The sequence below is a fragment of the Panthera leo genome, chromosome C1 (genome assembly GCF_018350215.1).
Source record: "Panthera leo isolate Ple1 chromosome C1, P.leo_Ple1_pat1.1, whole genome shotgun sequence".
Taxonomy (NCBI): domain Eukaryota; kingdom Metazoa; phylum Chordata; class Mammalia; order Carnivora; family Felidae; genus Panthera; species Panthera leo.
Window position 1 is genome coordinate 78,598,652 of NC_056686.1, and position 203,849 is coordinate 78,802,500.

The 203,849-nt window shown below is 36.6% G+C and overlaps 2 protein-coding genes across 10 annotated transcripts; one reads left to right on the forward strand and one right to left on the reverse strand.

The window, feature by feature from the left end:
• Positions 1-304: 304 nt before the first annotated feature.
• TMED5 (transmembrane p24 trafficking protein 5) lies at positions 305-19,412 on the reverse strand. 2 transcript variants are annotated; one of them, XM_042952875.1, is made up of 6 exons: positions 19,224-19,412; positions 12,939-13,036; positions 6,593-6,776; position 4,605; positions 4,467-4,520; positions 3,756-3,871 (listed from the first exon to the last, which is right to left on the reverse strand). In XM_042952875.1, the coding sequence occupies exons 1-6, from the start codon at positions 19,410-19,412 to the stop codon at positions 3,810-3,812; spliced, it is 588 nt and encodes a 195-aa protein (XP_042808809.1). In that variant the 3' UTR covers positions 3,756-3,809. The 2 variants fall into 2 exon arrangements, with proteins under 2 accessions (XP_042808808.1, XP_042808809.1); XM_042952874.1 differs by lacking the exons at positions 4,467-4,520; position 4,605 and having other exon boundaries at positions 305-3,871.
• Positions 19,413-19,523: 111 nt separating this feature from the next.
• On the forward strand, positions 19,524-127,718 carry CCDC18 (coiled-coil domain containing 18). Of its 8 annotated transcripts, none has more exons than XM_042952866.1 (30): positions 19,524-19,604; positions 20,704-20,884; positions 22,069-22,232; positions 23,006-23,180; positions 26,157-26,315; positions 32,497-32,603; positions 33,783-33,911; positions 45,659-45,755; positions 47,547-47,668; positions 48,625-48,916; positions 50,909-51,033; positions 51,876-52,036; positions 58,419-58,642; positions 61,842-61,952; positions 62,542-62,673; positions 70,108-70,242; positions 70,407-70,484; positions 74,693-74,809; positions 80,250-80,417; positions 82,334-82,476; positions 87,133-87,296; positions 87,515-87,728; positions 94,158-94,257; positions 99,434-99,550; positions 100,787-100,930; positions 102,410-102,613; positions 105,782-105,919; positions 108,028-108,228; positions 117,359-117,826; positions 127,583-127,718. In XM_042952866.1, exons 3-30 carry the CDS (start codon positions 22,099-22,101, stop codon positions 127,595-127,597), a joined length of 4,374 nt encoding a protein of 1,457 aa, XP_042808800.1. In that variant the 5' UTR covers positions 19,524-19,604; positions 20,704-20,884; positions 22,069-22,098; the 3' UTR covers positions 127,598-127,718. The 8 variants fall into 8 exon arrangements, with proteins under 8 accessions (XP_042808800.1, XP_042808799.1, XP_042808802.1 ...); XM_042952865.1 differs by lacking the exon at positions 19,524-19,604 and adding an exon at positions 19,916-20,033; XM_042952868.1 differs by lacking the exon at positions 19,524-19,604 and adding an exon at positions 19,916-20,033 and having other exon boundaries at positions 58,422-58,642.
• The last annotated feature ends 76,131 nt before the right edge of the window (positions 127,719-203,849 follow it).

Here is a 203,849-nt window from a genome sequence, read left to right on the forward strand (position 1 = left end):
AGGAGTGGGAGTGTTGGTAACAGATTCTTCATTTTGCTGTTGACTCATGGTCATTGAAGACCTCTAAATTTTTCCCTGCTTGGCATTTTCTTGCTTTTTTCTTTCAGATACAAGATACAGAGTCCCATCTCAGTGTTCTATCTTTCATGTAACATCGTCTTAGGTGTGGATTCTTTATTCTATGCCCTTTTCCCAGACATACAGTAAAGTGTAGTCTAGCTCTAGTTTGTAATGACACAAACCTTCCAGAAACCCAGACACCTGAAAGTGATGGCAGTGCAGAAGCAGAAAGGTGCCTAAGGAATTCTATCAGCTTGGAGGGGAAGAGTGTCTTGTCTGGATGGTAAGGAAATACCAATAACAAACTAATTTCCACCAAGCATTGGACTCTTATGTGATTTTAACCAAGATTTAAGATGCTACCTAAAATGTTTCTATAGACAAAGAAATAGACTCAAAGGAAGTTTGATTTCTCAAGATCCCTCAGTTAGCAAATGGTCCAGGGATAATGGATACCACAATCCCAAGTTGTGTTGGTTAAAAATTAAGATTCTTGAGCCCTATTATAGACCTAAGCAATCAATTTCTGGGGTTGGGTTAGAGGAGTGGAACAAGCACCTTGGGTGCTTATGTAGCATTCCAAACTTTCAGAAGTGATGACCTTTGGCTCTTTTTTCCCCGCTCTGTATTTTGAGCACCTTATAGTTACAATGCATGTTTGGGCAACAGATGAATAAGAACACATATAAATGGAAATCCAATGCAAGGCAGAATGACATATAATAGGAAGTGCAGAGAACTATGGGTTTTCAAATGGAAGGGAGAGCACACAAGGCCAAGTATGAGATCAATGAAGATTTTAAGGCTTAGCATTGACAATGACAGATAAGTAAAATTTCCTTTGACTGTAATTTTTATTATGTATATTCAGCATAGTATTCATTGCTCTTTTAATAAGGCTGTTAACAACTATAAAGCAATTTGAGCAACAATGATTATGTATTACACTTCAGATGAAAAGCTATTACATGCTGAATCATTTTTTAAATTTCAGATAAAGAATTTTTATTTAGGGAGGCATACAATTATAGGTACTCAATTTTTGTTAATTTTAAGACATAATAACAATGCTTAAGAAGGATAAACCTACTTAACAAAATTACATTTCAATTTGTAATTTATTTCCTTCCTATTTCAACCACTTCTTTACCTTCTATACCTTGAAAGAATAGCATATCATTAATGACCCAAATGCAAATGAGAATAAAACTCTAGGCCTTAAATATTACAGTATTTTAAGAGTTTATGTAACTAAACACCAAAGACAAAATCAGCCATTATGTGATAGCTTAATTTTAGCATAATTTTAATTTCAAAATTTAATACTGACATTTAAAAAACCACACGAGGCAGATAATCTGTATGCCAAAGAATTTAGTTCTTTGTTCACTGATTATACTTTTTTTGGTTAATACAAGTAACATTCTTAATCCCACTCTTCATTTTGTGCCTATAAAAATAAAATTGTCCTCAGTATTCCTAAATTCTTTGTTTTCCAAATAAGGCCATTATAAGGTAAGAAGTTACTGAATCACAGGTTTAAAATCAGTGGCATGAATCATACGTAGATGATGTAACAAATTCATTGTTAAGTAAGGAATCAGTACAGTACAGTAGCCAGCCAGAGGTAGAATTCTTAATCACAGTTTTATAGAAAAGATGCAGTAGTTTATATCTGCACTGTTTTATTAGGTATAGTATGGTAAGTTTGCTTCTCATTTTGAGTTTAACAGAAGGGGGGAATGGGACTTCATAGGCAATTATTGGCCCTTGTTTTGCCTGTATTTCAGGTGCTACTCCTGGACACATAAAAGCATTTCCTTGGGTCAGTTAAGGTAATCAATCCTCATTTTTAAAAAGCTTCAGAGTACGGATATCTAACCTTTGTTCTCCCAAAGGCATAAGAAGGAGGGAAATAAATCTTTTTGTACCACTCTGACTGTAAATTAATAAACCATTCTCTTGATATCATTGCTTAAGAATTCAAGCAGTACTAATGTACAGAGGGGTGCTATATTCAAACTTGTAAGCTGATTGTTTCTAACTCATATTTGTCTTAACCAGTATTACAAATCGATAAAACCTAAAAATTCTACTTAATGTAGCTAAATTACTAGTATACGAGTAAGACTCCATAGACCCAATAAGCAAGGATGTCAGAGACTTTATATAAAGTTATTCACATATCAACTCTAAATTTGGGATTCTGTAGGCTTTCAATCCTTACTTGAATGTCAATAAATAAAGTGATCAGAAAAGTAATTTAATGAAAGTTATAATAAAAGTTGTAATATGTTTACCCAGTGCTAAATCTTACAGTAGAGTTTGTTTCATAAAATATACCTGAATACTTATAAAAGACAATTCAAAACAATAAAACAACTGTAAAACAATAAAAGCCATGGCCAAGTATAGTTTCTACAATTAACTAGCATTTAGTCTGATTATTATTTAGGATAGGGTCATTAGTGAACCAATCAGATTCTAGATACTTAGTTTATTTAAGTGAACTTAATTTTGATCAGATGTTCTCAAGCTTACTCAAATTCTTCTTTATTGATTTTGTTATTTTTTTTGTTGTTGATTTTAAGAACTCAGAAAAAGAGATCTTTATTTATGTTAGGCCCAGATTTTTAAAGCAATATTTTCCTTCACAACTGTTGGTAATAATGTATTATCCAAGTCAATAATCATGTTAAAATTAACATAACACTGCTGATAGGTAATATAAAAGTATTTTTTGTCACATTTAATTTCAAAATTCTAGATCTTAGTTAAGGACTAGACAAAATGTGTCCCTATGGAGACTGAGCTATTTCATTTCAAGGAGAAAATTTTTCCAAATTTTAATAATGACTGAGCAATTTAAGAATTATGAAAATATTGGCCTTTGGGGACTGTAAGCTAAGTCTATAAAACTAATACTTTTTGTTAATATTTTAAATTGAAATATATTTGGTTATAAAAGTCTCACAAATCTGTTTTTCACAGCTATGTGTCTATTTACATTATAGGAGAGATACATATGTAAAAAGAAAAGTTGAGTTTTTGTTTTCTAAAGATTATTCCAATCTATGATTAGGTAATTCTCAGATGATTTATAACTTAATATACTGGAAACTTACACAGTTAATTTATAATTGCCACATTTACAAAGAAACTTCAATATATTGAAAACCTGTATTAATTTGTATTTGTCAAATTTACAAAGAAACTTCTAGGTAAGAGAATCTTTTAAAAACATTGTTTGGTGTTGCATTTGGGCCCAAAGCTCATTTATTTAAATCACCTATGACATTTGCAAAAGTTTTTCAAACTTAGGAAAATGCTGTTATTAATATGGCTTCATTCAATTATACCTATACTCTGCAAAATATTTGTTATATATTTAAGTACAACTGAAGCAATAAGACTACTTGCACAGATGAAAGTGAAGACTTTCCTTTCACATTAAAATTATACTTGCTTCACGCTTGTGGTAATACCTGAAAATCTTTTTTGAAAAGACTATTAATGGTCTTGGACTTTAACTGTAAGGTATATTACATTTTTCCATCTCTCTTTTTTATGTTAAGTAGTCTAGTTTAAAGTTTTAAGTTCTACTTTTCCTCTTATCTTCAAATAGACTCTTCAGCATATAAACTTGAATGGCTGACACTACCACCATTACCACTAAGTTAACCATAGACCAGAAATTGACTCTATCAAAGTTGCTTTCTTGGATATTTCGATCACGAGCTTCAAATGCTCTAAGCAGAGTCTGGATGTGACCGCTTTTGCTTAGTCTGGCCTTGATACTGTTGATGGATTCCTGGAGATAAATAAAATAATTTTACTATAAAAGAATGCTCAGTAAATTTAAGCCAATTTAAACATGTGATTCACAGTACCCTGACATTCATATTAGTTTTATATCCAAACAATTAAGGGACAGGTGCTACTTGGATTACCTAAAGATCTCTGTAAGTTTATGTAACAGTTCTCCTGGTTTATTTAAATTATTTTTTTATAAATAGTTATTTAACAGAGGAGCAAAGCTACTGTAAATTGAAAATAAATAATGTGAAAATCTATTTGAATGGTATAGTACCAGGGGTTTTACATACATTACCTCTTTCTCAGCCCTCACAACCATAAGAAAATAAACTAAGTTTTTAAAAAACCTAACTGATAACAGTGTTCAGGTATTTGTCTTTATATAATGCACTGTGGGTTTATATTTTCTTCTTTGAATGTTAGTCTGGCCCAGTGTAGTGTCTAGCAAAACACCCAATGTTTTTATCTCAGAAAATGTAGTGAAATTAGAAAATATTCCAATTTTTGATATGTATATTATACATCCCAAAGTATAAGCAAATCTATTTTTTAAAAAATGTTCCAAGATCACATTTGTAAAAGCTTATTACTAAGATGCACTCTAAATTGTACATCTTCTGAAAAACGTATTTTTATAGTAGGGTCTTGGTGAGAAGTGATTTGAAAACTATAAAAGGGCTATATGAATAGAAGATAAAATTGAGGTTTGAAATGATGTCATAGTTGACCCTTGAACAACATGGGGGTTAGAGATGCCAATGCCCTGCACAGTTAAAATTCCATGTAAATCTTTAGATTTCCTAAAAACTTAACCACTAATAGCCAACTGTTGACCAGAAGCCTTACTGATAACCTAAACAATCAGCACACTTTTTGTTATATGTATTATATACTGTATTTTTATAATAAAGTAAGCTAGAGAGAAGAAAACGTTACTCAGAAAATCATAAGAGAAAATGCATATACAGTACTACATTCCACTTACTAAAGAAAATCTGTGTGTAAGTAGATGGCACAGTTCAATTGCAGATTGTTCAACAGTCAACTGTACTTACGGCAAAAATAAGAAAATACTAGAAACAGACTTTCCTGGATAGTCATTTTGCTTAAGGTCCTCATTTAAGCAAAAACTATACTCAAAATTTCAGACTCTTCTGCTAAACCTACAAAACTACAAAGTGTAGTATTTATCATTTAGGCCTATTTGTAAAGAATGGTAACCTAGTAATGCAAATATTGTCTAGAAAAATAAAGAATTCAGATCCCCAAATAAAAAGATCATGCATAATTCTTTTCAATGTTACAGAAATGATACTCAAACACAAAATTATTTATTAAAGTTTGCTGTTATGAAACTAAATTTTGGGGAAGTAAAGCTGAAAGACATTTTATTTTTCTTTAAAAAGGACTTACAAGTACTTAAACCATATTTAAGTCTGAACTTGCTGGTCATTTTGTTTAACCATGTGAATGAATTCAATCTCCTGAGAATGCAGTGAAGTACTAATAATAATGTAAGTACTACTGTTCTTGTTGGCAAAATAAAAATGGAACAATAAGTTAATATGATTGAGATTTTAAATATATATCTATGGGAAATGGTGAGATAAAAAACTGTTATGGTAAAAATTCATACCAATCAAACTTAATCCTTTCAGTTTGTATTCTTAGTAACACTCGTGGAAGAGCTAAGAAAACTAACATTTTTTTGTACCAGACACCATTTAAAGCACTTCTATACATGCTAGATCATATTTCATCCTCACAACAACTCTAGAGGTATTCTCTCCATTTGGCAAGTGAGAAAACCAAGGCTCTGAGAGCTCAGTTACTAAGAGTCACACGTACACGATTGTTTAATTTTCCAACTTCGTAAGCTAACTGATCTACATATAATAGGTCTCTTCTATAATTTGATAGTTGCTTTCCTAATAAACCTCAAGTGATCAAAATACCGTATTATAAGAAGAAAAAAAAGTTAGGTTATAAAAGTATTAGAGGTTACACAGTTTCAATTTGCAAAACCATGTTAGTTTTCCTGCAGGAGTTTCTATCATACAGCTATATATGTTATTTACAAATATCACTCAGTAAATTCTATGATTTGATTACATCTATCTGTGGCTGAAGGTACTGACCTATTCCCCCTATCGCTAGTACTATTATTAACAAATAGTAACATGTACATTTCACTATGCATGTTAATGATAAAAGTATAAAGAAATTCAAACAAAGAAGCCATATTCTAAGAGTTTTTACTCCTGAATGTAGTCCTAGTTTCTGGTGACTGCTAGGCCTGGTCTGAGTAATTTAAACAGTGTTCCCAAATTAACCAAGTAATATCAAATTTCATGTTATAAAAACCATGCTGTGAGGAAAATGCCTCTACATCTTAAGGGTTTACAAATTACTCACTTTTATTCTATGTGCAAGTACACTATAGATCATTACATTCTTCTGTTTGTGAATATTCTAAGAGAGTTTCAGAGTTAAGAGCTTATGTTCAAATTCTATTTCCCTCCTCTCTAGTTATATGAAAGAAAGATTACTTAAGCTCCCTAAAGCACAATTTCCTCATTGGAAAGATGGAGATAAATAGTCCTCAGAGTTCATAAGTAAAGATTACCTGAGATGATGCAGAGAAAATGCTTATTTCTGTGCCTATCACATAGTCAGGCCTGTGGATAATTTTTATTTATTAAAAGATCATACTGACCAGGATATCTTCCAGTTTCATATCCAACATGTCTGTGCCAGTAATATATTTCTTCCAGTCCTCTTGTTCTTGCATCTGTTCTCCCATATTATCCAGGATTAATTCAAAGAAAATCACCTTCTCAGAAATGGTGCTGAATGTATTATCAAAGCAGAACATGTAGTCACCGTCTTCAGTCTCTATCCTGTGTTAAAAAAAGTGTATGTCTTCAGTTATCTGTACTTCTATTTAGGATCAAAGAAAAAATTCCTATAGATAGAAAAAGAAATAACATGGTTTATGTTAGTAATTGGACAGTTTGCTGACAGCTTAGTATTGAAAGATAATTTATAATTTCTTGGGAAAGAGGTAACTTGTTAATATCCATGTGCTTGGCATTGGCTCAGGAAATTATGGTAAAAGGTCTTGACCTAATTTTTGGAAAAGGATAAGATTAAAAACATAGATACATGATACCTCAAAATGATCTTTAATATTTACACACTATTAAAAGTAACTTATGAGTCAATTTGTATGCAAATAAGACCACAAACCTCCCCTTCAATTGAGATAACTCTAACGTGAGTTTTGTTTTCAAAAGTAGTGATGGGTTGTTCCAAATGCTTTTCTTCCAGGCCTCCTACAGATTAAGAATGTTTTTATAACATACTTTACAAAGGTTAGGATGAGGTCAGTAGCCAACAACCAGAGCTTTACTGTCAGTGGCATTACCCTTTACTGTGTAAATGCCACTCACATCTGACTTATACTTTTAATCTTGGTCTCATTAGCTTCACATTCAAGATAATTGGCCTGGGCACAGTTACTTTAGCAAAGTGGCTTCCTATTTTTTTTTTAAACTTTAACAAGAAAAATACTGCATAGGCTAATGACATTTACTAGTGCCGGCCACAAAAACCACTGAAACTGAGTTTTAGTTTTTGTTGGGACTGGTTCATGGAAGGTTGGTTTAAATGATTCTGAAATTTTCTTATTTCCAATACAATGGATTGCTTAAACTGAGGTACGTGTATCATTTTCTATAGCCTTGTCACTACAGCATGTGGTTCTCCTCTTTTTAAGTCAGTCCCCATCTCTTCCACCTGTTTCCAACTTGAAGCATAAGAGATAAGTACTCAGTAATTTGACTGGATTTTAAGATATATACTATACATAAAAAATACTAAATGCTTATCTACCCCCCAATAAAAAATGCACACTGCTTTCACATATTCTATCTCTTTTAATCCTTACCATCATATTTGGAAGTTAGGCATAATTGACCTCTTCAAGGTAAGTAAAATAAGGTTCACATAAAATACTTGCCTATGATCACATAAGCCTGTCATACGCATAGACGAAGTTTGGTTTTGACTCTCGAGTTAATTGATCTTTCTTTTCTGTAATACTGTTCAGAGCCTGTCTGCATTCTTTGCGATCTCCTCAGCCATGACAAACCTTTGTCTTTGAGGATGTATTTAACCTTTGGAAGAAGCTTGAAGAATACTGGCAAATACAGTGGGGAACAATTTTAAAAGGAAAAAAATGTTATGACTATTTGTAAAGTATAATTCAATGTTAATCACTTTTTAGTGTAACTCTTAATTTTGTTTAGTCTTTATTTTATTTAACTCAACTTTATTTAGCCACTTTTAACCCTGAAATGGATAAAAAGGGGAAGCTTTCTGTACCTACTCTTTTTACGTGTACAGATAAAGACACAGGTAAAAAAATTGGTTCTAAAATTTCACGGGATGATGAGGCATAAAAGTCTAGAAAGGGTGCATGGGGACAAGGGTAAAAATGAAAAACGTTTGAGAAGCACTGACATGTATGAACTTATGCATGTGTATGAAAAAAAAAGATGTTTACTACTTTATAGTCATTCCTATACTAATCTCTTTCTAAATCTGTGTTAATTACTTTTAGTAGAAAGGAACTTTATTACTACAAATGATACAAAATATTACCAAATAAGAAATGCAGTTAATTTTCCTTCCAATTAGAATAAAGAACATAAGTCATCCAAAATTAGTAAGCTCTCATGTAAGTTAGGGTGGTATTAATTCAGTTGTCTAGAAAAATACATACACACACACACAAAATTTCTCATTCCCAAAAGTGCCAGCCAATAGCTGTTACTTAAGGTGTTTGTAGCTCTGGAGACATTTTTCCTAACCCTGCCTTCTGGAAGGACAGTATTTGTTTCAAGGATTTAACAAAAAAACTATTTCAGTGTCATAACAGCTATTTTAGTTGCCTTAAAAAAGTTAATATAGCTAGGGGCACCTGGGTGGCTCAGTTGGTTGAGCGTCCAACTCTTGATTTCAGCTCAGGTCATGATCTCATGGGCTCTGTGCTAGCAGTGTGGAGCCTGCTTGGGATCCTCTCTCCGTCTCTCTGCCCCTCCCCCCTGCTCTCTCTTTCTCAAAATGAGTAAACATTAAAAAAAAATTAGAGGAGGCAGGATAGATCAAAATTCTTGCTTTCTGGGCATCTGGGTGGCTGTCAGTTAAGTGTCTGACTCTTGATCTCAGCTCAGATCATGATCCCATGGTTGGTGTGTTTGAGCCCCATGTTGGGCCCTGTGCTGATGGCAAGAAGCCTGCTTGGAATTTTCTCTCCTCTCTGTTCCTTTCCCACTTGTGCTCTCTTTCTCTCTCTCAAAACAAATGAATAAACTCTAATAAAAGAAAAAAAGCAGTGTTCCAAAAAAAACCCAAAACAAACAATTCTTGCTTTCTACTATACAATGCTTAGAATATTTCTGGCACATAGCACTATGCAAGTACTAGCTATTACAATTATTCGTATTTTTTAAAAAATTTTTAATGTTTATTTTTGAGAGAGACAGAGACAGAATGCGAGTGGGTTAGGGGCAGAGAGAGAGGGAGACACAGAGTCTAAAGCAACCTCCAGACTCTGAGCTGTCAGCACAGAGACCGACGCGGGGCTCGAACTCACGAGCTGTGAGATCATGACCTGAGCCGAAGTCGGACGCTCAACCGACTAAGCCACCCAGGAGCCCCCAATTATTCGTCTTTGTTAACCAGTGTATGTGGTAATTGATAGTAAATACTAAATACGTCTATGAATGAATGAGGGGGAAGAATATCTCAACTATAATACTCTTTTCAATAACAATACTCTTATTTTTTATTTTATTTAATTTTTAGATTTTTATATATATTTCTAAATTTTAAAGTTTTAATTTTTTATTAAATTTTTAAATTTTATTAAACTGCTTTATTTTTTTTTTTAACGTTTATTTATTTTTGAGACAGAGAGAGAGAGCATGAACGGGGGAGGGTCAGAGAGAGGGAGACACAGAATCTGAAACAGGCTCCAGGCTCTGAGCTGTCAGCACAGAGCCTGACGCGGGGCTCCATCTCACGGACCGCGATATCATGACCTGAGCCGAAGTCGGCCGCTTAACTGAGCCACCCAGGCGCCCCAAAACGGATTTATTTTTTAAATGTTTTAAATCTTTATTTTTGAAAGAGAGAGAGACATAAGAGTATAACTGGAGAGGAAGACAGAGAATCTGAAGCAGGCTCCAGGATCTGAGCTGTCAGCACAGAGCCTGACGTGGGGCTTGAACCTACAAACTGTGAGATCATGACCTGAGCCAAAGTCAGACACTCAACTGACTGAGCCACCCAGGTGCCTCTAAAATGCTTTTTAAAATGGCACTTTACCTATGCAGAGCTCAGGAAAAATCTTTGTATAAACCATTAATACAGAAATAGTAATTTAAAAAGTCAGTTTAGATTGATAAACTGGGAACTATGCTTTTTCTTTGATAGTTATGAACAGAAACTAAAAGTGTAACTTATCTTTAAATTTGAGACTATAGAAAATATGTAGAATTTCTGCCATTTTTTTCCTCCAATTTCCTCCTTTCCTTTAGGAATAAATTAAAATGAACTGTTAGGAAGAAAAGGTATCTTGCTTTCTTGTACAGAATTACCTCTCATTAAACCATTGGGAGAAAAGACTGAGTTTATAAAAGTTCACATTTATTGAGTTCTTTAGATATGCCAGGCCACTGTTCTAAGCACTTTATATGTATTAATTTTTTTTTATTCACCACAGTCCTCTGAGGTACATGTTATTACTTTTTCTGTCGTTTTACCAACTTAACATTTATCATGATCATTCTAGCAATAAAGAAACTGATGGGAATGCAAGCTGGTGCAGCCACTCTGGAAAACAGTATGGAGATTCCTCAAAAAACTAAAAATAGAACTACCCTATGACCCAGCAATTGCACTACTAGGCATTTATCCAAGGGATACAGGTGTGCTGTTTCGAAGGGACACATGCACCCCATGTTTATAGCAGCACTATCAACAATAGCCAAAGTATGAAAAGAGCCCAAATGTTCATCGATGGATGAATGGATAAAGAAGATGTGAGATACATACACACACACACACACACACACACACACACACACACACACACACACACTGGAGTATTACTCGGCAATCAAAAAGAATGAAATATTGCCATTTACGACTATGTGGATGGAACTGGAGGGTATTATGCTAAGTGAAATTAGAGAAAGACAAAAATTGTATGACTTCATTCATGAGGACTTTAAGAGACAAAACATGAACATAAGGGAAACAAAAATAATATAAAAACAGGGAGGGGGACAAAACAGAAGAGACTCATAAATATGGAGAACAAACTGAGGGTTACACGAGGGGTTGTGGGAGGGGGATGGGCTAAATGGGTAAGGGGCACTAAAGAATCTACTCCTGAAATCATTGTTGCACTATATGCTAACTAATTTGGATGAAAACTTAAAAAAATAAAAAGTAAAACAAGTTAAAATAAAAAAAAAAAAGAAATTGAGGCATAGAGCACTAGAGTAAGTTAATGAAAGTTACACAGCTAGTGAACAGTGAAACCAGTATTTAAAACCAGGCTGTACAACTCACTCTTAATCACTACACCAAATTTCAAACCTACCTTCTAAAAATTAGATTTAAACAAAAGTTTATCTTTAGTTATATTAACTTCTTAATATATTTTTTTAAGTTTTTACTTATTTTGAGAGAGAGAGAGCCCTGCAAGTGTGTGGGCATACAGCACTTGAACAGGGAAGGGGCAGAGAGGGAGAGAGAGAATCCCAAGCAGGATACGCACTGCCATCACAGAGCTAGACTTCAGGCTTGATTCCACGAGAAATGTGAGATCATGACCTGAACCGAAATCGAGTGTCAGATGCTGAACATACTGAGCAACCCAGGGGCCCCTATCCTGCTTCCTCTTAATAAATGTGTATCCCTGCAGACTTAATTAACTTCTCTGAGCCTCCTTGTCTGTAAAATGAGAATTGAGGAATCAAGGAATCTCTCATAATGAGCTAGAATGATTAATTTAGAAGCATATAAAATGCAAAGCCTAGTTTATGGCAAACATTAGACTGTACTTGCTTTTCTTCTAACTGCAAACTCACAATTTAGTTTTAATGCAATGAGTAAACAAAGTGCTGCAGTAGAATAATAGAATGGAAGAGGGAAACACACAAGATATGAACAAAGAGAAGTGAGATGTAAGAGAGCATATATAGCCTTTTGTTAAACTCTAAATTTGTAACAAGTTATTTTCTTCCTTTCTGGCTTCCTATGGTCAGATCTTTTATTATCATATCTTCTAATTATCTAAGAAGAATGAGGCCTTAGTAAGAGGCATACATATACAACACATACGTACAAAGACATACTATACTTTTTTTTTTTTGAGAGAAAGAGGAAGAGACTGAGTACAAGCAGGGGAGGGGCAGAATCTTAAGCAGGCTCCATGCTGCCAGTGCAGAGCCTGATGAGGGGCTCGTTCTCATGACTGTGAGATCATAAGAGCTGGATGCTTAACTGACTGAGCCACCCAGGCATCACTGTACTTGTTTTTTTAAGCAAAGGAACAGTGGACAAATATGATATAGCCAACAGCTAAAAAAAAAACTATAGCCTAAAAACTATAAAAAAAAAAAAACAAACCCAAAACTATATACCTAAACAGTAACTTAAAATGGAAAGGTTGTGCTAGCTAGAAAAACAGGTTTAAAATTCCACAACAGACTGAATTCAACACCTAGGGCACATTCATCCTATTTAACCAAAGCAAAGAAAGAAATTAGTTAGGATTAATACAATATGCCTAAAAAAAGGGAAAAAAGTTAAAGGAAGACATTTTAGTTTATACTAGACCACTCTCAAAGACTGCTTAAAATGTTCATATGGAATCATTTAATACTAATGTTTAGTATCATCAAATGTGCTAAATTTCCCTGCCTTGCAGATAGCCCATTGGTATTATTCAGCCCAAGAAACTCAACTAAGGGATTACTACTTACGTGTGAACTCCATCTGATTTTCTTTGTTCAAAAACTAAGGTTCTTCCTTGTGGAGAGGCAAGATGGAAATCAATATCTAATCCCGCTCCATCTAAGACCTGTAGAAAAGCACAAAAGAGAAGAACACATTATATATAGAATAAAAAATATATGAAGTAGATCATGTGATGAAATGATTTTCTTTCTAAACCTAGAGAGGTAAGAAAGTCAACAAGATGCATGTAAGGGCTAGGAAAGAGCAGAAAGACCATCCATTCAATTCCATTCATTTTTGGAACTTTCTTACCAATTCATGTTGCCAGCATCTAAATTTAGGCCTTATAAATATTACTGAAATAATCTTCCTAAAATGGTGCCTTGGTTGAGAGGCCCTGTAGAGTGGAAAGAAACACGAAGGGAGTTCAAATGATAGACCTTACCTAGGTAATTTAGGGCACACTTATGTAACTTTTCTGTTTATCTTCAATAAAATAATAATTAGCTATTTCTTAGCACAGAACTCAAAACTTCCATGATCTGACCCCAACTGACTTAAGTGTATTCACCTATTATTCCCCAATATGAACTGAATATTCCAACTAGGTTGTTTGTTTACTGGTCAAAGAACACAATCTGTTCCTTTACAATCCCAAAATGTCCTGATGACGATGATAGCTAACAATTAGAGTGGATGCCACACATTGTTTTAAGTGCTTCATGTGGTTTAATTTCCTCACAACAATTCTAAGAAGCAGGTCTTATTATTATCATCAAGACATAAATAGAAGAACCAATCAACCCAACAAACAGAAAACAAACAAACAAAAAAGTGAGGCATACAGAAATAATTTCCCCAAGGTGATACAGCAAATGAATGGCATGGTCAAAACTTGAACTCAGCAATCTGCCTCCAATAGCTAATCTTTTTCTTATTTCACTCTATTTTGTTTATTATTTTTTCTGGTGGCTTTAATGGAATGATATAAAAAATTACCTATTCCTGTGCTCTACTTACTGATCAACAGTAGTAGTTTCAAATGGCTAGCTAAATATACAGAATTCTTTTTCTTCTTTACATCCCAATAAAATGAAGAATATATATAATGATATAAATATTCCATAACAACACTGGAAACCAATAGCTATCAATCTCAACATTCTCACTGAAACAGACTAGAGACACATTTGTTGAAATCAGTGCCCCACGGAGGACCTGGGTAGCTCAGTCAGTTAAGCATCTGACTCGATTTCAGCTTAGGTCATGATCTCCCAGTTGGTGGGTTTGAGCCCCGCATCAGGCTCTGTGCTGACAGCATGGGATTCTTTCTCCCTCTCTCTGCCCCTCCCCATCTTGCACTCTCAATATCTCTCTCTCAAAATAAATAAACTTAAAAAAAAAAAAAAAGAAATCAATGCCCCATTTTTCATGTTATTGGTTTTTCTGAGAGGATTAAGTTCTGAAAAAATAGTTAATATACACAGACTTTAAAATGTTTCCTCATATGAATATACATCCTCAGAGAAATTCAGGAATGTGTAACCCATAAAAAATGAGGTTCCTAGTATGAAAAATAAGCTCTTAAAAAGATTAAAAAATGTTGCCAAAATTTATTTAACAAATGCTATGATAGCAGAATAAATATGGATAGAGACTAAAAATCAGCAAACTGGAAGGAACCACGGAATTCTCAGAACAAGGTGAAAAAATAGAGATGAAAAGTATGAGGGAAATTTTAAGATCATTCATGAAGAACAGAGCTAAAGATTTCAAATATCTAACAAGCATTTCAAAGAAGACAACCAAGAGAAATGAAGGGAGGAAATCATTAAATAACAGAACAAAAATTTTTGCTTCAAAAGATAAAAATCTTTGTAGACTGGAAGGGACTAATAGAGGTGAAGCAGGATAAATGAAAAAAAGAGTAAAAATCCTACTGACTTTCCCAAAGGATTTAAAAAGAACAATCTAGAAACTTCCAATGATAAGTAGTAGAGAACTGCAAAATAAGAAGAACTGGGGGATGGGGGCACCTGGATGGCTCATTCTGTTAAGCGTCTAACTCTTGATTTCCACTCAGGTCATGATCTGATGGTTGTGAGACTGAGCCCCTCGTCAACACAGAGGCTGCCTGGGATTCGGTCTGTCTGACCCTCTCACACTCGTTCTCTCATGCTAACTCTCTCTCTCAAAAATAAATAAACTTTAAAATTGAGATTGGCATCAGAATTCTTATCTATAATACTAGATGCAAAAAACCATAATGAAGCCATGTCTTGAATGATCCCAATTAAAAAAAAAATTTGATAAAGTGAAAGCAAAAAGTAAGTACATTTTTAGATGTCCAAGGACTTAAAGTATTTTAAAAGAATTATTCAAAGAATCATCCTCTAAAAAACTAAAAAAAGATACCCATTAAATCAGAAAATAAGAGATCTAACAAAACTAAACAAAGATTTCAGTAAAACAAAGTTTAAAAGAGATTATTGGTAGTGACTGTCAGGCTTAATGAAATTGTTTAAAATGATATTTAAGAATACAGAATATACTTAAAAATACATAAAATACAATTTTAAGATGTAAAATATTTATTTAAAAAAATAATAATCTGAAACTAAACTTCCTGATGATTTCACTGAAAGATTAGTGCCACTTTCCCTAGTCTGTGCTGTTGCTTTAACAGTCATTCGGTTCCTATAAGGAAGGCTTTCTTCTGTTTTCTTCCTCAATACGTGGCACATGTATTCTTTTTACCAATTGCCTTGTTCCGCTCACTCCTTTTATGCCTAATAAAACTGATTTTTCTATAGATCTGAACTCTACTTCTAAAATGTCTTCTCCGGAGGAGCCGGGGTGGCTCAGTTGGTTAAGCATCCGACTTCAGCTCAGGTCATGCTCTCATGGTTTGTGGGGTGGAGCCCTGCGTTGAAGCCCCGGGTGGGACTCTGTGCTGACAGCTCAGAGCCTGGAGCCCTGTTTGGATTCTGTGTCTCATTCTCTCTCTGCCCCTCCTCAACTTGCGTGCGCGCACTCTCTCTCTCTCTCAAAAAAAAAAAAAAGAAAGAAAAGAAAGAAAGAAAGAAAGAAAGAAAGAAAGAAAGAAAAAGAAAGAAAAAGAAAAAGCTGGAATGTCTTCTCTCAATTTCCAGATGAAATTAAGTCCTCCCATTAAATACTCTCATAGCTGTATATACTTACCTTCATTAGAGTTACAATTTACACTTATGTAACAATTTGATTCCTGTTTCCACACTAGATTGTATGAGTATGAGAACATGCACTATTTTTTTACTCATCATTGTATCCATAGCGCTTAGCATAGTGCTCACACAAATTAAGCACTCAGCAATGATTTAAAAAGTTAAATGAATGATCTATTTTAGTCATAAGATATGTGTATTGACATTTAAAAATTTTAAGAACTGGGGTGTCCTTGGGGCGCCTGGGTGGCTCAGTCGGTTAAGCCGCCAACGTCGGCTCAGGCCATGATCTCACAGTTTGTGAGTTCGAGGCCCGTGTTGGGTTCTGTGCTGACAGCTCAGAGCCTGGAGCCTGCTTTGGATTCTGTGCCTCCCTTTTTCTCTGACCGTCCCCTGCTCACACTCTGTCTCTCTCTCTCTCTCAAAAATAAATAAACATAATTTTTTTTTTTTTTTTAAAGAACTGGGGTGTCCTGGGTGGCTTATTCAGTTAAGCATCTGACTTTGACTGGGGTCATGATCTCACGGTTTGTGGGTTTGAGCCCCTTGTGGGGCTCCGTGCTGACAGTGAAGAGCCTGCTTGGGATTCTCTCTCTCCCCCTCTCACACTGGTACTTTATATAAAATAAATAAGCTTAAAAAAATCATTAAAAAGTTTTTAAGAACTTAATAATATAATGTGGGTGTGGTCAATTATTTTAGAAGTATCCTCTTAACCTTGAAAAGTAAGAAATGGTTAAAATTTTTCAATATGTCACAGTAACCCAAAGGCAATGTCTGCAATGTCTGTTCTCTGATATTTTAAAAATGAAAACAAAAAGCAGTAGCTTATTGTTATTGGAATATTAATCATGGAGTTGGAAAATGCACACAAAAAGTTGAAGATTATCCCTTATCCTAGAAAGTCCTCCAACATTGTCTAGGACTACATACATTAAATGATTTTCCTCCCCCCCCTACCCAAGAACAACTATATTGTTTAGGGGGAATGCAGTGGGGGAACAGTCCCTTTAAGAGTGACTAAAGATGGAAAGTGTAAAGCTAAATGAAGCTAGCTATTTAACTCAGGAAGTGTAAATGTAGAAAAAAACTAACATTCAGTGCCTATTTACTATGTGTCAGGAATGACCTATGAACAATTATTTACATTTTTTTTCAAATCAACTCTATGAGGTAATTACTATTATCTCTATTTTACAAGTGAGAGGTTAAGTAACTTGTTCAAAATCACATAGGTACTAAGTGACAGAGTCAAGATTTCAAACCAGGCATTTTATCTCTAGAAGTCTTATATGATAATCACAAGAGGTCAGTAGTTAATATACATTTCCTCCCTAATACCTGGATTAATACTAAGGAATTTTTGAATAAGACAAATTGTTTTCTTACCTGGATTATTTCACTAACCCCCCGTTGGTTTCCTTGCCTCTAATTTCGCCCTCCTTAAATCCATCTTCCACACTGTACCCAGTGACCTATCTGAAAAACAGTTTTGACTGTTACCATGCTGCTTGTATCTTCAATGGCCCTTGTACAGAACAAGGGCAAAGCCATGCCTGTATGGCTTCATGGCCCGCGTTGGGTTAAGATTCATGATCCTGATCCATCCAGCCTTCTGACACCTCCAATCTCTTTTCCTTCTACTTGCACCCTAGACTTTACAGTTTTAAAGTCTAATAAAGACCCAGCACTTGTGTCCACATACTGCCCACCAACAAAACATACTATGCATATACTATTCGTTTTGTTCCTTTTCCTGAATTGCCCCTCCTTCCTTGCATTCTTGTCTCACTTAAGCATCTTTTTAGATTCAAATTTATTTTCTCCAGAATTCTTTTCTGAAACCCCAGAGAAGTGGCTCTTCTCTACAGCACTTAACAATACTTTATTGAAATTACCTATTTATTGGCCAGTGTCCCTTAAATAATAAGATCCCTGAAAACAGGAACTTTTTTTTTTTTTTGTCCGTGTCATCGTGGGTCTTCTCGTCCACACTCCTCCCACATCCCCCCACCCCCGACCCTCGCCAATTACTGGCACATGGTAAATGAACTTTTGAACCACACTGGTAATCAAGAGATGTTGCGTTCTAGTCTCAGTTTTGCTCACTATGTAACCTTAGATACTGCGCTATTGCTTTCCTTAAGTATCTATAATTTAATTCTAAAGTTCCTTCCGATATAAATTCTACATAACTTTTTATTTTGCTCTATACGTGACAGTAACTGTTGTTGAAAAGATTCTTTACATCAACTTAAAAAAATTAACATCTTATTATAAATTAAGTAATTTGTGAAAAATTAAAAGGCGAACCACACCAATGCATCTTTTTTTGCAGTGCTATCTAGAAACATCAAAATTAGCTGTGTTGAACTAACAAGATTTCTTCTAAGAAATTATCCTCTACCACGATGACTACATCAATTAAGGCAAATCCCTACATATTATTATGCAGATACTAAAAAGAAAACAATGGGAGAAATGCTTACAATACTGAACAAAAGGTTATAAAGTTTTAATATACAATTAGATATTACCTGGCTTAAAAATAAATATCTGAGAAGGAAATGTACCCTTAAATACATCAATAGCTCCTTTCAAAATATTCCAAAATCGGATTTAGTGATAATCACATGTTCACAATTCAAAAATCCTTAGCTGAAGCAATGACAGTGAACATTTATAATACCGGAATTGGGTGAGCGTGGTGGGGGTAACAAAACAAGTGTCATCATCTCCTCCAATGACGAAGAAGAACGTGTTATCAGTCCTGTATTGCGAAATTCCCAGTATTCGGAGCATGTGCTGGTTAGCAAGGCGATGGGTGAATTATGAAACAAAGAGGGAAACCACCGAGATCACCAGTATTGGCCTCTTTCCGACCAGAGGAAAGAGGAGAAGGCGGGTAGTGAATTCCAGGTCCCGCCTAACTTCTCGGTCCCCGGCCCCAGGAGAACCAAGCCTCGTGCGCCTGCGCCGAGCTGGCAGGCCACCCAGGCGGCCCTCCCCTGTTCACCACCCCGGCAGTCCACAAGAAGTTTCTAAGAGGGTGAGAGGCGAAGACGGTGTAGCTAGGATAAAGGAGGCTGGCTCACTCTCCGCACTTACTTGGTACTCAATCTCCAGCGAGGCCTTCAGGGGCATGGGCTGGTAGAAACACTCCTTCTGGCCGGCCGGAAGGGTAAACGTGAAGTCGCTGTCTAAGGAGGGAGTGAAGGCGGCAGCCACCGGCAGCAGCACTGGGTACAGAATGGCCAGGAGGAGCACCGGGAAGGGCAGCCAGATCTTGACGCCCATCCCTGCCGGGGCGATCTTGGGCTAGAAGAGACGCGGGAGGTGTGCGTTACTGGCACCTAGGCTCCGCTTTTCCTCCCTGGACTCCTCGTGGTTGGCAGGGAAACCTGAAGCCTGAAGCCTGAAGCAACCCCAGGTGGTGGCCACGACGGCGGCACAGGATCCCTCAGAGCGGGAAACACCGGCCTCCAAAGGGTAGGGACCGAGGGGCGGGGCCAGCAGTCCTTTTCCGCACCCGCCTCGGCCTCGGCCCCCTCAAGCCCGGCGTGAGCGCGCCCCGCCTCACACTCGAGCGGCAGGTTCCCATGGCTTCCCCCACACCAATGGGCGTCTTAGAAGTAATTGTGGGAAATGTAGTTCGGAGCGAGCGGGCTTGGATGCGCTCGCAGATCACTATCCCCGACCGACCCCGCGTCGTGGCGTCACCTCACGCAGAGCCTGCGCAGGGGGCGGGTCTGAGGCCCGGGAGGCGTGTCCCCAACGGCTCCCGCGGCGGTTCGAACTCCGTGCGGCTGTGGTTCGTTTGTTCTCCGCGTGAAGTGTTTGTTGCTTACACGCCCCGAGCTCTGTAGAGGGTCTTAGGCTTCCGAACGCGGATGAGAGCGCGGTGTGCGCTGTTGTCAGGTGGGTCTGTCTCCCAACTACGGCTTGGGTGGTGACTGCTCCTTGGAGGGTAGAAACAGGCCTACCTGGAGTTACGTTCCTTTCCCTCCCAGCACCCTCGAAAGCGCTTCGTTTTCACCCTTACTGCGCTGACTGCTCTGCAGGGTTGTGTTTTACTTGAGAAATCGGGGAGGGTTAGGGTTAGTTTTTATCTGCTGCTTCCAGATGAATGTAGGATTAATTCTGTCAAATTGAGAGTAGTTGATAACAGGACAATACAACATAAATCTCTGATCTCCTTGCCAAATGAGGAATCTTTTAAGACTACAACCCATCCTATTACTTGCAAAGTTTGTAAAGAACACCTTGTTCTTCGGTGTTGATGGGTATGCGTGCGTAAAGCTACAAACACGTTATTAGGTCCAAAAATACTTTGCCACGTGTGTGAGAATAGACTTTTATAACTACTGTAAGTTGGAGGGAAGAAAAAAAATCTTTGACAGTAAATGCTCTAATAAGAAAAAAAGTTAAAAAGCAAATATATTCGTTGGTACTGAAGTGTTAGGGAATTGTTACATTAAAATACACAGATGTTGGACCCAAAACCTGATTTAGTTGAAACGTAATATTGAATGGCATTTTAGAATTTACCCAAATTGTCTGTACCCTTTTTTCCTTCACCATCCTGTAGGAGGCTAGAGATGTTGAAAAGATAGAGCACAATGGGGACCTGATCCACTGACTTTTGTATGGGAGAGTCTTCTCACTTAAGCAGAAACAAATTTGTGCAAACGAAAGGGGAAAAAAGAAACATCTTTTCTGCGATGACATAGCGTCTCATTTAATTTCCTGCCACAGTTTCTTACAATAAGGTGAGGGTTTTCTTTTTAATCTTCCTCCTTACATCTGAGAAATTTTGAGTGGGAAGTAAATTTACCAAACTATTTTGGCTCAATGAAAGGAAAGAAGGGCAATTAGGGAGTCATCATTTATTCACCGAACATACTGAACTTCTGCAAGTGCCTTACAGTCCTGAACATAATACACAGGACTCCTAGCCTTTTGGAGCTTGGGATGTGGTCAGAATTCTAGAAGGGTAATGAGAGAGAGATGCTACAATGACAAAGGTAAATGGGATTTGAAAGAAGAATGTAATTTTAAGATGCAGAAAGATCTACAGGAGTAGTAAAGATTTTAAAGCCTTAGTTTTTATTATATTAGTTACTAATATATACTTTGAAGCAATGATTTTATGTATTAATTATTAATAACAAAATGTGGCCCTTAGTTACGATTTTTTATTTGCAAAGGTTATTTAGTAGAGAATTTCACAACTCCAGAGATCGTCATCAGTTGAAGAAAGAAAAGCTTTTCTTCATGTATTTCTATGAGTTAACTTGCTAAATGCCATTTTGATCCTTATGGTTGTGATGTGACTGTGTGTGTTTTTTAAACCTTATAACCATTTTAAATAGGAGAAGGAGTTAAACTTTACTTGGTAATAAATTGCTTTTAAGAAAATATGAATGATTATAATGATACCATTTTTATCAGGTTTCCGGACCTTGTAACTTGAGCATGTAAGTTCAAACAGCTCATATTGAAATTGATTTATAATAAGTTAGAAATTACAGTGCAACATAATTAAAAGGTCTTTGGATCCTGATGACTTCGGTTCAAATCTTGTTTCTACCATTGACAGTTTGTATGACCTTGAGTAAATTATTTAATTTGTCATATTCTTAGTTCATCTTTAACGTAGAATAAAAGTACTTAATGCACACAATTGTTAGAAAGATTAAATGTGCTTGGAGAAGGGGGACTAGAATAACTAGACCCGGTATATAATAAAAAATTGACTCACTGAAATTCTGTTGAACTTTCCATTTGCATGGCTTTACAGTGCAGAGAAATTCCTTGTTACTGGGGTTTTGTTTTGTTTTGTTTTAAATTACTATGAAAGATTGCACATCATTTGAGAAAACAGAAAAATAATGAGTTAAATTCTATTATTGTGAGAGTATTTTGACTGACACCACAGATTCTTTCCATCAAGGTACAAGAAATTCATTTCATTTTTTAAGAAATGGAATCTAGTTCATCAGACTACTGTAATAAAGACCATGAAGAAGAAAGTTTGCTTGCAAATGTTGCTTCTTTAAGACATGAACTGAAGATAACGGAATGGAGTTTGCAGAGTTTAGGGGAAGAGTTATCCAGGTAAGTAAGTAAAATCATATGTAGACTTTAGAATATGACTTTATGAATGTAAAATGTATGAATTTCATTATTATATATTTTGCTTCTAATAATATTTACAATAGGAAATAATTTTTCTGTAATTTTTAAAAAATATTTATTTTTGAGAGAGAGAGAGAGAGACAGAGCAAGAGCAGGGGAGGGGCAGAGAGAGAGGGAGACACAGAATCTGAAGCAGGCTCCAGGCTCTAAGTTGTCAGCACAGAGCCTGACACAGGTCTGGAACTCACAGATTGCGAGAGCATGACCTGAGCCGAAGTCAGACACTTAACCGACTGATCCACCCAGGCACCCCAATTTTCTGTAATTTTTAATGTAACCCTTGGTTTTTTGGCTTTTTTTCAATATATGAAATTTATTGTCAAATTGGTTTCCATACAACACCCAGTGCTCATCCAGGAAAAAGTAGAAATATTAGGGAAGTGTTTGTACATTAAGTTGATACTTTTACTATATTAGGACTCAGTATAAAATATATGTTTCGGGGTTAATCTTTTATTATTTTGACTCTTTTTTTGAATCTTAAGTAATTCTAGCGTATAGAGCCTCTAGTTTAAAACTAATTACACTTTATTAAGAAATTTAGTTGTGACATTGCCTTAAGTTCAGAACTGAATGTGATTTCCAGCAGCACTTCAGGTGCTTTTCTTTCTGTTTTCTTATTTGATGTATAGAAATTGGAGTGAATACTTAAATCATCTAGGAATTAAAATGTATTTTTCTTTTTTCTCTAGTGTTAGTCCAAGTGAAAATTCTGATTATACCTCTAATCTCTCAAGGTCTGAAAAACTCATCCTGGAAGATCTTTCTCTGCCTAACCAGCTTGGACTTCTGAATCACACACCTTATAAAAAAGTTTGTAAAATGCCCAGTGGCCGTACTGATTTTGAAAAAAAAACAAGAGATAAGGTTATTGTTTTTAGACCTGTCTACATAAAAGTAGTTTTGGTTTTAGATCTGTCTAAAGATCTAAAGTTTTTTCTTTAAATGTCTTATGTTTTCCATAGTCTTTTATCATCATGCTTAAGACTCATTGAATTTAAATGTTATGGTTCTTTTTGTGTCCTAACAAGAAAATAGTTGCTTTGGTGTGTTGCTCTATTTTTAAACTTCTATATTTATTACCTTTTTGCAATTAAATGGCTTGCTTTCCTAAGTAAATTGTAACTCCTGTGATTTTTGGCACTATCCCATGTACGGAATAGGTAATCAGTTATTTATTCAGTGGTTAAGGTATATTTACCATATTTAGCCTGAATCAGGTGCTATATGATAACATGGTATTGTTCTCTTCATTATCCCTGAATTTTGTGGATGCTCTTCGATATCTTTACTAGTCTGGAACTCTCTCTCTCTCCATATTTCGTATTCAATCATATTGTCCATCTCACTGTGTTTACCTTTCTTCCTTACTCAACCCTTTAATCTCCCGTTCCACTCTCTTCCTATGCTCTATTGCCTCACAGCCAGCATGCATATATAGATACAGTTGCATATGCACTTCATCATCTTTTCGAATAAAAATTTGTCTTCCCACTTCAGAAAGCTAACAATTGAGATGTTTTTTCTTTTTTTTTTAAGTTTATTTAGATATTTTGAGAGAGAGAGAACATGCACACGCACAAGTGGGGGAGAGGCAGAGAGAGAGGGAAAGAGAAAGAATCCTAAGCAGGCTCCACACTGTCAGCGTGGAGCCCCATGTGGGGCTCAAACTCATGAACCATGAGATCATGACCTGAGCTGAAATCAAAAGTCAGATGTTTAACTGACTGAGCTACCCAGTGTGCCCCAAGAGGTTTTCTTTTTGTAAGGAAGCTACTTAATGAAGCAGTGTGAGCCAGCAATTTAGAAAATAAATTCAAATTCCATGTCTACAAAGATTATGTAATTCTGGGGGCAAAAAAATTTTTTTTTACATTCTGGAAACTTGACCTCTATCCTAACTCAAATTGCTGATCAGTTTTGTTACATATATGCTTTATTTGAAATCATTGTGTTTTACCTTAAGCAAAATCAAAAGACAGATGATAAATTGGAGGGGGAAAATATTGGTAATGCCTGTTAAAGACAAAGGGGTAATCTCTTTAATATGGGAAGAGCTTCTAGAAAGAAGAAAAGATAACCCGATAGAAAAATGGGCAATAGATATGTGTGAAAAAGGAAATTAAAATGATCTTCAAACAAATAAAAAGGTGTTCATTCTCATTCATAATAAAAGGAATTCACAGTGAAACTAAGGTACCAGTTCTTAACCTATCAGATTGTTAAAACATCCAGATGTTTGATACCGTGTTTTGTGGTGAAATTAGAAGGAGATAGGTGTTCTCATACATTGCTGGTAGGAATGCAAAATGATATAGCCCCTGTGGAGGGGCATTCGGTAATGTTTCCCAAAATCACAAATACGTTTACTCTTGATGTGGAAATCCCATTTCTAGAAAAATACCTGACAGGTATGCCTGCATAAGTACAAAATGAAACATTGTTATAGCAGAAGATTAGAAATACCTCAAGTGTCCAGTAATAGGGGATTAGTTGAATAAACATGCAATGGAAACTGCAGCTGAGGTGGGGGAGAGAATAAAAGAATAGACTTTCCAACTATATTAATTGTGGAGAGATTGGCAGGATATATAGTTTAAAAAATGCAAGGTACAGAATGACCTAATTAGAATGCTAGATTTTGCATAAGTCAGTGTGGGAGTGGGTAATTTGTATTGCTTGCAAATGAATGTGGAAACACTAGAAGACTGGGCTTAGTTAAGACCATAACTTAGTAACTCTGTAGTTAATAACTGTATAAGCAGTTCCCTATTTTTTTTTTTTTTTTTTTTTTTTTTTTTTTTTTTTTTGCTGTGTGATTGGTGTTTTATAAATAAGAAACTTATAAAAATGGTTACCTATCTACTAAAAATGGGAATGAGGCTTCTGTATGTTTTGTATAGTTTTGACTTTTGGATTGCATAAGTATATTACTTTTTCAAAAAAAAATTATGTCTTGAAAACCTCAACCTTCTAGAAAATTAATTTATTATAAAATATATATTTAAGAGTATAATAAAAATTTGTGTATAGTTTACTTTTTTATTTTTATTTTTTTAATTTATTTTTTGTTTTAGAGGGAGAGAGCACAAGGTGGGAGAAGGGCAGAGGGAGAGAGAGAATTTTAAGCAGGCTCCATGCTCGGTCTAGCGCCCAAAACAGGGCTCAATCCCATGACCCTGGGATCATGACCCTAGCCGAAATGAAGAGTTGGTTTAAAGAATTTATCCATTTTCCATTTTATTATTGACAGTCATTTGGTTTTTTTCCATTTATTGTCTCTTATGGGGAAATTTAGTATGAATATTTTTATATTTTCAGGTGTAAAAAAATTTTTTTTAATGTTTATTTATTTTTGAGAGAGACAGACTGTGAGTAGGGGAGGAGCAGAGACAGAGGGAGACACAGAATCCAAAGCAGGCTCCAGGCTCTGAGGTGTCAGCACAAAGCCTGACGCAGGGCTGGAACTCAAGAGCAGTGAGATCATGACCTGAGCCGAAGTCGGCCACTTAACCTACTGAGCCACCCAGGCGCCCCCAGCTGCAAAAGTTTTAAATTTATACCCAGGGGTAATATTGTTGAGTCTTAGTATGTTGAACTTTACTGGTAATACTAAGAACTTTCCCAAAGTGTACCATTGTTTTCTAAACTATACTTATTTATGTAAGTTTCACCACAGTGGAGGAGAGCGCTTACTGTCCCACACGTCCTCAACCACACTTACTAAACATCTTAACTCATTTTCTGAGCTATGTAGACATTTTACTGATAATTGTTTACAGTTTTCCATTAATTACATATAATGAAATAATGCAACATAGCTTGCTCTTTTTCATTTTTCAGATGTCTTTTTCATCTCCCTCCATGGATCAGGAGATCAGAAGTCTTCGAGAAAAACTTAACAAACTTAGGCAACAAAATGCTTGTTTGGTCTCACAGAATCATTCTTTAATGACTAAAATGGAATCTGTCCACTTTGAATTAACACAGTCAAGAGCAAAAGTATGTTTCTTGAAGTGTGACTATGCAAGTAGAAATTAACTGGAATCATTTTAAGATTTATAATTGGAAAAATATTCCATGTTTTGCCTTAATGTGTTATGTATAATAACTTTTGTTATGATAATATAGTATCAACATGTTATGAAATCAATTTTATATGAATTTAATATCTGAAAATGATTTAGGGTAGCTTGTATAGTGTGTACATTTACATAAGTCATAGCTTCTTAAAATCTTAAGATTATCAATTTATGTAGTTTTATTTCTTGTATGAAGGAAATACAACTTATTTATCTTCCTTTGTGTTTTTTATTTAAAAATTTTTATTTTTATTTATTTTTAAATGTTTATTTTTATTTTTATTATTTTTTATATTAAATATAATTTATTGTTGGATTGGTTTCCATACAACACCCAGTGCTCATCCCAACAGGTGGTCTCCTCAATGCCCATCACCACTTTCCCTCTCCCCAACCCCCATCAACCCTCCGTTTGTTCTCAGTATCCAAGAGTCTCTTATGGTTTCTTCCCTCCCTCTCTGTAACTTTTTTTTCCTCCCTTCCCCTCCCCCATGGTTCTCTGTTAAGTTTCTCAGGATCCACATATGAGTGAAAACATATGGTAACTGTCTTTTCTGCCTGACTTACTTCACTTAGCATAATACCCTCCAGTTCCATCCACGTTGCTGCAAATGGCCAGATTTCATTCTTTCTCATTTCCAAGTAGTAGTCTATTGTATAGATAAAACACATCTTTATCCATTCGTCAGTTGATGGACATTTGGGCTCTTTCCATAATTTGGCTATTATTGAAAGCGCTGCTATAAACATTGGGGTACAAGTGCCCCTATGCATCCGTACTCCTGTATCCCTTGGGTAAATTCCTAGCAATGCTATTGCTGGGTCATAGGGTAGATCTATTTTTAATTTTTTGAGGAACCTCCACACTGTTTTCCAGAGCAGCTGCACCAGTTTGCATTCCCACCAACAGTGCAAGAGGGTTCCCGTTTTTCCCCAACCTCTTCAGCATCTGTAGTCTCCTGATTTGTTCATTTTAGCCACTCGGACTGGCATGAGGTGGTATCTTAGTGTGGTTTTGATTTGTGTTTCCCTGATGAGGAGTGACATTGAGCATCTTTTCATGTGTCTTTGGGCCATCTGGATGTCTTCTTTAGAAAAGTGTCTATTCATGTCTTCTTCCCATTTCTTCACTGGATTATTTGTTTTTCGGGTGTGGAGTTTGGTGAGTTCTTTACAGATTTTGGATACTAGGCCTTTATCCGATATGTCATTTGCAAATATCTTTTCCCATTCTGTTGGTTGCCTTTTAGCTTTGTTGACTGTTTCCTTTGCAGTGCAGAAGTTTTTATCTTGATGAGGTCCCAGTAGTTCATTTTTGTTTTTAATTCCCTTGCCTTTGGAGATGAGTCAAGTAAGAAATTCCTGCGGCTGAGGTCAGAGAGGTTTTTTCCTGCTTTCTCCTCTAGGGTTTTGATGGTTTCCTGTCTCACATTCAGGTCCTTTATCCATTTTGAGTTTATTTTTGTGAATAGTGTAAGGAAGTAGTCTAGTTTCATTTTTCTGCATGTTGCTGTCCAGTTCTCCCAGCACCATTTGTTAAAGAGACTATCTTTTTTCCATTGGATACTCTTTCCAGCTTTGTCAAAGATTAGTTGGCCATACATTTGTTGGTCCAATTCTGTGGTCTCTATTCCATTCCATTGGTCTATGTGTCTGTTTTTGTGACAATACAGTGCTTTCTTGATGATTACAGCTTTGTAGCAGAAATTAAAATCTGGGATTGTGATGTCTCCTGTTTCGGTTTTCTTGTTCAGTATTACTTTGGCTATTCGGGGTCTTTTGTGGTTCCATACAAATCTTAGGATTGCTTGTTCTAGCTTTGAGAGGAATGCTGGTGCAATTTTGATTGGGATTGCATTGAATGTGTAGATTACTTTGGGTAGTATAGACATTTTAACAATATTCTTCCAATCCATGAGCATGGAATGTGTTTCCATTTCTTTGTGTCTTCTTCAATTTCCTTCATAAGCTTTCTATAGTTTTCAGCATACATATATTTTAAATCTTTGGCTAGGTTTATTCCTACGCATTTTATGGTTCTTGATGCAATTGTGAATGGGATCCGTTTCTTGATTTCTCTTTCTTTTGCTTCATTATTGGTGTATAAAAATTTCTGTACATTGATTTTGTGCCCTGTGACTTTGCTGAATTCATGTATCAGTTCTAGCAGACTTTTGGTGGAGTCTGTTGGATTTTCCATGTAGAGTATCATGTCGTCTGCAAATTGTGAAAGTTTGACTTCATCTTTGCTACTTTTGATGCCTTTGATTTCATTTTGTTGTCTGACTGCTGATGCTAGGACTTCCAACACTAAGTTAAACAACAGCGGTGAGGGTGGAAATCCCTGTCGTGTTCCTGATCTCAGGGGGAAAGCTCTTGGTTTTTCCCCATTGAGGATGATTTAGCTGTTGTCATATATGGCTTTTATGATGTTTAGATTTGTTCCTTCTATCCTGAGTTTCTCGAGGGTTTTTATTAAGAAAGGATGCTGTATTTTGTCAACTGCTTTTTCTGCATCTATTGACAGGATTGTATGGTTCTTATCCTTTCTTTTATTAATGTGATATATCACACTGATTGATTTGCAAATATTGAACCAGCCCTGCAGCCCAGAAATGAATCCCACTTGATCATGCTTAATGATTGTTTTTGTATGCTGTTGAATTCGACTTGCTAGTATCTTGTTGAGAATTTTTGCATCCATGTTCATCAGGGATATTGGCCTGTAATTCTCCTTTTTTGTGGGGTCTCTGTCTAGTTTAGGAATCGAGGTCATGCTGGCTTCATAGAATGAGTCCAGAAGTTTTCCTTCCATTTCTGTTTTTTGGAACAGCTTGAGAAGGATAGGTATTAACTCCGCTTTAAATGTCTGGTAGAATTCTCCTGGGAAGCCATCTGGTCCACGATTATTTGTTGGGAGATTTTTGATAACTGATTTCAATTTCTTAGCTGATTATGGGTCTGTTCAAATTTTCCATTTCTTTCCATTTGAGTTTTGGAAGTATGTGGGAGTTTAGGAATTTGTCCATTTCTTCCAGGTTGTCCATTTTGTTGGCATATAATTTTTCATAGTATTCCCTGATAATTGCTTGTATTTCTGAGGGATTGGTTGTAATAATTCAATTTTCATTCATGATTTTATCTATTTGGGTCCTCTCTCTTTTCTTTCTGAGAAGCCTGGCTAGAGGTTTATCAATTTTGTTTATTTTTTCAAAAAACCAACTCTTGGTTTCATTTATCTGCTCTACTGTTTTTTGTTTTGTTTTGTTTTTGGTTTTTTTTGGGGGGTTCTATGTTGTTTATTTCTGCTCTGATCTTTATTATTTCTCTTCTTCTGCTGGGTTTGGGGTGTCTTTGCTGTTTTCCTTCTAGTTCCTTTAGGTGTGCTGTTAGAATTTGTATTTGGGATTTTTCTTGTTTCTTGAGATAGGCCTGGATTGCAATGTATTTTCCTCTCAGGACTGCCTTTGCTGCATCCCAAGGTGTTTGGATTGTTGTATTTTCATTTATTTCCATATATTTTTAAATTTCTTCTCTAATTGCCTGGTTGACCAGTTTATTCTTTAGTAGGGTGTTCTTTAACCTCCATGCTTTTGGAGGTTTTCCAGACTTTTTCCTGTGGTTGATTTCAAGTTTCATAGCATTGTGGTCTGAAAGTGTGCATGGTATGATCTCAATCCTTTTATACATATTAAGGGCTGTTTTGTGACCCAGTATGTGATCTGTCTTAGAATGTTCTGCATGTACTTGAGAAGAAAGTATATTCTGTTGTTTGGGGATGCAGAGTTCTAAATATCTGTCAAGTCGATCTGGTCCAATGTATCGTTCAGGGCCATTGTTTCTTTACTGATTCTCTGTCCAGATGATCTATCCATCGTTGTAAGTGGAATATTAAAGTCCCCTGCAATTACCACATTCTTATCAATAAGGTTGCTTATGTTTGTGAGTAATTGTTTTATATATTTGGGTGCTGCTGAATTTGGTGCATAGACATTTATAATTGTTAGCTCTTCCTGATGGATAGACACTGTAATTATATATTGCCCTTCATCTCTTGTTACAGCCTTTAATTTAAAGTCTAGTTTGCCTGATACAAGTATGGCTACTCCAGCTTTCTTTTGACTTCCAGTAGCGTGATAGATAGTTCTCCATCTCCTCACTTTCAATCTGAAGATGTCCTCAGGTCTAAAATCAGTCTCTTGTAGACAGCAAATAGATGGGTCTTGTTTTTTTTATCCATTCTGATACTCTATGTCTTTTGGTTGGAGCTTTTAGTCCATTTACATTTAGTGTTATTATTGAAAGATATGGGTTTAGTGTCATTGTGTTATCTGTAGGTTTCATGTTTGTAGTGATGTCTCTGGTACTTTGTGGTCCTTGCAACATTTCACTCACAGAGTCCCCCTTAGAATCTCTTGTAGGGCTGGTTTAGTGGTAATGAATTCCTTAAGTTTTGTTTGTTTGGGAAAACCTTTATCTCTCCTAGTCTGAATGACAGACTTGCTGGATAAAGGATTCTCGGCTGCATATTTTTCCTGTTCATCACATTGAAGATTTCATGCCATTCCTTTCTGGCCTGCCAAGTTTCAGTAGATAGGTCTGCTACTATCCTTATTTGTCTACCTTTGTGTGTTAAGGCCCATTTACACCTATCTGCTTTTCTTCCTTCTGTTCTCTTTTATTTTTCCTATTAGGTGAATATTGGATTACCTCAATTGGTCCTCTGAATCTTTTAAGGTCTTTTCTCATGTTTTCCATCTCCTTGTCTTCTTATGATACTTTTCAAATTTCCTCAAAGCTATCATCTACACCTTTATTGAATCTTACTTTAGCTGTCAGATTTTTTTTTTTTCATTTTCCAGAGCTTTTCCATATTCTCTTAATCTTTTTTTGGGGGGGGGTGGTTGGAAGAACATCCTGATGCAGTATCTTCACTTAGCTTTCTTAAGATTTAATGTGTGTTTCTATGTGTGTGTGCATACTTGCCTTGCTTGCTGCCAGTTGCCTTTTTCTTTTGTTGTGGCCTTTGACTTTTTACGTTAGAAGCCTTTTTTTCAGATGTTCATGTTTTACCTTTTTATATTTAAGAGAAAGGCACTTAAATGCGCTTTGGAAGCTCTCTGTACAAAGGTGAAGTTTATTGTCCAATGCACTTCATATGTTGGTGATGCCTGGGGAGGTGGATCTTTTCTAGGGAGATACCCAGCCTCTTTTGCCCAAAATCAGTATGTGAGGCCTTTTTCTTTGGAGCTGTTGAATTTTTCCAGCAAAGAATCCTTTGATTTCCCACCTGTGGGATAGCCCTAAATGAGATGATGTAGGAAGTTGGAAACTGTTTTATGTCAACCAGCTTGTTTATAACTACTTCATCCCTGCTCATCGTTCTACATAGTCCTAAACCTTTCCTGTTCAGTGTCTTAGATAATCAATTTTCTCTCTCTTCCTGGTAGGCTATCACTGGACTGTTGGTGTTTTGAAAGGAATGGGAAAAGGAGGGTTGACTTACCAGCACATTTTTAGCGGTATTCTGGGTTTTCTTTCCTGGACCTCATGCTTCCTTTTTTCAGGGATAATTAGGTCCCTTATTGATATTCTTTCCAGATACCATTTAGGTTGTAGATTCCCACCCTGCTGTATTCTTTTTATCTTCCAGGTTGTAGGATTACTTTGCTTTTTGTATTTTCTAAGTTTTCTCTAGTAAGATGTATTCTAAAATTAGGTCTTAAATTGTAAAATGGTTCAGTAAGTATTTTCTTATTTACTTTTTTATAATTTTATCTTTTATATTGAATTTTCTGTTTATGTGAAATTTATTTTCCTGGTTGGTTTCAGTAGAGATTCTTTATTCCCCCCCAAATAGTTAATCAATTATCTTGGGATATTAAGTTGAGGGTAATGGCTGGAGCTTACATGCTGATATTGGCTTGTGATGATGACACACCCATGTAAATGTTGATCAAAGGAAGAGATAGGGTGAGCTTCACATTTGATCGATGATTGGGGCTTTATATTGAACACCCTCGCAAACAGAAAAAGAAACAAAGGATCAAGTAGATTATTTTGTGAAAGAAAATGTGCTAAAGGTTACTTTTTTGTTCTAGGTTTCTATGCTTGAATCTGTTCAACAACAGGCAGCAAGTGTGCCTATCTTGGAAGAACACATTATAAATTTGGAAGCAGAAGTTTCAGCCCAAGATAAAGTTTTGAGGTAAATATACTTTTTATGGCTTTAAAGTTTTTACTTCCTACTTGTGCTTTTTGATGTATCTTGTGAAATCTTGTTCCCCACCCCATAAATTTCTAGTGGTTTAGAGACTATCTTAGGACCTGTGGAATCTGTTCTGTGGTCCATCATAACTCCTCTTGGCTCCAAGATGCATGTGTTTTACGGGGGCTAAAAAAAGACATAAAGTGAGCTGAGATGCTTATTTACATGCTTTTATTGAATATGCACTAATTCATTTCTTGCCCTATATAGTAGTATATACTGGTGCTTCAATGGGAGTTTAAGAATAAAATACAAGGAATCAGGAACTTTATAATTTATCCCCTTTTGCTTTGAATAAAATGAGAAATATATGCATAGTAAATAGCACATCATTCCATTTTGATGATTCCCAAAGTGTAGTTCTGGGACCAGCAGTATTAGCATCTTCTGGGAAGTTGTTAGAATTGTAGATCTCAGGTTCTGTCTCAGACTTACTGAATCACAAACTGTGAGAGGTGGGATCCAGTAATATGTGTTTTAGTAAGTCCTGCAGGTTATTCTGATGTACACTAAAGTCATCTTTTGTGACCATCAGAATTTTGTAATTTTCCTTGTATCACATGTTGTTGTAATTTTATTCCTAGATATTTTATATTTTTGGTTGTTGTGAATTTGTTCATGTTCTGTTAATTGATGGTATATAGGAAGGCTGTTGCTCTTTGTGTAATATAATTATTTTGTAATTGGACTAGTTGTCATATTATTTTACCCTAATAATTTTGCATTTTGATCCTCCTGGATTTTCCAGGCAGCTAATAATATTAGCAGAAAAAGAAAATATTGTCTTTCCTTTTCAAAATTTCTATTTAGTACTTTTTCATTTTTCTTTTAGTAACTATCAGAAAAATCATTGGATATAGTGGTAATAATAGTCATTCTTACCTAATTTTTGAACTGTATGGTTATGCTTCTAGTATCTGACTGTATATGTATCATTTTATTCCTTGTAAAAACTCTTAGTTGATAAGTGATAAATATGCCTTTTCTCTTTCTTACTAAATCTTGGTTTCTCTTACCTTGCTAATTTAAGCTGATAGAATTCCTAATGTTGAGCTATTCTTGCATACCTGGAATAATCTCTTTAATAGCCTTTAAAAACTATTTTCCTTTATTTTATAGAGAGGCAGAAGATAAATTAGAGCAGAGCCAGAAAATGGTGATTGAAAAGGAGCAGAGTTTGCAGAAGTCCCAAGAGGAATGTATAAAGTTAAAGGTAGACTTACTTGAACAAAGTAAACAAGGAAAGAGGTATGTGTTTTAAAGCAGATAATTGTTTTTGTAGGGGGAAAAAGAATATATTACCTTTTTGAAATTGTAGCTAATTTTTATTATCTGTTTTTAAATTATTTATTTATTTTTGAGAGCGAGAGAGTGAGCAGGAGGGGGGGGGGGGAGAGAGAGAGAGAGAGAGAGAGAGAGAGAGAGAGAGAGAGAGAAAGAAAGAAAGAGAGAATATCCCAGGCTGGTTCTGCACTGTCAGCACAGAGCCCGTTGCAGGGCTGAAACTCACAACCTGTGAGATCATGACCTGAGCAGAAATTGAGAGTCGGATGCTTAACTGACTGAGCCACCTAGGCACCCCTGTAGCTAATTTTTAAAATGAAAATATTTCAGAAACTTAGCAGTAGAAAAATTTAATGTTCTTTTTGTCTATTAATAGTTTTTCATTTTTCATTAAAAATTTCATGTTACTGGCATTCTGGATTGGGATTAGAAGTCTGATAATGATTATCAATGTAATGATATTTACTTTTTTCTGAAATTATTTCCTAAATAAAATTCGTGAGTAAATATGTTCGTGAGTAAAAGAAAGTATAAAGCATGTCTTCTTTTTTTTTTTTTTTCTTTAAGTTTATTTTGAGAGAGAGAGCGTGCACACATACCTAAATTGGGGAGGGACAGAGAGAGAGAGAGAGACTCCCAAGCAGGCTCTGCACTATCAATGTGTAGCCTGCTGGCACAGGGCTTGAACCTACAAACATTGAGATCATGACCTGAGCTGAAATCAAGAGCCAGATACTTAACCAACTCAGCCACCCAGGTGCCCTGATTTTGTATAAAGCATGTCTTAATATAAAGTTTTGTAGGTAGTCTTGACTAAGGAACCCTTAACTATCAATGTCAATTAACATTTAAACTAATAAACATTTAACATTTTTTAGTTTAATAATATTTTCCAATATAATAATATAATTATAACAGCTTTTTACACAGGAAAAAATCATAATCTCCATTTTTGTCTTCAAAAAATTTTTTTCTTTCAAGTTTTTATTTAAATTCCAGTTAACATACAGTGTAATACTCATTTTTAGTAGAATTTAGTGATTCATCACTTACATACAATACCTTGTGCTCATCACAGGTGCCCTCCTTAATACCCATCACTCTTTTAACCCATTTCCCACCCCCCACCCCCGCCACCTCCCTCCATCAACCCTCAGTTTGTTCTCTATACTTAAATATCTGTTGTATGGTTTACCTCCTTTTTTTTCTGTGTTCATCTGTTTTGTTTCTTCAATTCCAATTACAATATGAGTGAAATCATATTGTATTTTTCTTTGACTTATTTTGCTTACCATAATACACTCTAGCTCCATCTATATCAGTGCAAATGGCAAGATTTCATTATCTTTGATGGCTGAGTAATTTTCCATTGTATGTATATACACCTCTTCTTTATCCATTCACGGATAAAGTCAATGGACATCCAGTCAAAGGACATTTGGACTCTTTCCATAGTTTGGCTATTGTTGATGCAGCTTTAAACATCAGGGTGCATGTACCCCTTTGAATCTGTATTTTTGTATACTTTGGGTAAAAGTATTTACCTATACTAAGTATAGTAGTGCAGTTGCTGGGTTATAGGATAGTTCTAGTTTTTTCCTTTTTGAGGAACCTCCATACTTTTTCCAGAGTGGCTGCACCAGTTTGCATTACCACCAAAAATGTAAAAGGGTTCCTTTTTCTTTGCATCCTCACCATCATCTGTTGTTTTCCTGTGTTGTTAATTTTAGCCATTCTGACCAGTGTGAGGTGGTATCTCATTGTGGTTTTGATTTGTATTTCCCTGGTGATGAGTGATGTTGAGCATAAAAATGACTCTTATATGGGTGGCCCAGTTGGTTGAGTGTCAGACTCCTGATTTCAGCTCAGGTCATAATCCCAGGTCATCATATCAAGCTCCACATCAGGCTCTGTGCTGAGTGTAGAGCCTGCTTACGATTCTCTCTCTCTCTTTCTTTCTTTCTCTCTCTCTCTCTCTCTCCCTCTGCACTCTCCCCTGCTTGCTTTCTCTCTCTCTCTCTCTAAAATAAAGTTTAAAAAGAAGACTCTTATATAAGGTTTAAATAATATCTAACCAGGAGCCTGTAAAGATTCTAAACTTACATGTATCTAATAGTCAAGCCCAGAAATATATAAAGAAAATAAAATTTCACATGGTAATGAGCAAACCTTTAATCATACAGGTAACATTCTTACACATTTACTAGGAATTATTAGATTAGTAACATGAAAGCAAGAAATTGAAGAGTTGAATGACAACTAGTAATCTTGATCTAATGTATGTATTTATGGAACCCTATACCCAACAGTTTGAAAAGTCATATTCTTTCAAGCACTTCTAGAACATTTATAATCTTTACCTCACTATGCCAGAAAGTATGAGTTTCAACAAACACCAAAAGATTGATGTTGTATATATTACCTTCTCAGACTATAGTACAATTAAGTTAGAATGTAATCCACCCCCAAATCATGTATTTTTAGAAATTTAAAGCCAGCTTTCTTGCTACTTACGGACCATTGAAGAAATTAGGACAAAAATTAGAAAACTTTTGAGGCGCTTCAGTGGTTCGGTCAGTTAAGTGTCTAATTTTGGCTCAGGTCATGATCTCATGGTTCGTGAGTCCAAGCCCTGCATTGGGCTCTATGCTGACAGCTCAGAGCCTGGAGCCTGCTTTGGATTCTGTGTCTCCTTCTTTCTCTGTCCCTCCGCCACTCACACTCTTGTCTCTCTTTCTCAAAAATAAATAAACATTTTTAAAAAATTAAAAAAAAAAACTTTTAGAACAGAGCGATATAAAAAATACCACAGCTTGTGGGCTGACACCAAAGATATTCTTAGAGGGAAATTTTTAGTCTCCTGTGCATATATTGAAATTAATATATGCATGAAAATGAATGAGCTAAAACATCCAATTTATGTAGTCAGGAAAAGGACAGTTGAAGAAATCATCAAAAGAAAAATAGGAAATAGAAGTATTGAAATAATATAGGATTAAATGATCGAATAGAAAACAAGGAAACCATAGAGAAAATCAACAAAATCTAAATCTGGTTCTTTTCATAATGACCAAACTAATGGGCATCAGACAAAATTAATCAAGGAGACAAAGCACAAAAAACAATATTGGGATTGAAAAGGACTTCTAAAGTATAGATTTAGCTATGATTTAAGAAAGGGGTGCCTGGGTGACTCAGTCGGTTGGGTGTCCAACTTCAGCTCAGGTCATGACCTCATGGTTTCTGGTTGTGGGTTTGAGCCCGGTGTTGGGTTCTGTGCTGACAGCTTGGAGCCTGGAGCCTGGAGCCTGCTTTGGATTCTGTGTCTCCCTTTCTCTCTGCCCCTCCCCCACTCACATTCTGTCTCTCTCTCTCTCTCTCTCTCTCTCTCTCAAGAAATAAACATTAAAAAAAAAAAAGAAAGAAAGAAGACCAAATACTATGAACCATTTTAGGATGATAAATATGAAAATTTGGACTCAATAAATGATTTCTCAACAAAATATAATTTAACAGAACTAACTTAATAAATTGAAAACTTGAATGGAAATATAGCTATTAGAGATATTGAATCAATAGCTAAAGATTTTCCTACAAGAAAGTAATAAACAAAACAAGGGTGATGACAAAAGGAAAAAGGCCCATTATGGCCCACAGTGGCTAAAATGAAAATGACTCACAATATCAAGTTTTGGCAAACTTGTGGAGCCCCTACAATTCTCATATATTTCTAAGAGTGTAAATTGGTAGAAACACTTTGGAAAACTTTGCCATTATCTGCTAAAGCTAACATAAGTCACCCTGTGATCTAGCATTTACTGCATCAGAAATGAATGCCTGTATCTATCAAAGGATAGGTGCAAGAGTGTTCAAAGTAGCTTCATTCATAATTGCTAAATGTTAATAATAGAATAAATAAATTGTGTTATATTCACATTATGGAACATATACACATGGAAAAGAGCAACTAAAACTATTAACAACATAAGTGAATATATATCATAGATAATGTAAGCAAAAGAAGCCAGGTGCAAAAGAATATAGTACATTTCCGTAAGAAATCAAGAATAGGTAAAATTCTTGATTCATATATTCTTTAATATATGGTATTAAAAACTCCAAGTAGTGTTTACCTTTTTGAGTAAAGAATGTTGGAGGGAGTCTTTTGGGTACTTGAATATTCTGTATTTGATCTGGATAGTAATTTTGTGGATGTATACATATATAAAAACTCATTCACTTAAGACTTCTGCACTTAGTAAAACATTAAAATAAAAACTATTAGTTAAATAAGAAAAAATATACAGAAAATATGTACAGTCTTAATGAAGATTTAAAAATGTGCTCAGATTTGCTTTCATCAAGTATGGTGAGACACACAGACATGGAAATGACTGTCATGCAGAAGGAATTTTTATAGTCACAAATCCCTAGAAACAGGAGACATGACAGGCCATGTAAAGCATCAGGGTTGATCAGGAGACTGAGGGATTTGGGAGGAAAAGAGATGTTTTTGTGGTTTGTGTGGGAAGGCACAGTGAAAGCAGGGAAGGCAGGTTTAGGATTGGCTAGTATGAATAATCTCAGCGGGCTATAGTGTAAGGCTGTCCTGAGTTGTGTGGTACCTGGTCCTGAGGTAAGTAGGGTAGGGGATTATTGGTCCTGAGTGTAAGAGCCAAACAGAGGAGGGAGGAGGAGGCTCTGGATTGATTAGCTTGTTTATGAAAGGTACACTTCCAGGTGAGTAGTTTACTGTCTCTAAGAATTGGCTAACCTTGGGAGGGAGGGCCAGTCTTCCTAGGGTGAGTGAAGTTCCAGATGTCAAAACATCAGAATAAAAGACATGATTAATCCAGTGGAGAAAATTATAAAATTTGGTTGCAAGTCTTAAAAGAAGATCTACCTAATGAAGTATACCCCAGTGCTCACTTTGGCAGCATGTATACTAAAATGAAGTAGATACCATTTTTCTGAAAGGAACCATAATATAAAAGTGTCACTTTTTCCCAAAATAATTGATACATTTGATATAATTCCCATCAATATCCCAACAGATTTTTGGTAAAACTTAATGAACTGACTGTAAATATTATACAGAAGAGCCGAGGTCCAAGAATAAAGGAGGCAATTTTGAAGCTGTAGACCAAGGTGGAGAGCATGCCTATAGACACCAGGACTTCTGAAGTTATATGAATTAAGTCAATGTGATGTTGGTATAGGAATAAACCAAAAAATATCAGTGGTATAGAACAGACCCTTTTTAGCAAACATACACACAGTAGAAACTTGATATGTAAGAGGTAGCATTACGAATCAGAGGAAATAATGGAAGAATCAGTAAGTTAAGGTGGGGATGCCTGGGTGGTTAAGTCGATTAAGCGTCTAACTCTTGATTTTGGCTCAGGTCGTGATCCCAGTGTGGTTGGATCCAGTACCAAGTCAGGCTCCGAGCTGGGCATGGAGCCTGCTTAAGATTCTCCCTCCTTCTCTCTCTCTGGCGCTCTCTCTCTCTCTCTCTCTCTCTCTCAGTCTCCCAAAAAAACAAAACAGAACAAAACAAAACAAAAAACCCACCAAGGTTTTGGACAGACTGCCATCATGTGTTTTTATATGTGGTATATAATAAGAGGGGTACTATGTCATTTATGGAGGAGTGTGCTCCCCAGAATGAATAGCCTGAATCTCCTCATGAGGAAACAGACAAGGTTAAGCAAATATTTAGCAGCATTTATTAACTGATTTACTGAATTTCTCACTGGGTACACATCATCTGGAGAGCAGAAGAGAACCCTAGTTTGATGTGTTTCTCTCACGGTGAAGTACATAGGCTTAAGAAATAGTAGGTAGTTGAGAAAAGAGAGGGGAAGCAGGATGAGAAAATCATGTTGTAGTGATAAGCAACTTCCAAATAGCTTGAGTGGCTGCTGCACATTTATGCCAGTATTAGTCATGGGTTATATACTTGATCACATTGAGAAGTAAAAGAAGGTAGAGTCATTGAATCCGGGGGTTCACAGAAAACACAGAATTGACCATCAGCTTCTGGCTGTTGAAGATCTCATCCGTGTGACTCTTCAATAGCAGTGTCAGAGTAGACCTTTGAGTAACCTGTGTGTGTGTGTGTGTGTGTGTGTGTGTGTGTGTGTGTGTGTATGTTTTTACTATCTACTAAACAGAAAATGCCCATATTTCCCTATAAGAAAAAAATTATTTGCATAGCATGATTTTTTAAAAAATGTTTATTTATTTTTGAGAGACAGAGACGGAACATGAGCACAGGAGGGGCAGAGAGAAAGGAAGACACACAATCTGAAGCAGGCTCCAGGCTCTGAGCTGTCAGCACAGAGCCCAATGCAGGGCTCGAACCCACGAACTGTGAGATCATGACCTGAGTAGAAGCTGGATGCTTAACTGACTGAGCCACCCAGGCACCCCATGCATAGCATGATTCTAAACGCACGTTTTTTATGTATCTTGTTTGACATCTAATTTTGTATCAGTAGTCCAGTGGTTAAGTCCACCTCCTTCTTAGATTCATACATTAGGTTTACTACTTAGTAACTATGAGGGCATGCCTTGAACATATTGTGTAATCTTTCTGGGTCCTAGTTACAGATAAGATAAGGATAATGTCCAGTTTAATGAGTTGTGACTCTTTGATTAGGTATGTAAAGCAGCTAAAACTCTCTGCGGCACATAATAGATGTTCAATAAATTTAAGCTATTATTGTAAAAAAAAAAGTCAGTGTCATGAAAGACTTAACAAACAGCTGAGATATTACAGATTAAAGAAACTAAAGATATATGATAACTAAAAGCAGTATGTGATCCTAGATCAGAAGGAAAAAAAAAGGTCTGTAAAGAACATTATTGGAATAATTGATAAAGCTTACATGTGAATTGTACATTAGATAATAGTGTTGTAACAGTTTCAGATTTCTTGAATTTGATAGTTACGGTTATATGAGGCATTATCTGTGTTCTTAGGATACATACTAAAGTATTAAAGGTGAAGGTTACTGGGACACCTGGGTGGCTCAGTCAGCTAAGTGTCTGACTTTGGCTCAGGTCATGATCTCACGGTTCGTGAATTCAAGCCCCGCATTCGGCTCTGTGCTGACAGCTCAGAGCCTGGAGCCTGCATCAGATTCTGTGTCTCCCTCTCTCTCTCTGCTCCTGTCCTGCTCACACTCTTCTCTGTCTCTCAAAAAGTGAATAAACATTAACAAAATATTAAAATAAAATAAAGGTGAAGGTTACTAATTACTCTAGAATGTAGTTCAGTACAAAAAAATCTCTCAAGTGAGAGACATGGGCAGTTGTGGCAAAATATCAAAAATCGGCGAATCTGCATTAAGGAGTACCTGTTTGAAATTTAAAAAACAAAAAAGTTCAAAAACTGTGGCTGGGAGAATTAATTATTGATTTTAATAATTAGATCCCAGCTTTGAACTTGTAGGAGTACTGACAATACTGACTCTATCTTTGGCCTTCCATCTTGTTCATGTTCACTGGATTACCTCTCTTGGGGCTTATGTGTTCTGGGACCCTTGGAGATTAATATACATACCTTTTAGAAATGCCCATCAAGGTAGGGATGAGGAGAGGCTTGCTTTGGCCTCCCAGGAATCTGTAAGAAATAACATAGTCTTTTCCCTTTCTGACACACAGGTAGTGCCTCAAGGTCTGATTAAAGGTTAGCTGTCAGGTGCATGCAATCTTTTGAAATACACACAAACCCTTTGATCTCACTGCAGTGCTCTTCCCACTCCACTCCATGTGTCCCCTTGCTTTATTAAACCTATAGGCTAAGGTCTGGACTTTGTGGAGAATAGCTGCAGTGCTATGTGAATTTTTGCTGGTGGATATCTCCTCTCCCCACCACCCCTCTCCTGCATTAAGTTACCTTGAATAAAACTTCAAAAACTGTATGGAATGGTTAAGTGTCAGACTTTGGCTCAGGTCATGATCTCGCAGTTGGTGAGTTCGGGCCACACATTGGTGCTGTGCTGACAGCTGAGAGCCTGGAGCCTTCTTCGGATTCTGTCTCTCCCTCTCTCTCTGCCCTACCCCCACTTGCACTCTGTCTCTCTCTGTCTCTCAAAATGAATAAATGTTAAAAAATAAAAAAAAAAATTACAATGAGGTTGTAAAAATACAATCACTTAACACTATTAGATGGGCATAAGTTTTTAATTTGGTGATAATTATAATAACTTAGCATTCACTATATGGAAATACTTTTCTAAGTGCTTTAAGTGTATAACTCGTTTACTTTTCAAACAATCATAGAATATTGATAACATCCTCATTTTACAGATGAGGAAACTGAATTTGAGAGAGATTGAGAACACACAGAAAGTGGTACAGTTAGAATTTAAACCCAAACACTGTAGTGTTACGGCCTGCTAGATTGAATGCCATGCCAGAGGTAGTAGTGCAAAATGCTTAAGAGTTTTTGGAAACAGGTTATATTCCCTGTAATCTATGAGATCTTAGACAAGTTACTTAACCTGTGACTGCCTCATTTTTGGTACTTCATTATAGATTGTTGAGAGGCTGAAGTAGGTTATTTTATTATTATATACTGTTTTCTCTAAGCCTGGGTGAAGGTGTAGTAGTACAGCAGAAACTCTTACACACATTTTTGGTTGGGAATGTAAATTGATATTGCTGCTGTACCACTTTTTAAAAAAAGGTTTCAGGGGTGCTTGGGTGGCTCAGTTGGTTAAGCATCCAAGATGCTTGATTTCTGCTCAGTTTATGATCTCATATTTTGTGAGTTCAAAATGTCCGCGGGCATTGACAGTGTGAAGCCTGCTTGGGATTCTCTGTATCCCTTGCTCTCTGCCCCTCCCCCACACACGGTTGCTCACGTGCTTGCTGTCTCTCTCAAAAAATAAATAAACTAGGGATGCCTGGGTGACTCAGTCAGTTAAGTGTCTGACTTTGGCTCAGGTCATAATCTCTCAGTTTGTGAGTTGCTAGCCCTGCCTTGGATTCTGTGCTGACAGCTCAGAGCCTGGAGACGCCTTCAGAGTTTGTGTCTCCCTCTCTCTGTGCCCCTCACCCACTGTGCTCTGTCTTTCTCTCTCAAACAACTTAAAAAAACAACTTAAAAAAAAACTAACAAACAACAGAACAACAACAAAAACTTGTTGTTTTAAAAACAACAACAACAAAAAAAAAAACTTAAAAAAAACTAATAAAAAAGATTTCATAAAGCTAAAGGTGCTCCTACCTTGTACCTTCAACTTGGAAATACCTTTTGGAAAATATTTAGCAATTCAGCTCTTGTTTATTTAAACACATTTTTTTTTTAGTATATGTGCTGCCGAAGCGAGCACATAAACACATTTTTTTTTAATGTTTACTTATTTTTGAGACACAGAGAGACAGAGCATGAACGGGGGAGGGTCAGAGAGAGAGGGAGATACAGAATTCGAAACAGGCTCCAGGGTCTGAGCTGTCAGCACAGAGCTCTTGTTTATTTTAAAGAAACTCTCCCACATACTGCCAAGAAGCTGTGCACTGGGATGTTCACTGCAACATGTTTGTATTAGCTGGAAACAACCTCAATGTCTATCAAATAAAAAATGTACAAAATAAATTATACTATTTTCATGCAATAGAATAGTATGCCCTAGATTTTAAAAAATGAACTATAGTCGGGGTGCCTGGGTGGCTCGGTCGGTTGAGCATCCGACTTCGGCTCAGGTCATGATCTCATGGCTTGTGAGTTTGAGCCCTACATCGAGCTCTGTGCTGACAGCTCAGAGTTTCGAGTCTGCTTCAGATTCTGTGTTTCCCTCTCTCTCTGCCCTTAACCCACTCACATTCTGTCTCTGTCTCTCTCAAAAATAAATAAACATTTAAAAAAATTTTTTTAAATGAACTATAGTCACAAAGATGAACATAGATCTTGAATGATACTGAATAAAAGCAATCTGCAGAAGGATATATATAGTGTGATGCTATAAATATATATAGGGTGATCATATAAAGTATAAAAACATGGGAAGAAACTATGATGTTTTATTGAATATAAGATTACACAGATCTTAAGGTGCATCATTATTTAGGTAATCAGTAAGAAAAATTTCACCATGAAACTATTATATACCATTAATTATAAAATACATACCAATTTTAGAGGTGTTAAAATGATGAAAATAATGTGCCTCTTGGAATAAGTGAACTGGGATGTATTACTTGTGGGTTTAGGTGAACATGTGAACATACAAAATGTTTTGTAATAAAAAAAAAAAGACTATGGTTACCTTTGGAAGAAGTCAGGGGAATGGGATTTGGAAGGGACACAGGGACCTCAGCTCTGTAATGTCTATAATGTTTTGTTTGCTTAAAGTAAAAAATGCTACATGAAACAAAAAAAAGAAGATTCATTAAAGCTTGATTGGGAGTACATGGATGTTTATGTATACTTTTCTGTATGGCTAAAATCTGTCTTTACTTTTTTTTAATTGGTGGTGAGGAAGAGTAGGTAAGTGTAAAAGTGGATAAGTTTGTCTTAAAAGCAAGGACGAGAGAGGAAAGCATATCAGTGGAGGGTTTTGTTTAAGTGAGAAATACAGGTATCCTTTGCCCTCTGAGCTCTATTTATGCAAACTATGTAATGGAATATATTCTCTTAGATTTTTAGATAAATCCCTTATTATTTAAACTCTTACCAGGGCACGTGGGTGGCTCAGTCGGTTAAGTGTCCGACATCGGCAAGCCCTGCGTCGGGCTCTGCCAACAGTTCAGAGCATGCTTTGGATTCTGTCTCCTCTTTCTGCCCCTCCCCACTTGCACTCTGTCTCTCAAAAATGAATAAACATTTAAGAAAATATTTAAACCATTACCATTTATCTAAAACTTTGGAACCAGATAGACACTTTGATATCCACAGTTGCTATCCAAACTTAAGTACTACATATATTTAGAAAGTAAGAGATACTTCCACTGAATTTGTAAACCAGTAGAGAAGAGACTGAAAGTATAGAAGATAGAGTTAAGTCCCTGAAAGGGGAAGAGCTGAGGTCTAGAGTGTAGAGAAATTCACTCTTGATAAGAGTAGAGTCACTAACTACCCTTACATTGGAATGAATATGATGAGAAGAGGTTTAAATAATAGAATAATTTTTAGAGGTAGCTATGAAATTGACTATATTGGCCCAATTGTCTCAACTCAGTGTGAAAAGTATGAGGAAAGGTCAGGGTCAACTAAGACAGTGCTTCATAGTGGGTAGATTTTGTTGTTCAGATTTTTACATCTTTTGGAAGTTACTACTGTCTTTTGAAATACCTTCTTGAAAATTTACTTGCCCTTTGCAAAGGTCACAGGATTTACCGAATATTTTTAATATACGAGACCATGGATTGATTCTGTAATATTTTGAAATTCTGATTTTTGAGTTTATACAGCCTAGGCTGCTTCCCTGATCTTTTCCAGATAGAGAAAAAAATTGCTGACACATAAGAATGTATGTATGTTTCAACGTTTATGTGGTGCTTTATATTTTATTTTTCATATTGATACAGTGAGGAAATTATTGTAGTCTCTATTCTTCATTTTGCAGTTTAAGCTTAATACTCTTTTCTAGTACTGCTTGTCTCTAATTATTTCTTATAATAAAATATAGGTTACTTTGGAGTTTCACTAGTTAAATGCAGAGCCTTCTTTACTTTTATTCTCCCTTTTTAAATTTTAGAGCTGAACGACAAAGGAATGAAGCACTATATAATGCTGAAGAGCTGAGTAAAGCTTTCCAACATTATAAAGAAAAAGTGGCTGAAAAACTGGAAAAGGTAAGAAGCAGTTGTGCAAATTCAGTTTTTTTGGAACTGTCCATATTCTAAAAATAAAAATAGACATAAATAGAATGTATTAGTTTATAGTTAAAGTGGGGAATAATTTTTATGACCTTGTAATAAAATCATTGGAATAAAGAATTGTAAATATTGGCTAAGGCTGGTGTTCATAATCTTATAATGAGCAGAAACTTTTTTATCAAAGTGGGAAAAGAATGGAGACAAGGGGAAGAACAAAATACAGAGAAAGAAAAGAATACGGAGAAAGATGAGGTGAGTGAGCAGAGGTTGGAGCTGTAGAAGTAGAAGCAGAAAATTTGTTCCTATCACCTCCATGAAAATGAAGACAGAGTAGATTGTATAGCCTTCAGTTGTCTCCCTGGACCTACCACCCTGAGAGGATCTTACTCCTTCCTCTCAAAGGGAAAATTCCTTTAACAGATTCTACATGGTAGTATAGTGACTTTATTACATTCACTTAATATTTTCAAGTCATATGGATAATAAAACCTGTTTGGAGGAAGGCCACATGTTGAGTATTCAGACATTGAGCTCAGAAGAGAGGTCTGGTTGATAGATACTAACATGAGAGAATTCCATCTTGAGATAGTAATTGAAAAAGAGAAAGTTAATGATTCTGTTCAAAGAAAGGTAGAAGGGTAGGAGAAATATTATTATTAAAAGTTTAATAAGAAAGAAATACCATATGATTTCACTTATATGTGGACTCTAAAAGATAAACAAACAAAAAGCAGAAACAGACCCATAAATACAAAGAACTGATGAGGTGTTGGGCAAAATTGGTGAAGGGGAGTGGGAGATACAGACTTCCAGTTATGGCATGTGGAAGTCACAGGCATCCAAGGTACAGCACAGGGAATATAGTCAATTGTATTATAATAGTATATGTAGCGTCAGATGATAGCTACACTTGTGAGCACAGCATAATGCATAGAGTTGCTGAATCACTGTATTGTACACCTGAAACTAATGTGACATTGTTTGTCAACTATATTTCAATGAAAAATTCTTAAAATCCCGTCAGATACTGTTCTTAAGTGTAAATTAATCAGATCACTGTTTTGAAGGCCTTGGAGAAGATCCCTGTGGGAATGAAATTTTGTAGGAGGGATTTTTAATAAGGTAATTTGTCGGGGGAGATAGAATACCTAGCAGGGGTAATATGTTCAGGGAGAGGGAGGACTTTATAGAGGAAAGAGAAAAATGTTAAGATGATTTTTTTTCACATTTCTCCTTGGGATTATCAGTTCAAACCACACTCAGCAGGTACCTCTAGTTAGGTCGATGTAATAACAGAGGCAGATCTGCCTATTCTGTCACTCCCACCACTCTCACCTGAGTGCTTGATTTTTATCTGGTTTAGATTTGGACTGTAATTTCAGTGGGAGTATCTTGTGGCTAAAATTTCAAAAGTTATTTCTCCATAATATTTGCAGCATAGTTAGCCTTTAGTTAACTTCATGCAGCATCCCTGCATAAATTGCTTGCTTTGCTCCCGTGAGGCCAGAATGCTTCCTGTCGGGTGATAGTGCCATTGCCCCTCTGTCATAGGCTCTCAACCATTTCTGGACAGGTGGTGGCATCCCCCTCCTCGTCCTTTGTTACTGCCCGTCACTTTGCTCCTTTCACTGCAAGGCTGGGGACATAAACGTGTGAAATACTTACTCTACTCTCCTGCTTATTTCTGAAGTCACTACTTTTTAGTTTGAAACACCTAAAATTTATGACTACAGTAGTATGTTCACTTAAAACAAATTATTGTTTTAGGTTCAAGTTGAAGAAGAAATATTAGAGAAAAATCTAATTAGCTGTGAAAAAGAAAATAAAAGGCTGCAGGAAAAGTGTGGTGTATATAAAAGTGACCTTGAAATTCTGAAAGAAAAATTAAGGTACAGTATCTTGTTATGGAAAAAGGAGTTTTGTGTGGAAATGGAGAAAGAACTGAAACGTTTTAAAATAGAATATTTTGTATATTGTAATTGTGGCCTTAAATTACATAGAAAGCTAGGTTTTATGACTGCAATTGTTTTCTGGGTATAATGTTAGGATTTTTAATGAATAAAACGTGTTGATATTAATATACTTGCAAATATAGAGTGATATGATCAACATATTTGCTTTGCATATATTTAGAGAAGATGAACACAAACATATGTGAAAATATTACTGCCTAGTAATCTGTTAATGGTTGATTACTATCTTTTAGAGTTGTGGCTAATAGTTCATGATTTTTCCTTATATAACCTAAAACTTTCTTGAAGTTGCAATATGTTGAATTAGGATGTGGGAGTTAGATTTCCTGTCTTATACTTTTATAAAGGGAGCACAAGTGCTTCAAAGATAATGGAGGAATGGATAATGCCTTCCTCCTTACTATGAGACACTGGGAAAGTTTTATAATCTTTATATACCTTAGTTTCCTTATCTATAAACAGAGAGTGATAATCGTGCTACCCACATAAAGTTGTGAGTGCCTGGCATGCAGAAAGTAGGTACTCAGTAAATGTGAGCAGGTATTATTATTTCAGAATTAAAGCTTTAAAATATTTTATTTTTTGAAAATTTTAAAATGTTTTTATTTGTTTGTTTTTTAATATAATTTATTGTCAAGTTGGCTAACATATAGTGTATACAGTGTGCTCTTGGTTTTGAGGATAGAGTCCTGTGATTCATCGCTTATATACAACACCCAGTTCTCATCCCAACAAGTGCCCTCCTCAGTGCCCGTCACCCATTTTTCCCCTCCCCACCCCCTGCTTTAAAATATTTTAAAAGTGAGATTAACTAGGATTTACTGAAAATAAATATATATTTTGTTTTCATTTTTATGTTTTTTTCTTCATAGGCAGTTAAAAGAAGAAAATAACAATGGAAAAGAAAAATTAAGGATCATGGCAGTGAAAAATTCAGAAGTTATGGCACAACTAACTGAATCTAAACAAAGTATTCTGAAGCTAGAGAGTGAGTTAGAAGACAAAGAGGAAGTACTTAGAGAAAAATTTTCTCTAATGAATGAAAACCGAGAATTAAAGGTCCGTGTTGCAGCACAGAATGAGCGACTGGATTTGTGTCAGCAAGAAATAGAGAGTTCAAGGGTGGAACTGAGAAGTCTGGAAAAAGTTATGTCCCAGTTGCCAGTAAGTATGGATGAAAAGGAAACTTTACTCAGGTGCTTTATAAGAGATCATCATTTTGTGGTTGCTTTATTAGCTTTTACTTTATGTTTTTTTTTTACATATCTATACTTTCAGTAATGAATTTCTTTTCTACCTCATCCCTTTTCTTTTTCTGCTCCTACCCTTTCTTAGTCTCTCAGACGCCCTATGTAAGAATGGCACAGGATTTTTAAAAAACAGCTTTATTCAAGTAATATTTGTATACCACAGAATTCACCCATTTTAATTGTACCATTCAGTGATTTTTAGTAAACTTACAAGTTTTGGAACAATCACTGCAGTTCAGTTTTCAGTTTACCATTCAGAAGATTCCTTTACCACACTCACCCCTAGGGAACCACTAATGTATTTTCTGCCTCTAGAGATTTGTCTTTTTTGGATTTTTCATATAAATGAAATTGTACAATATATGGTCTTTAGCTTTCTAAAAATTTTTGAGGATCATTCATTGTGATATATATCAGTACTCCATATCACTTTATTTTGAATGTTATTCAATTGTATGGATACACTACATTTTATTTAACTATTCACCAATAAGTAGATAGATATTTGGGTTGCTTCCATGTTTGGACTATTATGAACAATACTGCTACGAACATTTGCATACAAGTCTGTGTGTGGACGTAGTTTCATTTCTCTTGAGTACATACCTAGGAATGGAATTGCTGGGTCATATGGTAAAGTGGTACTGAACTGTTTTCCAAAGTGGCTATACCATTTTACATTCTCACCAGGAATGTCTGAGAGTTCCTGTTTTTCTACAACCTACCCAACATTTGTTACTGTCTGTCTTTTAGATTTATAGCCATCTTAGTGGGTGTGATGTGGTATCACATTATGGTTGTAATTTACATTATTCTAATGACTAATAATGTTGAGCAACTTTTCGTGTACTTATTAAAATGTTTTTATGATAGCAGATGGCCATCATTTCTCTTTCAGTTACATATATAACTATATATATAAGTGAGATTAGAAAGAAGGTAAGTATAACTATGTCAGAAATCTGTTATTGATAATTGTAAAATAAAGGTGAGATCAGGAGAAAACTATATAAATGTGTCATGGCTGATTTCAAATATGTATATATGTATATATTTTTTTAATTTTAAGTTTATTTATTTTGAGAGAGAGAGAACACAAATGAGGGAGGGTCAGAGAGAAGGAGAGACGGAATCCCAAGCAGGCTCCACACCATCAACGCAGAGCCTGACACAGGGCTTGAACTCACAAGTGGTGAGATCCCAGCCGAGATCAAGAGTTGGATGCCTAACCAACTGTGCCACCCAAATGCCCCGGTTTCAAATATATTTGGATGGGTGGTAGACTTACCAATTTTATTTCTTTGACTCTTACCTATTTTATTTTATTTTTAAAAATACAGCAAGGGCACCTGGGTGGCTCAGTTGGTTGAGCGTCTGACTTCAGCTCAGGTCATAATCTCAGGGCTCGTGGGTTTGAGCCTTACATCGGGCTTTGTGCTGACAGTGCAGAGCCTGCTTCAGATTCTCTGTCTCTGTCTCTTTCTCTCTCTTTGCCCCTCCCTCACTTGTGTGCTCTCTCTCTCTCTCTCTCTCTCTCTCTCCCTCTCCCTCTCCCTCCCCCTCACTCTCCCTCACTCTCCCTCACTCTCAAAAATAAATAAACATTAAAAAAAATTAAAAATATAGCTAAAGTGTTTTGGAAAATACTACATGTGCCTCTGTTGTTTTTCACATAATGTTATATTATGTGATACCTCCATAATGTTTTATATAATGCAGGTTTATTTTAACTATTGTGATTTTTCTGTTATCTCAGTATTTCATAAAGTATTTTTACATTTATCCTATTGACAGACATTAGGTTGTTTCTATTAAATTCACACAATTTTTCAAAATTGGAGTTCTGAATAAAACAATTGCATCATAGATATTGTAAGTTTATGTATGTCTCTTTTTAAATTTGCAGTTAAAAAGAGAAGTGTTTGGTTTTAAATCATCTCTTTCTAAGCACCAGATGAGTAGTTTGTCAAACAAGGAAGACAATTACATTGGCTGCTGTGAGGCAAATAAAATGTTGATTTCAGAATTGAGGTATGGCTTTCAGATGCTGAAGTTGTAGCAAATACAGTGTTTTTTTTTAAATTGGCAGTTAAATTAAAATCCTTAATTGAGAAGATGAAAAATATATAGAAAAATTCATCGAGTATTAAAACAAACAACTGTATTTCCACAACTAAGACTTGATTCTTCTTAACATTCTGTGATATTTTTTTCAAATGTGTTTAAGTAAAACATAAAACATTACAGGGTGGATAATACCCATTGATCTTTCCCACTAGTCTCATTCTCCTCTTAAGAATACACCATCATGAACTGGGTACGTATTCTTCCATCCATTTTGTGTATGTTTACATTAACACATACATGCAAAATATATATGCTTATATTGTTTGCAATTTTGCTTTTTTACTCAGAATTATTTTTTAAATTCATACATGTTGAGGTAGGTAGTTAGAGTTACCAATCAATGGGTGGATTAGTGTAGGTAGTTTTAATAGCTGTATGAGAGTCTGTCCTAGAACTGTGTCACCTAGAACTGTAGTTTTCTTTTGTTACAAACAGTGCTGCAAAGTACATACCTTTATGTGTTGCCTTATACAATATGCCAGAGTGTCTCTAGTGTATATTCCTAAAAGTGAAAGTGCTGGGTTATAGCATGTGTACATTATTACTTTTACTAGGTACTATCAAGTTTTTAAAGTAGCTGCTCCAGTTTACATTCCCATCAGTGGTATATAAGAATTTCTACATCCTGCCCAAGAGTTAACTAATATCAGAGTTTTAAAATTTTTGCCAACTTGAAAGGTAAAAATGGTGGGAGATATTTATATAGATCTTTCTAATAGTTTTTGGTGTATTTTGTTTTGTTCCAGGATTAAACTTGCAATAAAGGAGGCAGAAATTCAAAAGCTTCAGGCAAACCTGGCCGCGAATCAGTTATCTCAGAATCTTATTGCTTGTAATGACAAACAAGAAAGTGGCAAATTAAATAGTGTAGAGACAGAACCGGTAAAACTAGGAGGTAATCAATTAGGTGAGTGTGTTAAATTCTTTTTTTAATTTTTTTTAATTTTTTTTTTTAATTGATTTTTGAAGGAGAGAGATGGAGCATGAGCGGGGGAGGAGCAGAGAGAAAGGGAGACACAGAATCCGAAGCAGGCTCCAGGCTCTAATGCTGTCAGCACAGAGCCCGTCGTGGGGCTCGAACTCATGAACCGTGAGATTATGACCTGAGCCAAGGTCGGACACTCAATCGACTGAGCCACCCAGGCGCCCCTAAATCAAATTCTTTAATTCTAAGTTGTTTATGATAGTTTTTTAGAGAAATGGATTATCATATGTTTAGTTTGTATTATCAGTAATCTGTTATTACTAGTTATGGGTTGGTAAGATGGCAAGAATTTCAAAATTGTTGAACTTTGCATTATTCTTTAAAAATGATAAAGCTACCCCTGGGTGGCTCAGTCAGGTAGCGTCCAACTCTTGATTTCGGCTCAGGCCATGATCTTACGATTTGTGAGTTTGAGCCCCATGTTGGGTTCTCTGCTAACAGTACAGAGCCTGCTTGAGATTCTCTGTCTCCCTCTCTACTCCTCCCTCTCTCTCAAAAACAAATTTAAAAAAACATCAAAAAATGTAGTTTACTGAAGTAAAATTTACTAGTAGGATACATCCATTTAAAATAACAGAGTTTGAAATGTTTTGTCAAATGTATATTTTTTCATGTTTATACCCTTGTAACTATCACCACAATTAAAATATCTAACATTTCCATCAGAAGACTTACAAATGACCAACAGACACATTAAAAAAGTGTTCAACATCACTGATCATCAGGGAAATGCAAATCAAAACCTCCCTAAGACATCACCTCATACCTATCAGAATGGCTAAAACCTAAAACACAAGGAATAACAAGTGTTGTTAAAGATGTAGAGAAAAAGCAACGCTTGTGCACTGTTGGTGGGAGTGCAAACTGGTGTAGCCACTGTGGAAAACAGTATGGAGTTTCCTCAAAAACAAAACCAAAAGCACACTGTATATACACTGTATGTTAGCTAACTTGGCAATAAATTGTATTTAAAAAAAAATTAAAAATCACCATATGATCCAGTAATTCCACTACTGGGTATTTACCCAAAGAAAACAAAAATATTAATTCAAAAGATACATGCACTCCTATGTTTATTGTGGCATTACTTACAATAGCCAAGATATGGAAGCAACCTAAGTTTCCACTGATAGAAGAATGGGTAAAGAAGATGTGGTGTGTATATATGTGTGTGTGGAATATTACACACACTGGAATATTACTCACCCATAAAAAGAAATGAAACTTTGCCTTTTGCAACAGCATGAATGGACCTAGAGGATACAATGCTAAATAAAGTATATCAGACAGAGAAAGACAAATACCATATGACTTTATTCATATGTGGAATTTAAGAAACAAACCAAATGAACAATGAAAAACAGACCAAAAAATCTCTCTTAAATATGGAGAACAAACTGGTGGCTGCTAGACTGGAAGTGGGTGGAAGAAAGAGTAAAATAGATAAAAGGGTATTAAGAGTGCACTTATCATGATGAGCCCTGAGTAATGTGTAGAAATGTTGTATTACCATATTGTACACCTGAAGCTAACATAACACGCTATGTTAATTATACTGAAAACCAAATACAAAAAAAGCCATTTTCCTAAGGATCCCTTATACTCCTTAATTTTCTTTGGGTTCAATTCTGTCTTTAACTTTTCTTAAAATGAAAGCTTAGATTATTGATTTTAAACCTTATATAAGTATTTAAGGGTATAAAATACTTCTCTTTAGGCAATGCTATTCCTGCATCCCACTAATTTTTATATATTGCATTTTCATTTTATTCACTTCAAAATATCTTATAATATCTCTTGTGTGTATTTATTTCCAAATATTTAGAATTTTCCAGGTGTCCTTTTGTTATTAGTAGTGGACATTAAGTTGTTTCTAATAACCTAATTCATGAATGAACCTGATTTCAGTTCTTAAAAATGTTTTGAGATTTAGTTTATTGGCCAGCATATGGACTATCTTGATGATTGTTTTAAATGCATTTGAAAAAATTGTGTATTCTGGGGACTATTGAGTAGAGTGAACTTCAATCATATTAAACTTATTTATAGAAGCTTGAGTCTTCTTTCCCCCTAGTGATTTTCTGTGTACTTGTTCAATTACTGAGAAAAAAATCTTGAAATCTTCAGATATGTATGTGAGTTTGTTAATTTATCCTTTTAGTTCTGTGAGTCTGAACTCTGCTTTACCTAAAATTAATATAGTTACTCTATCTGGGGCACCTGGGTGGCTCAGTCGGTTAAGTGCCCGACTTCTGCAGGTCATAATCTCACGATCCATTGAGTTTGAGCCCCGGGTCGGGCTCTGAGCTGATAGCCCAGAGCCTAGAGCCTGCTTCGAGTTCTGTGTCTCCCTCTCTCTGCCCCTCCTCTACCCCTGCTCACACACTGTCTCTCTCTGTCTCTCTCAAATATAAACAGACATTTAAAAAAATGTGTTAATATAGTTACTTGAGCTAATTTTTTATTGGTATATAATTGACATATAATATCATATTAGTTTTAGGTGTATGTCATAATGATGTGATATATGTGTATATTTTGAAATGATAACCACAATAATAAGTCTATGTAACATCCGTCATCACAGATAAGTAACAAATTTTGGGGAGGGATGAGAGTTTTTAAAATCTACTCTCAGGGTACCTGGGTGGCTCACTCAGTTGAGCATCCGACTTCGGCTCAGGTCATGATTTCATGGTTCGTGAGTTCGAACCCCACGTCAGGCTCTGTGCTGACAGCTCAGAACCTGGAACCTGCTTCAGATTCTGCGTACCCCCACCCTCTCCGCCCCACCCCTGCTTGTGCTCTCTCTCTGTCTTTCAAAAATGAATAAACGTAAAAAAAAATTTTTACGATCTACTCTCAACAAGTTTCAAATATATAATATTATTGACTCTAGTTACCATGCTGTATATTATATCTATACCCAGGAGTTGTTTATCTTATAACTGAAAGTTTGTACCTTTTGACCACATTTGTTTGTTTCATTTGTTTCATTTGTTTGTTTGTTTTTATATTTCACATATAGGTGAGATCATACAGTATTTGTCTTTCTCTGCCTGGCTTTTCATTTAACCTAATGTCCTCAAGGTTCATCCATATTGTCACAAGTAAAAAGATGTCTTTTTGGGGCGCCTGGGTGGCTCACTTGGTTGAGCATCTGACTTCGGCTCAGGTCATGATCTCATGGTTTGTGAGTTCGAGCCCCACGTTGGGCCCTGTGCTGACAGCTCAGAGCCTGGAGCCTGCTTCAGATTCTGTGTCTCTGTCTCTCTCTGCCCCTCCCCTGCTCATGCTCTGCCTATCTCTCAAAAGTAAATAAACATTAAAAAAAAAAGTCCTTTTTATGGCTAAATAGTATTTCTCTCTCTGTGTGTGTGTGTGTGTGTGTGTGTGTGTGTGTGTGTGTGTTTATGCTACCTTGTATTTATCCATGCATCTGTCAGTGGATGCTTAGATTACTTCCGTGACTTGGCTATTGTAAATAATGCTGCAGTGTACATATGAGTGCAGATAGTGATTTCATTTCCTTCAGGTAAATATTCAGAAGTGGAATTACTGCATATGTGGTAGCTCTATTTTTAATTTTTAAAGGCAATTCCATATTGTTTTCCATAGTGGCTCTACCAGTTTACATGTTCACCAACAGGGCACAAGGGTTCCCTTTTCTCCACATCTTCACCAACGCTTATTTCTCATCTTTTTGATGATAGCCATTTTTGTAGGTGTGAAGTGATACCTCATGGTGATTATGATTTGCATTTCTTTGATGATTAGTGGTGTTGAACATCTTTTCATGTGTTTATTGGCCATTTGTATATCTTCTTTGGAAAAAAGTCTTATTTAGATCTTCTGCCCATTTTTAATTGGGTTTTTTTGTTTTTTTTTTTTTTGCTATTGGGTTATATGAGTTTTTATGTATTTTGGATATTAATCCCTTATCAGATATAGATTTACAAATATTTTCTCCCATTCTGTAGGTTGTCTTTTCATTTTGTTGATGGTTTCTTTTGCGGTACAGAAGCTTTTTACTTTGATATAGTCCCACTTGTTTATTTTTACTTTTTTGCTTTTGCTTTTGGTGTTGAATCCAAAAATTACCATCACCAGGACTGATAGATCTAAGAGCTTTTTACTTATGTTTTCTTCCAGAAGTTTTATGTTTTAGGTTTAATATTCAAGTCTTAAACCATTTTAAGTTGATTTTTGTCTACTTAAGATAGTGGTCTAGTTTCATTCTTTTGCATATGGCTGTTCAGTTAACCCAACACTGTTTATTAAAAAGACTGTCCTTTCCCTATTGTATGTTCTTGACTCCTTTGTTGTAAATTAATTTACCTTTATTTTGAGAGAGAGGGAGGGAGGGAGGCAGGGAGAGAATGAGGAGGGGAAGGGCAGAGAAAGAGGGAAAGAGAGAGAATCCCAAGCAGGCTGCATGCTGTCAGTGCAGAGCTCAATTCAGGGCTTGATCCCACGAACCGTGAGGTCATGACCTGAGCTGAAATCAAGAGCTGGACAACTGACTGAGCTACCCAAGCACACCATATGTCTGTTTTTAATGCCAGTACCATACTGTTTTGATTACTATGGTTTTATAATACAGTTTGAAATTAGGAAGTGTGACGCCTTCAGCTTTGTTTTACTTTCTCAAGATTACTTTAGCTATTTGGGGTCTTTTGTGGTTCCATATAAATTTTAGGATTGGTCTTTTGTTCTATAAAAAAAAATGCCATTGGGATTTTGATGGGGGTTGAATTAAATCTTTAGATTTAGGTAGTATGGAGATTTTCACAGTATTAATTTTTCCAGTCCATGAACATGAACTATCTATTAATTTGTGTCTTCAGTTTCTTTCATCAGTGTCTTACAGTGTTTAGTGTACAAATCTTTCCCCTCCTCAAATTTATTCTTAGATATTTTATTCTTTTTGGGTTAATTATAAATGGGATTGTTTTCTTAATTTTCTTTCTGATCATCACTCCAGCTGTGTTTGATTAGAGTTTTCCTGGTATGACTTTTTTCATCCTTTTAGTCTGCATTTTTTATAGATAAAGTGAGTTTCTGATAGAGAGCATATAATTGGTTCTTGCTTTTATATTCTAACATTTTTTGCTCATTCAGTGGAATGTTTAGACACATTTAATGCAACTATTGGTCTTTTTTGGGTTTAAGTTTATCATCTTGGTATTTGTTTATTATTTATTCTAATGGCCTTTATTCATCTTTCCTGCCTTCTTTTAGATCAATTATATTTTAGTATTCTATTTTTTTTAAATCTTCGCTATTGATTAGTTAACTATACTTCTTTACTTTCTTAGTGGTTGCCCTACTGGTTAATATATGTATCTTTAATTTATCATTGTCTGTCTTCAAATATGATTGGTTTCTTGCAGGAGGAATGACAGCAGAGAGAATTAGCTATCAAAGTGATTAGAGAGAATAGGGAAGAGAGTGATGGTGTTATTAGCAGAGTGAATGCTAATTATTAGAGATGTTGATAAATATGTCATAAGTTCTCTTACATCAAAGAGTATAGAACTAATGATAGCCTAGAAAGTGAAATATTAGGGATATGGAGAACTGATAGGAAATGGCTACTTGTGCTGCCCTCGAAGAAGGCATAGTGCATCTCCACTTACTTCCATACCTCTGTGTGTTCTCATGCAGTCATATATATTATCCCTCTTTAAAGCACTCCTGAAAGCTCAGTTACTTTTAGGTGGGAGTAGGTTTATATATTTATAATGGAGAAAAGTATATATTCAAACAACTACCTTTGATAACCCTCAGTAGTTTTAAAAAAGCATCACTGAATTCTCATGAGCTAGTTTAGAGTAGGAAGGATTCCCAGTTTTCAGCTTTTGAACTTGCATCTATATACAATAAATAAAAATATGCTCTAGAGAAATTTTATGATTAACTTCAGTTTAAGGAAATAATGATTTTTTAACAATGATTTTTTTAAACAATGGTTTTTGTTTTTTTTTTTTTTTTACAATGTTTTCTATCTGAAATACAGGGATTTTTATAGGTGGAGAAGGACTCTTTTTGGTATTAAGGAATAGTCTGGAAAAGTGAGTGACTCAGAAGTTATTCCTACTTTGTTATGTACTTCATAATACAAAGTATGTTACTTGCCATGTTCCTTCATTACCTCTTCCTTAAAGTACATCTCATTCTCTGTTCCCTTTAGTATTCTTTAGATAAGAAATTAAACTTTATTTATGATTAAATCTTTCAACATTGAAATAGGGTTTTTTTCTGTAAGTTTTATACAGAGGAATTTTCCTTTTATGTTTGTCAGCAGAAAGAATAAAAGACCAAAATCAACATACTGTGAACAAGCAATATGAAAGAGAAAGGCAAAGACTTGCTTCTGGAATAGAAGAACTACGTACTAAGTTGATGCAAATAGAAGCTGAGAATTCTGATTTGAAGGTTAACATGGCCCACAGAACTAGTCAGTTTCAGCTGATACAAGAGGAGCTGCTGGAGAAAGCTTCAAACTCCAGCAAACTTGAAAGTGAAGTAAGCTTGAATTAGCTGTTTATATGTACTAACTTTGGAGACAAAAAAAAGGTAGAGTTTTATAAAAGTTGTATGTGTAAGTCCAGATTTATACATCAAAAGGAATTAATGGTACCACATCAGTTATAAATTCTTTTAAAATTATATTGGGAAACCTTCTGTTAAAAGTAAGAAATTACTCTTTAGTGGCTGACAGGTCTCAGATATGGTGGAACTTGTATTGTATTGCAGTCTGTTATTTCTTCCAAGTATAAGTTAATATGGCCAGGGGCACCTGGGTGACTCAGGTTAAGCATCCAACTTCAGCTTAGGTCATGATATTGTGGCTCGTGAATTTGAGCCCCACATCAGGCTCTGTGCTGACAGCTCAGAGCCTGGAGCCTGCTTTGGATTCTGTCTGTCTGTCTGTCTGCCCCTCCCCTGCTGTGCTTGTTCTCTCTCTCTCTCTCTCCCAAAAAAAAAAAAAAAAAAAAATGAACATTTAGGTTAATATGGCTAATACACATTTATAAGTAAAGAACTTGGATTATATAATTGGAAGAAAAGGAGTGATAATAGAGGATTTTGATTGTTAGCAAACAGCAGAATCACCTAGGAAGCTGGTTAAACATGTAGATTTTTGGGTACCATTCCAGTGATTCTGATTCAGTAGATTTAGTCCATGTAAATCTAAATTGTAGCCATTAGCTTACTTAGAAAATATCCTAGTACCCAGTGCTAATATCATCGTCAATGGGGAAAAACAGAGCTTTCCCCCTAAGGTCAAGAACAAGAGAGGAATGTCCGTTCTCACTGCTGTTATTCAACATAGTATTGGAAGTCTTAGCTTCAGCAGTTAGACAACACAAAGAAATAAAAGGCATCCAAATCAGCCAGGAGGAGGTCATACTTTAACTCTTCACAGATGACGTGGTACTCCGTATGGAAAACCCAAAAGATTCCACCAAACAAGTGCTAGAACTGATCCATGAATTCAGCAAAGTGGCAAGATATAAAATCAATGCACAGAAATCGGTTGCATTCCTGTACATCAACAATGAAGCAACAAAAAGAGAAATCAAGGAATTGATCCCATTTACAATTGCACCAAAAACCAAAAAATACCTAGGAATAAAAATAACCAAACAGGTGAAAAATCTATAAACTGAAAACTATAGAAAGCTTATGAAAGAAATTGAAGAAGACACAAAAAAGTGGAAAAAATATTCTATGCTCATGAATTGGAAGAACAAATATTGTTAAAATGTCAGTACTACCCAAAGTAATCTACATATTGAATGCAATACCTAGCAAAATAACACTGGCGTTCTTCACAGAGCTAGAACAAACAATCCTAAAATTTGTATGGAACCAGAAAAGACCCCGAATAGCCAAAGAAATCTTGAAAAAGAAAACCAGAGCTGGAGGCATCACACTCCTGGACTTCAAGCTGTATTACAAAGCTGTAATCATCAAGACAGTATGGTACTGGCACAAGAACAGACACTCAGATCAATGGAACAGAATAGAGAACCCAGAAATGGACCCACAAATGTATGGCCAACTAATCTTTGACAAAGCAGGAAAGAATATCCAATAGAATAAAGACAGTCTCTTCAGCCAGTGGTGCTGGGAAACTGGACAGCGACATGCAGAAAAATGAACGTGGACCACTTTCTTACAACCATACACAAAAATAAACTCAAAATGGATGAAAGACCTAAACGTAAGACAGGAAGCCATCAAAATCCTCGAGGAGAAAGCAGGCAAAAACCTCTTCGATCTTGACCGCAGCAACTTCTTAACATGTCTCCAGAGGCAAGGGAAACAAAAGCAAAAATGAACTATTGGGATCTCATCAAAATAAAAAGCTTCTGCACAGTGAAGGAAACAATCAGCAAAACTAAAAGGCAACCGACAGAATGGGAGGAGATATTTGCAAACGACATAAAGGTTAGATAAAGGGTTAGTATCCAAAATCTATAAAGAACTTATCAAACTCAACACCAAAAAATAAAGAATCCAGTGAAGAAATGGGCAAACGACATGAATAGACACTTCTCCAAAGAAGACATCCAGGTGGCCAACCAAACATGAAAAAATGCTCAACATTACTCATCATCAGGGAGATACAAAGCAAAACCACAATGAGATACCACCTCACACCTGTCAGAATGGTTAACATTAACAAGTCAGTCAACAACAGATGTTGATGAGAATGTAGAGAAAGAGGATCTCTTTTGCACTGCTGGTGGGAATGCAAACTGGTGCAGCCACTCTGGAAAACACTATGGAGGCTCCTCAAAAAATTAAAAATAGAACTACCCTACGACCTAGCAACTGCACTGCTAGGAATTTACCTAAGGGATACAGGTATGCTGTTTTGAAGGGGCACATGCACCCCAATGTTTATAGCAGCACTATCAACAATAGCCAAAGTATGGAAAGAGCTCAAGTATCCATTGACAGATGAATGGATAAAGAAAATGTGGTATGTATATGTATACAATGGAGTATTACTCGGCAATCAAAAAGAATGAAATCTTGCCATTTGCAACTACATGGATGGAACTAGAGGGTATTATGTTAAGCAAAATTAGTCAATTAGAGGAAGAAAAATATCATATGACTTCACTCACATGAGGACTTTAAGATGCAAAACAGATGAACATAAGAGAAGGGAAACAAAAATAATATAAAAACAGGGAAGGGGACAAAAACATAAGAGATTCTTAAATATGGAGAACAAACAGAGGGTTACTGGAGGGATTGTGGGAGGGATGATGGTCTCAATGGGTAAGAGGTATTGAGGAATCTACTCCTGAAATCATTGTTGCACTATATGCTAACTAACTTGGATGTAAATTAAAAAAATGAAATAAAATATCCTAGTACTGAGATTAATAACTTTTTAAATTACAAAATTAGCACAGTCTTGTTGAAATACAGAAAGGACAAAGAAGAAAATGCCATTAATAATTCTACCACCAGAAATAGCTACTATTAACATTTTTTTATACTAATTTCAATCTTAAATGCTACTTTTAAGAAATGGGTTAGGATGTAATCCTATTTGGACATAGGACTCAGAATTAAATAACTTATGTATTACATAGATGGAACAGTCCCTGGTCTTTCCTTCACCATTTTTCTTCTAAATTGCCGCTTATATTCAAAAGTAATTTTTAAAAATAATTTGTTTATTTCAATGTGTTTTCAGATGACAAAGAAATGTTCTCAACTTTTAACTCTAGAGAAACAGCTGGAAGAAAAAATAGTTGCTTATTCCTCTATTGCTGCAAAAAATGCAGAACTGGAACAGGAGCTTATGGTAAATATTACTGTGTGGTTACAAATTCACTGTGACTTTAATGCACTCGATTTGTGACAGCATGTTTGTTTTATTTTCGTTGTTATACAGTATACCAAATAGGAAAGCATAAATTCTAGTAAATTCTTCTGATTATTTTTTTGTTTCCATATTTTTAAGTCAATAGGCTTATATATAGCAAGTTGTTATCTGTAATTTCTTATTTTTATTCTAGTGGAAGTGAAGGAAATAATGAACTTCTTTGATATGCTTTTCAATATTTTAAAATAGTTGAAGGTTTTCATTTTGGCACAATTTTTTAAAATAACCATTTTGTCTTATGTATATGTTTAGATATTTTTGATGTTTGACATATTCACTATTGTGATTCTTAAAAAAATAGAGTACGACAGATTTAATGCTTTACTTAAGTGTTTTTATGTAAAACTTGTTCTCAGTTATATTCACATTTTTTTTGTCTTTCCTAGTCTTTATTTTTTAATATGAAATTTATTGTCACATTGGTTTCCATACAACACCCAGTGCTCATCCCAACAGGTGCTCTCCTCAATGTCAGTTACATTCTTTTAAAGTGTTTTTATATTTCTAGGAAAAGAATGAAAAGATAAGAAGTCTAGAAACCAATATCAATACAGAGCATGAGAAAATTTGTTTAGCTTTTGAAAAGGCCAAGAAAATTCATCTTGAACAGCATAAAGAAATGGAAAAGCAGATTGAAAGAGTAAGATATTATGTTTTTCCATGTAGACATAATGTATGTTTAGAATATGAATGCTGAAAAGAACCTTAACATTACTAGCTCAACTTTTTTTTTTTTTTGATAGATAAGGAAACAAAGACCTAGAAAAGTAAGTGGCAAGTAGTAGAATTAGCATCCCATTACTTCTAGATCATTTTACAATGCTTTCTTGTATAGTACTCTTGCCATTTCAGTTTTAATAATTATTTTTTGGCATGATTAAATTAAGAGTGATTTTGTAGACTCTGGTATACTAGACATAAAAATAGCTTGAAGACTGGTTGAGAGTAGAAGTGCTCTTACCATTGAGTTGAAATTAGAGTAAGAACAAGTTAAAGAAGAAGCTGTGAGACCAAAAACATAAGACTAAGTAAAAAATACATTATTTGATGGACTTAATAGTAGAATGGAACTAATAAGAGAAAAAAAATGTGAGCCTGAAACAAAGAGCAACAGACATTACTCAGTCTGAGAAACAGGAAAAAGGATCAGAGCCTAAGGGACCTGTGCAATGATGTCAGAACTGGAACTCTATACCCATTAAAACAGTAACTCCCATTTTCCCCTCCTTTCACCCCCTAGCTACTGTCATTCTATTTTCTTCTGTCCCTATGATTTTGACTACCCTAAGTATCTCATATAAGTGAAATCATACAGTGTTTGTCTTTTTGTGACTGGCTTAATTCACTTAGCATAATATCCTAGAGGTTCATCCATGTTGTGGCATACTGCAGAATTTGTTTCCTTTATAAGAATAATATTCTATTGTATGTAAATACCACATTTTGCTTATCCATTTATCTGTCAATGGACGCTGATTGCTATGGCCAGAATTTCTAGTACTGTGTTGAATAGAAGTGAGAGGGGGCAGGGTGCCTGGGTGGCTCAGTTGGTTGTGTCAGACTTCGGCTCAGATCACAACCTCACGGTTTGTGAGTTTGAGCCCTGTGTCGGGCTCTGTGCTGACAACTCAGAGCCTAGAGCCTGCTTCAGATTCTGTGTCTCTCCTTTTGCAGCTCCCATGCTCATGCTCTGTATCTCAATATTAAATAAATGTTAAAAAAATAAAATAAAAACAAAAAAACAAAAACGAAGTGAGAGGGGACATCCTTGTTTTTTTCCTGATCTTAGAGGAAAAGCTTTCAGTCTTTCACCAATTGAGTAGGATGTTAGCTGTGGGTTTTCCTTTTTCTTTTTTTAGTGTTTATTTTTGAGAGAGAGAGAGAGAGTGGGGGGGGGGGGGGTGCAAGAATGGGGGAGGGGCAGAGAGAGAGAGACAGAGACACAGAATCCAAAGCAGGCTTCAGGCTATTAGCTGTCATCACAGAGCCCCACGCAGGGCTCCAACTCACGACCTATGATATCATGACCTGAGCCGAAGTCGGACACTTAACTGACTGAACCACCCAGGGGTGCCCCGCTGTGGGTTTTCCATAAATGGCTTTTATTATATTAAGGTAGCTGTCTTTTATTCCTAGTTTGTTGAATGTTTTTCTCATGAAAGGGTTTTGAGTTTTGTCAACTTTTTTCCTGCATCAATTGAGATGATCATGTGTGGGGTTTTTTCCTTCATTTTTTTGCTATGGTACATTACATTGATTTTTAAAAATGTTTATTTATTTATTCTCAGAGAGAGAGAGAGAGCAATGAGCAGGGCAGGGGCAGAGAGAGAGAGAGAGAATCCTGAGCAGCCCTCGTGCTGTCTTCTGCACAGAGTCTGACGTGGGGCTTGATCTTATGAACCTGAGCCAAAATCCAGTTGGACGCCCAACCAACTGAACCACCCAGGTGCCCCTGTTGATTGATTTGTGTATGTTGAACCATGCTTGCATTCCAGGAATAAATCCCACTTGATCATAGTGGGATTTTTTTTTTTTTTACTACACTGCTGAATTTGGATTATTAGTATTATGTTGATTTTGGCATTATAAGGGATATTGGTCTGTAGTTTTCCTTTAGTGTCTTTGTCTGGTTTTGGTATCAGGTTAAAACTGGTATCAGAATTAGTTGAGTGTTCTCTCTTCCTTAATTTTTTTGGAAGGGTTTGAGAAAGATTGGTATTCTTTAAATTTTCACTGGTGAAATAATTCATTGAAACTATCAGGTTCAGGGCTTTTCTTTGTTGGGAGATTTTTGATTACTGATTTAACCTCTTTACCAGATATAGATCATTCAGATTACCTATTTTTGCATGGTGTAGTCTTTGTAGGTTTTGTATTTCTAGGAATTTGTCCATTTCATCTAGATTATTCTATTTGTGGGCATACAATTATTCATAACACTCTCTCATGATCTTTTTTCTTTCTGTATAATTGGCAGTAACATCCCCACTTTCGTTTCTGATTTTGGTAATTTGGACTCTCTGTTTTTTAATCTACTCAGCTAAAGATTTGTCAATTTTGTTTACTTTTCCCAAGAACCAACTTTTCGTTTTGATATTCTTTATTCTTTTTCTGTTCTCCATTTTGTTGATCTTTACTGTAATCTTTATTATTTCCTTCCTTCAAGTAGCTTTGGGTTTAGTTTATTCTTTTTCTGATTCCTTATGTTTTGAAGTTAAGTTATTGACTTGAAATCTTTTTTGATTTTTAATGTAAACATTTATAGCTATAAATTTACCCATTAGCACTACTTTTGCTGGGTCTCTTAAGTTTTGGCAAGTTGTGTTTTTGTTTTCATTTGTCTCCTAAGTGTCTTCTAATTTCTCTTGTGAATTCTTTGACTCATTCGTTGTTTAAAAATCTGTTTAATTAATGCCACAATTTTGTGACTTTTTAAATTTTCCTTTCATTATTCACTTCTAATTTCAACTAGTTGTGGGTTGGAGAATATACTTTGTATGATATCTGTCCTTTTAAATTTGTTGAGACTTCAATTTGTGGCCTAACACGGTCTATCCTGCAAAATGTCCCCTGCACACTTGAGGAGAATGTATATTCTGGTTTGGGGTAGAGTGTTCTGTATATGTCTATTAGATCTAGTTTATTGTGTTAAAGCCTGTTTCCTGATTAATGTTCTGTCTGGTCTTCTATTATTGTGAGTGGGGTATTGAAGTCCAACTATTTTTTTAGAACTCTGTTTTTCCCTTCAATTCTGTCAATTTTTGCCTCATATATTTTAATGATCTGTCATTACATGAGTAAATTTTATAGTTGTTATATCTCACTCTGTTTTGAATCTTTTAGTAATATGTAATGTCTTTCTTTGTCTCTTATAACCTTTTCTGATTTAAAGTCTATTTTGTCTGATATTTGTGTAGGTACTCCTGCTCTCTTTTATTATTTGCATGGAGTATCTTTTTCCATCCTTTCACTTCTAACATGTTTGCATCTTTGGATCTTAAGTGAGTCTCTTGTAGACAGCATATACAGTTGACCCTTGAACAACATGAGTTTGAACTGCATGGATCCATTTATTTGTGGATTTTTTTATAGCAGTACTGTAAATGTATTTCGCTTCCTTATGATTTTTTTAAGAACATTTTTCCCTGGCTTACTTTAAGAATACATGTAACATGTAAGATACATGTAAGATACATGTAACACACAAAATATGTGTTAATCAACTGTTTACGTTATTGGTAAGGCTTTGATTAACAGTAGGCTATTAGTAGTTATATTTTTATGGAGTCAAAAGTTATACACAGATTTTTTTTTTTTTAATGTTTATTTTTGAGATGGAGACAAGAGTGCAAGCAGGGGAGTGGCAGAGAGAGAGGGAGACAGAATCCGAGCAGGCTCCAGGCTCTGAACTGCCAGCATGGAGCCCAATGCAGGGCTCGAACTCAAAAGCTATGAGATCATGACCTGAGCAGAAGTTGGACGCTCAACTGACTGAGCCACCCAGTCACCCAGAAGTTATACACACATTTTTTACTGCACAGGAGAGCAGGCCTCCTAACCCTATATTGTTCAAGGGTCAGCTGTAGTTGGATCGTGTTATTATCCATTCTGCCAGTCTCTGTCTTTTGATTGGAGAGTTTAATCCATTTACATTTAAAGTAAATACTGATAGGGGGTGTTTTACTTTTGTCATCATGTTATTTGTTTTCTATATGCTTTATAGTTATTTTGTCCTTTCTTTCCTACATTACTGTATATTTTTGAATTTAGTTGATTTTTTTGTAGTGAAATTTTAAAATTCTTTTCTTATTTCCTTTTTTGAATTTTGTATTGCTATTTTTTTGGTGTGGTTGTCATGAGTATTACATTTAACAATCTAAAGTTACATTATTCTAATTTGAATTTATACCAGCCTGACTTAAGTAACATACACAAACTCAGTTCTTTTACAGCTCCATTTTCACCTCTTTCTATTGTCGATGTCACAGAATTACTTCTTTACATATTGTGTACCCTAAAACATAAGCTAATGATTCTTTCAAATGCATTAGTCTTTTAAATTACGTAGAAGAGGGGCGCCTGGGTGGCTCAGTTGGTTAAGCAGCCGACTTCGGCTCAGGTCATGATCTCACTGTCTGTGAGTTCGAGCCCCGTGTCGGGCTCTGTGCTGACAGCTCAGAGCCTGGAGCCTGTTTCAGATTCTGTGTCTCCCTCTCTCTGACCCTCCCCCGTTCATGCTCTGTCTCTCTCTGTCTCAAAAATAAATAAACGTTAAAAAAAAATTTTAAATTATGTAGAAGAGTTGTAATTACAAGTCAAACTTATACTAGTTTTTACACTAATTTTTTTAATCCTTTTTTATAATTTTTTAAAGCTTATTTCTGAGAGAGAAAGAGTATGAGCTGGGGAGGGGCAGATACAGAGGGAGAGAGAGAGAGAGGCTCCGCACTGTCAGCACAGAATTAACACGGGGCTCACACTCACAAACTGTGAGATCATGACTGAGTTGAAATCAAGAGTCAGATGCTTAATGACTGAGCCACCCAGGCTCATCCCTAATTGTTTTTTTTCTTTAAATATATTAGTCTCTTAAATTCTATAGAAAACAAAAAATGCAATTATAAACCATTGTTGGAGTAATACTAGCTTTTATAATTGCCCATGCAGTTATCTTTATTGAGATTTTTTATTTCTCCATATGGCTTTGAATTACTGTCTAGTGTCCTTTCATTTCACTTTGTAGAACTCCCTTGAGCATTTCTGGTGAGGTGTATCTAGTGGTCACAAACTCCCTCAGCATTTATTTCTCTGGGGATGTCTTAATTTCTGCCTCAAAAGGACAGTTTTGCCAGATAATAGGATTCTTGGTGGACATTTTGTTTTTTGGTTTCTTTTTTTTTCAATATATCAACATATTGTCTTTGGGCTTCCAAAGTTTCTGATGAGATCTGCTTGTAAGGTTATTGTGGATCCTTTATATGTGATTATTCACTTATCTCTTGCTGCTTTCTAGATTCTTTGTCTTTTGAGAGTTTGATTATAATGTGTCTTGGTGTTCCCTTCGAGTTCCTCTTTCTTGGAGTTGAGATTTTTGGATGTTTATATCCATATCTTTCATTAAATTTAGACATTTTCAGTCATTATTTCTTCAAATATTCTTAATGTCCCTTTTTCTCTTTCTTCTCCTCCCATGATCTGTGTTTAGGTCCACTTGATGGTGTCCCAACTGGTCCTTTAGGCTCTGTTCACTTTTCTTCCATCTTTATTTGTTCTCCCTCTAATTTGTTGTTTGATTATTTTCATTTGAATGTTTTCACAGTTCCTTGGTTTTTATATTTTGTATTTAGCTTTGTTCTGCCATGTTTTCATTATATATGTGTACATGTGTTTATATATATATGTATATATCACATACATAATTTTTTACATGTGTGTGTAATATACACATATATTCATATACACATATCAGTAATCTCCTATTTTGTCTTCACAAAAGTCTTTTGAAAGTTTGATAACACCAATTATTGATGAAGTTGTGGGAGTGAGAATCTTACATGTTTCTTTTTTTTTAAATTTTTTTAAATGTTTGTGTATTTTTGAGATAGAGGGAGAGACACTGTGTGAGTGGGGGAGGGGCAGAGAGAGAGAAAAAGACAGACAGACAGAATCCGAAGCAGGCTCCAGTCTCTGATCTGTCAGCACAGAGCCCAATGTGGGGCTGGAACTCACTAGCCATGAGATCATGACCTCAGCCAAAGTTGGACACTCAACTGACTGAGCCACCCAGGCACCCCAAGAATCTTATGTATTTCTAATCAAAACATAAATTTAGATGCACTTTGAAGAGAAATATCTAATGAAATTGGAAATGTGGAAAGTCCACTTCTAGGTGGTCTATTCTAAAGAAACTAATACATGTACATAAAGAGACATGTACACAGGATGTTTTGTAACATTGTTGTGATGGTGAAAAATAGAATATCAGACTGTTCTTGAGTAGAAGACAAGCTGTAGTTTGTTGTTACAGTGGAGTACTGTACCATTATAAAAAGCAATGAACTAGGGGTGCCTGGGTGGCTCACTTGGGTAAGCTTTCAACTCTTGATTTCACCTTAGGTCAGGATCTCACGGTTCATGGGATCAGGCCCTACATCAGGCTCTGCACTGACAGCACGGATTCTGCTTGGGATTCTCTCTCCCTCCCTCTCTGCTTCTCCCAACCTTGTGTGCACACACTTTATCTTTCTCAAAGTAAATAAACTTAAAAAAAAAACAAAAACAATGAACTAGATCCACATATGCATGCATGGATAAATATCCAGGGATAATTAGCTAAACAATATTGAGTGAAAAAACCAAGTTGCTAAAACTTGCAGAAGTATTGATATTGCTTATGTAAATTTTCAAAACAGAAATACATTACATATTGTTCATAGACCTACATATGTAGTAAAAGCACAAAAAACATTTGTGAGAAACATACCAGAGAGTGATAGACCAATTTCAGTAGTAGAGTTGACCTTCCAATAACATAGGGGTTAGGGGCACCAACCCCCTGCACAGTCAAAAATGTGGATTCAACTTTTGACTCCCACAAAACTTGACTGCTAACAGCCTAATCTTGACCAGAAACCTTACTGAAAACAAAATAGTCAGCTAACTCATATCTTGTAGGTTACAGGTATTGTATAATGTATTCTTAACAATCAAGCCAGAGAAAAGAAAATGTTATTAAGAAAATCATAAGGAAGAGGAAAAATGCATTTATAGTCCTATACTATAAAAAATCCTCATATAAGTCAACCTGTGCAGTTCAAAGGCCACGTTGGTCAAAGGCCAACTGTATTGATGAGGGAGGAAATCAGCTGTATTGATGAGGAATAAGACCTGGCCATGTGATTTCATTTCTTCTCTCAAGGGAGAGAAACTGAAGGAAATTCGGCAAAATGCAAAAATCTATGTAATTTCAGTAGTAATTTAACATATGAATATTGTATTCTTTTCTATATATTTAAAATGTGTCTTAATTTTTAAAAAATTATATGAAATTAATAGATCCTGTTTTTACATTTAGCTTGAATCTCAACTAGAGAAAAAAGACCAACAGTTTAAAGAACAAGAAAAGACTATGTCCATTTTGCAGCAAGATATAATATGTAAACAACATCATCTTGAATCACTAGACAGACTCTTGACGGAAAGCAAAGGGGTAAAATCATCTTTGTAAAAGTGTTCTTTAAAAGCTAATACTTTGTTTCTGTAACCTGCCTTTAATTCTAATTAAATCAATTGCTTAACAGCCCAATAGTAATGCTAAAATTAAAATATTTATACATGTACTTATATTTTTGCTACCAATCTGTGTGTTTTCAGGAAATGGAAAAGGAAAACATTAAGAAAGATGAAGCTTTGAGAGCATTACAGAACCAAGTATCTGAAGAAACAATCAAGGCTAGTATGCTAAATTTTTAAACTTTATTCTTAAATGGAGACATTCCTGTAAGCTTTTTTACTTTTCTCTATAAATTGTAAAAATTATTCAGATAAAAATTAGCAGGTAAAGATTTTACCTGACTCAGTGAACTTAGTTTCTGTAAATATATTTTCTTCAGTGTGAATTATGATCTTAATTATTTGATTGTTGGTAATCTGTTTGTGGATTCTCTAACACCCCCCCCCCTTTTTTTTGCCTTAAGAAAGATTACTTTTGTAACAGTACTTATTATTAACAGTACTTATTTTAACAGTACTGCTTATTAACATTACCAGTAAAGAATTAACAGAGAAAGTGAAGGGAGATCAATCTACAAGTAGTCCAGTTTTGCTTCTTTTTTACCAGTTCTGCTACAAGATTAATTAGGGGATAAAATTTGAATTTTTAGATAAAATACAGTTTTTGACTAGTCTGTCTTCACGGTTAAAAGCATGGGCTTTGGAGCTAAATTGACTTGATTTTGAATGCTTAGTAGTTGACTTTAACCCTCGCTGGGTTATTAAAGCTCTTTGAACTTTAACTTTTTCATCTGTAAAATACGGATAACAGTATTCTGGAAGAGGGTCACATGTGAAAAGTAAATGAAATGAAGTACATATAATGCTTAGCGTATACTCAGTTATTCCAAGTTTGGTAAGTAATTACTATATATTCAGTATTTTTCCTTTGCATTTTTAGTGTTAAAAATAGGTCCAAACATGCTGATGTTATTCTGTCATATATGGCTTGAATATAAAGGATATTTTAAAAATCCAGTGTTATTTTTGACCAGTATTCTGTTTTTAATCCATTTTGTGACCCAGTATGCCCATGTAAACACAATAGTATGTTTATCCATAACTTTCATATAGTATTCTCCAAAACTTGTAACATATAATGCCATATCCATTCATTTCCTCATGTAAAAGTAACCTCTAAGATCATTAACATGAAAAAGTTGTAAGCATGAAATAATTTCATTAAATAAAATCTGTATTGCCACTTCTGTTTTTAATTAAATGACCTAACACATCTAGCCAATCATCTAGTAATTTATTTCCATATGTTAATAACCAGATATTAAAATCAATAAGAGAATAAATTATCATATTGGGTTTTATTCCCTTAATAGCTTTAATAGGTTTGATGTTATTCGGGCAAATGTCAAAATGAGGAAAAAATATAGAAGCAATGTTCCTATCACTATACCAAATTTGACATACTGGATATTTGTAGCAACAATAGGATATTTGAAATCTAGTTCTCTTCTTACTGATTATATCATTACTACCTTCCTTTTTTGACTTTTGGCCATGTGCCTGTACATACATTAATTTGTTCTTTGCATAAAAAATTTTGGATTTTGTTTTTAAAGTAACCAATTGAAGGTTATATTCTTATAATCAGTACATTCTTGAAAAATGCAATCAATCCAACTGTTTAACAAAGGAAATACAAAGGTAACTAATGAAATCATAGAATTATGAATTTTCTACCTGTAGTGTAGGAAAGTTATAAGAATCAATTTAAAGTTATATCACCTATGAGAGTATGATTAATGAGAACTAGAAGATTGATGGGAAAATTCTGAATAGGTAACAAGAAACCAATAAATTAAAGCAATTATGTTACCTGCTGTTAAATAAAAAATTGAGAAGGTGCTTATTAGATTTAGGGATTTTGTTTATTTGTTTTCTCTTGATTGCTTTTATATTCCACTCTGGAATTTTTTTTCTTCCCAAGGAAAGTCAGAACTGGAAAAAAAATAAACAACAAAAAAAGAACTTAGCTGCTTTTGTTTAAGAAAGTTAGACTAGAGGGGCGCCTGGGTGGCTTAGTCGGTTGAGCATCCAACTTCGGCTCAGGTTGTGATCTGGTGGTTTGTGGGTTTGAGCCCCGCATTTGGCTGTATGCTATCAGCACAGGGCCTGTTTCAGATCCTCTGTCTCCCTCTTCCACCTTAATATTTAAACTTGCATCTCCTCTGAGCAGAAACTTTCTCCTACATCTGTAGAGCACTTTTATATACCAGAGAAAGTAAAAATTAATCAGCAACATCATTCAACACATAGTCTGTACTGAAATTTTTCTGATTATTTAAAATTGTTCTTTATAGCCTTCTACTCAAAGCATGGTCTATGGACCAGCAGCATCAACATCACCTAGGAACTTGTGAACAGAATTTCATCTGTGCCCCAGACCTCCTGAACAGAATTGGGACTAAGGTGAAGCAAGTGAGTTGCTTCTGGTGCACAACTTAACGAGATGCTTACTCTCAGGGTTATGTAAGTGGAGGGCTGGTGCTTGGCATGACCCTGAGAGTTAGTGCCTCCTTAAATTTTGAACACATGTCTCCTGTCTTACCCTAATCCTGGCCCTTCTACTGAATCTTAATCTGTATTTGAGTAGGGTGCCCAGGTGATTTGTATGCCCATTAAAACCTTGAGAAACACTACTTCAGCTTGTTCTTTTTCTTTTTCCAATCTAGGATTCAATTATAATTACATGTTACATCTGGCACTTTAGATTTCCTTAAACTCACTTACTCCTTCTATTCTTCCTGATACTGAATCTTCTGAAAAGTGTAGGTCAGCTAGAATACCGCATGAGTTATATTGTGCTCTTCTATTGCTTCCTATCTGGAAGCACATGTCAGACCACCCCATTATTGGCATTGACAATACTGACATGTTTTTTAAGCTAATTATTGCCAGATCTCACCATGTTAAGGACACAGTTTTTTCCTATATAATTAATAAACAAAATGTGGGGTGATTCTTTCAGGCAGTATGAATGTCCTGCTCCTCAACAACCTTATAACCAATGGTTTTAACATCTAGTGATAAATCTTGCCAGAATTAGTTTTTACACTGTTAATTATCAGGTATGATATTCTTGCAGAGTCATAGATTTTATTTTTTCTCTGCATATGGGAGATGATACAAGTACCAGTGCTCGTTCTCATGCTTCAGAAAGAAAACCGATAAGTATTTATACCTTTCATAAAACAAATGTTAATTTAAAAATTATTACTAGGGCAACAATTTGTTAACAAGGATAATCTTTCAAAATTATAAACTTTTTAGCTATTAATGGTTATATTCACAGGCTATAGGGACAATCTTCAAAAACTGTCTTTCAAGATTCTCTATTTAGAAATAAGAGTTGTGAGGATAATTTCATGATGTAGAATAAATAGTATCTGCCAGAAGAGGCATTTTTCTCTTTTTCTTAAGATTATTTTTACACCTTCAAGATGACTTACAAGAATGCTGTTGGTATTAGAGGGGGAAAAAAACACTCCTGAGAAGCTCAAAATTACACCAAGAAAGGAGCAAAAGAAGAATCTTATTGACAGATGGGCTGTGGAGCACATGTGCAAATTGTGGCCCTTGAACTAATTTTTGTGAAAAAAAATTATTGAAAGTGGGTTGCTCTTTGCCCATTTGCTCTTTAAGGCAGTGTAAAGCATCTGCAGCTGTGTCAACACTTGAACTAAGTTACATTGCTGCCTTTTTGAAAATATTTTCAGATTTAGAGCAAATGCAGCCATCTCCTAAGTTTCTTTTTTTTCCCTAGCTAACAAAAGCATTTTTATTTCTTAGTGACTTCAGCATATTCAGAATATTCACACCAATGCATTATTAGCACAGTACACCAGTGTATGCTCATTTTACTATTTTTCTTGATCAAAGGAGCTTAAAGAATAGGCTTAAATATTGCTTACCTTTTTAGGTAAATATTAAATATTTTAGGGTGTTTGGCTTACAGGTTTTTGACAATTGGCCCCAGTCTGTCTTTCCAATCTAATCTCCCATAAATGGATTCTCTTCATACCCTAAACTACCAACTTCGCACCATTTCCTTTCATTGTCTTGTCTCTGAAAATATTCCCTCTTCCTGGAATGCCCTTCTTTACTTGTTCATGTTCTATATGTTCTTCAGGATTCCAGTCTCTGGTTTCCTAATTTGTAATGAAAAATTAGTTTTCTACATAAATCTTTTCTGTGATAGCATTTTGTATTCTAAGCTGGACTGTGTATTCACTGTTTGAAGCAGTTAGGTAACATGAGGAGATAAATCTGTAAAATATTGAGCACATAATAAACACTCATTAATATTAATATTAGTTGACTTTCCTTTTCCTTTTTTTTTTTTTTTTTTTTTTTGCTTTTTTCCTGCTTAGGTCAGACAACTAGATTCAGCACTAGAAATGTGTAAGGAAGAACTTGCCTTGCATTTGAATCAATTGGAAGGAAATAAGGAAAAGTTTGAAAAACAGCTAAAGAAGAAATCTGAAGAGGTAAATTAACATTTTTGTTAAATAGCATATTTTCCAAGTGATTTCTTTTTGAGATATTTTTAAGATTGTTTAAAAGTATGTCTTTATGTAGCTGATGAAAAAATCTTTCCATTAAAATGTAAATCCCAATTTTATATTCTTTATGAAACAATTCACTGCAACACAAAATATGACACCTTAAAATGCTGATTCTTTTATCTATTTTTAGGGAATCATAAGATTAAATTATTATTAATATCACAGATTAACTCTAAAATGATTAACTTTAAAATATTATTTTAGATTTAGAATTATAAAATTCTTCAAATTTTCTTCCATTTTGATTTTGCTACTTCTGGTTGTCTAAAGGGTTAAAAATTAGGTTTAGAAATTCGACTTTCTCTATTGAGATGAGTTTTTAAGATACTGGATAGATGATTCAAGTTATCTTATTCATCTCTATATCCTCAGTGTCTACCACTTTGCTTTCAACATAATATGTACTCACTAAATGTTTGCTCAAGGGGATAATCTTAGTGAAGAATTCCTTTATTTCTTTGTTAGAATTTATAATACAAATTTAAATAAGTTATATTTTAAAATATAAATTAAAGATAAGCTTTAAACCTTAAATTCATGTTCATAATCGTCCCCAACAAATTCTCATCAAAGTTGACTAGAATATATTCAGCCAGTTTCAGCCAGAAAAACAGAATCCTTTGTGTATCATTAAAATAGAATTTTATGCAGAGAATTAGATACATATATCATGGAAGAGGGGAGAAGCAAACAAAGCATGGTGAAGTGACTCAGAGATTATCATAAGAAAGGACCTACTATGGGGCGCCTTGGTGGCTCAGTCATTTAAGCATTAAGCGTCTGACTTCAGCTTGGGTCATGATCTCACAGTTCATGAGTTCGAGCCCCCGTGTCAGGCTCTGCACTGACAGCCCAGAGCCTGGGGCTTGCTTCAGATTCTGTATCTCCTCTATCTGCCCCTCCCCTGCTCATGCTCATCTCTCTCCCTCCCTCCCTCTTTCTCTCTCTGTCTCGCTCTCTAAAATAAATAAACATTTAAAAAAAAAGAAAAGAGAAAGGACCTACTACCATCATCAGGGATAGAGGAATATCAGGCAGAAATGGTGGACTATAGTACAGAAGTAGGACTGCCTAGTGAGCTAGGGCCACAAAGAAGGAGTCTGTCTAGTTAAAGCTGATACTGTAGAGGAAGAGAACTGCTACAGGTCCCTCACATTGGCTAAATGTTTCTATTACCCAGAGGGGAATTTCCTGCAAAACATGGAGCAGAGCAGGGGGAAAGCAGACACAGATCTAAAAACAGGTATATAGTTGACCAGCACTCCACACTTAGGTGTATCACATAATTATATAAGTTTAGAGGTTAAAAAAGGAAATCTTCATATTTCATATGGTCCTGCCTTCTTCCTTCCATGCCCCTCCATGAAGGCTTTTATAGCATCTTTGACAGACAGGCATGTATTTCTCCACTGCAGTATATGGAATTTGAATTGCCTAAACTATAGATACTTTGACTTCTTAAAATAGAAATATTTTATTTTATTAAAAATATATTTATTTTTATTTTACTGTGAACTTCTTTAAAACATTATTTAGACATTTATTCGATAGCCTTCATTATACTTCAGTGTAAATGGACTTGACAGAGATGGAATCTGGAGACAGGCAGTGTTTGTAACAAGGGGATTTGTTGAGCTTTAGACTTTGTGTTCTCAGAAACCGAATCAGTGAGTAGGGTGGATAATAGACAGTTATCTAAAATGAACAGAATTATTTTCAAAATGGCTGGCAATATAAACCTAGGCTCCAAACTGAATTAGAAATCAGAAGTAGTAAAATATGTACAACTATACTAGGGAATAAGTAAGTAAGTTAGAAAGATTTTCACCTTTTATTGCTGCTAAATTATTACCTCAGTGCACATGAATTGGCTTACTTAACAGGTTATCGTTCAGTCCTTCTGATAAAAAACATGGAAAAAATCCAATTACTATTTACTTTGTTTTTTTTAAGTACCACCCCATACATTTATTTACTTTTGAGTTATTTGTCTTTAGAGCAAATTTTAATGTCATTCTAGTTAATATTACAGTTAATTACAGTTGTCCTTGAACAATGCAGAAGTTAGAGGCACTGATCCCCTCTCCATGTAGTTGAAGATCCTCATATAACCTTTGACTTCCCAAAAACTTAACTACAAATAGCCTACTGTTGACCAGAAGCCTTACCATAGCATAAACATGGGATCAACACAGATTTTCTATGTTATATGTATTATATACTGTATTCTTACAGTAAAGTAGGATAGAGAAAAGAAAATGTGATTAAGAAAATCATAAGAAAGAGAAAATATATTTGCAGAACTCTACTGTAAAACAGCTGCATAAGTGGACCTATGCAGTTCAAACTCATATTGTTCAAGAGTCAGCTGTAATTTATCAGAATTGTGAGATTTTCATCATATATAGCTAGGTTTTAGAAAATTGGATTTGGTTCACAGTACGTCCGTTCTGTTACTAATAGTGATGTTATAAAGGTGTTTTAATCTTTTAGATCTTTTTAATCTGTAGATTAAATCAGTAATCTTTAAATCACACACTAGCTGAATAATTGAGTGGCTCTAGAGCATATTGAGAAGAAGTTAGCCAGTTGTAAAAACTAAATGTTGATTATCCACCACAGAAAGATAATAAAAATTCCTCTGAGATTTTTGTCTCAGGTATATACTGTTTTCCAGATATTGAAGTAAGTACATTTATGATTAAAATAATAGTAATTTGGGGTTCTAAATCATTTTGAAAAGATTTTAATTCCATATTAAAATGCTTTACAAAGTGGTAAAAATATGTGTTGATGCAGAATTACACTGTTAATATGATAGGAGAAAGTAAACACAAAACAGATGTGAGTAAGTCTAAACATTTTTGCATATAGCATTTCTTCAAGTAAAATCAGTTATTTTATTGATATTTTTACTCACATTGATGGACTTAAATTTTGAGGATTTGGCATCATCATATCATATCAGTAACTTTTCTGGGTTATGTTTTATTTATTTTTTTTAAATTATCTGTTTTTGAGAGAGAGCGTGAGTGGACAAGGGGCAGAGAGAGAGGAAAAGAGGATCTAGAGTGGGGTCTGCATTGACAACAGAGAGCACCACCCAATGGGGGGACTGAACTCACAAACCATGAGATTACGACCTGAGCCTAAATTGGAAGCTGAACCTACTGAGCCACCCAGGCGCCCCTGGGTTATGTTTTATTTTTAAGTAATAATTGTGAGTGTTTTTCCTTTGGATATAGATTAATCTAGATAAAGTTCATTGTAAAGTAGATTTTAAAGTATAAATTCTACTTTCTTCTTGCCCCCAGTTATAAAATAGTGAATCCTTTAGGAATACTTGATTCTCCGAATATCATAATGTAGCAGAAAATATAATGAAAAACTATTTCTTATATTTTAAAGTCAAATGGAAATTAAAGGGTAGTACAATAAAATGCCACTTTAAGTTGGGTAGATGCAGGTTGATTTTTGTGAATTGATATTTGTGATAAAACTAACAGATATTCAATATTTTTAATTGAAATTATTTTTCCAGTGGCCAGATTACTGAAATAAATTTTTATTGTTATTATGTGGTATGGCTTTCTTGGCGTTTTGGTTAAGATTTACCTTCTTTTCTTCTGTTTTGTCTTATCTTACCTTTGTCTTGTCTTAACATCTTGTCCACTTTTTTCTCTGACCAGAAAAAGAAGTCTAAGACAGGATGTTTTAGAAAAAATACTATTTAAACTTCTCTTGCAGGCAAATCAGTTCTATAGAAAATAAACTACTGCACTAAATGTGATCTGCAGTTTTCTCGGGAGCTAGCTAGTAAAACAAACAGGTGATACTGATACATGTTTGCCCTAAATAAATTATTTTCATACAGACAAAATTAAGTAGATTATCATAATAAAGAACTATAATAACAGAATAAGAAATTGGTTAGTTGCATAAGGTTCTCCAAGTTTACAGTATCATTAGATAATGAAGAAATGTGACATTTAAGAGTTTCTTATCATGAACAAGGAATATTGGTCCCTAAGCCCTTCATCATGCTGCTGAATGTTCAATTGCTGGATAATTAGAAAAAAGGACCAAACCATTGTTTTCCTCCACTATTTCTTAGAAGTTTAAAATTCCTTTCTTCTGGAATACTTACTGGAAAGATTTTTTTGCTTTAAAGGAATGGTTTTTATTTTCCTTCATGTTAAAAATAGTTTTGGGTAAGCAACAATAAGAAATCTTTTAAAGGTTTACCTACAATCTACTTTCTAATACTTAAGTTTTCAGTTTTCTAGTTACTTGCATGTTTTTCATAATTATGTCAATGAAACGTAATTCTATTTTTTCACTTAATTTCATTTTGCAAAATATTATATTTGCTACTGTCTTTTAAATTATGATATTAAATGGTTGCATCATTTGAAATCAGATTGATAAATCATCATTTATTAAACCTCTTACTTTTGAGAACAGGTAAGGAATATTATAAAATACATATTAAAATATGCTGTATTATTAGTATGATTTTAAAAATAATTTGGCATATTTATTGGATTTGGATTACTAGGACAAAGCAATTTTTTTTTCCTTTCTTAATAGGTACTTCCAGATAATTTTAAAGGTATCTTTTAAAGCAGTTTTAGGGACCAGCATATTCAAGTCCTAAATATGTGGAGTAAATGAATACAATTTCTTAGTTGATACTGTCATTTCCTTATGTATTTTTTGGAGCATGAATATTTGAGTGCTTTGCTGAGATACCATTTTACAAACAACAGCAATAGTAGCAACGATAATACAATAAATAAATAGCACCTAACATTTATGCAGGTCTTTTATGGCTATAGTTTATTATCAGTAAGGAGAAAAGATTCATCAGACAGAGTATGGAAAAATCCATACCTTTCTGTGTTCTCTGCCTTCTCTGGGAGGGATCACATAAAACATGCTCCTTTCTGTAGCAGTGAAATATGGTAATATGTGGGCAGTGTTTCTGCCCAGAGAAGCCTGTTTGTGACTTAAAGTTCAGGGTTTTTTTTATGGGGGGCTGGTCACCTAGGACAGTCACAAGTATTAAAATTACGAACTCCCAGGAGGAAAGCATGATTCAGTGCCAGAGCCAAGCAAAACAATGTCATCACTTAGGGAATGTTTGAAAAGCCACATTCCCAGATACCAGCCAAGAGCCGGCTCTATAAGCAGGCCCTTCTAACATCTTCCCATCAGAAAAATGAACCTGCCCTTCCATATAACAAACTTAAATATAATTGTCCCACATGACAAGTGAAGATAATAAGGAACACAGCTTTGACATTATATTGCTTTCTATTTGAAACATGTCATTTTAATGAAAAATGTATATATTTGTTAGGTATACTGTTTACAAAAAGAACTAAAGATAAAAAATCACAGTCTTCAAGAGACTGCTGAGCAGAATGTTATTCTACAGCATACTCTTCAGCAGCAGCAGCAAATGTTACAACAAGAGACAATTAGAAATGGAGAGCTAGAAGACATTCAAACTAAACTTGAAAAACAGGTATATATTATTGGCCAAAATGGTTTTACTTGTATAAAATATAAATTTTAAAAATTGATAATAGCTTTTTTGTTTTATTGGTTGCTATTTACGTCAAGGATTTCATATTATAAGAAATATTCTGTATTAATATTGTAAGATGAATAAAGTTCTATTTCTGTGTATTCTGACCTGCATTTCTAATAGCATAGGCACATTTTTGCCATCCAGAGAACTTAGTTATAATTTAGACTTCTTTATTCAACCTTGTTTTTGGATCAGGACATGTGATCTAAATTTCTAAAAAATCTAAAAATTTCTCTAGTATTTGGGGTAAATTTTCCACTGTATAAAGTATTCTCTTTCTACCTTTCATTCATGTTCCACTATGCATAGATTCCATGTTGGATCCTTTCAGATTATTACTCATCTTTAGATTCTTTCTGCTTATGAATGGGCTATTTAATAAAACAGAGAGTGGGTGGGTTTTCAATGGTTCCCTTTACTTTTTACCTGGCTACTATTTTAATTTTATTCTTGGAACTTGAGTTGGAAGTGTGGATATTAATGACTTAGAATTTGTATTTAATTATTTGGTGAGAGGTTTTAGAAGAGCCGAGAGGATATTAAAATCATTAGCCAGATATTAATTTGAAGAGCAGTTTTGTAAATGTTCTTTGAAAACATGGAGTGGCTGAAATTAATTAGGGAGAAAATACAGAATGATGGGTGAGAAGATTGACTTAGATAGATCTCTGTGAGATATGGTACATAGAAACCAAAGTAAATATTTCATGAAATAAGGAATGATAATTGGTGTCATGGGCCGTTGAAATCAAGATCAAATAAAATAATGGTTGAGAAATGTCTACTGGAATTACCAACATGGATGTTATTAGTGACATTGCACGGTTTCTGTAGAATGGCTAGATTGCTTTGGGTTGAAAAAAAAATGATTTCTTCAGGTTGAGGAATGAATGAGAAATGAGAAGATGATACAGTAAGCATGGAAAACTGAGAAATTGGGCTTTGAAGAGGAGGAAAGAAAGAGCAGTGGTAGTTGGAGGGAGGTAGAGATATGAAGGATAGTTTTTTTAAATAATTTTTAAAAGTTTATTTTTATTTATTTTGAGAGATAGAGAGCAAGTGGGGGAAGGACAGAGAGGGAGACAGAATCTGGGCTGTCAGTGCAGAGCCTAGTGTGGGGCTTGAACTCATGAACTGTGAGATCATGACCTGAGTCAAAATCAAGAGTTGAAAGCTTAACTGACTGAGCCACCCAGGTGCCCCTGAAGGATAGTTTTTTTTGTGATGGGAATGTCTTGAACGTGTTTAAATGCTAATTAATACAAAGAAGCCCAGAGGAGAGAGCAGAGATAGTCAAGAGTATGAGTTCCTGAGAAAGTGGATAGTTTCCTGAGAAAGTGATTCCAGAACACCAGTGAAGCAATTTGAGTTATATAGGAGGAAGAATACCTCCTTCACTGTACGGGAACATAAGAAATAATGAATAGAAGCAAATTCAAGTGATAACGTTTGATGGCAGTTGAGAATCTAGAAATCTTTCACCAAATGAGCCAATTTGTGAAGAAGGAAAGCAACATAGTTTGACAAGAGAAGAAACATTTCAAATAGGGATAATGAAAAGAGGAAAATTAACCATTATTTTGTTCAATTCTTATAAATCCTATTTTAGTGTTATGATGTGACTACTTCTATAAATATGTAATATGAATGAAATATCTTTAATATACAAAGTTTAGTTTTGCTTTTTTATTTCCAGAACATTATTTCCTGGTGTGTACTTTGAGTTTTATAATACATCTTGAAACTGAATTATAGGCTAGACCACATATTTATATAAATATATATTTTTCTTCCAAAGAATGTTAAGCTGTGACTGAACTTAAAATACTTAATGAAAATTGTTTTACAAGGTATCAAAACTGGAACAAGAGCTTCAAAAACAAAGGGAAAGTTCAGCTGAAAAGTTGAGAAAAATGGAGGAGAAATGTGAAGCAGCCACGCATGAAGCCGATTTGAAAAGGCAAAAAGTCATTGAGCTTACTGGTACTGCCAGGTAAAATGAATATGTTAGTTTTTCTTTCTCTCCCTGTTTCAACATCGGTAGTTATCTGAATTTCAATATCACATAATGTTCAGTGAAGCTTTTGCTTAAGGATTTAATTTCTTCACAGTCTGTGTTCCTGTAGCATTTTGTTTGTACCTTTATATCCTTCTTTATGCTTCTTTTGTACCACAGTTTACTGTTCTTTATCCTCCTGTTGTATTATAAGTTCCTTAAGGACTGGATAATTTCTGGTTTCTTTCAGGGTCATCCCTACAGCAATTAGCATAGTTCAGTACATCTCATAGGCACTCAACAACTGTTGTGTTGTATTAAATTGTGAATACTATTGAAAGTTGTAGGCAAAGATGTACTCACTGAAAACTTTCACAGGATCTAATTGTTTCTGGGACACAGTAAATACAACAGTAGTTCTGAACCTTGACTGAACTTTAAAATTATCTGAGGAGCTTTAAAAAGTACTGATGCCTACGTCTCACCTCTAAGGATTCCGATTTAATTTGGCTGAACCAGGCCTAGGAATCAATAGTTAATTGATTAAGAAAGGGACCCATGAGCTGAAAGCATTCCCCAGCTTCCCCAGATCTCTTCTACTTTGTCAATAAGAGTTTACATAATCAATAATACACTCATAATTAACCTGCCATGCTACCAACAGGACTCAAGAATTAACTTAGCCACTTGAACTAAAACCCCATGTCCCCAGGTTCCCTCTCCCCCACTGACAGAAGTAAAGATCAGGCCTTTGTGCATTGAGCAGCAACTTGCTTTTCTTTCTTTCTTTCTTCCTTCTTTCTTTCTTTCTTTTTTTTAAAGTGTTTATTTATTTCTGAGGCAGAAGGAGACAGAGGGAGCAGGAGTGGGGCAGAGAGAGAGGGAGACACGGAATCAGAAGCAGGCTCCAGGCTCCAAGCTGTCAGCACAGAGCCCAACACGGGGCTCGAACTCACAGACTGCGAGATCATGACCTGAGCTGAAGTCAGACACTCAACCGACTGAGCCACCCAGGCGCCCTGCAACTTGCTTTTCTAGATGTCAACTCTCTCAGCAGGGTCAAGAGAATTGCCCTTTGTTTAAGACTAAGATCACAGTTTCAGACTTACTTTCTTCCATTGATTGGTGTCTATTCACAAAATAGCCTCACCACCAGCGTCTACTTGAATAGTTACATCATAACTTTATCCTTGCTTATGCTACACACCACAAGAAGCTGTGTATTTCCAGCTCAACAGTCATCTCATACTAATTCCCAAAACTTCACCATGTATACTGTTTCCTTCTCTCAACTTATCCCAATTTCTGAGAGACTTCTACTTGTCCTCTGAAACTCACAGTCCTTCCTGAAAAACATTCTCTGTATTTCCCATTTCTTTGCTTTAACAGAAATATGCCTCTTCCCTGAGGACCTTGTTTCTTGTCCTGCAACCCTCTAAAGTTCCAATAGTTCCTACAGTTCCTATACCACAGGGTTGAGATATGGAATAGTGTATACCAACTCTGTAAACCTCTGGTCACCAGACAAGATATTATCCCTCACTGTCGCTGACACCTACAGGCCACCTGATGTATTGTTGCTCCCTCCAACACCAATTGTGTCATTATTCTTGATGATTTCAATATCTATTAGCTGATCCTTCTGACACATTAGCATCTCATTTTAAAAATTCCTCTCCTCTAATGATCTTGAGCTCTATCATACCTCAGCCACTCCCTCACATGATTTACTCTAGATCTTGTCATTTCCATTATCTGCAGTTTTTCCATGATCGGGATATTAGGCATCTATACCTATATTATCACCTCATTCCCTTTAATACCCCAAATTCAATGATCCTTTGATCTACACAAGATCTCTAATTCATTAGTTCCACCACTGTCTCATTCCCTGATGTCCTCTCCTTTCTCTACCCAGCTTAAATTCAAGTTAGGTCATTAGAATCAATGATTTGCATCTGCTTGCAACTCTTACCTCTCACTCCTTTGTCTATATACCGTTAAGTTGTTCCAACTCACACTACTCCATGCTTGCATCTTTACAGAAACTGGAGAAAAATATAAGCACGCTGACCAATCTTACTTTAAATTCATAATTTCAAGGGACATGCTGCCTAGCAATCAAAACATTACTGACTTTGTAGAAGACACTTAGTCATTTTCTTTCAAAATTCTCAACAACCCCTTACCAATCCCTGCCCTCACTGATGATCTTGCTTTCTCTTTCAATGAGAAAATTGAAGCAATTTCTTGTTCCTATTCTTACCCTCACCCTTTGGCTTTTAGACAAAACCTCTTGATTATAGCTAATAGGCACATTTAGTAAGAAAAGTAAATCCTAAATACTCATAGGAAGCTTATGAGCAAAATGATTAAACTTCATAAGAAAGAAATACCCTAGCTCCATGATATCTTCTTCTCATGGAAGAGAAGGGTTTCGGGTTTTGTTTTCTCTGGTACCACTTGTTTCTTTCACTTCTGGAGCTACAATTTATAGAACTTTAATATACAAAGTCTATTTCCAGTCTCAGACTTGATTGCTTTCAATCAAGAAGGTGAAGTATTTCTGGAAAAACTGGTGGATTTAAAGCCTGTTGTAAAATTTTGAAAGAGAAAACTTTTTAGTATTGGATTATTTATAATTAAAAATTTTTAATGTTTTTATATTTGAGAGAGAAAGAGTGAGAGAGCACAAGCAGGGGAGGGGCAGACTGAGTGGGGGACACAAGATCCTAAGCAGGCTGCATGCAGACAGCCTGATGTAGTGCTCGAACTCACAGACTGTGAGATCATGAGCTGAGCCAAAGTTGGATGCTTAACTGACTGAGCCACTCAGGCACCCCTATAATTAAAATTTTTTAACCCTTAAATATTTATTATATTATACTAATCCTTCATTCACCTAGCATCAAGGAAGAATGAGTAGGTGTTGATAAATAAATAGGAGTGGAATTTATCTTCACCAAGTACTGAAACTTTAAAACAAAACAAAAAACACTTTTTGGTAGAAATTTTCCAAAATATATATTTTCTTGTCATTTTTAACTTCTCTGGGTATCTCAGGGTTATTGTTGCCTACATCAATTATTATACCATGCTGAAATATAGTAGCACCTCAACAAAATCTTGAAGAATATAGAGTTCTGTTTCTTATTAAATGTCTATAGACTACTGTGCTTTTTGGGTTCTTGTATTTTTTTTTTTTAATGTTTATTTATTTCTGAGACAGAGAGAGACAGAGCGTGAGTTGGGGAGGGGCAGAGAGAGAGGGAGACACAGAATCCGAAGCAGGTTCCAGGCTCTGAGCTGTCAGCACAGAGCCAGACGCAGGGCTCGAACTCAAACCGTGAGATCATGACCTGAGCTGCAGTCGGTCGCTCAACTGACTGAGCCACCCAGGTGCCCTGAGTTCTTGTATTTTTTAATATAATTTTCCCCCAACTTCTTTGCTGACAAGCTCTCACTGTTGGTACTATATGCCAACCTCTTTCAATTATTATTTTCTAATTATGTTTTATATCTCCTCTAATATAAGAAATGAATTAGTTGAGCTAAATATCACTTACCTGAAATTTTAGATATGAAAACGGGTAATTATGCACTTATCTAATCAGCTCCTTAACTTTTTGGACCATGGACATATTTGAGGATATGATAAAGCTATGAATTATTTTCTATATACAGATAAACATATGTATATGTAATTTTACATATTGTTTCAGGAGTTTTATAGTTTTCCTTAAGTTTACTCACAGACATCAGACTAAAAACCCTTTGAACAAATCCAAATTTGTCTAAGTTGCATTTACAAAAGAAATGTTCTTGTTTGCAAACTCAATTTACAAAATATCAAAGACCTAAAGAAACACCCAACAAAAAATGTTGATTAAAGGAGCGTCAGTTCTGCCCACCATTGAGGACGGCATTAACAGTTTTTTAATGAGTGAATATCATTTTGGAATGAGCAAAATATGGACTTAAAACTTTTTCTCACTATGTTGATTTGTCTGTAGGTAGAGGAGCTTCCATGTTGGAATAAGCTCAGGACTGACGGAAAGTTAGTAAACCTGATTCTCTCACTATTAATAACTATTTGTCTTATCCCAGACAATTCACTCAGCTTCCAGTTTCCTCATCTGTAAAGCAAGAATGTTGTACTAGTCTGAGAATCTCTAGTCCTTAAAAAAGATAACATAAAATAATAAAACTCTGAATAAAAGTGACTGACTTGGTTCTCCTATGACTAATATAGTCATTATGGTGAATATTTTGATGGGTTGGCTTCCTTATTTTCTGTGTTGCAGTAACAAAAATTCCAGGTGAATGAGACACCTATCCATGGAGGTTCTCAGCATATACAGAGCTTTACACAAGCTAACTGTAGTTAGATTGGAAAGAAGGCTTGTCTTGCTAAATAGTACCAGGTAATACAGTCATATTTAGTGGTACATAACTGGGGCAGAATTACACATTTCTAGTTGGAGCATTTTTAATAATATGTGACCTAAGATTGTGACTAGATAGATGTTTTGCTGATATTTGTCCTTATATAACTTGAAGATTTTGTTCAGTCAGAGACAAGTCAATTGGTTTCAGTTATTCAGCTTTCCAAATGATCATTTATTACTTGTTTCATTTTTTGTTTTTAATTAGGCAAGTAAAACTTGAGATGGATCAGTACAAAGAAGATCTATCTAAAATGGAAAAAGAAATAATGCACCTAAAACGAGATGGAGAAAATAAAGCAATGCACCTCTCTCAGTTAGACATGATCTTAGAACAGACAAAGACAGAACTAGATAAGAAGACAAATTCTGGTAAGCAACAGGTTAGCTGAGCTTAGCTGCCTGTATGTTTATATTTAAAGAAGTGGAATAAAGTGAAAATTTGTGATAGTGGGACTGGAAGGAACAATGAGTGGTCAGTATTCTGCCTCTTGTAGATGAATAAAATTGTATATTCTTAATTGTAATTATTTACAAATTTTTATAACAAATGGCTTATATATAGTTCTAAAATTCGTCTTTCCTAACAGTGAAGGAGTTAGAAAAATTACAGCACCACACTGAAACTGAACTAACAGAGGCTTTGCAGAAACGGGAAGCATTAGAGTCTGAACTACAAAATGCTCATGGAGAATTAAAAAGCACTTTAAGACAACTTCAGGAATTGAGAGATGTACTACAGAAGGCTCAATTATCATTAGAGGAGAAATACACTACTATAAAGGATCTCACAGCTGAACTTAGGTGAGTTAAATAGTAAGAAATGATAGCACAATTACAAGTGTTTTACTTTGTTACTCTAACTCCTTGTGTCATACAGTAAAGTTTGTTTAATTATAAATGTCTAAAATTCTCACCTGCCCTTGGCTCATCCTATTCAGCCTGTCCCATGCTCCATCTAAGTAATTCAGCCATTCCTCTTGACTAGTATTTCCATCCTTGGTCTTTGGACCATTTTATTCTGACCCTCTCCTATATTAAATAGTGGTAAAAAACTATTGGACCAGTGTACAGCAGTGGTTAGTAGCAAAATAATATTAATAACAATATTTTCTTTGGGGGCACCTGGGTGGCTCAGTTGGTTAAGCATCCAACTTCAGTTCAAGTCATGATCTCATAGCTCGTGAGTTCAAGCCCCACGTTGGACTCTGTGCTTAACAGCTCAGAGCCTGGAGCCTGCTTCAGATTCTGTGTCTTCATCTCTGTCTCTCTGCCCCTCCCCTGCTCACGCTCTGTCTCTCTCCCTATCTCAAAAATAAATAAACGTTAAAAAAAATTAAAGAAAAACAAAACAGTGTTTTATTTGTATTAAGCCCTTATTTTGTGCCAGAATCATGCAAGGGACTTCTTTTATGACTTTACTCATTTCTTTACAACAAACTTATTATACACATATTACCACCTATTTGCACTTGAGAAAACTGAGGCTTGGGAGAATTAAGTAAAATACAGTCTGGATAATGAGGTCCAGAAAAGGGTGTTAAACACAAGTCTGACCAACTCTAAAATCTGAGTTCTTGGATTAACAGTAGTAGCATAAAATACTGTTCCAGCACACATCTATGGTGAGTGGGAGTGGAGAACCAAACCAGAACCAAGGTGTGGGAAATAGATTCTGGAAAGGAAAATGGAATTACAAACCACATTGTGAAAAGTGGGATGACAGGATAGAGAGCAGCAAGATGACCTAGGAACTTAGATGTATCCTGTTACTCAGTGCAGGGCCCCCTTTTCTTTTCCATCCACAAAATCACTCTTAGGAAATTTCATACAGCTTTAAATACTGTGTGTCAGACTTCCAAACCCTAGTGATGATCTCTTCCCTAAACTCTAGACTCAAATATCTATGACTTGTTACCTCCACTCAAATGTTTTTTTAAGGGGCATCGTAAACTTGGCCAAAACAGAACTCTTTTTTTCTTCATAACTCTGTTCACCTTCCATCTAAGAATCATGCAATTGCACAAGTAAGAAATCTATAAGATTATTCCTCTCTCTTTGCCTCTGTTTTTTTCCCCATCCAGTCTATTAGGAATTCATGTCAACTTTATTTCTAAAACATATTTTGAAATCCATTGATTTCTTGGCCTCTTTTCTATTACCACCTTAGCACAAACTATCATCTCTCACCTGGTCTGTTGCTGTGGCTTCCCTGATGGTCTCCCAGCTTAAATTCCTGACACTCCCCCAATCCATTTAAGTTTATGATTTAAAACAATACAAATGGATTTAAGTTTATTATTTAAAACATAAATCAGATTATATTGCTTCTCAACTAAATTGCTTTCCCTATTTAAATATTTCTAATGGCTTCCCAACATATTCAGAATAAAATCCATGCTCCTTGGGAAATGTAAATCAAAACTACAGTGAGATGCTGCTTCACACCCACTCTAATGACCATGATAAAAACAAACAAAAACAAAACAAAACTGAAAATAATAAGTGTTAGCAAGTATTTAGAGAAATTGGAACCTCATACATTGCTGTTGGAAACTAAAATGGTACAGTGCCTGTGGAGAACAATTTGGCAATTCCACAATAAGTTGAACATAGAATTACCATATAAATCATTAATCCCACTCCTAGTTATACCCCAAAAGAATTAAAAACAGATGTTCAAAATAATTGTGCACCAATGTTCATGGAAGCTCTATTCACAATAGCTGCTAAGTGGAAATAACCCAAATATCCTTCAGTAGTTGAATGGATGAATAATGTGATAGATATATCCATATAGGGAATATTATTCAGCCATGAAAGGGAATAAAGTACTGATGTGTGTTACAACAGAGGTGAACCTTGAAAACAGGTTCATCTTGAACCTTGAAATAAAGCAGACACATGTTGTCTGATTCCATTTATATGGAATATCCAGAATTAGAAAATCCCTAAGGATAGAAAGCCGATTAATGGTTGTTAGAACTAGGGGTGGGACACTGGTAAGTAACTGCAGATGAGTATTAGATTTGCATTTGGAGTGATGAACAAGTACTGGAAATAGACAGTGGTGATGGTTACACAACATTGTGAATTTACTTAGTATAACTGAACTATACACTTTAAAGTGGCTAAAATAGTAAATCTTTTTTTAAATTAATTTATTTATTGTTTAATTTACATCCCAGTTACTTAGCATATAGTGCAACAATGATTTCAGGAGTAGATTCCTTAATACCCCTTACCCACTTAGCCCATCCCCCCTCCCACAACCCCTCCAGCAACCCTCTGTTTGTTCTCTATATTTAAGACTCTTTTATGTTTTGTCCCCCTCCCTGTTTTTATATTATTTTTGCTTCCCTTCCCTTATGTTCATCTGTTTGGTATCTTAAAGTCCTCATATGAGTGAAGTCATATGATATTTGTCTTTCTCTAATTTTGCTTGGCATAATACCCTCTAGTTCCATCCACGTAGCTGCAAATGGCAAGATTTCATTCTTTTTGATTGCCAAGTAATACTCCATTGTATACATATACCACATCTTCTTTATCCATTCATCTGTTGATGGGCAGTTGGGCTCTTTCTATGCTTTGGCTATTGTCGATAGTACTACTATAAACATTAGGGTGCATGTTCCCCTTTGAAACAGCACACCTGAATCCCTTGGGTAAAGACCTAGTAGTGCAATTGCTGGGTCGTAGGGTAGTTCTATTTTTAATTTTTTGAGGAGCCTCCATAGTGTTTTCCAGAGTGGCTGCACCACTTTGCATTCCCATCAGCAGTGCAAAAGAGATGCTCTTTTTCAGCATCCTCGCCAATATCTGTTGTTGCCTGAGTTGTTAATTTTAGCCATTCTGACAGGTGTGAGGTGCTGTCTCGTGGTTTTGATTTGTATTTCCCCGATGATGAGTGATATGAGGATTTTTCATGTGTCGGTTAGCCATCTAGATGTCTTCTTTGAAGAAGTGTCTATTCATGTCTTTTGCCCATTTCTTTACTGGATTATTTGTTTTTTGGGTGTTGAGTTAGAGAAGTTCTTTATAGATTTTGGATGCTAATCCTTTATCTGATATGTCGTTTGCAAATATCTTCTCCCATTCATTCGGTTGCCTTTTAGTTTTGCTGATTGTTTCCTTCACTGTGCAGAAGCTTTTTATTTTGATGAGGTCCCAATAGTTCATCTTTGCTTTTGTCTCCCTTGCCTCCGGAGACGTATTGAGTAAGAAGTTGCTGCGTCCAAGGTCAAAGAAGTTTTTGCCTGCTTTCTTCTTGAGGATTTTGATGGCTTCCTGTCTTACATTTAGGTCTTTCATCCATTTTGAGTTTATTTTTGTGTATGGTGTAAGAAAGTGGTCCAGGTTCATTTTTCTGCATGTCGCTGTCCAGTTTTCCCAGCACCACTTGCTGAAGAGACTGTCTTTATTCCACTGGATATTCTTTCCTGCTTTGTTAAAGATTAGTTGGCCCTATGTTTGTGGGTCCATTTCTGGGTTCTCTGTTCTGTTCCATTGATCTGACTGTCTGGTTTTGTGCCAGTACCAAACTGTCTTGATGATTACAGCTTTGTAATACGTCTTGAAGTCTGAGATTGTGATGCCTCCAGCTTTGGTTTTCTTTTTCAAGATTGCTTTGGCTATTCGGGGTCTTTTCTGGTTCCATATAAATTTTAGGGCTGTTTGTTCTCGCTCTGTGAAGAATGCTGGTGTTATTTTGATAGGGATTGCATTTAATAACTAGATTGCTTTGGGTAGTATCGACATTTTAACAATGTTTGTTCTTCCAATCCATGAGCATGGAATATTTTTTCATTTTTTTTGTGTCTTCTTCAATTTCTTTCATAAGCTTTCTATAGTTTTCAGTGAATAGATTTTTAACCTCTTTGGTTATGTTTATTCCTAGGTATTTTATACTTTTTGGTGTGGTTATAAATGGGATCAATTCCTTGATTTCTCTTTTTGTTACTTCATTAATTATTGGTATATAGGAATGTAACCGATTACTGTACATTGATTTTATATCTTACCACTTTGCTGAGTTCGTGGATCAGTTCTAGCAGTTTTTTGGTGGCATCTTTTCGGTTTTCCATAAAGAGTATCATGTCATCTGCAAAGAGTGAAAGTTTGACCTCCTCCTGGCCAGTTTGGATGCCTTTTATATCTTTGTATTGTCTGATTGCTGAGGCTAAGACTTCCGATACTATGTTGAATAACAGTGGTGAGAATGGACATCCCTGTCCTGTTCCTGACCTTAGGGGGAAAACTCTCAGCTTTTGCCCATTGAGGATGATATTGATCTTTCACATATGGCTTTTATGATCTTGAGGTGTGATCCCCTATCCCTGCTTTCTTGAGGGTTTTTATCAAGAAGGGATGCTGTATTTTAAAATGGTAAATCTTATATGTATTTTACAACAGTTTAAACAAAAAAATCCAAGCTCCTTATCATGGAATACAAAGCCCTACATGATAAGGTTCTTGCCTATTTCTCTGGCCTCATTTCATACTGTTCCCCTTGCTCCTGGCCTTCTTGTTGTACTTAAAACGGTACATATTTCCTACCTTATGACTTTGCTGTAGCTGTTTCTTTGGCCTGAAATAATGGTTGAGTGGCCAACTTCTTGCCCTTCACATTACCTCAGAGGGCCCTTCTCTGACCAGTTACTCTCAAGTAGCCACCCAGTCACTATCACATCACTGTATTTAGTGCTCTGACATAGCACTTTACATTTTTCTTGTTGTTCATTATTTATACTCTGTCTTCTTTCCTGACCTATTAGTATGTATACTCCATGTGATGAAGGACATCTACCTTGTTGACTATTAAATTCACCGTACATAGAGCCTTGATACATAGGAAGCTTCCAGTAAATATTTGCTAAATGGTAACATGAATAAATGAATTAAAAAAGTAAAAATGAAATCTCTTTTTTTTTTTTTTTAAGTTTTATTTATTTATTTTGAGAGGGAGAGAGAGAGTGTGAGTATGTGTACAGGCAGGAGAGAGGCAGAGAAAGAGGGAGACACAGAAACACAAGCAGGCTGCACTCTGTCCGTGCAGAGCCCAACACAGGGCTCGAACCCACAAATCATGAGATCATGACCTGAGCTGAAACCAAGAGTTGGACGCTTAACCAACTAAGCCACCCATGTGCCCCATGAAATCTTAAATTTTAACTAATAGCTGAATTTTTGGAAGCTCACCTATTCACTTACACAACAGCATTATCTTTAGAATTTATTTCATAATAACTTAATGTAGCCTTATATTTCATAACTCTTGAGACTTTTAAGAGAATAGTAAATGGCTCATTAAAGAAGTTTTGAATCTGCTTTTAAAATCAGTACTTTTATTCAATATTGTTTATATTTAAGACTGGAAAACCATATGATGATTTTCAAGATCAACATTTTTAGCTTTTGTCATATCAGAACATAGAGTTCCAGATTAAAATTCTTTGGGGCACCTGGGTGGCTCAGTCAGTTGGGCCTCCAACTTTGGCTCGGGTCATGATCTCAGGGTTTGTGAGTTCAAGCCCTGCATTGGGCTCTGTGCTGACAGAGCCTAGAGCCTGCTTCGGTTTCTCTGTCTCCCTCTCTCTCTGCCCCTCCCCTGCTCGCTCTCTCTCTCTCTCTCTCAAAAATAAATAAATGTTAAAAAAAATTAAAAAGAAATTCTTCGCATTCTCCGATCTGAGTGGTAGCAGTCTTAAAGTTGTATCAGTAGTAAGTATTTATAATATAAAATTAGAAATAAGGTTTTAGGAGAGGTAGAATTTATTAAAAGTATTTCTGAACTGAGTTGTGGATATCAGAGATACCAACCACAAGATAAATGCCTCATTCAATTGTAATAAACTCACAGCTATTATATAGAAAAGACTTTCAAATGCTCCCTTGATCTATAAATGAAAAATATGGACATATTTTTAAAATTCTTAATACTGATTCAGTCTTGCACCCTGGGAGTACTTTAACATTTAGCTTCAATTGTCTACAATAGTAGTATTTTAGTTAACTTTTGCCTTTTGAGAATACTCTATTAAAAGTAATTGTATTGATATCAATCATTTTCTTTATACATTATTTCTTTAATTTGAGCCCTTTCAATCAGAAATAATTGCATATATTTTATTACTTGTCACTTAGAGGAAATGTTAACCCAATTGACTTAATTTTTTAAAACTATAATATTCCTACTATTTGCTTTGATCTTTTTCCTTTGATAAATTGCAGAGAATGCAAGATGGAGATTGAAGATAAAAAGCAAGAACTCCTTGAAATGGACCAGGCACTTAAGGAGAGAAATTGGGAACTAAAGCAAAGAGCAGCTCAAGTTGGTTTTCTTAATTATATTTGATGAAATTTTCTGTTACAGTACAATCACACAGGGTTTCAGAGGTCACCACTTTTTGGTAAAATAGACATTTTTAAGCATATATGTTTTTCTATGCACATTAATATTTTTAAAATTAGAAAATGTCATCTTTCTTTCTTCATCTTGCTTTTTTTATAGAAGTAGTTTTTTGAGAATGAGGATTAGCTTAGTATCCAAACCTTTTGATCTCTTACATTGCTGCATATCAGAAGAACATGTGATTAAAGGAGTTACTTGCTCAGCTAGTGTTTGTTGGAGAAACAAAAATATTCAAAGGGCATTATTTAACATCTTTTTTTAAGACTTTGTTTCTTATAACAGTTACAGGTTCACAATGAAAATTGAGCAGAAGGCACAGAGATTTCCCATATATCCCTTGCTTCCATAAATTCACAGCCTTCCCCATTATCAACATTTCCCACCTGAATGGTACATTTGTTATAGTTGGTGAACATACACGTTATAATTACCCAAGCTCCATAATTTATATTAGAGTTCACTATTGGTGTTGTACATTCTATGGGTTTGTACAAATGTTTAATGACATGTATCCATCATTATGGTATCATCCAGCATATTTTCACTGCCCTAAAAATCCTCTGTGCTCTAGTCATCTTTCCTACTCTTCCCCTGACCCTAGCAGCCACTGATCTTTTTATTGTCTCCATCATTTTGCCTTTTCCAGTCATATAGTTGAAATCATAGAGTACATAGTCTTTTCATATTGGCTTCTTTCACTTAGTAATATTTATTTAAGGTTCCTCCACAGCTTTTCATTGCTTGATAGCTCACTGCTTTTAGCACTGAATAATATTCCATTGTCTAGATATGTACTATAGTTTACTTATCCATTCACTGAATGTCTTTCCTACTGAAAGACATCTTGGTTGCTTTCAAGTTTTGACAATTACAAATAAAGCTGCCATAAACATCTGTGTGCAGGTTTTTGTATGGACATAAGTTTTCAACTCCTTTTGGTAATTACCAAGGGGTGTGATTGATGGACCATATGGTGAGTGTGTTTAGTTTTATAAGACACTTCCAAACTGTGCTCCAAAGTGGCTTGTACCATTTTGCATTGTTATCAGCAATGAACGTCAATTCCTGTTGCTAGCATTTTGTGTCAGTGTTTTGGATTTTGGCCATTCTAATAGGTGTGTGGTGGTATCTCCTTATTAATTTACATTTCTCAGATGACGTATGATGTAGAGGATATTTTCCTGTGCTTATTTTCTATTTGTATATCTTCTTTGGTGAGGTGTCTGTTATGGTCTTTGTCCCATTTTTTAATTGAGTTCTCTTATTGTTGAATTTTAAGAGTTCTTTGTATATTTTGAATATTAGTCCTTGATAATTGTGGCTTTTGTTCACAATCTTTTGCATTGGTTTTCACAGAGCAGAACTTTTAAATTTTAGTGAAGTCCAGCTGATTAATTGCTTCTTTCATGAATTGTGCCATTGATTTCATATATTAAAAATCATCACCAAACCCAAGGTCATCTAGGTTTTTCCCTATGTTATCTTTTAAAATTTTTATAGTTTTGCAGATTACATTTAGGTCTGTGATCCATTTTGAATTAATTTTTGTGAATGGTGTGGTCTAGATTTATTTATTTTTTCCATGTGGTTGTCCAGTTATTCCAGCACCATTTGTTGAAAAGACTATCTTTTCTCCATTGTATTGGCTTTGCTCCTTTGTCAAAGATCAGTTAACATATTTATGTGAGTTAGTTTCTGGACTTTATTCTGTATGATTATCTATTCACTTGTTTTTTTGCTAGTACCACAGACTGTTTATTTATAGTGTCGTGAAGTCAGGTAATGTCAGTCTTCCAGCTTTGTTCTTCTTTGATATTATGTTGGATATTTGGGATCTGTTTACTCTCCATGTAAGCTTTAGAATCAGTTTGTCAGTATCTTCAAAATAACTTGGTAGAATTTTTATTGGAATTGCCCTGAATATATAGATTTAGTTGCGAAGAACTGACATCTTGAATCTTGACAATATTGAGTCTTCCTATCCATGAACATGGACTGTCTATTTATTTAATTCTTTGATTTCTTTCATTGGAGTTTTGTAGTTTTCTCTTAATAGACCTTGTATATATTTTGCTAGATTTATACCTAAGTATTTTATTTTTGGGGGTGTTAATGTAAATCATATTATGTTTTTAGTTTCACATTCCTCTTGTTCATTGCTAGCAAATAGGAAAGTGATTGACTTTTGTGTATTCCTTATATCCTACAACTCTGCTATAATCACTTATTGGTTCTAGGAATTTTTTTGTCAAATCTTTCAGATTTTCTCCCTAGATGATTATGTCATCTATAAACAAACACAGTTTTATATTCCTTGCTAATATATATAAATCTTTTATTTCTTTTTCTTATCTTACTGCATTAGCTAGGACTGCTAGAACAATAGTGAAAAGCATTAGTGAGAATGAATATCCTCGCCTTGTATCTGATCTTAGTGGGAAGGCTTTGAATTTCTCACCATTAAGTATGATTCTAGCTGTTGTTTTTCTGTAAATATTCTTTATTAAGTTAATGAAATTTTCCTTCATTTCTAGTTCACTGAGGGTTTTTACCATGTGTTGAATGTGTGTTAAAATGTCTTTGTCTGGTTTGGGTATTAGGGTAATACTGGCCTCATAGAATGAGTTCAGAATTATTTCCTCTGCTTCTGTCTTCTGAATCGGACTGTAGAAAATTGGTATAATTTCTTTCTTAGATGTTCAGTAGAATTCACCAGTGAACCCACCAGGACCTGCTGCTTTCTGTATGGGAAAGTTATTAATCATTAATTTCTTTAATAGATATAGGCTTATTCAGATTATCTCTTCTTGTTTGAGTTTTGGCAGATTCTGTCTTCCAAGTAATTGGTCTGTTTCATCTATTTTTATTAAATTTGTGGTCAGAGAGTTGTTGTAATATTCCTTATTATCCTTTTAATGTCCATGAGAGTTACAGTAATGTGTTCTCTTTCATTTGTGATATTAGTAATTTGTGTCATCTTTCTTTTTTTCTTAGTTATCCTGGCTGGAGGCATATTGATTTTATTGATCTTTTCACAACTCAGCTTTTGGTTTTGTTGATTTTCTCTGTTGATTTCCTAATTCTAATTTTACTGATGTCTGCTTTAATTTTTATTATTTCTTTTCTTCTGCTTACTTTGGATTTAATTTGCTCTGCTTTTCCTAGTTTCCCAAATTGGAAACTTAAATGATTGATTTTAGATCTTTCTTCTTTTCTAATATATGCACTCAGTGCTCTACATTTTCCTCCAAGCACTTCTTTTGCTGCATTCCACAATTTTTGTTATGTTGTATTTAGCAGCTTTTATCTCGCATAAAATAAAGTCTAAATCATTTTATTTGTCATTTATGAACATAGTTGAATTTTTTTAAGTTTGTATAATATATATGAAACTCAAGATTCGGTATTCATAAGCAATGAATATTTTTCTCATTTTTAAAAAAAATTTGATTGGGGCGCTTGGGTGGCTCAGTCGGTTAGGCGTCCGACTTCAGCTCAGGTCATGGTCTCGCCGGTCCGTGAGTTCAAGCCCCGCGTCGGGCTCTGTGCTGACAGCTCGGAGCCTGGAGCCTGTTTCAGATTCTGTGTCTCCCTCTCTCTCTGACCCTCCCCCGTTCATGCTCTGTTTCTCTCTGTCTCAAAAATAAATAAACGTTAAAAAAAAATTTTTTTTTAAATAATTTGAGCTGAGTTTATGTTTCAGTTACACCCACTATAAAGAGTTAAAAAAATTTTTTTAATGTTTATTTAATTTTGAGAGAGAGAGAGCATGAGCAGGGGAGGGATAAAGAGAGTGGGAGACACAGAATCTGAAGCAGGCTCCAGGCTTTGAGCCATCAGCAAAAAGCCTGATGTGTGGCACGATCTCACAAACCATGAGATCGTGACCTGAGCCGAAGTTGGTTGCTTAATGAACTGAACCATCCACGTGCCCCCCCCTCACTGTAAACAATTTTTTTTTTAAATTTTTTTTTTAATGTTTATTTATTTTTGAGACAGGGAGAGACAGAGCATGAACGGGGGAGGGTCAGAGAGAGAGGGAGACACAGAATCTGAAGCAGGCTCCAGGCTCTGAGCTGTCAGCACAGAGCACGACGCGGGGCTCGAACTCACGGACCGTGAGATCATGACCTGAGCCGAAGTCAGACGCTTAACCGACTGAGCCACCCAGGCGCCCCATGTAAACAATTTTAAAACACATTCCAAGCACACGGTTTTTCACATTAGAATAATTGAGTAATAGTTTAATGTTTTTTTTTCAAAATTAAAAATTTATTCTGCAGAAGACCTTGTTAAGAGGGTGATAAGGAATAGACAGGAAAAGAATATTTGTAAATCACATATCTGACAAAGGACTCATACATAGGATATATACTCTCATCTCAAAGCTCAGTGGTAAAAAAGTAAACAATCCAATTTTAAAAAATAAGCCTGCGGTGCCTGGGTGGTGTCAGTTGAATGTCCGACTCTTGGTTTCAGCTCAGCTCATGATCTCAGGTTTCATGAGTCTGAGCCCTGCATCTGTCTCTGCGCTGACAGTGCAGAACCTGCTTGGGATTCTCTCTGCCCCTCCCTCTCTCAAAAAAGAAATAAATAAGCATAAAAATTTTAAAAACAATAAGCCAAAGACATGAAAAGACATTGATGTTCATTTTGTTGAAATCACAATGTGATATCGTCACACTCTTTGCCAAATGGCTAAAATAAAAAGTAGGGATAACACCAAGCTGATGACAATGAAGAGAAACTGGATCACTTATTCATTGCTGGTTGTAATGTAAAATGGTACAGCCTCTCTGGATACAGTCTAGATAGCAGGTTTTTTTACAGTACTAAACATGTTCTTACCTTACAACCCAACAGTTACATTCTTAGGCATTTGTCTCAGAGAAATGAAAACATGTGTTCACAAAAAACCTATATACACAAATGTTCACAGTGCCTTTATTAGTAACAGCCCAAAATAGAAAATAATTGAAATGCCCATCAGTAAGTGAATGGTTAAATAAATGATGGTACCACCATGGAATACCATAGAATGCTACTTAGCAATAAAAACAAATAAATTATTGATGCAGGCTACTTTTGTATTTAGGTTACACATTTGGATATGACTATTCGTGAGCACAGGGGAGAAATGGAGCAGAAAATAATTAAATTAGAGGGTACTCTTGAGAAATCAGAATTGGAACTTAAAGAATGCAACAAACAGGTAAATTAGTTAAAATTACATATTTTAAATTCTTTTAAAAAATAACTCCATAACTGTAAGCATCTGTTGTTCACATAATGTGGCTTTTAAGTAGAATACATACAATAAAAATACTACATAATTTTAATTATTTTGTACATACTACTTTAATTCATTTTTCTCATTTTAACTTTTTCCCCAGCTTTATTGACATATGACAAAAATTGCATATATTTGAGGTATACAACATGTTTTCCTATACATATACTCTGTGTAATAATTAACATGTCCATCACCTCAGTTATTATAATTATTTATTTTTGTTGGGAATGCTCAATATCTATTCTCTTGGCAAATTTCAAGTATACAAATACAGTATTACTAATTATAATCACTGTGCTGTACATTAGATTTACAGAACTTACTCATCCTGCATGACTGAAATCTTGTACACTTTGACCAACATTTCCTCATTTTCCTCACTCCCTAGCCCGATGACCCTCTTAATGTTATTTCAAATACAGGTTTTCTCGTATCAGTATGTCCACGTATTTATCCTCATGTGTGCGTGTTTGAATATGTATAAAATATCTCTGGAAGGATTTGCAAGTAATTCTCTTCTTTGGTTACCTTTAAGGAAGGAACACAGTGGGAAGGGGATTTTATTTTCACTAACTAGAGTTTTTTACCTCTTAAACGTATTACCTATAAAACTATTTGTAAGACCATATAACACTTGTTGCTTTAATGTACCCTAATTTTCCTTTCTTACACAAATGTGATTGAGACTTCCATCTCTTGTGTGTTTCAGGTATACAAAGAAGCTTCTTATTAAGCACAAGAATCCTGATGTTAATGTCTAAGTTATAATGGCATTAAGAAAAACACATTTTTATATTGGCTACTTTGGATTTATGTGTTTAAAGCTTGACTTACTTGGATTGCAATTATGATTTCAAAATTATTTTTCCTGGGGGCGCCTGGGTGGCTCAGTCGGTTAAGCGTCCGACTTCGGCTCAGGTCATGATCTCGCGGTTCGTGAGTTCAAGCCCCGCGTCAGGCTCTGTGCTGACGGCTCAGAGCCTGGAGCCTGTTTCAGATTCTGTGTCTCCCTCTCTCTCTGACCCTCCCCCATTCATGCTCTGTCTCTCTCTGTCTCAAAAATAAATAAGAGTTAAAAAAAAATTTTTTTTTAAATAAATAAAGTAAAAATTATTTTTCCTTAGTTACATTAACATTACTCTTTTTAAAATTCAGATAGAAAGTTTGAATGAAAAATTGCAAAATGCCAAAGAACAGCTTCGAGAAAAAGAGTTTATAACACTACAAAATGAACAGGAGATAAGTCAACTGAAAAAAGAAAATGAACGAACACAACAAAAGATGAAAGAAATGGAAAGTGTAAGCAAATTATCTCTTCCTAAGAAACATACTAATATTATCTGAAGAGCGATATAAATCTTTATGTTTTAAACTGGTTGGTTTTAATATATAGAAGCTGTGCCATAAGTATTTTGGGGCTAATTATTTGTGTCAGATACTAGTTTCTTTGATCTTTTTTAAATATTTATTCTGATGTTCCAATTATAGGCAAGGGCATCATCCTATTTATATTGCCTATAGGCATTGTCATAGTATCTCTCACATAATGAATTCACAGTATGTGTTCACTTGGTCAACAAATATTTATTGAGAACCTACTGTGTAGTAGAGCTGGAGATACAGATATCAAGATACACTCATTTATCCTTGAGGAACTCCATCCAGCGAATGAATGAACAGATAATAATTGTACATTATTGAGACTAAACACATTGAGTTCGTTGCCAGGTGAAGTTCGATGTGTGCTGAATGGTGAATTCCACCCACTTGCCTTTTTAAAAAGTGAATTTGCTTCTTTTAATTTATTTGTTTGTTTTTTAAATGTTTGTTTATTTTTGAGAGAAAGAGCGTGCGCATGAATGGGAGAGGGGTGGAGAGTGAGGGGGACAGAGGATCCAAAGTGGACTCTGTGCTGACAGCAGCAAGTTTGGTGCAGGGCTCAAACTCACCAACCATGAAATCACGACCTGAGTCAAAGTCAGACACTCAGCTGACTAAGCCACCCAGGCATCCCAAAACTGAATTTGCTTCTAAGAGCTCTCATGGGTGTTACTTTTTTTTGCCTTTAAATAGTATACTCAACTTTAAAACTTCATATATAGATCTTCATTGTGTTTATCTGTCTGCAGACAGATACTTTTACAGAAAAGACCTTAACCCATATGGATTAATGGTGGGTTTTGGTTATTCATGCCAATATATTCTCCATCTGTGAAATGGATATCACATATTAGTTTCTTTTTTTTCTTTATATTATTGCGTATTCTGCCATGTTATATTCATAATGATTAAGGATTATACAGCTTACATATTAGTCATGAAAATATACCATTTATCCCAGATTTATTAATAGTATTTTGTCATTTTCTTATAATTAAAAAGGAAGAGGCACCTGGGTGGCTAAGTCAGTTAAGCATCCGACTCTTAGATTCGGCTCAGGTCATGATCTCATGGTTTCGTGGGTTTAAGCCCCCCATTGTCAGGCTGATGTGGAGTCTGCTTGGGATTCTCTCTCTCCCTCTCTATCTGCCTCTCCCCCACTCGCGCTATCTCTGTCTCTCTCAAAAATATATAAATAAACAATTTTTTAAAAAAAGAAAAAGGAAGAAAAACATTTTGTAAGTATCAATTTCATAGAAACTGATATTCATTGTGTGTTAAATTTTATAGAGATCAAGTTGGGATGGGGAAATCACTTATTAAAAGAGAAATCAGAGTAAGAAATAGGTTATCTGTATCATTTCATTTTGAAAGCTACAAATATCTTGTGTATTTCAGGTTATGAAAGAGCAGGAACAGTATATTGCAACTCAGTACAAGGATGCCATAGATTTGGAGCAAGAATTGAGGTTAACTCGGGAGCAGATGCAGAATTCTCATACAGAATTGGTGGAGGCTCGTCGTCAACAAGTCCAAGCACAGAGAGAAGTAGAAAGGCTCTCAAGTGAATTGGAGGAAGTAAAGCAACTCTCTAAAGAAAAAGTAATCCCTATTCTAAATAATTTTACCTTACTAAAAATCTTAAAAAATTTTAACATTTACTTTTTTTTAAGTTGTAGATTATAGTAACTGTGTTGCACACACTGAATGTACTTAATGCTAGTGAATTTGACACTTAAAACTGGTTAAAGTGATAAATTTTATGTGTATTTTACTAATATTTTAAGGAAAATGTTATATTTAGCATAGCTTTGTAATATAACTAGGATTCAGAACTGAGTTTTAGCCAAACTAGTTTTCAATAAATTGAGTTACAAAGTATTTTTAGATTTTCAAGTGAGTTTAAGCTATCATTTGAAAAAATAATAATAAAGCTAATCTTTTTTGAGTAAAATTTTTACATTTGTAGCCACTCTTATAAGTGAAACTGACAATCTAAATTTATAACTGTTATGAAACCTATAGTTCAGAATCCTTATGGAGAGAAAGTGCTTTTAATAACAAGAACTATAATATAAATTGTATTTGGTAGAAGGTTAATAACTTTGCTTAAAAATACTTGGAGGGCGCCTGGGTAGCTCATTCAGTTAAGTGTCCAACTTCAGCTCAGGTCATGATCTCACAGTAGGTGAGTTTGAGCCCTGCAATGGACTCTGTGCTGACAGCTCAGAGCCTGGAGCCTGCTTCGGATTCTGTGTCTTCCTCTCTCTCGCCCCTCCCCCACTCTCACTCTGTCTCTCTCTCAAAAATAAACAAACATTAAAAAAAAAAATTTTTTTAATACTTGGATTGTTATGCTTGGGTTAATTACTTAGACTTTGAGAAAAATGTGTTTATTGGTATTTCAGTAATGTTCCTGTTTTATGCTTTTTATTATGGTTACTAATACAGGAATTACATTAAAGTGTCTTTACATTTAATTTTGGTAAACTTAATGTTTTTATTCACATTTCTGGTTGGACTAATAAAGAATATATAAGGAATTTTTATTAGAATATGTTGGGCATTTGGGAGTCTCCTAGGAAAAGGGGAGCTCTCTACTTTTATCTCATCTTTGTCTTTATCTGTAGTATCTATAGTACAATTGATTTGATGTGATAAGGTAAGCTCAGTTAATCAAAAAAGTGAATGAAAGTGGGGAATTATTTAAAATGACAGTTTCTTTTCAAGTTTTTATTTTATTTTATTTTTCAAGTTTTTTTTTTTGTTTTTTTTTTTGTTTTTTTAATTCCAGCTAGTTAACATACAGTGTAATATTAGTCTCAGGTGTAGAATTTAGTGATTCATCACTTACATACAACACCCAGTGCTCATCACAAGTGCCCTCCTTCATCCCCATCACCTTTTTCACCCATTCCCCTGCCTACCTTCCCTCTGGTAGCCATCAGTTTCTTGTCTATAGTTAAGAGTCTGTTTCTTGGTTTGCTTCTCTTTTTTCCCTCCCGTATTTGTTTATTATTTAAATTCCACATTTGAGTGAAATCATATGGTGTTTGTCTTTCTGTGACTTACTTAGCATGATGCTTTCTAGCTCCATCCACATCACTGCAAGTGGCAAGATTTCATTCTTTCTGATGGCTGAGTAATATTCCACTGTGTGTGTGTGTGTACCACCACTTTTTTAAAAGTTTTTATTTACTTAATTTGAGAGAGACAGAGACAGAGCAGGGGAGGGGCAAAGAGAGAGGGAGAAAATCCCAAGCAGGCTCCACATGGCCGGTGCAAAGCCTGATGTGGGGCTCGAACCCACAAACTGTGAAATCATGACTTGAGCCAAAACCAAGAGTCAGATGCTTAAATGACTGAGCCACGCAGGCACCCGATATGCCACTTCTTTTTTAATCAGTTCATCAGTTGATGGACATTTGGGCTCTTCCCATAATTTACCTATTGTTGATAATGCTGCTATAAACATCAGGATGCATGTATCCATTTGAATTAATATTTTTAGGGGCTCCTGGGTGGCTCAGTCGGTTGAGCATCCGACTTTGGCTCAAGTCATGATCTCACTGTTGTTGGATTTGAGCCCTGCATCAGGCTCTGTGTCTCCCTCTCTCTGCCACTCTGCCTCTTGTGCTCGCTCACTCTCTCTCAAATATAAACATTAAAAAATTTTTTTTGAAATATTTTTTTATCCTTTGGATAAATACCTAGTAGTGCAATTGCTGGATCATAGGGTAGTTCTATTTTTAACTTTTTAAGGAACCTCCATACTGTTTTCCAGAGTGGCTGTACCAGTTTGCATTCCCATCAACAGTACAAGAGGGTTTCCCTTTACTCTGTATCCTCCCGAACATCTGTTGTTTCCTGTGTTGTCGGTTTTAGCCATTTTGACAGGTGTGAGGTGATATCTCATTGTAGTTTTGATTTGTTAAATTGACAGTTTAAAATACTTCAACTCAGAACTCTAAATATATATTCTTTTAGATATTGTAGATCTTTTAAGTTAGGACAAAATCTTTTTTTTTTTTATGTGTGGGCAGGGTCTTTGCTTAGAATTCCACCTAGCCATTTTTCATTAACCATATTCCTATTTGATCATCTATTGTTTCCAATTTTGGTTTCTTTAAAGGAGAAGAAGAATTAAAAGACATTTGTAAAGCAGTTAGAGTATAACATCTCATATTTTACGTGGAGTTTCCCATAATATTTTACAACTATTTTGACTGCTTCTAATTGGGTAAAAAATGTTTGTGACTCATTCATTGACCTGTCTCAAAGCATAGAACTTTCTTTTAAATAAAAACTTTCTTTTTGCTTGTGTATTTCCTCAGTGTTCATACATAATATATATTAAAATTGCATAATTAGAATCCTAAGCAAAACTAGCATAAATAGGTTTGGATAAGTACACAACTGACTCTTGATAAGCAAACAGTGCATCTGGTGAACAAAATGCATAGGCAGACCTTAGAGTAAACTGTTACCTGCCAAAGTTCAGCATGCTGTGGTTATTAATTTGCTTTACAGAATACACTGGTTAGTGAACTTCTATTACATTATGATAAACAATACACTAATACAGTCCCATTTATAGTCTCTTAAATGTCTAGATTTTAAAGTATACCATTTAATAAGTTAACTTTGTATCTGAGTGTTTATATAGTATTATAAAAGAGTGAAGTACTTCCACAGGTACACACTATTGGTTTAGTTTTAATAACCAAATAAACAAGTTAAATAACTTTTCCTTAATATGTCATTTTTAAGGAAGCTCATGGAAACCATTTAGCTGAAGAATTAGGGGCTTCTCAAGTACGTGAAGCTCATTTAGAAGCAAGAATGCAAGCAGAAATCAAGAAATTGTCAGCAGAAGTAGACTCTCTCAAAGAAGCTTATCATCTGGAGGTAAAGAAGATGTAATTCGTTCTAGTATTGTCTGCTAAAGTGGGTTGACCTATCTGAACAAAAGTAGAAGTCTAACTTCTGAGTATTCATTATAGAATAATTCATTGTGGTCTTCATTTCTGGTAGCTTAATATAACTTCACATACACTGTGGAGTTAAGAGCTTAAGTTCTTTAGCCAGGCAGCCTGGTTCCAAATCTTAGCTCATCACTTAGCACTTACATGACCTTGAGCAATTAACCTCTCTGAAATGGGTATAATAATGTAATGTACCTCATAGAACTGTGTTGAGGATTAAATGAATATAGTTAAAGTTCTTAGACCAGAGCCTGTCTCATCATCATCTTCATCATAATCAGTTATAATATAGCACTTGCCAAAACTAACTGGAAAAAGCAAACTGGAGATATTTAGCAAACAACATAAGCAGTTTCATGTGATATGAATCTGTAATGCTTTGCAATGTCCAACATTTGTTGTGATAGTAAATTAGAAAGGCAAAATTAGAACCTCATACTTTTTATCTACTAGTATGTCCTGAACCTTTATACAAATGAGCACTGTTATCAATTAGAATAGCATTTCTTGTCTATTTAAAAACTACATTTGAGGATATACAAAATGTGTATTTTAGACCTAAATAACTTACGGAGTTCTAGTAAAGCATTTTTCTATATAACAAGGATTACAAATACATTCATATTAAACTCCTTTCAGAGGAGTTTGGGACCATCTTTGTGAGGGATTGGTGGAGCTTGAAGTCGCCACGTCTTGCTTAAAGGGTTTAGATTCAGATCTCTTTAAAAACATGGTGTCTGCCAAACAAAACACATTTGCAAACTGAATCTAGTCCCAGGCTAAGGGATTCCAACCCTTGGTCTTTAGAGACAAATGGAATCCTGTTGGATTCAGCATAATTATTTAATAAATATTAGTTACTCAACTAAGTGACCTTCGGTAATAACTAGTCCAGCTCAACTGTTTACCAGCAACTACTCTTTACACTTTTATTATGTGGTCTCTGTTCTACTTTTATTTATTATCCAGTTTTTTACTTTAAGTTTTGTAAGCCCTCTGAAATTAATTATAAGCAGGGAATACAAAAAATGAATTGTAAAAATTGGTTCTACTATTGCTATTTAATATTTGCTACTAATGTTTTATACGTATGATATAAAAATAAGAATTTGTAATGTTTTTATTCTCTTTGACACTTGACAGAGATTTATTTTTAAAGCATATATGTTGTTTGATTATAAAAATGAAGGAGTATGTCATTAAAGTACCAGTATAAAGGATCAATAATTTTTAACAGCATTTAAAATATTACAGGTTTCAGAATTGTCACAAAATCATTTAATTGCAAAACCCCTGATATTTTTGATAAGAATTAGATTTTTTTTAAGTTTTTATTTTGGAAAATTTTGAAAGAATGGTATAAATCCTCCTATATTTATTATTCAACTTTAGCAATTATCAACTTGTGGCTAATGCGATTTCATCTATAAGTATATTGACCATTTCTTTTTAAAAGGGAACACTTTTGAGAATGAAAAGGGGTGCAACTACACCAGGACACCAGGCATAAAACTCAGTCAGTCCTAAGCAAACTGGGAAATATGATCACTGTATCTTTAACCTCACTCCCTTTCCTCCACATCTCATTCTCTTTTGAAGCAAATCTCAGACATCATTATTTCATCAATAAACATTTCAATAGGTGTCTCTAAAAGATAAGGTCTATTTTTAAGAAACCTAGCCACAATACTATTATCACACCTAAAAATTGACAATCATCCGTTAATATTATCAAATACCCGCTCATTGTTCAGATTTTCCCAGTTGTCTCAAAAATGTCTATATAGTTAATTGGTTCAAATCAGGATCAAAAAACAGACCATGGTCTTTGGTTCACTGTTCTTAGGTAAATTTAAGACTATAGGTTTCTTCTCCCCCTTTTTTCCTCTCATGGGGTATTTGTTGAGAAATCAGATGTTTGTTCCTATAAACAGAATTTACTTTAGTATAAGTGGAAGTGGAAAGTATTAGAATTTGAAACCAACTCTACCCTACTTAATTCTTTTCTTTTTCAATTTTGGGGCTGTGTAGATGATTTCACATCAAGAGAACCATGCAAAGTGGAAGATTTCTGCTGACTCTCAAAAGACTTCTGTTCAGCAACTAAATGAACAGTTAGAGAAGGCAAAACTGGAATTAGAAGAAGCTCAGGATACCGTAAGCAACTTGCATCAACAAGTCCAAGACAGGAATGAAGTAATTGAAGCTACAAATGAAGCATTACTTATTAAAGTAAGTAAACGTATAAAAGTACATAAAACACATCAATGAAAAAGTGAATTTATGACTTATTTTCCCCATCCTTGTAGTTTATAAAGGAAAATATGACCAAATGCTGACCAGTTTGAATAAAAAGCATCTTATTTAGAAGACATTGGATGTAGGGATTATGAATATGATGATTATCAGATTACTATAGGAGAAATAATTTATAAATGTTCAAACACAAACTTAAATTTTTAAAAATTTATTTCTATTTTTTTTGGTAAGAACATTTATGTTCTACTCTCCTAGCAAATTTCAGTCATATAATACAGTATTACCAACTGTAGTCAACATGTTATGCATTATGTCTTCAAACCTTATTGTCTTTTAGCTAAAAGGTTTTACTGTTTTACTAACCTCTCTTTCCCTCACTGCCCAGCAAACCCTTTTCTACCTGCTGTTTTTATGAATTTGACTTTTTTTTTTTAACTGTACATATAAAATGATTCCATGAACTATTTGTCTTTCTCTGTTTTATTTCACTTAACATAATGCTCTCAGGGTCTTTTCATGTTGTCACAAATAGCAAGACGTCCTTTCTCATGGCTGAATAATATTCATTGTATGTATATAGATACCATATCTTCTTTATACATTTATCTATTGATAAACACTTTGGTTTTTTGCTTATCTTGGCTGTTGGAAATAATGCCATCACTGAACTTGGGAATACATGTATCTTTTTGATATCCTGTATTAATTCCTTTTGAGTATATACCCCAAACTGGTGTTGCAGGATCATGTGGTATTTCTGTTTTTAATTTTTGAGGAACCTCCATACTGTTTTCCATAGTGGCTGTGCAATTTACATTCCACCAACAGTGGACAAGGGTTCCCTATCTGCACACCCACACCAATACTTGTTATCTCTTGGGTTTGTTTTGTTTTGTTTTGATACTAGCCATTCAGACAAGTATGATGTAATATCTCATTGTGGTTTCGATTTGCATTTCCCTGATGACTAGTGATGTTGAGCACCTTTTCACATACCCTTTGCCTATTTGTATGTGTTCTTTGGAAAAATGTGTTCAGTTTCTCTGCCGATTTTTAATTTGGATTGTTTGGGTTTGAGTTATAGGAGTTCTTTCTTTATCTCAGGCATTCACATACATGATTTGCAAATATTTTCTCCCATTCTGTAGGCTGCCTTTTCATTTTATTGATAGTTTACACTGCTGTGCAGAAGCTTTTTAGTTGCTTATATTTGATTTCAGTGCCCTTGCTTTTATGTCATATCCAAAAATTTATTGCCAACTTGATGTCAGGTGCCTTAGCCCTCTGTTTTCTTCTGGAAGATTTATGGTTTCAGATCATAAATTTAAGTCTTTCATCCATGTAGAGTTGATTTTTGTGTATGGTATAAGATAGTGATACAGTTTCATCGTTTTCTATCTGTCCAGTTTTCCCAGCACCATTTATACAGATACTATCCTTTCCCCATTGTATATTCTTGGCTTCTTTGTCACAAATTAATTTGCTATATATGCATGGACTTATTCCTGGACTATCTGGTCTGTTCCTTGATCTATGTGTCCATTTCTGTACCAGTACCACATTGTTTTTATTACTGTAGTTTGTAATGAGATAATGTGATGCTTCCAGCTTCCTTCCTTTTTCTGAAGATTACTTTAGATATTTGGGGTCTTTTTCGGTTTCATACAGATTTTAGGATTGTTTGTTGATATTTCTTTGAATAATGCCTTTTTGATGGAATTTTAATGGGGATTGAATTGAATCTGTAGATTGCTTTGGGTAGTATATTTATTTTGTATCCTGCAACTTCACTGAATTCATTTATTCTAACAATTTTTTGATAGTTTTTAGTGTTTTCTGTATATATTATCATGTCATCTACAAATATAGACAGCTTTACTTCTTTCCAACTTGGGTACTTTTATGTCTTTTTCTTGACTAATTGCTCTGGGTAGGACTTCCAGTACTGTGTAGAATAAAAGTGGTGAGTGGGTATTCTTTTCTTGCTGCTGGTCTTACAGGATGTTGAATTGTGTCAGATGCTTTCTCTGCATCTACTGAGATGATTTAAAGATTTTTATCCTTCATTTTGTTAATGTGGTGTATCACACTGATTTATATTTTATTTTTTTTGTAAATAGTGAACCATTCTTGCATCTATGGAATTAATCCCATGTGATCATGGTGTATGATCCTTTTAATAATGTATTGTGGAATTTGGCTTTTCTGCTATTTTGTTGAGGAATTTTGTATCTATGTTCATCAAGCATACTGGCCACTTTTCTTGTGGCTTCCCATCAGGGTAACACTGGCTTCATAAAATGAGTTTGGAAGGGTTCCCTCTTCTGTTTTTTAGAAGAGTTTAAGAAGGGTTGGAATTAATTCTTCCTTAATGTTTGATAGAATCCGCCAGTGAAGTCATCTGGTCCTGGACTTTTGTTTCTTTGGAAGTTTTTGATTACTGATCCAATTTCCTTACTATTAATTGGTTTGTTCAGATATTCTCTTCATATTGTCTTGGTAGAATTTGTTTCTTCTAGGTTGTCCAGTTTGTTGGTATATAAGTCTTTGTATCAGTCTCTAATGATCCTTTGTGTTTCTCTGGTAGCAGTTGAAATGTCTCCTCTTTCATTTCAAATTTTATTAATTTGGGCCTTTTTTTCTTGGTAAATCTAGCTAAAGATTTGTATATATATTTTTTACCGCTTTAAAAGCCCTCTCTTTTCAGTTTCATTGATCTTTTCTGTTGTCTTTTTAGTTTCTATTTCTGCTCTGATCTTTGTTATTTCCCCTTTTCTTAATTTTGGGCTTTAATTTGTTATTTTTCTATTTCCTTAAAGTGTGAAGTTAGGTTATTTGAGATCTTGTTTCCTAATGTAGATGTTTATTACTATTAACTTACCTCTTAAAAATATTTTTTCTGTATCCCATATGGGATACCATATTTTGTATCCCATAATTTTTGGTATGTTGTATTTCCATTTTCATTTGTCTCAACATAATTTTTTCTAATTTTTCTGGCCTCTTGGCTATTCAGTAGCATATTTTTTTAATCCTGACATAATTGTAAATTGTCAATTTTCTTGTAAGACTTGTATTGTGGCCTACCACATGGTCTCCCTTGGAGAATGTTCCTTGTATGTTTGAGAAGAATGTGTATAGGCCTTGTATGGAATGTTCTACAAATGTCTGTTAAGTCCATTTGGTGTTATGTGTAGTTCAAGTCGTTTTTCCTTATTGATTTTTCTGCCTTGATCTATCTATCCATTGATGACAATGGGGTATTTAAGTCTTCTACTATTATTATATTTCTGTCTTTTTCTCCCTTCAGGTCTGTCAATATTAGCTTTATATATTTAGGTGCTTCTATGTTTTTTAGGACCATAAATATTTATGTAATATATTCTTTCAGATTGACCCTTTTATCATTACATAATGACATTCTTTGTCTCTTGTTACAGTTTTGGCTTAAATATTGTTTTTTCTGATGTGAGTAGAGCTACTCTAGGATTTTGATATCCATTTACATGGAATATATATATTTTTATATTTTTTATTTTTAATGTTTTTTTAATTTTATTTTAAATTCCAGTATAGTTAACATACAGTGTCATATTAGTTTCAGGTATACAATGTAGTGATTCAACACTTCCATTCATTACCCTGTGCTCATTACAAGTGATGAGCATATTTAATCACCATCACCTATTTTACCTATCTACCCACCCACCTCCCCTCTGGTAACCATCAGTTTGTTCTCTGTAGTGAAGAGTCTTTCTGGGTTTATCTCTGTCTCTTCTGTTTTTTTTCCTTCGCTCATTTTATTTGTTAGTTTCTTTTTTAAAAAAACGTTTACTTATTTTGAGAGAGAAAGAGCTTGCACATGCATGAGTGGGGGGCGGGTGCAAAGAGAGAGGGAGAGAGAGAATCCCAAGCAGGCTCTGCACTGTCAGCAGATGGGGACTTGATCTTACAAAGCATGAGATCATGACCGGAGTCAAAATCAAGAGTCGGACACTTAACTAACTGAGCCACCCAGGCACTCCTTGTTTATTTGTTTCTTAAATTCCACATGAGTGTAATCATATGGTATTTATCTTTGTCTAACTGACTTATTTCACTTAGCATTATACTCTTTAGCTCCATTTATGTCACTGCAAATGGCAAGATCTCATTCTTATTTATGGCTGAATAGTATTCCATTGTAAATATATACCACATCTTTTTTTTTTTTTTCAACGTTTTTTTTTTTTTGTTTGTTTGTTTGTTTGTTATTTTTGGGACAGAGAGAGACAGAGCATGAACGGGGGAGGGGCAGAGAGAGGGAGACACAGAATCGGAAACAGGCTCCAGGCTCCGAGCCATCAGCCCAGAGCCTGACGCGGGGCTCGAACTCACGGACCGCGAGATCGTGACCTGGCTGAAGTCAGACGCTTAGCCGACTGCGCCACTCAGGCGCCCCTATATACCACATCTTTATCCATTAATCTGTCAATGGACATTTGGGCTGCTTCCTTATTTTGGCTATTTTAAATAATGCTCCAATAAACAGAGGGGTTCATATATCCCTTTGAATTAATGTTTTTGTATTCTTGGATAAATACCCAGTAGTGCAGTTGCTGGATCATAGTGTAGTTCTATTTTTGGCTTTTTGAGGAACCTCCATATTGTTTCCACAGTGGCTGCACTGGTTTGCATTCCTAAAAACAATGCAAGAGGGTTCCTTTTTCTCCACATCCTTGCCAACACTTGTTTACTGTGCTGTTGATTTTAGCCACTCTCATAATTGTGAGCTGATACTGCATTGTGGTTTTGATTTGCATTTCCCTGATGGTTATTTATGTTGAGCATCTTTCAGTGTGTCTGTTAGCCATCTCTATGTCCTCTTTGGAGAAATGTCTGTTAATGTCTTCCACCCATTTTTAAATTGGATTATTTGTTTTTTTGGTGTTGTATAAGTTCTTTATATATTTTGGATACTAACCCTTTGTCAGATATATCATTTGTAAGTATCTTCTCCCATTTCATAGGTTGCCCTTTAGTTTTGTTGATTGTTTCCTTAACTGTGCAGAAGCTTATTATTTTGATGAGGTTCCAATAGTTTATTTTTGCTTTTGTTTCCCTTGCCTCAGGAGACATATCTAGAAAAATAGTGCCACAACTGATGTCATAAGATTACTGCCTGTGCTCTCCTCTAGAATTTTTATGGTTTCACATTTAGGTCTTTAATCCATTTTAAGTTTATATTTGTGTATGGTATTATAAAGTAGTCCAATTTCATTCTTCTGCATGTAGCTGTCCAGTTATCCCAGCACTGTGTGTTGAAGAGACTGTCTTTTTCCCATTGCATATTCTTGCCTCTTTCATCTGAAGATTAATTGACCATATAATTGTGGGTATATTTCTGCCTGCCTTCCTGCTTTCCTTCCTTCCAGAGACAGTGTGAGCAGGGGAGGAGTAGAGAGATTGAGAGTGAGAATCCCTAAAGCAGGCTCCATGCCCAGCGTGGAGCCCGAAGCTGGGCTCAAGCCCACGAACCACGAGATCATGACCTGAGCTGAAACCAAGAATCAGATACTTAACCAACTGAGCTACCCAGGCACCTTGGATATATTTCTGGGCTCTCTGTTCTGTTCACTTGATCTATGGGTTTGGTTTGTGTGTGTGTGTGTGCCAGTACCATACTTGTTTTGAATACTACAGCTTTGTAGTATGTCTTGAAATCTGAGATTATGAGACTTCCAGTTTTATTGTTCTTTTTCCATATTTCTTTGGCTCTTCAAGGTCTTTACTGATTCCATACAAATTTTAGGATTATTTGTTGTAGTTCAGTGAAAAATGCTGTTGATATTTTCATAGGATTGCATAAAATCTGTAGATATCTTTGGATTGTGTGGACATTTTAGCAATAGTTATTCTTTTAATCCATGAGTATGGAATATATTTCCATTTCTTTGTGTCATTTTCATTTTCTTTCATCAGTATTTATAGTTTTCAGAGTCCAGGTCTTTTACCTCCTTGGATAAGTTTATTCCTAGGCATTTCATTATTTTTCGTACAATTCTAAGTGGAACTGTTCTCTTAATTTCTCTTTCTGCTACTTTATTAGTAGTGTAGCAATGCAGTGGATTCCTGAATATTGACTTTTGTATTCTATGACCTTACTGAATTCATTTAGCAATTTTAGTAGGTTTTTCATGGTCTTTAACGTTTTCTATATATAGTATCTTGTTATGTGCAAATAGTTAAAGTTACTTCTTTCTTACTAATTTGGATGACTTTTATTCCTCATCTCATTACTATGACTATGACTTCCAATACTGTGTTGAATAAAGGTGTTGAGAGTGGACATCTTGTCTTGTTCCTGGTCTTAGGGGACACGTTGGCAGTTTTTCACCATGGAGTATGATGTTAGCTTTGAGTTTTTGATGTATCGCCCTTATTATGTTGAGCTATGTTCCCTCTAAACCTACTTTGTTAAGAGTTTCTGTCATGAATGGATGTTGTACTTTGTCAAATGCTTTTTCCTTGTCTCTTGAAATGATCATATGGTTCTTATCCTTTCTAGAGTTGATATGTATCACATTGATTTGTGAATAACAAACCACCCTTGCATCCCTGGAATAAATCCAACTTTATCGTGGTGAATGCTTTTTTTTAATGTATTGTTAGATTCAGTTTGTATTTAATATTTTGTTGAGGATTTTTGCATCTTAAGTTCATCATTGATATGGACCTATATTTCTCTTTTGTTGTAGTGTCTTTGTCTGGTTTTGGTATCAGGGTAGTGCTGGCTTCATAGAATGAATTTGGAAGTTTTCCTTCCTTTTGTATTTTTTGGAATAGTTTGAGAAGAAGAGGTGTTAACTCTTCTTTAAATGTTTGGTGGAATTCACCTGTGAAGCCATCTTGTCCTGGACTTTTGGAGTTATTGGATTACTGGTAATCAGTCTGCTCAAATTTTCTATTTCTTATAGATTGAGTTTTGGGAGGTTATGTGTTTCTAGGAAGTTCTCCATTTCTTCTAGGTTGTCCAGTTTGTTGGCATATGATTTTTCATAATATTCTCTTATAATCCTTTGTATTTCTATGGTGTCAGCTGTTCTTTCTTCTCTTTCATTTCTGATGTTGTTTATTTGAATCCTCTCTCTCCCTCTCAATTTTTTTTTTATTGGTCTGTTGAAAGGTTTATCAATTTTGTTGATCTTTTCAAAGAACCAGCTCCTGTTTCATTGATCACTTCCAATTTTTTTTGTTTCTATTTATTTCTGTTTTAATCTTTATTATTTTCTTCCTTCTGTTGGCTTTGGGTTTTGTTCTTTTTTTTTCTAGCTCCTTTAGATGTAAGCAGATTGTTTATTTGAGATTTTTCTTGCTTCTTGAGGTAAGCCCTTATTGCTATAACTTCATTTTGAGAACTGCTTTTGCTGTATCCCAAAGATTTTGGACCACTGTGTTTTCGTTTTCATTTTTCCCCATTTTTTTAGAATTTCTTCTGGATTTCTTGGTTCCCCCATTCATTGTTTAATAGCATGTTATTTAACCTCCATGTATTTGTGTTCTTTCCAGATTTTCTTATGGTTTGATTTCTAGTTTCATAGCATTGTGTTCAGAAAAGATCCATGGTATGACTTCAGTCATTTTCAATCTTTTGAGACTTGTTTTGTGGCCTAATGTGATCTATTCTGGAGAATGCTCCCTGTGCACCTAAAAGAATGCATCCTGGAGCACCTGGGTGGCTCAGTCAGTTAAGTGTCTATGTCGGCTCAGGTCATAATCTCATGGTTCATGGGTTCGAGCCCCACATTAAGCTCTGTAGTGACAGCTCAGAGCCTGGAGCCTGCTTTAGATTCTGTGTCTCCTCTCTGCCCCTCCCCACTCATGCTCTGTCTCTCTCTCTCAAAAATAAATAAACATTAAAAAATTAAAAAAAAATTGTGTATCCTATTTTAGAATGGGATGTTCTGAATATATCTTAGATCCACCTGGTCCACTGTATCATTCAAAACTAGCTTCCTTGTTGATTTTCTGTTTGAATGATCTATCCATTGATGTAAGTGGGTATTAAAGTCCTCTACTGGGGTTCCTGGGTGGCTCATTTGGTTGAGTGTCTGACTTCGGCTCAGGTCATGATCTCACCATTTGTGGGTTCGAGCCCCATTTTGGGCTCTGTGCTGCCAGCTCAGAGCCTGAATCCTGCTTTGGATTCTGTCTCCCTCTCTCCCCGCCCCCTCCCCCACTCGCACTGTTTCTCTCTCTCTTTCAAAAATAAATAAAATATTAAAAAAAAAAATTTAAGTCTTTTACTATTACTATATTACTATCAGTTACTACCTTTATGCTTGTTAGTAACTACTTTATGGATTTGGGTGCTATCACATTGGGTACATAAATACTTACAGTTGTTATATCTTCTTGTTGGATTGTTTCCTTTATGATTATGTAGTGTCCTTTGTTTGTCTCTTGTTATGGTCATTGTTTTACAGTCTGTCTTATCCCATAGAAGTATTGCTCCCCTGGCTTTCTTTTCATTTACATTTGCATTATAAATGCTTTTCCCTCCCTTCACTTTCAACCTTTATGTGTTGTTTGGTCTGAAATGAGTATCTTTTAGGCAGCTTATACAGATAGGTCTTGCTTTTTTATCCATTCTGTGTCAGTCTTCACTCTGGCTTTTGATTGGAGCATTTATTCCATTTACATTCAAAGTAATTGATAAGTATGTACTTAGCACCATTTTGTTATTGTAGTTCTTTTCTGTCCCTCTCTTCTCACAGTTTGCTGCTTTCTTTAGTGATACAATTGGATTCCTTTTCCTTTATATTTTCCCTGTTACTGTGTGTCTGTTCCCTATACTGTTACTATAACATTTGTATAAGGAAAATCTAGTTTTCATGGAGTTTCTTAGTGTAGTTTTAACATATTTCAAGTGAGCATAGGTAATTTTCCCAAAATGAAGGGTTTAAACAGAGTTTGGAAAACTCTCATGGTTTGTTATGAAAGGAATTTGTGTTCTGGGCAGAAGGTTGACTTAAAAAATCATAGATTCTTAGAGATCATTTAAGTAATTTATTCATTTAACAAAAATGTATTGAACACCTACTGTGTACGTATTTTTCTACAGGAATCAGAATTAACCAGATTACAAGCCAAAATTTCTGGACGTGAAAGGGCAGAAGACATCAAGTTTCTACCAGCCCTGCTTACATCTGCAACAGAAATTATGCCTGCCATTCAAGATCCAAAATTTGCTAAACATTCTCATGCAGCTTTTTTCAAGTGTAGAAAACTACGTCGCTCAATTAGTGCCAGTGACCTTAGTGTCAAAACTGGTAGTAATGAAGATCTTTCTGAAGAATTACTACAAGACTTAAAAAAAATGCAATTAGAACAGTCGTCAACATTAGAAGAAAGCCAGAAGGATCTGACTTATACCCAGCCAGACTCATTTAAACCTCTCACATATGACATAGAAGATGATAGTTCTGAAAGTAATGACTTCAGTACTCTTAGTGGAATGCTAAGATATATAAACAAAGAAGTGAGACTATTAAAAAAGTCTTCTATGCAAACAGGTGCTGGTATACCTCAGGTATGTATGTCTTTCATTAGAAGTTATAATAATTTGTCTCCAATGAATATCATTTTATTGTTTGTAAAAAAAAATCCATGTATTTAAATGAAGCATGCCATTAAGTGATACGTAAATACTGAAAGTTCAAAAAATTCCATTGTAAGTAGGGTTGAAAATTTAGCATTGAAAATTAATTTTGATTAAAATAGCCTATACATATGATTAAATATAATCTTTATATTTCATTAAAGTACTAAGTCTATTTCATATTAGGAAAGTATTTTGAACTCTAGAATAAACTTGACCCTTGAACAGTGCAGGGGTTAGGGGCACTGACACCCCAGTGCAGCTAAAAATTCATATATAACTTTTGACTCCCCCCAAACTTAACTGGTAATAGCTGGTTTACTGGAAGCCTTACTCATAACCTAAACAGTTTAACACATATTTTGTATGTTATATGTATACAATAAAGCTAGAGAAAATGTTAAGAAAATCATAAGGGAAAATACATTTATAGTACTGTATTGTATTTACTGATAATGTAAGTTATATCATGTTTTACAAGATGAATTATCTGTCAGTACCCACATCAATATTGTCTTATACAAAACACTGTTGGTGTTATATATGTATAACTAACACTAAATATAAAAAATGAAAAGATAATATGAAAAAAATTCATCTTTATTTATAGGTTAATAATTCATACATTGATAAGGAAGCAGAAGCAATATGAATGCTTTATGGTAGCCTAGCCTCCACACTAATGAATCATTATAAAATTTCATTCTAGCCATATTCATTATATACTGTTGGAAACAGTGTTCTATTTTTTTTAAAAACTACTTACCTGTGATGATGGGCTGCTCTGCACCTTCTTCATTTACTAGAGAGAGGGACACACCCTATGGGAATGTTATTTGAAAGCAAAGTTATAAAACAGAAAACTAACACATTATTAAGTTTATATTAAATACTACTTACCTTATACCTATGTAAGGATAGTTTGCCTACTTCCATATACATCTTGCACATGATGTTCTACATGGTCAGTACTTAGATGATGGTGATGATGACACAGAAACATCTCTCACAGTTCTTGTCATACATTATTATTTAACATGAAAATACACATACACAACAGTTCGATTTATTAACTATGCAGCCATTATTATTATTGCTGTCTGAAGGATGGCAGAGGCAGAGGGGTGGAGGAGGTGGAAGGGGAGGCAGGAGAGGCAGGCACATTTCGTGTAACTTCATGAAAATACATCAGCATTTCTGGGTGATTTTTTTTTTTTTTTTTTTTGCTTTTGCATTTCTTTCAAAATATTTTAGACAATACCAATTGTTCTTCAACCATTTGCTTTAATTTCAGTGTCCATACCCTAGAAGGTCTAGGTCATAAAACTAAATGTCTTTGGAGGCATTTTTGTCTGTATTAAAAACCCATTCAGGCAGATACCCTTTCTCCTCAGTGATTTTCGTAATGGTGTCTGGGAACTGTCTGCTGTTTCTTGGTCAGCAGAAGCTGCTTCTCTGTTAGCTCAACATTTTTTTTTTTAAACAATGTACTCTTTAATAGTTGATGTTACAGGTTTACCATAGAGTTTAAATTAGGATTTTCTTGAATTGCAAATTTAAAAAAATTTTTTAATATAATTTGTCAAGTTGGTTTCCATACAACACCCAGTGCTCATCCCAACAAGTGCCCTCCTCAATGCCCATCACCCACTTTCCCTTCTCCCCCAACCCCCCATCAACCCTCAGTTTGTTCTCAGTATCCAAGAATCTCTTATGGTTTGCCTGCCTCCCTCCCTTTCTGTAACTTTTTCTTCCCCCCCTTCCTCTCTGCCATGGTCTTCTGTTGTTTCCCAAGATCCACATATGAGTGAAAACATATGGTATCTTTCTCTGCCTGACTTATTTCACTTAGCATAATACCCTCCAGTTCCATCCACATTGCTGCAAATGGCCAGATTTCATTCTTTCTCATTTCCAAGCAGTAGTCCATTGTATATATAAAACACATCTTCTTTATTCGTCAATTGATGGACATTTGGGCTCTTTCCATAATTTGGCTATTGTTGAAAGCACTGCTATAAACATTGGGGTACAAGTGCCCCTATGCATCAGCACTCCTGTATCCCTTGGGCAAATTCCTAGCAGTCCTATTACTGGGTCATAGGGTAGTTCTATTTTTAATTTTTGGGGGAACCTCCACAGTTTTCCAGAGCTGCTGCACCAGTTGGCATTCCCACCAACAGTGCAAGAGGGTTCCCTTTTCTCCACATCCTCTCCAGCATCTATAGTCTCCTGAGTTGTTCATTTTAGCCACTCTGACCAGCATGAGGTGGTATCTCAGTGTGGTTTTGATTTGTATTTCCCTGATGAGGAGTGACATTGAGCATCTTTTCATGCGTCTTTGGGCCATCTAGATGTCTTCTTTAGAAAAGTGTCTATTCGTGTCTTCTGCCCATTTCTTCACTGGATTATTTGGGTTTTTTTGGGTGTGGAGTTTGGTGAGTTCTTTATAGGTTTTGGATACTAGGCCTTTATCCGATACGTCATTTGCAAATATCTTTTCCCATTCCATCAGTTGCCTTTTAGTTTTGTTGATTGTTTCCTTTGTAGCGCAGATGCTTTTTATCTTGGTGAGGTTTCAATAGTTCATTTTTGCTTTTAATTTTCTTGCCTTTGGAGATGTGTCAAGTAAGAAATTGCTGTGGCTGTACCTCAACATTTTTTCAGCAAAACCTATTTCTAAAATTAACAAACCATCCTTTGCTGACATTAAATTCTCCAGCTTTAGATCCTTATCTTTCCTTTGTCCTATGTTGTCATATAATGACTTTGCTTTTTCTCAAATCATAGTAGAGTCTACAGGCATGTCTTTCTTAGAGCAATCTTACACTCAAATAAAAGTTGCATTTTCAAAAACACAAGATAAAAAGTACAAGGTTTTCATACCTGCTAGCGTAACTGCAGCTATGGTTTCACAAATTTCCTTTTCTTTTTTCACAATGGTCCTTACACTGGATTCATTTATCTTGAAATGGCAGGCAGCCACAGCTGCAGACTTCAGTCTCCAGTGCATACCAAGCAGTTCAATTTTATCTTGTAATGTCATGACTTTTCTCTGCTTCTTGGGAGTTCTTCCAACATCACTAGCTGCACCTCATATGGGTTCCGTGATGTTATTCAAAGTGTATGGTATTGCACTAAACACCATGAAAAATATGTGAGAACTGCAAGAGGTCACTTTTTTATTGTGATACACAATTTAGTGGAGAGATGAACTGCTCACATGGAGATGATAAACGTCACACAGTGTTTTAAGCAATACAACACTTGAACTCACCACAATAGCCACAGGTGGTGGCTACGAAATTATTACAGTACTACATTTAATTTTATACAGTTATTTAATACCACATCTTTACATTTGTTTACATTTCAACGGCAGATGGCACCATATACAATCTGTGTGTGCATACGTTTTGATAAACCTTAACTTTTTATAATAGATTTGTGTGTATGTTATGGTAGTAAATGAAAAATAGACTAGTGTCTTCATATGTTTTATGCATTTATGACATACCTTTCTCTTAATTTTTTGATATTTCTAGGCTGTGAGGCTCTTCCATAAGTTTTTTTCAAATTGTTGCATGTCTCCAAAAAATTTTTCAATATATTTATTGAAAAAAATTAGCCATATAAGTGGACCTATGCATTTCAAACCTGTGTTATTCAAAGGTCAGCCCATGTTATTCAAGGGTCAGCAATACTAGAAAATGTTTTTGGAGTTCCAAAATTAGTTGTGTTTCTAGACTTCTGGAAACATTCTAGTAAAAATTATTAAGGGGACCTTTGTTTTAGTCATAGACTTCCACAGTGGCAGAGTATCTCATTTACATAATTTATCTACTTCCATTATTCTGTGTATATCATACTGAATAGGTAATTATATCCCTACTACACAGACCCTGCAGGCACTCAAAATTTTTATAAGCATTTGATCTATAACTTGCATATAGAAATAAAGAATCTCTTCCAGAGAAATCCAGCTTTTTTCAAATGCCCATTGGCTTCACTTTCAAAATAGAATTGGTGGCCTAAAAATTTTTTTAAGCATTTTTAGAATGGATCTAAGACAAAAACTATTAGAGCTTCTTTTCATTTCTCTACTTTGAAAGGAGCTTAATTTACTACTTATAAGCAGAAAGCGATATAAATAATATTCTTATTGGTAAAATAAAATTTTCACATGAAACCTCAAGTATATAGCAAGTCAGATGGTATAGTAAACAAGGCAATTGTGTATAATGCCTGATGAAATTAGTTTTCGTCTAGCCTTTTAAAACTACATTTGTGTTTACTTTATATCCTTTATTCAGCCATTTGATTATTTATTGAGCATCTATTATATACCAGGCACTGGAATTATAGAAATAAGCAAAACTGGCCAAGACCCTGTCCAAACAGAGTTTACATTTTTGTGGGGAAACTTTCAGTAAACAAGTAAATAGATACATGCTCTAATGCTAGGTGGAAATAAGAGCATACAATGTGATGGGAGTACTGTTTTAGATAAGGTGGTCAGGGAAGGCCTCTCAAGAAGGTGACATTTGGGGGCGCCTGGGTGGCTCAGTTGATTAAGCATCCACCTCTTAATTTCGGCTCAGGTCATGATCTCACAGTTCGTGAATTTGAGCCCCACTACGGCTTCTGTGTTGATGGCGTGGAGCCTACCTGGGATTCTCTCCCTCTCCTCTGTCCCTCCCCCGCTTGCGTGCTCACTCGCTCTCTCAAAATAAATAAGCTTTTTTTTTTTTTTAAGTGACATTTAATCAGAGTCCTATAATAAGTAGGAAGTAAGAAATCCCAATATCTGGAGGAAGGGCAGTGGAGGAAAGGGAACAGCAGGTACTAAAGTCCTGAGGTGGTAGCGTGTCTGGCATGTACAAAAACCAGCTAGGAGGGATATTGCTGGTTTGGTGTAAACAAAAGGGAAAGTAGTAGGAGATAGATGATGTTAGTTAGGGGTTGGGTTGTAAGGTGGGGGGTGAGGGTGCTCTAATAGTCTTGTAGCTCCTGCAAGAACTTTGGATTTTATTTGAAGTGTGATGGGAAACCATTGGAGGGTTCTGCATAGGGAAATGGCAGTTATTTGATTTATGTTTTTAAAGGGTCACTCTGGCTGTTTTATGAAGAATGGATGATAAAGGAACAAGAGCAGAGACTATCTAGGCGGATAGTCTTGTATCTGTAGGTGGATCTTGTATAGGTGGATCTTGTAATAATCCAGGCAAGAGACAATTTGGGGTAGGCAGGAGGATAGATGTGGAAGTGTTGCGAATGGTTCCATATCTGGATATATTCTGAAGGTAGAGCCAACAGGATTTAATGTAGGTTTTGAGTGAAATAAGAGTCCAGAAGACTGCAAAGATTTTGGCCAGAGTAAGTGAGCTTTCACTGAGTTGGCGAATACTAGTTGATGAGCAGACTTGGAAACCTCTTAGATCAAAAGTTTGACTTTAGATATATTAAATTTGAGGTTTCTATTAGATGTCGAACTGAAGGTGACAAATGAATGATTGGGCTAATGAGACTAAAGTTAAATTTTTAGCTCAGCATGTAGATGGTTGTTAAAGCCATAATGCTTGTTAAGTCAAGGGAATGAGTGGGAGTAGAAAAAAGAAGCCCCGAAATTAAGCCTAATTTAGTAAAGCTAAGTTACTTTTAGCATTCAAGAAGTTGAGTATCCAATAAAGCTGAGATTTAAACAGTGAGACAGGAGAAAAAATAAGGAAAACATAACATCACATGTTTCAGAAAAGAGACTGATATCAAACATTGCTAAATAAAGTGAGGAATAATAGTTGATATATTTGGTAAAATGCAGGCTGTTGATGACATTTATGAGAACAGCTTCATGGTAATAGTGGGGATAAAGCCTGATTAGAGTGTGATCAGCGGAGAATAGGAGAAGAAATGCAAACACCAAAAACAGGCAACTCTTTTGATGTAAAGAAATGAGGGAAATAGTCAAGAAAGAGTTTTTTGTTTTGTTTGCTTTTAGAATATGAGATAAACAGCATTTGACTGGTGGGAATGATCTGGTAGACAGGGAAGCTGATAATTCAAGACACAGAGTGGAAGGAGTAAAATTCTTAAGGTAGGCTGAAGGAGATAGACTCCAGCAGAGAAGAATTGGCCTTGGATAAGAGTTCATCCACTGTAGTGGGAAAGAAAGCAAAATATATGCGTACAGAAACACATGGAAAGATTTGGTGAGAAGGGAGCAATTTCTTTATTGATTGATTGCCTGTATTTTCTTAGTGAAGGTTTTCTTAGTGAGGTTATGAGTTATGGCAGGGTAAGGTATTGGAGGTTTAAGAACAGGAAAGGTATATGAAATAGTTATCTTGGAGAATGGGAAAATATAAATGGACTAGGGAAGTCTAGCAGGATTACCAGGCAGATGGTTTTGTTGGTTGAAATGGCCCTGCAAGTAAGTATATCTGGCATCTTTTGTCCTTATTACATGCCAGCAAGACGATGTCCCTTTCTTCCCATCATAGTGACAACCAAAAAGAACTGTCATGAGTTTTCATAATGTTCCCTAGTGGGAAACACTGCTTCCTTTTTTAAGAACTCTGCTCCACTCCAGTGGCCCTTCGAGTCCTAGATGTGCAACAGTCTATTTCTGGTCAAATAGACCTTGATTTATTTAGAATAAACTTGATTAGTACAGTGACAAATTGTAATCATAGTAATACACAAGCATTAGTACTATATGCAGGTACTATTTGCTTTACATAAATTGGCTCATTTAATCTTTATTGATTGGTACTATTATTACCCAAATAGTACCAAACACTTCTTCTATTGTAGGGGGTACTATTATTTTTTTAATTTTTTAAAAAAATTTATTTATTTTTGAGAGAGAGAGTGGGGGAACGGGCAGAGAGGGAGAGAGAAAATCCCAAGCAGGCTCCACACTGTCAGTGTGGAGCCCAATGCTGGACATGGGGCTCAAACTCCAGAACTGTGAGATCATCAGCTGAGCCAAAATCAAGAATCTGACTCTTAATCAGTTGAGCCACCCAATTGGTGGCTAGGTGCTAGGGGGTACTATTATTATCCCCATTATATAGATGAGGCTTTGTTCTTAACCACTGTTGATATACTAATTTCATAGTTGTGTTTCTATTGTCTTCAGTACTGTTTAATTACATAGTTTGGTCTTGCAACTGCTTAGTAAATTAGAGATTAAGAGGTTAGGACTTAAAAGTTACTACACAACTGATTGATAGAATATCTTAGTCTATAGGTCATTGGAATAAATAGATGCCTTTGAATAATTCATTTTGCCTATTCTGTTTTAATGGAAGCTCAGAGCCAAATTAAAACATGCAAAATACTAATAAAATAAAATATGCAAAATACTATAGCCAGTTTTTTAAGAAAATCCAGCCAAAGTTAAATTCTGTTCACATTATAGCTTTGTTCATTGCTAGTGATGCTCTACTGAGTTTTAAATGCATTAACCATAGTCGGTAGCCTTAACATAATCTCACCTGGGCCTCATAGCTCATGAGACTCAATTGCATTACCTGTGTTGGTTTAATTTTGTCTTGAAAAGAAGGGGCTGGTTCTTTGGGTTGCTCAGAACTCTATTCTGTACTTCTGTGGGACCCATGCTGGGACAAATGCTTGACAAATGCTCATCTGTGGGTTTTACTCAGTTCTTAGATGGCCATCACTTGTCGTTATACCTTAAACTTAAGGGAAAGATACCTGAAGACATCTTCCCAATACTTTCTCTGTAGGGACTCCTTTTTTTTTTTTCTTTTAATGGAAGGTGAGAAAATTCAGAGCAAGGACTGCTACTATTGAAAGAAACTTTGACTTACTATGGTTTTATTGTCTAACTTCATGATCATTTACATGTACATTGCATTAATAAGTGTAAAATTTGTAAAACTTGACATATTTTAAATTGGGTTGTAGAACCTTGATCTACAGGCTATTTCTTGTCCTTAGCTCACCTCACCCACACTAAAGTAGAACACTGCATTTGTCTCTGGTATAAAAGCAGAAATTTTAACCTTTTTTTAAGCCAACGAAACTGTTAAACAATGTTATAAAGAAACCCAAATATGTCAATCAGATACAAAGCTAATTTATCTGATTAAAAGTGGATTGTGGCTGACCTTTGCCCAGTTACTTGCTCACCCTCTTACATGTCTGCTTATGCAAAGAGTTCAGAGCAGGCCTGGATTAATCTTTAAGGAACATAAGCCTGAGATTAGGGCACCAAGGGAAAGGGAGTACCACAGTGTTTTGCCCTAGCTATCATGCCCTTAACTCTTTCACTGCCACACTTGAGTGTAGTAGATTGTTTTGTAATTGTCTTTATCTGCCATGTTGCAGTTTAATGTGTGTGCACTGTTAAACTATCTTTTTCTTTGGTATATTGAGTGCCTTAGGTTTAAATTTGGTTTGAAGGTGTCATCAAGAAATTACATTTGTTTCTGACTTATGGTGTGAGTTTCGCTTTTGTAGAGAGTAACACCAGCTGGCATTTAAGTCATGCTCTGATTTGTGTGAAGAATCCTTAAGCTCTTTATTCTAAGCAATAAAAAGGTGAGAGGGGGCATCATTGTTGGGTTGTGTTGAGGGCATCAGTTGGCCTTAATCCAGCTGTGCTCCAGAGAGTGCAGTTTTAAAGTCCATTGATACAGCAGAAAAAAACTAGAAATGACTATGTGAGAAGTACTTAATAAGTGTTAGTTATCTCTTTTACTTATGTTATAGCCCAAATACTGATTTTCCTAACAGTTAACTATGTTGGCAGTTCATTCACCATAAAGCCTCTAGCACAGCAGTTTTCTGGTGACAAAACCTTCATAAGTCACACAAAAAATTACACATACACAAAATTTTGAACATATTATCAAGGAGTTCACAGATACCAAGTTAAAAACTCCTGTTTTAGATCTGAACAGTGGAATACTGTGCTGTGAATACTGATTAATTAGGTAATTCACAGCTTATTATGAAGTTGTAAGAAGTATTGTTTATAATCATCTTATTTCCAAAAAGGAAAAGTCATTTGCAAATATGGTCCATATGCCATGCAATAAGATGAAAAACAAAAATTGAGAAAGTCAGCTATCGGGAAAACAGGGATGGATAAAAGCAAGGTGAAGCAAGATTACAGGCAATACCAGAGACGTAATAACATTTTCAAATCCCTGGCCTAAGTAAAGACCAAGGTGTGACAAGAGTATTTGACTTGTATTTTTAGAATCTTCTGGGCCTTTTCCCAGTATTTTTCTACTTCTGTATGTTGTGCTCTTTTTTGATGCAAATATTTCTCTTGTCATTTTCCTTTTTTGCTTTTTTTTCTCTTCCCTCTTTTTCACTGACTTTTTTCATGCAGCCCTTCCTCTATCTTCCTTACTGTGCCCTCAAACCATAATGTGACACCAGTGTCTAAATATTTTATTTTTATTGTGTCCTCTGTTTTTGTTTTTTAAATCAATTTAAACTTTGCACTCCCTCCCAATGCCCCCCCAACCAGAATTATTTGCTTTTTACATTTCATGTGGTCCATTTTTTACTTTTTCTGATTCATGTTTAATTGAGTAAGCATTTCCCACTCTTGCTTTAAATTATGTTCCTGATTATTATAGTGGACATTAATACTAAATTAATATAAGAATATTTCAAAAACTAATCTTTTTTTTTTTAATATTCCAGGGAGAAAAGTTGTAATTAAAAGAAGATGTTGATATGATGAAAAATGAGATTTTTGATACTGTATTTATTACATGTAGCTCATACTTCATAGAAGCTGTTATTTTATTGCTTTTGAATAAATTTATATTTCAGTATATTTAAAGAAAGTTCTTCGAAAGCTTTTTCTTTTTGCGGAAGTTAATTCATTACTCATTTTTGGTTTAAACTTGCTACTTTCCTTGTCTTTGTTTTTTATGTAAAAATCACTGCTAAAATGCTTAATAAGGACATTAAGTCATTTATATTTTCAATTTATATTACCATATTATTTGCTTATTGTTCTAGTAATACTTTATTTTTGTTTTATTTATTTATTTGTTTATTTAATAGGCTCCACATCCAGGGTGGAGCCCAGGTGGGGCTTGAACTAATGACCCTGAGATCAAGACCTGAGATCAATGACCCTGAGATCAAGAGTTGGACACTTAATCAACTTTATTTTCCAAATAAGTAATATGAATTAAAAAGTCCTTCTGCCACAGGTTCATAATTGTACTAATAAGACTGGCTTTTGTTGAGTATTTGCCATTTATTAGTCACTATTCTAGGCACTTTCTATTTGTCAACTCATTAAATTCACATAATCTTATTTTATGAGGTATATACTATTATTATTCCTGTTTTACAAGTGGAATTATTTAACATAATGACACAAGAATGTGTTCCAAATAAACTGATTTTCTAAGTCTCGTGAGATGGAGTTGGGGTTAGTGACCCTATTTATACACGGCCAGCTTTATGGTAGAATAAAAATAATGGAGCAAAATTAAGATGACATATTTAAACCCTCAAATTTAAAAACCTCTCAAGATTAGACCAAATATTTTTATCCTTAGAATGTTAGAAAAAATTAACCCATATTCTTTTCTAAGGACACATTCTAACAGGTAAACATTAAAGCCATTAACGTTGACAGTACCACTTGAATAACACTAATTGAGAATTTGTAATTGTCAGGAATCGAATAAAGTTTATCTTGTTACTTCTACCTACTAGTGATTTGACTCTAAGAGTTAAATTACTAATTCAGTCTTTTTAGCCAGCACCCTTATTTCCCTTTCCCCCAAGTTTCTACCATGTGCCTTATGAACTCTTGTTCATGGACTAGTGAGCATTACTGTGTAGTCACGTTGTACATCTGACACCTTCATTAATTTAGTTTCCAGTCTGAGCTGGACTCTTATTTTTGACAAACTTTAACCTTTTCCTCCTACCTTCCTTCCTCTTCGTCTTGACAGGTATATTAATATTTATATTTTCAACTACCCCCTTTACTACATCTCCTATACTCTAAAGAAATAAGTTAGCCACTTATTTCATAGGAGATCATCAGGTCCAATCTCCCTCGATTTCCTTTATGTATCCCTGGATACTGTTGATTCATTCATCCCTGGCTACTTAGTTTAAGCAGGGTCAGGGTCCTTCCTTAAGAATTTTGAAGCTGAGGAACGCCTAGGTGGCTCATTTGGTTAAGCCTCTGAATCTTGATTTCGTCTCAGGTCATGATCTCACACTTTGTGAGATCATGCCCCACAGTGGGCTTTGCTCTGACAGTGCAGAGCCTGCTTGGGAGTCTCTGTCTCCCTTTCTCTCTCTGCCCCTCCCCTGTTCATTGTCTGTCTGCCTATCTGTCTGTCTGTCTCTCTCCCTCTCTCTCAAAATAAATAAAATTAAAAAAAAAAAAGAATTTTGAAGCTGAAACTGCAAACAAATTCCACTGCATGCCTGAACGATAAAATACAAGACTCCCGAGCTCTTTATAGCCATCTTTCCTACCACGTGGGCCAAAGCAGCAATGCAACTAGTCTGGAGAAAAGAGGAGGAAAAATGAAACAAACCTACCAAAAGGAACAAGAAAAAGAATAACTGAAGATCTTGGTTTCACATGATTTTGAGACTCAGCCACATTATTGAGACATCAAAATATTCTTATAGTAAGCCCTTTTATAAAGCTAGTTCAAATTGGATTTCTGTTGCTTGCAAGCAAAAAAAGTGCTAACCAATGTACTTTATCTTTTTTTTGCCACCAAATTTCTTAGAAAAAATAGTTTGTATTCACTGTTTTACTCTTTACTTCCAACCCAATCCTTAAACTAATACAATCTGACTTTTACTACTCTGTTGCCATACCCAGTGTCCTATTTTCATTCTTTATTTTGATATTTTGTATTGTTATCTCTTTGACTCCAGAACACTGCCAGTCTTTCCTGATTCTCCTTTTAGAAACAAATAGCTGATCTTTACATAATACATACTATTATGCATATGCCAGGCAATGTTGTAGACACTTTACAAGTATTATTATATTTGTAAAGAAGAAAAAGGATAGCAACAATCTATGAGGAAATATCTTTCAAGGAGGTCATGCAACACAATACTGTAGTACCACATGAGATAGATGTAAGATAGTTTATTGAGGAAAAGTTTACAGAGAGGGCAGTAGTAGAGGGCACACAATCCCTCAAACTCTCTGGTCCTACACAGCTTAGGCATAGTCTGCATATACTGTGTTCAAAGTTCCAGTGGAAAGGAACCCTGCCTCCATAAGAGTCTACATATTTATTATTGGGCTGAGATAGGGAATATTTATGTAGCTGTGCACTAATGGAAACTTATTTGTAGATGGAGTAGCCTTGTTAGAGAGGGGGAACCTTTCTGTTCCTCTCTTAAGCTAGCTCAAATTTGTTGATCCAGCTGCCTTTTCTGCTACTAAAAGTTTGAGAGGACAGGAGATTGGAGGCAGAATGAGCCTCTAGAGCTATTGTGATCGTTTCTCATTAGGAAGGTGCCAGTATTTATCACTGTATTTTATAGAAAACAGGCACGGATGGGTTAAATAATTTTTCTCATGGTCATGTAGCTTTATAAGTATAATAGCTGGGATTTGAACTGACTCAAGAGTCCATGCCCTAAACTGCTAAAGCACATTGCCTCTTTATATTGCCTTTTACTTCTTTGAACATCCATTCTTAGTATTCTTGTCTGCCTACCTATAACATATTGGGATTCCCTAGGTTAGTTTCTACCTTAGATCTCTCTTCTACAGGTATTTGTTCTTCTTAGATTAGTTCATCCAGTACTATTGCTTCAATAATAATCTTTATGGTAATAACTTCCAGATCTGTATCTCCATCTTTTCCTTGCAACAGATCTGTATTTTCAATTGCCTACTCAGACAGTTCCCTGGATATCCTATAGATTTTTTTTTTTTTTCCTAACAAAACTTTAGGGCCGCCTGGGTAGCTCAGTCAGTTGAGCATCCAACTTCAGCTCAGGTCATGATCACACACAGCTTGTGGGTTTGAGCCCTGTGTCAGGCTCTGTGCTGAAGCTCAGAGCCTGTAGCCTGCTTTGGATTCTGTGTCTCCCTTTCTGTCCCTCCTCTGCTCATGCTCTGTCTCTCACTCTCAAAAAATAAAGAAAGAAATAAAACATCAAAAAAATTTTTTAGAAAATCTTAAATTTATCCAAAACCAAACTCATGATAGTTTCTCAAAATTTACCTGTCCTGCTTTCCTGTTTTTCTTTTTTTGTTAGGTGTTTGCTTATTTTCCATCATCATTCACCTAGTTCTTGCCATCAAAGATGACCTGGTGGCTATCAGGTCATTCTTTTCCCTTTCTACAAAATACAGACTATTACTAGACTATTCTATTTCAGCCATCCATACCTGTAGGATCTTGTTATCATGTGTTTCACCTCCCACTCTCTAACAATCTCTTTCAGCTCTCTCATTCTCTAATCCCTGTTGATATTTTTCCACATTAAGAACATATTTCCATTTAACGTTTTTTTTCTATAATATGGAATCCTCTCATAGAGGTAATTTACTAATGTGGTTGAGAATGTGGACTTTGAGTAGAAATCTTATACATCCAGCCATGATAGAATAATTGGTATTGGTCTTGCCCTCATGTCCTCCACAATTATAACAGTTTATTGGAAATGAAAATCAGCTTGAAACCATATTAATAGAAAATGTCAACTCTAACAGAGAAACATGGTTGAATAAGTATTAACAGAACAACCAAGACAATGTGAGTCATTATTAAGAAGAAAAGAAAGACGGGCATCTGAGTGGCTCAGTCATTTGAGCATCTAACTCTTGATTTCAGCTCAGGTCATGATCCCAAGGTTGTGGGATTGAGCCCTGCATCCTTCTCCACACTGAGTGTGGAGCCTGCTTGGGATTCTCTGTCTCTCCCTCGCTGCCCCTCTCCCCTGCTCACGTTCTCTCTACAATAAATATAAATTTTAAAAAAGAAGTAAAGAGCAAACAGGACAGGAAAAAATTTTAGAAAAGTATGACAAAATGTATCAAATTTGGTGTGGAAAAATAAATGGACAACCTACGGGCCCTCTAAGTTCAGCAAACCCTAAGCAGAATAAATACAAAGAACATCATACTTAGGTATACAGTAGTGAAAACTCCTGAACACTAAAGAAACAAAGAAAATCTTGAAAGCAAACACAGAAAAAAGTCTAAGAAGCAAAGATCCAAAAGAAGACTGATTTCTGACCAGAAACAGTGAGACACACTTTAAATACAAAGACGATACTGATTGAAAGTAAAAAGGATTTAAAAAAAAAAAAAAAGCACCAGGCAAACAGCAGGCACTTTCTGACAGACTTCAAAAAAAGAAGTATTGGTGAAGATAAAGAATGATGTTTCATAATGGTAAAAGGACCCTTTCAGTAGGAAGACATACTCCTAAAGGCACACCAAATAATCTTCAGAACACATGTAGTAAAAACTAACAAAACTAAAGGGAGAAACAGAAAAATCTACAATCACGGAGTTTAACCTCCATTTTCCAATAACTTAAAGAATAAGAGACAAAAAAAAATGATACATACTTGAACAAAACCATCAACTAACTTAACTGAATTTAAAGAATACCACTCCTAGCGGCTGCAAATTACACATTCCTTTCAAGTGTACATGAAATGTTGATAGATCATATGCTGGGCCACAACTTAGGTCTCAATAAATTTCAGAAGACTGAAATTCTACAGAGTATGCTCTCTGACCACAGGGTTCTTAAATTTCCATAACAACACATCTAGAAAATCTAGAAAATTATGTGGAAATTAATCTTGCCCATAATTCTTGGGTCAAAGAATGTATAAAAAGAGAATTTAGGTATTCTCTTTTGTAATAAAGACACAAAAGTTAAAATTTGTGAGATGCAGCTAAAGCAGCTTAATTAGAGGGAAATTTATAGCTTTAAACACTTTGTAATTAATTTATAAATAATCTGTAAAGAAAAAGGGTTTAAAATCAGTGGTCTAAATTACCACCTCAAGAAGTTAGAGGACAAAAAAGAGCAAATTAAACCTAAAGTAAATAGAAGGGGAAAAAATGAACAAAAATCAGTAATATGGAAAAAAGCAGAGAAAATACAGCTAAAAGTTGATTCATTGAAAATAATAATAAAATTCATTGATCTAGGAAGGCTTATCAAGACAGAATAGAAATAACCAATATTTTGAATGAATGAAAGAGGGGCTGGATATGACAATAGATCCTACAGACATTTTAAAATATGATTAAGGAATCTTAAGAACCCCTGAAACTCTGACAATGGAGGAGAGGAAAATTTGCAGATTACTTTGTGAGGCCACCATAACAATGATACCAAAATTTAACAAGAACAGTACATGAAAAGAAGATACCCTTGTGAGTGTAGACTGTAGGTCAGAAAATTATAAGCCCTCAAACCAAATGTGGCTTTCCTATCCCTGTGATTGAAAACAGTTTAATTATATATTGCCTATGGCTTTTTTTACATTATAGAGGCAGAACTAAATAGTTGTGACAAAGACTATATGATAGGCCACAAAGTCTAAAATATTTACTATTTGGCCTTTAAAGTTTGTGGACCTCTGACATAGACACAGAAATTCTCAATGAAATATTAGCAAGCAAAACCCAGAGATATAAGAAGGTTACATAATTACCAAATGACTCTTATGCCAGTAAGTCTGGACCGGCTTACTTAAAAATAATGTAATTCATAGAATAAGCAAAATAAAGGGAAAAAAACCACAGTTGTCTCAAAAGATGCAGAAATAGCTTTTAACAGCCATTCAGAGCCTGGCTCTGTCACCAATTCACTTTGTCACTTGAGGCAAATTACTTAATCTCTCTGTGTATTTGTTTCCTCAATTATAAAGTAGAATAATGTTACCTACCTCAAATCGTTATGAGTATTAAACAAGTCAGTACATTAGAATAATACCTGGCACAGAGTAAGTGCTCAGTAAATGCTAACTGTTGGCTGCTGTGATTATTCATTTTCTTCTTCAGCTTAGATATGATGGAGTATCACTTCAAATCACTCCATTGCCAATATCCTGAAGTTTTTGGTCTTTTAGTTACATGCAAAAACTACTGAATTTATTAACTGCCCTTTTTCTCCTTATATTTAAGTCATATATTGTTAGAGAAAAGCATACAACCATGTTGTGGTGAGGACTACTGGTTCTTCACTAAAATAAATTATTTTCCTTTTCCTGTAATTACAGAGTTTTAGCTGGGCCCATGGGCAGTCACTGTATTTCCCAGTATATCCAATGAGTAAATTCTCACTAGAAGAATACAAGCAAAATGATGTGTACCACCTTCAGTCTTGAACACTTAAGTATTACATATGTGCTCTTCTGAGGTCTTTCCCTTTCCCTACAGCCAAAATTGCCTGCATCCCAACTTCAACCATGCATGTGAAGAAAATACCATTGGGAATGGCAAAAACAAAAACAAAAACAAAAATAATAGAAGCAACATAGGTGTCTAAGTGATCTGGGGCATTCTCCTTGGCTATTACATGAGAGAAAAATAAAATTCTATCTATTTAACCCACTGAATTTTGAACATCTCTTTGTAAAATATCTTAACATACACATTTGTGATTGTACACCATTACATAAAAATCCTTCTTGGTATTAATATTTATTTCTATCTGGGTCAAATCTTCACTACTTCTCATAAGTCTGTTAAAACACCCACACACAGATACACATAGTGAACATATGATTTCACCTCATGCTTCAAAGAGAATGACTGCCAAGTGTCCATCAATTGGTGAATGGATAAAGTTGATGTGTACATATATACAATGGAATATTATTCAACCATTTAGAAGAATGAAATTTCGGGGCACCTGGGTGGCTCAGTCGGTTAAGCGTCCGACTTCAGCTCAGGTCACGATCTCGCAGTCCGTGAGTTCGAGCCCCGCGTCGGGCTCTGGGCTGATGGCTCAGAGCCTGGAGCCTGCTTCCGATTCTGTGTCTCCCTCTCTCTCTGCCCCTCCCCCGTTCATGCTCTGTCTCTCTCTGTCTCAAAAATAAATAAACGTTAAAAAAAAAAATAAAAGAATGAAATTTTGCCATTTGCAATGACATGAATGGAACTAGAGAGTACAATGGTAAGCAAAATAAGTCAGAGAAAGACAAATACCGTGATTTCAGATATATGTGGAATTTGAGAAACAAAGCAGCAAAGGGACAAATAGAGGGAAAAAAAATCAATAAACAGACTTAATTATAGAGAAGTGATGGTTAGCAGAGGGGAGGTGGGTAGGATGATGGGTTAAATAGGTGATGAGGAATAAGGAGAGCATTTATGTTGAGCACTGGATGTTGCATAGAACTGTTGAATCACTATATTGTACACCTGAAACTAATATTGTGGGGAATAAGCTTAGGAATTCCCTAAGCTTGCACCAGTGGGTTAACAAGGCATAAAGAAATAGCCACAGGATGAATGCATCCAAGATTAGGTAAACAGGGCAAAGGTCCCCAGTATAGGACAAAGGTATAGGAATAGGAAATCTTAGGATGAAAACTTACAAGATTAGGTATTCAAGGCGGAAGCGCCCCCTAACTTAGTACAATAGCAGAAAGCTGCTTTCACAGGAAGGACCAAAATAGGTAAACAGGTAAACAGCGCTATAGACCGCACCAAGTTGCCTGGAGTAGAGCTAATTAGCAAAAGAAAAGTGCGTTGTTGACCCTGAGGTAGTATGCTCTGTCTTTCTTGTCCCCTAGACAAGTTTAGGTAAACAGAGGTGGTACCTCATGCCTGCTATAAACAACCATCTGCCCAGTACCAGGATTTAGTTTTGTACTGACCCAAATCCCTAACACTGTGTATCTTCAAAAACCCCCTTTCCCCCACACCCATGAGTTAATGTTCATGGTTTCATTGTTTCTGTGTGCATGTCCATCACACTTGTAAGCCTTCTGATCCTAATAAAAACTGAGCAAGGACCCTTACTCAGAGCTTTTGTCTCCTCCCGGACATTAGCCTCTCTTGCATTTTAATCCTGTGTCCACTCTCTTGCTGGACAAGAGGGAAATCCAGACCCAGAACCTATGACATAATATAATGTGGGGAATAAATTTAAGAATTCTCTGAGCTTGCACCAAGGGTTAACAAGGTTTAGGGCAGAAAGCCGCCAAAGGGCAAAAGCACCCAGGATAGAATGAAGCATAGAGTGGAAAGCCACTTACACAGGATGAAAGCATCTGAGAATAGGTAGAGGCAGAAAGCCGCCACAACAGGGCAAAAGCACCCAAGATTAATCATTAAGTAAAACAAAACAGAAAGCTTCTACAGGGCGAAAGCATGCAGAGCTAATTAGCAAGAAATATGCCTTGTTAACCCTGAGGTAGCATACTCTGTCTTAGCACCTAGAAAAGTTAAGATCAACAGACATGGTGCCTGGTGCCTGCAGTAAACCCCAACTGCTGGCCCTGAGATTTTGATTTGTCTTGACCCTAACCCCTAACACAACATTGAAACCTCTTTTCTCTTACACACATGAGTTAATGATCACTGTCTTATTGTCTCTTTCTGCACATCCATCACATATGTAAGCCTTCTGATCCTAATAAATATGGAGAAAAGACCCTTGCTCGGGGTTCTTGTCTCCTCCCAGACATTAGCCTCTCTCATATTCAATTCTGCATCCACTCTCTTGCTGGACAAGAGAGAACTCCAGAGTCAAAGTCTACAACAATATAACACTGTATGCTAACTGGAATTAAAATGAAAACTTAGAGAATGGCTGCCAACAGAAAAGAACTTCTACAATTCCCTGCCCATACATTTAAAAACTCAATCTAGTGGCAGGAAATATTCCATGTGCTGAATAGGAAAAATACACGGCCAAGAATCCTTTACCCAGCAAGGTTGTCATTCAGAATAGAAAGAGAGATAAAGGCTTTCCCAGAAAAACGAAAACTGAAGGAGTTTATGATGACTAAACCAGCTATGCAGGAGATACAAAGGAGGATTCTGAGTGGAAAGCAGCAAAGACTACAAATGACCAGAGACATCACCACAAGCACAAAACCTACAGAAAACACAATGACACTAGGTCCATATCTTTCAGTAATCACTCTGAATGTAAATGGACTAAATGCCCCAATCAAAAGACAGGGTATCAGAATGGATAAAAAACCAAGATCCATCAATATGCTGCCTACAAGAGAAATTTTAGACCTAAAGACACCTGCAGATTGAAAGTGGGGATGCAGAATGATTTATAATGCTACTGGATGTCAGAAGAAAACTGGAGTAGCCATACTTATGTCAGACAAACTAGATTTTAAAACAAAGGCTGTAACAAGAGATGAAGAAGGGCATTATATCAATAAGGGGTCTATACATCAGGAAGAGCTAACAATTATAAATGTTTATGCCTTCAACATGAAAGCACCCAAATATATAAATCAATTAATCACAAACATAAGCAAACTTACTTATAATAATATCGTATTTGTAGGTGACTTTAATATTTTCAATTACAGCAATGGACAGATGATCTAGGCAGAAAATAAATAAGGAAACAATGGCCTTGAATGACACTGCACCAGATGGACTTAACATATATTCAGAACTTTTCATCCAAAAGCAGCAGAATACACATTCTTCTTGAGTGCACGTGGAACATTCTCCAAACTAGATCACATACTGGGTCACAAAACAGCCCTCAACAAATATAAAAGGATTGAGATCATACCATGCATATTTTCAGATCACAACGCTATGAAACTTGAAATCAACAACAAGAAAAAAATTTAGAAAGCTTCCAAGTACATGGAGGTTAAAGAACATCCTACTAAGAAATGAATGGGTCAACCAGGAAATTGAAGAGATTTAAAAATATATGAAAGCAAATGAAAATGAAAACATGACGGTCAAAACCCTATAGGATGCAGCAAAGGCAGTCCTAAGAGCAAATACAATGCAATCCAGGCCTATCTCATAAAGCAAGAAAGACCCCAAATACAGAACCTAACCTCACACCTAAAGGAACTAGAAAGACAGTGGCAAAGAAAGCCAAAAGACAGCAGAAGAAGAGAAATAATAAAGATTAGAGCAGAAATAAACAACATAGAAAACAAAACAAACAAACAGAACAGATCAATGAATCTAAGTGCTGGTTTTTTGAAAGAATAAACAAAATTGATAACCCCCTAGCCAGACTTCTCAAAAAGAAGAGAGAGGACCCAAATAGATAAAATCATGAATGAAAGAGAAGACATCACAACCAACACCACAGAAATACACTTATTAGAGAATACTACGAAAAATTATATGCCAATAAACTGGACAATCTAGAAGAAAATGGAAAAATTCCTAGACACCACACACTACCAAAACTCAAATGGGAAGAAATAGAAAATTTGAACAGACCCATAACCAATGAAGAAGTTGAACGGTTATCCAAAATCTCCCAACAAATAAGAGTCCTGGGCCAAATGGCTTCTATAATGCTTCTGATTATAGGTATTAACATAGTTAATACCTATTCGTCTCAAGTTATTCCAAAAAATAGAAATGGAAGGAAAGCTTCTGGAGTCATTCTATGAAGCCAGCATTACCTTGATTCCCAAACCAGACAAAGACCCCACTAAAAAAGGGAATTACAGGCCAATGTCCCTAATGAACATGGATGCAAAAATTCTCAACAAGATACTAGCAAATTGAATTCAACAGTATATTAAAAGAATTATTCACCATGATTAAGTCGGATTCATTCCTAGGCTACAGGGCTGGTTCAATATTTGTAAATCAATCAACATGATACATCGCGTTAGTAGAAGAAAGGATAAGAACCATACAATCCTTCAATAGATGCAGAAAAAGCATTGACAAAAAACAGAATCCTTTCTTAATAAAAACCCTCAAGAAAGTCGGGATAGAAGGAACATACTTTAACATCATAAAAGTCACATATGAAAAGTTCAGGGCTAAAATCATCCTCAGTGGGGAAAAACTGAGAGGTTTTCCCTGATATCAGAACATGAGAGTAATGTCCACTTTCACCACTGTTATTCAAGATAGTATTGGAAGTCCTAGCCTCAGGAATCAGACAACAAAATGAAATAAAAGGCATACAAATTGGCAAAGAAGTCAAACTTCCACTTTTCACAGATGACATGATGCTGTACATGGAAAACACAAAAGCTCCACAAAAACAAAAACAAAAACAAAAAACAAGCTAGAATGGATATGTGAATTCGGCAAAGATACAGGATACAAAAGCAATGTACAGAAATCAGTTGCATTTCTACACACCAATAATGAAGCAGCAGAAATAGTTATGAAGGAATCATTCCCATTTACAATTGCACCAAGAACCATAAGACACCTTGGAATAAACTAACCCAAGAGATAAAAGATCTGTATGCTGAAAACTATTGTAAGCTTATGAAAGAAACTGAAGAAGACACAAAGAAATGGAAAAACATTCCACACTCCTGTATTAGAAGAACAAATATTGTTAAAATGTCAATACTACCCAAAGCCATCTACACATTCAATGCAATCCCAATCAAAATTGCACTGGCATTCTTCTCAAAGCTAGAACTAACAATCCTAAAATTTGCATGGAACCACAAAAGACCCAGAATAGCCAAAGTAATATTGAAAAAGAAAACCAAACCGGGAGGCATCACAATCCCAGACGTTAGCCTCTACTCTACTACAAAGTTGTAATCATCAAGACAGTATGGTATTGGCACAAAAACAGACACATAGACCAGTGGAATAGAGAACCCAGAATTGGACCCACAAATGTATGGCCAACTAATCTTTGACAAAGCAGGAAAGAGCATCCAATGCAAAAAAACAGAGTCTCTTTAGCAAATGGTGCTGGGAGAACTGGACAGCAACATGCAGAAGAATGAAACTGGACCAATTTCTTACACCATACACAAAAATAAATTCAAAATGGATGAAACACCTACAGGTGAGACAGGAAACCATCAAAATCCTAGAGAAAAAAACAGGCAACAACCTCTTCGACCTTGGCTGCAACAACTTCTTGACATGTCTCCAAAGGCAAGGGAAGTGAAAGCAAAAATGAAGTATTACAACTTCATTAAGATAAAAAGCTTCTGCACAGCAAAGGAAACTATCAACAAAACTAAAAGGCAATCATCGGAATAGAAGATATTTGCAAATGACATATCAGATAAAAGGTTAGTATCCAAAATCTATAAAGAATTTACCAACCTCCACACCCAAAAAACAAATAATCCAGTGAAGAAATGGGCAGAAGACATGAATAGACAATTTTCTAAAGAAGACATCTAGATGGCCCAAAGACACATGAAAAGATGCTCAATGTCACTCCTCACTAGGGAAATACAAATCAAAACCACATTGGGGAGCCTGGGTGGCTCAGTAGGTTGAGCTTCCGACTTTGGCTTGGGTCATGATCTCACAGTCTGTGAGTTTGAGCCCCGCGTCGGGCTCTGTGCTGGCAGCACAGAGCCTGGAACCTGCTTCGGATTCTGAGTCTCCCTCTCTCTCTGCCTTTCCCCCACTCATACTCTGTCTCTCTGTGTCAAAAATAAATAAACATTAAAAAAAAAAAAACACATTGAGATACCACCTCACACCAGTCAGAGTGGCTAAAATTAACAACTCAGGAAACAACAGAAGCTGGCGAGGATGTGGAGAAAGGGGAAACCTTCTGCACTGTTGGTGGGAATGCAAACTTGTATGGCAGCTCTTGAAAACAGTGTGGAGGTTCCTCAAAAAATTAAAAATAGAACTACCCTACAACCCAGCAATAGCATGACTATGAATTTATCCAAAGGATACAGGAGTGCTGATTCATAGGGGCACATGTACCCCAATGTTTACAGCAGTCCTATCAACAATAGCCAAAGTATGTAAAGAGCCCAAATGTCCATCAACTGATGAAAGGATAAAGATGTGGTATATATACAATGGAATATTCGTGATGAAAAATAATGAAATCTTTCCATTTGCAACTACATGGATAGAACTGGAGGGTATTATGCTAAGTGAAAGAAGTCAGTCAGAAAAAGACAGCTATCATATGTTTTCACTCATATGTGGAGTTTGAGAAACTTAACAGAAGACCATAGGGGAAGGAAAGGAAAAATAAGTTGCAAATAGAGAGGGAAGCAAATCACAAAAAACTCTTAAATACAGAGAACAAAATGAGGGTTAATGAGGGTGCAGGGTTGGGGGGATGGGGAAAATGGGGATGGGCATTGAGAAGGGTACTTTTTGGGATGAGCACTGGGTACTGTACATGAGTGATGAATCATGGGAATCTACTCCCAAAGTCAAGAATACACTGTACACTGTATGTTAACTAGCTTGATAATTATTTTTAAAAAGAGAGAGAGGGAGGGAGGGAGGAAGGAAAGAAGGGAGAAAAGAAGAAAGAAAAGAAAGGAGGGAGGAAAGGAAAGGAAAGGGAAGGAAGGAAGGAAAGAAGAGGGAGGGAGGGAGGGAGGAAGACAGAGAAAGAAAGAAACAGAAACAAAGAAAAAGAAAGAAAGAAAGAAAGAAAAGAGGAAAAGAACAGAAAGAAAAAGAGGAAGGAAGGAAGGGGAAAAGATTAAATAATAGGAAGGGATAATAAAAGGAAATCAAATTTGTGATGTCACCCTAAAAAACAAATAAATGAAAATAAAAATCTAAATCTGCACTCAGTTTACCTCAGTCATCTCAGTCAGTGACAGCTAGATTTCCCTCTTGGTAATCTGTCTACTTGTATTTTGGGTCCCTTTCTGTCTCCTTAGGGACTTCCCATTATCAGTTATTTCCTTTTATCCAAGTGATCAATCTTACCTGTGTCCCACTTTCCCCATCAACGTTAGACATATCCATGTCTCTCCTAACCTAAAAAAGAAAAATCTTCCCCTCAATCTCATATCTGCAGTCTACCTACCCATCTTGTCATACATTTAAATGGCCCATATTCTTGAAAGAGTTCATTAAACTAGCTGTTTCCATTTCATTTCCCCTCCTTGTCATGTGTATACCTGCAAGAAATCCACTTCTTTGGGTAGTTCTCTTTCCCAGTCACATCCCAGAATTCCCAAAGAATACTTAATATCCTATAAATCCACCGTTTTTCAGTTGTTGCCTTAGCCAGAGAGGCAAAACTTGCAGTGTAAATATTTACTTTTAAAAAGCTATGCAAGAGGGGGGAGGAGCCAAGGTGACAGAACAGCATAAAAGTTTTTTTGCATCTCTCCTCCCTTGAAATACAGCCAGATCAACACTAAACCATCCTGCACAACTAGAAAACTGATTTGAGGATTAACACAACAATCTGCACAAACTGAAACATAGAATTCAGCAGGTACGTGGTGCAGAGAAGTGAACTGGGGGAGAAAGCCACGTACGTGGTGCAGAGAAGTGAACTGGGGGAGAAAGCCACGGAGGACAGGGAGCTGTTTTTGCTTGTGGAGAGAGGAAAGAGACAGGGAGAGTACAGAAAGCATCTCCCCTGCCTGAAAGCAGCTGGAGAGAAAAGAAAGAGTATGCAAGAGACTAAACAAAAAATGGAGAGAGAAAGGAGAGGGTTTAAATTCCATCAAGATTCTATAAACGGGGAGTGCAGAGTCTGAAACTCCACAGCTTGATACCTGGCCGTGCTCTAGTGGGAAGGGCAAATCCCCAGGAGCAGAGAAAGAGGTCCTCAGGGTCCTCAGACCACATGGGGAGAGGAGTTTCCCCTAATGGGAGGACATTTGGTAGACACTGTGTGGTCTTCCCACAGGCAAAGATCCCAGTGGACCCCGGAGAACAACCACATTCACTGGTGCTGGAACAAGGATGTTAAGGGGGAAGCCTGGCACCAGATGTGTGTTGTGATTTTCCATAATCCCTGAAACAATGCCACAACAGGATTGTGAAAACTTTTTCTGAGGTGTGCTGGCACCCAGCCGGTCTCTGGGCATCAGCAGCAGCACGGTCTCCAGGATGTTCCTGGGGATTGGGATGGCACCCACCCATCACTCGGTGAGACCCTCCCTGAGAAAGTCTGAGCGGGTCAAGGCCACAGTCCCTCAGATGTGAGGGGTTGGGAAACACACCCCCATCTGAGATAAAACTCAGGAGGGAGGTGCTGCCTGGCAGACTGATGGCTTGGTCATAAAGAGTGTGAAAGTGGGGAGTGGACAGAAGCGAGAGACAAAGGAGGGGTGCTTGACTGCCAGTTGTGGAGAGCACAGAGTTCTGATACTAGAGACTGGGTAGCTGGGTGCCACTATTTTCACCTGTCCCTTGCATGCACATACACACCTACAGGTTCCACAACAATCCACCACAGTAAGTTAAGCAGTGCCATCTAGTGGAGAACGGAGCTCTTACACTAAGTCCCACCCAACTGGGCCAACCTGGCTCTTCAGGAACAACACAAGTCTCTCCCCCCCCGCTTAGGTTACTGACTATAAGGTGCTTCATAGTTCGACTTTTAGGGGAAACCGTTGTAATTTCAATTGTACTTCAGTCTGTTTGCTGGTCCACCTATTCAAATTTTTTTCTTTCCTTATTCTTGAATACAGAAAGAGAAAAATTTATTTGTTATTTGTTATTTTAATTTGTTTTTCATTTCTATTAAAATATTTTTCATTAATTTTTTCTATAATTTTTATGTTTTGTAAATTTTTCAAATTCAATTTTTTTACTTCCATTTCATTTTATTCTATCTCATTGTATTCCTTTTTTCAAATTTTCAAACATTTTCCTTTTTTTCCCTCTTTTTTTATCTTTCCCTTTTTTTCTCTAATCCATCAAGCTTCTTTCAACAACCAGACCAGAACACACCTAGGATCTAGCATCCTTTATTTGATCTTTTTTGTGTTGTTTTTAATTTTTTAATTTTTTTTTTACTTTATTGATTCCTTTTCTTCCTTCAAAATGACAAAATGAAGGAATTACCACAAAATAAAGAACAGAAAGAAATGACAGCCAGGGACTTAATCAACACATATACAAGCAAGATGTCTGAAGCAGAATTTAGAATCACAATAATAAGAATACTAGCTGGAGTTGAAAACAGACTAGAATCCCGTTCTGTGGAGGTAAGAGCTGGTCTGGATGAAATAAAAAATGCTATAACTGAGCTGCAATCTCAAATGAATGCCACAGTGGCAAGGATGGGTGAGGCAGAGCAGCAAATCAGCAATATAGAGGGAAAATTTATGGAAAACAATGAAGCAGAAAAAAGGAGGGACACTAAGGCAAAAGAGCAAGGTTTAAGAATTAGAGAAATCAGTGACTCATTAAAAAGGAACAACATCAGAATCATAGGAGTCCCAGAAGATGAAGAGAGAGAAAAAGGGGAAGAAGGATTAGGTGAACAAATCATAGCAGAAAACTTTCCTAACCTGGGGAAAGATACCAACATCAAAATCCACAGATGACTCCCATTAGATTCAACAAAAACAGACCATCAACAAGGCATATCATAGTCAAATTCACAAAATACTCAGTCAAGGAAAGAATCATGAAAGCAGCAAAGGAAAAAAGCCCTTAACCTGTAAGAGAAGAAAGATCAGGTTTGCAGCAGACCTATCCACAGAAGCTTGGCAGGCCAGAAAAGAGTGGCAGGATATATTCAATGTTCTGAATTGGAAAAATATGCAGCCAATAATTCTCTATCCAGCAGGCTGTCATTCAAAATAGAAGGAGAGGTAAAAAGTTTCTCAGACAAACAAAAATTAAAGAGTTCATGACCACTAAACCAGCTCTGCAAGAAATTTTTGGGGGACTCTGAGGTGAGAAAAGATGAAAAAAAAAAATAGATCAAAAGCAACAAAGACTAGAAAGGAACAGAGAACACCATCAGAAACTCTAACTCTATAGGCAACATAATGGCAATTTATTCATATCTTTCAGTACTCACTCTAAATGTCAATGGACTAAAAGCTACAATCAAAAGACATAGGGTAACAATAGACAAGAAAACAAGATCCATCTGTATGCTATTTACAAGAGACCCACTTTAGACCTAAAGACACCTTCATATTGAAAGTAAGGGGATGGAGAACCATCTATCATGCTAGTGGCCAACAAAAGAAAGCCCGAGTAGCCATACATATATCAGACAATTGAGATTTTAAAATAAAGACTGTAACAAGAGATGAAGACGGGCATTCTATCCTAATTAAGGGGTCTATCCACCAAGAAGATGTAAAAATTGTAAACATTTATGCTCTAAATGTGGAGGCACTCAAATATATAAATCAATTAATCACAAACATAAATAAACTTATTGATAGTAATATCATAATAGTAGGGGACTTCAACACCCCACTTACACCAATGGACAGATAATCTCAACAGAAAATCAACAATGTAACATTGGCTTTGAATGACACACTGGACCGGATAGACTTAACAGGTATATTCTGAACATTTCATCCTAAAGCAACAGAATACACATTTTTTCTCCAGTGCAAATGGGACATTCTCCAGAAAAGATCACATACTGGGATGCAAATCAGCCCTCAACAAGTACAAAAAGATTGAGATCATACCGTGCATATTTTCAGACTATAATGTTATGAAACTTGAAATCAACCACAAGAAAAACTGTGGAAAGATAACAAATACTTGGAGACTAAAGACCATCCTACTAAAGAATGAATGGGCTAACCAAGAAATTAAAGAGGAAACTAAAAAATACACGAAAGCCAATGAAAATGATAAGACCACAGCCCAAAACCTCTGGTACGCAGCAAAGGCAGTCATAAGAGGGAAGTATATAGCAATCCAGGCCTTCCTAAAAAAATCCAGGCCTTCCTAAAAAAGGAAGAAAGATCTCAGATACACAACCTAACCTTACACCTTAAAGAGCTGGAAAAATGACAGCAAATAAAACCCCAAACCAGCAGAAAACAGGAAATAATAAAGATTAGAGCAGAAATCAATGCTATCAAAACCAAAAAACAGTAGAACAGATCAATAAAACCAGGAGCTGGTTCTTTGAAAGAATTAACAAAATTGATAAACTCCTAGTCAGTTTGATCAAAAAGAAAAAGGAAAGGACCCAAATAAATAAAATCAAGAATTAAAGAGGAAAGATCACAACCAATACAGCAGAAATGCAAAAAATAATAAGAGAATATAAGAGCTAGTATACACCAAGAAAATGGGCAATCTGGAAGAAATGGACAAATTCCAAGAAACATATAAACTACCACAACTGAAACAGGAAGAAATAGAAAATTTGGACAGACCCATAACCACTAAAGAAATTGAATTAGTAATCAATGATCTCCCAAAAAACAAGAGTCCAGGGGCAGATGGCTTTCCAGAGGAATTCTACCAAACATTTAAAGAAGAATAATACCTATTCTCTTGAAGCTGTGCCAAAACATAGAAATGGAAGGAAAACTTCCAAACTCATTTTGTTCTCTGTATTTAAGAGTCTTTTGTGATTTGCCTCCCTCTCTATTTGCAACTTGTTTTTCCTTTTCTTCCCCTATGGTCTTCTGTTAATGCAACTATGTTGCATTTAAGCAACATAGACACTGATAAGAAGAAAGGAAAAGTACTAGCACAAAAAGTGATCTCCAGAGTAGGAGGAAACCCAGAGCCTTTTGCTACTAAGGACACCAATCCACACACTGAGGATTTTTTAACCCTTTTGGTCCTGGCAACTTTAACTTACTAGAAGTTAGGGCCATGAAAATAGACAAAACTACAACCAGAGTCACTGGAAGGAGACCCTATTTCAGACAATAAATGACAAAAATTATAATGGAATTCCAACAGATTGATTTGGACACAAAAACCCAGTGCCTATTAGATTTATAGTCCAAGGTAGGACTAACTTGATCCTCACAGGAATAAAGATTGCACAACTTGGACCCATTACCACAGATGTTAAATATAATCATCTTAGGGCATTTGGAGAAAATAGTACTAATTTACAAAGATCTTTGTTTCATAGAAAAACAACAACCTAGAGATTAAGATGGCTTATACCTAATATGTCCCTAACATTTCTCTTAAGACATCTCCACGGAAAATAGCTGGGAAGCTACTAATATAATAATGAAATTAGGACTATTAGCTATGACTCATGATAGGGGACAGAAACCTTCACCATACTAAAGTGACAGAACAAATTAAAAAGGTAATTCTGCCCTCTGCAATGATGTGGATGGAGCTAAAGGGTATTATACTAAGCGAAATATCAGAGAAAGATAAATGACGTATGATTTCACTCATATGTAGAACTTAAAAACAAAACAACCTAGCAAAGGGGGAAAAAGAGGCAAACCAAGAAATAGACTGTTAACAATAGAGAACTGATGGTTCCCAGAGGGGAGGTAGGTAAGGGCATGGATGAAATAGGTGATGGGGATTGAGGAGTGCACTTGTCATGATGAGCACTAGGTGATATATGGAACTGTTGAATCACTATATTGTATACCTAAAACTAATATTACACTACATGTTAACTAACTGGAGTTTAAATTAAAACTTAAATAAAATTAAATTAAAAGTATATTTATTTTTGAGAGAGAGAGCGAGCTCATGCGTGTGCGCACACGTGCACAAGCAGGGTAGGGGCAGCAAGATGGGGCCAAAGGATCCAAAGCAGGCTCTGTGCTGACAGCAGCAAGTCCAATGTGGGGCTCAAACCCATGAACAAGGAGATCATGACCTAAGCTGGTCAGACACTCAACCAACTGAGCTACCCAGGCACCCCTAAATAAAATAAAATTAAATTAAAAGGGCATTCTTAAAGCCATACCCCACAGGACAGAACATTATTAAAGGTATTTACTGGTGCTAGAAACACAGGAGAACTGATTGACTTGGTAAGAACAGCTGAGAAAGTAAGATAACAGCTATAGCTTTAACACTCATGTATATGGATAAAACAGGCCTTTATCTAATGTAAAATAGACCCAATCAAAATGGACCATATGAGACTAAACCTACAACTACTTAGGCCACTACATATTTGTTTTAATATAAACAAATAAAAATAGAAACCCAGAAACTACTTATAGTGGCAGAAAAACACAAATAACCAACCTTTTAGAGTAAATAGACCTACATAAAAGAAACCCATATGTAGACCCACTAACCCACTTACTATAAATAGTAACTTAGAAACAATTTTTTAATGTTTTCTTTATTTTTGAGAGAGAAGGAGAATATAAGTAGGGGAGGGGCAGAGAAAGAGGGAAACAGTGGATCCGAAGCTGGCTCTGCGCTGACAGCACAGAGCCCGACATGGGGCTCAAATTCACAAACCAGGAGATCATGACCTGAGCTGAAGTCAGACACTTAACCAACTGAGCCACCCAGGCACCCAAAAAGAACCTCTTTATAAACCCTTGGCCCAAGCCAAAGACAACTGCCCATAGGTTACACTAACCATATTAATAGAAACCCTTTTGTATATAAAAATACTACATATATCACTATGTTGTTAGATACAGAGTCCCAAGTAACAATGATACAAGGATTTCCTAGTAATTTAGAAAACTAACAACAAAAAGGAACTAACTGAAGGATTTGGAGAAAAATTAACCCAAGGCATTTGAGTACATAGATTGATGATAGGCCACGCATTAAGGCTAAATGTTTTATAGGTCGAATGCTTGAAATGGATGTCACAGACATTTTCAAATTAAGGGAAAAATTTCAGGAACTTCTAAAGGAACTAATTATTGTGCCTACTGTTTCGCCATATAATAACCCGATCTGGCTCCACAAAGACAAATTATAGGAATTTAAACAAACATTCTCTCAAAGTTGAGAGAGCACCTCCCTGATACAGATGTTATCATAAACAATATCACCACTGGATCCAAAACTTATTACATGGTGACAGACTTATCTGACATGTTCTTTGCTATCCAACCGATGAAGGGAGACAACCTATGATTGCATTTACACGGGAAGGCAGACAGCATCAGTTTACTAGGTTACCACAAGAATACTTAAGCAGACTAGTAATAGCCCACAACATTCTAACACAAGACATCTAGGCTTTTCAAGAAAACTCAACTTACAGCAAACCAGTATTTCCTGTATTGATGACACTCTTATTCTGGTGATAACTTGGAAGAACAGACTAGCATCAAAAATAGAGTTAATTAAATTCTTTACACTCAGAGGGTAGACAGTCAACTCAAGTAAGGTCCAAGGACCCCACACTACTATAAAATTCCTAGGCAAAATTTGGTCCTCTGAAGGTAGAAAAATACCACAACAAGTCATAAACTAAATAGATTGCATGCCAATTCCTACCACAAAAGGAAAAGCTCAGAAACTGATAGGACTGTTTGGATACTGGAAAGAGACATCACACATATGGGGATATATTAAAACACATTTATGAAACAACTAGAAAGGATATGAAATTTATATGAACAGAGACTCAAGAGGTAGCCTTTACTTATTTGAAAAATGCTATCAGAATTTTTAATATATTGGCACCAGCTAATGAGAACTCTAAATGTAAGTTATATTTAGAGTACCTATATCCGTATGTACCTATGTTTGCAACATAGTCACTGTGGACTAAACCACTGCAGGACCCCAAATTGTACCTAACTGGATTCTGGACTAAAAATTTCTCATGGTCAAGAACAGAAACCAACCAAATGAAAGGCTCACCAAGGCACCCTCTGAGGCCCCACAAGATACAGAGCCACTAACAGAAAATAAACTAATTATACTTAAACTCCAATAGCCTATTCTGGAGTAGGTAGAGCAAACCCCTGACAAACAGAGAGGAACTATTCCTGCCCAAAAAGTCCTAACATGGAAATGGCATATTTCTAATTTTTTAATGCTTATTTATTTGGGGGTGGGGTGGGGGTACAGAGCACAAGCAGAGAAGGGGAAGAGAGAGAGGGAGACACAGAATCTGAAGCAGGCTCTAGGCTCTGAACTGTCAGCACAGAGCCTGACACAGGGCTTGAACCCATGAACTGTGAGATCATGACCTGAGTCGAAGTCGGACGCTTAACCAACTGAGCCACCCAGGTGCCCCTGAAATGGTGTATTTCTAAGCAGGACATATGGATGGAGAGTCAACCCTCTGCATTAACTGAGGAAATCTCAGTAATGCCAATAGCGAACTTTACAGAATTTCTAAAGATTGAGCCTAGCCAAACTTGAGCAGTTAGGCAATGGGGACCATCCTGGTCCACAACACTCAACAATGCATGGCTTACAGATGAATCAGTCTCCATGGCACCATCTGGAGTATGCTGGCAGACTGTGGCTTTGAGGAGTAATGATGGTCTAATCCTGGCAGAATCAAGCTCAGGAGAAGAAGCACAATAAGCTGAACTAATAGCCATAAAATTGACCATGAACAATCAATTAAGAAAAATCAGAATGAGGTATATCTTTTCTCAGACTCATGGGTGATAGTTAATGAATGGAGTAGCTCTTTATCAAGAACATGGCAGAAAAATGACTGGAAAATTAGGAAATAAGAACATACAGGGTAAAGGCATATGGCAGAAAATATTACTGGCTGACATATCCATATTCATCACACGGGTCTCTGCACATCAGAAGGACAACTCTGAAATAATCAAATTTCATAACCAGGTAGACAAACTCACCAAGAAAACTAATGAGGCAAAGATTCCTAAAAAAATGTATCTTTAAAAAAAAAAAAAAAAAAAAAAAGATTGGTGGTGTCTGGGTAGCTCAGCTGGTTAAGTGTCCAACTCTTGATTTTGGCTCAGCTGAAACCGAGATCATGGTTCGTGAGATCAAGCCCCCAGCCAAGATCTCTAACCCACAGAGATCTGTCAGCATGAAGCCTGCTTGGGATACCCTCTCTCACACCCCTCTATCTGCCCCTCCCCCGCTCATGTATGTTTTCTGTCTGTCTGTCTCTCTGTCTCTCAAAATAAATTAAAAAATGTTAAAAAATAAAAAATTTTTAAAATGATTCATGGCTAAGGAGGAAATCAATTAAAACCATAACCTTAATTGATTTCCTCCTTAGCCATGAATCATTTTTAAAATTTTTTATAAGAAAGACAGTGGAACATGAAATCTGAATACACAGACGACGTGCCAGTTTGATAGGATTATTACATGGACACATCACCAAACAGGTCATGATGGCACACATGACTAGAACATAGTCATAGAAAACTGGAATCTATCTATCTATATATGTATATATGTATATACCAAATAGCTCCATTTCAAATTAAGATATGTGAGAATTGCTGAAAGTTTAAAGTTTGAAGGTCATTAATGAATGCTTCAGATAAGATCAAACCCAACAGACCCTTCCAAATTATACAAATTGACTATATAGGATCCTTGCCTACATCAGAGAATAAACTATATGCATGCATCATTGTAGACACATGGCCAGGAATAGGATCACCCTATCCTTGCAGGAAATTTTATTAAAAATCCACCATCAGAGCATTAGAAATCTGGATTGCATGGAGTGGTATCCCAATCATCATACAATTAGGTTAGGGAACCCACTTCACAGGAAAGCTAATACAAGAATGGGCTAAGGAAAAAGGCATAGTGTGGAACTTCCACCTACCCTACAACTCAGTTACCTCTGAAAGGTATAATAGCTTGCTCAAGGAAAAACCTAGGTTGTTTACTAACAAACCATTTATGAAAGCTTGGACTAAAACAATCTGGGAGTTGGCAAGATCTCTAACCCATAGATACAGAAACGTTGGAAAAACTCCTAGTGAATTAATATTGCAGGCACCAACAGAGATCAGAATTAGCACTAGCAACACCCCAGAATCTAAATTAAAAGGAAAAGTGTTAATTAAAAAAAATTTTTTCTTTAAACATTTATTTATTTTTTGAGAGACAGAGACAGAACATGAGAGCGGGAGGGGCGGAGAGAGAGGGAGTCACAGATTCCGAAGCAGACAGCAGGCTCTCAGCTGTCAGCACAGAGTGTGACAGAGGGCTTGAACTCATGAACCGTGAGATCATGACCTGAGCTGAAGTCAGACGCTTAACCGACTGAGCCACCCAGGAGCCCTGGAAAAGTGTTGATTTAAAAACATAATGATATATATAGAACTGGGGAAATTATAGCACCTGCCACCAATAAAACCTATTGGGTGACTGAAGGAAAAGACATATTACCTCAAAATTTTAAAAATAATATGATGCCTCTACCAAAACTTCAGGCATGAACAACACCATCTTTTATTTTGTCAACACTAGGTGCCTACCATTTAGCCTAACATGAGGCAGGGCAATTATGCTTGAGGCAATCCTTGCAATAATGGCCGTAATAACTATAGATTTCCTTGTGTGGCAAGAACAACAAAAACAACAAATTAAAAATTTGTAGGATACTATCTTTATTTTGCAGGAATGAATCTGGTATGCATCTTTAACCCTATCTGTGTTACTAAGTGGGTTAGTGCAGCATGCTGCCAGCTGGCCATACAATTTTGCCTATTGCTTGCTAATGAAGAGCACTCTCGTTGCAGCTATGGATAGTCTTCCAATAGCTCCAGCAACAGTTGTACCACCATTCTGAACTGGAATACCAACTTTTGGTCCAGATACAACTTCCCTGGCTGTGACATTATTACAACTGAGAGTCACCAGCATCACCTAGCTGAACCAGACCCCATCTTTCACTATCAGCATGATCTACTAACTGGGAAACCTGTCAATGTTTCGAGAAACTGAATACTTAGGGTAGCTGATGAAGCAATGGAAACCTCCACTTCAATCTTCACAAGAATCAATGAGGATCATTGACTTGAAGGATGAAGATTGGCCTGAACTACCAACTGGCTCTTGGTATTACAACCCAGAGCATATGATGACGAAGTACTGGTGTCTGTACTTCTCCCTTATCTTACTGAATTGAGTGCAGCATTGAACACAAGGCAGAGACTGTACAAAGTAACCACACTTTAATTCCTGACTTACTTTGTGTGCTAGCATTTCATTGTAAAACAGCAGCTCCTGAGTATTCACAATAGGCAATTATATCTTTAAATAGAAGAAAAAACCCAAAGATTATTTGCTACACTCCCACTTTACATTGTTTAATCCATATTCATCTATTAGAAAATTAACAATAGATCTCTGGACATTGTGTCCAGTCATTAAGAAAGAGGGACACCTCATAAGGTATATAGAGGGCACATAGAAAACTTAGCATATAACACATATCATTATCCTTGGTGATATACCTCTGGGTTTTGCCTCACACCAGAGATTTCTACCCAATAATATGGGACCTTTTGATAATAAAACCTCTCATGCTCATATTAGAACCTAAAACAGTAGCCTATACCTTGAAATTTAATATACAGCATTTTAAAGCCACATATAGATCCCCAAATTCTGCTCAGTTTTATCCATCTTCATTTATGCCAACTTTATAATCTATGCCCAAAACAAATTTGCTAAAGAAAGAAGAGGCTTACAGTTCTTTGTTGGGCTGGTAGGAGGCTTAATTGAAGGAAAAATGGCAGTTGGTTTTTCTTATTCCAAATCAATGAAATCACATGAAATTAAACAAGTTTTGAAACAAACAATCACAATTTAACATATATACCATTGCAGCTTTGTCAAGGTTGGGTACTCAGATGAGTAAAATTAGCAGTATATTACAAAACATCAATTAATTTCATCAGGAAGTAAATAGAGCAATGAAAATTTCACTTTTATTATTATTATTTTTTTAAACAGAGAACGTGCGTGAGAAGGGGAGAGGGACAAAGGGAAAGAGGGGGAGAGAGAGAGAGACTCTTAAGCAGGTCCCATGCTCAACCCCACGTGGGGCTCCACCTCACAACCCTGGGATTATGACCTGAGCTGAAACCAGAGTCAGACGCTCAACTGATTGAGCCACCCAGGCAACCCAAGGAATGAAAATTTGACATTAAGTTGGAGGGAATGCTAAAAAATATCAAAATACTTTCAAAAAGAACATAAAAGATGTTTCTCTGCCTGTAGATTGTCAATTGTTGCAGTTAAGATTGGTTGGTATGTGGAATATTCGTGGAACAGCAATACTCTTGAGACAATACTGGCTACCTGAGATAACAGTAAACCCAGCTGGAAGTCAAATAGGTGCCACACATCCTAATGGCTGTGATTCCTTGGGCAACTGTGAAATTAGATTATTGGCATTTCCAGGAGGAAGCATCACGTTGGGTTACCACACTTTTGCAGTTCCCCAATATTAAAACTTAGAGTGAAGCCTACAGGCACCTTATGATAGAAGGAAAAGATGTTCCTAAGGATATGTTGGTGGAATTGAACCCAAATGCCTTTATTACTGCTAGACTTTTGACTATGCCTATAGTATGTATACCTATGACTAGAGCCTTGATGCCTCCTCCACTAGTTAATATAGGAAATTGGACCATGATAGCATGCTTGAAAGCCAAACTCACCCTAACCTATTTAAGTCAAGGGAAAAATAAGGAACACAACATGATGGGATGTGTAAAACTAGAACAGGTAATGAATGTGGCAATAGAAGAAAAAAGGTATTATTTGAGCTTAATAGAAGATGAAAGAACTATTAAAATAACCAGATAAATGTTTCACATTGAACGTCCTAAAATTAATAAATGTAAATCATGCATTAAACAACTTAAGTAAAGGAACATTTGAAAGATGTGACTAATAAAGTCAAAATAATTTGCAGGAATTGAGAAGAGAACCAAAACATCCATTTCCTAAAATAATGACAGCCTTGAATTCTGATGTTATGGCAACTGAACATGTGCTTGACAGTGGTGTGCCAGCCATACTCCATGGAGCTTTACAGAAAAGATCTTTACTTGGAGGTGCACCTGGTTGGCTTAGTCAAGGGAGCATGTGACTCTTGATCTTAGGGTTGTGAGTTTGAGCCCCAAGTTGAGTATGGAAATTACTTTAAAAAATAAAATCTTTTTAAAAAAAAAGGATTTTTATTTGGAAACAAACCATTTGGTTTATCTTCTGACAGTTAAGAAGCTTAACTTTTGGCCACTTGGTGATTGGCTATGGTACCATGTTAAAGAGTTCTTTGTTGTGTTTACCTTGGGAATATTAGAAATATGGTTGCTTAAACTGGTCATTAAACTATGGCATAAAAGAATGTGCAAAGGAAAAATACTTGTAAAATATGATAGTTATGATTAAGACTGTAAGTGATGTAGAATCACAAGGTGCATTGACATTTTTGTGAACTTAGGTTTGTACAGAGCATTAGGCCCTTAGTATTAATTAGTGTGTGAGTGATTTGAAATCACAGGTTGGATAATTTTGTTTTGGTTTGATATGCTTTCAAAGCCACTTGCTTATAGCCAAGACAAAAACAGTTGTTTTTTTTTAGTAGTAAAGAATTTTCATATAAGAATTAAGTTTTCATATAAGAATTAAGTTGTATCAGGATGTCATCATCTTATCTGTACACACCCACGAGAACTTACTGGCTTAGCGTCTAAGGGGCCCTTCTGGGGGGTTATCAATACACACATATGAAGGAGCAACCATATAGCAAGGGGACATTTTGACTATGAATAAAGAGATTCTGTGATTACTACCCAAGAGTGTTTGGTCTAGACAAGGCTACTCTTTGCTAATCCAAAATAGCTCTCCAGGGGCACCTTTGTGGCTCAGTCTGTTACTGTCAGTTAAGCATCTGACTCTTGGTTTCAGCTCAGGTCATGATTTCATGGTTTCATGGGTTTGAGCCCCACATCCTCTCTCCCTTTCCCTCTGCCCCTGCCCCACCTGCACTGTCTCTGTCTCTCTCAAATAAAGAAATAAACTTAAACAAAAGAGAGAAAGAAAGAAAAGAAAATAGCTCTCCAAAGACCTTGGAGCAATTTGCTCCTGCCAGGTTAAAGAAAACTCTTTTACTGGCCGTGGCCCCTTGAAGAAGATGCTCTTGCCCATCAACACCAGGGCCCTCCTGCCCTAGCAACACACTCCAGAAACACTGGACTTTGACTTTTGCGCTGGCAGGTGGCTAAACTGTTTCACCTGAGTATCAGCTCCTAATAAAGTTACCTGTCAACTAAATTTGAGATTTAGTCCTTTCATCTCCCCTTGACTGGAACAATAGTGTGATTAACTTAAGATTGGTTTGGAGTATGCTATTTCTCTATTGGTAAATTAAAAGGCATTATCCTGCATACTATTGGCTTGTGAAATTCAGGCAGTGAACTAGTGTTAAATATATTGTTGACAGAGACAAAAATCAGTCTGAGAGTCATTTGCCTGCCCACAGTAGATTTAGGGGGAATATGCACATTTGTTTAGGTTAGGACTCGGAATTAGGCAGATGCCAGCTACCCCCAGTAGCCTGCTTCTGTGACCTGGCCCTTCCCTACAGCTGCCCTGTTACAGGTCTCTGGTTCCCCTGACCTGTGCCCCTGGCACATGCACAGTCTGCACTCTGTCAACTGGCCTCTGACTGTTAAGGCCCTGCAGGCCTATTGAGCTCAGGCCAGTCTCCAAAACCTGCATTGCCTCTGGGGTGAAGAGTGCCTGGTCCCCAAAAGTCTTCTTGAGGCAACAGCTTTAAAGTGGTGACAGACAGTCCCTGGCTTCTCTAGCCATCAAGATTCCCATGTGTCTGTTATTGGTGGGTACCCCAGCCATCATCCTGTGCCACCCACCCTGGCAAGGAAGTCTGGATTTCCTCATTTGTGTCTTCAGGGGGAATATGTGCATTTGTGTGGGTTAAGACTTGAAATTAGTCAGATGCCAGGTACCCTCAATGGCCTCTTCCTGTCAACTGACCTCCTGCAACACTGTCCAGCGTTAGGACTCTGGCTACCCTGACCTGTGCTGCCAGTGTGTGGGCAGCAGCCACATTGTTAGCTGGCCTAGGGCTGCAGGGGGCACTCCAGGCCCATGGAGCTCTGGCAAGACCCCAACTACCTCAAAGGCTTCGGGGTGCAGGGAGCCCACCACACCCTGAAAATATTTCTGAGGCTCCATTTTAAACCTGGGACTATCAGTCCCCATTCGGACTGGTTGCCTGATGGTATTCCGGGCTTTTCCAGAAATCAAGGCTCCCAGGTGTCTCTTATGAAGGGTACAAGGAGGATCCTGAGAAGACCCTCCCCGGCAAGGCAGTCCAGATTCCTCCAGCAATGCCTTCAGGAGGTGTAAGTGCATTTGTGTAGGTTAGCACCTAGAGATACGCGAATGCCTAGTACCCCCCACAACCTGCTCTCTCAAGCTGGCTCCTACTCCAGGGCCCTGGCTACCCTGACATACTCTGCTTGCAAATGCGCAGAACAAATTCCATCAGCCTAGTGAGGACAGCTAAGGCTCTCCAGGCCCGCTGAGCTGGGGTCAGTCCCAAACCACCTGCAAACTCTTTTGGTGGACAGAGCCCACCTCTGAAAATCCTTCTGAGGAGACACCTTTAAACTGGCAATAAGTCAGTCCCCATTTGGCTAGCTGCCTAATGGGGTCCTGGGATTCCCAGTAATTAAGGCTCCCAAGTTTCTTTCAGTAAAATATAACCCAGCAGATGGCCAGGCCCTGTCCCCACAATAAGGTCCAGATTCCTAAAGCCTTACCTTCAAGGAGAATATGCACACTGATGTAGTTTAGGGTTTGGAATTATGCAGATACCTTGCACCCCCTCCAGCCTGATCCCATGACCAGTCCTCTCCAAACATTTGCCCTGTTCCAGAGCCCTGGCTATATACATACCTTGTACATATGCAGTATGCAACCCACCAGCCCACTTAGGGCAGCCGGGGCTTTCTAAGCCTGCAAACTGGCCTGCCCCCAACTACTTCCAAAGATACACTCTTAGAGCGATGCTACCCCTGAAAATTCTGAGGTGGCAGCTTTAAACTGGTGACAGTCCTCATTTGGACTGGCTGCCTGAAGAGGGTTCCCTAGCAATCAAGGCTCCCAGGCATCTGATTGGAAGATATTCCAGCAGGTTGCCTGGGGCCCAACCTGGCAAGGAAGTGCCTCTTTTCCCCAGCTCTGCCTTCAGGGGGAATATGCAAATTGGTGTAGGTTAGGGCTCAGAATTAGACAGAAGCCTTATACTCTGAACAGCCCATTTCCATGACCTCCCCAGACACTTGCCCTGTTCCCGGCTCCTGGCTACTGGCCTGTACACAAGCCAGCCCTCCAGGGGCAGTCCAGGCCCTCCAGGCTGGTGGAGTTCAGTTTGGTTCCAAACCACATGCATAGCCTCCAGGGTGGAGGGAGCACACCCCTCAAAAAAGTCTTTCTGAGGGGGCAGCTTTCAGTGGTGTCAGTCTCTATTTGGCTGCCTCCTGGGGTCCCCAGCTTACCAGTAATCAAGGCTCCCAGGTGTCTCTTAGTGAAGGATACTCCGTCCTGACAAAGCAGTCCTGTCTCCTCCAGCTTTGACTTCAAGAGGAATATCTGCATTCGCGTAGGCTGGGTAGATGCATTACATACCCCCACAACAGCTCACTGTCATAATCTGACCTCTCCACACACTTGCCCAGTTCCAGGTTCTTGGCTACCCTGAGCTGCACGTCTCGCGCATGTGCAGTATGTACCCTCCAGCCCATCTTGGGCAGGTGGAAGCCTGCTAGCCTGTGGAGCCTAGTAATCAAGGAACTCAGGTGTTTCTAACTGCAGCATACCCAGGCTATTAGGCCTGGCCCCACACGGGCAAATTCCTCCAGCTCTGCCTTTAGGGGGAATATGTGCATTATATAGATTCGGGCTTGGAATTAGGCAAATGCCAGGTACTCCCAGAAGCTCACTCCTGTGACCAGGCTTCTCCTGACACTTTTCCTATCACAGGTCCTAAGCTAACCTGACCTGTGTAGCACATGCATGGTACAAATGAAATCAGCTGGTCTTGGGTGGGTGAGGCCTATCCCCAAACACCTGCACAGGCTTGACAGTCTTTATTGAGGAAACAACGTTAAAATGGCCAAAGTCAGTCCCCATTTGCACTGGCTGCATTAAGAGGCCCCAGACATCTACATTTTAACCTAATAACCAAAATCAGCTAAATGTTTAGTGATTTAAAAGTATTTCTAAATAATATTTGTATAGTCTAGCCACAATCCACTTACCCTATTAAGTTTGGATATCTTCATATATTATGATTCATTTGTGAAGTTAATAGCCTCAGCATTTTACAACAGTCACTCTGTGTAGTTAAGAAGACAGAAAGCTTTTAGTTTTCATCATTTTCCCTTGAATAGAGAGCTCAATAAGTCATTTCCTCCTGTTGAAATAAAAGCTGTTCAATGAGAATACAGACCAAATTCTGTAACTAGAGAAGTATATGTTACTGTAATGAGCCCATGAAAACAATATCTGATATGTCTAAATTCTAGTTCAATAAAAGAATTTTGACAAGCTCTTCAGATTCATTTTGGCTTATTTTGTATGACACTGATCAGTATGCTTGTTTGCCTGTTTTTGAATGGTTGAATTCATTGCCCAATGGCTGGTTTTTATTTATTTTTTTATTTTTTTATTTTTTTTTTTAACTTGTTTTCAAATGTTTATTTATTTTTGAGAGAGAGAAAAACACACACAGAGCATGAATGGGGGAGGGGCAGAGAGAAAGGGAGACAGAATCAGAAGCAGGCTCCAGGCTCCGAGTTGTTAGCAGAGAGCCCCACGAGGGGCCTCGAGCCTACCAACCGTGAGATCATGACCTGAGCCCAAGTCAGTCACTTAACCAGCTGAGCCATCCAGGCGCCCCCAAACTTGTATTTACAATGGTTCCACATTCCAATAAATCTCAAACAGAATCACAAATGAAAAGGGTTGAATTCAATATTTTAAAATACTGTTCAGTTTGTAACTGATTTGTTTAGTAATAAATTAACTGCCTGGGATGTTAGTTTCAATCCTAAGGGAGAAACATTTTCAAAATCAAATAAGCACCTTGTATCTATTTAAACACCAACTGTAACATCAGTGTAAACACAAACATATTAAAATGCCCCCGAATTGTAAAGTGGAGACTCATTTCCTCAATTTTTCCTTTTAATTCTAGCTTATAAAAACAACCAGTCACATGTATTTACAGATTCATACAGTTTAAGACTTCAGAAATAACTCAGACCTGGCAGCAGCTGTTCTATCCTTTGGCATTCTTGAATTTTAGAATTTCTAAGAATACACGCAAACCACAGGAGATATTTGGAGTTATGTCATGTCCTAGGAAGTTGTGGTATACCTGAGAAACCTGTGGATTGCCAAGGTCTCTTCATTCTTCTCTTTCTCAAGGGGTGCTCGTCATAAGTTCAAGGAATTTTTCTACCCTGTTATTTAAAGAAGTTTCTTCTGTCTTATATGTTACTTATGCACAAGAGCACATTATACATATCTGTCTATTTCTGTGTATCTTAAAGAATAATACTAAAACAAATACTTACAAAACATAATAGAGTTGTGTGTCTTTTCTTTCCTTTTCATATCCTGAAGAAACCAATCTCCTTAACTTTATGTTCATCATTCCCTTGCTTTTGTTTAGAATTTTAGCACATATACACATATCTCTAATTAGGATTTTGTTTACTATTGCTTGTTTTTAACATTATGTATATGGGATCATAATGTCTTGCCTCTCTTTTTGCTCAACACTGTGTATTTTCGAGATCCATCGATCTTCATAAATGTCGATGTGTGCCCGTGTTTTATTCATTTTCATTGATGCACAGCATCCCACTACAGTTTAATTATTCTTTCTGTTGCTGAGAGATATTTGCACCCCCCCCTTTTTTTTAGCTATTTCCTATTATGAACAATTCTTCTACAGTCTTTTACATGTCTTCTGAAGTATAGGTGCAAGAATTTCTCTAGGGCAAGAATTCCTACCATCACTATGAACGTGCATCCTACTGCATCAAGAATGGGTTATATAGATGCTGGGATATTGATCCCTTCAGCCTTGAGGCAGCTGGGCAGGGCCTGGACAGTGGGAGCTCAATAACTGATTATTGACTACGTGCATAATTGATTGCCTCTGGTCGAATGGCTGTGGTGGCCAGTGGGTATATGTTTAGTTCTACCAGGCACTAGCAAACACTGTTCCACTCCCAGCAGCAGCTTACGAGAGTCCCCATTGCTTCATATACTTGGCAATACTTAATATGTCAAAATTTTAACCTTTGCCAATTTGGCGGGCATGAAATATTTCTTTGTGATTTTATTTTATTTTATTTTATTTTTTTTAATATATGAAATTTACTGTCAAATTGGTTTCCATACAACACCCAGTGCTCATCCCAAAAGGTGCCCTCCTCCAATGGCTGGTTTTTAAAATACAGTCTACTTGACTTCTCTGTCCCATTTAACACTGTCCACTACCATGGGTTCATGGTCTCTCCTCTCTGATCTTCTCAAATACCACTGTCTGAGGTCCTCCTAACTCTCTGATAATTCTTATCTTGGGTTCTCTCACTGTGTTAGCTGTTGTGATTTCTCTTGAACTTCTTCTTTTCTCTCTGGTGCGCTTACCTGATGTCCTCAACTATTCTTATTCTTTCATTTATAGACATTAACTCTCAAATCTATTTCTTAAATGCCAACCTTAATCTTGAATTCCAGACTTGTATTTTTTATCTGTATTCTGGACACCTCTACCTGGATATACAAAACATTTTTTTTATTATCGCTTATTACCTACCTACATACCCAAAACACTGGTCCTCTTCCTAGATTCCTGTTCTTAGTGGATGGTGTTGCCATCCATCCTTTTTCCCAAGCTGGAAATCTCAATTATTCCAATTCCTCTGTCTTTACCCCTCTCATGTTCTCTTTCAAAAAAAATCTTCAATCTAGCCCATATTTTCCATCATCTCTGTTTTGCCCTAGTTTAAAAGGCTTGCATCATCTTTCATTTGGACTTCCCAAACAGCCTCAGAATTGACCTCCTTTCAGCCCAGAGGACTCCTATCAAAATCAACCAATGCAGGCCAACAGCAAGACATATTATATTTAAATTTGCAAAATATAGTGATAAAGAAAAATCCTAAAATCAGTAAGACAAAAGAGGTCCCCAACTTACAAGCAAGACCCATAAGGCTAGCTGCAACTCTCTCAACAGAAACTTGGCAAGCCAGAAGGTAGCGGCATAATATATTCAATGTGTTGAATGGAAAAATCTGCAACCAAGAATACTGTAACCAGCAAGGCTATCAATCAGAATAGAAGGAGAGATAAAGAGTTTCCCAGACAAACAAAAACTAAAAGAGTCCATGACCTCTAAACCAGACCTGCAACAAATATTAAAAGGGAAAGGAAAGACCAAAAGTGACAAAGACAAGAAAGGAACAGAGGAAATCTCTAGAAACAACAACAAAACAAGAAATAAAATGGCAATAAATACATACCTATCAATAATTACTCTGAATGTAAGTGGACTAAATGCTCCAATTAAGACATAAGGTGTCATAATGGACAAAAAACAAGACCCATCTATATGCTGCCTACAAATGACTCATTTTAGACCTAAAGACACCTACAGATTGAAAGTGAGGGGATGGAGAAAAATTTATCATGCAAATGGACAACAAAAGAAAGCCAGAGTAGCAATGCTTCTATCAGACAAACTAGATTTTAAACCTAAGACTGTAACAAGAAATGAAGAAGGACACTATATCACAATAAAGGGGAGTATCCAAGAAGATATAACAATTATAAATATTTATGCTTCCAACTTGGAAGACCCCAAATATATAAAAACAATTAATAAAAAACAAAAAGGAACTCATTGATAATAATACAATAATAGAAGGAGACTTTAACACCCCATTTATATCAATAGACAGATCATCAAAACAGAAAATCAACAAGGAAACAGTGGCTTTGAATGTTACACTGGACCAGATGGACCTAACAGATATATTCATAACATTTCATCCTAAAGCATCAGAATACACATTCTTTTTGAGTGCACATGAGACATTCTCCAGAACAGATCACATACTAGGTCACAAATAAGGCCTCAACAAGTACAAAAAGATTGAGATCATATCATGCATGTTTTATGACCACAATGCTATGAAACTGAAAGTCAATTACACGAAAAAATTTGGAAAGACCACACAAATACATAGAGTTAAAGAACATGCTACTAAACAATTAACGGGTCAACCAAGAACTCAAAGAAGAAAAATTTCAAAATACATGGAAACAAATGGAAATGAAACCACAATTGTCCAAAACCTTTGGGATGCAGCAAAAGTGGTCCTAAGAGGGAAGTATATAGCAATACAGGTATACCTCAGGAAGCAAGAAAAATCTCAAACAACCTAACCTTACACCTAAAGGAGCTAGAAAAAGAACAACAAACAAAGCCTAAAGCCAGCAGAAGAAGGGAAATAATAAAGATTAGAGCAGAAATAATTTTGATATAGAAACTAAAAAAAACAATAGAACAGATCAATGAAATCAGGAACTGGTTCTTTGAAAATAATAAAATTGATAACCCCCTAACAGACTTATCAAAAAGAAAAGAGAAAGGACCCAATAAATAAAATCACAAATGAGAGAGGAGAAATAACAACTAACACCACAGAAATACAAACAATTATAAATTAATATTATGAAAAACTGTATGTCAACAAATTGGACAACCTGTAAGAAATGGTTAAATTCCTAGAAACATGAACTACCAAAAATGAAACAGGAAGAAATAGAGAATTTGACTGATAACCAGCAAAGAAATTGAATCAGTAATCTCCCAACAAGCAAAAGTCCAGGGCCAGATGGCTTCACAGGTGAATTCTACTAAATATTTAAAGAGTTAATATGTATTCTTCTCAAACTATTCCAAAAAATAGAAGGAAAACTTCCAAATTCATTGGAATTTGGCCAACATCCCTGATGTACATGAATGCAAAATTCTCAATAAAATACTAGCAAATTGAATCCAACAGAACATTAAAAGAATCATTAACCATAATCAAGTGGGATTTATTCCTGTGCTGCAAGGGTAGTTCAATATTCACAAATTAATCAACATGATATACCACATTAATTTAAAAAAAGGATTAAGAACTACATTATCCTCTCAATAGATGCAGAAAAAGCACTTGACAGAGGTGCCTGAGTGGCTCAGTTGGTTAAGCGTCCAACTCTTGGTTTTGGCTCAGGTCACTATCTCACAGCTTGTGGGATAGAGCCTGCTTGGGATCTGTGTCTCCCTCTCTCTCTGCCCTCCCCCACTTGTGCTGTCTTTGTCTCTTTCAAAATAAATAAACTTAAAAAAAAATTTTTTAAAGCATTTGACAAAGTACAGCATCCATTCTTGATAAAAACCCTCATCAAAGTAGATTTAGAGGGAACATCATACAGGCCATACATAAAGGCCATACATGAAAGACCCACACCTAATATCCTCACTGGCCAAAAACTGAGACCTTTTCCTCTGTGGTCAGGTACAAGACAGGGATGTCCACTGTCACCACTGTTATTTACATAACATAGTACTGGAAGTCCTAGCCTCAGCAATTGGACAACACACAGAAATAAAAGGCATCCAAATTGGCAAGAACAAAGTCAAATTTTCACTATTTGCAGATGACATGATACTCTATATAGAAAATCTGAAAAACTCCACCAAAAAATTGCTAGAACTAATACATAATTCAGCAAAGTTGCAGGATACAAAATCAACATACGGAAATCTGTTGCATTTCTATACACCAATAATGAAGCAGCAGAAAGAGGAATCAAGGAATCAACTCCAATTACAATCACACCAAAACCCATAAGATCCTAGGAATAAACCTAACCAAAGAGGTAAAAGATCTGTACTCTGAAAACTATTGAACACTTATGAAAGAAGACACAAAGAAATGGAAAAATATCCCATGCTCATGGACTGAAAGAATAAATATTGTTAAAATGTCTATATTACCCAAAGTAATCTACACATTTAATGCAATACCTATCAAAATACCAAGAGCATTTTTCACAGAACTCAAACAAATAACCCTGAAATTTGTGTGGAACCACAAAAGACCCTGAATAGCCAAAGCAACATTGAAAAAGCAAAGCAAAGCTGGAGGCATCAGAGTTCTGGGTTTCAGGTTATTTTACAAAGCTGTAGTCATCGAGACAGTATGGTATTGGCACAAAAATAGACACATAGATCAAGAGAACAGAATAGAAAGCCCAGAAATGAACCCACAACTATATGGTCAATTAATCCTCAACAAAACAAGAAAGAATATCCAATGCATAAAAGACAGTTTCTTCAACAAATGGTGTTAGGAAAACTGGACAGCAACATGAAAAAAAAATGAACCTGGACTACCTTTTTACACCATACACAAAAATAAATTCAAAATGGATGAAAGACCTAAATGTGAGACAGGAAACCATCAAAATCCTAGAGGACAACACAGGCAGTAACCTCTTTGACATCGGCTGCGGCTGCAGCAACTTCTTACTAGATATGTCTTCTGAGGTAAGGGAAACAAAAGCAAAAATAAACTATTGGAACTTCATCAAAATAAAAACTTCTGCGCAGCAAAGGAAACAATTAACAAAACTAAAAGGCAACCTATGGAATAGGAGAATATACTTGAAAATGATACATCTGATAAAATATGGAAATACAAATATGAAAATGGAGAGGGGGGAGATATGCAAACCAAGAAACAGACTCTTAACTATAGAGAAGAAACTTACGGTTACCAGAGAGGAGGTAGATAGGGGAATGGGTTAAATAGGTGATGGGGATTAAGAAGGGCACTTGTGATGAGCACTGGGTGTTGTATGTAAATGATGAATCACTAAATTGTACACCTGAAACTAAATTTATACTGTATGTTAACTAACTGGAATTTAAATAAAAACTTCAGAGAAAAAAAAAAGAAGAACTGGTCTCCTTTTTACTCTCCCTGATCTGGTCCATCTTCTTCAGTGCCAAGAGCATAATCTATGTATGAAAGAATTTTGTCACTACCACAGCTTGCTTTTGCCTGTCAAATGATGCCAGAAATTAGATTTGCAACCAACTTATGACATAGTTAGCTCATGATTGTTATAGCTGTATCAAACATACCACACTTTGCTGTTCACTGAAAATATGGCAAAGAATAAAAATGAAGGTTTTTATATCATTTTTAACACTGGATTAAGCTGCAAATTCACACAAAAAATTTATATCAAGCTCTGCAAAGAACTACCTTAGCATAAATAAAAGGATAGAGTTTACATATAAAAACTATAAGGAAAAGAATGCTAGTTGAGTAATGTTTTTACAGGTAAACTCAGTAATATGTAAATAGTAATTAATAGCATCATATTGAGCCATTTGCAGAGTTAAATCCCCTTGTGCAAATTCTCTAGAGTTGGATGAAGATATTGGCAAATGGGTAGGAGAAAGCTTTCCTTGATGGAATAATTGCTATTGTCTCTTTCACTGCCATTTTGTCAAAGACAGCTTATTATTTTTTTAAATTTTATTTTCAAGTCATCTCTACACCCAGCGTGTGGCTCGAACTCACAGCACCAAGCTGAAAAGTCGCGTGCTCTATTGACTGAGCCAGCCAGATGCCCCCAAAGACAGCTTATTTTTAAATAATTATGTTACAAACAAATATTGTATTTTCCCCAAGCTAAAAAATTTAGCTTTGCTCCCAGAGAACACAAGGGGCAAGAAAGCTCTCTATATCAGGACACTAAAACTGGAATAGTTTTTTTCCCCCCTCTCTAAAAAATTTCAGTTATTTTTTTTCCCCCAAAGATCTTTTTTCAGAAGTGCAATTTAGGATCCACATGCAAGGAATCCATGTCGCCACTAGAGGGCGCCAACCACTTACACAACTATGAGTAGTAACCATTTCCCCATCTTTCCCCTTCTGAATTTTTTCTCTTTTCTCTTTCTTTCTTTCTTTCTTTCTTTCTTTCTTTCTTTCTTTCTTTCTTTCTTTCTATGAACTATTTCTAAATCAGAAAGGCCAGGTGTTCTTAGTAAAAGCCTTAATAAATAGTTTATATTCTCTTTCCCTTGTGATTTGTTGTGATATATACACCTGAAACCAGAGATAACTAGGGCCACACATACTTTCTTCCCATCAAAAAAACAGCTCCTGTGATCTTCTTTCTCAACTTTTCTTTCCTTGCCCCCCTGCCATGTTTTAAAATCAGTTCTGAAGTTTGTCATATTCTTGTATTGCTCAACTTTATGGCTGTAATTATATTAACTGACTTTAAAGTAATCAGATTTCTCTTCTCCCCTCTCCTTTCTATTTCTGTTTTGTTGTCTTCCATCTCCTTCCCTCATATATTCCCAAGCATTTTTTCATCTATTCCTTTTTTTTCATCCAAATATTTGACTCCTGAAAGCGATGTTACAAGAAATGGGGAGGCCATGCTGTATACAAAACTCTAAGTAAGAAAAGCCTAGCATAGAGGTCAAGTGCAGCCAGGATCTGTGTGCTTTGGTCCATCCCTCCCTGGGGCTGGTCTTCCACAACAGGTGCAGGTGAATGTGGTGCTTCATCAGCCAGACAGAAAAGACATCTTTCTGAGTCTTTCTAGAGGAGGAGAGTCAGCAAAACGGGTGGTTCTGGAGCATCTAGGAATGTAGTTCACAACAATGTATAGTGTTAGCTGAACAAGACAAAATCTGTTGTTATTATTATAGAGAAAAGATAAAAGAGTCTGTAAACTCAAGCAAATATAAGAGTTGCTGTACTGGTGAGAACAAAAATCCATTTATATCATTTTTTATTCTGGGGCACTTGGATGGCTCAGTTGGTTAAGCTTCTGACTCTTGACTTCGGCTCAGGTCATGATCTTACAGTTTGTGAGTTCGAGCCCCGTATCTGGCTCTGTGCTGGCAGCACAAAACCTGCTTGGGATTCTGTCTCCCTCTCTCTCTGCCCTCCCTCGCTTGCTATCTGTCTCTCAAAAAATAAATACAAATAAACTGAAAAATTTTTTATATAATTTTTATTCTTGAAATAACATTACAAAGAAAATTTTGTGGGAATATATAATCATATATTGTGACTTTCTCAAAATGTCCCTAAAAGCATCTGTTTGTCTTTATAATCAATCCACTACAGTTTTTCATCTGTGTAGTATTTAAATTCTTTTGGCAACTCTTCTATTTCAGCCAGCAAATCCCCTTGAGACTAGAAGCTCCTCATGTTCATAGTCATTTACTTGTATTTTAATGTTTATTTATTTATTATTTTTAACATTTATTTATTTTTGAGAGAGAGACAGAGTGCAAGTTGGGGAGGGGCATAGAGAGAGGGGGACACAGAATCTGAAGTGGGTTCCAGGCTCTGAGCTATCAGCACAGAGTTGTAGGCAGGGCTCGAACTCATGAGCCATGAGATCATGATCTGAGCCTAAGTCAGATGCTTACCCGACCAAACCACCCAGGCACCCCCCTAATGTTTGTGTATTTATTTATTTTGGAGAGGAGGGAGGGGCAGAGAGAGAGGGAGAGAGAGAATCCCAACCAGATTCTGCACTACCAGAGCAGGGCCCCACACAGGGCTCAAACCTACAAACCATGAGATCACGACCTGAGCCAAAAGCCATCCGGCCCGATATGGGGCTTGAGCCCATGAACCGTGAGATCTTGACCTGAGCTGAAGTCAGCTGCTTGACTGAGCCACCCAGGTGCCCCAGTAACCTTGTCTTAATTATCTCTCTCAAGGGTGCCTCCTTCCTCTAGTATTCTAGAATTTATTGAATAAATTCAAATAGATGATACACCATTTTTAAAATTATTATTTTTACTTTTACAGAGTGCACTTGGGGGAGGAGCAGAAGGAGAGAGAGAGAGAGAGAGAGAGAATCTCAAGCTCACTATGGAGCCCTATAAGGGGCTCTATCTCACAACCCTGGGATCATGACCTGAGCCAAAATCAAGATGTGGTTGCTCAACAGACTGAGCCACCCAGGTGCCTGACTCTATACCATTTGTAAATCAAAGTACTCTACAAATATATCACTGTTGTTATTAAGTTGTATGTTTTTAGGGGTGCCTGAATGGCTCAGTCAGTTAAGCATCTGACTTCAGCTTGGGTCATGATCTCATGATTTGTGAGTTTGAGCCCTACATTGGACTCTCTGCTGTCAGCATGGACCCTGCTTTGAATCTTCTGCCCACCCCCCCCCCACTCCCCACACTTCCCCCACTTGTTCTCTCTCTCTCTCTGTGCCTCTTGTTCTCTCTCTCTGTCTCTCATTCTCTCTCTCTCTCTCAATAAACTTTTAAAAAAAGATGTAAGTTTTTAATGCATATCACAGTTCTTTCTTTTCAGATTCTTTTTTTTAAATACATGAAATTTATTGTCAAATTGGTTTCCATACAACACCCAGTGCTCATCCCAAAAGATGCCCTCTTCAATGCCCATCACCTACCCTCCCCTCCCTCCCACCCCCCATCAACCCTCAGGTTGTTCTCATTTTTAAAGAGTCTCTTATGCTTTGGCTCTCTCCCACTCTAACCTCTCTCTCTCTTTGTTTTTTTTTTCCCTTCCCCTCCCCCATGGGTTCCTGTTAAGTTTCTCAGGATCCACATAAGAGTGAAAACATATGGTATCTGTCTTTCTCTGTATGGCTTGTTTCACTTAGCATCACACTCTTCAGTTCCATCCACGTTGCTACAAAGGGCCATATTTCATTCTTTCTCATTGCCACATAGTACTCCATTGTGTATACAAACCACAATTTCTTTATCCATTCATCAGTTGATGGACATTTAGGCTCTTTCCACAATTTGGCTATTGTTGAGAGTGCTGCTATAAACATTGGGATACAAGTGCCCCTATGCATCAGTACTCCTGTATCCCTTGGGTAAATTCCTAGCAGTGCTACTGCTGGGTCATAGGGTAGGTCTATTTTTAATTTTCTGAGGAACCTCCACACTGTTTTGCAGAGTGGCTGCACCAGTTTGCATTCCCACCAACAGTGCAAGAGGGTTCCCATTTCTCCACATCCTCTCCAGCATCTATAGTCTCCTGATTTGTTCATTTTGGCCACTCTGACTGGCGTGAGGTGATATCTGAGTGTGGTTTTGATTTGTATTTCCCTGATGAGGAGCGACGTTGAGCATCTTTTCATGTGCCTGTTGGCCATCCGGATGTCTTCTTTAGAGAAGTGTCTATTCATGTTTTCTGCCCATTTCTTCACTGGATTATTTGTTTTTCGGGTGTGGAGTTTGGTGAGCTCTTTATAGATTTTGGATACTAGCCCTTTGTCCGATAAGTCATTTGCAAATATCTTTTCCCATTCCGTTGGTTGCCTTTTAGTTTTGTTGATTGTTTCCTTTGCTGCGCAGAAGCTTTTTATCTTCATGAGGTCCCAATAGTTCATTTTTGCTTTTAATTCCCTTGCCTTTGGGGATGTGTCAAGTAAGAAATTGCTACGGCTGAGGTCAGAGAGGTCTTTCCCTCTTTTCTGATTCTTACCTTCGGTCACTCTTCAAACATTATTTCAGAGCCTACAATGTGCCAGGCACTGTGCTAGGATATAAGTATGAATGTGACACTGTCCCTGACTCTCCACATTATGTCACATCTCCTTTCTCCTTAAATCTCTAATACTTCATTTTCTCTTATTGTCAACTGGTGATCTCACTTTACACTTCGCTGAAGGAAGAGAAGCCAACAGGCACTAATTACATCGCCTCACCATCCAATCTACCAACCCACCTAACTCTGAACACATGTAGTCTCTCTTTTCACAAGGAAAACGCATACCCTCTCCTCTCCAGGGCTCTGGATTGCATGCCTGCCACGTTTTACTCGGGCCGTTATCTGCTCTTTTCTGCAAAATGCCTTCGTGTTTTCAATAAGTAAACTCTAGGGTCCACACCCTCAACGGCTTCTGCCCTGACTCTGCATCCTTTCACAGTGAAACTCATCAACAATTGCCTGTGTTTGCTCTTCACTTTCTCACTTCTCCATCTCCTCCAACCCACTTCAATTATATGTTCATTGAATTTGCTGAAATAACCTTCATCAAATCTGTCACCAGTGACTTCACCTTGCCGACTACAATGCCAGTGTTCAGCGCTCTCTAATTTGACCACACTTCAGGATTTGGCAGAGATGACCATTTCCTCTTACTTAGAACACATTCCATTGTTGGCTTCTATTACCATATACTGTCAATTTTCCCTCCTACATCACTGGAATTTCTTCTGGGTCACCTCTTCCTTTACTCTGCCTATATATATTAAGTGCCCTAGGTGTCTATTTGAGGACCTCTTTTCTTCTGCAGTTAATGTCACGTCATAGGTGATTATATCCAGTCTCATTGCTTTAAATACAATCTATATGTTGAAGAGTTATAAAATTATGTGTCCAACTCTGATATCTCCCCTGATCTACACACTTAAATATTTATCTGCCTTCTTACATCTCTACTTGCATCCCTTAGTGCATCTTAAATATAACAAGACAAAATCAGAATGTTTTCCTGAAAATGCTTTCCTTTTCCAGGAAAGACTTGAGTAAAAGGATCCCCACTCACCCAGCGATTCCTCTTGCCACCACATCCAATTCATCAATGAGTCTTCTCAGCCCTACTGCAAACTGGAACCTAATCAAACCTCTGCTCACCACCATAACCACTATGACCTTCGTCCAAACCACCCTCACCTCTTGCCTGGATGGCAGCAATGGCAATATGAACATTATCTATGTTTATCTTCTTGCCTACCACTCAAGAAGCCAGAGAAACTTTTCAAAAGAAAATCACATGACTGCCCTACTTAAAGCCCTCTGATAGCTTCCTCTTGCCATTAGAGTAAAACTGCAGCTCCTGTCCACGTCCCCCGAGACCCGCATAGCTTTCTGACCTCATCAGCTACCACTCTCCTCCTGTTCACTGAGCACAGGGCCGGCCTTACAGCCCTCATTTAATGCCAAAAGCATTTCTGCCTTAGGATTTGCTCTTACTGTTCCCTATTCTAGAAATACTCTTCCCACAGATCTCTTCCCTGGGTAGACTCCTTCCCTTCATTCACTTCCTGGAGCTGCCAGTGCAAATGCTGGCTCCTCAGATCCCCTCACCATTCTGTCCAAAGTGTCCTCCCACCCACTGCCCACCTCCAAAGTCATTCTATTCCCCATTACTCTGTTTTATTTTTTCATAAGACTTACTACTACCTGAAAGTATTTACTTGTTGACATTATTTTGTCTTCCTCCTCACTAGAATATTAAGGCAAAGGGCACGGCTCTCATGGCTCAACCCTATGTCCCCAGTGTCTGGCAGACAGATGTTCAGTAAACATTTATTAAATAAATAAATAATTGAATGAATGAATGAGTGGGAAGACATGAAAGACAGCATAATGATAACCCTCAGTGATACAAACTGTGACAGAGATAACCAACCAAGGAAATGGTCCTTGAAGAGAAGCAGTATCATAAGATGATCCAATTGCTCGATAATTCTTTTTGCTTTGAAAATGTAAGATTACATTTTTATCATTCAGATCTTAAATATTTAAAGATAGTTAAACTAAACACCTTTCATATAGGAAATCTCACTTTTCACCCCCTTCCACTTTTCAGGTCCAGATGGGTCTTCCTAACTAAGGCCCATATCTCATTTCTCACTACCTTTTCAGGCTTCTACAACATGTTCTTCACAAAAACAAGAGCAAATTAATAGACTAGAACAGCTATCTGTATTTTTGAGATGCTATAGTTACTTGAAATCTTAGACTTTGCTAAGAGCAGGACAATTGCTTTTGAGATTTCTGTGAAATACGATGATAGTCAAAATTAATAGGTGTATTTGAAATAAATTATCAAAGAGTGTCATACATTTTGATCTTTAGGTCTTTATTTTTTTGTATTTTTTAATTGAGGTATAACTCAACATTATATTAGTTTTGACAGTACATCATAATGATTAGGTAATCATATATATTATGAAATGATCACTACATATCTACTTAACATCCATCACCGCACATAGTTAAAGAGTTTTTTTTCTTGTGATGAAAACTTTTAAGATCTGTCAGCAACTTGCAAATATGCAACACAGTATTATTAACTATAGTCACCATGCTGTACATTATATCTCCATGACTGATTTATCTTATAAATGGAAGTTTTGACCCCCTTTTCCCATTTTGCCCACTCCTCACCCTCTGCTTCTGGCAACCATCAATCTGTTTTTTTTAACTATGAACTCGTATTTTTTTGTTTTGTTGTTTTTTAGATTCTACATTTAAGTGAGATCATATAGTACTTGTCTTTCTCTGACTTACTTCACCTAGCACGGTGCCCTCAAGGTGCATCCATGTTGTTGCAAATGGCAAAATTTTATTTTATTTTTTTGTAATACCTGAATAATGTTCCAGATCTGTTTTCAGATCTTGACCATTGTAAATCATGCTGTAAAGAAATGAGTGTGCATATATCTTTTCAAGTTTATGTTTTCAATTTCTTCCTATAAATACCCAGAGGTGGGCTTCCTAGATTATATGATAGTCCTATTTTTAATTTTTGAGGAAACTTCATACTGTTTTTCCCACAGTGGCTGCTCCAATTTATATTCCTACAAGCAGTGCACAAGGATTCACTTTTCTCCACATTCTCACCAACACTTGTTATTTCTTGTCTTTTTGATACTAGCCATTCTAACAGGTGGTTTTGATTTACATTTCCCTGATGATGATTGGTGATGTTGAGCGACTTTTCTAGAAAAATATCTATTCAGATCCTCTACCCATTTTAAAATCAGATTTTTTTTTGCTATTGAGTCATAAGAGTTCTTTATATATTTTGAATATTAAACCCTTATCAGATATATAATTTGAAAATATTTTTCCTCATTTATAAGTTGTCGTTTCATTTTGTTAATGGTTTCCTTTACTGTGAACATGTCTTTTAGTTTGATGTAGTCAGTCCCATTTGTTTATTTTTGCCCTGTTGCTTTTGCTTTGGCATCAAATCCAAAACATTATCTACTAAGACTGATATCAGGGAGCTTACTGCTTATGTTATCTTCCGGCAGTTCTATTGTTTCAGGTCTTACATTCAAGTCTTTAGTCCATTTTGAGTTGACTTTTGTGTATGGTGTCAGATAGTGGTCCAGTTTCATACTTTTGCATGTGGTTATCCAGTTTTCCCATTCTTTCCCCATTGTATATTCTTGTTTCTTCTTTAAAAAAAAATGAATTGTTGAAACAGCACGCTGAGAAGAAAGGAAGACGGCGGCGTAGGAGGACGCTGGGCTCACCGCATCCTGCTGATCACTTAGATTCCACCTACACCAGCCTAAATAACCCAGAAAACTGCCAGAAGACTAGCAGAACGGATTCTCTGGAGCCAAGCGCAGATGAGAGGCCCAAGGAAGAGGGTAGGAAGGGTGGAGAGGCGGTGCGCGCTACACGGACTGGCGGGAGGGAGTCGGGGCGGTTATTTCAGCAAATTCAATGAACATATAATTGAAGTGGGTTGGAGGAGATGGAGAAGTGAGAAAGTGAAGAGCAAACACAGGCAATTGTTGATGAGTTTCACTGTGAAAGGATGCAGAGTCAGGGCAGAAGCCGTTGAGGGTGTGGACCCTAGAGTTTACTTATTGAAAACACGAAGGCATTTTGCAGAAAAGAGCAGATAACGGCCCGAGTAAAACGTGGCAGGCATGCAATCCAGAGCCCTGGAGAGGAGAGGGTATGCGTTTTCCTTGTGAAAAGAGAGACTACATGTGTTCAGAGTTAGGTGGGTTGGTAGATTGGATGGTGAGGCGATGTAATTAGTGCCTGTTGGCTTCTCTTCCTTCAGCGAAGTGTAAAGTGAGATCACCAGTTGACAATAAGAGAAAATGAAGTATTAGAGATTTAAGGAGAAAGGAGATGTGACATAATGTGGAGAGTCAGGGACAGTGTCACATTCATACTTATATCCTAGCACAGTGCCTGGCACATTGTAGGCTCTGAAATAATGTTTGAAGAGTGACCGAAGGTAAGAATCAGAAAAGAGGGAAAGACCTCTCTGACCTCAGCCGTAGCAATTTCTTACTTGACACATCCCCAAAGGCAAGGGAATTAAAAGCAAAAATGAACTATTGGGACCTCATGAAGATAAAAAGCTTCTGCGCAGCAAAGGAAACAATCAACAAAACTAAAAGGCAACCAACGGAATGGGAAAAGATATTTGCAAATGACTTATCGGACAAAGGGCTAGTATCCAAAATCTATAAAGAGCTCACCAAACTCCACACCCGAAAAACAAATAATCCAGTGAAGAAATGGGCAGAAAACATGAATAGACACTTCTCTAAAGAAGACATCCGGATGGCCAACAGGCACATGAAAAGATGCTCAACGTCGCTCCTCATCAGGGAAATACAAATCAAAACCACACTCAGATATCACCTCACGCCAGTCAGAGTGGCCAAAATGAACAAATCAGGAGACTATAGATGCTGGAGAGGATGTGGAGAAACGGGAACCCTCTTGCACTGTTGGTGGGAATGCAAACTGGTGCAGCCACTCTGCAAAACAGTGTGGAGGTTCCTCAGAAAATTAAAAATAGACCTACCCTATGACCCAGCAGTAGCACTGCTAGGAATTTACCCAAGGGATACAGGAGTACTGATGCATAGGGGCACTTGTATCCCAATGTTTATAGCAGCACTCTCAACAATAGCCAAATTGTGGAAAGAGCCTAAATGTCCATCAACTGATGAATGGATAAAGAAATTGTGGTTTGTATACACAATGGAGTACTATGTGGCAATGAGAAAGAATGAAATATGGCCCTTTGTAGCAACGTGGATGGAACTGAAGAGTGTGATGCTAAGTGAAACAAGCCATACAGAGAAAGACAGATACCATATGTTTTCACTCTTATGTGGATCCTGAGAAACTTAACAGGAACCCATGGGGGAGGGGAAGGGAAAAAAAGAAAAAAAAGAGGTTAGAGTGGGAGAGAGAGCCAAAGCATAAGAGACTCTTAAAAACTGAGAGCAAACTGAGGGTTGATGGGGGGTGGGAGGGAGGGGAGGGTAGGTGATGGGCATTGAAGAGGGCATCTTTTGGGATGAGCACTGGGTGTTGTATGGAAACTAATTTGACAATAAATTTCATATAATAAAAAAAAATTAATTGTTGGGAATGCAAACTGGTGCAGCCACTCTGGAAAACAGTATGGAGTTTCCTCAAAAAACCAAAAATAGAGGTACCCTACGACCCAACAATTGCACTACTAGGTATTTATCCAGGGGATACAGGTGTGCTCTTTCGAAGGGACACATGCTCCCCCATGTTTATAGCAGCACTATCCACAATAGCCAAAGTATGGAAAGAGCCCAAATGTCCATCGATGGATGAATGGATGAAGAAGAGGTGGTATATATATAAATTGGAGTATTACTCGGCAATCAAAAAGAATGAAATCTTGCCATTTTCAACTACATGGATGGAACTGGAGGGTATTATGCTAAGTGAAATTAGTCAGAGAAAGACAAATATCATATGAGGACTTTAAGAGACAAAATGTATGAACATAAGGGAAGGGAAGGGAAGCAAAAATAATATAAAAACAGGGAGGGGGACAAAACATAAGAGACTCATAAGTATGGAGAACAAACAGAGGGTTACTGGAGGGGTTGTGAGAGGGGGGATGGGCTAAATGGGTAAGGAGCACTAAGGAATCTACTCCTGAAATCATTGTTGCACTATATGTTAACTAATTTGGATATAAATTTAAAAAAAATAAAAAATTAAATTAAAAAATAAAACACACACACACACACACACACACACACACACAAATTAATTGACTGGGCGAGCCTAGGTGGCTCAGTTGGCTAAGTGTCCAACTTCAGCTCAGGTCATGATCTCAGGGTTCGTGGGTTCGAGCCCTGCATCAGGCTCTGTCTTGACAGCTCAGAGCCCGGAGCCTGTTTCAGATTCTGTGTCTCCCTCTCTCTCTCTCTCTGTCCCTCCCCAGCTTGTGCTCTGTCTCTCTCTTGAAAATAAATAAACATTAAAAAAAATTAATTTACAGGGACACCTGGGTGGCTTAGTCAGTTAAACATCCAACTTCGGCTCAGGTCACGATATCACAGTTCATGAGTTCAAGCCCCATGTTGGAATCTGGACTGACAGCTTGGAGCTCAGAGCCTGGAGCCTGCTTCAGATTCTGTGTCTCCCTCTCTCTCTCTCTGCCCCTTCCCTGCTCATGCTCTGCCTCTTTCTCTCTCAAAAATAAATAAACATTAAAAAAGTTAATTGATCATATATGTGTGGATTTATTTCTGGGTTCTCTATTCTGTTCTTTTGATCTTGTCTGGTTTTATGCCAATGCAATACTGTTTTGATTACTATAGCTTTGTAATACAGTTTGAAATCAGGGAGCATGATGCTTTGCTCTTCTTTCTCAAGATTGCCTTAGCTACTTGGAGTCTTTTGTGGTTCCATACAAGTTTTAAGATTATTCTATTTACGTGAAAAATACCATTGGAAAATTGATGGGTATTGAGTTGACTGTGTGGATTGATTTAGGTAGTGTGGACATTTTAACAGTATTAATTCTTCCCATCTTTGAGCATGGAATATCTTTCCATTTATTTGTGTCTTCAATTTCTATCATTAATGTCTTATACTTTTCAGTGTACAGGTCTTTTACCTCCTTGGTTAAATTTGTTCCTAGGAATTTTAATGTGTTGGAGTCAATTGTAAATGAGACTCTTTTCTTACTTTCTCTTTCTGATAATTCATTATCCATGTATGAAAATGCAACAGGTTTCTGTATGCTGATTTTTCATCCTGCAAATTTACTGAATTTATCTACTAGTTCTAACAGGTTTTTGGTAAATTCTTCATGGTTTTCTATCTATAATATGTCATCTTCAGATAATGACAATTGTACTTCTTCCTTTCCAGTTTAAATAACTTTTATTTCTTTTTCTTGCCTAATTGCTGTGGGTAGGACTTCCAAAACTGGCAAGAGTGGGCATCCTTGTCTTATTTGTGATCTTGGAGAAAAAGCTTTCAACTTTTTGCCACTGAATATGATGTTAGCAGTGGGCTGGTCATATATAATCTTTATTATGTTGAGGTACATTCCCTCTAGATCTACTTTGTTGAATTTTTTTTTTTTTACCATAAATGGATGTTGAATTTTGTCAAATGTTGTTTCTTCAACTATTGAGATGATCACATGATTTTTTTTTTTTAATGTTTATCCATTTTGACAGCAAGAGAGAGACAGAGTGCAAGTGGGGGAAGGGCAGAGAGAGAGGGAGACACAGAATCTGAAACAGACTCCAGGCTCTGAGCTGTCAGCACAGAGCCCGATGTGGGGCTTGAACTCATGAACTGTGAGATTGTGACCTGAGCGGAAGTCGGACGCTCAACTGACTGAGCCACCCAGACACCCCATGATCACATGATTTTTAATCCTTCATTTTGTTAATGTGGTGTGCCACACTGATAGATTTGTTGATGTTGAGCCACCCTTGAATCTCTGGAATGAATCCCCCTTGATTATGATTATGATATATGATCCTTTAAAATTTTTATATTTATTCTTATTTTTTAATTTTTAAATGTTTATTTTTTTAAAAGAGAGTACAAACAGGGGAGAGGCAGAGAGCAGGGGTGGGTGGCACATGAAACAAAGGATCCAAAGCAGGCTCCGTGCTGACAGCAGAGAGCCAGATGCAGAGCTTGAACCCACCAACCCCAAGATCTTGATCTGAGCCCAAGTCTGACACTTAACCAACTGAGCCACCCAGGCACCACAATGGATGATCCTTTTAATGTATTCTTGAATTTGGCTTACTAATATTTTGTTGACGATTTTTGCACCTATGTTCATCAGGGATATTGACCTGTAGTTTTCTTTTTTTTGAAGTTTTTATATTAATTCCAGTTAGCTAACATACAGTGTTATATTAATTTCAGGTGTACATATAGTGATCTAACAATTCCATTCATCCCCTGGTGCTTATCAACACAAGTGTACTTCTTAATCCCCAACATCTATTTAGTTCATCTCCCCACCCACTCCCTCCAGGTAACCATCAGCTTGTTCTCTAATTAAGAGTCTGTTGTTTGGTTTATCTCTTTTTTTTTTTTTTGCTTGTTTGTTTGGTTTCTTAAATTCCACATATGAGTAAAATGGTATTTATCTTTTTCTGATGGCCTGTAATTTTCTTTTCTTTTTAATGTTTTATTTATTTTTGACAGAAAGAGAGACAGAGCATGAGCGGGGGAGGGGCAGAGAGAGAAGACACAGAATCCAAAGCAGGCTCCAGGCTCTGAGCTGTCAGCACAGAGCCCGATGCGGGGCTCAAACTCACAGACCGCGAGATCATGACCTGAGCCAAAGCTGGGCGCTCAACTGCCTGAGCCACCCACGCTCCCCAAATGTTTATTATTTATTTTTGAGAGAGAGAGAGAGAGAGAGAGAGAGTACAAACAGGGAAGGGGCAGAGAGAGAGGGAGAGACACAGAATCTGAAGCAGGCTGAGCTGTCAGCACAGAGCTCAATGCAGGGATCAAACTCAGGAACTGTGAAATCATGACCTGAGCTGAAGTCAGACGCTTAACTGACTACGCCACCCAGGTGCCCCCTGATGGCCTGTAATTTTCTTGTCTTGTGGTGTCCTCCTCATCTGGTTTTAGTGGCAGGGTAATGCTGGCTTCATAAAATGAGTTTGGAAGTGTTTCTTCCTCTTCTATTATTTGGAAAACTTTGAGAAAAATTAATATTAGTTCTTCTTTTTCATTGTTTGGTAGAATTCACCAGTGAAGCTTTCTGGTCCTGAACTTTTCTTTGTTGGGAGGTTTTTGATTATTGATTCAATCTCATTATTAGTAATCAGTCTGTTCAGATTTTCTATTGCTTCATGATTCAGTATTGGAAGGTTGTATATTTCTATCAATTTATCTATTTCTTCTAGGTTGTCTAATTTGTTGGTGTAAAATCATTCATTACTATTTTGGTCCTCTTATGATCCTTTTGATCCTTTGTACCTGTTGTAACATCTTCTCTTTTTCTTTCATATTGATTTCATTTGAGTCCTTTTTTTTTTTTTTTTTTTTTTTTTGTGACTCTAGCTAAAAGTTTAATTTTATTTGTCTTTTCAAAGAGCCAGCTCCTTGTTTCATTGATCTGTTCCATTGTTTTTTTAGTCTCTATTGCATTTATTTCTGCTCTTATCTTTGTTATTTCTTTCCTCCTACTAACTTTGGGATTTATTTGTTCTTCTTTTTCCTTGAGTAGCAAATCAGGTTGTTTTTGTTTTTTTGGTTTGTTTTTTTTTCAGATTTTTCTATGAAGTTACCTCTTAGAGCTGCTTTTGTTGCATCTCGTATATTTTGGTGTGCTGTATTTCCATTTGTCTTGAAGTATTTTTCAAATTTCTCTTTTGATATCTTCATTGACCCATTGGTGTTCAGTAGCATGTTGTTTAATCTCCACATAATTGTGAATTTTCCAGTTTTCTTTTTGTAGTTGACTTCTAGTTTCATACCACTGTGGTCAGAAAAGATACTTGATATTATTCCAATCTTCTAAAATGTGTTAAAACTTGTTTTGTGGCCTAGCATATGATCTATTCTAGAGAATGTTCCATGTGCACTTGAGAGGAATGTGTATTTTGCTGCTTTTGGGTGGAATGTTCTGTATATATCTATTAAGTCCATCTGGTCTAATGTGTCATTTAGAGCCAGTGTTTCATTATTGATTTTCTGTCTGGATGATCTATCCATTGATAATGATGGGGTATTAAGTACCTTACTATTATTGTATTGCTATCTATTTCTTCATTTAGGTCTGTTAATATTTCCTTTATATATTTAGGGCTTCTATTCTGGGTGCATACACATTTACAAATGTTATATCCTTTTGTTGGATCGACACTTTTATCACTCTGTAATGTCTTTTTCCCTCTTTTTACAGTCTTTGTTTTAAAGTCTATTCTGTTGGGAGCCTGGGTGGCTCAACTGGTTAAGCATCTGACTCTTAGTTTCAGCTCAAGTCATGATCTCATGGTTTGTGAGTTTGAGCCCCATGTCGGGCTCTGTGCTGACAGTGCGGAGCCTACCTCTGTCTCCCTCTCTCTCTGGCCCTCCCCCACAAATAAATAAATAAACATTAAAAAAATAAAAAATAAATAAAGTCTATTTGGGTTGACCTAAGTATAGATGCTCCAGCTTTCTTTTGGTTTCCATATACATGAAGTAGCTTTTTCCACCTCTTCACTTCCAGTCTGTGTGTGTCCTTACATCTCAAGTGAGTCTCTTGCAGGTAGCATATATATGTGTCTTGTTTTATTGTGTTTTTTCTTTCTAAATTTTTATATCAGGTTTATTGAGGCAAAATTTATATAAAGTAAAATTCACATATACATATACATATACATTTTACATATACAGTTCTATGAATTTTGACAAAAGTATATAGTCAATGTAACCACCACCACAATCAAGATATAGAACACTTCCAGAGAGAGAGAAAGAGAGAACAAGAAACAGACTTTTAACTATAGAAACAAATTGATGGTTACCAAAGGGGAGGGGCTGAGGGTGAGTGGGTAAAATAGATGATGGGGATTAAAGAGTACACTTCCCATGATGAGCACTGAATAATTTATAGAATTGATGAATCACTACATTATACACTTGAAACTAATATAACACTGTGTGTTAACTATAATGAAATTAAAATTTAAAACTTAATTAAAAATATAGAGAGATTATTTCTATCATCCCAAAGTTTCCTCATGCCTCTTTGTGATTAATCTTCTTCCACCCCTTGTCTACCGCTTATTCTGACAGTATAATTTTGCCTTATCCAGAATGGAATCATAATGATTTTTTGGTAATGTTTTTGAGACTCATTCATGTCACATGCCTGAGTGGTCTTTCCTTTTTTTTTTTTTTTATTAAAAAAATTTTTTTAAAATGTTTATTATTTATTTTTGAGAGAGAGAGACAGAGTGTGAGCAGGGGAGGTGCAGAGAGAAAGGGAGACACAGAATCCGAAGCAGCTCCAGGCTCTGAGCTGTCAGCATACAGCCCGACGCGGGGCTCGAACTCGTGAACTGTGAGATCATGACCTAGGCTGGAGTCGGAAGCTTAACTGACTGAGTCACCCAGGTGCCCCTGGTCTTTCCTTTTTATTGCTAAAGTAGTACTTGATTCTATGATTATATTATAATTTGGTTATCTCTTTCTGTGCTAAGTGCATTTTGAGATATTATATCCAGAAATAAGGTTTTCTGGAAGGCATTTTGGGTTTACTAAATAAACATTTATTGAGCCTCTACTATGCCTGTGGATTCTGAGATGAATATGATGCAGTTTCTTTTGAAGGGAGACTAACAGAGCAGATGAAAGAATAGGACATGTGTTTTCTTATTGTTTTTATAAAGGCCCTACTAGAAGCCAAGTTTTGTGAGACTGAAAACTCTTTGAAACATAAATACATACGGTATTTAATTAAGGAATTCTTTCACAAATATATTTTTTTAGTTCTGTTCACACACTTTATTGTGTATGTTCAATTTTACTGATTGTAATGTCCCAATTAAAATCTTAAGATGGAATAATATAGTGATTAAGAACACAAGCTTTAGAATCACAGTAACATGGATTTAATTACTGTGTTTGTTTCTTCTTTGGTATTGCAGACATTTTTTGTTTTGTCTTTCCAGAACAACAGCCTCTATTCTAGAAAATTCCCCCTCAAACTGTGATTCTCATGAAAACTGCCATCTCTTAGGCATTGACTCCCTAAGTGCTGAATCCTCTTGCTTTCCTAACTTGGCTCTTCTTTTCCCATCACACTTTTGTTTGGGCACCAGATCCCTCTCTGTCTGTTTTATGACTGATTCAGCAATAACAGAGCTAGGTTGTTGTTTGTTTGTTTGTTTGTTTGTTTGTTTTTAATGCTAGGAACTTTGCTAAACCTTTTAATGCATTATCTCATTTAATTGTGACAACCACAATGAGTCATGATGCAGTAAATATTATTCTTATTTTTCACATGAAGAAACAGATGTTTAGAGATTTTATGAAAGTCACAGGGCTAGTAGGTGGTGGAACCAGCTCCCTTCAAAACCCTTGCGCATAGTCACAAACTGTGGCTCTCAGAAGCCAAAACCCCATTCCTAACCCAGGACATGTCCAGTGGAGCCTCTGGTCTCCTGCTCTATGGGTGGGTGGAGGAGTATTCAAGGTCTTGTTTCATGGATTCCATGAGTCTTGTTAAATACTGGGTAGTTTTCACTACTATTTTTAGTTCCTTCACCACTTACAGGAATGCCTCAGCCTTGTTATCATAGTCTTTGACGGCGTTCAATATGACATTTATCTCTTTCAAAATAGACATGATCCCTCTAATCTTATCTGTCTGTGATTTGGGGGTTTCTTAGTTTCCCTTGTTGCAATGTTTTCTACAGGTACCTATTGCTTTGTTACTCCTCTTTGGAGCTGCAACATTTTTTTCATTGAAACTGGGTTAAGTTCTTTCATTTTGTTTAGTGTTTTGTTGGGACAGATCTACTAAACTATTCTATCCTGCCTATTACACTACAATAGACTGAATGTTTATGTCCCACAAATTTATATGTCAAAATCCGAACCTTCAAGGTGATGGTATTAGAAGGTGGGGGCTTTGGGAGGTGATTAGCCCTCATGAATGGGATTAGTGCTCCTCCAAGAAAGACCCTTTGCTCCTTCTGCCATGTAAATTTACAGTGAAAAGATGGCCATCTATGGAAAGTGGGCTCTTACCAGACTAAATCTGCCAGCAGCTTGATCTTGGGCTTCTTAGCTTCCAGAATTGTGAGAAATAAATTTCTATTGTTTATAAACTACTCAATTAGTGCTATTTTGTTATAGCTGCCCAAACGGACTAAGACATATACCTAGAACAGTGTCATTTCAACTCTAGGACACAACTCATTAATGAGATGTGAAAACAATTTATGGGTTGTTACCAGTATTTTTAAAACAGAAAATAGAATTGAAAATATCAGAGTGTATTATACATGTTAAGGATTAATATAATTTTGTGAAACATTTGTCTCAATTGCGTGTGTATGTGTTACAATATAAAATATATTTCTCACTGTGAGTGATGGTCAAAAAGGCTTGAGAATGCCTTTCTTAAAGAATCCTCCTCTTGGGAATGTCCTGTTTTATCCCATAGGAAGATAATATTTTCATTCATCTTTCTATAGCTCAACTAAACCACAAAAAATGGCATTTATTAGATTTCACAGTTGTGACAATTATCTAAAGAACTGAAGCATAACCTGTAAGTATCCTAGATCTATGTCAATATATGATGTTAAAAAGCATTTCATCTTAGATGGGAAATCATCGACCAGCTTCTATAAAGTGCTTAGAACATTTCTTTTCCCAGGACACCTGGGCGGCTCAGTTGGTTGAGATCCGACTTTGGCTCAGGTCATGATCTCACAGTTTATGGGTTCAAGCACTGCATCAGGCTCTGTGCTGACATGCCAAAGCCTGGAGCCTGCTTCAGATTCTATGTCTCCCTCTTTCTCTGCTCCTCCCCAACTCATGCTTGCTCACTCTCTCTCTCTCTCTCTCAAAAATTAACTAATTAATTAACTTAAAAAAAAAAAAAGAACATTTCTTATCCCAAAATATAGTTTGTCCCTTGTACTTAGAGATTTTCCCACTACCAATTCCATATTCCTGGGAGAGGGCTCAGCCCATATTCCTGATGGGCTCAGCTTAGGGTAGGTGATGACTTAGATCCAATCAATAATGGCAGAGATGAAAGTTAAGAGGCCACACGATCTAGCACCAATAAGCAGGAGCTATGGGTGGAGTAGGCATGAAGAGGCATACTGCCTCACAGGGGCACCTCGGTGGCTTAGTCAGTTAGGCATCTGGCTTCAACTCAGGTCATGATCTTGCAGTTTACAATTTCGAGCCCTGCATCGGGTCTGTGCTGACAGCTCAGAGCCTGGAGCCTGCTTTTGATTCTGTGTTTCCCTCTCTATCTGCTCCTCCTCTGCTCACACTCTGTCTCTCCCTCTCTCTCTCAAAAATAAATAAACATTAAAAAAAAATTAAATCCTGCTTCCTGAATTTGGCATCTGAGTACATCTTTTATTAGTGTTTGTTGGGAATACCCTAATAAAGTGTCAAAATTTGATCACTGGCACATATTTTAGGACCATTTCAATAAGGAAACTTAAGAGGCTAAAAGGAATCATCATCCTACACTTGATTCGACCCTCCATTAAAAGCGTGAGTTATTGGGGCTAATACAAACTGATCCCATCTAGTCCCACAGGGGAAGGTCTGAGCATATTTAAATAAAAGGGCTAGAGTCTGAGCAGCAAGACCCACTGAGAGCTAACTCTGGTGCTCTGAGGCCTAAAGACAGATTCTACCTTACCAGGGCCCTGACCTCTGCCCGTAAATCACCTAAACCAAGGTTCATCTCAACTTCCCATTGATTATGTCTTAAATCCTTCTAAAAAGATTTCTCAGCCTTATCATTCCATCTGACCAAACTCCTAACCATTTTGTTTCATAGGGTTTTTTTTTTTTTTCAGTGCTTACCATGCTTTCTTTTGAGTACGAGGCTTTGAGATAGTTACTAAGGATACATTGGAGAATGAAATAAACAGTCTCTCTCCTGATAGAGCTTATTGTCTTCATTTGTGACCAGGACTGTCTCTTATGTTTTACTGGTTTTGTTCTCTACCTCAATCTTCATTCATGGGAGTTTACCTCTTCCTGAAATTTTTGCAGACTTCTTCCTTGAGCATTCTGTGAACGCTGGGTCAAGGGTGAAAGGAAGAGTTACTCTGTGTCTGTACTGCAAGAAGGCACATCTTTACTGCTTATCAGAAAACCAAAAACATTCTTAAGAGCAGCTGAAACAAATATAAAGCATTTTTTTTTTTTTTTTTTTTTTGTAGGGGATCACCAGACTGACCCATGTAATCTTATCTACGGAATTCTCTTCCTTAACCTATTAATTGTCTCACTCAATCCTTAATTTTCTTAGCAAGGTTCTAATAAGACAAATATTTGGGGTCCAGCACTAATAGCTAGGATCATGGTGTCACTACCTATGGAAGTCGTGACTACACAAACATTCTAGTGAATGTTAAAAATACTTATGAGGTGTGTCATTAGGAAATTATTACTATCAATAAGTAAATTATATATGTGAAAGTGATATTTTAAACTAATTAGAGTGGATTCAGGTTACTACTTCTGCTTACTCAGGGTAAGCAAACCATTCAAGATCAAATATTTTTTAACATCTTTTAAATACATGCTAGGAATTATGCTAGGCACTGAGAACACAGCACTGAACAGTCAGACAATGGAGAAGACTTGTCTGTGTTCACCCTATCGAATTCCTCTCCTCCCATTCTCTTATAAACCTACTCCAGGCTTTTGATCTCCACTACCCCTCTGACACTGTTTTTGTCCAGGTCACCAGTTACTGCCCTATCCATTGTTAAAACCAATAGTCAGTCCTTAGTCCTTCTCTACCTCACATATTTGCAGCGTTGCAAAGTTGCTCACTCCTACCTCCTTGAAATGTTCTCTTCACTTGGGTTCAGAGATATTACACCCTCTTGGTTTTCTTTCCTAAATGGAGCAGGTCTGTCCCCCAACTTCCCTAAGGCTGCTGTGCCAGGTCAAACAGGTACAAGCAATCCACCTGATTGAAGTGCTGAACAAGTTTAAAAGAGAATTACAGAATCATTTCTTTTTATGCTTACAGTACTTAATTAAGGTATAATTTATAAATAGAAAAATGCACAAACCTGATTTCGACGAGTGCATATACCAGTGTAACTAACACTCAGATCAAGATATATCATCCCAGAAAGTTCTTTTGTGCCCCTTTCCACTCACCCCAACCCAAAGGCAACCAATTTCCTACTTTCCCTCATCAAAGATTAGTTTTGCCTATTCTTGAATTTCATACAAAGGGAATAGTACAGTATGTGTTCTTATTGTCATGTGTTTCTTTCACCTGCATGGTTTTTGGATTCAGTCATGTCATTACATATATAAGGGGTTTGTTCTTTTTTATTGCCACTCTATGAATACACCATAGTTGTTTACTCATTCTGTTGGTGAGGAGGTTGGTGAGGAGGTTGTTTCCTGATATGGGCTACAATGAATAAAACTACAATAATAAGTGTACTATTAACATTTGCCTTTTCGTGGACATACACATTTCTCTTGGGCTATATATCTGGGAGTGGAATGGATGGGTACTAAGGTAGGTGTATGTCTAACTTTATAAAAACTGCCAATTTTCCAAAGCAGTTGACCCCTCAACATCGTGTGGTGGTTCTGATCGCTCCACATTCTTGTCAATACTTATCAGTGGACCAAGATCAGGCCTTCCTTCTGCTCTACCAGCTTGTACCCTCAGCTCCCCTCAGTCCCCTTTGTAAACTCCTGAACTGAAAGCCTGGACAACTTTAAAAGCAAATGGTGGAGTCAGTCTTTTAAATATGAGTCATTCTGGTGGGTGCGTATTGCTATCCCATTGTGGTTTTAATTTTAATTTTTCTGATGACAAATGATGTTGAGCAAGCACATTTTCATAAGTTTACTGGCCATTCGAATATCTTCTTCATGAAATAATGGTTTAAGTTTTTTTGCCTGTAATTATAGTTTTGTTTGACTTATTGTTGACTTGTAGGACTCTGTGAATCCTTCATCAGATATTTGTACTGTGAGTAGTTTCTTCCAGTTTTTGTCTGAATATTTTGATGAGATGAAATTTTAAATTTTGATGAAGTACAATTTGTCAGATTTTTCATCTATTTGTCATTACTTTTATGTCCTGCGTAAGAAAGCTTTGCTTATGCTGAGGCAGTCAAGTTTTGCCCCTATGTTTTCTCTTCGAATGTTTACAGTTTTAGTTTTCATATTCAGCTTTACAATGCTGACTGAGAAGGCCACTGTCAGTCACTCAGAGAACGGCAGTTGTGTCTTGTCTCCTTGCTTCCCTCCTTGCATCCCTGCTGCCCCTTCCCAACACAACAGCCGTAGTGACCCTTTAAAAACATCATGTAGGTGGGGCACCTGAATGGCTCAGCCGGTTTAGGTGTCTGACTTCAGCTCGTGTCATGATCTCACTGCTATGGGTTCGAGCCCTGCATCAGTCTCTGTGCTGACAGCTCAGAGCCTGCTTCAGATTATGTCTCCACCTCTCTGCCCCTGCTCTGCTCACTCTCTGTCTGTCTCTCAAATATAAAATAAGATATAAAAATATTTTTTTTGTATTTATTTATTTTTGAGTCAGAGAGAGACAGAGCATGAACGGGGGAGGGGCAGAGAGAGAGGGAGACACAGAATCGGAAACAGGCTCCAGGGTCCGAGCCGTCAGCCCAGAGCCCGACGCAGGGCTCGAACTCATGGACCGCAAGATCATGACCTGAGCTTAACGTTAAGTTAAGCTTAACGTTAAGCTTAACGTTAAGTCTGACGCTTAACGGACTGAGCCACCCAGGCGCCCCTAAAAATATTTTTAAAAAAAAAACATCATTCATTCTGTGTCTCCCTCTCTCTCTGCCCCTCCCCCATTCATGCTCTGTCTCTCTCTGTCTCAAAAATAAATAAACGTTAAAAAAAAAAGGGGGGGGGGGCGCCTGGGTGGCTCAGTCGGTTAAGTGTCCGACTTCAGCTCAGGTCACGATCTCACCGTCCGTGAGTTCGAGCCCCACGTCGGGCTCTGGGCTGACGGCTCAGAGCCTGGAGCCTGCTTCTGATTCTGTGTCTCCCTCTCTCTCTGCCCCTCCCCCGTTCATGCTCTGTCTCTGTCTCAAAAATAAATAAACGTTAAAAAAAAAAAAAAAAAAAAACAAACCAAACATCATTCAGGGGGCACCAGGTGGCTCAGTTGGTTAAGGATCCGACTTCAGCTCAGGTCATGATCTCACGGTTTGTGGGTTCGAGCCCCATGTTGGGCTCTGCGCTGATAGCCCAGAACCTGTTTGGGATTCTCTCCCTCTCTCTCTGCCCCTCCCTGGCTCGCTCCCTCTCTCTCTCAAAAAATAAATAAATAAATAAACATAAAGTTTTTTTAAAAAATAAAATAAAATAAAAACATCATTCAGATCATGTCATTCCTCTCATCAAAACTCTGGTGACTCCCCACTTTATTCACAGTGAAACCTAAACTCCTTGCAGGGGCCCAGCAGGCCCTGTGTGACCTGGCCCCTTTATTATTTTCCTGAGTATCATCACTGCTCCAAGCCTGGTTCACTCTGCTTCAGTCACATTGGCCTCCTTGCCTTTCACAGAATGTGAACACACCAGATAAACTCATGCCTCTGCTCTTCTGTTTCCTCTGCCTCAAATGCTCTTTGCAGATATACATATGGTAAAGAACCCTCATATCCTTCAAGTCTTTGTTCAAGTGTCTCCTTGATGAGGCTGACCTTGACCACTATGCTTTCCATCTCTGCACTTCGAGTCTTCCTAACCCTGCTCTGTTTGTCCATAGCACTTAGCACCTCTTACATACATGGTGTTCTTATTTATTGTGTTTACTTATTGTCTGTCTCCCTCTGCTCTAGTGTAAACTCCCTGATAGCAGTGAGTTTGGTATGATGTTCACAAGCCCATAAAACATAACCTAGAATGTAGAAGACAAATCATAAATTTTGGATTTGTTTGTTTCCCTTTTTATGAGTAAGCACTTCAAACATCAGAAAAGCAGAGAAGACAGTATAATAAACCAACAGTTATCAATCATTTGAATTTAGTAATTATTGGTATTTTACTATATTTATTTGTTCTATCTTTTTTAAAATTTTTTAATGTTTTACTTATTTTTTTAATTTATTTTTTAAAATTTACATCCAAATTAGTTAGCAGATAGTGCAACAATGATTTCAGGAGTAGATTCCTTAATGCCCCTTACCCATTTAGCCCATCCCCCCTCCCACAACCCCTCCAGCAACCCTCTTTTTGTTCTCCATATTTAAGAGTCTCTTATGTTTTTGTTCCCCTCCCTGTTTTTCTATCATTTTTGGTTACCTTCCCTTATGTTCATCTGTTTTGTCTCTTAAAGTCCTCATATGAGTGAAGTCATATGATACTTGTCTTTCTCTGACTAATTTCACTTACAATAATACCCTCCAGTTTCATCCATGTAGTTGCAAATAGCAAGATTTCATTATTTTTGATTGCTGAGTAATACTTCATTATATATGTATGTATATATATATATATATATATATATATATATATATATATATACATACACACACCTCATCTTCTTTATCTATTCATCCATCAATGGACATTTGGGCTCTTTCCATACTTTGGCTATTGTTGATAGTGCTGCTATAAACATTGGGGTGCATGTGCTCCTTCGAAACAGCATACCTATATCCCTTGAATAAATACCTAGTAGTGCAATTGCTGGGTCATAGGTAGCTCTATTTTTAACTTTTTGAGGAAACTCCATACTGTTTTCCAGAGTGGCTGCACCAGCTTGCATTCCCACCAACAATGCAAAAGAGATCCTCTTTCTCTGCATCCTTGCCAACATCTGTTGTTGCCTGAGTTGTTCATGTTAGTCATTCTGACAGGTATGAGGTGGTATCTCATTGTGGTTTTGATTTGTATTTTCCTGATGTCGGTTGGCCATTTGGATGGCTTCTTTGGAGAAGTGTCTATTCATGTCTTTTGCCCATTTCTTCACTGGATTTTTTGTTTTTTGGGTGTGGAGTTTGGTAAGTTCTTTACAGATTTTGGATACAAACCCTTTATCTGGTATGTTGTTTGCAAATATCGTCTTCCATTCCGTTGGTTGCCTTTTAGTTTTGCTGATTGTTTCCTTCACTGTGCAGAAGCTTTTTATTTTGATGAGGTCCCAATAGTTCCTTTTTGCTTTTGTTTCCCTTGCCTCAGGGACATGTTGAGTAAGAAGTTGCTGTGGCCAAAGTCAGAGAAGTTTTTGCCTGCTTTCTCCTCAAGGATTTTGATGGCTTCCTATCTTACATTTAGGTCTTTCATCCATTTTGAGTTTATTTTTGTGTATGGTGTAAGAAAGTGCTCCACGTTCATTTTTCTGCATGTCGCTATCCAGTTTTCCCAACACCACTTGCTGAAGAGGCTGTCTTTATTCCATTGGATATTCTTTCCTGCTTTGTCAAAGATTAGTTGGCCATACATTTGTGGGTCCATTTCTGGGTCATCTATTCTGTTCCATTGATCTGAGTGTCTGTTCTTGTGCCGGTATCATACTGTCTTGATGATTACAGCTTTGTAATACAGCTTGAAGTCCAGTATTTGTTCTACATTTTATGCGAAAGCATTTCAAGTAAATTGTAGATACTATGATGGCTAATCCCTCATGCTTCAGTATACATGTCTAAAAAGATAAGGACAGATTTCTACAAAATTCCAATGCCATTCTATACCTAATAAAATTAATGGTAATTCTCTCTTTATTTCCATATCTAATTAAAAGCCAAATCTGCCTCTGCATTTTTGGTATCTTATTCCCATGTATATTATTTCTATTTCCATTATCACTTAGATTATCACAACAACAACAATAATAATTGTGATTTATTATATTAATAAGAAGAACTTATTGTGTGTCAGTGCTGCTTAGAATTCTTTTTAAAACATTTTTTTTAACTTTATTTATTTTTGGGAGAAAGAGACAGAGCGTGAGTGGGGAGAGGGGCAGAAAGAGGGAGACACAGAATTGGAATCAGGCTCTAGGCTCTCAGCTGTGAGCACAGGGTCCGATGTGGGGTTCGAACTCACGAGCGGTGAGATCATGACCTGAGGTGAGATGGGACCCTTCACCGACTGAGCCACCCAGGTGCTCCAAGAATTCTTTATTAACTCATTAAATCCCAACTGGTCTTGTCTGCTGCTGGGATACTCAAAAGCCCACTTTGTAATTCACCTTAGAAAGTGAGCATGCCTTGTGATATGCATATTATATCCTGACCTTACACATCTCTGCTCCAAACAGCCCACCTTTATCTTATTTTTTCATCCTTTTTCCCTGTTAATCTGTTACATCATAGCCCTTAGTGCACCACATCTTCCAGTGCTCACACACATGTATAGCCCCTTTCCCTCACATCTGGACTAAATATGTGACTTGTTTCAACCAATACCATGTAGCAAAAGTGACACTGTGTCTGGTCCAGGCCTCAACTTAAAGGAGGTCCAGCAGCATCCATTTTGGCTATTGGGAGTCTTGAACCACCATGGAAGAAGTCTGGCTACCTTGCTGCAGAGACCACATGGAAAGAAGTGATACAGAAAGGCCATGTAGAAAGGAAGAGGCCCCGAAATTACATCAAAAGATAAAGAAACCAGCTCAGCTGTCTCAGCTGACCCCAGAATTGATTATACAATAATGAGAAAATTGATGAGTTAACTAATTAGATAAAGAAGAAATAACAAAATTGCCTCATCCTGGAATACCCTAGCCAAGACTTTCCTTTTGCTTTAGGGAGTGTTACTCAGAGCCTGGCCTGAAGCCCACCTGTATTATCAGAATAATGTGGGGTGTTTATTTGAAAGGGAAATTTTTTATTCAATCCCAGAATCTCTTGGGCAAGACAGGGGAATCAGCATCTTTAATGACACTTCTCCAGTTGATTCACAGACACAATGAAGTCTAAGAATCTGCTTAAAGAATTTCTCTTGCCTGTTCTCCACACTGTTCTAAGCCTACTTTTTTTTTTTTTTTTTTTTTTTTTTTTTTTTTTTTTTTTTACAATCTCTTGCTCTACTCTCAGGAATTTGATCATGCTGTTTCTCAAATGCTGGACCAGAATTCTAGATCAAATAATTTCTCAAGGTTGGCATTTTCCTCTCCTCTATCCAACTCTGTTCTACCTGGCTCACTCACACTGGATCCACCTCATCTTCAGGATCCTTCCTGATTTTCAGTTGCTTCTCATATTCCATCTGAAGAAACTGATGCCTTTGAAAACTTAAAGTCCGTCACTCTGCAGACTGATTCTGATTCCCATCTTATTTCTCAGGCCAGCCACATCAATTCTCCTCATCCTTAAAAATTCATGATGAGAGTGTTTAAATACAGTCCAGTTTAAGGACAGAAAAGTATATGATGGCTTTGTCAATTAGGAGTTGACATTAGTGAATTCAGTGAGATCACTATCAGGGGTGTGGTGAAAGCAAAAGCCAGATTTTGCAGTAGGTTGAAAAATGGGAGCTGAAGTTTAAAGAAGTTTTATCAAGATGGGAAAGACTAAGCATCTTGTAGGTGGAGGAGAAAGAACCAGTAAGGAAGAAAAAGTTAGCAAAATAATGTGTGTTGAGAAGGGTGATCCAGAAGGGATGTGAATTGATTATAAAATAAGATCCCAGAGAAAGAGGGAAAGTGTTACAGTTTTCTATTGCTACAAAACAAATTATCCCAACTATTTTATTATTTTTTTAATGCTTTTTATTTATTTTTTGAGAGAGAGAGCATGCATGAGCAGGGGCAGAGAGGTGGGGGGACAGAGGACCCAAAGCGGGCTCCATGCTGATAGGCTGACAGCTGCAAGCCCAATGCAGGGCTTGAACTCACAAACTGCAAGATCATGACCTGAGCCAAAGTCAGATGCTCAACCGACTGGGCCACCCAGGTGCCCCTTCCAACTATTTTATTATATCTCGTGATTTGGGGGCCAGGGATTTAGGCATAGTTCAGCTGGGCAATTCTTTTGCCCTGAATAATGTTGTATGAGGTTATTTGCCAGATCTGCTGGTGGATGGGTTAGTCTGAAAGATCCAAGATGGCTTCATTCACATGTCAGATGCCTTGGAAAGGGTGTCTAGAAGGATGGACTCGACTGAGAATGTCAACCAGAGCACCTGGTTTTCAGAGCAGTGGCATTTCTCAGAGCAGTCTCAGGATGATTGGCCTTCTTATGTGATGGCTCAGGCTTCCAAAAAGAATATTCCAAATGTCTTGAACAGAAGCTTCATGACTTCTTATGATCTAGTCTCTTAAGTGCTAGGGTCACTTCTGATGAATTCTACCAAACAAGTCACTATCCTTAGAGACTCAGCCCAGAATCAAAGGAGGGGAATTAGACTGCACCTTTTGGTGAGAAGAGTGTCAAAGAATTGATAGTCATTTTTAATCTGCTATGAAAGGAGTGAGTTGGATAAAATCAGAGAACACATAAAAGACTTGCCTTGGATGTGAAGAGAGACCCCTCTACTGGACTTCTAAATGTTGGAGTATCCAGAGCTCTGTCCTCAGCTCTCTCTACATACTGGGTCCCTGGGTGATGTAGTCTTGTTGCTTCAAAGACCTTTGTATACTGGTAACTTTCAAGTTTATACCTCTAGACCCAGAACTGTTGCCTGAGTCCAGATGTGTATATCCAACTACTTACTCAACATAACCACTACGATGTGTAATAAACACCTCAAATTTAACATGGCCAAAAAAAAAGCTATTGATTTCTACTCCAAATCTGCTTCCTCCAGTCTTCCTCATCCTAATAGATAATACAAATATACACTAAGTTGCTCAGGACACACACTTAAGAGTCCTACTCAGCTCTTCTCTTTTCCTTACACAGCATACTCATTCCATCAGTATCTACTAAAAACAGGTCCTATTGACTCTGACTTCCAAGATATATCCTGAACCCAACCACTTCTCTTCGTCTTCACTCTTCTTGTCTAAGTCAATGCCATCATTACCTTTCACTGGTCTCTCTGCTGTACTTTTGATCCCCCATTGTCCTTTCTCCATCCACATAGCACTCAGAGTAATCTCTAAAAAGTGTAAACCAAACATAGTCGACTCTTGAATGACGCAGGAGTCAGGGGTGCTGACCCACTGTGCAGTCGAAAATCTACGTATGATTTTTGACTCCCCCAAAACTTAAATGTTAATAACCTATTGTTGACCATAAACCTTACAACATACACAACTAATACATATTTTGTAAATTTTGTGTAGTATATACTGTATTCTTATAATAAATACACCAGAGAGAAGAAAGTGCTATTAAGAAGATCATAAGAAAAAATACATTTACAGTACTTGGTGTGAAAAAAATTCACATACAAGTGGACCCATGCAATTCAAACCCATGTTGGTCAAGGGTCAACCATAATACAATTTCCCTCTTCAAAACCCTCTAAAGACTTCCCAATGCAATCAGGACAACCCATAAACTCATCAGGATCCAAGAGGCCCCTCAAATCTTGTTCCATTCTCCTCTGCTCCCTTGTTCATGTTGACCTTTTGGTTCCATGAACACCCAAGGCTTGTTCCTGGCTCAGGCCTTCCCACCTGTTGCTCACTTTGCTTGGAGAGCTCCTGTGGATCTTCATGTGGTTCCTCCTGTTTATCAGTTAGGTGGTAATAAATAACTCAAATGTCACTTTCTCAGAGAGGCCACTGTAATAAATAACTCAAATGTCACTTTCTCAGAGAGGCATTCCCTGACCACTGTACCACATCTCCCCAGTCATCTTCATCTCAGGGTTCTATTGTTGCTTCTTCATAACACTTGCCAGTGCCTGAAGTTCTTACTCATTTCTTCTTTATATGTTTATTGCCTATCCTCCCTCACTAAAATATAAACTGGAAACATAAATAGGGGGAGCTATTACTGTCTGTTTTATTCCCACAGCTGATTTTCCAGTACTGAGAACACTGTAGGCCACAAAATAGATACACAATAAATGTTCATTTAAATTGATTATTTTTATTCTGCAAGCAGGTTGAGAGAAGTGGAGAGAGGAAAAGTCTCTCCTGTGATATGGTACATAAAATATTTGGCTGTTAGAAACAGATGGGAGAGGGTTTTCAGAAGGGTAATGAATCATTTTAGACTATTCTCTCACTGTTCAAATGTTGTGGGTTTTTTAAAATGAGTGGTTGAAAATTTGTTTCAATTCTAATGAAAGCTTCTTAAATAGTAATTTTATGAAAAAAATAATTTGATTTTTTTACCTTTTTAGGTAGCATTGGCTGTCAAAAACACCAATCCCACAGCTGTTATAATTCTGGCCTAGAACTGATTTCCCTTAATCCATTGTTTTTGTTTTACTAGCTTTTGTTTTTGTTTCCCTTCCTTTCTTTAAAGGATCTGTTACATCTGGCTCTGACAACTTAAGACCAAACTCAGAAAAGCATAATATCAATGCTTTCTTTCCTTATTGCCTTTCAGTATGGCTTTAAGTGATTCCTTTCATGTGCCCATACCCACACTTCTATCTTTGTTTCCCATCAATAAAGTCTAGCTGTTTTTCAAGAATTAAATACGTGTGTGTCATTTTCCATATTTGAACATAAAGTTCCATTCAAGGTAGATCAGGATGCAAAATTTATTTTCTTACTCAACTTTTTAATGACGCTTTCTTAAAATGGCTCTTATGACACTTTTTGATGAGTTCGTTTTTATTGGCTCACATACACCCCTCATCTAGAATGTTGCTGTGAACTAGAAGTGAATTTATGAACGTGATGAGAAGAGCAATTAAACAAAGAGCTACTTCTGACAGATGAAAGCGCTGTGAATTATTTGTCTTAGAGAAATGCACATCTACATACAGCAGTACAGCTTTTGGAAACCAGATCAACCTGCTGGACATGCTGAACTAGTTCTAGTCTATTCCAAAAGTGGAAAATAACACATGGGATTCATTTCTGAGACGTTTTCAGAAAGCCAAATGTGTTCCAGGTGATATCTCACGTCAAAAACTTCACTGGGGTTTTTGACTTGCCCTTTTGTCATTTGCAAGCGTGGCTAACGCACCAGGGTGGACACGGATGCGCAACACTAAGCAGTCAGCAGCTGGGTGAACTGTAGGGTGCTCATACCTAGCCCAGACAAGGGCTTTTGAGAACAAGCCTCTACTCATGTGTGTGTCTATACACAGAGAGCTTTAAGAAATTAAACATTGCTCAAACCTCTTTTAGCCCATGCCTGATCTGGAATCTTGATTAGGGAGCTTATTTTTGGAATTGTCCACATTTGGTCAACCATATGTGCAGGAGAAAAGAACACAGTATCACTCTGAATGTGTGTCTGTGATTGTTTCCTCTTGTTGAACAGCAAGCAGGGGCTGGGACTTTCCCTGGTCTATTTCCTTACCTCCAAGCAGATCTGGATGTAAACTATTCCTAGACTAAATAAATAATAGTTTAATTAATTCTTGTGAGTCTCCAAAGAAGATTCCATGGCTTCCTTTAGAATGAGGCAATTCTTATTCCAAACTACCAAATGCGACCTTCATTGTCCCAAGGTCTTAAGTATTTCGATGACAAGATGGGTGGTATTTGGTTCTAAATTTCCACTCTGGTTTTCTTACAAGGACACCCAACTTCCTCTTATTTTCATGGGCCTCAAGTGGTCTCACCGGCCCTGGGACTTTTTATTTGCTGCTCCAGAATCAGCCTCCTGCCAAGGCTACAGCCAATAATCTGCCTTGGACTTTCCTACTCCTGCCTAGGCCTGCTCAGAACTGATGGGGGAGGGGTGGGGACTCCTACCCACTTCCTTCTGGTAATTAATACAGATCTTTCAGCAGTAAACTTGCCCTCAGGCTAAAGCAATTTAAGCCCCTAAGAGGCAGCCTTTTGTTCATCTTCACTGACTGTTCTTTTCCTTAAGTATTTCAAAAAAGTTTTCTCAGAGACTAGGCCAGAAAAGCATTAATCTGTGTTGTAATAAGCAATTCACAGGCAGACAGCTACATCTCTTGGTTTTTCTGATGAATCTTAAGAATTTCCTGCCCTCCAAAGCAGCCCCATCCCTTCCCCAAAAAACTGTTAGACAAGTTTTCTTATTTGGTTTCGGAAATATCGTGATATTTTGGGGATTGGCCATCAGTTCCAAATTCTTGTATCATTTCCTCCAGGAGGTTTTGAGGCTTTGAGACCCTCATGCAAACAATATTCTCTCACTCTGATATGTTAGTCTTTCCCAAGTGAACTTATAATTTATACATCTCTCTTTCCCACATTTGACCAAGGTAGGCCTTGTCTATGCAACATCTCCAGCACTTACCCAAGTGTGATGGAGTACCCTGGGAGCTGCACTATATGTCTCTGCCTTATTCTGCACAGCAGTTCCCTGAAACGGCCTCTCCTTTCCACTAGTCCCAACTTACTCCAGTCCTTCTGAGAAGGAGAGCTGGTAAAAAAAAAAAAAAAAAAAAAAAAAAAAGCAGATAAAAAGGGGCAGCCAGATGTCTGAGGACAGATACTCCTCTTGCATGCTTTTGGCTTCTTCAGATCTTGCTTGCCTCTTGGATCAGCCTGTAGCCAGGAACTAAAAGCTTGACTGTACTAGTCCCACCCATCCCAGAAGCACGTATGTATAAAAGACCAGCAAAACCCCAGACTCCACTGGGCCGGCAACGGTGTGAAATGAACAGTCTTTTCTGATCCTCGCAGGGCTTGTCTCTTCCTGGGCGCCGAGTATTTGCTGTAACACTTCCACCTTCCAACCGATTCCTACATATTGTGATTACAAAGCTCTGGGATGTTAAAAAGAGCTACCACCACTTCACTGAACACACACACACACACACACACACACACACACACACACGTTTTGACCTCTTGGATTTAAATTATTCCAAAAATGGAAAAATGTTTCCGTGTTTGCTTTGGAGACGAAATAGGCAACACTTTCAAGTCAATGTTCAAAACTACTTTCCTATTGTCTACTAACTGCAAACAAAACAGGATCTTAGCGTTTTCCTCCGCCATAATATAAGCCCCATCATCTCTCGCCTGGACTCCGAAAACAATTTCCCTACTTCTGCTCTTCCCCACCTCTAACACATTCTCCACACAATATCCGGTGTTCCTTTAAAATCAGATCATGTCACTTCCTTTTTAAATCTCTTTCGTGGCTGCCGGTTCGACATAGAATAGAATCCAAACTCCATACTCTAGCCTCCAGAGCCCTGATCGGCCTATGTCTCCAAACTCACCTCCTGTGCTCCCCCCGCCCCCCACCCCCCACCATCCCCCTTCTGTGCTCCTATCACACCAGTCCTCTGTCAGTTGCTAGGACCCCAACAAGCTCTTTCCTGAATTAGGACCTTGTGCTTGCTGCTCCACTGCCTGGAAAAGCTATTTTCCTGGCTCAGTCCATAGCTGGCTCCTTATTCTTTAGGTTTCAGATTAAATGTCACCTTCCCAGAGAGCCATTCCCTGACCTTACTAAGTATTAAATTGCTACCACTTCTTTTTTTTTTTTTTGTAATCCGAATTTTATTTTATTTTACTTTTTTTATTATATGAAATTTATTGTCAAATTGCTACCACTTCTAAAGTCACAGTAGTAGTAGCATAATTAACACTGACAATAGATAAGAAGAATAGTAGAATAGCCCCTATTATTCTCTGCATTGACCTTTATTTCCTTCTTGACTCTTTTGTCCTTCATGACTTTCTATATGTTTGTTATGTTTCCTCAGCTGAAGGTTGGCTTCTAACAGCACCAACGTTGTCTTACTCATGGGTAGGTCCCTGTCTCCTGGTGTAGTGAGTGGCATAAATAAAAACCAGGCAATTAGTAAAGACTTGTTGAAGCAATAAAGTTTCAGGATTAGAAAATAACTTAGAAGTCATCCATGTAGTCCCTTATCCTAATCATCCAGGGCTTTATTTTCAGCTCTATCTAATGCAGAGTTTATTTATGCTGGTTGAGAACAAAAAACAAAAAAAACAAAAAACAAAAAAACAAAACTCAATAGGGAGGAGCTGTTTCTCTCTCCCTAATTGATTTTACCTTACTTGTTCTGACATCAGCTTTGCTTTTTACCCCATAGACAAATAGTCATATGAGTCATTTATTCTTAGCTAAACAGCTAACCATGTGGCCACTCCTTTGGAGGGGGTGGTTGTTATAGTTGAATGAGTTTTAGATTAATTGTCATTTAGTTGTTCACCAATCTCAAAAGGATTTTGTCTATTAATATCTCTAATTAGTGCTTAATAAAGTTTTTCCAAACCATGGGCTCAGACTCATTACTGAGTAATGAAATCTATTTATTACATCATAACCAGCACTTGAAAAATGGAAAAGAACAAGAGCACATTCATTGCATATTGTAAAGATAAGTCCTGTCTAGAGAAACTGTGGTTTCAATCACATACGTGACTACGTATAAGTGTGTGTACTATGTTTTGAAGTAAAATACATTTTTAGTATTTTACTAAGTGGGAAATAAACAACAACAGCAGCACCAGCAAGGTCTGAAGGCCACTGCTGAAATGAACACTCAGTGTCTTACAGTAGAAAGGAAGTTATCTGGCAGTCCTGGGATGGTGTTTAGGTTGACCTCCTGGGCCGTTTTCAGCCAGAGCTCTGAGGCTGTTCAGGATTGAGGTGGATGAGAAGGATAATTCTGCCATGCTTAAAAAAATTGTTTAATGTTTATTTATTTTTGAAAGAGAGAGACAGAGTATGAGCAGGAGAGGGGCAGAGAGAGAGGGAGACACAGAACCCAAAGTGGGCTCCTGGCTCTGAGATATTGTTACAGAACCTGGCCTGGATCACCCGGTGGAAGAACCACGCGGCACTTGGAGATCTTGGAAGGCAGAAGGTTTATTTTACACTGGAGGGCTCAGAGGAGATCACTCTCCAGAGGTCTGAGTCCTGAGCATAAGCAGAGGGAACAATTTATAGTCTGGTACTTCCACCTTCCATATTAGTAGTAATTCGGTGTGTGTGCTGCAAGCGGGGTGGGAAGAAGAATCTGGAAGGGGAATCTTCGGTTGGGACTGGAATTTCCCTATCAGTCTTGTCAGCCATCTTATTACAGATTTTCCCCTATCATTGTCAGCACAGAGCCCAGTGTGGGGCTCGAATTCATGACCCATGAGATCATGACCTGAGCCGAAGTCAGACACTTAACTGAGCCACCCAGGCACCCCAATTCTGCTATACTTTTAAATGAAAACACTACTTCATAGCCTGGAAACAGAACAAAATGTCATAGAAACACAGGGACCACATCAGCTTTTTGAAGTAAACTATAAATACAACACATACATTATTCATTATTATCTTCATTATTAGTTCTTCATTACTCTTATTCTGTAATCCTATATCAGAATAACTTTGGCCTGGCATACTATGGCCAAAATGGCCAGGAATCTGGTAAGAGCTGGGTTGGAAGGGAAATGAGTAAAGAGGTTCAGGAATTAGGCCACCAAAACATTATGTGTTTTCTTTTTCATGCCAATTTTCTTCTGATGGCTTCTCCTTTTACAGAGAGCAGGAAGCAATATCATCAGCTGAGAATGAGGATGGGGAGGAGCTGTCAGAGGTCAGAAGAGAGAAGGCACGGAAGCAGTGGGAGAGTGAATGCAATAAGGAAAGGTAATATGACTGTGGGCAGCAGTAAGGGATGTACATTTAAAGTGGGCCTAGGGGCGCCTGGGTGGCTCAGTCAGGTAAGCTTCTGATTTTGGCTCAGATCACAATCTCGCCGTCTGTGGTGTGGGTGTGAGCTCCGTGTCAGGCTCTGTGCTGACAGTTCAGAGCCCGGAGCCTACTTTGGATTCTGTGTCTCCCTCTCTCTCTGCCCCTCCCCCACTTGTGCTTTGTCCCTCTCGCTCTCAAAAATACATAAGCATCGAAAAATCTAAAAAAATAAATAAATAAAGTGGGTCTAGCCAGCACAATATATGTTCAGCTGGGGGATGCTGGCTTGCAGTAGTCAGAGTTGAGTTTAACCACAGATGAAAGATATGTTTTGTTTAGGGGGAGTGAATAGCATGAACAAAGTTTGAGTGCTTAGAATTACATGATTGTAAATATACTAAAAAAATCTTCTGGGAATCACAAGCCATTCATTTGGCTCCAATGTCCACCCAGAAAGCTGAGAAACAGCCTGGCACTCTCCTCCTGCAAGTGAAATGTGTGGCATACCACATTGAATTAAAGAGGCTTAATGGAGGTCTCCCCAGGTCTTCTGACTTAGCTGTGAATCTTGACTACAACGGTCATTTAGGGATCTGATTGAGCCACCTGTTTTCATGTTTCACACTATCAGGAGGGCCTTTTATTATAACCACAATGACCAGAAATAGCTGAAGAAGGCTGAGTCCCCACTAGAAGTGAAAACTATAAATAGTTCACTAGACAGTTAATTTCAGCAAAATTCCAGAATACGTCGATAAGCCATAATTAATATTCAGTGGGGGATTCGTATTTCTCCTCAGTGAGAAGCCAGTAAAGCTAGGGACTGAGTATGGGCATAAGGATAAAACCTTAAAACCTTGAGCTACTGTAACCCAGAAGAGTACTTGATACTATTGCATGGGAAGTTACATGGCAGCCGTTTTCTGTCAAACTACAACAGAGGATTTTCAACTTAGGGTCCAATTTGAAAGTTATTCTTCTTACATAAAAGAGAAGAGTTTAAAGGACCTTCCCCCCATCACACTATGGGAAAAATACTTTGGAGAAAGAGACAATGGAGATACCTTAAGAATTGGCAAGGCATTTTGTGGAAAGAATTGGACTCTACTTCACAATATCACTGATAAGGATTTGGTACATAGAGTACAACTTAGGTTTCAGTTAAATGTCCCTTTTCGGCATCTTTTGGGTGAGCACTGGGTGTTGTATGGAAACCAATTTGACAATAAATTTCATATATTTAAAAAAAAATAAATGTCCCTTTTCAGGAAGCTTTTTCTCATCCCTTTAGACTAGGTTAAAAACTTCTGAACTGCCACAGAGTTGCAGGTTTCATGGGATACACTTATACATTGTTACTTATCTGAAATTCAAATGTAACTGAACATCTGTATTTTACCTGACAACTCTGGATTTCTTCTTTTCTTTTTTAAGGACCCAGGACAATTCACTGTAACTGCTTATTTAAGAGAGAAAACTCTATAAGGGCAGAGACCAATTTTTTACCGATTTACTTTGCATCTCTAGGGCCAGACATGGTCTGGCCATATCATGGTCCGGATGACAAAGATTTGTTGAATGAAAGACAAAAGTTATTGTAAATGAATATGAAGTAGAGAGTGAGCATTTTTTGTAGATGGTTGTAAAGACTCAGATTCAACAAGTACACATCTTAATTTGGGATGTCTTGAGATAAAAACAGAAGGGATTACACAGAAGAGGATTAATTGAATCCGATTTGATTAATGCAAGAAAAGAAGATATCATATTAGAGTAGACTAGAGATGAGTCCCTAGCTTTACTGGCTTCTCATTGAGGACAAATATGAACATATGAACATATACATATATATATTAGAAATGCTCTCCCAGGTTTTTCCCTGCCTGAGCCTCTTCTGTCCTTCTCTGTCTTCAGGGCTATTTCTGACTAATGTGCAGTGTAAGAATGCCAGCCATTTCTGGGGTAAACAAGCAAACCAACCCTTGTTACTTCTCAATAAGTGCGACTAAAAATACCAGAATATACTTCTTCTATGTTTGTCAGTGAATAGATTATTTCAATCAGCCCATTTACAAGCATTCAAACTTGCTAACCACCAAATCAGTTGGGTAAGATGTTAAGGTGGTGAAATCAATTCTTTTGAATAAACTTAATCTCTGTCATCTATAGAAAAAGTCAACTTTTTTTTTTTAGGAAATGCCACAGACAAAAAAAAAAAAAAAAAAATTACCAATACCTCTCTCAATTCTCTTTTAGTCTGAACTTCAAGGTCAAGACATGCATCAAGAAGGCCTCGGTATAACACCCCTGGCTGCCCCTCAGCTCATTTGCTTTCCCCAAGGTAGGAGATCAGTTCTGCCGGGGTCCATAAGATCTATAGCAGTGCCCTTGTGTAGTGGACATATTTTGGAACATCTTGGTGACTCACAATGAACCTTTAACTTGTCCCTCACCTGCAGCAGAGTGTGTTCATTACCCAACCCCTGGCCACACTAACTGGACCAGGACTAGGCCACTGACTCAGGCTGAGCAGACCCCCTTCCCAGGGAATTGGAAGCAGGGATGGGAAAGAGAGAATGAGTCTTTCCATGTGGCTGGAT

Bases quoted from the DNA above. Each gene is read 5' to 3' on its own strand.
- TMED5 (XM_042952874.1), bottom strand. From the start codon at position 19,412: ATGGGCGTCAAGATCTGGCTGCCCTTCCCGGTGCTCCTCCTGGCCATT. The intron at 13,037-19,223 runs GTAAGTGCGGAG...GCTTTTCTACAG, and splicing joins CGCTGGAGATTGAGTACCAA to GTCTTAGATGGAGCGGGATT. The intron at 3,872-6,592 runs GTCAGTATGATC...ATTTATCTCCAG, and splicing joins TGAAACTGGAAGATATCCTG to GAATCCATCAACAGTATCAA.
- CCDC18 (XM_042952866.1), top strand. From the start codon at position 22,099: ATGGAATCTAGTTCATCAGACTACTGTAATAAAGACCATGAAGAAGAA. The intron at 23,181-26,156 runs GTTATTGTTTTT...TTCATTTTTCAG, and splicing joins AAAAAAAAACAAGAGATAAG to ATGTCTTTTTCATCTCCCTC. The intron at 94,258-99,433 runs GTTGGTTTTCTT...TTTTGTATTTAG, and splicing joins TAAAGCAAAGAGCAGCTCAA to GTTACACATTTGGATATGAC.